The following is a 215,629-nucleotide window of genomic DNA, read 5'->3' as shown; positions in this document are numbered from 1 at the left end:
TAAGTCTTTTATTTAATATAGTTTTATAATTAATTAAATTTTTAAAAATAATATTAATATTAATATTAAAAGTAATAAAATTTAAAAGTTAGTTAATTATATTAATATATTTATAATTAAATAATATATAATTAATTTTTAAATTAGTTTTTATTAATAATTTAATATTTAAAAAAATTTATTAATAAAATTAAATAACTAAAAGTAATTTATTTTACTTATATATTTTAAATCCTTTAATAAAAAAGTTAATAGATTTTTTATATTTAAATTAATTTTATAAATAATATTTCTTAAATTTATATAATAAAATTAAAAATAATATTTAATAAGTTTTATTCTTTAAAATTATAAATTTAAGCTTTTTTATTTAAGTTACTAAAATAATATTATTATTTTAAAAATTAATATTAATTTATTTTATATTAAAAGTAAATAAAATACTTTATTTAACTTATAAAAAATTTATTTTTATTTATAAATATTAAAAGGTAATATATAAATTACTTTTATTCTTAACTATTTATAAAGTTAATTTAAGTTAATTATTAATAAATATAATAAATTTATTATAAACTTAAAGGTAAAATTAAAGATTATAATATTATTAAAAATATATAATTATTTTAATTTATTAAAATATAAAGAATTAAAATATAATTATTAATTTTTAATAATAATTAAATAAAATTAATAAAGTTAATTAAGTTAATTTTATAAAAATAAATTTATAAAAGGAAGTTTATATACTTTAATTTAAGAATATTAAGTTATATATATAAGTTATTAATTTTATTAATATTTAGAACTCTACTTTTATTTAATAGAAATATTTTATTAAAGTAGATTTTTATTTATTTAATATAATAATAAAATTAAAAATAAGTTAAACTTTAAGATATAGAAATATTAACTTTAAAATAAATTAAATATAAATATAAATTATTATTTTAATTAATATAATAAAGTAATAATAATTAAAAACTAAATAAGTAATATTATTATTAATATTATAAAATCTTTTTTAAAGTTTAATTATTTTAATTATATTTTTATAATTATAGAAATAAAAGTAATCATAACTAATAAATAGTTTAGATTATATAACCCTAGTTAGTAAACTATAGTAAGGGACTTATAGCTAGCCCTTTAGGCCTAGCTTCCTCCCTCCTATATAATCCAACTTAACCAACAAAACTACTCTTTATATATATATATATAATAATTTATATTAACACTAATTAATAGTTACCTTAAATAACTATAAATAATAAGGTATAAAAAAATAGTTAATTATTTTAAAGTAGTTAAATTTTTTATAAATCCTTACTATAATATAACTATATTAATACTTTAATAATAATAATATAACTAAATATAATAAAGTTTTTATATCTACCTATTATAAAGCTATTAATTTAATAAAAGACAGCTAAATATATATTAATAAAGTCCTTAAACCTTTTTATTACTTTATATACTTTATTATACCTTAAAGAACTATAAATATCTTTAAAAACTTAAAATTTACCTATAAACCTTCTCTTATTATTAAACCTTACTTATACTTTTAATAAGTACTTTATAAAATAAATTAATATTTTAAAATTTAAAATCTACCTATTTAATTCCTTATTAATAACTTTATTTATATTTAAAATAATATTTTAATTAAAAGTATAGTTTATATAACCTATAAATTACTTTTATTAACCAATTAACCTTTAATAAATAAATAAATATTAAATACTAAGCTTAACCTATTTAATCCTCCTCCTTTTTACCTATTTATTAAACTTTATTATAATAAAGAAGGTTAAAATATATTATATCTACTTTTATACTACTAAATAAAATATAATTATACTTTATTAATATAATTATAATAATAACTCTTCCTTTTATATTCTTTTCTACCCTTTTTCTCTCTTTATACTTACTATACTTTTAATAATACTATTATTACTAAATCCTTTTATTTAAAAATAAATAAATTAGTAATTAAAATACTATTACTATTAATATATAATTAAAATTAATTTTAATATTTATTAAAAGATAAACTTTTATTTTAATTATAACTATATTAAAAGTATTTTTATTAACCTAATATAAAGTAAAAAAAGCCTTTAAAGTTAAATTAAATTATTTTTTAATATTATTTTAACTTATAACCTTTAAATTATAAATTTATTAAAAACTTAATATTTATTTAAAATTTATTACTTTTAATTTAATTATTATATTATAATAGTCTTTAAGGTAATATTTAGTATATAATTATTAATTTTTAATTAATATTTTAAATATTTCTAATTACTATATATAGTTTATTAAATATATAAATACTTTATTATATTTTATTTATTTCTCCTTTTATATTACTATTTATTTCTTTATTTTTAGCTATATAAAATATTAATATAGGTTATTATTAAAATAATACTATTATATAATATTATTAGGATAAAATATATATTACTTAAATAATAATTAAATTATATAATTCTATTTTATAAAAGTTTTACTTTTACTAAATATAAGTATTATATACTTAAATATATAAATTCTTATATATAAAGATATATATATAATTAAATAATAAAGATACTTTTATAAAATTTAAGGAAGATTTTAATAAATAAAATAAAAATATTTTATAATAATAAATAAAAATATAATTAAAAGTTTAAATAAATCTTTTAATTTAAGTATATTTTATTAAAAATTAAAATAAACTATACTATTTATACTTATTTAAAATCCTTATAATAAAAAAGTTTCTTAAAAAGCTTAAAAACTATCCACCTTTTTCTAAAATAATAAATAAAGTTCTATATAAAAGTAAAATCCTTTATAACCTATTAAAGAAAAGTATTATAAAGAATCCTATTATATTATTTAACTAAAAGAAACTAAATATTAAAAAGAAGGATAGTATTAAGGTAAAGCTACTTACTTTACCTTCTTTTAATTTTACTATTATTAAACCCCTTTAACTACCTTTTAAAATTATAGGATAGAGTATTAAGAAGAACCTATAAAATATTAATCCCCCTTTTAAAAAACTTAACTATTAAGAGAAATATTTTATATTTCCTTTTTTAAAATATTAAATAAATAAATTAATAATTAACTTATTAAAAACTTTTATAAGATATATAAAAATAAAAACTTATATAATAAAGACCTATATAATATATTTAATAATAAAATAAAATCTTTTATTATTTATATAAATATAAATATTATACTAACTTAATTTAAACTAATATTCTTTTATATATTAAAAGGAAAGATTAAAATATTCTATATATAATATATAAATATTAATAATTCTTTTAAATTACTTATTTAAAGTTAAAACTTAATTTAATAACTAAATAAATTATTAAAATTACTATATAAATTAAACTATTCTTATATTTATTAAACTATAATAAAAGAATTTTAATAAAAATTAATTATAAATTTTATAATTATTAATTAATAAACTTTTATTTATTATTAAATATTTAAATATAAAGTTAAGGAAGATTAACTTATATAAAATAATATATTATAAGTAGTTAAGGGTATATTAGAATTTATTATAGCCTATATAAGCTATTTAAGTTAACTAAAAGCTATATTTTAATCTATATACCTTTATCTAGATATATAAATACTAATAGCTAGTAAGGTAATATACCTTTTAAATAGATAAAGTATAGAATTATAACTATAATAATAGGGATTAATTCTTTCTTAACTATCATTACTATAAAAGGTATAATAATTATAATAATAACTTAAACTACTTATATAATAGCTTTTATAGTAAAAATAACTTCTATAAAAGTTTTAATATATAATTAAATAACTTTAATAATAGGTTTTCTAACTATAATAAATTCAATAATTATAGTAATAACTATAATAACTACTATTTAAATATAATAATTAATTTAATAAAAACTTTTATTAAAAGTATTACTTTATATATAACTAAAAGGTTATTAATTAACAAAGTATACTCTAAAAGAATAATAATATACCTATAATTAATACTTTAATATTTAAATAAATAAAAATAAAAACCTATAAATTTAAACTATATAATATTTATTATTAATATAAAGGCCTATAACTTAATAATAATAAAGAAGGTAAAAGATAATTTCTTAATTAATTTATAAAATAATAAATATAAGTAATACTTTTAAAATATAAACTTTAATTATAAAAATACTATATTTTTAATAAATTAAATCTTCCTCTATTTTATTAATCTATTTTTAATAAAAACCTAATATTAATACTTCTTCTCTATAAGTATTTATACTTAATAATAAATATTTATATAAATACTTTTAAGGAATTATTTTAAGGAATTATTTTAAATATTAAAGCTATAAAGTTCTCTACTAATAGTTATAACTAATTCCTTATACTATAAAGGATTAATCTATTTATAACCTTTAATATATTTTATAAGGGTAAAATAATAATTAAATTTAATAATAAACCTTATTTTATATTAATAAAAGTTATAACTATTAAAATATTAATTAATAATATAATATTTTATATTATAAAAATATTTACCCCTTTCCTACTTTATATATAAAATATAATTACCTTATATATTTTCCTTTAAAATATTATAAATAAGGTTATTTATACTCTATAAGAATAATTAAAATAAATATTTTCTATTATATAAAAATAAAAACACCTATAATTTTTAATAAAACTAAATTAAATAAACCTTAAATACTTTTATAAAAGTTAAGCTTTAATAACTTTATAAATAGTTTAAATACCCTTTATTAATTAATTTTATATTTACTTTTAATACTAAACACTTTATTAAAACTTTTATTTTAAAAGCTATTTTTAAATTCTATTATTATTATTAACTTTATAACCTAATATTAAAAGATTTAAGTTTAATTTATAAAATGATTATAACTTTAATTATAAAATAATAATTAATATAATATATCTCCTTTATACCCCTATTTTATATATTATTAATTTAATAACTTCCTTTTAAGTTAAATATTTTCTTACCTTTTATTTATAAAGGATATATAAAAGCTTTATAGTTAATATAAATTAATATATACCTAAAACTATTAAACTATTTAATTTATAATATTAAAACTAATTTTATTTTAATAAAGTTTAAAAGTACTACTTAAATAATAGAAATTACTTATAAATAAATACCTATTAAAGCCTATTAGTTAATTAATAAAGTAAAATAATATTATAATCCTTTTAATATATATTTAAAATACTTTATATAGAGTTTAATTTAACCTTTAATAAAAAGTTATTTTATAAATAGTATTTAAGGTTATTAATAATACTATAAAACTTAATAAACTTATATTTATATTTTTATATTTAAAGTATACCCTTAAATTAACTAAAATTTACTACTAACCCCTTTTATATTTATAAAAGTAACTATTATTTAAAAGTAATAAAATATTATATTCTATAAATATAAAATACTAAATAAATAATATTTTAAATATTTAAAATAGCCTAAATATATTTAATATTTTATCCATTCCACTTTAAAATAATATTTATATTTAAAAGGAGAAGAATAACTAGTAAGCCTATATAAATTAATTATAATTAATAAATATAATATAATACTAAACCTTTTAATAGATTAATAATATTTTAATTTATATAAGTTTAAAAATATTTCTATAATATTATAAATAATAATAAAAATTCTAAATAATAACCTTTTAATATAATTATTAATAAATTAAAAACTAATAAAATATATTAATTAAAAATTATATTATATTTATAAACACCTATATAGAAAGTATATAAAAATAAAAGATACTATTACTACCTTAACCATAATAATAAAGATAATTATATAAATTAAAGAATAAACTAAAGGCAATATTTTATATTTTTATAAGCTTTAATAAGTTTTTATAATAAAAAAAAAAAAAACTATATATTTATCCTAAAACTTTAATAAAATAGTATAATTAATATATTAAATAACCCTTTAAGAAATTAAATATACTAGAAATCTCAAATTTAATTAAAACTAATATTTTTATTTTTAATTATATAATAAAAAAATATAATAAAATATATATTTTAATATTTATATTATATATAAAATTAAAGGTAAGAATATTAAACTATATAAAAGTTTTAAATTATTTTTAAGGGTATAAAAATAAAAAGAGGTATTTTTATATAATTACTAATAATATAAAAGCTAGTTAATATTTTCTATTAGTACTTATAATTATATTAATTTACTTTTAAAATAATAGTTATATTTTAAAATATTACTTAAATATATTTATAATTTAAATTTAAATTAGAGAAAATTATTTTAATATAGCTATTAAAGGAAATTTAATATAAATACCCTTTAAATACTATTATAAGGATTATTAAACTTCTTTATAATATTATAAAATTTAAAGTTTACTAATTTACTATATACTAAAAATACTATATTAAGGATTTTAATATAGAGACTTTTATATATAATTTATATTTATTAATTACTAAATTAAAATATAAAAATAATTTTAATATTATAATAATATAGATAAATAATACCTTAAGCCTAAATATTCCTAAATTTATAAAGTTTTAATAAAAAATTAAAAGCCTTTAAGTATAAATTAAAATAAATATTAATATTTAATACTCCTTTTAACTTTTATAAATTATATATTATTAAAAGAATAATAATATTTATATATATTAAAAGAATTAAAATATTAAGTTAAAGCTAATTAACATTAAAATACTAAATTATATATAAAAGTATATAAAATAATATACTTAAAGGGTATATTTAACCTCTATTTATTAATTAAAGGTAATATTTAACCTCTTTATAATAGTATAGTTATAAAATCTATTTAAGAAAGATTATATTAAGTTAAATAAATACTTATAATAATAAATTAATAATTTAAATTATAGATTTTAATTTATATTAATAAATATTATTAAGACTAAACTTATAGTTTTATAAATAAATTATTTACTAATAATATAAATTTTAGTTTATAAATTAACTTTATAATTATACTTTTATTAAAAATAAAATAAAATAATACTTACTAAAATATAATAAATAATATTATTTATTAATCCTTTATTAAATATAAAAAAGTTATTTAAAGTATATTAATATTTAAAATTTATAATATAATTAATAGCTTTAATATAAATATTATACTTTTATTATACTTAAAATTATAAACTACTTAAAATTATTATAAATTTTATAATTATTTATATAAATTTATTCTCTCTTTATAAATATTTTATTAAACTTAATATAATTAAAAAAGTAATTAATAATTAATATAATAATATTTTACTAATTATATAAATAAAGAAAGATTAATAAAATCCATTAAATTAATAGTAAAGATAACCTAATAAATATAATAATAAAGGTAATATTAAATAAAGTATTAAAAGTTTATCTTTAATAATAAGTTATAATTTTAAGTTTAAAGCTATATTAATTAAAAATATTAAATTTTATTAAACTCTAAGTATTAATAATACTTAATATATAAAGTACTTACCTTAATAAAACTAATAATTATTAAAATTTATAAATAAAACACTAAAAATAATTAAATTTATAAATTAAAAATAGAAAATAATAACTAAAAAATTAATAAAAATAAAAATATAAGGCTATAATAAAATAAATTAATAAAAATTTAAATTTATATCTTATAAGTTACCTATATTTAACAATTAATAAATTATATAATAAACCTATAATTAATTTTAAATTCCTCCTAAAAGCAAACCTTATAGCTAATATTTAAATTAATAGTTTATATTAATAAAGTTAAAAGTATATATATTATCTACTATTATATAAATATTTAAGTTACTAATTTATATATAATAAATATCTTTAATTAAATTTTATAATCACAACACTTATATTACTAATTTATTTAAAAATATTATATTATAATACAACTAATAATAATAATATAATAATAATATAATAATTATATAATAATATTATAATAAGCTTCTATTCTAAAAATTATAAATAGCTAAACTTTTATTTTATTAAATAATCTATAATATTAAAATTAAAATTATAAAAGTCTATAAAAATCTATAAAATTTAAATCCTTATTTATTTATATTATCCTATAAACAATAAGAATATAAACCTATACATATATTTAAAAGTAATTACTTATATACTAAATCTAAAATTTAAGGTAAGTAATCTTATTAAAATTAAAAATTTATATATATAAAATAATATATTTATCTTAACTCTCTAAAATAGTAATTAAAACTAAAATACATAAACTAAACCTCCTAATAATAATAATAGCACTTTATATATACCTTTATTTAATAATACCTTAATAAAAGAGTTATACTATTATTATAAATTAAGAAAAAAATAAGAGTTTAAGTTTAACTTAACCTAAAAAACTTAAAGGAAATTAAATTTTTAAAATAATTACCTAACTACTTAATAAAAGACTACTAATATAAGAATAGAGTAATTATAACTAATAAATAATTTAAGTTATATAACCTAATTAATAAACTATAATAAAAACTTATAACTAACCCTTTAAACCTAACTTCCTCCCTTTTATATAATCCAACTTAATTAATAAAACCACTCTTTATATATACATATATAATAATCCATACTAATAATAATAAAGATTTTTATTTAATTAAAAATAAATATAATAATTTTAATAAAAGTTATAAATAAAAATTAACTTTAATATTTTAATTATAAAGTCTAATAATAAGTTTTTATTTTTTATAATAACTTTATTTAATTAATTAATATATATAACTTTTTAAAAATAAATAAAAAAATAAAATATATAAAAACTTAATTTAGTTTTTATTTATATAATTCTTTCTTTTAAATTTAAAATATAAATATTATCTTTAAAAATTATTATATTTAAATATAAATAATTAATTAAAATTAATAATTTATTAATTAATTATATAAAGTAAAGCCTTTTAATAATAATATTAATAATAATAAATAAAATAATAAATAAAACTTTAATTATAATAACTTAAATAATAAAAAAATAGAAATAATCATTATAATAATAATAATTTTAAATATAATATTAAAAATATTAATAATATTAATAAAAATTAAATTAATAATAATAACTTTTTTATTTATAATTATATTAAATAAAATAATTTAATAAAAATAACTTAATTAAACTCTTTATTAATAGTATTTATTTTTATTATAAAAGATAAAATATATAAATATTAATTATTTTAAAAACTTAAATTATTATTTTAATAATAATATTTATAATTATAATTATAAAATTAATTATTATAATTATATTATTTAAATTAAAGTATTTTATAATAAGTTTTATTTAATTTAATTAAATTAAATAATTTATTTAATAAATAATTTAATTTAAAAATTAATAACTTTAAGGTAAATAAACTCCTTTTAAAGAATATATATATATTTAAATAAAGTTTATATTAATAAAAAAATTAAGTTTATTTATAAATATTTTATATAATCTTTTATTTATATAATTAATAAAAGTTATAAATAATATTTTATATAATAGTTAATAATAAAATAATATAAATATAAAAGATTTATAAATATAAGAGTAAATAAAATAATTTTTATTAATATAAACTTTATATTAAAGTTAATTTAAACCTTTAATATTAAGTATATTTTAGAATTTTAATTATATTTAAATAGTAGATTTAAAAGGTAGATATTTTAAAAGATTAATATTACTTTAATTATTAACTTAATTATTAATAAATATTATTATTTTTAATTATTTATAATAATAATAAATATATATTATAAAATAATTATTAGGTATTAATAGATATATAATTATAATAAAATTTCTAATATTTAATATAAGAAAATAACCTTTAAAGATAAAGTATTTATTTTAATATTTTTATTTTTATTTTAAAAAACTATTAAAGTTAATAATTAAAATTATATATAGAAAGTCATAAGATTTAAAGTTATTATTTATAGATAAAGTACTTTATATTATTAAATATATAGTATTTAATAGAATTTTATTTAACTCTTTTTTAATAAAAGTTAAGAAAATAGAGAATATTTTATATAGTTATTCCTTTTAACTCCTTTTAGTATTTATATTTATATTATCCTTTAAAGAATAAAAACTTATTAATAATAATAATAAAACTATTAGAATAATTAGAATTATTTAAATAGTTATAATATTAATAATATATATATATTATATAAAGAGAGTATTAATTAAATAAAGTATTATAAAGTAGAGATTAATAAGATTTAGTTAAGACTTTTTTACTTTAATTAATTATAAAACTTATTTACCTTTATTATATTCCTCTATAAAATTAATTAATATATTTATAATAAGTAAGTTAATATAATTAAAAATATACTTTATAATAATAAAAATTATATTAAAAGGTTTTAATGAAAGTATTAAAATAATATTATTATTTATTATAAATATTTAATAAAATAAATTTAAATTATTTAACTTTATATTAATTATATAATTTAAAAATTAAGTTATTATTTAAAATAAATCTTATATTTATAATTAAATATAAACCTTTTATAAAATATTATTTAAAAGTTAAAGTAATTAAAGTATATATTATTAAAAACTTATAAAAGGTTTATTAAACTTATAATAATATTTTAAATATTACTTATTTTTATAGCTATTAAATCTAATAATAACCTTTAATTTTATATAAATTTTAAAAGTTTAATATTATTATTAAAAGGATTATAGTCTAATTTTATTAATAAATAAAATATTAAATTAATTTAATTAAATTAATATTTTTATAAAAATTAATATTTATTAGACTTTTATAAAATATATTTTATAGAGAAATTAATTATATAATAACTTTTATATAAAATAATAATTATTTAAATATAAAGTTATATTATTTAATTTATTTAATAGTTTATTTATTTTTAATAATATATTAATAATATACTTTAAAATACTTTAATTAATTTATTATATATATATTAATAATATTATTATTAATTTTAAAATAAAGAATAAATAAATTTAATATATTATTATTATATTTAAGTATTTATATAAAGTAAATTTATAAATAAACTTAAAAATATAAGTTTTATATTTAAAGTTTTATATTTTTAAGTTATATTATAAAAGTTAATAATATTTCTATAAACTTTAAGAAAATTAAAGCTATTTATAATTAATAAATATTTATAATATTAAAAGTATAAAATCCTTTTTTAATTTTATAAATTTTATTAAAAGTTTATTTCTATATATAGTAAAATTATTAAACCCTTAATATAACTTATATATAAAAATAAAAGATTTTAATAAACTTTAAAATATTAAACTTTTAATTACTTTAAAAATATATAATTAATACTTTAATATTATTATATTTTATATTTAAACTTTTATATATTTAAAAATAAATATTTTTAATAATATTATAATTAATATTCTCTTTTAATAATATAATAATAATAAGTAGTATTTAATTAAATATTTTTTTAAAATAATATTAAATGTTTAAATAAATTATTTAATTTATAATAAGGAGCTTTTAGTTATAATATATTTCTTAAAGTTTTAAAAGTTAAAATTAATTAATTTCTAATTTACTTTATTTTAAATTATTATTAATTATTATATTTTAAAGTTTTATAATATAAAATAATTATTAAACTTTTAATAAGTTAAATAAATAGGTTTTTAATTTATTTTAATTTTTAATTATTATATTATTTAAATACTTAAAATATATTAATTAATATATTATTTTAATATTTTAAAATTTAAAATTTAAAAAATAATTAAATATTTATTAAATTATTTAAGTTTTCTATAAAGTTAATAAAAATATTAAATTAAAAGTATATAATATTTTTATTTTTAGATTAATAATTAAATAAACTTTATTTTATTTAATATTAAAATATATACTTAAGCTTAAAGTTAATATTTATAAATATAGGAAACTTTATTAATAATAATATAATTTAAAATAACTTTAATTATTTATTAATAGTTATACTTTTATTTTCTTTAAATAATTTAAACTTAAATTATTAAATACTTTATTATATATTAATTATAATTACTTAACTTTTAAATATTATTATAATTTAATAAGATAAAATATAAATAGTTAAAAGTTTATTAATAATTAATATATTATTTTTATAATAAGTTAATAATCTTAAATTATAATAAACTTTATATTAAAATTATTAATAATATTTATTTTTATATTATAATTATATATTTAGAATAAAATAAAACTATTAAATTAATATAATATAAATATTAATAGCTTAATTTATAAATAAATATTATATAATTTATAAGTAATTATTTATATTAATCCTTTAAATATTTTTATAATAAAATATTAAGTTTATTTAAACTACTATTTATACTCTATTAATTATAATAATATTTAATAATTAATTTTAAAATATATTAAAAATAAAATTAATTTAAATAATCTATTAATAATAATAAACTATTTATTTAAAACTATATAATATATCCTTTATATAAATATTAATATTATAATATAAATAGTTTATTTTTATTATAAAAGCTTTTATATATTTAACTTTTAAATTTATTATTTTTAATTATAATTTTTAATTTATTTTATTTTTATTAATAAACTTTATTATATTATAAATATTTAATAAAAGTTATTTATTATAAGCTACTTCTAATTTTAGGGTAGGTTAAAACCTCTTTTAATAAATTAATTAATATTTATATATATTTATAAACTATTATTAAAATAATTAGTTAGAATAATATTAATTTTAAACTTTATTTAAACTTATTTATTATATAACTTTTAATAAGTTTTTATTTTTAAAGTTTAAATAAAGTTTACTTTTAATCTTTTTTAATTAAAATATTAAATATAATAATAAAATATTAGTTTTATATAAAAATAACTATTATAAAATAAAGTTTAATATATAATTTATATTTTATAAAGTTATATTAATAAGGTTTAAGTTATAATATAATAAGTTTAAAAGTATATAATAAAATAAATAAATTAATATTATTATAAATTTAATTTTAATATTAATAACTATATTTTTATTATTAAAAGATATAAATAATTAATTATTTATATAATAAACTTAAATACCTTTTACTTAATAATTCTATTATATTATAAATAATAATCCTTATTATTCCTTTAAACTTAAAGTTTTTAATTTAATATAATTATAAAATATTTATATTTAATTAATTATAATTTAATTTATAAAACTTCCTTTAAAATAGCTTTCTTTTAATTTAAGGTAAAATTATTAATAAAAAAATAAAAGTAAATAAAATTTTAATATTTAAAATCTTATATAAAATATTATTTTATTAAGTTTATTAAAAGTTAAAATTTAAATTTAAAATAATACTTAATTAATAACTTTAAATATATACTAATTATATTAAAGGTATATTATAATACTTACTTTAATAATATTAAACCCTTATATTAATTATAAAATAACTATATATTTAATTATAAAAAAGTTTTAAATTATAATAATAATAATAAACTAATATAACTTAATTAATAATAATAATATATTAAATAAAAATATAAAATAAATATATTCTTAATTAAAGTACTTATAATAAATAAAATATTATTTTATAATATATAATATAAAAAAGTAAATAATATTATTAATTATAATATACTTTATAATTAAAATAATTATAACTTTAATATTAAAAATATTAAAAATAATATTATAATAAAATAATAATAAAATATAAATTACCTTATAGAATAAAAGGTTAATTATAAAACATTTATTTAAAGTATTAATTATTTTAATTATTATATAATATAAAAACTATTATAACTTAAAATTTTAAAGCCTTTAATATAATAATAAATCTTAAAAGTTATCTCTATAAAGGTTTAAAAGTATTATTTAAATAGTTATTAATAAAATTATAAATTTAACTTTAATTAATAATATAATTAATTACCTCTTTAAAAGGGATTATTAAAGCTATAAACTAAATATTTATAAAACTAATTAATAAATTTATATACTTTATTTATTTTATTAATTTAAATAACCTTTATACCTTTTATAATATAAAATTATAGCTTTATTACCTCCTTTATACTATTTTTAAGTAATTTTAGTTTTAAATTAATAATTCTTTATAGATAATTTAAACTTTTTTTATTATAAGTTATAAGGACTGTTTTAATAATAAGCTTAATTTTTAAAAAAGTTAAAGTAATAAAAGAAGAAACTTTTATAACCTTTAATTTAAAATAATATTTACTTTTTTTTATTTCTTATTATATAAATTTCTTACTTTATATATATTTTAGAATATATATAATTATATAAATAGGTTTTTAAAACTTATAAGAGTTATTTTTTTAAAGTAAAAAAGCTTTTAAAAAGGGGTATTAATAAGAATTAAATTAAAAGCCTTTAAATTATAATAGTAGTACTTTACCCTTATAGTTACTATATTTATTTACTTTAATTATATATTACTACCTAGATTAATATTAGTTAGCTAGTTAATTAGAAGGTTTAGTTATTTATATAAAGAATTAAAGGAAGTAGTTTTAATTAATTAATAGCTTTAAAAGAGGAAGTTTTAACTTGAATTAGAAGTATCTCTACTATATATATATATTAAAAGGGTAAAGTCGTTAAAAATTTAAACTTATATCTTTAAATTTTTAATTAATAAAAGTTTAGGAAATATATAAATAAAATTATTAAATTTATAAAAATTTAAGTTATATTTCAATATTATTTTCTTAGTAAACTAAATATTTAATATTTTTTAATATAAATTCTTAAGGTTTTATTATTTTTTAATTTTTAAAAAGTTATAAGATTTAGGATAATTCTAAAAGAATAGTATAGAATATATTTTAATATAATTATAAATAGATTATATACTTTTATAAAATACTACTAACTCTATAGTAGAATGTATAAGTTTGATATATAAGAATATATTTCTAATATACCTTTAACTGTTATAGAAATGCTGCTTCTTGTATTAGGTTGGCGGGCAGAAAATGCTAGCTGGAAGGACAGAATGTCCAAGGTGGGCCGGGCCGACTTTGGACTTTGGTTCGGATCAACTTCCCGAACTTTCTAAAAAAGTTAATATTGAAGTGATGCACCTCCTGGAGTCCTGGGCCCATTGCCCAACCAAAGTGGGGGCAAGGTTGTGTTGTGGAATCCGGCCAGCCTCGGCCCAAGTTTTAGAGTACGCCGCTCATCTGAATAGGACGTAAGAACACCTAGATAAGCATGATTGAATCGTAGACCTTGGTCAGTACCACAGACTTAGCCTTTTTTCTTCCATTCCATGCAGCCGCCCACAGACATTCCTGGAATCTTCTTCACTCCGAGGAATAGCCGCCCAATCTGTGGACACGCTCGCGGCCTTAGTCAGGGACATCGGTCCGCTAGAAGCTTAAAATTGAAACAAATGGCGTTTGTCGTGTTTGGGTTGTTTTGCGGCAGGCCGGTCGGAATCATCTACGGAACGGACTATGTTTCTGTGTGAAGTGGCCCGGAAGGGTTTATTAGTTAGCTGGTAAGCCGCTGTAGCGGGTGTGCAGAACGGCTAGAATCGATGACTGAAAATCAACGAGTTTGACAAAACAGAGTTTGTGCTTGAGGGTGGCAAGAAACTCCCAAAACCCTTCCCAACTAGATGGGAATACACTTGCAGAACACAACCGACGACACGATGGAGGAGAGTCGTCAGTTCGGGCCTGGACCAAGATATCAGCCTCTGAAAACACAGGACCACCAGTGCGCTGTCTCGGAAAAACGAGAGTTAGCCCCCCCCCTACAAAATACCCCCTATTCCTCAGCTAAACCAAAACTTCACTAATAAAGCGGAAAACCCAACATTTTCAACAAAATACTATACCTAACACTATTTACACCCTAAAAGAGGAAAAAAAGAGATTAATAATAGTAAGCTATTATTTATTAAGCTATAAACTTTAATAATTAAAGTTTTATTTATACTCTAATTTATTCTTATTAAATAAATAACTATAAACTAAGTTTTAAATTAATTATATTATAATTTAAAAATACTATTAAAAGGTTACTACTATTTATATAATTACCCTAAATATACTATTATTATTATTATTAAATATAGTTAAATTAAAATAATAAACTTTAAAGGTTTATTAACTTACTTTTATAATAAATTTATAAAGCTTAATTAATATATAAGTTATATAAACTAAAAGTTAAAAATCTTTTACTTAATAAGTTAAATTTATACCTTAATAAAATATAATACTTTTTATTAAATAGTTTTAAATTAATATTATTATAAAAATAATAAATAATACTTTTAAAACTTATATATAAAGTAATAAATAAATATATATACTAACCTATTAATATAATAAAAGCTTTATAACTACTACCTTTAATAAATATATTAACTAAACTATATAATAGAAATATTTATTTTTATTAATAAACCTAGTTTTAATAAGTAAAATAGTATAAAAGAATAAATTAGGTATTTATTAAATATATTTTATAAATTAAAAGTTTTCTTAAATAAAGAACTTACCTTTATATTTTCTTTATAATTATATTTAATAATTTACTTATTATTATAATATATAAGGGTTATATAATAAAAATACTTTTATAGTAGCTAATAGAGAATATTTTACTAAAAATAAACTTATATTTAAACTTAAAGTTAATCTTTATAATAAATAATACTTTATAATATTATAATGTAAAAATAATTAAAGTAATAAATATAAAAGTATAAAATATAAATATTTATTTTTATACTTTTAATTTTAATTTTATTAAAGTATATTTTAATAATTTAAAATATTATTTATATTATTAATATTAATATAAATTATTAAATTATAATTTAAATAAGGATTTTATTTAATTTTATTCTTTTATACTTAAAAATTAAATTTAAAATTAAAGCTATTTAAGAATATTTTTATTATATATAAGTATTAAAAAAGTATAAAATAAAGTAAATATAATAATATTAATTAAAAGTTATAAGGACTAAAATTAATAAAGTTTTAGTTAAGTATAGTTATATAAATAAAAAGTATTATTTATAAGTTAAATAGTTAAATTAATAGTTAAAGTTAAAGTAAATAAATTAATTATAGATAAATTTACCTAATTAATTAATTACTTAATATTAAATACTTAATTTATTTTATTTATTTAAAACAACTAACTTTTCTTTTTTAACTATTTCCTATTATTAACTATATTTTTATATACCTAATTACTACTTCCTTATTTAAAAGTCCTTTAAAACTTATTATATAACTTTTTTATTTTATTAGATATAAAAACTACTTTAATAGACTTTTAATTTTTTATTAAATAATTAATTTAATTATAAGGCTTAATATTAGATAAAGTTAATTAATTAATTAGGTAACCTTTATAGACTTTATAAAGTATATACTTTTAATATTTATTTAATAATTTATTAAATAGTTATTTAATAACTTTTATTATAATAATAAATTCTTTTATTATTATTATTATTAAATAAATTAGTAAAGTTTTTTTTTTTAAATATAATTTAATTAGTATTTTAATTAGTAAGATAGTTTTTAGATTATATTTATTAAATTAAATATCCTTCTTTTATAGAGTTTATAAAGGTTAAGCCTTTTATATTTTATAATTTTATAAATTATTTAAGTTAAACTTTTTTAATAAATCCTTAAAGTATTTTTAAAATACTTTTATAATAAATTTTAATATAAAACTATTTTATTTCTTTTTATTTATAATAGTAATAATAAAAGAATAATTAGTAGTTTTTATTTTTATAATAAGTTTTTAAATATTATTATTATTATTATTAATAGTAGTAAGATTTTATTAAACTTATAAAAGAAGCTAATAGTAATAATAGTAATAATAGCTTTATTAAAACTATTTAATTATATTTAACTTTAAATAAATTAATATTAAATAATAAATTAATAATTATATTAATATTATTCTTTTTACTTTTATTTTTACTACTTTTTTAAAAGAGATAAGGCTAACTTTATTATTATTAGGCTTTTCTTTATTAGGTTTTATTTAAACTATTTAGTAATTAAAAAAACTTTTAATAAATATTTAATTATAATATTATTTATTATAATTATATTAAATTAATTCCTTAAATCTTTATTAAATAAATTAATATATATATTATTTTATTTAATAAAATACTATTATTATAAAAACTTCCTTATTTTAATAATAATAATTAGCCTTATAATAATTATTTAAAAATATAATTATATTTTTATTAATTATTTATATTTTTTATATAAGATTTATTTTTATTTTTATTTTAACCCTTTATTTAATAGTTATTAATATAAATTAAAAGTTTTAAAATTTAAATTTTTATTAGATATATTTAAGTTTACTATTTATTTAATTATTAATAAACTATTTTTAAAAAGCTATTTATTAAATAGTTAGTAATAATTAAAAGACTTTAATTAATAGATATTTAATTAAATAATTATTTTATAATATAAGTATTTATAACTTTTATATTAATAATATAACTTTATAATTATATAAGAATTAAAAAGAAGGGTTTTAGAATTTAAAAAGTGTATTTATAATATTATTATAATTAAGTATTTTAATCCTTTTATTAATATTTTTTATAATTTTTAATTATAAAGTTAAAACTTTTAATTTATAAATTAATTAACTTTAATAAAAATATTTCTTAACTTAATAATTATATTTAAATAGTTTTTATATTTTTTTAATTAAATTTTTAAATAAATTAATATAATTTAATAAAAGGCTTTAAATTTTAACCCTTATCCTCCTCCCTTAATATAATAGTTTATTTTTAAATTATATAATAAAAGTAGTATTAACTTTTAGGTTATAGATTTTAATAAATAAAATTAAGGTTAATTTATTTAAATATATTTATATTAAAAGGTTAATTAAATAACTTTTAAAATATTTAATATTATTATTATTATTATTTATTAAAACCTTACTTTATTAATAAAGGGTCTTTATTATTAGTACTTTTAAAGCCTTCTTTTCTTTATTATTAAATATATTTTCTTTATTATTAACTTTAATAGTATTTTTATATTTTTAAACTATTTAATTTATTATAATAGTTTTATTTTAAATAGTCTTTAAGGGTATTTATAAATACTTTTAAGTAATTTATTAAACCTTAATTACTTTAATAGTTAGCTTTTAAATATATAATTATTTAAATAGTATAATATTTTATTAATAAATTATATAATTTAACTTTTAAATAAATCTTATATAATAAATATTAAATAGTTTAAACTTAATAGATTAATTAAAATATATTATTTATAGTATTAACTAAGCTAATATTACTTTATATTAGAGTAAATAAATTATATATACCTTTATAAATTAAGCTTAAATTAATTATATAAAATTAATATAGTATTATTTTTTTTTAATTAAGTAATAAAAATAATTTATTATTAGTATTAATAAGGTTAATATAGATATTTTAGTAAGAATGTTAGGTTTTCTACTCTATTAGTAAAGTTTTAGTTTAGCTAAGGAATAGGGGGTATTTTGTAGGGGGGGGGCTAACTCTCATTTTTCCGAGACAGCGACTCTGCAGCTCTCCCGGAGGCCAGCAAGACGACATACCCTTGGCTGAAAGCATTCACAGGTCGTCGCAATTATTGGAAGACAGTCTCGGCCACGCTCACTTTGTTTTGGATTGCTACCACTGCCGCGCTCATGTGGAAACTCCAGCGACCAAGACACCCCCTGGATGTGTCAGGCTACATCTGTGCACCAAACGGCGCAATACCAGAGGTCGCGCGAGACAGAGGCTGCGAGTTTGATGGCCTCTCATTCCACTGGTTCCCGAAAGAGCATACAGAGGACAAGGACAACGTCGCTATCCTCCGCGAGTTTGAGGACCATGGTCCATGGCTTCGATACCTGGACAAGGAAGGCAAATACCCAATACCCGCAGACAACCTTGTTCTTACGTCCGCATATCTCACCAGAAGGGAACACATTATCCACTGCAAATATGCCCTGCGTCAGACTCACCTGTGGGTCACCAAAGGTTGGGACGTGCCGTTTAACTACAATCATACGCTGCATTGCACAGCGTATCTGGTGGACACCATAATGTGCGTGACGGCGATTCTTCGTTGCAGAATCTGGTGGTTTACATGTCCGCACACTGACATATAGAAATGGACAGGGAGAATCCGCCCGCGGACTTGTATGACATCACCACACATGTCACCCCGTTCCCTGAATATGCCCCAATTGTAAGTACCAAGGTGGCAACAACTAACACGCGCAAATGTACTGACCAGTATCAGGTACACCCGTATTACCCCTGTGAAGAGGAGGGAATCACATGTCTCTCATGGTGACAAAGTCCAAGACAGGGGATGAGCATGCTACGTTTGCTCAATACCGATTGCCACATGACCAAGAGGCTGTAACTTTGCGTGCAATATTTTGCTGATAGTTCGATCGATGTCACCATATTCCCCATCGATGGTCAACTGTGTATTGTCGCGATTGACCAGTGCCAGTGCCTTGTCGGACCTGACATTTTGCCATAATCAAAACCTTTGCAAAACGATTGTTTGTCTCCTAGGAATACAAGAGAGAACAACATTTTTACAAGCAAGGCGCAATTCCTCAGGCAGGTCTCATCCATAAAAGTTCACCTAGCTACGGAATCCCCCCTAGGCGCACGCTGGTTACTCTGAGGTATACTTGTCATCGGTATAGCAGTTTGAAAATACTTGAGCATGACCTCTTAGTAGGTCCACGAGGTTGACCATACGTAGTCCTCTCCTCGCAGCTTGCGCAAGATCTTGGAAAGATCACTTAAAAGAAAAAGCACGACTTATTTAGACAGGATTCCTCACTGTGCCCAATTTGATTGCCTCCCAAATTCGTATATTCTGTCATGTCCCTCCCATCCGACTGCAGAAAAGTCCCTTACATCTTCCTAGCCAGGACGACATGGACTGCCCATTCGAGCTGCACATCTGTGCCAGACAGCATTTGCTCTAGATGGCGCCACTCATTTGAAGCCCAGCTAGAATCAGAGAAATTCAGCCTGAATGACAGTAACATCTGCTTTAACCACTCAGGCGAGGCATCATTGCGCCGCCAGTTAGTGTCGACGGGCACCACGATTCGCTCTTTAGGTATGCATGCCGCCGGACTAGACCTGCTGCGGGATCCGCTTGCGGGCCATACTTCGTGAGAGGATTTGTTTGGTTTATAAGCAGATGGGCACCACCAACCCTCGACATTGTTAATCTCCACGAGCTTGACGTCCGTCCATTGTTCATCAATCAGCGGCAGAGAAGCCAGGCCTGAATATAATTGACCCTAATGCACATTTTACGTCAGCTTGTACGAAACATGAATTAACCGATTGAGTGTCATTCACCATGCAACGCTTCCATCCCTCGTCCATCCAGCCCTCCGAGATCAGCTTGTCCACGTGGCTCTCAACAAGACGTCGCAGAGACTCCGTTGCGGGCATATTTCCGACAACCTGCGGAAGCGGAGAATAGAGCACCGCGCTGAACGTGCCCCCAGGCCTCAGACTATCGTTGATATTGGCCAGCGTGGGAGCTAGATCCGTCCAATGAATTGCCTCACACGACATGACCAGATCAAGCTGCCCATTCTCGAGTCCCAGATATCCATCCCAGGCATCTTCGCCCCTCTTGTTCCGGTATCCGAACATGATTTCGGGGAACAAGTCTGGGAGCCGGGCACGTGCCGCTTCAAGGAGAAAGCCCTTGGGCTCCGTAAGAATAGCATGAGTCACGCTGCAGTCACCTCCCTGCAGGAAAGAAAGCAAGCCTTCTATTCCATTCCCGTACCCGGCGCCAATATCATGTGCTGAACGCAATGGTCCTTGGTGGTACGCAACGAGCAGCGCCCATAGTGACGCAGGGTATTTAACACGATGGTCGCCATAGTGCTCAATTTCGTATTTTTGCGCGTCGTCCAAGCTTGAAACGCTGCCCATCGTGGTTGACAGAGTCGACGGCAATGGAGATAGTGCGATTCTATCTGGTAAGGGTGATCTTCAAATCTTCTAAGTCAACAGGTGAAATATTCAAGATGTGTATTGGGTAAAGTGAACCAGTGAAATAAAAAGATGCTGCAGACTCAAATAATGTGTAGTTTTAATCATTTCTTCACAGCGGGAAGAGGGGCAAGGAGTGCTATGAATTTCGGTAGAGTTTAACTAAATATTAGACTTCCGAAGATGTCCGCGGTCAATTACAATGGTCGGCAGACACGCGGAGGGTAACCGCGAGTCTTGGAAGAAAAGTCATAGGACCAACGTAACGGGATCAAAGAGGGCCGTCAAAGGCGATATCGTACGGGGGCTCGTCTGGGTGATTTTCACGCGTCTCCCGACACAAGTAATTTGTGAATGGTCGACTCCCTCTTCTCGCAGTAGCAATGCTTGCAAAATTGGCGGCACTAGAACGAAGAAGTCCATGCATAGCTCAGTTGTGATGGACCTCAATTTGCCACACTTGCCGAGCACTTGAGTTTGGATTACAGCAACCGCCTCACTCCTCCGTGTCGCCCTCTAGCCAAATTTCATGACCATTACCTTCTCGTAGGAGCAAGCTCACAACACACCCAAATATAGAAACGAACATTGCTGTCCAACATGCCAAGCCTGTCAAGTTATGCGTTGACCCGTAGCTGTATAAATACCCGTAACCGGCTGCAGCGGCACTGCCGCATATACTCGTCGTAAGCACTGAAATAGTGTGTGTCCTTGCACGGGCTGAGGGGTGCGGGCTGGCACTGAAGTAGATTTTGTCAGCTATTTCGACTCCGGCAACGGGAAGTGAAGCTTACCTATTAACGAGCATCACCTGTGTAGGCATCACAAACACAGCACATGACATCAGGATAGTCTGTACTAGTACTATCAAGGCCCAGACATACGGCCCACTCTTCCCCCCTGGTGGTGGTGTTGATGAGGGAACGACTGCAATGTATGGAACGAGAGCATGAACTATAGGAAAGCCAAGCATGAAGAAGCGCAAGGTCCTGATATTGCCCAGGCGTTGTTGAACGCGGGGGAACAAGAGCAGTTGGGCTGGAAGACCGACACCGCCAAGGATTGCTAGGGTCCAACCTATCTTATCTGTGGCCATGCCGGCTCCACCGGAGAAGAAGAACGGTAGCCTCCACTTCCGTCGTTCTTCCACCGAGGCAACAGGATCGCTGAGGAAGCTAGGCCATAGACTGTTGTATGCCGCCGTGTGCGTCTCCAAGATGGTGTAGCACAATAGGGTCAATGCCAGGTTACGGGTGAATATTCTCCGGAACGGGAGAAAGTTGACCTTTTGCGCCGTTTCGAGATGCTTCGCCGGGATGCCGGGACTCTCGGGCCCGACCATTGGCTCCATCTCTTCTTGTTCTGCCAAGCCGCTCGCAACCCTACTGTATTTCACATCGGAGCAGCTGAACAGAGAACGGACTTTTTTAGAAATCGCGATTCCAGGATCGTAGCGACCACGACAAGGGCCCAAAGTCTGTTGGAGTAGAAAAAACGGCCCTCGAGTCAGCGGCAAGCCAATGATTCGGGCGCTCTGCTCGGGGGCGGAGAATACGAACCTCTTCGAGGAAAAAGAAAGCACTGAGAAAAGAAATGCAGAGTATGGAACCATTTAACAAAGCCGGTGGCGCGAATGGGTACTTCTTCAAAAAGGGATCGTGGCCGAACCTTTCCGGGAATCTACCAGGCAGGTCGGCCAGCTGCCCTGCCATGAGGGGACTGAGCATGACCGCAAAATTAAAAGAAATGGGAAGTAGCACAAATGCCCTTGCTTGATATCTGTTTAATATGCGAGTAAGCGGCACAATTTCTACAAGTTTTGGCAGCTTTTGTAATATTTGTCACATAATTCATACCGCTTGTCTTGCACAACCTCTGACACCATGGTCCTCATAACTGCAATGTTGCCATTGAGGAGGCCCTCTATAACCCGGAGTGCAAGAGCCTGATGGAAATTGCGAATGAATCCAAATGCCGTGGCTGTAATGACTAGGAGTATCTGTAAGCATCACCGTGCAATAAGGATCAGGTCACCTGGTTGCTGACACAACCTACTATTGCAGTCAGAGGACAAACAGGGAGACTCACAGGCAATGAGTGTCCCAATAAGCAACGCAAGCTTCCTCCCGCCCCAAGACGAGTCTGCGATTTTGCCAATAAACAGAATCGAGATGCACTGGGAGAGAGTGAAGGCCGATTTCAAAATCGACACTTGCCGAATCACCTCAGCCGATGTCAGGGTAAGATCCAGTGACTGAAGTTGATAATACAGGTAGGTCTGTTTCGTTTCCGATGAGTATCGAGTTCCAAGAATTCATAGATCAGCCGTCAGGGTGTGGATGCTTACACCGATTGAAGCACTGACAACGGGTTCTGCAAAGCGCATCAAGCACAGCACAAATAACTGGTCCTTCCTCGGTAGCGACATCCAGCTGACTTTGGCATTGGTGCTAGTCGCCATTGTGCTTTGTGATCTTGATCACAGCTGTTATTGCACTTGATGCAAGTAGACGATGTCGTGACCGGGTAATATTCATCTATCTTGGATAAATATGTGATCGATACGTGGCACGGAAGTATTTGGCTGGATGAATGGGCATGGCATTCCCCCTTGCAGTTGAGTGCAAGCTTTCAGAATTTTGAGCGCCGGGTCCCGGGCTGGATAAACCTTATATGTCTCCCCAGACTGGGGTTTGTCACAGCTTCCGATTGCCATCGATTCAAAGGCGGAATACATCTCGGCAATGAAGAGTTCAGGATTACCAGATAGCGGCGTTTGGAAACCGATACCCAGAAGATATCAGCCAGGAAACGTGGAGCATGGTAAATAGGGTCACAGATTTGAGCGATTATCATTACGTGGTTTCGTTTCTAATCGCCATGGGTACTTATAGACCTTAGATCGATTCGCCAGATTGAGGCTGAGATGACATGAGCCAGCCAGCATTGGGTGCCCCCCAGTAACATGTCCTCCTCAGTAGTCGAACAACACTGATACCTAGGTGTGTTAATCCGCGGCACTCAAGTGAGGTGAGCATGCAGTCAGACACGATCACATTCATTCACGTTGTCTTACTTCTAATAATCATACATAGAGTTATTCCGAATCCTTTTGAAGCTGATTATTTCAAGTAGATTCATCACCATATCTTGCACACATCAACATTCTAATTTACCATCCGCATGGCCTTCTTCAGGGCCTTCGTAGTCTCGTCAACCTTAGAAAGCGGTTACAATGGTTAGTACCGCGACAACAAGATCTGACGGGTGGTCGGCTTTTTTCTGTGGTCAAGGACAGACAGATGATGGTGAACATATATTTGCAGGGTCTTTGACTCACATATAATTCGTCGAAGAGTGTGTAGTGATTTCCATTGACCTTGATGACCGCAGAAATGAAATCCGGGTGCAAATCCTCCCAGCCAAGCTGGGGCAAGAACCTTGTCCTGTCAAGGACACACTTTTCATTTTCGTCAACCATTCCTACCTTGTCCCTTGCTCTGATCAATATAACGGGTGGCGGCATAGGGAGTTGACCGGGGAGTGGGCTGCCCTTTGCGAGTGGTTCGTGCAACTGTCTTGGCAACGTCCATTGTGGAACGATCCAGCGGTCTGCCAGGCAGGTTGCGCGGACGAGGGCTGTCTCTAGCCTATTTCTGGTTTGGGGGCTCAACCCTTCGATACCCGTGACATATTGCGCAGTATTCTCTTTGGTCGCCTCGGGTCTTTCACATCGGGGGTACACGGTGTCCAACAAGATCACTTTGGATACTGTCAGCCCCCTGCCTTGTACGGCAAGCGTGCGGGCAATCTCAACAGCGACAATGCCTCCGAACGACCATCCTTCATGTGCGGATAAAACTTTGTTAGCCGAGGACGCCTGTGCCGAGCATTTGCAAGGGAACATTAGCCTACCACCAATAATGATCTGGCCACGGCTATGCCGGCGCCTGATCAACGTTATGTAATGCAGCGCCATATCTCGTACGCTCTGCCAGCCGCAGTGGCCATTATTTTCGAACTTTGGGTCATGAAGCGCGTATACACGTGTTCCAAGTGGACCCAATTTCAGGTAGCTTGAAACTAATCCGCTCGCGTCGTGGATCAGGAAGAATGGATGCGTTTCACCTTGCAGCGGGCCACACGCTGGATCATCTTGAATGAGAAGGGGATTGGGATTTGACATATTGTGACAGGAGAATGATACCTGTCTCAAAACTGTACACGTCCAATTCAGCAACGGCTGTTGTCGCGGTATCACAGGGCGGTTGGGTCACTACAGCGTTCGGGTGGTCAGTTCACTAATGCCAAAATGATGTAGACCTCCTCTGGATCACTGGAACACAAGGTGATGCGCACAGAAACTTTCTTTGGCCAACAAGGTATCATCTGAGCTTAAATATCCATTGACTTTTGACCATGCTTTCCGTGAGTCGAAGTTTGACCATGCTGTCCGAGAGTCCAACTTTCACCATGCTTTCCGAGAGTCCAATCGAGATTCTCCTCTTCCCCAAGTCTAGAACGCGTTCGATTTCCTTGACTCTGAACCTAAAACATTTATATGTGCCTAGGTGTGCCGTCGATCCGGCTGGCGGCTGCCATCGGTGTTCCCCCGGTCCCTTTTGAGCAAGGTCTAGACCGAAAGCTAACCTACAAGTTCGGCGCGTAGGTTAGAAGGTTCAGATGTGAACCTTGTGTCAATGATGTTGAAAGAGGAAGGGGGAGCAACTGGTATTACCAGGCAATTTTGTTAACAGCACGAATAATGAATTTCTGAGTAGAATGGTCGAATGGGCAGGATGAAAGGCACGTCGATAGAGAAAAGATGAACACGAGAACAGCCTCATGCGGCCTGGAAGAGGTCTCACTACTTCGAGAAGACGAGGAGGTTCCGAAATATCTCCAAGCCGATCAAAAAAAGAAGCGACGATTTCGGAGGGTTTTTAGCACCTTGACACTCATATTTGGTGTCGCTGGTGTCTTTTATCTTGGCCGCCTGAGCCAAGTCGTCTTTCCCTCCACTACTGCGCAAACTGCATCATCTTCGCCTTTGGTCACGTCGCCAACGGACAGGCCTCTCCGAAACCCGCAGCTTTTACCCCTCGGTCCTCCATGTCCTCACGAGAAGTGGGAAGAGGCTAAAGCACAAGGCTGCATCTACGACCTCATGCTGTCCTCCTGGGTGCATCCTGCATGTGCCACCGTCGAATTGTATGCTAAATACAGAGGTTGGATGGCGTGGCGCAATGTGACGTTTTGGCGAGAGCCGGAGATGGTGAACGAGGTGTCATATGAGGAGGCAGAATCTGGCGAACACGGCTTCCTCTGGGCTCAGGGAAGTCAGCATCATCTACACTGCAGCTACGTGTGGGACAGACAGCGGTTTGCTGAGGCAAGGATACCCAAGGTGCTCGACGCATATAGTAGGAATGCGTCACACGTCGACCACTGCACATATTTAAATGCTGTGCCTTTCGGTTGGGAGATTGAGGCCCCCAATGTCACTAGAATCTATCAGCCCTATGATAATGACTGTCTGGTAGACGCAATGTAGAATCGATCACGAGGATGTCTACTTAAAATGTTGGCTAGGACAGCTCTAGATCACTACATGAAATGAAGTCATAGAATTTCACGGTCAGGACTCACGATTTCAGAAACTAAATCGGTGATCCTTGCTAATTTGGCTAGCTTGTATGGCTCATTAATGGGTCAGGCACGTTGCTCATACCAGAGACCCGACTTGAAATATTTTCGTAGCGGTCCTTGACAGGAATTCGTTACTCATCCCCGTAGAAATATGAACAACATGTACATGTAGTTGTACAAACAGACTCGGAAGATGGTTCTAAATGTCTCTGGGTAAAGAATGGAAACCGAGATTTCGCTGCTGGTTTCCGTGAGAACGTTAAGCCAAGCCCACTCTCTCCTGCTCTGTCAGGTCTGGAAAAGGTATAATCTCGGTCTGATACTCGAAATCGAACAAGGCGCCCGGCTCAAGATCATTTCCTGCCTCTGTATCCGTTACCCGAGTTCTAACCCCTCTCTCGGGGGCATTAGCCCATGCCCTTAGTCCTTCCCAATCTCGGCACATGTGAGCCTGGTTGTCTGTGACGTAGCTCATCTGGAAGCCATCGACGAAGCTCATTGGGGTCGCATCTGCCATACACATGACAGCGTCACGAAGAGTGTTCAGACAGTGGGCGACGTGTCGGTGGCCCCACCTCGAAGTCGTGTTGGTGTGCACCCGGTGCGTGTATGCCTCGGCGATGACGAGGACACAGGTCAATTGATGGAATCCTCGTAACGTATACATTTGCCTCGTTGATATCCACGAGAAGAAAGGTGCAAGCCCAGACACACTACCATCTGGGTGATACCATTTGGCATATTGGCGGTTGGCGAGAACATTTGATGCTGTGTCTAGAATTCAGTCCCAAGGAAGCTTCAACAGACTCGAGTACGCTCACAGTTGTGCATAGACCAGATTCTCCGGATCAATTTCATCGAATGATCGAAGGACTCAAATACGTCCTCTGGCATATGATAGGGGTGATTCTCATCGAAGTAGGTAAGCTGGAGAGGGCCGCCAATATCTGCATTATTGGAGAGATCAGCAACTGGGACATGGAAGCAGGTTTGACGCAGCAACCTGGCTACTCTATCTGCTACCTACCTTGTGGTACGAATTCGCTCGGATCCTCACCAAGCTTTCCACCCCATTCGTGAGATTCTCTTGTCAGGCGAACCACCTGTGCTCGCGCGAGCGCAGCATATATCCCTAACAAGACCGCAGAAGCCCCTAGTAGTATGACGCTCGCCTTCAGACACCAATTCTCTCTGCCGAGGGGCCTTGGCCGATTAAGGAGAGTAGAAGAGTCCGAGACTTCCCGCTGCCAGTGACAGTCACTGTCCTGGCGTTCATATTCTTCAGAGTGTTGATCCTGGTATGGAGTCATGGAGTAGTCTTGTTTGGTAGTGCTCAGCTGCCTGGCAAATAGAGACATCATAATCATGTCATTCAAAATAATAATCAAAAACAGAAGACAAGGAGTTTTTGGGACTTTTATTCATTGAACAGCTTCCTCAAAAATTCTACAACGCACCGGGCAACGCAATATGGGCACCTCCATGTAGCTTCGATCAACGGTCCGGGATTCCTAAGTGGGGCAATTAGGTTTGGCTCTGGCCATTTTCACGATACTCAAGTGCTACGAGATGTATAATAAAAAAATCTGAACAAAGATTGGGGAGAAAAGAAGCATCTATATTCATCATACAAACCACTGCATCAATTCATAACAGGAGCATGGCTGAATCAAGCACGCAAAATGACACGGCAGTTGCCATTTGTGGATTGGGCCTTAGACTGCCTGGCGGGATCAACACGCCGTCCGCGCTTTTCGACTTCCTACTGTCCGGAGGAGACGCAAGGGGACTTCCAGACACGAAACGCTACGAATACGACTCTTTTAAATATAGCGGAAGTGATGGCCACACGCACACATTGCCGTCCGAAGGTTACTGGCTGAGTTGGGAGGAGATCACTGGCTGGGATCCATCACCATTCTCGGCAATAGGCCTCGTTATGAGCCAGCCCGAGGTGGAAAAAATGGACCCACAGCAAAGAATCCTTCTTCGAGTCGTCTGGGAGGCCATGGAAAGCGCGTGTGAGACTCAGTGGCGAATGGACAAAGCGAAAGCCGACAGAATCGGGTGCTACGTGGGGTCCTTTGGCGACGACTGGCGCGAAATGCACACCAGAGACTCCCTCGATATTCCCCAGTATCGTCTGGCAGGGTACGGGGACTTTTCGCTGTCAAATCGCGTGTCAAACTGTTTTGGATTTGGCGGTCCAAGCATGACGGTTCGTGCTGCCTGTGCCGCTGGCGGGCTTGCACTGCACTTGGCATGCCAGGCTATCAAGGCTGGCGAGTGTGACACCGCCGTCGTGGCCGGGTCGAACCTCATTTTCTCGCCCGATCTCGCCGTGTTCCTCGCCGAGCACGGTGTTCTATCACCGGACGCGTCTTGCCGCACGTTTGATGCCAAGGCATCCGGATACGCCCGCGCAGAAGCTGTGAATTGCTTGATTCTGAAGCGCCAAAGTCTTGCGGTCGCAGATGGCAACCCAATACGTGCCGTTATCCGTGGATCCGCAGTCAATGCGAACGGAAGGACGGCTGGCATGTCCACACCGAGCTCGGAGGCCCAAGAGGCGCTCATGAGAGCTGCATACCGTCAGGGTGGCATTTCCGACCAAGACATGGTCAAAACAGCAATGGTCGAGTGCCATGGAACAGGCACACCTGTAGGTGATGCAGTCGAGACCTATGCAGTGGCAAAGATATTCGGGCAACATGGCGTGTTAATTGGCTCTGTTAAGCCGTCTCTTGGCCATTCCGAAGCTGCCTCTGCACTCACCAGCGTCATCAAAGCTATAGTGTCACTGGAAAACCGGGTGATCCTCCCCAACATTAAATTCGAGGACCCTAATTCTCAGAGTTAGTAGACATGTCTCCTTGGCCTCTCATCGAAGATTGGAAACATCATGAAGATGCCTTTGGTTCTGATACTGACCGCAGCTTCTAGTTCCTTTCAACGCTGGAAATTTGACAGTGCCCACGACGCCTATGCCATGGCCGACTGATCGATTAGAGCGAATCGGGATTTCGAGTTTTGGAATAGGTGGAACAAATGTCTATGTAAGCCTCTCATTTGGACGATGGCGTTATGACCGTATCTCTTTGACAGAAAAGTCATATCAGCTTGGCTTACAGCATTTTGAAATTTTAGATCATTCTGGATTCCGCCAGTTCGCTCCGCCCACAGGAGCCTTCATCCAACACGTTCCAGGCGGAACACGACGAAGCCGCAGTTCTTTCGAAAGCCAAAGCCAAGCCAACGATTATCCTCTTTTCTGCTGCCTCTCAGGCTGCCTTGGCGCGCTCAATGGAACTGCACAAGGCCTACTGTAAAAAGCAGCCTCAGAGGCTGGAAAGACTAGCACACGCTGTCAATCGTATGCGGATCAAACTCCCCTACAAGAATTACTGCGTTTTTGATGAAAGTCGAAGGGTTTGCTCAGTCAAGTCTAGTTCACCACTTGGCTCACACATCCGCTCACGGCCGGCGTTGTCTGTTCCGATAGCTTTCATTTTCTCCGGACCCGGTCAACAGTGGGCTCGTATTGGCGTGGAGCTACTGAGATTTGACAAGTCCTTCGCGTATGACATCAAATTGATGGACGACGCTCTTCAACAGTTACCACCAGTTGCTAAGCCCTCGTGGACCGTCCGGGCTGAAATGGTCAAGACAGCGGAAAGGTCTCGCCTTGGAGAATCCGAGATTGGGTCCACTGTTTTGACGGCGATACAAATTGCTTTGACCAGACTTTTGGGTCGTTACGGCGTCCGGCCAGATGTTGTCGCGGGATGCTCGAGTGGCAAAGTTGCGGCGGATCATGCTTCTGGTCTTCTCAGTGTTGAAGCGGCCATTTGTCTTGCGTTACACACGAGCAAGTCTTTACCCAAGAACCATCTCTCATCGCCACAGGACGCCTTGAAGATGGATACACGGAAAATCGAAGCAGCCTTGCCGACTGGCCCGGCCGCCCTTGGCCAGAATTTCGCTAAGCCCCTGTACACCGACTCTGATCACCATTCTTTGCGCGAGCCAAGCGCTGTCGACTTCAGTCAGGAAGTAAAAGAACTTCTGGTAAAAGCGCCTGGGTCGATCCAGCTCATCATAGGGCCAGATTCGTCCGCCGCTGAGCATTTGGAACAGGCTTATGCTGAGGCAGGACTGCGCCCAACATACGTCCCCACCCTGGTCTGTGGACAATCAGCCACTATCACATTCCTCGTTGCTCTTGGGGAGTTGCATTCCCATGGAGTTCCCATTCATCCCATTGGGAACTTGAAACCTCTGGTGGACCTCGAGCCCTACCCTTGGGATTTATCCAAGCACTATTGGCCGACATCTCGCGCAGCCAAAACATGGAGATTACGTCAATTCCCCCCGCATGAGCTGCTTGGTGTACGGAATTTTGACGACAGCGGCACATCACCCATGTGGCGCAGCAACCTGTCTGTCGACAAGATTCCATGGATCAAACACCATAGGATTGGGAGTGATATCGTTTTCCCCGCTGCTGGGTTCATTGCTATGGCGGGTGAGGCGTCATTCCAGCTTACAGGTGTTAGGGCGTATATGGTCAAAGAGCTTTCATTGAAGAAAGCATTGGTGTTGAATGCTGGAGCCACCGTCGAGGTAGTCACATCAGCGCGCTCACAAGTGCATCCAGACTCCGCCTCCAATGTTTGGGAGATCTCCTTTTCGTCATATCACGACGGCACGTGGACCATGCATTGTACCGGTCTCGTCAAGCCTACGACAGACTCGAACATTTTGAGATCATCTTTACTAGATATGGAACTTCCGGAACAACGAGATGGCTTCGTTCGCGAGGTTGACGCCGCATCGTGGTAAGTGACCTTCACTTTCAGACAGTCGGCACTATTATGCCTCATGAACACACTTGTCCACGACATGAAACTGACAACAAGCGCGTACCACAGGTACCGGGCCATGGCAAGAATAGGCTACAATTACGGCACAGCTTTCAGGGGCATGCAGAACATAATCGCAAATGTCGTCTGTAAATCGGCAAAGTTGAGGCTCTCACATGATTCCAGAGTGATTCCTTCGACGATAACTTCAAACTCCTACACGTTTCACCCGACGATGCTAGATAAGATCATCCAGTCACTTATCGTCGCAAATCACAGAGGGCAGCCCAGATTACTCCGACAAGTGTCGTTGCCAACTTGGATCGAGGAGTTCAGCGTGGGATCAGCGCCGCTGGAGTCGCAGGATAAAAGTCTCCTGGATGTGCATGCCGTTGTTACGGGGTCTAAGGGGAATGGCTCCTGTCGTGGATCCATGGTGGCCCGCTCTATGTCTTGCCCAACAGACGATCTAGCTTCGCTCGAGTCGCGCCCAGTTGCGACAATTAAGGGCCTGCAATTCGACCCGATAATACTGGAAGAGTCCGGCCCAATCTCCCATCACGAACAATCTCATGGCGCTATGCAGTTGGTCTGGAAGCCAGACATCGACTTCATGAGGGAGACTCAACTGTTGATTCCGCGATCAGGCCCAGAGCATGAGAATGTCCAAAAGCTTATTGATGCTTTGTTCACCATTTGTGCGGCTGAAGTACGGACATCAGCATTGATGGCTCCGGCTGGGATCCTGAATGATCCAAATCGAGCCCACTTGTGCAAACTGGCGCACTGGTTGGAAGAACACCCTCACGGTCACGAAGATCAAGTCAACCTCACAAAGGAGGACATTCACAAGGAAAAGCAAAAGCTGATGGAAGCTCTCAAAAACTCCCCCGGATCCGCTGCCGCCGAGTTATTGTCCAGGTGCGCCTCCAATGCACGTGAAATATTCAACGGGACCGTCAGCCCCCTTGAGCTATTTCTGGAGGATAACGCCTTGCATCGACTTTATGACTGGATGAATTCTCTCTGGTCATATGAAGGATTCTTCGAGCTCCTGGCACACAAGTACGGCAAGCACCTCCGAATCATCGAGGTCGGCGCGGGTACTGGAGGTCTCACCGCGCGTGTACTTGAGCACCTCAGGCCACGTGAAACAGGGTCTGACGCTCAGTGGGATGGTAGCTATGTCTTCACAGACATATCATCCGGATTCTTCCCTTCTGCGAAGGCTCGGTTTCAGAAAGTTCGCGGCATGGAGTATCGCGTATTAGACATCTCGCTGGACCCGCTTACGCAAGGCTTCAGCGCTGAGTACGATCTGGTGATTGCCAGCAATGTGAGTGTAATGGCTGTCTCTACGTGGGATACCACGGCTCTGGGCGGTTTCAATCAAAGCGATTGATACTTGGAGCTTGTGTCTTCATATCACGTCTCGATCGTATCTAATGCTGACCCCATCATAAAAGGTACTCCACGCCACTGAAGACTTGACAAAGACGCTCCGCCATGTCAGATCTCTGCTGAAGCCCAACGGTCGCCTTTTGCTCCAAGAGCTGGCTTGCGGTAAATTTTGACCATATTCCGATCATTGAAGCATGAAACCAGAGATACTAATATGTTCTTCAGACTTCAAGTGGATCAATCTGATTATGGGGTTTCTTTCTGGGTGGTGGCTTGGTGCATCTGACGGCCGAGTCCAAGAACCCTACCTTGATCATCAGGTATGGGACGAACGGCTTCGACAAGCGTCTTTCAAGCCCCTCGATACTCTCGCCCTGGATGCTGATAAACCATACCAAATCAATGCTACTATGATAGCGAGGCCCGAAGTTCCTCAAATGGGATCCGCAGAAAGCTCTTTGGTCAGCATCACCTTACTTCACGATGACTTAGATCACACATCCCTTCGCACGATTGAGATCTTGGAGAGATTTGTCCATCAACGTGGGTTCAAATCAACACGCCACCAACTCCAACCAGGAAATTCAGCGGGAATAAAGCCGGGGCACGTAGTGTCGCTGCTGGATATATCGCCAAGTGGATCGTTTCTCGCCAACGTCTCACAGGCGAGGCTAGACGTACTTCTCGAGCTACTGAACGGCCTTCAGCAGTCTGAGTCGACACTGTTATGGCTGACGGGGGCTTGTCAGGTCGATCCTGTTGACCCCATCTTCGCGCAGATACTCGGCTTCGCACGAAGCGTGCGGAAAGAAACTGGTCTAAACTTTGTGACTCTAGAGTTAGATTCGACATGTGACCAGGCCATGGAAGCGGCTGCCATGGTGCTGGAAAAGTTAATCTCTTCTTCTCGCGCCTATTCTCCCTCGGCAGGTTTGGACCCAGATAGGGAGTTTGCCTACGCGTCGAAAGCTGGCGGGATTGTTGTTCCACGATTTTCGTGGACCTCTGTGTCAAAGAGTCTGGCTGCCTCTCAGCACCTTGCCGGTACATCGACGAAGCACAGGTACTTGCAAATCGGGAATCCTGGACAGCTCGACAGTCTAGTTTGGGTTCAAAGTCCAGACCCCGTGCTGGAAAATACAGAACCCGGTCCTGGAATGGTGGAAGTGAAGATAGAGGCTGCGGGACTGAACTTCAAAGACGTCCTGATGTCCATGGGCATTGAAAGCACCCGAGCACACTGGGGCCGACTTGGCTGTGAGGCTGCTGGCATAGTCACGGCGACTGGCGCCTGCGTTTCTGAAGTCAAAAGGGGTGATCGTGTCATGCTCTTTGCGCCTGATGCCGGATGCCTGGCCGTCTCGGTGCTGGTCCATCAGTACCTGTGCGTCCCGATTCCCGACTCCCTACCATTCACCCATGCTGCGAGCATGCCATGTGTCTACATTACTGTCCTACGAGCGCTGATCGACAAGGCCAACTTGAAGCGCCACCAGACAATATTGATACACAGCGCTGCAGGCGGAGTGGGTATTGCTGCTATACAGGTTGCGCGTTGGCTTGGTGCAGACGTCTACGCCACAGTTGGCAGTGAAGAAAAGGTGCGATTCCTGCAACAGGAGTTCGCAATTCCCAGAGATCATATCTTCCATTCTCGAGACGACAGCTTCGTACACGACATACTGGCCGCGACTGGCAACCGTGGGGTCGACGTTGTGCTGAACAGCCTATCGGGATACCTCCTGCATGCATCGTGGCAGTGCGTTGCGCCATGCGGTACGTTTGTGGAACTTGGGAAACGCGATATTGTTGGCCGAAGCAAGCTGGCAATGGAGCCTCTTGATGAGAACCGCGCCTTTGTGGCCGTGGACATGGCTCACTTGGCAGTACACAATCCTCGTGAGGTGTCGACATTACTGCGTCAGGTGGTGCAACTCTACAATAATCACACGATAAGGCACCTGGAACCTCTTCGGACGATTTCTCACCAAAGTGTGACCGAGGCAATGCGCTCATTGTACACAGGGACCAACATTGGCAAAATTGTTGTTGACATTGCTGGGCACACTGGAGGCCAACAACCCCTCCCGATTGATACTCACGTGCGTAATGCAGCAAGTGTTTCTACACCAAACGCGAAGTTTACCCCTACGGATGCCTATGTGCTCATTGGGGGCCTGCAAGGATTGTCGGCTCCCATAGCAAGATGGATGGTCTGCTGTGGCGCCAGGACGATCTTCTTCCTGTCTCGGTCTATGCGAAGTCCACAAGGCCACAAAAGGGACGAGCCACTTATCTGCGAGCTGCGCGGGAATGGCTGTACAGTCATAACACTGGAGCTCGATGTTGTGGAGGAGGGCTCGGTCCAAACCACCATTTCGGCAATCACAAAGACACACCGCATTGCAGGTGTCATCCACCTCGCGGGGATACTCTTGGACACTGAGACAAAAGATTTGAACCTCCACGCATGGCGGACAGTCATTGATCCGAAGGTGTCTGGGACTTGGAACCTGCATCGCGCCCTCACCATTCATGCACCTGACCTAGATTTCTTTGTCCTTGCAGGCAGCATCATTGGCATCACAGGGAACCCAGGGCAGGCTAACTACGCCGCTGCCAATTCATTCCTTGATGCTTTCGCTCAGTATCGGCGAAGCCTCGGTCTTGCGTGTTCTGTGATGGATATCGGGGTCGTCGAAGACGTTGGCATTATGTCCCGCCAGCCGGAAAAGTTGGAAGCCATGAGGAAGACTGGTGTACGATTGCTCAGCGAACAGGACTTTCTGGACGGTATCCAGCTTGCCATCGCTAGATCTACGACTAGGATCACGCTTCACGACGCAAAGGTCAGCGGCACCAGCAACCCACCTCACTCGGCTATCTTCCGATACACCTCCGAGGCTCAGGTGGCCGTGGGGTTTAGTAGCATGCTTCCGCTCGATCATCCCAACACCAGTGTGTTGTGGAAGGGCGACGCGCGAATGGCACTGTATGACGACCAAAAGGGACATGCGTGGGGGAGTCTACAGGAGGATCAGAGTCCCTCGGTAACAGGCTCTGCTGCTGCATTGGACGACTTCATATCGCATGTTTCCAGGGATCCTACACAGCTTGACAGCCCTTCATGTGTCGAATTTCTTGCCAGTCAAATATTTAGGCGGGTCCGGAGCTTTCTGATGCGAGACGAGGAAGCCCACAGCGACGTGGACAGTGCCATACATGGCTTTTCCCTGGCTTCAATTGGGATGGACTCCCTCATGACAATAGAAGTTCGCAATTGGTGGCGGCAGACATTTGGGACCAGTGTGAGCTTGCTGCAGCTGACGAGCGCGCCAAACTTCGCGCAGCTGGGCAAGCTGGCAGCGCGCCAATTGAGAGAGAGGCATCTCGCAGGGCCTGTCCAAGGCGCCAGGCATTGATGTAATTAGTTGGGAAATTCCACATGAATAGGGAAATGGGAAGCTGCTGTTGCTTGCCATCAGAAAAGTGGGCAAGGGGGTCGATGCTCGGCCAGCACACACGTGCGTCTTGTACTAGGTATATTGTCATTGACATGTCTTGGATGAACAGATGCGTTCTTCACATAGTGCTACAAATATTTCTCCTCGTATCGTCCTGAACTGCCATCATTCCGCCCGGTTTAGTAGTAGGCCGGCCACCTAGTATTCAGTAACTTAGCTGCAGGAATTCATGGAAATGCATACCAGTCGAGATCGAGTGCCATATACTATTCGTGACATTTGTTCCAAGGTCCTTTTCAATATCCGCTAACTATACTGTAGACTATCACGCCGTCTCTCACACTTTTTGTCCTCTCCTACGAATCACAATTTTCGCCAACGGGTTGACATTCGTCTCAAATCCATACATCACCGGTTTGACCGGGCCTTCTTCAATCTTCTTCAAGTCATAGTCATGCAAAAGATGGCAAAGGATGACCTTAGCTAAATGGGCAGCGAAAAAGCGACCGGGGCAGGCTTGACGCCCGTGTCCAAATCCTAGTGATCTCACCTATCAGTGCTCAAATATGAATGCGTCAACACATGGTTGGCACCTACCAAGATGATCTGGCGACGTGCTGACGAACTGGGCAGACCGATCGCTTTCAATTTGCCTCTCGTAGAACCGATATCCATCAAACAGCTCCGGCTTCTCGTACCTGTCGGGATCCCACATCCAGTGGCATGAAACGGCCACGGCATGGTCTTTGGGAAGGATAGTGCCGTCTTGAAGGGTTATCTCCTCCGTGATCCAACGACCCATAGATACTGCAGAGTATCAGAACAAGCTGAAACGAGTAGCGAGTGCCGCCTGATCCACTTACTGATAGAGACAGGCTTCAGACGCTGGCTCTCCTTCAGGACACTGTCCATCAATCTTAAGCTCTGAACATCAGCCTTTGAGAAGTCGCAATTGGTTACATCTTTGCCGTCTTTCGAAATCATGTCATGGATCTCCTGGCGTAGTGGCATCAGGAGCTCGGGATGTTCGCAAAGATCTAGCACGACCTGGCCGATGAGATCACTGCTGGTGTGCAGCGCCACTGTAGATAATGCCAGCTGCCAGGTCGCCGCATCGCTACAAACCCCCTTCATCTCCGCGATCTCTTCAGCCCATGTCAGGGCATCGTTGTGCTCCACCTCATGACCGCGCATCTTGGCGGCCTGCCGCTCTCGCAGCACCTTGTCTGTCAGCTGTCTGGTCTGCGCCAGCACTTGCCGAAGTTGACGACATTCTGAGCTGAATTTGCCAACAATCGGTCGGAGGATCTTGGGAAATAGCCGAAGGTACTTGAGGGCTTTCATAGACTGTGTCTGATAGAGCCGACTTATTCGCAGCCATTCCGAATCTCGACATAGCTCCGGACCCAGAAAGACTCGCAAGGAGACACGCGTTACAATGTCTTTGAGCGTATCTCTGACATTTACTTCATGCCAATCTGAAAATCTCATCATTCGGGTCAGCTCGAATGAAGAAGGGTATTAGTCGGGCCTGGCCAGTGGATACGTGCCTTGATTGTTTGTGAGTATGGAATCGAACGCGTCTCGAGTCTCCCTGGCCAACGCTTTTGCTACAGAATCTTCCATAATGGTCAGTCGTTGCGGTTATATACTCATCTAATCACTTCTTTGTACCAATGCTTCGACTCAACCGCGATTTAATCAAGGTTATCAGCAGGTCTGACCCAAGACTCTCATATGGCTCGAACCCGGCAATTTTGTCCTGATAGGCCTGGTCACGGCAGAAGTAGGAATCATTAGCTGGTTGAAACCATATACTCAAGCTTTTACCACCAAGAGCACAACTGACCTTTTGTAAAAGCGTCGTAGAGTCAAGCTTCGGGTTGCCCCGAATTTCAGTGGCGTATTTGGGATCTATAATCACGAAGTGGACTATGCCAGTGTCGACCACGAACGGCTTACCACCGTAGTCTTTCAATGCTTTTGTTACCAATGCTTTGGCTTCTTGACGATATTCCATCGCTGACGAGTTGACCAGTGGATATATGCCCTATCTCAGGAGCTTCGTTTTCCATTGGCCCCATGTCTGCTTGGACGTCGACGCGATGAAACAAATGCCTATGAATATGGCTGCCACAACAATGTTCGTAATGAGGACTGGACTGAAATCCACATTACTTGCCGCGACTGTGGGCAATGTGGAGTGGTTTGCTGCACGATCCATTGCGGCTTTGGTGTAAAAGTTGCTGGGTGCGACAAGGGCAGTGTAAAGGACAAGCGGCAAGCTGTAAGTAGTGGTTATTCCAGCCCTTTTGGTGTGGGGTTGTCACCCAAGTAACCCGCAGGTAACGAGCCAGTACCTAAATAAGCCCTTTTTATAATAGCCCCTTTCTCCAACCCCCTCTTACCTATAGAATAGAAGAAAAATTTTTTACCCTCCTCCCTTTAATTAATAGTAAATTATTATTAAATTAAATTAAAAATATATAAAAAAAAAAAAAAATATTTATTTATTTAAAAATAAAAAATAATAATTAAACTATATAATAAATATTATAATTAACCTACCTTTAGGTTATTACTTTTTATTTTTTATTATAATTAAATATTTAAACTTTATATTTACTTTTTAATTTAAATTTATAATAATTATTTATTTATAATTAACTTTATTTAAATAGTTTTAATATATTTAATATTAAAAAAGTTTAACTTTTATATTTTAAATATTAAAATAATATTACTTTAAATAATTAAAATAAAATTATATTATTTTATAAAAGTATTAAAAAAGTAACTTTTAAAAATATATTATTCCTTTTTTATAAAATAATAATTAAATATACTATTTTAATTATTTATAATAGATTTTAAACTCTATTTATTTATAATTTAATTATTAAATTAATATTTAAAATATATTTAATAAATATAATAATTTAAAATATATATAATTTTAATCTTTTATTTATAATATAAAACTTAATAATAATAAAATTATTTAATTTATTATTTAAAAAGAGTAATAATAAATAAAGTAAAATAAAAATAATAATCTTATTTATATAAATAAACTATAAAAGAATAATATTTTATTATTATAAGGATATATAATAAAACTAATAGGAAAGTAAGACTTATAATGAACCCTTTTAAAAAGAATTCTCTTTCTTTATAATATTTAATTAAAATTTAATTATAATAATTTAAAATAATTAACTTAATTAATTTTTAATATTTTATAAACTTAAAAGAATAAAGTTAAATATAAAATAAGTAAAATACTTTTATTCTAAATAAAGTAAATTAAATAACTATTTATATTAATAATTAAATAATTTAAAAGTTTATAAATAATTAATTTACTTTATTAAATAATAATTTAAATTAAAAATTTATTAAATATATAATTAATACTTTATAATACCTTTTATTTTTATAATTTTTTATTTTTATAATTTTTAAACTATTATATAAAGAATATTTTACTCTTTTTTATTTATTTATTTTAAAATATAACTATTATTTAATTTATTTAATTTATTAATATAATAATTAACCTTTTATATTAAAAATATATATAATAAATATATTATTAATTTCTTTTATTTTAAAATTAATTTAACCTTTTATATTCTTTTAAAGTCTTTTTATCTTTAAACTACCTATTTATTAAATCTTTTAAAATCCTTTATAAAAGTAATAAAATAAAAAAATATTATTATATAATTTATTTTAAATATAGTTTAGTTTTATAAAATTAATAATAATAATATATTTATATTATTATTATTATTATTATTAACTTTTATATAATAACCTTTTATTAAAATAATAATAAAAATAATTATAATAATAAAAATAATAATAATATCTTTATTAAATCTATAATTACCTTATATAACTTTCTACCCTTTTAATTAATATAATAATTATAATTATTATTATAATAATCTTATATTATTTTAATAATCTTTATTATTAAATAAAACTTATATATATATTTTTATTTTAATTTAAAATATATATTAAAAGTAATTTTATATTTTAATATAGTTAAATCTTTTTTATTTATTTATAATTCTTTTATTTTTATTATTAATTTATTTTATTAAAAGTAATATAATATAAATTTTAATTATAATAAATATTACTTTCTTAATTATAATTAATTAAATCTCTTTAAATAAGTTAATATATATTTATTTAACCTTTTAATAAATATAACCTACTTTTAAAAATAAAAGTAAATTTTAAAAGATAAAATATTTAAAGAATTTCTTTTAAAAAAGATTAAATTCTAAAAAATATATTTTAAAATTATAAAAGTAATTTTATAATAATATTTATTAAAAGTAAATAATATTAAATATACTAATCTTTATAGTTATTTATTCCTTTTACTACTATTAAACTAAATAAATAAACTTTAATTAAATTTAATAATAAAATTTATTTAATAAAGTTATTTTAATATATTTAATAATATATATTTTAATATATTATAAATTAAAACTTATAAAATTATATATAAAGTTTAAAATAAAAATAAAAAATAATAATTAAATATAATATTATAATTTTAATAGCTAATTTAATAAATTAAAGCTTTAAAAATACTTTTATTACTTATATTTAAAATAGTTAAAATATATAAAATATATAAAATTAAACTAACTTTAATATTAATTTTATTATATATAACTTTATAATATTTATTAAACTACATATTAAAGATTATTATAATTAATTTTTAAAATATTATAAATAATTTTAATTTAATATTAATAATAAAATTAATAAAATTTAAAACTTTTTATATTTTATTTTATTTATTATTTATAAAAAATTAAAAAGTTAACTAATTAATAATATAAATAAAAAATCTCTATATTATAATATTATATTATATTATATTTTTTAAATTAATTAATTTTATTTTAATTTATTATAAAAATAAAACCTATAATTAATTATTAACTTAATTTAAACTTTTAAAATTTAATATAAAAAATTTACTAATTTAAAACCCTTTTAATTATCTAAATAAAAATATATAATTATTTAATAAAAGTTAATTATTACCTTTAAATAAATTATTAAAAACTTCTTTTATTAAATATAGTTATTATATAATATAAATAATATTAAAAATTTAATTTAAAATATATTTATTTTTAATAAATTTAATAACTTAATTAATATTAATATTCTTTTATTAATAAAAATACTTTTATAAAGTATTTCTATATTCTTTAAATAATAATATTATATAAATAAAGTATTAAATTAATATTATAAATAATTTATATTATATATAATTAAATAATAATAATATTATATTATTTTATTATATTATAAAAAAGTAAAGTAAAATATAATATTTATATTAATAATTTTAAAAGCTATTAAACTTTAAAGTTAAATATATTTATATTATTATTATAATTAAACTAATATTTTTATTTAATAAACTTAAACTTAAATTTAAATTTTAATTAAAGTAATAATACTTAAAAGTAATAAAAATAACTTTAAATATAATATTTAAACTTATCTACTTTAATACTTTTTTAACTTATTTTTACTTTTAAGTTTATATAAAATAACTATTTTAATTATAAATAGTAAAAGCTTTTTATTATTAATAAAATTTATTAATAATAATTTTTACTTTTTTATTACTTTTATAATTTATAAATTAATTAAATAATATAAATAAAAACTTTAATTTTTATACTATATTTAAATATAAATAATATAAAAATATTAACTATAAATCTTTTATATAAATTAAAACTTAAAGTAATATAATTTATTATTTATTTAATTTATTTAAAAATATATATTTTTTAATATTTATTAATATAATACTTTATATTTAAATTAAATACTTATTATATTTAATTTTAAATACCTATTAAAACTTTTTATTCTTTAAGAATTAAATATTATTAATTTTAAACTTTTTACCTTATAATTATAAATTAATAAATTATTTAAAAATTAAATAATTTAATTATTTATAAAAATATAATTATTTTAAAAGAAAAATTAACTTTTAAAGTATATAAATTTAATATAATTTTAAATTAACTATAATACTATTTATTATTATAAAATATAATATAAATAATATAAAATATATTTATTAATAAATAATATATTTATATTACTTTATTTAAAATATTATATTATTTATAATATTTTAAAACTTATAATATATAATTTTTATTTTATTAATATAATAAAAGAATAAATAATATATACTATATATATAAAATATAAAAATATTAATATAAATATAATTTTATAAATTATATATTATTAATATATAAAAGGAGACTATTATAATATAAAGTTTTAAAATAAAGAAAATAAAAGATATATTAAAAGTTATTATATTATATTATAATTAATTTATTTATTTATTAATTAAATAAAAATAAATTTATATTTAAAATATATTTAAAAGTATAATAAATAATTAATTAATAAAAGTTAATTAAAATAATATAATAAAATTAAAATAGAAATTTTATTTAACTTAAAGTTAAATAAATATTTATTTAATTAATAAAATTTATATTATATAAATTTATTTATTTAAAATAATTTATTAATAAAATAAAAAAGTTATATAAAAGTTTTTATATTTTATAATATAAATAAAATAATTAAAATTAAAGGATTTATATAATTAATATTAAAAGATATAAATAAATATTTATTAAATTAATTCTATTAATTAATATTAAAAGTATAAATAAATTAAAGATTAATTTTTAATTAATATTAAAAGTATAAATAAATAAAAACTAATTTTAATTAATATTAAAAGTATTAAAGTAATAAAATTTAAATTTTAATCCTTTTATTTTTATTATTATTTAAATATATTTAAAAATATTTTAAAAATAATTTATTAATTAATTAATAAGTTAATACTTATATAAAGAATAATTAAAAATATTATAATACTAATTTTTAATTTATTATTATTACATTTTTTTAAATTATTACCTTTTATATTATTATTATTTAATTAAATTAAAAATAAAGGTTATTATTTAAATTTAAATATTATATTAAATTTATTTTTAAAATAAAATATTTATTTATTTTAAATATTAATATTATTATAAATATTATTATAAATAATATATATTTTATTTTATATTAATTACTTTAAAAATTTATCTTTATAAAATTTAAAATAAATTAAAAAGTATTATTTTAAAATTAAATATTATATTTAAAATCTTTATTTAATTTTTAAATAAATCTTTTATTTTAATTTTAAAAATAAATTAATAAAAGGTTATAAAAATAACTAAATATATATAAACTTTTAAAAGTAAAGTTCTAAATATATTAAAAATAGGTATATTTTTAAATTAAATAATTAGATAATTAACTTTAAAGTATATAAAAGACCTTATAATTTAAAAGTTTATAAAAAATAAAGTATTTAAATATAGTTTATTAAACTTAAATATAGTATTTAAAGTTTAAACCTTTTAAAATAAATATAATACTTTAAAAGTTATATATTATATTATTAATAATTAAAATTATTTAAATAATAAATTTAATTTACTTTAAATAAATAAAATAATTTAAATATTATTTAAAGTTATTATAATTTTATAATATTTATATTTAAATATTAAAGTTATAAAAGTAATAAAGATTAAAATTAATTATATTTATTATAATATTTAATAAAAGTATATTAATATTAAAGGTTAAATTATTAAATATATTAAAAGTATTAACCTTTTAATTATTATTATATTAATATAAATAAATAATATATTTAAAAATATTTTTTATAATAATAAATAATATTTTAAAATAAATATATATTAATTAATTAAATTTTATATAAAATAAAGTTAATATTAATAAATATAAAGAATATAATTTAAGTTAATATTAATTAATATTAACTTTAATTTAAAATAAAAATTTAAACTTATAAATAAAATAAAATTATTAATATTAATTAATATTAATTAAAAATTAAAAGTTATAATATAGTTAATATTAATTAATATTAATTAAAGATTAAAAAGTAAACTTATAATTATTATTAAAAATATTAACTATAATTAATATTCTTTTATACTTTTAATATAATAATAATATAATTTTAAAATATAAATATTAATAAAAGTAAGTTAAAATATAACTAAAAATAGTTTTATATTTAATTAAAATAAAATTATAAAGATTATTATTAAATTTAAATAGTTATAAATATAATAAATTAAAGTTATTAATATTTTATATAATAACCTTAATATATATAAATTTAAATATTAAAAGCTTTAAAAGTATAATATATTTCTAATTTACTTTTAAATACTTTAATAATTACTTACCTTTTAAAATTAATAAATTTATTTAAAATAATATTAATTAATATTTATATAATTATATCCTTTTTAATTATAGTTATTATATTTAAGAAATTTATAAAGGTTATATTTAGGATTTAAAGAAGGTTAATATTTAAGTTATTACTCTCTTTCTCTCTACTTTCTTTTATTATAATAGTTTAAACCTTAATATTATATAATAAAATAATAACTATTAACTAAAAGCTAATAGACTTTAAAAATATAATAAAATCTAAAAGTAATTATTTATAAACTTATTAACTATAAATTTTAATATAATATAACTTAAAACATATATTTTAATATAATAAAAGGATATTATTTTAAAGGTTTATATATTAAAGTAAGTTATTATTATAATTAAAAAGTTATAAAGTAATATTTATATTTTAATATATATTAATATATTTTAATATATTTTAATAATATCTTAACTATAAATACTTTTATTCTTTTAATATTATATATTTAATTAATAAATAATAAATATTATTATTTCTACTTTTTTAATAAAGGTTTATATAAGTTTATATTTATAGACTTTTAATATAACTTTAAATAAATTATAAAGAAAGTTACTCTTATTAATTTTATTATTTATATTAAGATTTATAAATAAGTTTATATTCTTTTAAAATAAACTATTAAATTTATAATAATCTATTATTTAATAAATAATTAATATAATAAATATTAATATTAAAATTAAAAGATTTTATTCTTTATTAATTTAATTTTAATAAAATATTTTAATAAAAGTTAAAATAATTATAAAAAATTAATATAAAGATTCCTAATATATTAATATTTATTAACTATTATATATTAAAAAAACTTTAAAAAGTTTAAAAAGTTAAACTTAAAAAAAATTTTACTATTTTATTAATTTTTTCTATTATTATTAATATATTTAATTAAACTATTATTTAATATATATTCTTTAATTAATTATATTTATTTTATATTAATAATATAATAAGTTTTAATAATTTAATTATAAACTTTATATTTTTATTATTAAAAATAAACTTAATTAAATTATTATTATTATTATTAATAAATTACCCTTATCTCTATTTTTTTAAATAAATAATAAAAGGTTAATTTAATAGTCTACTTTTAATAATATTAATAAATAAATAGTTATTAATTATAATTTTATAAATAAATTTTATATATTTTAAATTAAAAGTTAAAAGATTATTATAAATATTAAACTTTTATAAATTAAATATATAAAAATACTTTAATTTAATAAAGGTAATAATTAATATTTTTAAATAAATAATAACTTATTATATTATATAATTAAAATTAAAGTTTTATATATTTTATTAATTAATTAAGTTAATTAATTTTAAATTAAAAAATAATTAATATTAAATAATATAGATTTATTTACTTTAAGTTAGTATTTATTAATACTAACTATTATTATATTAATTAACTTTATTATATTTTAATATTTATTTATAAAGTTTTTTTACTTTATAGTAATTTTTATTTTATTATTAACTATTTAATAATTATAATTACTTTTATAATATAAAGTTATAATTAATATTATTAATAAAACTATAATAAACTTATAAATAAAAATATTATTAAAAAGTATTTATTAATTTTATTAAAATATTATTTAATTATATTAATAAAATAAAATTATTATAAATATAATAAATAATAAATTAATTTTATTATATTTAAAGAAACTTTTTTATAATTTTTATTAAATATAAATTAAAAAAACTTTATAACTTATTATAAATATTATTATCTTTTATATTAACTTTATTAATAAAAATATACTTTTAAAAGTACTTTATTTTATTTTATATATTATAATTATATTTATTAAATATTAATAATAATAATAATAATTTATAAAATAAAGAATAAAAATTAATATTAATTAATATTAATTAAAAAATAAAATTAATATTAATTAATATTAATTAATATTAATTAATATTAATTAAAAATTAAAACAAATTAATTAATTTATTAAAATTTAAAGCTATATTTATTAAAGTTAATAAATTAATTATTAAAATATTATAATAATTAATTTATAAATTAATATATTTATTATTTTTTATTTTAAGTTAAAATATATTTAACTTTTAAATAATTTAAAAGTTTATTTTAATAAATATATAATATAAAATAAATATAATATAATATTATTTAAAGTTTTTTAAAATTAATTATTAAAACTTTAATTATTTATTAATTAAATACTCTTTTAAATATTAAATTAATTATATTATTTTTTTATTTTAATTAAATTATATATACTTTAATATATTATTAATTTAATAAAAGGGTTTAAAATTTATATAAAATATTTATATTTTTAAAATAATAATAATTAATTATTAAAACTATATAAATAAATTTAAAATAATTAAAATTATTTTATAATTAATAAAGAGTTACTTTATAAAATTAAATAATTTTTATAATAATTATTAAATATTTTATTTATTATTATTTTAATAATATTATATTAAATTATATAAAATATATAAATAATATAATATTATAATTTATTATTTATTTATTAATAAATAAATAAAATTTAATTAAATAATCTTTAATTATTTATTTTATATTTCTTTAAATATTAATAATTTTTATAAAGTTTATAATATTTTATTATATTAAATTTTTAATTATAATATTTTTTAAATTATTTTATAATATATTATTTATAATACTTTTAATTTATTTTAATATAACTTTTAATATCTTTATTATTTATAATTAATATTTTAATATTATTAATTATTTAATATAAATATAATTACTTTTTTTTATATTATATATATATATATATAATAAATTATTATATTATAAAATAAATTATTAAAAAAATTATATATAATAGGTTATAATATTAAATATATAGTATAAATTAGTTAAAGTTTAAAAAGTTTATTAGATTTAGATTTAATATAAGATTAATTTTTTTTTTTAAAAAAAGGTAAGTAGATTTACTTACCTTTTAATAAGCTTTAAGAAGGAATATAGCTAGATATTAAAATACTTTTAAAGTACTTTTTTATAATTTTATTTAGTTATTATAATTATATTTCTCCTTAAAATTATTTTTAACTATTATTATTAGTTAATATTAGTTACCTTTATTTATACTTTTAAAAACTTTTTTATTTATTATTAATTAATTTTAATAATTTATTAAATCTTTTAATAATTTTATTATATTTTTATAAGGTATAAATTAATTAATCTTTTTTTAAATAGCTACCTTTTTTTTTTTTAATTTTTTTATTTTTTTTATTTAATAATTAACTTTATTAAGTTTTTAATTAACTTTTTTTAATTATTTAATATTTTTATTATTATTTTATAATTATTATAAATATTATTAATATATTTAAGTAATTAAAGTTAAATAGTTTTTAAGGGTTTTTAATAGTTTTTATTAATTAAAAGTTTTAATTAATAATTTTATTTTAATTAATAAATTTTATTATTATATAATTCTTTTCTCCTTTTAATAGTAATTATAATATTTATAAATAATTCTTTTTTTAATAACTTTATATATTATTTTATTAACTTTTATTTAATAATAAAGTAGGTTTTTATAAATATTTTATTAAATTAAGTTACTTTTAAGGGCTTTAATAGTAATTATATTAACCTTATTATTTTTAATATTAATAATTTTTTAAATTATTATAATAAATATTAATAATAATAAGGTTTTAAAAGTTTTTATTAAAGTAATAAATAAAACCTATAATTATTTTATATAACCTTTAAATTTATTAAAAGTAGTTATAAAAATTATTATTTTATTAAAATTTAAATAAAAGGTTTATTAAAATTTTTAACTTTTAAAAATTCTTTTATTTTTTATAAGGTTTATTTAGCTTTTAACTATTTTAAAGCTAAAATATATTATACCCTTTTATAAAAATATAAAAGGGCTTCTATAAATATTAATTTACTTAATATTTTATTAAATTATAAAAGAATATAAGTATAAAATTAAATAATTAAATTCTAAATATTTTATAATATATATATATATATTTTTAAAATAAATTAAAAATATTTAATTTTTTATAAAAAAATATTTTTATATTATTATTAATTTAAAAGTTTTATTATAATTAATATATTATAAAATATTACTTATTATATTATAATAAATTTACTTTATATTTCTTATTAATTATAAAGTAGTTAATTTTTAAAAGGATTTTTAATTATTAGTTTAATTTTTAATATTTATTTTATAAAGGTTTTTAAAGATTATAAATAATATAAAACCTTTACTTTTATTAGTTTAAATAAATAAACATAGCCTTTTAAATTTAACTAGTTAATATTTTAATAAATATATCTACTAATAGTTTTAATAGTAATTTAGCATTTTAAAGAAAATAAAACTCTAAGTTTAAAGGTAGTTTAAAGAAATAAAAAAATAATAAATTTTAATATTAAATATAAATTATTTAATATTTATTTAAAAATAATACTAATTTATTTTAAAATAAAAAATTATAAAGGTTAATATTTTTTAAATATAAATTTATAACTACTTTATATCCTCTTTAATTAATAAAGTTTAATTTAAAAATAATTTAAATAGTATTTATAAGAAGATCTTTAAGATTTTATAAATAATTACTATAATATAATATATTTAGTTTTATAAATAATAAATTTCTAATTTAATATATTTTAATTTAAAGTTCCTTTAAAAATTATAAATATAATAAATAAAAGCTTTAATTATAACCTTAAAAATATTTTTATTATTTTTAAAAAATAACTTATAAAATAAAAATAACCCTTTTAAAGTTAATTAAATATATTATAAATTAATAAATAGAATTATAAATATAAAATTTTAAAGTTTTTAAAATAGGAAAATAATATTCCTTTATATTACTTTTTAAAGTAAATTCTAGCTTATTATAAGTTTAAATAGTTTAAGATAGTTTATTTTAATATATTTAATACTAATTTTTATAATAACCACTTTTAATTTTAATATTATAATTAGTTAGCTTTTTTAACTATTAATTAATAATATTTATTTTTAATATTTATTTTTAAATACTATTAAACCTTTAAGCTTATTTATTTAATCTTTTACCCTTTATTAGCTTTTTATTAAGACCTATATTTTACCTTTATTAATTTATTATAAGAGTCTTTATAGATTATTTACTAACTATTTACTTTATTATTATTTATATTATTAACTACTTATTAATATATATCTTTTATTATTTAATTATTATTTATTTATCTTTTACTTATTATAATTTAAGTAGCCCTTTTTTAACTATTTATTTATTTTTAAATTCTTTTTAAAAATATTAAAATTCTCTCTTTTTATAGTATTTTAAATAGTTTTATTTATAAATATTTTATTCTTTAATATTTAAAAATTATACTTATTTAATTAATCTTTTTATTTAATTAAATAGTAAAATTTTTAATTTTTAATAATTTTAAATTTTTAACTTTTATTTAATTTATTTATTTTTAAATTAAATAAATTTATAATATTTTTAATAAATCTTTAAATAACTTTATTATTTATAGCTTTAATAATTTATATAAAAATATTATATATTTAAAAGTATTTTTAAAGAATTAAGCTATAAGTTTACTTATTAATTTAGGTTAAAATTTTAAATAAATTAACCCTTTATAAAGCTATAGCTTTTAATTTTTAAGTAAAAGTATTTAATTATTAAGAATATTTATTTATTAATTTTAAATTATTTAAATTAATAATATATATTATAATTTTAAGTTTAAATTTTAATTATATATTTTAATTCTTTTTATATTTATTTATATTTATTATTTTTAATTATTTTTAACTATTAGTATCTTTCTTTTATAATATATTATTCTTAATAAATTATTAATTATATAAAATTATAAAATAATTTATACTTTTAATAAGCTTTAAATAACTTATTTTAATTATTATATTTAATATTAAATTATATATAAAATATAATATATAGTAATTTTAATTAGTTTTAAATATTTTTAACTATAAATAATTTAAAATATTACTTAAAGTTTAATTTATTCTTTTAATTTATTTATTATTTTATAAATAGTAGGTAGTAATATAATAATTTTTATATTATTTAGTTTATATAGTATTTTTAAAAATTATTAATAAAATTATACTTTATTAATAATAATTTTTATAAAATCTTTTATTTATATTTAATTTTTAATAAAATTTTATTAAATTTATAATATTTATTATAATATAAATAAAAAAAAAAACTTATTTTAATAAAATAATTTATAATTATTAAAATTAAATTTACTTTTTTATTTATAATAATAATTAAAAGTTTAATTATAAAATTTATACTAAGTTTTATATAAATTTTAATAAAATTAATAGTAAAATAAGCTTTTTATATAAGTAATAATATAAAATAAATATATATTAATATATTATATAAAAGTATATATATTTTATTATAAAGGCTTTTAACTTAACTATTAAAAGTACTTTTAAAAAAGTTTATATTTTAATTTACCCTTAATATCTACTTAATAAATTATTATAATAAATTTATAAAATCTTCTATTTTAAAGTTTTTATTTTAATATATATATATATCTCTTTTAATAAAAAAGTTTATTTTAAATTTTATAATTAAAGCTATTTAAAATAATACTATTTAAAAATTATATTCTTTTAATTATAATTTAAATTATAAAATCTTTCTTTTAAGTTTTATAAATTAAGTTTATTAATAAAAAGTAAAGCTTTAAATATATTATATTAATATTAAATATATATATTTAAGTTTAAACTTTTATTATAAACTACCTTTATAAAAGTTATAAACTTAAATTAATATTTTATTAAAAAAATTATTTTTAAAACTTTATATATTATAATACTTTTAATTATAATTTAAATTTTAACTTATTATTAATTTTTAATAAAATTATAAATTTTTTTTAATAATTATAACTATCTTTAATTTTAAAGTTAAAATTTAACTTATACTTAAAAGTTTTCCAATATATAATTAAATCTTTTTAAAAATTTATTAACTAAATTTATTTTATTAAAATAATATTTAATAATAAAATTAAATTTAACTAAATATATTAATTATTAAATTTATTTTTAAATTAATTTTTACTTTATAAAATTATAAAATTATTATAATTTAAAAAATAATAATAAATTTTAAACTTTTTAAAATATTATTATTAATATTTAAAGTTATTAATAATAATATTTAATTTTTATTATAAATTATTTAATTAAATTTTATATTAAAAACTTTTTAATTAAAATAATAAAATATTATTAAAATATATTTTAATAATATACTCTTAAAAAGATTATTAAAATAGCTACTTTATTAAAGATATTATACTTAATTTAAACTTAAAGTACTAAATTATAATATTAAAATAAAAATACTTATTAAAATTTAGCCTTAAATTTCTTAAAGGTTTTTAAATCTTTAAGTTTTAAATATAAATAAATTAATTTTATTAAACTTTTAACTTTATTTTATATTAAATAGTTACTTATTAAAAGGTTAAGTAATTCTAAAATATTCCTTAATAAACCTTTAATAAAAATTATAAAAACCTAAAAAAACAAATATTATAATAATAATAAGAATAGGCTATTTTTAAAATAATTTTAATTTAATTAAAATCTATTTAAATTCCTTTTTAATTAAAAATCTTAAAAATTTAATCTCCTTTTAAAAAAATTATATTTCTTAAAATTTTTATAAAACTTAACTAATAATAATTAATTTATAATTATTTAAATATATTTTATATTTTTTATTTTTAAAAAATTAAAATATTATTTAAATAAATAATTATATAAATATTAATATAATTATTTAAAACCTTTATAATAAATAATTAAAATATAATAAAAGTATTAATTAATTTAAATAATACTATTTTAAATTTATAATAATTATAATATATATAAAATACTATCTTTTATTTATTTTTTTAAATATAAATTTAATAATAAATATTTATTAAATTAATTTTTAAAATACTTTATATTTAATAATTAATTTAAAATTTTAAAATAAGTAGTAAAAGTAATAATTTTTAATTATTATTTTATTAAAAGTTTAATAATTAATATAAAATTAAAAGTATTATTCTTTTTAAGGGTAAATAAAATTAAAGCCCTATTAAACTTTTATTAAAAGTAATTTATTTAATTTTTAAACTTTTTTTTAATTACTTTTTTAAAATTTTTAACTCCTTTAATAATAATAAATAAAAAGGTAAAAAAAATAATAATATCCTTTTTTTTAATTTAATTATATAATCTACCTTTTTTTAAAAGGGGAGCTCTTTTATTCTAACTTTTATAAAAAACTCTTTTAAACCCCTTAATTATAAATATAACTAAAAGGAATTAAGGAGTAATTTTTCTCCTTTATTTATTCCTCTTAACTTTTATTACTCTTTTTTATTATTTAAACTAAAAGAATTATTAATTAAAGAATAATATAATAATAAATATTTTATTTTTAATTCTTTATAAAGAATTTTATAATTTATTAAATAATATATAAATTATTTTATTAAAGTTATTAATTTTAAATAACTTTTAACTTTATTTAAAATATTATAAATTTAAAGTTTTAATAATAAAATAAATTTAAAATATTTTTAATTAATAATAAGAATATTTTAAGTTTTTTTAGTTTTTAAAATAATTTTTAATTAAAAAAAGAAACCTAAAAAATTTTATAAATAGATATTAAAATATAATTAATCCTTAATAAATATTAAGGATTTTCTTAATTTCTTTAAATTAAATTTTTTATAAAGAAATATTAATTAAATTTATTTAAATTTAAGTATTAAAGTTAATCTTAATATACTTTTAACTCTATATTATAATTACTTTTTAAAATTATAAAAGTATTATAAATCTTTCTATTTCCTTTTTTTAATTTTAATTATTAATTTAATTTTTTATTTTAAACTTTATTTTAATAAATAATTAAAATAATTTTTAGCTTCCTTTATTTTAACTTTATAACCTTTTAATTAATAATTATTATAACTTTAAATTTAATTTATAAATATTATAGCTTTTATTAATATTAAGTAGTTTAAAATATAATAGTAAATACTATTATAATAATAATAAATAATTAACTTTTTATTATTATTAAAAGGATTAAGTTTTAAAATAGTTTTAAAGTTACTTTTTAAATATTTTAATTAAATTAAATATATAAACTTTTATTTTAAAATTTTTAACTTTAACCTTTTATATATAATAAACTTTAAGTTCCTTTAAAAATTATAATATTACTTTAAGGGCTTCTTTTATTCTTTTTATTAAAATTTTATTATTTTCTTTATATTTTATTCTTAGTTTTTTACTTTTTCTTTTAATTTATTTAAATATATTAACCTAAATTACTTAAATAACTTTAACTATTTTATCTCTAATATTTAATAAATTTAAAGTATATTTAGTTTAATTTTTAAAGAGATTTAACTTTATAATTTAAAAGAAAAACTTAATTTTAAAATTATTACTCCTAACCTTTTATTTTAATTTTAAGGTTTTAAGGTATTAATAAAAAGAATTAAAGGTTTTAATTTTTTTATTAGTAGATAAAATTAATTAAATTTTAAATAACTTTAAAAATACCTTAAAAGTCTTTTTAAAGTTATTACTAAAGTTTTAAACTTATTCTACTTATAATAGTTAAATATAAACTTATCTTCTTTCTTTTAGATTTTATATAAATATTTTAATAATTTTAATATTCTTTATTAATATAGTTAAATATATAAATTATTTTTATTTTATTATTATAAAGAAATTATAATTAAAAATATAAACTTTTTAAAGTCTATTATTTAACTATTATATTACTATAAAGTATAAATTATAAATAATAGAGTAATATTAACTAGCTTTAAATCTTTTAGTTTAATTTTTAAAATAATTTTAACTACTTTAAAGGTGTTTATCCTTTATTAAAGGATTTAATTTTACTTTTATTTTTAAATAAGGGTATTACTTATTAAAGGGGTATTTAAACTCCTCTTACTATTATTTAAACTTACCTAAAACCTCCCTCTCTAGTTACTTATTTTTAATAATATTATAAATAGTATAAAAAGAAGAATTAAAATTATAATAAGTTATAATATTAAATATAATAGTATAAATTAAGGGAGGTTTAAAGGTCTATTAAGTTTAAATTTAATATAAGATTAATTCTTACCTTTTTCTAAAAAGAGGTAAGTAGACTTTACTTACCTTTTAATAAACCCTAAAAAGGGGTATAGTTAGGTATTAAGGTACTTTTAAAATACTTCCCTATAGCTTCTATTTAGCTATTATATTATATAAATAATTTAAATTTAAAAATTTATATTTATAATATTTAATATTAATATTATTTATATAAATTTTAATAAAATAATAAATTAAATATTTTAATATTATTATATTAATTATTATATTTAAGTTAATTAACTTTTAAAGTTTTTTAAAATTATTATTTTAAATTAAATATAATAATTAATTAAAGTTATTAATTATAACTTATAAAATATTATATTTTTAAATATTATAAAGTTTATAATAAAATTAATTAATTATTAATATATTTTAATTTAAATAATAAAATAATTTTAAAATTTAATTACTTTAATTTAATAAAAAGGATTAAAAACTTTATTATTATTATTTAAGTTAACTTTAAGCTTTATTTACTTTAATAAAAAGAATTAAAAATAATTAATATTAAAAATATTAAATTAAATAATTTTAATAAATAATTAAAATATAAAAGTTAATATTAATTAATATTAATTTAAACTTTAAAAATAAATAATAATCTTTTAAAATAATAATAAATAAAAAATTAATATTTATTAATATTAATTAGTTTTAAAATATATAATAATTTTTAAAATAAAATAATAATAAATAAAATATTTCCTTTTTAATAAAGTTTATATTATTTAATATTAATTATTTTTCTAACTTTTAATTAATAAACTTATTAAAATAGATTATATATTAATAAATATATTTAACTTTAAATAAAATAAAAATTTTATTAAGAGTTTAATTTTTATTTTCTTTATAATAAATAAATAATATAAAAAACCTTTTATATTTTTATTAATAAAGTTTTATTCTTTTAATTTCTTTTAATATAAACTTATAGCTTTTAAATTAATAATATTTAATAAATTAAATTTAAATTTATCCTATTATTTTAAATAAAAATTATTTATTTTTATTTATAATTTTATAAAAAAATATTTATAATTTATAAATAAATTATAATAAATATATTAATATTTATTTTTAAAATTTAAAATTAAATCTTTATTTTAATATTTAAAACTTTTAAAAATTTATTAAAACTTAATATTATAATAAAAATAATTAAATTATTATTTATATTTAAAAATTATTAAATTAAAGTTTAATATTTTTAAATAAAAATAAAGAATATAAAGATTTAATTATTAATTAAATTATTAATATTATTTAATTAATTAAATTTAACTTTTTCTTTAATTTTTATTTAAAATTTTTATTTAATAATATTTTATTTCTAATTATAATATTTTTTAAGTTATTATTTAATATTAAACCTTTTAATAATTTTTTAAAAAGTATTTTAAAATTTATAATTTATAATTAATAATAATTAATTTTAATTTTTAATTATTTAATTAATTTAATATTAATTAATATAATTTAATAAGGCTTAATTTCTAATAACTTTAAACTAATAATATAAATAATTTCTAAAAGTAATAAAGAGAAAGAAGAGAGAGAGAGAGAGAGTAGAAATTTTAAAAAAATTATAGAGAAAAGGTAGATATTTATATTCCTTAATAATAGATTTTATTAAATAGTTATCTATTTTCTTACTATTTTTATCTTTTTAAATATAACCTTAATAGCTTTAACTCTAACCTATTAGCCCTACTCCCCTCCCCCCCCCCTACCCCTATAGAGTAATTAGGGGTAACAATAGGGGTGTAGGTAACGGATTACCCGCGCGCTAAGGCCTAAGATAAGTGAGTATCTTTATAAGTAATATCTAAAAAGAATCGAGCTCCTTACATCTAATAATATCTTATCACGACACTATTAATAGCTTAACTTAAAGGTTCCTAATATTACATTATATAAGTTTATATCTTCTTTTATACTACTTTACTAATTAATAATTATAATAGAGGTTATAAGTTAATATTTTATTTAATACTTCTAAAATTATTATTTATTAATTAAGTTATAAATATAAATAAATATAAATAAAACTTAAATTTATAAAAGTTAGTATAAAATATTATTAAACTAAAAAAGAATGTAAAGTTTAGCTATTAATAGTATATATATATATAAGACACTGTTAGGCATAGGACGTCACCTTCTCTAAATATAAGCTTCTAAGTAAACAACGCTATAGGCTGGCTACTACTACGAAGGCGATGAACCCGGGGGTTGTGTTCAATCAGATCAGGGGTTCAGCTCAACCTTGCCATGGGGGTTTGCTTCTCAAGGTTCGCTTCGGAACCTAATGCATCGGCTGTTGCATCGAACCGACCTTTGACGAATTATCACGGTTGCCAAGATTTAGCCAGTGACCAAACCTTTCCTCGGTCCGTTGTCCGGTTCCTTGGCCGGTCCAGCCAGACACCACAAACCCCAGCTTGTGTGTCTTGAATTGTCAGTGCCAACTAGAGAGTCCCTTGGTTTGCAAGCAATCCATGAGGTCACAGTGGATCAGCCCTGAAAAGAGTCCACAACCAGGAAATCCGCTCTATATTCAAACTACTTTATCAAAAAGTTGAAAATGTTGTACGGAGTACTGTTTTCGTCATGCATTTTTGTATGCCTGAGTGCGTGGTTTCTGGTGAATCTGATTAGAAAAAGGAGGGAAATTGATGGCCTCGTAAATTACTCTGCCCCATCTCTATCTAGTTGAGAGTCTTTGCTCAATTTGGCCAATTTCAAGTTCCACTTGAGCGCTGACAACTTTTGATCCAGCCCCAACCACCTATGCCGAATAAGCTCTTTGGTCACCTCTACATAGCACTGGAGTTGAGGAGACTTTTCCCGACAGGGTGTCATGGCCAGATATATGCAGAATACATTCGAATCAAGTATTGCCTACCGTCCGTCTTCTACGTGGATTGGTAAGTGTGTGAAGAAACAATCCGAATTGATTCACCTCGTTGTCTTTTCGTTAACAGCAACGTCTCAAAAACAGGCGACCTCTGGGCCCGTTGCTCCTTTGTATTGCTGATCCTGAAGTAGCCGCCCAGCCTGCAGTCACGACATTAACACAGACTAAAGACGGCACAGTGAAAAATATTATGAAGCGAATCCTCGGAAATCAGAACATCATCACTGCGCACGGTGCTGAATGGCGAGCACTTAGAAATCTGTTCAGTCCTGCTTTCCAGCCACAACACCTGATACCGCTCACAGATTCGGTGGTTGACTCGTGTCTCACTTTTTGTGACATCTTGAGCGAGAAAGCCAAAAGCAACGACATATTCAGACTAAACGACACTACGCTTAGGGCCACTGTCGAGATGATATGTGGAGTCATCTTTGGCACCGACATCGCCTGTCAGACGACAATGCATCCGATGACGAGGCTGTTTCTCGAAAGAATTGAGATGATGCCGAATGCTTTTTTCCTGTGGGAAGATTTCAGACCGCTTCGTCGGCTGAAATTGGCGATCAATAAGGGGAGGCTGGACGCATCCATCAATCATGAAATCGATGCCTATCTTGCCCGACGGCGTGCTGAGAAAGACAGTTGTTTTAACCAACCACCTACCTCACGGAAATTCTATGGAAAGGACGGCACAAGATCCATCATCCAATTGACCCTCAATACATTTGAGAAGGAGAGAAATATCCTCATAACAGATCCCGCAGAGATGCCGGATTCACTGCGAGTCGACGTCGTGGACTCAGTGAAGGCCATTATCTTTGCAGGTTACGATGCGACGGGGGCCACTCTCTGTTGGATTTTTTACCTGTTGCATCGGTACCCACGCGTGCAAGCTAAGCTCAAACAAGAGCTTGATGCCGTCTTCCCTGACTCGCCCGAGGGTACGGCTGCGGCAATCAAGGCGGACCACTTCATCATCGGGAACCTGCCATACACGTCAGCTGTCATCAAAGAAACGCTGCGCCTGTTCCCGCCAGCCAGTGGTCTGCGAGCTGGAGGACAGCAGACTGAAACGCTGACGGACCCAAGAACGGGCGAAAGGTTCCCAATGTGGCCGCATTGTGCAGTCTGGCCATGCGCACACATGATACATCGGAACACGCGTTTCTACCCCGAACCTCTGCAGTTCATTCCCGAAAGGTGGCTGCGAGCCGAGACACCTTTCCCAGAGTCTGAGCTGCTAACATCCCCTGCCGGGAAGCTCGCTTTCCGTGCTTTTGGCCGAGGCCCTAGGGCCTGCATCGGTCTTGAGCTGGCCATGATGCAGGTAATACCTCCCCTCTGCTTTGAATGAATCCTTCACCAAAGCAATATTTCACTAATGAATTGTCGTGAATAACTCAGATGCGAGTGGTGATCGCCCTGACAGCGCGCCAATTTGACTTCGTTCCTGAATATCCGGGCGAAATGCCCGATCCACAATACCCAACACCAAACAGTTTAGTCGATGAGGTGAGCGAGCTGAATGACTACGGCAGGGGCATCCGAGAAAAGAAGGTAAAAAGAGACCACATTGAGGGCCATAGGATGTATATGCAGCTGGTGATGATCGGTAAACCCACTGGTGGAGCCCCAGGCCGCGTGTATCTTAGAAATAGTTCAACATGAAATAACGGAGAACTCCATCTGAAGATGGAGAACTTTCTCATCTATCTTATTCCATCAGAATCAATATTTCACAATCAACCGAAGGAAATAGCTCATCATTGTTGTAATGGCAACATTCACACATTGCCAAATAAGCATTTGTCTGCCCATTTCAGGCACATATTGAATCAACCTAGCACAGAGCCCTGAAGTACAACCCGTCTAAAGATGAAAGGAGAAGAAAAAACAAATGCGGATCATTTTAAACCACCACCAACCATCATTGAATCTCCGTGAAGTGCCATTATTTCTTCCCTGATGCATTCCAGGGGCCGATATAGCATCTTTGACTCCCTGCACAGATTCTCAGCTCGTCGCTTATATATCCCCTGACTGTTGAGTATTGTTTTGACGGCACACCTGATGGCTTCCGGTTTGGCCGGGTAATCATCTCTCCCAATGTACAAGCCCAGGCCAGAGCATTCGACTCGCCTCCCGATGTCGGGTTTATCGACGATCCAGCCGCATTGAACCATGGGCACGCCATTGGCTATAGCATGACTGAGACCACCAAACCCGCTGCTTGAGACGAAGACTTCAACATAGGGAAGTATAGCATCATATGGGAAATAGTCGAGCACACGAACATTCGGGGGGAGGACTCCGTCTTTGAACGAGGAGAGATCGAGATGCGCTCCACGATGACACAAGATAGCGACCACCAATATAGCCGTCTCGCCAGTGAGAGCCTGAATAGTAGGGATCACAACTTCATCGTAATTGTTTGTCTGGGTCCCTTGTGCCACAAGAACAACCTTGGGTGAGCAGGACAGACTTTGTCGTTCCGGCATTGTCAGTTCATGGAACCACGATGGGTACCTGAGGTCAGACGGTATGCTCTTTCGGGGTAAGAAGCCCGCGTGTTTCAGGTGCGAAGGAACATATTCCTTTTTGGCACCCGGTGGCATCGGGAAATCAAGACTTTCTGTGCTCATTTGCAGCGTTGTGTCATTGCAGACAGTTATTGCGTCGAGGAAAGTATGCGAAATAACTGCGTCGCCATCACCGGAGCAAAATGTTTGATATCCGTGAAACAGCGATTCGATACTGATGTTGCAGTCGTAAATATCAAGCATCATACGCACCTTGTCCTCCCCCCCTTTCTGTCGATGCAGAGCCTTTTGCTCATCATGAGCTCGTAAAGTGCGAGCTACGCCCATGTCACTAGCATCATATGGTAGACCAAGTCCCCATGGGGGGTGGTACGGTGTCGCCCAGAAGCGGGGCACTACACCGATTCCCAGTGTCTTAATCTGGATTTCTTGGAACCCAGGTGGCATATATGCTCCCAGCTTCAGCGGAAGAACCCCCGGAAAGGCAGTATCCGAGAGAATAACAATCCCGCGACTCCGGAGTGTTTTCAACCCGAGTCGATTGGCCATGCCGATTAATGCGAATCTGAGTACGTCCCTATTGACATTCCGTGTCAGAATGACGACATAACACATCCGGCATTCGATGAATTAGAGCGTGGTCTGATGTGATGAGAGATTTACCATGACTTCACCATTAATCTAGCAAAACGCAGGGCGAAGTCTGCTCCGAGGAGAGGCGCCAAAGGCATCGTCATGATATCGGTCGGCATATTGTGCACTTTGTTTGAGGTCGTGTCCTCGACGACGCCAACAAGAGACGCAAAGTTCATTCCGGAACTCTCCACGGCTTGTTTCCATCTGGGGCTGCCCATGAGCGTCACATCAAAGCCTTGGTCCACCAGGTATGTGCATATTTGAATTGCAGGTTGCATATGGCCCTCCGGGGGCGCAGGTGCATATAGAATGTAGGGCAGACCCCTGAGGGGATAATTGGTATTCTCGAGTAAGACCATTTTGGGAGACTAAGAGTAATGGTGTTGGTATTCCAGCAGGCGTTTGAATTCTGAAAAGCATCCAGAGATGCAATGGAGTTCATGAAACCATTTGACAACGTTCAATGATTGTCACGCTATCAAGGCACAAGCAATCTCAATTTTCCGCCGGTCTGGCGTAGATGATTATATCTTGGTCTCCCGATCGAAAATGAAGGGCCGGAACCTTGGGAGGCTTGGCGCACCAGAGTGGCGGACCGACCGGGCAAGAAGCCCCCCCAGACCCCTGGACTTAGGTGTCTCATCTAAGGTAAAGTGTAGTCATTGTCCGGGAGTTTGGCGGATGCGGTTCGGCGAGCCACGAACCTACTTAAGTAGGTAGCTACAGCCATTGAGTCCGCACCCTGGGCCCCCGCCACACCTCCCTTCCTAGAGCACCGTCAGACCATTGCAAGTCTTCTCCAAGGGCCCTTATCCTACTCCCATGTTACTCATGCCTGCTCGTGCAAATCGAGTAATAACCGAGAGTCATAGATCGATAATACCTGATCGTCTTGGGTAGTTAGCTATTTCATAATTATCAGGCAATTCATGTATGAATTATTCTAGACGAACATCAAGATGTATAAATACCCTCTAAGAGTCCGACTGTCAAAGACATCCGCAGTTCAGAAGACTAAACTACCTAGGTACTACAGATCTGCCGGTCAGGCGAGAACAGACCTGCGTGTAAAAGATGCGCCATCGTTGCAAGTCGGGCATAGCACGACTTCAAGTGCCTTTCGCCGCCATCTCGGTCTTTCCAATGTACAGTCTTTGGAACCTGGAGTCTCTTGTTGTTCCATCGGTCCAGTCAATACTGTTGAATCCTGCTTTCTCAAAAGCGTCTCGCCACACTTCTGGGCTTGCTGTTGCATGCGTCCGCCCATCGTTAAACTTCCACCAGCCTTCAAAAAGCCCGAAGATAAAATCTGCCCAGCACACATGCTCCTGGACCTCAAGAACAAGGGCGATTCCCCCAGGTCGTAAGAGTGTTTTCAAATTGCCGAGGGACCGTATTATGTTCGACGTTGCGTGCACGGCATTCACGGCCACCACAATGTCCTGTGTTGCAACCAATTCTTCCGGGGCCGCGGTCTCCATGTCATACACCTGAAACCGCATGAAGGGGAATCTCTGAAAACATCGAGTCGCCTGGGAGACTAAGCCTGGGCCCAGGTCCGTAAAGGTATACTCGACGTTGGCCGAACGTCGAGTTTCAAATTCTCTTAGCAAGGGCGCCAGCCATCGCGTCGTGCCGCCGGTTCCGGCCCCAACCTCGAATATGCGAAGGAACGGGGCTGATTCAGGTGACACATGGCTCAGAAGGCGTGAAAAAAAGTCTTTGAGAAGTCCGTGGAATGCTAGGCTCGTCTTGTCGGTTCCGTACACCTCCTCAAGGAGCCGCTTGCCCGCCGAGGTTCCGAACACTACCCGGACGCCGTCGGTTCGACCAGTCCAAATATCAGCGAGATTTTCCCCGGTGTGGTGGATCAGACGGCTGACGCTTGAGACAGCCGGATATCGATCAATCAGCTCTCTCAGAATGACATGCGGCTCTTGGTTCGGCAGACGCAACCCCGTTCGCACCAGGCGACCCCCCTCCGTGCGGACCAGCCCATTTTCAATGAGCAGTCGATAACAAAAGTCCAATTGGTATTGGGCGCCCGAGACCGCTGTTATGCGCTCAATGGCCTGACCATCGCCCGCGGCTTGTAAGTCGCAATTGAGCTTCCGGAGCCCCTGTGCGATCAGGGCCACGCAGAGCTTTTCCTGGTCCGGGTGTGCATTTGCAAAGTAGCCGGAGAATTGATTCTGCGCAACAATGTCGTCGGTGAGCTTCTTGGTGTTATTGAAGGCTTCGGCCACTTTTACGTCACTGAAGAGTGATCGTGTGCCATTCTTCCGCCCGCCGCCATGGCCTCCACCGTCTCTTTGGCTGTCGTCGTCATCCTCGGCATATCGAAGCCCTTGTTTCGATGACTTCGCTGGTTCAGGGGGTCCCGTTGAAGAGGTGCCCAGTGAATTGTAAACCAATTTCCCAGCGCTTACTTTGCCCTGTTTCAGATGCTGAATGCCATATAAGACGCCCTCAAAGCCCTTGCCTCCCACGTTTACAAAGATGGGCGGCGGTTTGAACATTTTTTGTCGAAGCAAGGTCTCGCTCATTCTCCAGAACCCCAACCAGAATACAAAGTCTTCCTCCCGCCTCTTGATGACAGTCTCCTTATGAAACTCCTCGCCAAAAATAGTATAACCTATTGTCGTTGTGCACCTGATTCTTGGATTCACCCGCCTCAGGATGGAACTTGACAGGAGAAGGAGACTGCTATAGTGTCCGCCTCGAGGAGACATAGCCTCTGCACAGATACGTGCTGATTTGGTGGTCGCTATGCAGTCCCAAACGTGTTTGAGAGGTGCACCGCCTAGCCCATGTTTGATATCGTCGACGCAGGTCGCTGAATTATAATCCACGCAGTAATCGGCACCCAAAGAGGCGAGCAAAGCAAAGTTCTTGGGTGAACATGTGGCTATGACAGTGCAGTCGGACATCTTAGCAAATTGAATGCCCATCATGCCGGAAGTTGTGCTCCCGCCGTAAATTAGTAAATGGATCTTTCGGCGCGTCGGACACGTTGGTAAGGGCAGTCGTAAGTCTTGGTAGAGTCCTTGGCACTAATAAGGGGTTGGTATCCGTTAGCTCGGAAGCAAAGTTGGGAGCCCAATATCACTGGCGTACCACAGGAATGAGGCCCGAAGAAATTGCTGACGCTTCTTCATAGCTCAAATGAGTCGGTATCTTCATTTGAAATTCTGGCCGCACAACCGCGTATTCTGCAAAGGTACCGTCGTCTTTTCTCACCGTGTTTCTAGGAACAGCCGTTTCAAATCAGCTTCCACACCCTTCAACATCGTACCTCAATGGACACAGCAATTCGAACTCGGACCTACGTCGCATGGCAGAGTCCAAAAACTCGGTCACCTATTTTGAAGTCACAGGTCGTGTTTGCACCAATATCGACGACCTTTCCGGCGTACTCGAAGCCCAGGCGGACCCCTGTCGGATCTCCCACAAAGATGAAGTCGACATGTTTCCAGTCGGACGGCTGAATAGCGACCGCAACTGGTTTCACCAATATGTGACCATCTGGTACCGTGGGCTCGGGCCTTTCCAAGATGACAGCCTGAGACCGACACTTGATGTGTATGGCTTTCATCTCGTTCAAGTCGGCAGTATGTATGAGGACCTCACAGAGTAAGAACGCCAATATGTCGAAAGTTTTGTGATTAGAAAAGCGAAAGAGAACAGAATTTTGTGTTTAATTGACATGTAGCCAGTGGATTGAAATCATCGGTAACCTGACAGATATGTTTGCGACGGGGCTTGGTTCAGCTTGCCGCGGATAGAGTTTTCGAAGCAGCCCAAAAGGCTTGTCTCTTTTCCGGCCGAACGGCTCTTGTCCGGTCCGCATAAAGCTAAGCGGAAGCACAGACGTTTGTACGTGAACCTACTCGCAAATACCAACTGTTTAACTATGTGGCTCTAATGGTCGACAATGGAAGATTACGGTGCAGACAAACGTCTCGCTTTAACTAAATCTGTGTTAACTCCTATCTACTTCGTTGATAGACATTCTAAGCCTGAAGATGACTTTGACTTCTGGGAACATGGACACAATGGGAATAGAAAGTACGTGGTCCAGAGGCGACACCATTAAATCTAACTCCAGCTGACGAAATTACTCATAGTCAACACCAAGGGCTTGCCAGAGACGGTGGAAGATGACCCCGTTGCGATAGTGGGCATGGCTGTCCGATTGCCTGGTGGTGTCATGAACACGGACGACTTCTGGGACCTAATGATCAACAAAAAGAGCGGACTAATCCCCATACCTAAATCAAGGTGGAACATAGATGGTTCGTGGAGCGCCGAACCCCAATGGGGCACCATTCAGAACCGCGACTGTTACATGTTCGACAGCCAAGTCCAGCTCAACACATTCGACACTTCGTTCTTCACCTGTGGCAAGCTAGAGTCGGATCGCATGGACCCAATGCAGAGACAACTGCTCGAAATCACTAAAGAATGTCTCGACAGCGCCGGTGAGTCGAGGACACGCGGAGAGGATGTTGGCTGTTACGTTGGCACGTTCTCTTCGGACTGGCAAGACGATCAGTCCATGGACCCACACGCTTCGGGGATCTATCGTGGCTCGGGATATCTCGACTTCTTCCAGCCTAATCGGATATCTTACGAGTATGGGTGGACCGGACCGTCTCTCCTTATCAAGACAGGCTGTTCTTCCTCTATGGTGGCGCTGCATCTCGCCGCCGAGGCTGTCAAGAACAACTCCTGCACTTCTGCCATGGCGCTCGGTTGCAACATCATGAGTTCAGTTATGACCAGCATTGTATTTACTGAGACGGGCGTCCTTTCTCCAAGTGGGAAATGCAAAACATTTGACTCGTTAGCGGATGGGTATGGAAGGTAAGCTTGCGCTTGGCCCGATTCAATTTTTCGTAATTCCTGCTGTTCGCTAGAGCTCCTACCACTAACAACAACAATCTAGAGGGGAGGCCGTGAACGCAGTGTATATCAAGAAACTTAGCCATGCTCTTCGAGACGGGAATCCAATCCGTGCAATCATTCGCGGAAGCGGAACGAATAATGACGGCAGGTCTCAGGGGATCATGACTCCAAGCGATATCATACAAGAAAAGTTGATTCGGCAAGTCTATAAGAACGCCGGGATCAGCGATGTCTCCAAGACAGCATTTTTTGAGTGCCATGGTACTGGTACCCCAACAGGAGACCCCTTGGAAGCAAGTGCCGTTGCACGAATTTGGGGGCCCCAGGGAGGCGTGCTGATGGGAGCTGTACGTATCCGATGCCCACCCATTCCTCTTGTATTGATATCTGTCTCTGACAACCATCAGGTGAAACCCAATGTTGGTCATTCTGAAGGCGCGGCCGGCCTTACAAGTGTCATAAAGGCAGTGTTGGCGCTCGAACACAAGCTGATACCTCCGAACATATACTTGGAGGATCCGAGTCCACGAAGTAAGAATTCGCCCATTTTCCATTCACCTTGGGCCGTGCTCACATGAGGTTTCTTAGTACCATGGGGGTCAGCCCACCTACGTGTTCCCACTGAACCTGAATCCTGGCCACTGGATCGACATGAGAGAGTGAGGTACGTGCTCGGTTACTTTTGGAAAGACCTTTGGCCACGTTCTTGGCGCTGACAATGATCCACTACAGCGTGAACAGCTTTGGCGTGTCTGGCTCGAACGCGCACGTAATTATTGACTCGTACAACTCATATGAGAGCCGTCGATCCTGCAGGACGCCTGAAAGCGAGACGGACTCTGGAGTTTTCATCCCGGACTACCCCTCAAACCGGTTGTTGTTGTTCTCGGCCAGTCATACAGAGTCCCTTGACAAACAGGTACAGCTACACAAGGCCTATCTGGAAAAGCATCCGGCCCAAGCGGACAATCTGGCATACACCTTGGCATTCCACCGAGAGCACCTGGCGTACCGGTCCTACGTGGTCACGGACGCCCACGGTGGGTTTGAGATGGGCATGATCCCAAAGTCAACATCAAAGGTCAAGCGCCAACTTGTGTTTGTCTACACTGGACAGGGGGCGCACTGGGCCGGCATGGGAAGGTCCCTCATAACCTCCAACGAGGCGTTCCGAGCCTCGATACAGAAGCTGGACAAGTTTCTACAGTCACTGCCAGAGCCTCCGTCTTGGACGCTACAAGAGGAGCTGATGAAAGAGGATCAGGCTTCCAGCAAGGTCGGACAGCGCGGGTACTCCCACCCATGCGCTACAGCCGTGCAGATCGCCCTCACCGGCCTGCTCTTCAGCCTCGGCGTGCGACCAGATGCCGTGACAGCCCACAGCGGTGGCGAGGCTGCGGCTGCATACGCCACGGGAAGCATCACAGCAGAGGCGGCAATGGCCATCGCCTACTTCCGAGGCGTCGTCATCAAGGGAGACAACGTCCCAAAGGGTACCATGGCTGCGGTTTCTCTCGGTCCAAAGGCTGTGGAGCCTTTCCTTGTCCCTGGTGTCGTGATCGGGTGCGAAAATAGCCAGCTCAGCACCACGCTCTCGGGAGATCCCATCTGCATCCAGCATTGCGTCGATCAGATAGGCAGACGACACCCGGACGTCAAGTACAAAATCCTAAACCTGGAGACCTCATTCCATTCTCGTGAGTAGTCCCTGCCAGCCAGCCCGGCTCGTGCCACTTGTTCTCCCCGAGTATCTCACGCTGACTCTATCGGCACTGAACGCAGCCTGGCTCCAGCCCTTGACCGGGATCTATCGAGAGCTGATGAGGCCTTACGTGAGGGATACAAAATCTCCTTCATGTCCGCACTTTTCCAGTGTCACGGGACAAAAGATAACCACCGACGAATTTGGCCTAGAATATTGGGTCGACAATTTTCTGCTCCCAGTCAAGTTCAACACTGCCGTGCGAAACATTCTCGCCTCAGACTCCAACACCGCCTTCATTGAGATTGGGCCCCATCCTGCGCTCAGGACCCCGGTCAAAGAGATCCTGCGGGACTTTCCGGGATCGTCGTGCGAATATGTCACGACACTTGAGAGACAGCAAGGCAGCAATCACTCGTTGCTCATTCTCGCCGGCCGTCTCTTCTCTCTCAATATGGAAGTTGATCTCGGCGGTATAATCCCCAAAGGTCGTGTGATTCCTGACCTGCCGACCTATCCGTGGCACCATAACGCCGTCCACTGGTACGAGCCTCGGAACGCAGCCAGGTTCAAGCAGAGGCAGTACCCCAGGCACTCATTGCTGGGATCCCGGGTCCTGGAGGGAAATGATATCGAGCCTGCCTGGAGGAACATGTTGGACCTCAAAGAAGCCAGTTGGCTGTTTGATCATGTCGTGAACGGTTCGATAGTGTACCCTGCTACGGCTTATGTAGCAATGGTAGGCGAGGCCATGCGACAGGTTTCCGGCGGTGTGCTTCCCTACACAGTTCGTCATGTGTCGTTCCCGGCGGGTTTGGTCCTCTCAAAAGACAAGAGGGTCGAGCTCTACACGCGCCTGATCCCAGACGACACCACCGAGGATGGATACGGAGCCACATGGTACAACTTCAAGATTATGTCGAGCGACGGCAACCATTGGGTGTCCCACTGTACTGGCAATATTCGGTCTGGGGTCGACACCAGCACCGCTCAGGAGAAATTGGTTGCGTCGGGCCACAACAAGGCCCGCAATGGCCTTGCTAGGCACATTGACTCGGATCCATGGTATCGAGGTGCCAGCAAGATAGGTATCGACTGGAATGGCATTTTCAGGGGTCTAGAGAACATGACGGCCAGTGTGACTGCCAAAGAGGCCGCCGCGTCCGTATTTGACTCATACGAAGACACCGTCGCGTATGCCGCGCACCCAGCATTGCTGGACCAGTTATTACAGGTCAATCTTGTCGCCCTTACGAATGGTCTGTTGAGAGACTTCGATAAGATCCATCTACCGACGAGAATTGAACGTCTCGCGGTCTTTGCCGACCAGGAGCTTCAGATGCGCGTCTTCGCTGAGGCGACAGATTCAGCGTCGGAGTGCGACCACGTTATCAAGAACAAAAGCTACCAGGCTGTAATGCTGTCTGAGGAGGGGAGCCCCATCGCTGTGCTGGAAGGCTTATCGATCTCTGAGCTGCCTGTACCAAAACGGCCAGGCAGAGAGCACAAGCTGTTGGGGTCATATTTTGCCTGCGACACGGATCTGACCATGGTAGATTCCATCAGCTGCGCCACCACCTTGGACCTTGATTCAGATACTGACCAGACTATGTTCACTCACTATCGATACATTGAAGAGATACGGCGTGCCGCTTATCTTTTCGGATGGAAATATCCTGACGCCGAGATCCTCGAGGTCGGTGACGGGACCTTGGACGTCAGCTCGGCAGTGCTCGGTGCTCTCCGCCCTGACCACCGCCGGCGTTACTTCAAGAGCTACACGTATGCCTGCACCGATTCCGAGGCCATCGGCGCAACTGAGGCTCATCTCGCCGCGGAAGGTCTGGACGGTGGCGTGGTGGTCGGCGCCGAGGATATGTCTCTGGTAGGCAAAGGAGCAGATCTGGTTATCGCTAGCTTATCGGTAAGTGTCTGAGTTTCCACCACGGGCACTTGTTCTACAAAGACTCGAGCTAAAAGTATTATGATCACAGTCGTTGATTGTCGATGACGAGTTGGTGCAAGAAGAGCTCGAAGAACTGGGCACAATGCTCCGCCCGTGGGGTCGCATCATTGTTCATTACCATCCCACCGGTACGTCAGATTTGAGTGCCAGATACCGATTTCACTAGTTGCTAATCTGATTTTTATTTAGATTCCGAGGATCTTGATAGGATGAGACAGCTCGCATGCCAGAGGTTAGAAGAGCTTGGCTTCATCGTGCACTCAAGCACGAATGCGGGCCTCACCTTTGCTCAGCTCCCCGAACCTGCCCCGTTGAACCAAACAGTAACTCTGCTCACCACTAACGACGATCACGGAATACTTGCGGCTGGCCGAGTGAGCCATGTCTTTGAGAAACACGGTTGTAAGGCCAAAACCGTCTTTGGAATGCCGGACACTACCGACCCAGGAGACACTATCATCATCAGTCTCCTCGATCTACATTCCCCAACGTTCCATGACCTGGACGAGGAGACCTTTCGACCCTTCATGGCCCGTCTGGCTGGCCTGCGTGGCTCCCTCGTCTGGGTGACGCCCACAGCGCTAACCCACTGCAAGGATCCTCGGACCGCCATGGGTCACGGTGTCGTGAGGACGGCCCGCATGGAGAGCGGCGTGGACGTCACCATCGTGGAGGTTGACGAGCCATCGAGGAAATCAGACTCTTTTGGCGAATCGCTCTGGAAGATTTCTCAAAGTCTTCCATCAAGAAGAAGTGGTGGCATCCTCGATGCCGATTTCGACTACGTCATCACAGATGGAGTTGTCCAGATCCCACGGGTGCAGTGGTTCGATCTTCACGATCCGCAGGCTCGTGATGACTTCCGTCTGGGTCGCGAATCTGCATCCCGGTCCGAAGAGGATCATACTCCCGTGGGCTTGCGTGAGAGCCCGGGGGAACGCAACAAGCTGTCCTTGCCGTCCAGCCTATTCCGGAGCGATGCGACGTATGTGCTCGTTGGAGGCACAGGGGGTATTGGCCGATCCGTCGCTACCTGGATGGCTGAAAACGGTGCTCAAAGTTTTATTTTCCTCTCCCGCTCCGCAGCCTCTCCAGAACATGAGCCTTTCCTGAGCGAGCTTGAGAGCTACCCCAACTGCCGGGTGCAAGCCGTGTCGGGAGACGTGAGCATCATGGCCGACGTTGAGAGAGCTCTTGCACTCGCGCCTGGTAAGAAGCCTGTTGCTGGAGTCATACAACTCTCTCTCGTACTTTCTGTAAGTCCCCTCTTCTCTTATTGTTTACTTTGGACACACTGAAATTAGGGAATCCATGCTGACTGGTCTTGAAATTTCCTGCAGGACAATGGACTCAAGACAATGACCTTTGACGAATGGCAGAAGACGATTAAGCCGCGTGTTCATGGAACCTGGAACATACACAAGGCAACCGAGGCCCTGCAGCTGGACTTCTTCCTTGTATTCGGCTCAGGGGGCGGTATCACGGGATACTTCGGACAGGCCAACTACTCAGCATCCAACACGTACCTGGACGCGCTGGTCGAGTACCGCCACGGGCTGGGGCTCCCCGCATCGCTGATCGACGTTGGAGTCGTGGGGGACATGGGCTACCTGACTGACAATGATCGCCACTCCGCCGCCTTCCGCAGCGCCGGATACCTGTTCCTCACGGAGCGCGATGTCCTAGACGCCGCGGCGGTGGCGGTGAGGCACTCGCACGACCGCGGACCGCTGCATTCGTTCTTCCTGGGCGCCGTGCCGGAGATCCCGCTCGAGGACCCGGGCAACAGGATCAACTGGAAGCGGGATGTACGGTTCGCCTTGGCTCATACTCTCTTTGGGGCCGGCGAAAGTACCAAGTCGAGGGGCTGGCCGGGCAGGGGAAACTTGGAGTCTGAGACTCTAGACAACGGCTTCAGCGTCTCAGAACTCGCCGACTTGGCCGCCTCCGACCCAAACAACCCCAAGTGGAGAGATCCTGCGACCGTCGACAGCCTGGCGCACGCCCTGTGCGAGGCACTGGCGGAGATCCTTATGCAGCCTGTCGATGGCTTCTCTGTAGGGGCTAGGTTGCCGTCTCTGGGCCTTGATTCCATTGTCTCTATCGAGCTGGTCGACTGGATTCAGCGACAGTTCAGAGTGTCCATGACGTCGATCGAAGTGACCCAATGCTCGTCGTTGTTGCATCTTTCTGGGAATGTCTTGGAAAAGTTGATCAGCAGCTCTCCATGATCGTAGCTCGACGCCCTTGTGTCAACATACAATCACTTGCACATCGACATCGTCGACGGTAATGCGGCGCTCTGGAACCTTACATCTTCCATTCAAGGTTGATCCACCAAATGACACCATCAAGAAAGGGTCTGTCCATTCTCCGGTGTTGCCAAAACACGAAAGGAAAACTCTTATGATGGATGGGTTAGCTTAAAACTGCATCCACTCGGCTGTCCAGGGACCGTTTGTCTATTTCAAAATCAGATTTTATAATTTTAGAAATATTTCCAAGGTCGAGGGGGACTTGCTTGCCGTCGATTAATTTGGAAGACAGGGCTGCGTCGGTTTGTGCAGCTTGGAGTGGAGGGACGTCCTGACAGGCGTTTGTAGCTCGTTCGGGAAGCTCTTCCTTCCCTGTACAAACGACTTTCTGCAAGAAACCAGCAACGTGCCCCCTACCTTTGTTTGAGCTTGTGATTTAGCGCTAAGCTGGGTCCATCAGCTGCGAGTCGGCCCTCCACAGCTCCTTGTTCATAGCCCAATTGAACACCGCATTTGCGACAAACAACATTGCACACTTCACCATCAAGTCGAATTGGCTCATTGCAGCTGAAGCACCTGGAATCCGTCAGACACCCCATCAAGACATCGTCCAACACGCCATGCCTTTCCTCGTGCTCTTCCTCGTCCTGGCGATGGCCCTCTTTTCGGGGGCGTCCCAAGTCGCCAAAGAGACTGGACTTGGCGCCCTTCAAGCTGTCGATCCCGATGAAACGGAATGGGCAGCTGCAACCTTTTCTCTGCAGGCTTCCCATATCATCGCTGATCCTCCGGCAGGCTCGTCACTCAGCGACATTTGGGACCTCCCACCTGGCCTAATCTTGTGCAACAAGACCACAGACACGAAGATCTTGCACAGCGACGTGGACAATCTCGTGACCAGCCTCTACGCGGGCAAGTCAAGCGCAGCTCTCTTGCGAGCGGGGACTGGGGAACTGTGGAAAATCGTCCACAAGGCTGGTGATGTTTGGCGAGGCACCCAGATCTGTGAGTTACACCTCTCCTCGACACGCAGCCCAGGCCCGTGTTTGCACGAGCATTCTACCAGGCGGTTTCACTGATCCTAAAGACATCTGCAATTTTGGCGAGTTCGATGTTCCCTTCAGTGTTGCCGAATACGACATCGTCAACGACTTACTCAATGACCGTTGCCGCGACTTGGGTGGATGGGTGTTCTTCATCAAATGGGCGATCTGGTGTGTATTTTGTTCTTCTTGCTTTCGAAATCCACCACTATTTTGGTGCATTTTTTTGTGCGAACCACGGACACCATTGTGACTGCTTCTCACCTGCTCTGAACATATGGCCTAATCACATCCCACATCCACTGCTTGACGAAAGACTGACCATGGGATCAGGGTGGGTCGAGATGCGACCAACGACGACGGGACGTTTCGCTGGGTTTGTGGCAATTCGCCACCTCCTGGTGGCTCCCCGGGTCCGATCAGATTGATGGATCTAATGGGAAAGGACGTGACATCGTGAAATGGCTTCGACATTCAACAGGGCCCGAAACACGACCCGTACGGAAGGAATACAGAACGAATGTAGTCTTATTGAAAGACTGCCACTGCCATCGGAAAGCACCCTGGCCGAAGAAATTGATCGGAGAATCCAAGGGGGCAACCGATCGGATGGCAGTTGATTGACGACTCGATTTGTCCAGTCCTGAGGCTCCGTCCAACGATCCCACAACCGTTATCTCGGCAGCTTTCTGTCAGCCTTGATGCCTAGAGATTCATTAATGGCCACTTAGGAGATAGATACCGAATGTATTTTTCAACACTGCCATCTGCCCGGGTAATGTCATGGCTATAAGGTCTAGACCGCCCGCCCCTGAGGGTTGCACCACCTCATGTAGTAAGGCGAGTTGGCCGCAGAGGGCACCTGGCCACGTCATGATTAATTCGCGTCAAACTCTTACGATCAATGCTCACGCAGTGTAGAAATGGGACGTGGTATCAAATTGCCGCGACATCTGGTCCTGTTTTTCGGGCGAAAACGAAAACAAAAACCTGAATTGCCGTGCAACGGGCATTTACACATGCGAGTACTCGGACATCATGCTTGCAGCCGTCAAGACCGAGCAGACCCCTTTGGGAAACGACTAAATAGATCTCGCGTGAGCACCAGTCAAGAGCTTCGCGTATAGCATCCTTCTGGATGTGGCTTGCCTGACCGGGCGTGCAGGACACCACCGCACCGCATCCTTGCGCCTGCAGACGGGCTGAAGTGACGGCAAATAGCCGCCTTGGCCCACACCCAACCAGATCGAAAGGGTTAATAAACGTTTCTTTCTACTTTTCTGGGTAATCCCAAAAGCGCCGCATTTGGCCTTGGGTGCTTATTACCAAGGCTCATGGTGAGTTCTAGTCTTCATTGCCAGCTTCACAGCCCTCCGTGTACACCTGCGCAGCACTGGGGATTTCAGGGCAATTACCTGGTACCGAGAGAAGCGCAGCAACCACTATTGCCAGGTCAGACTGCACGTGGTTCGTCAACACGAATGGGCCTTGCATTAGTGCTGTACTCAACCGCCCTGCCAGAGTCGGGAGATCTTGGTGCGACCTGCGGATAGTTCCGCGTGCAACCGGCCGGTTGTTGGGCCACCGGCTGCCAGAAAGACTGCCGGGAAACATCAGACGAAGCATGAGGATCTAACAAGTTATGATATGTGATGGGGCCCAGCTCCTTGGTGGCGGGGGATTTTTGTTCTCGTTGAACACAAGTACCTACAATAAACCCTTTTAGGAGATGTCTCATGTGGTCTCCCGACCCCTTGAAGGCTCATGCAGTAAACACAACACATGATGAGCAAGCTGAGTCATTCACAATTCCGCAGTCTTGATCGGGCCTGACTCCATACCACACCGAGTCAGAGTTACCGTTGGAGAAGAACGTGGTCCAATCTCTCTGCTTACAACTTTACCCAATACTTCCTAGGCTCTGTCCGCTTAGGAGCTGGGGACCATATAGTCTTCAACCCGTCTACAAGAGACTACGTAATTGTGCCGAGCATACCAAGATTCGGCATCCACTAAAAAGAGGTATGATGGACCTCAGCTGAGGCAACTCCGCAATTTTGCAGTTTCTAGTGGGCCTAGCCCTCGTGAAGAGGTTGCTCATTGTAGTAGTCCCGCTCGGATTCACCCGTTCCCGAAAACGAGAGATCGCGACTATATTGATTCACGATGCCTGAGCTGATCAAAACTGGGGCTCAGGATCAGGCTTTGGAAGTTTGTTTCTCAGCTACGGTTCCACCTTACGGTAAGCGGCAGCTTGTGGCCCCCCTGGAAAGTGTCGGTCTGCATCCCTTGCGGCGCCAGAAGAACTGCACTTTGCCAAGGCTTATACAGGTTAGTCCAGCCAACAAGGACGGTTTATATTACCGTTGTAATAGGTCAGCTCCAAAGTACTAACATTTTAAAAATCTACATCCTATACTATAAGTACTAATAGTTATATTAAGTTAAAAAAAGTATTATAATAGTTATATTACTACTTTATAAAGTATTTTTAAATTATAAAAATACTTTTATATATATAATTTAATTGAAATAAATATAATTTTAATTTATTATATAAAAATAAATATTATTATTTTTTATTTAATAAAAAAAACTATATATAATTTATATTAAATATATTTACTTTATATATAATCTTTTATTTATTTAATATATTATTAAATATTATAATAATTAAATAATACGATTATTAATAAATAATATATTTATATAATTAATAGTTAAATAAAACCTTTCTTTTTAAATTATTTTTTAAAATAAATTAATAAAATAAATATTAATATAAATAATAAATAATTTAAATTAAATTAAATTAAATTTAAATTTAATATTTCTAATAATTATTATATATTAACTTATATATATTCCTAATACTACTTATATATAAATATTAGAAACTAGGTTAGTTAATTAGGGGCCTCTATTTACTTATATGATTGCTGGTAGTCCTAGTAGGGTAGTCTTGGCAAAGTGTAGTTCTTCTGGCGCCGCAAGGGTCATATGAGTAGCGTCCAATAGTCCATTTACTCAGCTGGGTCGAATGTATGAGAATGCCCGGCAAATTGCTGCATCAGCTCTTGAAACGGTAAAGAGGGTCCAGCCTACCTTGCCGTCATTCCACATAAGTGTGCTTAAAAGGAAATGGTGCCATTAGGCTACCTAGGTACCTAAGTACCTACCCCGGCTCTCAGTAGCAATGCACAACTATTACCGGAGCACTCACACAAATATTTGCGGCCATAAATTGAACATAAAAACTCAAAGTTCCCCAGATACAATCAGAGTTCTAATCAGACACAGTGACGGGCAACTTTTTCGTGACATCGAGCTAGAAATTTTGCTATGCATCCCGTGGTCGCGAAATGACACTCATTACTCAGCAGTCTTTGGCTATAGCAGCCCTGGTTGGTTTGGCCAACGGTTTCGGGTTGGATCAGACCTGCCTCGACATCAAAGGCAATATTTCCAGCTCGAGCGATATCATCATTAGCCCGCGTGAGTAGTCTTGATACATTATCCCAGGGCATACACTGCTCTCTATGACCACTTCGAATGATCTTCTGACTCGTTACTATGAAGTTGATGCAAGGTTCGCCATCGATATTGACCACTGGTTTGCATCGTCCAGCCAAAAGCCAGCTTGTGTCTTTGAGCCCGGGACACCCGAGGATGTCTCCATTGCGGTACGTATCAGCCAAAACAGAAGCCGATTCGAGATTCATCTAGATACCCTTGCCTGTATCATACTGTCTTGTTACTCACGGCTTGCACAACAGATTGATATCATAGCGCAGTCACAGACACCTTTCGCGCTCAAGAGTGGCGGACATACCTCCAACCCCGGTCATTCGAGCACACCGGGTGTGCACATCTCCTTCGCACGCATGAAGCAGGTCAAACTATCCGAAGACAAGTCAAGTGTCGAATTGGGGATGGGTCTGGTTTGTACATCCACCCCTGGGTCATTTGCTCGACAACGCTGATATTCGCCATTTGCAATTCCAGATTTGGGCTGAAGCATACCAAGCGCTGTCCAAAGAAGGTGTCAACGTCGTTGGTGGCAGACTGTCCGGACCCGGCGTCGGCGGATTGACTTTGGGCGGAGGGTATTCCTGGTATGCCGAGTTCAACGGGAGATTTGAACAGACAAATGCTAATAACCGATCACCAGGAAAACAAATCAATTTGGGTTGACCTGTGATACGGTCAAGACCTACAATCTCGTGCTACCGGTATGGCCATATGTACTCAAGGCGTCCCCGGCGCAACTGATACCGGTGCTCTATCTAACTCTATGCAGAATGGGACAATTACTACAGCTTCCGCGAGCACCAACACGGATCTGTTCTTCGCCCTCAAGGGTGGACTGAATAGATTCGGCATTGTCACCTCCATAGTCTACGAGACACACCCACAGCCGCCCCTGATCTACGTAGGCACTGATCGTCCAGCTTGTCCAGACTGGAGCGGAGACTGACGCGAACAGGGCGGCCAACGAATCTATACCGCCGACAAAGCAGATGCGCTCATAAAAGCCACCGAGATATTCACTCGCACTGTCACAGACCCAAAGGCCCAGGTCATCCTGACCCTGGAAGGATTACCTGCGGTAGGTCTGATACCATACGTGCTCTTCTTCTACGACGGCCCGGACCCGGGTGCCAGCTTCGCCATGTTTGACGGCATCCTACCCGTCAACAGCGGGACGATCAAGCAGCCTTTCTCGACCTTCGTGGGAGCGCAGGCGACGCAGCTACTGCAGAGCAGTCGTGGTACCTCGCATACCGTCTCTGTGTCCGCCTTTACGGTCGAACTACTCGAGGTTGTTAAAAAGGAAGTTCAGGTGGGACCATCCTCTCCCTCAATATATCAGTATCCGTATATCTGACCCCAAAGCAGAGCCTCACGGCTCAGCAGTTGCTGCATGGCGGATCTCTTGTAAGCGGGGGCGTCGACCCGTTCCTGGACTACGGCCGGTACGCCACAGACAGCGCGTTTCCTCATGCGGATTCGCCACTCCCGGTAGGAACGCCCATTTAAAGATTGTAATGAACACAGACGACTGACCACGATTGTTTGCAACCCCAGATCAGCATTTACTGCGCCTGGGGCTCGAGCACTGAAGATGAGTTCTGGATTAATGCCGTCAAGCAATCCGTTGCCAATATCAAACAGGCCGCAGTTCAGGCGGGGATTTTCAAAGAGAGCTTCACCCCGTATACAAATTACGCGATAGGAGATACGACGGCTGAGGAGCTCTATGGCACGACGAACTTGGCGCGACTCAGGTCTGTCAAGGCTACCATTGATCCACATGACGTGATGGAGTTAGCTGGAGGTTTCTCTCTAAAGTGACCTCCTTAGCCATGGAAAAGACAACGTTGCGATCCTATTTTAAGCAATCATACACTTCGCACGTGTGCTCTATCAATCCAGTCGATACGCTAGATTAATTTTCTTGTACCGCCAACCTTGTCCAATATCAGTACTCTTCACCCATGCTGTAGAGCTTTGTCTTTTTTTCCCAATGCCATGAAGCTGACCACTTAGCATGTCCACGGGTTGCCGCTCTTTTGTACTCCGTCAAGCCTTTATGCTGCTGGCTGTAGTCCCAAATACTGCATTCGCCATCTGCTTGTCATAAGATGACTAGAACAACATAACAATGATACCTCAACCCTCAAACTACTGTAGTGTTGGACTCTTTTCTTTGACGATGAACACACGCTGGAGAGAGAGTTCGTAGAACCAACCGTAAGGACTGCCTTTTCGACCTATCTATAGATGGCAAAATGCTTTTAAAGTCATCCTGTATGAGAACGCCAGAGTAAAAGATACCCGTACACACCCTGATCCCCATGCCCTCGCATCTAGTTACTCGAACCTGAACGTGTGGCAACACATAACATGTCTATCCTGCCCCGTCACAGCAGCTCAACAGTCAGGGACGCTGACCGGGATGTTGAACGGCACACTCGTAGCAAGACCACTAAGACTAGTCTCCTTGAACTCGTTCCGCATGCCCTGGGCAGTCACCCTCATGGCGCGGATGGCATCGTCGAGCCGCACCTTGGCGGTCCCGTTGCTGCTGAGGGCGAGGTTGGCGCTGGAGATGGCCTTGATGGCGCCGAGGGCGTTGCGCTCGATGCAGGGCGCCTGCACCAGCCCGCCGATGGGGTCGCACGTCAGCCCGAGGTTGTGCTCGATGCCGATCTCGGCGGCCTGCTCGATCGTCTCGGGGCTGGCGCCCATGCACGCGGCGAAGGCGCCCGCGGCCATGGAGCAGGCGACGCCCACCTCGGCCATGCACCCGCCCTCGGCGGCGGAGATGGTCGCGCCCCGCTTGTAGAGCATGCCGATGGCCGCCGAGGTCAGCAGGAAGGTCATGATGTCGCGCTCCGGGTCGTCGCTGATGAACTCGACCGTGTACTTGAGCACGGCCGGGATGATCCCCGCGGCGCCGTTGGTCGGGGCCGTCACGATGCGGCCGCCCGCGGCGTTGGTCTCGTTCACGGCTATCGCGTAGACGGCGAGGTAGTCCATCGCTGGGAACTCTGTCCGCCGCAGCGGCGACGGCATGACTGGGTGGCTGAAGGAGCCGTGGACGCGGGGTGGGCCGCGCTTGGTGATCTTGGCAACCTTCGATGGGGTTGTTGTTGCGGCCGGCGAGAGGCTCGTGGACCCGGGGCCCGTCAGTTGGCTCGGTTCGGGGGTCTCGGTGGCAGTGACGGTCTTGTGTGCGCTCGCCGGGTACAGACCCCGGGTGAGTCGTTTGTACAGGGACGGTGCGCGCCGATGCAGCTTCAGGGATCCTGGGAGCGTGGTGTCCTGGGACTGCTGCACGCCTTCGAGGATGCTGTTGTCCATGACTTCCCAGATGCGCATGACCTTGGTGTATATCTCCTCGTCGGTATAGCCCTGACTCTTTTCGTTTTCGTATACGAGCTGCGCAATGGTGAGGTTGTGCTTGTGGCAGAGGGCCAGTAGACTGGTCGCATCTCGGAACGGATATCGTGGTTGTGCGGTGCTCCTCGTGTCGTCCTCCGGCTCAGCAACGGGTTGTGCATCTCCAACAGCAGAGACCACGACTGCTCCGCTCTCGCCGTGGCCCGCCTCAAGGAGCATCGCATCGCCATCTTTTGGCTTCACCTCGATACCACTCCTTCGATCCCCAGCCGCATCGGATCGCCTGATCTCTTTGTAGAACAAGTTTTCTCCCAAGTCCTTGGGATGTCCGGTCAACGGAGGCTCGGGCTCCTGATCCATGGCGATCGACGCCGCCCTCTGAGATGCCGAAGTCGACAGAGCACCGTTGACGACGAAGCCACCACCGACGCTGAAGAGATCGTTGGTAGCCAGCATGTCACCCTGCTCGTCAAAAACCATGAAACGCATGCCGTTGCTGTGCATGGGCAGCTTCTTTCCCCACTCCCAAACAAATTCCCTATCATAGTCGAAGTCGATCTCTTTACCCTTTCCCGAGGGGAGACCTTGGCCTAGGAACAGCTTCTTGGTGGCCTTGATCTCGGCGAACCGAGCAGGCACATAGGCCGTGTCGACTGTTTCCACATCGGCACTCTCGAGGCCCAGGATCAAGGCTGCCTTGCTGTCAGTAAGCTGTGTCTGGCTCATGTGATTGAGGCTGCAGACATACCCGATGGAGTCATGTGGCCCTCGCCGGTGAGAGCCAGGCTGCCATAGATGGATATCCGAATCTTGTGGACTTTGTGCAAGAGGCCTGCCTCGAGAAGGTCCGTCACGAAAATGTTGCCAGCCCGCATTGGGCCGACGGTATGCGACGAGGACGGGCCAATGCCGATGGAGAACAAGTCGAACGTCGAGATGACAGCATGTTCGTGGTCCGCCTCGCTGTAAGTGCCAGTCTCTTCATCCCGACCAGCTGCTTTTCCCATCCGAATCGAAGTCGTGCTCAATTGCTGGCGCCGTCCTGAGCCCAATTGAGGCTGTGTGGTGGCCCTTGTCAGTCCGACATCGCCTGCTCGGCCCGGCCTGCATGGCCACATGCAAGTCCTCACAGCGCCCACGGCACTCAACGAGGACGGCCGAGGAGACACCCATGTGCTCAATTGCCTCGAGAAGGGAACACCAGAAGGGCCTTGCAGCAGCCTGAGCTGCCGCAGCGATGCACTTCGCATCTTGAGGCCTGGCGTCGAGAAACGAATGGGCGGTGTCTCGTTGTCAACAAAAAAAAAGCCAATGAGTCGAAAGTTTAAGGTCAGCAACAAAGGGACGAGATATCCGGGTAGCACAACAGCTCCACAAAAGCTGGCAGGGGTCCGGATAACACGCATGCGCTATTATGTCATTGGCTGGCTGCTGATACGTTGAACATGAACAACACCCCTAACCCTCGTCTTACATAGTGACCAATTTGGTGGTTGTCAATCCCGAACTTCGTCCATGTTAGTGGTGTTCGGCGTTCACGATACCGTTCAACGGACTACCAAGCCATCAAGATGACCCGAACTGTTGACCAGACACCGAACGAAGTAGCCGCTTGTCTCCGTTATCGGGACCTCTAGGCTTTTGAAGTCTAATAGTCGACAGCTTGGCTGGCCCAATGCGAGGAAATGCTTTTAGATCTTAATTCCAAACTGGCTTCCTGCTTACCTAGGTAGTCATCCGGTGTGGCCCCCAAATTAATGTTCCTCGTCGTCAAACTCAAGCCTTAGAGAAGCTTTGTAACGCTTTTCGAATACAGATAGAGGGTCTATGCCACACTCCTGACGTACAATGTGAATCCGTGATTCATCAATGTCCATAAACCACGCCGGCCGACTGGTGTTGGACAGACTTTTATTCCGTTCCACATTGTTCTGCAGGGCTTCCGAGGGCACTGCATTTATGAAATCAACAACAAAATTCGTCGGATAGGTGGAGGAGCTGGGACTGACGGTCAAAGCACACCGCCGCAGTGTGGTCCGCTCTAAGCAGGACAACCCGGAATTTCCCAGACTCTGAATCTACGATCAATTTGAACTTTGGCTTGCTCAATACAAGATGCCCGATTAAACAGGAATCTAGCAAATCTCTTATGATTTAAGCCAGGTATTAGCCACTTAACCATGCGGAGACAACTTGAACACTAACCGTTGTACCATGACGTGCTCTCCCCATCGCGGGCCAGTCAGATATTGAACCTGTAAGAGCTTTTGGGCAAGTTTGAGGTCCGATACTAGACTCGTCACAACTTTATACAAGTCAGTAAAATACTTATAGTTTGTCGCAGTGGATTTCGAATAGACTCTTACGCGAGGAGCTCGCAAATTCAAAAACCACTTCCGAAAATGCGATTGGCGTGCCTGCGGCTGACGCAGCCAGGTTCTCTTCGGTACATAGAACATCATGCATGGTAATGAATCTAGGCTTGTCCGTCGTGGATAACTTGGTTTTTTGTTTCACTGTCTGAACTCAGCTTCGCGTTAAGACAAAAGGATGTGTGAACAGACCTTGGATGGTGTATTTCTTCCCGACGCCTGATTCCATAGTAGGTCCAGAATGCATCACGAGATTGAAATACCGTTGCGGTAGTAATCCTTGGGATCTCTGCATACTTTGCTCCAGGTCCTGACTCCACGTTTTGCTCAAACTACGGTGTTGTAGTAGCTGCAAAGAGGACATCCTGCCGAGCGCCACGCATTTGTTCTGAGTGATGAATTTCAAACTAAGGAGTCTCGTGCCGTACTTGGTTGAGTCACTAGTATTTCCTCGTTAGATTCATTGGCTCCACGGAAAGAAAGGCTCGGGAGGTAACTTGCGATTTCATGTGAAGCACAGATACAATATTCATGCGGGATGAGATTAGAGAGTTTCTGCCTTCAATTTCCCTTGACCAGGTGGCTTGCAGCAGAGCAAGTCGATCTGACCATTTCTCACACTGTGCAAGCTCTGATGAGAAACGTATAAAGTTAGTTATCGTCTTGTTCAATTCCTTTCCTCTCATTTTCCTTGTTGGTACCCTAAATACTCCAGCCCGATTATCTTTCGAGGCTGGTAGCAAGGAGTGCGCACCACAGAAGACACACGTCGAGATGAAGGGCTCAACTTCTACGCTTAAAGATTGGGGCAAGAGGGGGGGTGCTTACGGCTTGGGGCCACCTGCCGGATCAATAAAGAAACCGGTCGACTTGACGAAGGTCCCTGAAGGAAGATCTGCCACACCAGATGTCCGGAACCTATCACTCTGACTAGGGTACTAATGGGTAGCACTGGACCGGCATCAGATCTGGCAGTTCGATGGGGCCTTTTCAAACTCACACGTGTAGCTCCGGCATGCGTGGGTATTCCTCGAACAAAGACACTCAAATACTCCCCCAGATCTTATGAATTCACCTCCTGTGTTGGCAAGTGAGAGGCTTTGGAATGTTGCCTTTGGACACACCAGAAGCTCCCCGCCACTCCTGGTAGAATTTTCCTGAAACAGCTGAAAGCCGAGTGACTCGCCTCCGAGACCCAGAGCGTGCGTCTGATCCGTGATTGATGCCACCGAAGTGTCATGTGGAGTTGCCTGGCTGGTCAAATTCGTTTTCAAGAATACGAACATTTCTTCAAGCCTCTTGCTATGCTCATATGTTAAAAGGGCCATGCATAGAATCTTGTGTATCCTCAGACGTGAAAGAATTACTAACCCATTCGCCGTGGAAATGGCCAGGTTCAACATCTGGATCTGTGCTTCCACCGAAGCTTTCAGCCCGGAGATATTGTCACTTTCCGCCGCCCATTGTATCTTCATCCATGTCCGCCTCGCATATCCTGACCAATATGATCCTGATGTAAATGATGAGTGAGATGAGGGTCCTGATGCTCGCTCGAGGGTCGAGTATGTCTCGATGAACCTCGTGAAACCGCCAAGGAGGTCGTTGCAATGTGATAACGTCTCTGTAATGAACGTCACTGTAGTTTCATGATGATTGGAAGAGTCCTCCTTGTCCCCCGAGTCCTCGGCCTCCGGTTTAATGTTGAATGTTTCTCCTACCAGTCGAAGGGAACTCGTCAAAGAGCAAAGGAGCTTGTGTAGGTCTTTAAACTCGTTCTCGGCATTCGTAGAGCCCGGAAGAAAAGCCTTTGCGATCTGGAAGGCTATTTCCGACAATGCGATTGCGTCGCCGATGGAGATTGGACTTGGTAACGATATGGCGGACTAATTATTGGGCGGGGAAGTCTCGAAGCCTGATATGCCTCTTCTCATTCGAACTATAACAACACAAAGGCTGCCCGTGGTGTTTATGTCGAGTGGTTCTATCACGGGTTGGGTTTCGCTTTCAAGCATTATATAGCGTATGAATTGGATTAAAGCGATCTCTGAGTTCTTCTTGGAATTGATATTACCCAAAGTCTTTTATATTGACATTGATTGAAAGATGAAAATGAATGGGGCAGGTAATGCTGTGCCGTGTCTTAGGCGCCATTTCCTACCCCACTCCTATGTCGCTTACGGAGCGTTGCCATTCGTTGATACCTAGGTAGACCAGCTGAAAATATGCTGTGAAACTCAACAAGTGTGATCAGCAATCCTTGAGCTACAAGTAGCAAACTTCTTATACCGGAAAGGGCGAAGTATGCCCTGCCCCCATCACCATGTCTCTTCTAGACCGCTAATCATTAGTGGTGCTCAGTAAGCGCTTTTTTATTGTTCCTGCTGTGACCGGGCAATGGCTCCTCCATTTATTCGAGCATGTACCCGTACGTCCATTATGACCTTTTCACGTGATACTGAAAAGGTCTCTCAACAAGCATGAACTCATCCACAGCTCCGACCCATGTGCCTCACACTAGTTCGCCCATCAGTTGTATTGGGGGCAAGCGATGAGCCACATTCGAAGCCATGACAACCTTCTGGGACCGACTGGCATCCTCAGCACTGTTTACATCTTCGTTACGGACAGCTGACATCTCCGCGTTCAATGGACGAGCCCAAGCAGCTTCGCGTCCAGGCCTGGATGGAAGACATGCTAGTGTCGGTGCTGCACGAATCCTGCACCTGTCAACAATAATGATTGACATTCAGGTCAAGGAATTTGTCTCTCATACGAGACTTGTTCAAAGGTTTTTGAGCACGAATGATTCAAGTGCTGCGGAGGCATCTTATTCTTTCAGAATCCCAGACAAGGCTGCAGTCACACCCTTCAAGCTCGAGATCGGAGAACACCATGCTATCGAGGACAAATCCAGGCCATCCAAACGAGCCAAAAAGATTTATACTCAAGCGGTCCACAGCATGACACCTGCCGCTGTTTTGAGTGAGGTGGAGCCTGGGGTGTTTGAAGCCAATCTTGGCCGTATACCACCAGACGTCGAAGTAACGATTGTGGTCAAATTCGCGGAGCATGTGCAATTCAATGCTAAAGGAGACCTAATTATCAAGTATCCAGCTTTATCGGACTCGGCCTGGTTATCGTCTTCAGAGGACACAAGGATATCTCTCAAGGTTGAGATAATTCAACAAGGCTTGCTTACAGTATCTAGCCCCACGCACCAAAGACTTCTCAGTATCAACGCTGGAGTAATGAGTGCAGCTAGAGAGGCAGGAAGCTTTGCTTCACTCGAACAACCTACGGAACAACCTGCTTCCGATCGGCCAAATTCAGCAACCGTCAGTCTGTCAGCAAGTCGAAAGGCTCTCAAAAAGGACTTCGTGTTGGTCACAGAGACAGCAAACGAGCCCGAGAGAACAGTGGCTTCCTTATCAACTGTCAATAGATTCGGGCATGCTGTGCTATCTGTGAAATTTCGACCTTGCGACCTTTTCACTTGTGACAAAGGTAGCCAGTGGTCGTTTGATATCGACCTGGACCATCCGTGGGACCGCTGCAGTTTCGACTTCCGCGAAATGAATTTGACGAGGATCCAGACCCGTCAAGCAAGCCTCTCACCGAGCAAATTTCACTTTATTCAGAGCCCGAAATTGATGCCAAAAATCTCACGTCGGCAGAGTTGTTCAGTGTTCTTCTTGCTCGACCTCGGGAATTCCTCCGATTTATTTCTCGACTCGGTGTCTATCACGGCAAGATCCAGTTGGTACATCTGTGATACCAAGAGAGTCAGTGTGGAGAGAACAAATACTACAGACAGTACACTCCAAAAGCTATGCGTGAGCTCCATTCTACGGGACGCATACAACACTCTGATGTCAAAGACGCCGCACCGTGCCTACACAGACAGCCAGTCGCTGGGGTCCCTTCTTAAGAGTGCCGAGCGACTAGGACAAATGTACTCTTTATGCAATCATTGGACCAGCAAAATTGCAGCGGACTCCATACGACTTACTGAAGATGATCCCGATTCCGATGAACCTGTATTATTTGAGGATGACTTGTATCGCCTTGTTCTGCCAACGGATTTCCCTTTCGCAAAATATGGCGCCCTGAAGTTGCCACATTCCAATAGGGATATCGAGCAAGTCTGCGGCGTTTCCAGCAACGCCGACGCCGAGGCACCCGAGGCAGAGGCCAAGGTATCACGACAATCCCAGGCGGACAAGGAAAGCAAGCCCAAGAAACGGCAGCGAAACGGTTCCCCGGCGAAGTCGAATGAGGACGATGAAGAGGACGGCGGCCTGCTAGTCGAGTACCCAGACCCGGCTCCATCAGCACCCACGCGCGGCCAGGACTTCGGGCCGGCGTTTCCGTCAGCATTCCGGCGCTTCTCCGAGCTTGTCCGCGACTATATCCCTGAGTCATATGAGGACAACGACGCCGAATATGACGAGGAGGATAACCTGGGCAAGGAGGACTTCCTGGGCGAGGAAGAGTTCCTGGGAGTGGATGTTGACGGCGACTTCGTGGCGGAGCTGGAGAAGGAGTTGGAGCAAGAACTCAGCGGCCTCGATATGGAAGATGCAGAGAGCGAAGTTAGTGAGGACGATGGCATTGACTACAACATGGAGATGAAGGACGAAAAGCCTGAAGCCGTCATCCCTCTGGCCACAGTAGCCTCCGTATCACATGGACGGAGCAACAAATCGCCCAGGGGCAGCAATACAGACAGCGTGTCCGACTGTCCTCTCCATGGAATGTCCACGACTGCACGACTGCCGCCGCCTATCAGCCATACCAGCGTTGGAACTGCAGCCCCTGTTCAGGAACGCCCCAAGCGCAGCAGCATCCAGTCTTGCCCCTGCAATACAGAGTCGGAGCCACTTAACTTGAGCGCTTCGCCGCAGGAGATGCATTTGGAAGAATCGGATGACCTGGACCACACCGACTCTGGCCATCAGGCCAATGAGTCATATCCTCACCCGGGATCCAACGCGACGTACACGCTTGGAGTGGACCTTCGGAAGCGCGTATATAATCGATTCAGCTCTGGAACCCGGATGTGGCTTGTCGAGCGTCTGAAAGCAAGTACTCGCAGCATATATGAACCGTCAGAACTGGAAACCGTGGCTGATACCATGCTCGTGCTCGCCCTTGTCAAAGCCTGCTTTGCCCAGCGCTACAGGCAGGTGGAAGAACATGTTGGTTTGATCTTGGACAATTGGCAGAACCAGAAGACGATTCTGGATGACCTCATAATGCGAATGGTGGGCGAAGATGATGATGATCGAGAAGAACGCGATGAATTTTTGTCCACGGATCTACTTGAACTACTGTCGTTATGAAGCTTGGGGAGAGGGGTTATGGTGGCCTTGATAACTGTAATCCGTAGACGAGATTCCGTGTACTGAAATTGCATTGCTTTCTGATTTGAAGCTTTCTTGTGGCTCAATACGGATCATCTCGAAGAGAAGGGACTTTGAACAGCATCATAAATCTTCCAAATGTTGGCAACCGAATTGACGGGCCTGTCAATAAGGCCAATATTAAGCCAAGTTACCGACGCCCTAAGCACCGTGTGCACTGCTAATAGCGATCATAACCTTGGATATTGCTATTTCTAAGCTATAAACTATTGGAAAAGTCTACTAGCTAATAAGATAGATAAGTAGATAATAGAAAGAAAGAATGTAATACTTATTAAAACTTTAAGACTTTTAGCTAATATAATTAGTATAAGAGTGTTAAAGTTTAAAGAAAGTGTTTTCTATATAATTAAGTTTTTAATATTCTTATATAATATTATAATTCTTTACTTCTAGGGATAGATATATATAATATCTATGGATGTAATAAATGGGGTTGATGAACTTATGTCTTTTTTTCGTGTTTTCCAATGAAAGTAGGCGATCGTGATATACATAATAAGACGGTCCTTATAACCTATAATAAAAGAAGGTTTAAATTATCTATAAAGAATTATTAATTTAAAACTAAAGTTACTTAAAAAATAATATAAAAAAAATAATAAAGCTATAATTCTATATTATAAAAAATATAAAAATTATTTAAACTAATAAAATAAATAAAATATATAAACTTATTAATTAATCCTATAAATATTTAACTTATAACTTTAATAATCCCCCTCTTTTAAAAAAATAATTAACTATATTATTAATTAAAGTTAAACTTATAACTTTATTAATAACTATTTAAATAATACTTTCTAAACCCTTATAAAAATAATTTTTAAAACTTATTATTATATTAAAACTTTAAAACCTTAAATTATAATAGTTTTTATATTATATAATAATTAAAATAATTAATACTTTAAATAAATACTCTATAATTAACCTTTTATTTTATAAAGTAATCTATACTTTATTATTATTTTATTATAATATTACTTTTAATATTCTTTTAATATTAAAGTTATAATTACTTTAATTATAAAGTATATTATAATTAATAATATTATTTATTTCCTTTTATATTATATACTATTAAATAATATCTTTATTTATTATAAATATTTTAATTAAAAATATACCTATTTTATACTTCTATTTAATATATTATTATTATTAATTAAATTATATTAGTTTATTATTATTATTATAATTTAAAACCTCCTCCTCTTATAATTAAATATATAATTACTTTTATAATTAATATAAAACTTTAATATTATTAAAGTAAATATTATAGTATACCTTTAATATAATTAATATATATTTAAAGTTATTAATTAAATATTATTTTAAATTAAAATTCTAATTTTCTAATAAATTTAATAAAATAATATTTTATATAAAACTTTAAATACTAAAATTTTATCTACCTTTTACTCTTTTCTTTATTAATAATTTTACCTTTAAATTAAAAAAAGCTACTTTAAAAAAATTTTATAAGTTAAATTATAATTAATTAAATATAAATATTTTATAATTATATTAAATTAAAAACTTTAAATTTAAAGAAATAAAAGGAATTATTACTTATAATATAATAAAATTATTAAATAAAAATATTTAAATTTATTATATAAATAATTAATTATTTATATTTTTAATAATAAAAATATAATTATTAATATTAAAATTAAATTTATAATAATATTAATTTATTTATTTTATTATATACTTTTAAGCTTATTATATTACTATATAAACTTTATTAATATAACTTTATAAAATATAAATTATATATTAAATTTTATTTTATAATAATTATTTTTATATAAAAGTAATATTTTATTATTATATTTAATATTTTTAATTAAAAAAATTAAAAATAAATTTTATTTAAATTTTAAAAGGTAAAAACCTATTAAAGAAATTATATAATAAATAAATTTAAATAAAGTTTAAAACTAATATTACTTTAATCTAATTATTCTAATAATAATTTATAAATATATATAACTATTAATTAATTTACTAAAAAAGTTTTAATTTACTTTAAAACTAAAAATAACTTATAATAAATAACTTCTATTAAATATTTATAATATAATAAAGTTTATTAATAAAAATAAAATAAATTAAAGGTTATAATTAAAAATAATAAATTTAAAAGATTAAATATATAAAAGATTTTTATAATAAAATAAACTACCTATATTATAATATAAATATTTATATAAAAATATATTATATAATTTTAAATAAATAGTTTATTATTATTAATAGATTATTTAAATTAATTTTATTCTTTAATATACTCTTAAAATTAATTATTAAATATTATTATAACTAATAAAATATAAATAATAATTTAAATAAATTTAATATTTTATTATAAAGATATTTAAAGAATTAATATAAATAATTATTTATTAATTATATAATATTTATTTATAAATTAAATTATTAATACTTATATTATATTAATTTAATAGTTTTATTTTATTTTAAATATATAATTATAATATAAAAATAAATATTATTAATAACTTTAATATAAAGTATATTATAATTTAAAATTATTAATTTATTATAAAAATAATATACTAATTATTAATAAACTTTTAATTATTTATACCTTATTTTATTAAATTATAATAATATTTTAAAATTAAATAATTATAATTAATATATAATAAAATATTTAATAATTTAAGTTTAAACTATTTAAAAATAAAAATATAACTATTAATAAATAGTTAAAGTTATTATAAACTATATTATTATTAATAAAGTTCTTTATATTTATAAATATTAACTCTAAATTTAAATATATACTTTTAATATTAAATAAAATAAAATCTAATTAATTATTAATTTAAAAATAAAAATATTATATACCTTTAATTTAATATTTTATTAACTTTATAAAAACTTAAATAATCTAATAGATATTTAACTATTTTTCTAAAATTTTAAGTTTATTAAAATATTAAAATAATATATTAATTAATATATTTTAAATATTTAAGTAATATAATAGTTTAAAATTAAAATAAACTAAAACCTACTTATTTAATTTATTAAAAGTTTAATAATTATTTTATATTATAAAACTTTAAAGTATAATAATTAATAATAATTTAAATAAAATAAACTAAAGGTTAGTTAATTTTAACTCTTAAAACTTTAAAAATATACTATAATTAAAAGCTTTTATTATAAATTAAATAATTTATTTATATATTTAATATTATTTTAAAAATATTTAATTAAATATTATTTATTATTATTATATTATTAAAAGAAAATATTAATTATAATATTATTAAATATATTTATTTTAAATATATATAAAATTAAATATAAAATAAAATAATATTAAAATATTAATTATATACTTTTAAAATAGTTAAAAAAACTTAATATTTTAAAGTTTATTAAAACCCTTTACTCTTATATATAAACTATATTAAAGATTTAATAATTTTACTATATATAAGGATAAACTTTTAATAAAATTATAAAATTAAAAGATTTTATATTTTTAATATTATAAATATTTATTAATTATAAATAATTTTAATCTTTTAAAATTTATAAAAATATTATTAACTTTTATAATATAATCTATAAGTTTAATACTTAAAATATAAAACTTATATTTCTTTAAATTTATTTATAAACTTACTTTATATAGGTATTTAAATATAATAATAATATATTAAATATATTTATTTTATTTTAAAGTAAATAATAATATTATTAATATATATATATAAAATTACTTAAAATACTTTTAAAATATATTATTAATATATTATTAAAAATAAATAAACTATTAAATAAATTAAATAATATAACTTTATATTTAAATAACCTTTATTTTATATAAAAGATTATTATATAATTAATTTCTTTTATAAAATATATTTTATAAAAGTTTAATAAATATTAATCTTTATAAAAATATTAACTTAATTAAATTAATTTAATATCTTATTTATTAATAGAATTAAATTATAATTCTTTTAATAATAATATTAAATTTTTAAAATCTATATAAAATTAAAGGTTATTATTAAGTTTAATAGTTATAAAGATAAATAATATTTAAGGTATAATTATAAATTTAATAAACCTTTTATAAATTCTTAATAATATATACTTTAATTATTTTAACTCTTTTAAATAATATTTTATAAAAGATTTTATATTTAATTATAAATATAAAATTTACTTTAAATAATAATTTAATCTTTAAATTATATAATTAATATAAAATTAAATAATTTAAATCTATCTTATTAAAAGTTTATAATAAATAATAATATTACTTTAATATTTTTATTAAAACTATTTAATATAACTTTTATTATTATAAAATATATTTTTAATTATATTAATTTATTTATTATAAATATATCAATTAATTTAATAAAGAGATATAATAAAAGTAAGTAAATTTTTATAATTAATTAAAGTAAAAAAGTTTCTATTTAAACTTTATTAATTTTTATTTTATAATACTTTATTTAATTAATATCCTTTTATATAATATATATATATTATTAATATTATAATTATTTAAATAATTTTAATTTTTTAATAGTTTTATTATTATTATTAATAAGCTTTTATTTTTAAGGGATAGTATAAATATAAATATTAAAAGAGTTAAAAAAATAGTTATATAAAGTATTCTTTATTTTTAAGTTTATTAAAAGAATTAAATAAAACTTTATTAGGTACTATTTATTTAATAATATAGAGTACTTTATTTATAAATAGTAACTTTAAGTTTTATAATCTCTTATATATAATTTTAATTATTAACTTTAATAATTCTTTTAAAATAAAAGTAAAAATATTAAAATAAATATTTTATTTTAAAAGTTATCTTTTACATTAAATATTAAAAATTATATTATAATTATATATTTATTAATATTTAATAATTATTTTATAATATATATTTATTATTATTATAAATAATTAGGATAATAATATTTATTAATAATTAAGTTAATAATTAAAGTATTATTAATTTTTAAAATATTTACTTTTAAATCTATTAATTAAATATAATTAGAGTTTTAAAATATATTTAATATTAAAATTTAAATTAACTTTAATATAAAGTTTATATTAATAAAGATTATTCTATTTACTTTATATTTATAAATCCTTTTATATTTATATTATTTTTATTATTAACTATTATATAAAGTATTATTTATAATTATTTATTAATTATATAAATAAAAACATTATATAAAATATTTATAAATAAATTCAATTTTCTTTATTAATATAAACTTTATTTAAAAATATATATATATTTTTAAAAGAAGTTTATTTACTTTAAAGTTATTAATTTTAAATTAAATTAAATAAAAGCTTATTATAAAGTACTTTAATTTAAATAATATAGTTATAATAATTAATTTTATAATTATAATTATAAATATTATTATTAAAATAATAATTTAAGTTTTAAAATAATTAATATTTATATATTTTATATCTTTATAATAAAAATAAATACTTTTAATAAAAAGTTTAATTAATTTATCTTTTATTAAGTTATTCTATTTAATATAATTATAAATAAAAAGGTTATTATTATTAATTTAATTTTTATTAATATTATTAATATCTTTAATATTATATTTAAAATTATTATTATTATAATTACTATTTTATTTCTTTTTATTATTTAAATTATTATAGTTAAAGTTTTATTTATTATTTTATTTATTATTATTAATATTATTATTAAAAACTTTATTTTATATAATTAATTAATAAATTATTAATTCTAATTAATTATTTATATTTAAATATAATAATTTTTAAATATAATATTTATATTTTAAACTTAAAAAAGGAAATTATATAAATAAAGAATTAAAGTAAACTTTTATATATTTTATTTTTATTTACTTTTAAAAGTTAATATATATTAGTTAGTTAAATAAAGTTATTATAAAAGTAAAGAATTTATTATTAAACTTTATAATTAAAATATTAAAATTAATTTTTATTTATAACTTTTATTAAAGTTATTATATTTATTTTTAATTAAATAAAGAAAGCTTTTATTATAAAATATAATTAAAATAATTAAGCTTTAAAATAAATTCTATAATCTTAATAATAATACTATTTATTTAATTTTTAATTATTATTACTTTATTATATTTATTAAAATAATAATTTATATTTATATTTAATTTATTTTAAAGTTAATACTTTTATATTTTAAAATTTAATTTATTTTTAATTTCATTATTATATTAAATAAATAAAAATATACTTTAATAAAGTATTTTATTAGATAAAGGTAAGTTTTAAATATTAATAAAGTTAATAGTTTATATATATAACTTAATATTTTTAAATTAAAATATATAAACTTTCTTTTATAAATTTATTTTTATAAAATTAATTTAATTAATTTTATTAATTTTATTAATTTTATTAATTTTATTAATTTTATTAATTTTATTAATTTTATTAATTTTATTAATTTTATTAATTTTATTAATTTTATTTAACTATTATTAAAAATTAATAATTATATTTTAATTCTCTATACGTTAATATATTAAAATAATTATATATTTTTAATAATATTATAATTTTAATTTTTACTTTTAAATTTATAATAAATTTATTATATTTAGTAATAGTTAATTTAAATTAACCTTATAAATAATTAAAAGTAAAGATAATTTATATATTACCCTTTAATATTTATAAATAAAAATAAACTTTTATAAATTAAATAAAATATTTTATTTATTCCTTAATATAAAATAAATTAATATTAACTCTTTAAAATAATAATATCATTTTAATAATTTAAGTAAAAAAACTTAAATTTATAAATTTAAAAATAAAACTTATTAAATATTATTTATAAAATTAATTTAAATATAAAACAAATTTATTAACCTTTTATTAAAAGAGTTTAAAGTATATAAATTAAATAAATTACTTTAAGCTATTTAATTTTATTAATAAAATCCTTTTAAATATTAAATTATTAATAAAAATTAATTTAAAAAATTAATTTAAAAAAAAATAACTATATATTATTTAATTATAAATATATTAATATAATTAATAAACTTTTAGTTTTATTATTTTTAATATTAATATTAATATTATTTTAAAATTTAATTAATTATAAAATTATATTAAATAAAAGTTTACTTACTTTTAAATAAAATTAATTTAAATAGATTAATAAAACCTTTTAAAGTTAAATAAAATTTATTTAAATTAATTAATATTAAATTAAACCTATTAATATAAATTAAATATTAAAATATTTTAAAAATAACTTTATTATCCTTATTATTAATATTTTTAAATTTATTATTATTTTATTATTATTTTTAATATTTATAAAAGTATTAATTTTTTATTTAAAGTCCTTTAGGTTTTTATTTATAAGGTTAATAATTTTATAAATTATTATAATTAATTAATTAAAAAAATAAAAATTTAATTAAAATAAATATTTTTATAATTTTTTAAATTATAAAATTAAATAGTTTTAAATTAAAATAATTTTTATAATTTATAATAAAAAAAACTTAAATTATTTATAAAGAATTATTAATTTAAAACTAAAGTTATTTAAAAAATAATATAAAGGAAATAATAAAGCTATAATTCTATATTATAAAAAGTATAAAGGCTATTTAGACTAATAAGATAAGTAAAGTATATAGACCTATTAGTTAATCCTATAGGTGTTTAGCCTATAGCTCTAATATATAGTAAGTGGACTTGGATTTATGACTAGGGATGTTGCTGAATTTTGGGAAGGGCTGTAGTGTTGGGTGGGACTAAAACTGCTCCAAACCAAAAGGGGAATCCCCAATGGAGGAATATGAGCTCTTGGGCCTCCCATAGGTGCGTCCTACTATATGGAGCCTTAAGTTGCTATTAATTAGTGTCCGTGTTGCAGCTTCCAGGGCGACATCGACCATCTGTGCAAAGGGCCAGAGCTTGTCCCCAGGGAGATGGATCGAACTCGTTCATGTGCATCGTCAAGATCCATCATTCCCAATGCTAATGGGTGCCAATATTGAGTTCCACGTCGCGTGGGTACGTACGAGATGATGATTCTTGAACAAAGCAATGTGCGGGTCGGGCCGACACAACTAATAGTTCGAACAATGCTACACGATATGATGCAATGTCTCCTCTCTGTGAAGGAGGGCGGATCACATGTTTATTGATGGGCAATCGACATGAGAACGGAAATTCGCGCACCCTCAATCGGAAGGCACGCACCCTCCCTACTATTCGACCAATCAGAGCACAGGACCTTAAAGTCTTCACAACTTCAACACATAAGGCTTCTTCACAATTAAGGGACCACAAACAGGGCGGGTTGGTCCTCTGGGAACTTGGGTCGTGCCTACCGGCCCTACTCACGGCCCTCCGCTATGCTTTGCGCTCCGGGGCTCGCCCCCTTCGCCCCAGCCAGCCCTTCGAGAAGAAGTCGTCTTGTATTCTATACTTCTTAGTCAGCAAATAGGTGCGCGCCTTCCGATTGAGGGTGCGCGAATTTCCGTTCTCATCGACATTGGTCCCCTGGATTACCTCCATGACGTTGTTATCGCGACGGCGGCTCCTAGGGGAAAAGCTTCGGATCATTCGATCCGCTCTCAACACTGTTTACAGCCTGTGCGTGCATCCAGCCTGCCCATATTTAGTTTGAACTACCACGAACGAGTCTCGGGTATCGTCCGGGGCATAGCACTGGCCTGGTAAATAAAGACTGTTCCCCGAAATTATGTGGCAGAAGGTCCCTCAAGTCTTTTCAGTCATACTATGGATGCATCTGTATAGATGATCCTCGCCGTTCACGTATTGACAATATTACCCCACGGCGAAAGATGACCGCAACAGCTCCCGAAGTGTCATTTCCTGCCATGGAGGACAACTTTGCTGGATGCTTTGGGGCGCAGGTGAATGACACACAAGATGATGACAGTGGGTCCATTTCCTTTCCAGATAACAGCACCTGAGCGTTTGGCCAAGGCTGAATGGATCCCACCGGTAGGAAGGGAACCCGCAGAGGCGACACCAGCGGCGAAGCCCAAAGTCGAGGCTTTAAAAATCGCAAAAAAGCTCGTAGATGCTCATCTGCGGAAGTTCTCGCAATCCTCCCAAGCCACCTCCTCCGATTCCCAAGCTGTCGGGTCTTTGCCACCCCATCACAACGACCCGCCGGTGGGCAGTCCAGGACATGATGACAGTGACAGCTTGGCCCAGGAGGGTCTCCTGGGGATCATCATGGACGTCTGCAAGCTGCATGTCAACGATGCCATCCACGACATTCAAAGGCCAGCGGTTCCCTTCCGCACCTCGACCTTCGGAAAAATATCTTTCCGAGAGCGAAAGCCGTCTTACCTGGATCTTGAATGGGAAGACGAGGATCCATATGAGGCTGCAGGCGCATCGTCCTCACACAGTCCGCTCTCCGGGGATAGTTATGGAGACAAGCTGAGGCCGCTCCCGCTTCGGGTAGAATCAGGGAGCAAGTCGAAGGATCTCAATGACCAGTGGGCAAATGAAAAAGAACAGACAAAGACGCACCTTACGGAGATTATCAGGAGCCACATTAGCCGACATATTTATCTGATCAGGCTCTGTCGCGCTTTGATGCTCTATGGTGCACCCACGCATCGCTTGGAAGAGTAAGTGGCGTCTCCTTCGACATTGTATGATCACCTTTCTGGGTAGTGCATGAGATCTATTGTCCTGGTTTGAGCTTCTTGTGTATCAAGCAGGAGGTAGTCCTTTCTCTCTTGGACGGCGTGTCGGCGTATGAACTGATTCTTTACTTTTACAGATATATGTCAACCTCGGCGGAGGCCATAGGAATCAATGCACAGTTCCTGTACGCACCAGATTGCATGCTCATATCCTTTCTCGTAAGTATCCCGTTGCATCAAGACATCCACCGGCGCTAGGCGATAAGCCGCTTACTTCGTTCTCGGTTATTGCAGGACAAGGGTACTCAAACCACCAAAATGACGATGGTCACAGTCCCCCAAGGAACGGACCTTGGGCGGATGAGCTGTGCGCACGACATATACGTGGACGTCCTGCACGGCACCATCCCATTTGAGGAAGGAACCGGCCGCCTACAAGAGCTCATGAGCCAGGAAGCCCGTTATGGCGACTCTATTTGCGTCTTCATGTGTAAGCCCGGCCCCACGAATGGGAGCTCGAGCTTGGTGTTGACTACGTGAACTCACAGACGGCTGTGCGTGCGCCTGTGTCGCCCCATTCGGTTTCCTGGGCCGCTGGGTCGATCTCCCCGTGGCCTTCATCCTCGGATGTCTGCTCGGCTTGATGCGTCTCTACTTTGCCCGGAATCGACTCTTCTCCAACGTCTTCGAGATCGTCGCTTCCATCGTCATATCATTCTTGGCCAGGGCATTTGGCTCGATACAGGGAGGGCAGACCTTCTGCTTCTCGGCCCTGGCACAGGCTGGTATTGCTTTGATTCTCCCCGGGTGTAGGTAAATTGTGTGACGATAAACCATCTGCATTGCTGATGGACGACCTAGACATGTTCCTTTGCGCGAGTCTCGAGCTTCAGACGCGCCACCTCATTGCCGGCGCCACACGGATGATGTACGCTATCATTTACACGCTCTTCCTCGGCTATGGCATCACGATCGGAGCCGTCCTGTGAGTCCTTCGTATCGCTATAGGCTTATATTGCTTGATCCATGTATATCTTTATGCCGCTTCAAACTCATTGCTGACGGGACGTGGAGCTAGTTACGGCGCCATGGATAAGAATGCGACAAGCGAAATCACATGCCCTGCCCCCTTGCAAAAAGAATGGAACCTACTATTCGTCTCCCTGTTCACCATCTGTGTTGCCATAATCAACCAGGCACAATGGAAGCAGATGCCTGCCATGCTCTTGATCTCCATCTCTGGTTATGCCGTCAACTGGCACGCTGGAAATTTCTTCAAAGGCGCGTCAACGGTGTCTAACACACTTGGAGCCGTGGCCATCGGTGAGTCCCTTTTAGTCACGCATCCTTAATGAACATCGTGACTGTCAGCAAGGTCATCCATGACAGCATTAGCTAAACAGTGTGAATGCGTATTTTTCCTAGGTCTTATTGCAAACCTCTATTCCCGCTTTGGCGTTGACCCATCCCTTGCGCTATACGCCTGGGATCACTACATCAAGTTGTGGGTTCGTCGTGTACGAAAGCGATGCTCCAGGGCAGGCGATGTCGAGGGCGGAGGGAATCCAGGTCATGCGGAATTCCCACAACAGAGCCAGGCAAGGACTGGATATGGCGTTGTGGGGGCTGTAATGCTACCTGCGATATTGTGAGTCAAACCATCATTTCCACTGGAATTGTCTGGCAGCCCGTCTTGCGTCTGCGGGATTTTTCTGTACTACATGCAGAACCCCAGACTTTTCAAGAGAGTGATGAACAGCAGATCTAACAGTTATTCAGTGTGCAGGTTCCCAGTGGGCGTAAGTGAAGTAGTTATCCTAACGGCGGTCATTTGATCGAGTATTATCTCGCCATGTGATAGCCAATACGAAATCGAGTCTTAGGGCACAATCAAGCTAACTTACCTCAGTGGCCATCGGCGGCAGCCTTCTCGCAGGCATCAAAAGCGCGGACTGGATCACATCAGAGGAAGTGGGCGAATCGGCCGTTGAGGATCTGACGGCCTCGACGGGCATCGCGATGAACGTCACTACCCAGGTCATCCAAGTGGCCATCAGCATCTCGGTTGGTCTTTCGATCAGCGCCTTGCTGGTTCATTTGCCGCTAGACTTCGTGAGCAAGAAAAAAGGTGGTGTTTTTGTGTTTTAGCTACCCTCGCCAAGGCTCATTTGAGCTCACCCTGTGGCATTCATCCATTCACACCAAGGCTGCAAAGCAGCTGGCCGGCAATATGCGGCCAGCCCTCAATTCAAGTTCTCGTCCGAATAGGCGAAGTGCCTGCTGAGATCTCCAGAGACACGGATAATATGCATGCATTCTATTTCTTGCGGTGATTTCTTTCGGATGATGGGCCTTTGAGCGTTTACCATTATATGAAGGCGCCATATATGCCTTCGGACGTATGCGGAATAGAAGAGAAACCAGTTAGATATGGATGAAGAACGAAAGCCCTTTACATCTCTGAATTTTTGGCATTCACGACACCAGTGTCCTTGTCGCCACCACTCGGATTAGCTGCAACCACCCCATCCCCGGAGGATCTCAACGGGTACCCACTTCACATCCACTGCAAGCAGCCAAACCAGATTAGCTCAACAGTTGCCGGCGGGAAGGGCGCTGCCTATCACCGCTTGCAAGGATAGCCTGCCCACTTTCAACATCATCCCAGCACGACTGCGGAGTAAACAACTCTATAAAAGCGACGTAAACTGACATCAACATTAAGTATAAAGCGCGAGACTTAGCAGCCAGTTTCGTCGTGCGGCCACTTGCAGACTCATCAATGAAGACCAAATTCTGCTTGTGCATGAGCCGATACCCGCGTATTGGCGGCTGCCTTGTCGTACAACCTGCAGAGCATGTGTCATTTGATAGCGTCTAGGGAGCCTGGGTGCCTGCGGGTTGTGGCTTGACTTGAAGAGTGGCCAAAAGGTGACATATCGGTTTGTTTCATACCCACACTGCTGGCTCAGGTGTGATTCGTCCGAACCGTCATCCTTCTGCATGCAATAGGCGCAGCGGTAGATTATCTTATCACGTCTTGCCTTGGCAGACCCATTGCTCATCACCGTGCCCGACCAGAACCGGAAGGTCGTGAAGGTTCTCCACGTGAGAACCCCGGCAACCCCCAGGCTCTCGCCCGATCCTAGCAATGCAACCCTACCTGTTGGCTGTCAGGGGCCGCGCTCACGAGATTGGCAGCAGGGATACGGGCTATCCACTCGCTGTACGACCTCGTCGCCAGCACCTCATAAACTCATATCAGCACGCGGAGTGTGCCACGACGCGTACGAGTGTTGTACTGCGCCAGTGCGCCTATACTAATGCGACCTACACCAGGCTCGCAGTCACTATCTGCGGCTTTGGCCCTCCCAGATGGCACCTTGCATGGACCTGTCTTACCCAGATTAAGCAGCCAAGACCGCCTATCGTGCATCCGATGTTGCCCCTCTGCGGCGTGGTCGGGTGAGCGGTGCATGTTCACCTCCCAGCCTCCACATGCCGGAGACGAGGTGAAGCGAGATCGATAGCTCTGCGAAGTTAAGGAGTGCATGCGCTTTGCTTGGTTGTGTATATAAGAAGCAGTGGTCGGGATACGGCAAGAATGTCTTCCCCAGCTCTTGTCAGGTTGCCAGAGAGGCACGTCTCCTGTACTCGTCTTCTTCTTCAACTCTTTTTGTCCCTGTGACACGCACGGTTCAACCATGCTTCCACTCTTTTCCATACTCCCCTTCTTGGGTGGAGCTCTTATCTCGACCGTGTCTGCGGCCAGCGTACGGGCTCCCAAGAATAATGCCACTATTCCTGGTGCCTACATGGTCGAGTTTGAAGGATCTCCAGTAAGAGATAAACACCGCTTGCACCCATCAAGCTCATGTATCTGATTTGATCTATTAGGATGTTCGCTCTTTCTATAATTCTCTCAGTGCTAAGAACATCAAGTTCTCCGAGCGCCTGGACTTGAGCTACAGCCTCTTCAAGGGCGCCTCGTTCAAGCTCGAGGATCTTGTTGATGAAGAAGAGACGGTCAAGGAAATCGTTTCCCTCGCGACGGTGAAGACGATATGGCCTGTGCGCCGCGTCAACGTGCCCGTCGAGAAGACGATTATCACTGGCACCAGCATCACGCCCGAGCAAGCCGCCAATGCTCTTCGGAAGCGCCAAGACAACGGCACCGAGGTGGACACTTTCTCAACCCATGTTCAGACCCAGGTCGACCAGCTCCGTGCCGCCGGATACACTGGTGAAGGTGTCAAGATCGGCGTCATCGACTCTGGCATTGACTACCTACACCCTGCTCTTGGCGGCGGGTTTGGTGAAGGATACCTAGTGTCTTACGGTACAGATCTTGTTGGCGACGACTACACTGGCTACAACACGCCAGTGCCTGATGATGATCCAATGGACTGCGGTGGACACGGCACTCATGTTGCTGGTAAGCCTACTCACGACTGCATGGTATGATGCCTTTTAAGCAACTCACTCACCCCATTGTGACAGGTATCGTTGCGGCTCAGCCAAATGAGTACAACTTCACTGGCTCGGCCCCCGGCGTGACTCTGGGAGCATTCAGAGTCTTCGGGTGTGACGGCGACAGTGCAGACGACGTCCTGATCGCTGCATTCAATCTTGCCTATGAAGCTGGCAGCGACATTATCACCGCCTCGATCGGAGGCTCCTCGGGCTGGAGCGAGGAGCCTTGGTCCGTAGCCACCGAGCGCATCGTCGCCGCCGGCGTGCCGTGCACACTGTCTGCTGGAAACTCAGGCCAGTATGGCCAATTCTTTGCAAGTTCTGCGGCAGACGGAAAAGGCGTCACCTCGGTTGCCTCCTTTGACAACTCGCAATCTCCTCAGCTTCTGAGTGAGGGCACGTACACCACGAGTGAGGCTAACACTTCCGATACTTTCGGATGGGTTGCTAGCTCGATTCCATTCCCCAATGTGACCCTGCCTCTGTGGGCTGTCAGCAACACCACAACGGTCGTCGACGATGCTTGCTCGCCTCTGCCTGCCGATACGCCTGACCTGTCCGGCTACATTGTGCTGATCCGCCGCGGCACCTGCACGTTCGCATCCAAGGCGAACAATGTTGCTGCTTTTGGAGCACAATATGTCCTCTTCTACGCCAACTCAGACGTGTAAGTGACCACCACATATCTAGCATTTGACCGGGAACAACTCGAGCTAACAGTTCCTCAAACAGAGTCATTTCAGGAGACATGACCGGGGCCATCGGCATCCTTGGAGCTGGCATGGTCTCTGCGGAGCAAGGAGCTGAGTTTGTTGCGGAACTCAATGCTGGCTTGGACGTCGTCTTAACTATCATCGATCCCCACTTTGCAGGCATCATCTACACTTCAGTCCAGAACAAACTCACGGGAGGCTATGCCAGCGCCTACACAAGCTGGGGTCCAACCTACGAACTTGATGTCTACCCTGACGTGGCTGGCGTCGGCGGCAATGTCCTCTCCACATACCCTCTTGCCCTTGGCGGATATGCTGTTCTCTCGGGGACTTCCATGGCTGCGCCCCAGGTCGCCGCCATCTACGCCCTCGTCGGTCAGGTGCGCGGCACCTTCGACCCGACGATCCTTGGGAATGTTATAACCAACACTGCCAAGGCCGCCTCGTGGAACGACGGGACAGCTACCTATGGCGCACTCGCACCGGTGGCCCAACAGGGGCCCGGTTTGATCCAGGCCTACGACGCAGCTTTCAGCACGACCCTGCTCAGCGTCGGCAGCATCTCCTTCAACGACACGGAGCACTTCGTCGACAGCTACGCGTTTGCAATCGAGAACACAGGCTCCTCCAGCGTGACCTACACTCTTAGCAACGTCCCAGCCCTGACGGCATACACTCTGGCAGAGCCCGCGTCCTGGCCAGCGGCCTTCCCCAACCCGCTCACAGACGCAGCCGCCTCCCTCGCCTTCTCAGAAAGCACCATCGAGATCCCCGCCGGCTCCTCGGCCAACATCACGGTGTCCGCCACCATCCCCGCGGGGCTCGAGGCCGACCTGCTGCCTGTGTACAGCGGCTACATCGCCATCAACGGCACCAACGGCGACAACCTGACCATCCCGTACCTGGGCGTCGCGGGCAGCATGTACAACGCGACCAACCTCGACCCGACGTGGACGTACCTCACCACCTACAGCGACCCCGCGCTGGACTTTGTCAGCCCCAACACCACCTTCACCGTGCCGTACCCCACCCTCGCCGAGGCGGAGAACCCCGACTTCAACACCGCCTACCCAGCCGCGACATACCAGCTCGACCTGGGCGCGCGCATCGTTCGTGTTGATGTCGTCCCGCTCAGCTCCGCATACAACGGGACCACGACTGAGGTCCTGGGAACCACCATCGCGGGCAGCGTGTATGGGTACCCTGTTACGTACCTCCCGCGGTACTACTACGTTGCGCCTTTTACGGGTCTGTTGGCTGATGGGACTGTTGTTGCGCCTGGTCAGTATCAGTTGGTGGTGAAGACATTGCGGATCTTTGGGGACCCGGATGTCGCGGAGGATTATATCACTATTGAGACTGTGCCATTTACTTTGGCTTATCAGTGAGAGCCAGGACTATTCTGTTGAATGGATCTCAAGTACGTGTGCAAGATGGGGATTTTGAAATGGCAAATATGATTTTTCCAAAGACCCGTCGACGCTCAACGGCCGCAGTAGATGAACATATTTAAGATGATATCTTAAATTCACCGTATTTCCTCGCGGAATACCTCGCACTGCCCTCGTTTGATAACCCCACTTCCAGCCCATCCCGAGTAGGTTTCCTCTCAGAAACTTCAATAAATCCTCACCCATCCTTTGAGTTCCACAAACTCCTGGCTTTGCATTGCCCACTCTATCCTGCTCACAAAAACATGTTCACTTGATGTCCCACCGCGGAAAAAGTCATGAGATTCTTCTGGCCACACTAGGAGGGTGTCTGTTGCACCTGCTTCACTGTGTAAGACTCGACCGAGTCTGCCAATACTTATGCTGCTGAGTATATTGCAGTGTAGAAGGGGCCACAATGACTGAGGGTCGTCCTGATCGGGATTCCTCAATAACCGTCCAAGATCCTTCAAGCTATCCAGAAGCTTTATGAGATCTGCTCCAACCAACTGAACTCGTAGCTCTTTTGAATGATTAAAGGTACCCATGTCATCTGGATTGCGAAGGCCAACCACAGTGACCCGCAACGATATTGCCATGTCGACACTGAGTCTTAGAAGTTCTCTGGTCAAGTCGAGATCTGCGTGCGAGATATATTGAGCTCGGGAGCAATTTCTGCTGTTTATCCTTCCAAGGATGCGTTCCAAGGCGACTGCGATAGCAATTACGCAGACAGGTACTAGCGATTGTACGCTGCCTTGAGCATCACATACCTCGCATAGCTGGTTCTTTCCTCTGGTCAAGCTCAACAACTCTGAAGCCAGTTCATATTGGTTATACTTCACCGCCGCCAACAGCACATTGCCGCATGAAGAGGTCCCATCCAGCTTTGCTGCATCCGCGCCAACTTCACGCAGCACAAAACGGTTTAGACCGCAGGCAGCTGCATATTCAATAAACGAGGCCGCTTCCGGTCGGCGAACCACTGGCTCGCCAATAGGCTTGGCGCTTGAACAAATAAAGGTAAAGAAAGGAGGCAGCCAGCTTCTGAGGGGTAACGCGAACCTGCTGACCAGATCTGGGTCGACGTTTTTGCGGAACGAGCGATCGAAGCCGTGGAAAACGTGATATGCGCCCACATGCCTCGACTTCTTGCAAAAGATAACTTCTGCGAGACGGATCCTGGTGTACACGTCCGACTGCTGAAAGTTTGGGAATGAATTCAGCAGGTCAGAATTCCGGTCTTCGTTTTGAAGTAGGTAGTCCCGTGCCGTTCGGTGACAGAATTGAACTTCAAATATCGGGAGATCTTCCATTCTTGGAGGTCCCCACCAGCAGCTTTGGCCTTCACTAACTTCGAGAAGTCCCCTGGCCAACCCATTGATCTGCTTCTTGACAGTGTCGATTCGCTTGGATTCCTCTTTGTCGGAATATGGCCTCATCTCACTTGATGGTGGAAAGTCGGGATCCATTAAGCCTCTTTGGTCACGGCCCTGCTCCTCTAGCCAGGAGAATGCTATCGCCGGCAAGTTCCATGACATGGGGTTGTGTGCTGCAAGCAGAAGGATTCGATTCGATCTTTCTCTCTGTATACAGTCGGCCTCGATCGGCTCTCTCAGCTTGGTATACAGTAGGTCTAGGTCCGCTGGCAACGCTTGGAGTTGGGATTGGAGAACATAGTCAGGATCTGCCTGGCGAAATCCAATCAGCAGCAAATCGATGACCAGATAAACCCATAAAAACACTCCTTGCGATCGTTGAACGATCATGTGAGTGAAGCTTGCACATAACCCGGCCCTTTCCCGAGCGTGACTGTCATCCTCAAATCGCTTCATACAATAAGCTCTGATATCAGACGCATTAAGGTCATGCAGCTGGATCATTCGATTCTCTGATCTTTTCAGCGGCTCGATGAATTCCAAATACGGTCGAGAACTGACACATAGCTTTATCGTGCTCGAAACTGCCCAACTTTGCAACTTTACGGCCAATCTCTCATGCTCGAGGCGACTGCCTTCGCATTCATCGAGACCGTCAACAAAGAAGCACAGCCGGTATCCGACGTTGAAGGCCCGATCCAAAAGTAAATGAAAAGCTTCTTCAATCTGGTCTTCGTCAAAATTTTGGATCGCTTCAACTGTTGCATCTCCGTCAAAAGCCCTCATTTTCCTAACCTGCAGGGGGAACACTTCCTCAATGAGTTGGGGCTCCTGGCTGAGTGACTGGAAGAGGAGCGAGCGATAGAGACTCGGAAGGGACCGTTGCACTGCGGAACCTGAGTTCCAGAAGTAGTGCACGCAAAGGATCAGCTTATTCGTCCCCGCCCAGACTGCCAACTCTTCTTTCGTTCGCTCATGTTGCACGAGGAATTTCATCAATGTCGACTTTCCTGATCCGGGGTTTCCCGATACGAAGAGGATATTGTCTCCAGTTCTCAGCCAATCGACAAATGTGTGCCATGCATGTGCGCGTTCATCGTACTTCTCGGCAGGCCCGTCTTCAAGCATCCAATTGTATGTATCATGTGCAGCCTGGTGTATCTGATTGGCTCGCGAGTTCATGTCCTTGAAGACAAGTTGACGAAGAATTCGGTGATGGAGGCGGGTCTCCTCAACCTCGGTCTGTATTGCCAGCAGCATCTTCGAAACATCTGCCAGTGATGTTCCACTCAAGTCTACCCCATGGTCTGGTTTGTTCAGAGCGCTGATGGCATCCAAAATCTCACTTCGCGTACTAGTAATGTCGGTTCTGAATCCAATCTTCAGCTGGGAACAGTCGTCTCGGATCCTGGCGATCCCAAGACTCAGGCTGGATTGCTCCTCTCTGTGCAATTGTGGTTAGCACAGCGACCAAGTAGAGACAATGTATAGGCGTACCGGAGGAGATATGTGACCTGGAGAAGGACCTCTGAACGATACCCCTGCAACCGGTTCTTCAACTCGGCTACATCCTTCCGACTCCTCATACTCATCCAACTCGCCTTGACACTTTTCCACACGTGTCCCTTGTTTCTAGGGTTGGCGATGTGCTTGATGATATCTTCGAGCTTCTTGGAATCCTCGTGGCAGTTTTTGGCGATCCGGGCGATGCTCCTTTCCGCTGGGGTCCTGCCAACGAGCTGGCCGTTAAGCACAGCAGACAGAGAATCGAGTTCGTCGATGGCCGTGTCGAGCTGCCTGTTTTCATCGAGGGCCCCATCGGCTGAGCGATAGATGTTGACCGAACCGGCGACCAAGGTCCCCGCGAACTCAACGAACGTCAGGATGGCCGATGCCAGGCCGACAGCAGAAACCGGATCCATATCCAAGAGCAGGGGTGCAGCTATAGGCGTATCCAAAAGTCAGAGGCCAAAACAGCCCTGGGGAAGTAGACGGACAACTTGTATCCAAAGTGTTCCAGAGCTTTCGCGCAGTCAGGATGGAGAAAAAGCGAGCCTGTGGTCCTTGAAGAGGGGTTGGGCTGGACACGTCAGATTTCAGCCGCACATGCGGGCTTGTGTAACCTCAATGCATGAAGACGCCGTGCATGGTTCGGATATACACTCGTTTGCATTCCAAGGTACTAAAAGTACACTAATAGCACATAAATATTATATACACCTAAAGTTATATATATAAATAGTCAACTTAACGAATTTAAGTCTTATAAACTAATAAATAGTATTAAAAGGAAAAGAGTATTTCTAGTACTCTAAAACTTCTTTCTATATTATTTTAAAAGGTTTAGTTATAGAGAAATTTAAGTTAAAAGTTCTACTTAAAATATCTACCATTATCTAAATATTTTAAAAAAGTAGTATAAATAATATAAAACCTATATATAAATAAAATACTTTTAATTAAAGTATTAAATATACCTATTATAAATTTAAAATATTATTAAAAATATAGATTACTTAATAACTAATAGTTATAATTTAATAAAAATAATATTATTTAATAGTCTTAATTAAAAGGAGTATTTTAGTATATAGAAAGTTTATAAATATTATATATTTAATATAGAATAGAAGAAAATACTTAAATTATATATTTTAAGTACTAATTACTTTATAATTAGAACTTTAAATCTAATATAGAAAAAAGTTTTAGAGTATTAGAAATACTTTTTTTTATTTAATATTTCTCCTAACTATATTAGATTTATATTTATAAAGTAAATATAATATATTATCCTAATAATAGTTATATAGGGAGTTTAGTGGTGTACAACATTTATATATTATTAGTGTACTTTTAGCACTTTAGAATGTAAATAAGTGTATAGGTACTGAAATATAGCGACACCAGTAAACCTTCTTGTTGGACCATTTACGTCGGAATATCTGTACGTCTACAGTGGGCAGACTTCCAGAAAGTGGCTTTTCAACTAGTTGGAGTCTATGTACTTCTTAACTGGTTTCGTTTCTATTCCGCATACGTCCTAGGATATACATGGCGCCTTCATGCGGTGGTAAACGCTTAAGATCCAGCACTTAAAAAAAGCAAACAGTTTTTATAACAATCGCTCATTCTCTCCCATCTATTTCAATTTGATGTCTACACAGCCCTCTCATCATCATTAAGCCTATTCAACTGGCTCCTCACCGCCGCATCAACCAAACCCAAAAAGTCCTCATCAAGCATATAAGCCCACTCCCTCTCCTTCCACCCCTCGTGCTCCCGCGGCGGGCTCCACCCCTCAGGCAGCGGCTCCCCGCGCGTGACGTTCCTGTACTCCTCCTCCCACATCCCCCGCCCCGTGAAGTACGCCAGCCCGCGCATGCGCCCCAGCGCGCGGAACCCCCGCTGCAGGAAATACGGCGGCAGGACCTCGACGGCCGCGGCACCCGGCGCCATGAAGAGCGTGTGCGTCATCGCCGCGCCGTGGTGGCCGACGAGCACGTCCGTGTCCTGGACCAGGCGGAGCTGCTCCGCGAAGGTGAGGGCCGCGAAGTCGACGACGCTGATGCGCGAGGACGGGTGGCGCACCCGCAGGGCGTCCACCCTGGCGTCCAGGTTGATGAATTTCCGGTTCTCGGCGCGGTCGACGATGGTGATGGTGGGATACTCGTGAATCTCGCTGGGGGCCCGCGGCTCGACGCCGTAGTGGGCCAGGACGCGCGCCACGAACGTGTCGAGCAGCGTCTGCCGCCCGCGGCAGTCCTGCCTCAGGTCCCCGATGAGCGCGGACCAGAAGGGGCTGCTGGACCCGGGCATCGGGACGATCACGTTGCCGTAGCACGTCCCCGGGGCCAGGTCGCTCGCCCGGATGGGGGCGCCGCCTCCCCCCGCGATGCGCCACAGGTCCTCGAGGGCGTGGTGGCGGTCGTCGTCGAGGACGACCTGCACGCGGGCGGCGTCCGCGGCGGACAGCCACGGCCGGCCGGTGTCGGGGTTTATGGCGGTCCGCAGCGCGTCGATTGTGTGCCGGGCTTGGGAGATTTGCATCAGCTGGTGCCAGATGTTGTGCTGGTCGCTGATCTCGCGGCGCACGAGGACGATCCAGTCGTCTGTGCTGTTTTCCTTGCTGCACCCACTCATACCAGTACTACTACCATCCTGTTGCTCACTCATGAACTTCCACGTCTTGAAAGTGTTCCCCACCCCAGTGCCGCCCCAGTAGTCACCCATCAGGTCCCGGTCAAAGTTCTGCGCCTCGCACTGCATCTCGAACTCGGCGCCGCTGTAGCCCGGCGAGAACGCCGACGCCCCACTGCTGGGGGCGAACCTGACGCCCTGCGCGAGGCAGAGCGGGTCCCTCTCCCACGGCACCCACCTGTTCCGCAGCCTCTGCCCGAAGAAGCAGTGGAGTTCTGACGGGGACCCGGCGGCGCAGCTCTCCTGTACGGTGCCCGCGATGTTGCGGATGTACGAGTTGCCGAATATGTCCTCGCATTGCTGCTGGTCCTCCGGGAGGGTGAGGTATTCAGGCGGGAGGAAATCAGCGCTTGCCGGCGACGGCGGCGGTGGCGACGGCGGCTGCTCCGTGCCCGTCGCTGTTGTTGGCTCGGCTGGCGGGTCTTGTTCGCCGCCTTCGTTCTGCGGCGTGTCCGGATGGTCCGGGCTTGTGAGCACCGGCGGCGCTGGGTGGTCTGGAGCACTGTTGTACACGTTGGAGGTAATGTCGCTTCTCCAGAACCAGACGGTGCTCCATGTGATAGTGATTGCCAGTGCTACGAGAGCTCGGTGTGAGTAGCGCTGGCTGCGCTGCGAGGTGTTTGGCGACATGTCCCCGGGGGTGAACCGGCCCGGGGTTCTTTGGATCGTCGTTCGGGGACCAACTCCAGCCGTGGCTGGGCTGTGTCAAGCCTGTCTATCGATCTATAGCTTAATCGGTGATGAACCAAGTAGGGCTGTAGAATAAAGACACCTGGTAACTAATGAAGGAAGTTTCAAAATATTCGATTCGTAGAACGTGGGCTCACATCTGGCGATTGAAGGTTCAGTCGGAGCACTGGTTCTCGAGCTTGCAGCTTTGAGACGAACCCAAAATGCACGAGAAGGGGGGTCTCAAAGCTTAAACGCTCCGCAACCTCTCTCATCATAAAGTAGTTTGAATTTCCGCAGAACCCAGTTGGCCTTTAAAGCTTTTGTAATTGGGAGATACAGTCAACCCCTGCACCAACAGGTCCCTTGGCGGTTAAGCTTTCAGGGCGTGCCACATGCAGCCGCCGGGAGTGGGGTCCATTGTGTACACCTTGATCTATTTTTATATCACGTCAGATGCAGCTCGTTCGAAATTGTAGAGCTCACTAGTGGTTTGTTTTCTAATCCTCATACAAATAAAACGTATGTGGCGCCTTCGTACAGTGTAGTCCTCACTATTGAGCTTGGTTTAGGGTTGGGAGTATTATTATTATTGACAATTTGGTGAATCAGAGTCTAGGTACCAAACTCCGCTACTACCAAACGCCGCTACATCTACATGGCAGGAAGCAAGTATTAATAGGAGTCCAGCATCTCGTAACTCTATAATTCCCAGGGCTTGGGCACAAACATATACGGCTTGTGGTGCAACCGATACTCCTCAAGCGAGAACCCCCCCTCCTCAAGCTCCTCGCTCCCCGCGTTGCCGGCCCACACAAAAACAAGCCCGTCCTCAACGACAACACCCCCGTCCCCCTTCTCAACGCGGATCGTACAAGCAACAGGCCGGTACATGTTCGTCTCGTAATGCTGCAGCAGCGCAGACTGCCCGGCGTCCTCGGCCTCCCAGTACACCCCGTCGACCACATCCCCCGCGCCGCCGGGGATCAGCGCCGGGTACGAGCCCCACTTCTTCATCTTGTGGCCGCGGATGGTGGCCTTGTGCAGCACGGGCTCGGCCGAGGATCTTGTGATGGCGTAGAGGACGTCCGGGTCCATCAGCGAGCCGTAGAAGAAGAACTTGCCGGGCTGCTCGGGGCTGGGCTCGATGGTGGCCGGGGGTAGCAGCTGCTTGAGGCCCGGGGTGGGTGTGTGGGTTGTTGTTGTCTGTGGGTTGGGGGGCTCATCAGCTGTCATTGTCAGGGCTTTGGTCAGTGCTTCTGCCAGGGCCCTCACGTTCTCGAAGGATCGGAGTTCCCGCTTACGGGGCGGCTGGGCGGCTCCCTGGTTGGGCTTTGGGTTGGCCATGATTACTGGTGCTGGGGGTTTTTATTATTTTTTGAAGGGGTCACGATGTTGGTGCTCGAAGAGATCAGGCTGTGATGGCTTCGATTGCTTAGTTGTGTGATGGGCAAATGAAGCTGGGAGGTCTGATTTGCAAGATGGGCTGTCTCTGTATTTAAATACATGGTGATTCCTGTTTGGCGGCCCATAATGATGTTGGCGATTGTCAGTTTGTCCTAGAGCGGGTACTGTGACTGAAAACCCCTTAGATTGACAAACATTAAAAGATCTTTTTGTTCGGGCGGCTTGAGGTGGACACATGCAATAATAGGGAACGGGATGGTACAATGAATCCACTTCAACCAGTCGGAAATGCACATTGTTGATGTCGACGCAATGCATTGTGTACAAACCATCAATGACGGACCGTCAAGTCCATGACAGGTGTAACTAACTAACACTGCACATGAACTGCTTGCTATTCACTGCTGCAAGGCCGTTTTGGCAATGGTTGTGCATGACGCCGGGTTATAGCAACAACCTTTGCTTACGTACTTCATGTCCTCTCCTTAGCTCAGCTGGCAGAGCGGTAGACTGTAATAGTGTGCAAGATTATCTATAGGTCCTCGGTTCAAATCCGAGAGGGGAGACTTCACTTTTGCATTTTCTTTTTAAAAGGACCCCAAGTTGTTGGTCGGAGAATTGTGGGAGGGCCTTTCTCGCTGGTGGAATGCCACTCTTGCTAGTATTGATTTGATTTACTTGCACGATGGTGCAGCAGGGCTGGCTTTGCTGCCCGAGTCGTGCAGAGGCGTGCTTTGTTTTGGCCCGCCCACGTCTTGCGCCGTCGGCGGTTATGGTCTACCCTATGTAGACACATCGTACTGTAGCGACATTGGACAAATGCGGGCAATACTCATGTCTGCCTCACTACAATTCCAAATGCAGATACTTGCCCAAGACAGAGCCACGCAGGCTCAAACACCGTCCCACCACACCTTTGCCCAATGAGTCAATCCGGAGACCGTTTTCATGTTGGACTAAAAGGGATCTAGATGATTGAAGAATCAACGGGCAAGTGTGATGACGGGAAACAAGTGAAGTACTAATAATCAAGACAAGACTGTCAAACGTCGTCGTTGGTGCGGGCTGCAAGAATGCGCAAGTACCTAGGTACATTGTCTCCTGGGGTACCCCTGCCACGTGGGAATCCCAGCAAGACCTGCCGAGGTCGGCTGACGCTCTAGGCAGGCGGTCAAGCTTTAGGGCGGCAGCTACGCTGGCAGTTTGAAATGCCAGATCGTCCGTCGCCAACTTGGCCTAGTGGCAACGCAGGCAGCAAGCAGCAAGCATAAATCCCATCCAGCACCAGGTCATCCTCCACCCACGTTCCTTTCCCAATGACATGACAGCATAGCACAACCAGCGCCAACATGGTGAGCGAGCTCCTCTCCCCCGTCGGCCCCAGCCCACAGCCTCCCCGCAGCTGACAACAGCAACAGAACACAATCTTCAACGGCGCTCTCAAGCAGAGCACCTCGATCCGCAAAGACCTAGCCAGCCTCCAGTCCTCGACCCCAACAGCGACAACAACAGATGGCGCCCCGCCACAGACAACATCCGCCGCAGCAGCCACAGCCATAAGCCCCGCGGCCCTGGGCTCCCTCAGCGCCTCGCTGACCGCCTTCCAGCGCACCATCGACGAGTACAACTCCCTCGCGCGGCAGGAGCTCAACCCGGCGAAACAGGAGAAGGCGTCCGAGCGCGTGCGCAACTTCCGCGCCGAGCTGGCGGCCTACCGCCGCGAGTTCGAGGCCCTCAAGGCCGCGCGCGACGAGGGCCTGCACGCCCGCGACCGCGGCGAGCTGCTGGGCCGCCGGCCCTACGCCGCCACGCCCGAGAACCCGTACGCCTCCTCCGGCGGCGGCGGGACGTCCAGCTCGTACGGGGGGTACGGGGGAGGGGGAGGGGGAGGTCACGCGCGCAACACGAGCACCGGCGGCGGGGGTGGGGGATACGGGCTGGGCAGCAACGATGTCACCCGTGAGGACCACGCGCTGCGGGAGCAGGACTTCTTCGCCAGCACCAACTCGGCGCTGGACGAGTACATCGCGCGCGGCCAGGCGGTGCTGGGGGACCTCGGGGCGCAGCGCGAGATGCTCAAGGGCACGCAGCGGCGGCTGTACTCGGTCGCCAACACGCTGGGCGTGTCCGGGGACACGATCCGGATGATTGAGCGGCGCGCGCGGGAGGACAGGTGGATCTTCTGGGCCGGCGTGGTGGTCTTCTTCTTGTTCTGCTGGCTGTGCCTGCACTTCCTGCGGTGAGGTCTGGGTGGAGGGGGGGGGGTTTATCTTGGTCGTATCTTGTTTTGAGACCTGCATCAGCATGGCGTTTTGGGCGGGCGTGAAGAGCTGTTTGGCGTCGTCGTTATCTATGGGGGAATGAAAGGACCCTTTAACTCTCTGGGACACTGTCTCCGCCCTCCCTCCGAGAGCATCTGAACCGTAGACCACCTCGGCCCCATGGCTAACAGGCCAGCCCTTTCACCACAGGACGGCCGCATCACCTCCTCAGCGCAATCGTAAACAGCACATCCCGCGTGGTCTCGACCTCGACCACCTCGCTGCCGGGCAGCACGTGGTTGCTCGTGCTCATCCGGCCCCCAAACTCGGTCGCCCACCCCTCGACGTCCCACTCGAACCCCCTGAGCGTGATGACGCTCGGCCCCCCGACGGGCACGACGCCGGCGTACTTGTCAAACACACCCACATCCCCCTCCTCCTGCCCCTTCTCCCGCACGTGGATGCGGTGTGTCCTGCTGCCGCCCTTCAGCAGGAACGTCACCGACTCCCCGCTGACGAGGAACAGCCTCCCCTCGGCGTAGCACGGCGACCCCTGGAACAGGTACAGGTGGTGCAGCTGGCTCAGGCCCTGGTCGACGCGGCCGCCCAGCCCGCCCAGGGCCACGATGTCCACCGGCGGGGCTGTGGTGTCGGCGGTGTTGGTGGACGCCCGGACCCACCTGACCGCCTTGCCAAAGTCCGTCGAGTCCTGCTCCGGGTCGTGGATCACCTTTGCCGGGTGGGCGGTGGTGGTGGTGGTGGTGAAGTGCTGCCTCGCCTGGGGCGTGAGCGAGTCCAGGTCGCCTATTATGGCGTCTAGATTGTCCTGTATTTTTTTTTCTTTTGTTAGGAGACCTCAGGTGTGGATTCTTGCAGGGGTTGGTTGGTATTCTTACGAAGAGCCCGCCGTCACCTTGCTCACTCTCGACCACGTCCAGGAGGCGGTTTGCGCCGCCGTCTGCCGCGACGCGCAGGGATGCTGGTGGTGGTGGTGTCAGCAGGGCGCAGGGTGGGGGTTCTGAAAATTACTCACAGTTCCTCCATAGCTTCTTGAGCGTGGCCACGTCCCGCAGCGGCTGGTTGAGGATGATGAGGGCGAACGGGTTGGGAGGACTACTGCCAGGCTGCTCCTCCCCTCCTTCTTCGGCCCGGGCCTCCTGCAGGATGCGGGCCGGGTACCACTCTATCGGGTCGGCGGCCATGGATGGTGCGGGGGGTCTCGTGCATGAATGCACGGGCGGGATGTGATTGTTGCAGCAGGGAGGGCAGGTGGGTAGGCGCTGGGCGGGATGGGCTGTGGCGAGAGGGGATTCTGGGCCCGAGATGAGGGGTCAGTTGGTTATCTATCTATAGTGGGGATTGTTTGAATGAGTCGACGTTGACGATCCGTCGGGCTCATGACTAAGTTGCTGTGGCGGCGTCACTTCAGCCTAGGCAAGGGGTAAGTGATAGTTCTTGGTGACGCTATTGTGCCGCATACATTTATGATGATATGCAGTGGACTTTTCAAGTTGCGCAGGCAGGAGGTAGACTGTGTCCCACCCCCAGTCTATGTGTTACTGCAGTGCACCCTTTCTCGGCGAATTGTGCCTTGTACACACATACATCCGTCACACATCAGCCGAGCCAGCGTCTATACACCCAGTAAGTTAGTCTATACACCTAGTATTTTCTTTCTATATATTTAGTATTTATTTTTATATAGAGTTTATAGAAAATTATATATTTAATTAAGATTCTTTAAATTTTTAGTATTTAAAGTATAAGCTCTTTTTAAACCTCTTTTAACACTTATTTTAATATTTTTTTACTTTTATTTTTAAATAACTTTTTTAATAAGCCTTCTAACTATTTAACACCCCCTTTAACTTATATATCTTTAAGTATATTTAAGTATTAATTAAGTATTTAAATATTAATTAAATATTAAAAGTTAAAAGTTTAAAAGGTTAGAAAATTAAAAAGGGTGTTAAAAAGTTAAATAAAGTATAGTTTTTATTTTTACCTTTTTATTTTTTAGTTTTTTTTAATATTAAGTTAATATTTAAATACACTTAAAAATATATATTTTTAAAAAGGTGTTAAAAAGTTAGAAAATATATTAAAAAAGTTATTAAAAAGTGAAGGTAATAAGGTTATAAAAGAGGTTTATAATTTAAATATTAAAATTTAAAGAAGAAAATTATTTTATAAAGTTTTTAATATTAATTTAGAAACTACTTATAAATATAAAGGAGTTATTAAGAAAAATAAGTATTAAGTATATAGAAAGAAAATATTAAAGATATATATTAATTTATTAAATATATAGATATTAATTTATATTAATTATATTTATAATTTACTTTTTTAAATATTACTTATATTATTATATAATATATTAATACTTATATATTTTAAAAGTTATCAAATAATTATAATTTTCTTAACTTATTAATATTATAATATTAAATAATTTAGTTAAATATAAATTTAAAATATATAGTAATTTATATAATAAAAGAATTTTAAAGTTTAATATATAAAAGTAAATAATATCAATAATTATTTTAATATATTATTTAAATATGACTTAATATTATATAATTAATCTTTTAAACTTTAATTTAATAGTTTTATAACTTTTAATTATTTCTAATAGTTAATTATAAATTTAAATATAATATAATTTATTTAATAAAAGTAATATTAATAATTATTTTATATAATTATTTACTTTACTATTATTAATTAAACTTATATAGAATTATAAGCTTATATGATAAGTAAATTATATAATACTCTACTAACTTAATAACGTTATACTAACTATAGGGATAAGTAAAATAATTGAATAAACTTCGGAATAACATTATAAGAAAGTGAATATTGTCGCGAGTAATGTACCTAGGCATCTATCTACCCCTCTTCTCCAGGATACTTATTCGTTATCCGATCATCCCGTCCAAAGGTCAAGTCTTCCTAAACAACGATCCTTCCCTCCTTCCTTACGACTCACCCCCACTCGTGCAAGAACCAAAGCTCATCCCCATCCACCGCAAACACCCCAACATGTCTGACACACAGTCCAACCAGAAAGCCTCTGGCTCAGCACCCAACGACACTCGGGCAGGTGCCGGCCCATCCGCTGGAAAGAGTGCACCGGCCGATACCGCAGCTTCGCAGCCTACCTATAAGGCCCCGACCAAGTATAGGTTCGCCAAGGACCATTGGGGTTCTTATTCCAACTTCCACTATTCCCATGGACTGAAGCACGATCCTGATGATTTTGAGGAGGGTGACCGCATCCTTGAGGCTTACATCGAGGCTGAGCGCATCGAACATGGGGATCTCGCTTATGCGGATAGGAAAGGTACACAACTTAACCTGCTTGGCCTGTTTTTCTTTTCGTGGTTGTTCTTTTTGGATCTGAATCTGCTTGCTGACCTCCCACTGGCAGTGTTGAACAGGCCCTGAGGGTGGGGAACCACTCAACTTCGATGGCTGGGACAATAAGGTAAAGTTTGAAATGAGTATGGAGTGCATGGGGGGAGTAGCATTCACGAGGACATTTTTTCCAGAAGGTACTACGCGCGGAAGTCCGATGGAGATGCCAAGTGAGGCAAACATGTATCGCATGGCTCGGGAGATGTATGGTGTCATAAATTGCCCCATAAACAACATGAATAGGCGGCTCGGTGGTTTAGTTGGACTTTCCACACGGGCCTCTAGCATTATTTGCGTGGCATCTTTTAACCTGTATGTAGTCAGGTTAAAAGCTCCCTGAATCATTACTCGGCGTGATTAGCCACGGTGTTTTTCTTCTGTATTTGCAGTGTCACGGCGATTATGTACATGGGGAACCACAAATAAAATACCGTGAGCGGCTTGTTCTGCCAAGATCATCAAATGTAGCCTCTAAGTTTGTGTGTTCTTTATGACAAGATGATTGGTCAACCTATCGAGCTGTGGGTGACTAATCAGGTCCACCCATTGTAACGCTCCATTGTCTATAGGAATGGGCTTCCCACGCTCACTATTCATAGTTGAATAACCAGTCAATTTGCTCTATTCGATATGCCCTGCTCGGAATCGTGACACAACCGAAGGTTGCTATGAAAGAACATTGAAGAAGGCGCATTTTTGTCCCTAAGTAAAACATCTAACTAATGTTTAAAAATAGTTGTAATACATGCAGTAGGTTAAATATCTAAATAGGTTAGATAATCATATTATTAATTAGAGTAAAGAAATAGTATCTTTAAAATAGTACTGAAGAAATTGAAAGTAATGGAACTGTTGGTTGACAAAAGTGATAAATTCATCGCTTAGGCTGCCCGTGGCTTGCTGGTATCGTATCTGACACATGCTTATAAATTTAGGCATATATGTCATGATCACACCTTTGTCCGTCCTCGGGAAGAGTGGGATTGCTTTAATGAGTGACTATATTTATTTTGCTTGCTTGCTGAGCTCTGGTGATTGGAGTGGCCGCTATTGGGAACTGGATCTAGTTGCCTACGACAGCCATCTCGAACTAATTAAAATTATGTCTTAATGTTTGAAACATTTGGCTTTTTTGAATCATATACACCCCACACCGGGAGTTCCTGCTCTCATCTCGTACAATGGCCAAATGTGTGCCCGTGAAGGGCTTTCTTTCTTTTTTTGTCTCTGGTAGCATTAGATAGGTCCAGGATGGTGTGTTCGGAATCACTCCAGGACCTGTGCGGCGGCAGCAAGGACATCGGTCAGGTCCTTCTTGTACGAGCCATAGTTGCTATATTTTCCGTAGTCTCCCTTCTTGTCGTATGAGCCATAGCTGCCGTACTTGCCGTAGCCTCCGTTCTTGTCGCCGTAGGAGCCGTATCCTGGGGGCTTTGGTGGGGGCGGTGGCGGAGGAGGCGGCGGGACAGGCTTGGGAGGAGGAGGAGGTGGCGGTGGGGGCGGTGGGGGAGGCGCAGGCTTTGGTGCGGGTGGTGGCGGTGGTGGAGGGGGAGGTGGTGGTGGAGGCTTGGGAGGAGGGCCTCCGTAACTTCCACTGTGGGTATGTGTATCAGCAGGTGAGGTCTCAGGAGGAGCTCATGATATGTTGGGAGAGCAGAGGGTGGAAGAGGAGGAGAGACTTACTAGCTTCCGTAGCCACCATTCTTGTCGCCGTATGTGCCGTAGTTCTTGTACCCTTGGCGAGCCTCGATCTCGGATGCGGCCTCGGGCTCCGCGATCGGGGCCGCGAGGGCCAGGGGCAGGATGGTGAGGATAAGATTGGAAAGCTTCATGGCGAGATATCTGGCTGTTGGCTGATGCTTGTGTCAAAGTGTAAAGCTACTCGTTGGTTCTTCTGGCTTCTTGAGCTCGGTCTGTGGAAGTGGGCTTGAGTGAAATCTTATATAGGTCTCAGATCCCACGGACACATCCCATTAACCCCCTCACTTTTAGCCGGTCAAAGCTCGCCCAACTGTTTGGTGCTCAACAATCGAGGGCTGACACGAGGAGTGCTTGGTTCGGATCACATCTATCGCTCGGCCATCGCGTCATATGACAAGTTTACCAAGCTTTCTTTGTCTACTTGGGGTCGGAGTCCACTCAGGATACGATATCACATGGGGAGAATCGATGATCCTCATTGGGATGGTAGTGAGGTCGTGTTCGATACAGCAATAGAACAGTCCCGTCGCCTCATCTAGCCTAGATTCCAACTGGTGGTGATGTATGGCATGCCAGTATTGCTCGGTCTTACCAAGCTTAGCAAAGGGTCAGAGCTGAACATGACAATGGGTGAGGTACTGTCAGGAACTCATGTCAATGCCGAGCGTTTTCCACCCTCCGAGCCTAGCTCACACACAGCAGACACCCTAAAGGTGAACCTTGTTGAATGGGTCGTCTGTCTGTCCACTTATATTGTCTTTGTGTCGTAGAGGCGTTTCCTGCGGTCTCCAAAAGCTAGAAATGGCGCTACACCTCTCCGCTCAGATGCCAACTATTCACGGCTAGGTTCTTTTGGAGCTCAACCCTGAGGAATCCATTAGCAATTGGAACTCTCGCCTCTTAGCATCGCCCGGGTAGCTCTAACACGTTTCCGGGAGTCGTGGCGCCATAGCTGACATGGACATCCATCCCATCCCGTGAAAGATGCGATGAACTTCCGAAGCCTTGCATGCGGCCACCAATATCGCTCAACGCCAGTGGTAGTCTTGCAACCACGAAGCTCTGCTCCGATTGTGCAATTGGCTGGAATACTGTCTATTGAGTACAGCTCGTATTGCTGAACTGGTCACATGCCTTTCCAGCTGCTGTAGTTTGTTTCTTTGAATTAGCAGCCGTCTTCCCCGTCCCCTCCATCTCGGATCTAGCTGTACTGACAACACGAAATTGGTCGATAGTTGATTGGGAAGCGTGATTGTTCTCGTATCGCGACTTTGAAGCCTACTAAATCTGCAATCGCCGGTTCAAGCAAGATGTGTGTGCATCATTGTCAGTGCATCTGTTAGGAACATGGTGCAAGGACACAGGCATTGTCAAGGTCTAAAAATCAGGCCGATCTTACGATGCTCAGCGCCGCCTAAAGGCCGTGCCCAGGTGCCATCAAGAGCCTAAGAGCTTGCTCCAGAAGCTTGCCGGCCTCTACAGGAAATCGAGCTTTCCATTGGTCGGAGCTCACTAGCCGTAACACATGATGCAATCGCTGTTGCTCATCCCTTTGTTCCATCACGACTGAGACCTCAGGCTTGGCGTGCGGCTGGTGGGGTGACACTTCTGCCTGGGGGTGATTCTCTTCTCGTATCGACTAGAAGACCTCACAACCTGGAGCACTGAGGCATCTGACTGCACCTCTCGAACTTTGAGGACCGACTCCAGCCACGGCACGACTCGGAAGGGTTATACTTGTCCTTCATCAACAAGTTGCATCTCTGTCTCCTCAGGCGCCTCTGAGAGGCTAGCTGGCTGCCCTCATCCAGCTTCGGCCAGGATCACTCTCCCCGAGATTATATCACAAGCAGTGTATTGAAACTTCTCCTCAGATCTGAGACCCTCGCGACTCTTCAGTTCCACCACCGTCATCATGGACCGGAAGGGTCGAGAATATACGCCCGTGATGGGTGAGGACTATCCAAACGAGTCGCAGCCCCTAAAAAATCCCAGATACAGCGACTGCTCTGAGATCGACCTCGAAAACTCGTTGCCGCCCCATGACTCGTCCAGAGCCCCTCCCACGGCATTCTCATGGAAGTTTGTTTCTGTTGCCGTTGTCTTGGCCCTGTCATTCAACATCGCTAGTGGTTGCTTAGGCTTCTACTATGGCAAGCGGGACCTTGATGCTGTTTGCGCCTCATACACGACGCAATACTGTGAGTTGGTCTCGAAAACGGATATGTTACCTTCTGCTAAGTCAATGTTGAATCTAATTTTTCCGTGAAAGCTCCTGTCCTCAAGGAAGTAGGGATCAAATATGACTTTGTCAACTACAATGGCTCATTTCTGGCGGAGACCATCTATAGGCAGAGGGCCTCCCCAGCAGTTGACGACGCCTGGGAAGCACTCGGGGTCAACTGTATGATATGCCACTTCTGTCCAACACTTACACGCTGGTGGCTGACCTGACGCTCCCTGTAGCTCGCGCTGGTGTTATCTCCAAAGAGGAGGGTCTGAAAAGCGGGTTGACTGATGCTCATGTGCAACGGGCGGATAAGTACGGCGGTGGCTTCTTTGTGAACGTTGAAGGCATGCACCACTTGCACTGTCTGGTACGTATCTGTCAATTTCCAAGAGCGGGGCGAAACTCGTCTCAAAGACTAACGGATTCACAGAACTTGGTTCGCCAGGGCCTGTATTACAACTACGACTATTACAAGAGGCTGGGGACTGGTGCTTTCGTTAACGAAGACATGATCGTCGAGAAGCACATCTGTAAGTTCCTTGTGGCCAAGTCTCCAATGCCCAGACTAATTTTCAATTTCAGCACATTGTCTCGACACGATCCGTCAGACGTTGATGTGTAATCCTGACACTGGAGTCCTCGGTCAGGTTTGGTATGATCAGGAAAGTCCCTCGGCTTTCCCAGACTTCAACACGAAGCATAAGTGCAAGAACTTTGACGACATAAGCAGATGGGCTGTTGAGAACCAGGTAAGAATACCTCTGAGCCCGGAGTTTGGAAGCTTCAAGTGGCAGGTCACTAACGACGCTGGTGGTCATGTAGGAACCAGTCCCGGATTCGCTGCCAGACGACTACATGAAGGAACCAAGACCAGAATACGTGGGAGAGAATACTCCATAACAAGCACTTTCTCACAAGCCTACTGGGAGCTCATGAATATTTTACAAGGATATTATTTAGTGTCTACACTTGATTTGATCCTACCCTAGGGTAGACTGGGTGCAAATCCAGAACGTCCAAGTCTGGCTCAGCTGCGGCGCGTGAATCCACAACCTCCACGCGATATATACCCTGCAATTACGGGTTAAGGGCTTCGAATGAATCTTTTACAAGTCTTAAATGTTGTATTGCTCCGTTCTACATTTTCCCGTAGGCCGGCATGTTCGGTGTGTCTTTGCTTTGTCCATCCTCAATCCGCAAGCAGCGGAAACGGGGCACACAAAGAGCCACAGGTTTACGCCCTTGTGCTTCATTCAAGCATAATGTATACCTATTAATTTGTCAAAGCGCTTCCTGAATTAGACCTGATATGTGGAATTGTACATACAGGGAGTGCCACACATTTCCTTTTTGCCGCGATCTTCCAAACTCATTTGGCAGACAACAAACTTCGGAATCGCGAAGAGCCGCAATTATACTAACAACTCTAATTGTTAGCATCGCCCGGATATTCATAGAGTTGCAGGGTTACGTTCTCGAGGCATGTCCTCCTCTGAGTCGGGGTGGAATGAACCCGGTCTGGAAAACTGGTCTCTATTTCTTCGCCAACGGCGTCTACAGGATCAACTCCGGAGGCTGAAGAACGATTTTAAGAGCTGCTACTGTCCGGCTACATGTCGAGGCTTGCCGGAACAGCATGTTGTTTCGGATCCTCTCGCTGAGCCCATCCCGCCCATTCCGCCCGCTCAGCCCCTGCATGGCCCGTATGTCGCTGTAGATAGTGACCTGCCCGACACCTGGGCCAGACCAGATGCGTTGAGGGGCCCAGGCGCATCGCTCCTGGCAGAGGCACGAGGTACATCAGACATAAGACTCCACCGGACCGGGGAGAGGGCTACCCTCCGCATGTCGATGCAGGTCAGGGCGGACCCAACGCGGGCAGGGCGGATTGGATATTTCGGGGAGATGTTCCTGACACAACACGGCAGGCCAGAGGTGTTCATCGGGTTCATCCAGGCCTGGTACATGGACCGGCGCCGAATCGAGGGCAGGCGCTTCTGGGAGGAGATATATCTGGACGACTATGGCGAGAGGTACACACGCTGGCGCGATAACCGGAACGACATCGAGGACCACCGCAATTATTTCCTGCGGCTTTTTGGGGAGTTTTTCGGCAATTGGGAGATGGCTGAGCGGGATGACAACGGCAATCTGCTCCCCGACGTGCAGTACCGGGGTAATTGGGGGGGAGCTTGGGCGCGAGCTAATGAAGACACTGATATTATCTACATACCGTTGATATGGATCGACCAACAAGTTCGTGTGGCCCTCTGTGCCTATTTACACCCCCTCCCCTCCCCTCCACATCAACTGCTCCCCGGAACGGTCTCTCCTTGATCCCCCAGTATCGCCATCGTATTTCTGTGCATTATTCTGAAACCAGTCGCGCTCCAGTTCAGAGGACAGCGAATCATCGACCAAGGCTTTGAGTTGTTTTGGAGATTAATGACAGGCGGTTCACTACCGGAACGTAAGTCATATCCATCCACCCATCCACACATGAACCGGTTACTTCAAAACGCAAATGCCACGAGTGAGTATCCCGCCGCAGGTCAAAGCTAGCTGACGCCCAGCACCAAAGCATACAACGTGACCCGCCCGCTCAGCGCCTTCCTCGAGGCAGGCGAGCTCAGCCCACCGTGGGGGCAGAGTAACGACAGCCTGACCTCCCGGCAGCGGCTCCAGATAATAGCGCGCGCGTACGAGCGCAACGGCTTCATGCTCCTCAGCGGGCCGGGGGACTCCTTCTTCTACCTGGGCCGCAGGATAGACTCGGCAGACTATGCCGGCCCCGCCGCGGCCGCCGGCGACACGGCCATCGTGCCGCCTACCCCATCCAACACAAATCTGTCCACGCCGTCGCCCAGCCGCCTGTCGCCACGCAAGCGTGTGAGGACCCAGTTTTGGCCGAACAACTCCCGGCGCCTTCAGGATGATGACGACGATGATGATGACGATGATGACGACGGCGATTTCCTCTCACCGCTGCCGAAACGGAAGCGCCCTCGACCAGGCAGTCAGCGAGGCGGCGGTGGTGCGCGTGCTGGGCGTGGTGGGCAAGGAAATCGCAACCTGGCGAGGAGGCCGAGAGGTGGTCAAACGGGAAGAGGCGGTCAAGCGGGAGGAGGCGGTCAAACGGGAAGAGGCGGTCAAACGGGAGGAAATACCAACCTGACGAGGAGGCCGAGAGGTGGTCAAAGGGGAGGCCAGCCGCGCACGCCGAGAACGCCGCGGGGCAGACAAAGCAAGGGTGGTTTGTGAATGAGGGGTGCCAGAGGCGATTATTTCAGTAGATAGTACGGAGGAGTGTACCTTTCGTCCAGTCACGGGTGCCGTGTCAATACAAGGCCCTGGAATTGGAGCTAATTCGACGAGTAACATCTCTTGCTGCTCTTCAAAATGGAGTTCGACTCGTCATCGTCGCCAACTATCTAGCACCCACCTTCTCCATGTCTTATCACAAGACAGCATAGAATCTTTTAGTGCTTGGTGTGGCCGTCTGTCTGGGCATGGCCAAACACTCATGAAGGCAACATATAGTAGGAACATACAATCAAAGATCCATGTCTCAGTAATGCCTTTAGACCAAACCTCATTGAATTTTAACTTTAGAGTTTGGTCCAAGTTGGCCAACTAACAAATGCCAGGACTACGTTAACGTACAAATGTTGAGGTTCAAAAAGTGTAGAAAAGTTTCAAAGTTGATTGATGAATAAAGTAAGTTGTCTGTTGAAGATGATTCACACCCTAAGCCTTATAGATACCTATATGTGGTTTTGTTTTTAATCCCTATATATATAAAATATATATAGTATTTTTATAGAATAGTAAATACTTAAGATTTAATATTTAAAGAAATATAATATTAATAATAATAGAAAGAGAATATAATATCTTTATAAATAATTTAAAAGTTAATATATACTAAAATTAAATTAAGCTAATTTTAAACTAATTTTTAACCTAGTTTTAGTATATAGGGCTCTACTATACTTAAAAAGAGTACTTCCCTACCTATTCTACTAATATTAAAGCTTCTAAAATTTATTCTTTTACTATATATTATAAAATTATATTAAATAATAATTATAATATAATAATAATATCTACTTTTTAATAAGTCTTTTAAAATATATTTATTTATAGCCTAAAAGGTAAGTTATTCTTTAAACTTAAATATATTAAAATATCTATAATATATCTACTAAAATTAAATAAGGGTTAACACCCTTTATATCCTAAAATAGCTAGTTTTCCTTCCTTTATAAACACTAAAATACCTTCTATTAAAAGAAAGTAAACTATTAAAACTATTATTATTTTTTTAAAAGCTATAATAAGCTTATAATATATATTTTTTTCTATATTTATAAATCTTACTTATTAAGGTTTTATAATATTTAAATAGTTAATACCTTTAAAGTTATAAAAACCTACCCTATTTAATACCTTTCTATTACTAAAAACTTTAAGTTAAAACCTAACCTACTTCTTTAACTATTTTTTAATAAAACCTTCTTTTATAAAGCTTTATTATATAATTAAAGTAATAATAACCTTTAAAGTAAAAGAATATTTAAAGAGGCCTATTTTTTATTATTTAATAAATAGTTCAATTAGGAAAACTTATTAAACTTAGAATATTTTAACTCTAACTCTACCTATATAGATCTATAACTCTCCTCTAACTAATTAAAGGATTAAATAAAACCTAAAGTAGCGCTAAAACCCTTAAAAACTAATAAATTCTATATCTCCTATTAATTAAACAAGAATAAGACCTACTATAAAGTAGGGTTTAATAAAGCTAATAATAAGAGAGTAAAAAATAATAAAGTAAAAAACAACTATTATAATAAAGACTTTAAAGCTAACTATAATAATAAATAAAAAAAAAATATAATAATACCTAAAATTAAATTAATAACCTTTAATTTAATTAAGAAGATTCTAACTACTATATTATTAGGAATAATAGTATTTACATATTAGGTGGGCATTTAATATATATTAAAATTAAATCGAGCCAACTTTAAGTTAATTTTTAGCCTAATTTTAATATATAGGGCTTTATTATACTTAAAAAAACACTTCTTTACCTATTCTACTAATATTAAAGCTCTTAAAATTTATTTTTTTATTATATATTACAAGGTTACATTAAAAGTTAATTTATTATAATAAGTTAATAAAGTAGTTATATAGTAAGATTAAAATAACTTCTTAAAATAACCTTTATAAGAAAAAATCTTATAATATAAAACTTAATAAACTAACTTTTCTATATTAATATATTTAATAGTTATTTTAATTTCCTTTAATAAAATAAATTAAATATATTATAATTTTTAATTTAAATATATAGTTATTTATAAAATAATAATATTATAATAATGAATTTATTTAAAAAACCTTTTATATAAATTTTATAAAAATTAAAACCTTTTAAAAGTTAAATAAAGTTTATTTATTATATATTCAATAAATATTATATAAAAATTAAAAGTTTAAATATTTAAAAATTAAATCTTTCCTATTTAAATATATTACTTTATTATTAAAAAACTATTTACTTATATATAATATATAAGAAATATAATAAAAGAGGGAGTTTTATAAAAAAAGTTAATAACTTTATATATAAATAAATTTAAAAGTATATATTAAGTAATTATTAACTTTATACTTAAAGTATAAGTTAATAGTTAGTTTAAAAGTTAAGAAAATAATTAATAAATAAATAACTAAATAAAAAATATAATATAGCTAAAGCCTAGATAACTATATATATCTGTGGATATTGCGCAAGCCTGCTGCTCACCTGCTAAAGTTGACTGGACACTTGATGAAGATCAACCATGGAATCTCCCTGCTGAGATCTACCAACACATTGCCTTGTAACATTTGAACTTCTTGCTCACTTCGATTACTTATGATTGCCGTTCCGAACAGGCAGTGCCTTCTGCGCTCCCGGTGTTTCTTTCTCCCGCTTTGCCTTCAATTCGGCTTTCAGTGCCTTCATTTCTTCGGACACAGGATTCCATGGGATACATCTCGGGAGGATTGGAGGGTCATTGGGCACTTGTTGGCCATTATCCGTCCCACTTCCCCTGCTTTGGGGCCTTGAAGTCGTCGTAGCCTTAGTTGTGGCCTCGTCCATCGTATAGAGCTTTCTTTGCTCCGGCCCACCAAACCTCTTTTCGAGCCACTGGCTCTTCAATCTTGGTGTGCTGTGCCACTCAGCAGGCACCCAGCCAATGAACTCATTCATAGGCATGTCCCGCCACCGCTGCATCGGATTGATTGGAAGAGCTGTGCGGCGTTGTGGACGTCTGTCCTTAGCAGCAAGGTCGTGTACAACAGACGCATGGTAATCCACAAGCACTACACGCGGTAGTGGTAGGCCAGATATGATCGGAACCTGTGCAGATGGTTTGGTACTGGTGACAAGCATTACATTCCGGTCTGCGAAGTCAATGTGATCGAGTCCTGAATGTTCCATTCGAGCGTATTGGTCCATGGCGATAGCCAGTACCTCGAGCCGGTACTCCTCTGGATAATGAAAAGCGTCGTCGGGCTCCTCCGGATCATTTCGGACCCGCATGCTGCGCATAGTCACCCCGTCGAGTCGCTCGATCAGAATCATGCGGACGGGCCTGGACCTGGGGACTCCCCTGCTTGTGATGGGAAGATCAAAGGTCCAGCTGCCAAAATACTTGGGGGCAGAATCTGTCAAGTTCTTTTGGAGGTGTTCGTAAGCAGCGGCTTCCCGGCTGTAGTCTGAATCTGCTTGCCACACCGTATCGTGAGGCTCGCGGCTGTTGTAATAGTCACAGTTGTAATACATTGGATCGAATATCTTGGCAACGGCATACAGCGGCTTGTCGCCATGACTCCAAGGGGATATCTCGCAGGCAACGAGCTGCGCTCCTCGAACGCCGCCGATGGCAATGGGTGCCACGACGGTAAGATGAGCTGTCTCGGACTGGGCTGGCGGAGGAGTGTCAGCGCTGGGATGGTCGATGACCATCTCACTCTGCGTCGCTCCAAGGAGGTAGCTTTGAGACAGAACTTCTCTCGTTCCCATGCCGTAGTCACGGCCGCCAAAAGGCGGCGGTGGCAGATGACGGCGGATCTGCACAGCAAAGCCAGGAATATACGGAAGTCGGGGTTTGTCCAAGTCTTTTGGGGGAGACCAAAACCAGAAACGAGACTCGCCCTCGTTCCAGCGACTACGGGTATAGGCTGCGGACGCATTGAGTTCGGCCACATAGGCAGCGATGTCAGCCTCGGTGGACATCTTGAATGAATTGACGAGAGCAGACAGCAAGATGTTAATTGGATTAGTTTTGCGGATCAGGAGAGTTGACACTTGAGATGAAGGGGGCAGTTGGCTCCGAACTTTTCAAGAGGGTGGCCTGGATAGAAAGGAAGGAAGAGGAAAACGGAGTGAGTCGCTCTGAGTGTTGGTGTTTCTGGTGACTGTTTATACTGCTAAGATTACCAGTGGGTCTCCGTTCTTCACCAAGTGTTGGCGCAGTGAGTGCCAATGTCACGAGAAGGGAAATAGGGACAAGACAACTATCCTCAATACGTCGATTGCAGTTAAGTTGGCACTACCTTCTATGTAAGGGGGAAGTTTGAGGGGATTGCAAAAGGAAGGCTAAGATCCTTAAGTGGGTGGGCGACTGGGCCACCACTAGATAGATGACTTAGCAGGCAGCCTGTTGGGGCCCCCAGGCACCCACACACACAAACCTACAGCCAAAACCCCCACATAGCTTAATAATATAAATATTATACTTAACTAAATATATCTATTTTAATGGAAAAAGAGAATAAAAAAGACTTTAATAGTCTATATTCTATAAAACTAATAATATAGAAAAGTTTAAGTTTTTAAATATATTCTTTTAATATTTTTAAAAAATATTTAATTTATAATAATATTATTAAAATTATTTTAAAATTATAATAAATTTTAATAATAAATAAATCTTAAAATTTTTAATTTATTATAAGTATATTATCTATTTATATTTTTTAATTCTATTATTAAATTAAAGGTAAATAGTTAAAAGTTTAAAAAAATATAATATAATATTTCTTAAAACTATTTTAATTAAATTTATTATATAAAGTTTTTATAATAACTTTATAATTATTTATAATATTATTCATTATTAAAAAAATTTTATATTAATATATTAAGTTATATTAATTTAAATAAATATATTAAAAGTTAAAATTATTAAAAACTATAAGGTACTTAATTTTAATACTATTAAATACTAAATATAAAATAATTATATAGTTTAAATATAAATATAAGTTAATTAAAACAAATAAAGATAAAGTTATTATTTTTAATTAAAGTTTTAACTTTATTTAAATAAATATTTATTAAATAAGCTTAATTAATATTTAACTTTATAAGTAAAACTATTTAAAAATAATTATTTAACTTATTATACTATTAAATTAAAATATAATTAAATAAACTAATTATACTTTATTTTTATATATAATATTACTTTAAGTTTATAATTTTTTTATATAAGGGTTAGTTAGAGTGAAAAGAGTAAACTTTAAAGTATAAAGTATAATAAAGAGTTATAAGTAAGGTTAGTAAGTATAACCTAAGTTTCTAAAGGATTAACCTACTTTATTTATAGTTTTAAAATATAAAAAGGATTTATTTATTAAACTTATAAGGACTTTAAGATTCCATTTTTTAATTAATTAAATAGTAGAGAGAGTATTTTTCTTTTAATTTTAAATATATAAATTTCTATTATTTAAAAGTAAATCTTTACTTTAAAAGTAGTTATTATTATTTAAAATAGTTAATATATTTTAAAATAATTAAGAGATTTAAAATTTAATTTAAAGTAAAATAAAATTTATAAAAGCTTTAAATATAAAGTTAAAGAATTAAACTTTTAAATAAATTAATATTTATATATTTAATAAATTAATTCATATATTTAATAATTTCTTTTTATATACTTAATATTTACTTCTTTTAATAACTCCTTTATATTTTTTATAAATACTTTTTAAGTTAATAATAAATAACTTTAATAATATAAACGTTTTCTTTAATTTTTAATATTTTCAATATAAACCTTTTTTAAACCTTTTTTAAACCCCTTTTAACACTCTTTTTAACACCCTTTTTAACATCCCTTTTAAACCTTCTAACCTATATATATTTAGATATTCATTAAGTATTTAAATATTAACTAAATATTAAAAAGTTAGAAAGTAAGAAGGTAAAAATAAAGATTATACTCTTTTTAACCTTTTAATACTCCTTTTAACCTTCTAACCTTTTAAACTTCTAGCCTTTTAATATTTAATTAGTATTTAAATATTTAGTTAGTACTTAAATATATATAAACTAGAAGGTTTAAAAGGGGTGCTAGAAGGAGTACTAGAAGGTAAAGGTAAAAGAGTGCTAAAAGGGGTGTTAAAAGGGGTCTAAAAAGGCTTATATTTTAAATATTAAAAGTTTAAAGAAATTTAATTAGGTATATAGTTTTTTATAGGCTCTATATATAAAAATAGGTACTAAGTGTGTAGAAAGAAAATATTAAATATGTAGATTAACTTACTAAGTATATAAATATTAGCTTAAATTAAACTCTTAACTTTATTAATAAAAAAGTATTATATAAACTTAAAAATTAAATTAAGTTATAACATAATAAAATAATTATATATAAATTAATTAAAAGATTATAAATATATTTTTTTAACTTTATATTAAAAAAAGTTATTATAATTTTAAATTTTAATAATAATTTAAATAATCTTTTAATATAATATAATATCTTTATAATTATATTAAAATTTAAGTATAATTATATTTTATTTAACTATAAAATTATTAGTTAAATCTATAATATAGTATTTTTATATTTTTATATATAATTTCTTACTTTAATAATAAATATTAACCTAACGTATCTATAATCCGGCTCGTTATTAAAAAACCGTTTTAAAGTAGTTATCACCTAAGCATAGTTTTAATAAATATATATATCTCTAGAGATGGATTCACGGCATGTAGAAAATCACAACCCCGCCATAATGAAGCGGCACCTGGCTTTCTCCGAATCCTCAGATTTTAGTCGAAATAGTTCTAAGTAATATTTGCTAATTGCTCAGTCTTTCATCGTTGTGTAATTACAGGTACTTCAATAAGTTGTTCTCATCCAAGTAGCATTTGACTTGAAATCCTCTTGGAGTGGAGTGTCCAAAACTTTCGCAGACAAGTCGCTGTCGCTGTTGATGCTAGTATTTCAACCGCTGAAGATGGTCTGTTTGTTTTGCTCTCTCAGCGAAATGTCATGATATCAGAAAACTCTGGGCCCCAGCAGCCTGGGTCGTTAAGGATGACATCCACACCGTCATCCCTCAGCAGATCTATCGCTTCGTCGAAAACGGCGACCCGGTTATGATCCTCATCCTGCCAACGGTACATGTGCGGTGACAATCCCTTTCCACGTAGTGTCCCTAGACACGGAAAAGCCCCCTTCTCCCGCCTGTCGATTGCCAATCTCCTGAGGTGGGCCTCGATCCTGAGCTCAAGAAGCTCACAAGCATCAAAGCAGAACAAGGCGAGGTCCTCAACCGAATCGGGGAGCACGGTTGTGAGTAAAACGTCTTGATTTGGCAGATGGTGCATGTCGCGCGCGGCATCTGAGTCCCAGAGGGTATTCATGTCGATGTACAAGGTCTTGAGGGCAGTGAACTGTTTCAGGGATTGGATCCGGGCTCGGTCCCAGACCTGACCACCCCCGTGAAAGTCTATCGCGAGGGTCTCCAGGGTCTCCTGGGCTGGCTCGAGGGCTTTGATGACGTCGCGTGGTGAGGGCCGCAGGTGGTGGGCTTCCCACGTGCTGGCCCCGTAGACAAACTTGCGGAGACGGCTGCAACGCTTGAGCAGGTTGACGAGCCCAAAGTCATAGGATCGACAGCCTCGCAGGGTGACTTCAAGCAGGTTGCTGAGCGGGAATATAGGCTGTGGGCCATTGATGTGGACGAGGGACAGCCTCGTCAGGCTGCTTCCACTGTCGAGGAGTGATAGTGCTGAACCAAAGCTGCCGTCTCCAGGAGGGTGTGGCCGTGGTCTCCCTGCAGGACCATGGTCATAGACTGGCTCGGGGCGGCCGCAGTACATCAGTGCCATATTCCGGACTAGATTGACAACAGCTCATTAGCCATTCGCGTCGTGGAGACGGCGCGCGCGCGAGGTCAGGGTTGGGCCCAGCTTGCCTAGCGCCTTATCCTTGAGATCCATGGTGGCAGAGTCTCGAGAAGCGAGAATGCGTGGATTTCACGAGAGCCAACTTACTGGAAGAAGTCCAGGGCCATCCAGAGGTAGGCTTTGGCATGCCAGCGAGGCTGGGGTTCACACGAACGGTATCTGGGGGGGGACCATAGTACCAGTGCAGGCGTATTGTGTGCAGCATTGGGAGCTGGGCCAAGACGAGTGCGGTGAGATCAAAACCCACATAGTCCCGCATACTGTCGTCCCTGTACGACAGGTAGGGTTGGAGTCCTATTCCCAATTCGGCGGCCTTCTGCACAAGTATCAAGGCCAAGTCGTGGTCAGGGTCGCCGGCCGACAGCACACGGGCCGGCCCAAAGAGCTCGTCCATCCTGCACAACCCCCGGATGTCCACCCTCCGTACCATACCGGCCAGGCGAGGATTCTCACAAACTGTCCGGGCGAACTTTTCAACACTGAAGCGATGCCACACGCCTGTGAACATGATGGACTCGAAGTTGCAGTAGAGCCTGGGGCGGATCAGGTCGCGGAAGAGGGTGCAGCAGCGGCAGATCTTGGCCATGGTGGGGTGGTCATAGGTGCTCCAGAAGTCACCGTGTCTGTCGAGTCTGCCAACGGAGAAGATGAGCAGCCATACTTCGGCAGGAAGACTGATGCATTTTGCAGGTATCGTGGGACTGCTTTCAGTGGTCGTCGAGATGGTGTGGGAGTCCATCGTGGCATTTTATCGAGGTATAAGGCTGTCTATCCACGATGCTAGTTACAGAAAAGCAGAAATTCGATAATACCTAGTCAGTCTAGATAGCTAAAGTCAAAAACTGGATGCATATAACTTCCATGAAGGTTGTCCAAATTGAAGTGCTGCCTGAGGGAGAACTGCGAGGGGACCAATAAGAAGTACCTAGGTACCTAGGTACCTAGGCAGCTCCTGGCAGGGATGTGGGGCTGCCGAACAGACCAATCACCGGGCGGGACGGTTAGACCAAGGATCCCTGTCAGGTACGTAACTGCGCGTGTCGTCGATCTTCCAGAATTTTTGGGTCGTCGAGCTTCCTCTGGGCGGATTACCAATTAGTGACGGCGACTCGTCGACTTGAACTTTGAGTTGCGGAAGCTCTGGTCAGCCACCACCTCATCGCCTGCTCGTCCTCGCCATCTTGATCCTCAACTACTACCATTGGCCACCCTTCACCCCCCACCACGACCTCCACAATGTTCCGCGCAGCAGTGCGGTCGACGCCTCGTGCGTTGCGACAGCCCTCCTCCTCCTCCTGCATCACCTCCGCCGGCCGACGATTCGCAAGCACAGCCCCCGCAGACAAGAGGTACACATGGAAGGGCACGGCGGCAAGATGGGGCCTGGCGGTGGGCGCCCTGTACTGGTACAACACAAGCCCCATGTTCGCAGACGAGATGCCTTGTACGTGAGCTTGATCTGTCTTTTGTCCCCTTCTCTCTCTGCCTCTGCCTCTGCCTATCCCTCTCCACCACGACCCGCCTCATCCGAACTGCCCCAAGGCCCGCTGACATCCAGCCTACAGCCCAACTGTCCAACGAGCCCCCCCAGTTCGCCGAGTCAGAACTCCAGACCGTCGACGCCATCGTCGAGGAGAAGCGCAAACAACTAGACCAGAAGCGCAAGGCCCGCGACTCCGAGGCGGCGAGCAGCGCGACATCACAACAGACGCCACCCCCCACCGGTGACAACCCTGCCTCCGCCGCCGCAGCGCCGCCGTCCGAGGAGGCCGAGAAGACACCAGAGCAGCTCGAGGAGGAGGCGGGCCAGCAGGGCGCCTTCAACCCCGAGACGGGCGAGATCAACTGGGACTGCCCGTGCCTGGGCGGCATGGCCCACGGGCCCTGCGGCGAGGAGTTCAAGGCCGCCTTCAGCTGCTTCGTCTACTCGGACCAGGAGCCCAAGGGCATCGAGTGTGTTGAGAAGTTCCAGTACGTCTGGTGACAAACACTGTGTAGAGATATACTTTGGTTCCCCAATGGGTGTACATGATTGCTGACCGTGGAACCACCGCCACGACAGGGGCATGCAGGACTGCTTCCGCAAGTACCCCGACATCTACGGCGCCGAGATCGCCGACGAGGAGGCCGCCGAGCACGAGGCCGACCAGCTCGCCCTCGACACACCTGCCCCCGCCGCGGCTGCCGAGGATGCGCCAGCCCCAGCCCCAGCAGCTCCCGAGACCGAGACCGAGCCCAAGGTGGCCGCTACCCCATCGGCCTCTGACGACGACAAGTTCGCCGCCCCGGCCAAGTCGGAGCCATCTGCGGACGAGAAGCCCAAGGACAAGCCCCAGGACAAGGATGTTGCCGTCGGGCCCATCAGCGAGGAGCGCGGTGTGCCGGAGAGCGCCTTTGATGCGACGGGGGCCAACCAGAAGGCATGAGGATAGGCCAGATGATGTCTATGCGCCGTTCCTGCTCGCTCCGAGATGGAATGGGCTGTGTAATATGTTGTTGCATTTCCAGGACGCAGCGGGGGTTTAGATTCCGGTATCCTACCTACACTAGACTCGCCGGTACCCCCCTTGTATATCACATCTGGGCAGTGTATACTATCAACTTGGGATAGCGGTCGAATATGCAATCTTCTCGTCTCAGTCTTGGAGTAATTTCACCACACCAGACAGTGCAGAACGTGCAGTACGGTCCACCGGCTCTGCCTATCAAGATCCGTCCCCGGTTCGACCTTCTGGTCCCATCTATGGTTCCGAAGCATCTCAAGAGGATGCACTTGTTCAGTTTAGGTGATGACCGGCGCACGACAAGGATCCTGAGATATACAAGTGCGAAAGACGGAGTGAGGTAGTTTCTAATACTTCAGTTTATATATGACTAGGTCACCATTTGAACTCAGTTCTAGCCTTATTTACCTAGGTATATAACACGACAGACTCGGCGTCACTGCAATGACCCTCGGAAAACCCTTCGACCTCCACTCCCCCCCAACGCTTCTCACCGCGGTACCACCGAGTCGGCAAACCACCTCCCACGCCCCGTTCCGACGCCAGCGAGCATCTAAGGGACTCTCGCGCATGCACGACCGACGGCAACTCGGCAATACCCTCGCAGCACCGCCCAACCAGTCGTGATTCCTCGAGATCAGAACCCTCACGACGACCAGCGTCCTCGACGCCCTGCCTCGCCTGCGGCAGCTCGCCCCCCTTCGAGTGGCGGCCCCTGCCCCCCCGCCCGACACCATCCCGCTCGCAGAGCCGTAGCCCTGCCGGCACGACCGGACGAGGTTGTCCCACACGGGGACCATGACGGGGACGGACCCGCACACGATGAGCAGCATCGCCTCGGCGGCGGTGCACGCCGCGGGGGCGTAGATATCCCACGTCGAGTCCCTCTCCGGTGCAGCCCCCTGGCCGAGACCTGTCGCCCGCGCGACGGCCACCTTGGCCAGCGCCGCGAGGCCCGTGATGGCCGGCAGCCCGAGCAGTGTCATGATGGTGTGCTTGCGCCGCGGCGACGTTATCCTGAGCGCCCAGATGATCCACATGGGGAAGCACGCCAGGAAGAAGCACACGAAGACGTGCCACGCGGCCGCGAAGTGGCGGAAGCCGGACACCGCGCCCTCTTTCAGGCACGCGTGCTGCGGCGCCGGCTGCCCGCCGTCGTGTAGGTCCCACAGGTTCCGCGGGTTCCCGCACCGGAAGAGGGTGAGGAGGATCTCGAGGGCGCTGGTGAGGACCGTCAGGTAGATCACGATGTGCACCGGCCAGGTGTGCCACTTGGTCGTCCCCCTCAGCAGGCGCAGGATGGCGAACCCGATGGCCATCTTGCCGAGGAGGGCGGTTGTGGTCCAGACCGTGAGGGTGGCGGTCTGGAGCTTCGCCTGGAGTTGTAGCTCTGGGGCTGTGAGGGTGGACTTGTGCCTTGTCCCTCCTGTCTCGGCGATCACTGTGAGCAGGACGCCGCTGGCTATGAAACTTGACTGCGTGGGGAGTCAGCATCAATGATTTGAGCGCAGTGGCGGATACTGATGTGAGAGATGGGAGGCGTTGTACGGACCCAGCATGCCACCATCAGCCAGTCGTCGACCCCCAGCATGCGCCTTGAGACTCGATGCCATACCCGCAGCGCGATGAATATCGTGGAGAGCCCCGAGAGGCCCCAATATACCGCTTCGAGCTCGACCCGGTGGTCAGTGTGCGTCCCGCCCGGGAGCGCACCTGGGGCCGTCATTGTAGCGGTGCGTATGACCTGGTTGTTGAAGCTTGAGAACATGATGCAGATGTATGCCTGGATCATGCTCAAGTCAAGAAGGGCCCAAGGAGTTCAACGAGACCGTGGTAAAACTTCTCATTTAAATCCAGTCCGGGACACGGAAGGGCATTGCCAGCCTAACGTCATCGTAGCCCTTTGCAAGGAGAAGCGAACACAGGAATCCGGATGCGAACCTTTCAGAGGGCGGACCGAGGAAATGCCCTTGCGCCCGAGGATGAAAATCTACAATGTCAGGGCCCATTGCGTTCAGGCTCATGCGGAAGGGCCAGCCAGACTGGCGGATGCAGGGCTCGCCAAAATGCACTTCCGACATGCCGTGCTGCCTGGCATGTTGTGTGACATGCCCCCCAATCGCATGACTGGGAGAAAGATATCTTGATTACGTTCTTTCATCACCGCCTCTATGCCAGTGGTTTTGTGTTTGTCTGTAACTACAGGTGATTCTGGTCTCGCTGAAAAGGATCTCTTATTGTCATTGATATGGGACTGACAATCGATCATTGCTGCATTCTATCAAACGGCCAGCGGTTTTATGCAGGATTACCTGCTATGCCGCGGGGTCGCCATGTGCCACAATCTCTCCAGATGTCACGCGGCGGGCTGTGAGGAGAGTAGGTACGCATTACCCACCCTATCCGCTGTTCATCCCGCCCCGTAATACGATTAACTCACCTTCACCCGGTTCGCCGGGCAATGCGGAGGAGCTGCAGTAGTTTGCCTGGGGGCTCGGTCGACAGAGGGGCCAAGGAGAGGTGAAGGAGCCTTACGACACACCCACCCATCCACAAAGGGCCAAGAGATCCTGCGAGTCCCATGCATAGGGTTGGGGCCCGATCATCGACTTGCATGCAACGTAATATTACACTACACTGCGGACACCCTTTCGGACCCTGCCGCGTGCCCTGCCCTGCCGCCTGCGCCAATCGGCCCTACCTACGCCTGCTGACCCTGCATCTTGCCCATGAGCGCGGCGAACGCGGCGCTGTCCATGAACTCGTGCTGCTCCTTGATCTTGGTGCCGTCTTCGGTCGTCTTGAGGATGACCATGAACTCGTTCTCGACTGGTCCGAAGTTCGAGTCCGCGGTTGACTGCAGGTGCAGTACCACGCGGTGGCCTGCTTCGTCGACGACGCTGCACAGTTTGAGTTTTAGTATTTTTTTTCTCTTCGAGCTGAAGAGAGGGTTTCGTTCGTGGCTGAGCTGCTGCACTTGTCCTACACCTGACAGACGAGACAGGCCAGCTCCCAAGTACAAGTCTGGTAGGCGCCAAGGACAGGAAAGGCAGTGTTTTGTGTGGGGGTTACTCACGGCTCGAACCCGTCCACCAAGAACATCTTGGAGTTCTTGCTGCCCATGGCCTTCTGGCTGCCCTTCAGGAGGTCAATGTAGGCGTCGAGGCTGCCCGGCGGCGGGAGGCCCAGGGTCTTGGGGGCGATCTTGAGCCTGAAGTCGGGGGCCATGACGGTCCTGAGGCCGTCGGGGCCCTGCTCGTTCATGACGCTCAGGTACTTGTGCACCAGCTGCAGCATGTTCTCCCTTACGGACGCCATCCTCTGTTTGTCAAAACTACGGTCTGCGCGGAAGTGTGAGGTGATGAATTCGTTCAGAAAAAGCATGGGGCGGGGCTTGGTTGGGAGGTGTTTTCTTTCTCGCAGCTCAATGTCAGAATCGAGGCAGGAAAGGCCTTATATATTCATAACCACGTACACCCACCGCCCATCACACGAGGTAAATTCAACCAACATACGCATTAAATGTAGACCCCTGAGCGGGGGGCCTCAGGGTTGGCTTGCCGAGAATCTATTGTTGGTTGGTCTCATAAGCGCCAACTGCATCCTCTGGCCATAGAATTTGTTCCTTGCGCCTCATTCATTAAATAGTTTGAGCCGCATTAGGTGAGCCGAGTCAGCGACAAAGTCCCTGATTAATGTCACCTTTCCATGAACCTCTTAACAGTGAAGCCAAGGCAGGGCCCGGGTGAGAATCATCACGCCATCATAGATCACGCGTTTCAAGAATTACTCTGCGAGAGGTCGTCAGAGGGATTCAGACGCTAAATACATCACCGCTGGGCAGTAAATGACAAACCGGTCTTAAAATATTTAGAATCATCAACGAGTTCTGCATTATCCGATCAATAGCTAAGCTACTACATAGATGGGCACCATAGATCAGGCCGCAATTTTCGGGCTTGAAGTACCGTCACACTGCCTGTGGCCTTTTCGTATCCTATTCATCATTTAATAAGTTGCCTTGAGACACCTTGTGATTTCCAAAGTCTTGCTGAATCTGCTAGCTTCCAAGGTTTCTTGATCAACTTGAAGTACTGCCCTTACCACTGTTATCGACCTAGGGTATGTTTTAAACGCTGGGTCTTTGAGCTCTAAGGCGCCGTGAATGTCTTCGAGCGTACACGGAACAGAAGCGAACGCAGGTACCTATTCCCCTGCAGCTCGTACTCCGTCGCCCGAGATGCTTTCGATCTGATGTGCACCCAACGCCCTCCTAACCGGCGTCCACCTCGGCGCATTCATCTCGGCTTCCGTGAACTCACGCAGCTGCTGCAGACATCTTGACACCTGCCCCTCCCTTGCCTCGTCAGTAGACTCGGCCCATCGCATACCCAACTTGAGCAAAGCGTAGAGTGTGTACGTGGCATCGTTCCCCGCATTGTGAAGGTGCTGCCAGCTATGAGCCACTCCGAGCTCCGTCAGGATGTCTTTAAGACCAAACTTCTGTATGGGCAGGTGGTGTTTTGTTGCCGGCGAGCCTGGGCCGAGGATGAATTTGCCGAGTCGGTGCGTGTCAAGAACGGCGGCCACTGGCGCTGTGGAACTCATCTCAACGCCCAGCCGCCGGATGATTTCGAGGTCATGCTGCGGGGACTGTCCCACGATCACGACGGGGCGTCGACCAAACGCCGGTCCACCGACGCTGTTGCTTCCGGAGAGATGATCGGGGTCTCCTTCTTGGAGTCGGAGGCAGCGGGTGATGGTATCCACCAAGTCCTCTCTTGAAACGCGGCGGGTTTTGGCAAAGATACACTCTCGAAAGTCGGTGACGTCGCAGTCTTCGAAGTCTTCAGAGGCGTGAGACGTGGAAAACTGCTGCGTTGAAATCAAGGGATGCTGCCGAGGCGCGAACTTGGTGCTTTTCTCGTTTCCGGTGTCGGTCGGAGTCAATGTTGGTTGAGAGTCGTGGGCCGAAGTGAAGATATGCCAAGTATCGAGCACCGCAAATCCAACCTCTCTCACGCCTTTGACCTGTTTTCTATTCACTCGAAGAGTACCCTTCGCGCCACCGGGTGCTTCTAGCCCTGGAGATCAATGGACACGATAATCGCGTCTCTTGGAAATGCTGAAGGCGAGTCGGAAAGTCGGAGCAGCTGCTCAAAGGCTTCCAGTTCCCCGTCAGGAGGATTAACAGGGAGTCCCTGTTGGTCCGTGTGTGGAAACATGATGCTAGAGGTAAGATTTTAGATTGCGCAGGAGGCGTGCCATGGTAGCGGGCACGTTCTGGGAAGAACAGTTGACCTGCAGTAGTGCAGGCCGGCAAGAATGGGTGTACCTACCTAGGTACTCAAGTACTTAAGTAGGTAACTTGGGTATTATATGGGGTGGTGGGTTTGAGCCTGATTGACGAGGCATCGCTGGGCTTCGTGTCAAAACTCATGGCTAGAGTGTGGTGGAATATGTGCGGAGTGACGGTACGGTGCTTATATACTGCTAGGAATAACCAATAGGCAGATTGGTTATTATGGTCTTTTGGCCGGACGAGAAGGCGTGTGGCTAGCAGTCGCGCCTTCCGTTGCATGCGGAACGAACACACGAGGCATCTTATTAGTGCCATTTCGACTCTATGCCTTCACCTAACCTAAGTATTAGTGGGTGCCAGAACCCTCATTCATAGGAATAATATTTAATATAAACTAATAGTGTTTACATTATAGTGATACCTTATAATAGTTCTTATAAGCTTCTTTATTTATTGAACTCTATATTATTACCTCTTATATATAATAGTATGAGTTAATAACTATTAGATTCTAAGTTTAGGTAACTTAGAATTATAGTCTTTTAATTAGGGTATTTATAGTGTAGTAGTTTATAGATCTATCTTAATTCTAAGTTAAAGGGTGTAGGTTTGAGCCCCTATATTTGAAAATCTTTACGGTTAGTTCCTAATTAATCTAAGAAAAGTCCCTATAATACTTAGGGTAAGAAGCCTCTATTTAATAAATAGTTAAGAAGTAAGTATTTATAGCCTTGTAAAATTAGTGTTATATTGTTAGATTTTAGGCCTCCTATTAGCTATATATTGAACGGAAATAAGTATAATTAGCCCCCTATTCATCTAAAGCTCTAGAAGGCCTTAAAGGGGGGTTGTAACGATATAAGTTAATAACTACTAGATTCTAAGTTTAGGTAACTTAGAATTATAGTCTTTTGGCCGGGGTGTTTATAGTGTAGTAGTCTATAGATCCGTCTCACTACACTAAGTACTAAAGGGTAATCTTTCTTCCTTTTAGTTATATTTAAGCAGACTTACTTATCAAATCTATACTATTTAGTTTTAACTTTAAGTTCTCATGCTGTAGAGCCTGAGCCTCATCGCCATCTTAATACTCCTGGTACCAGCAGATGAGTTTAGGAAGTAGAAGTTCCATATCCCGATCGAAATGGATATGCCACAAAGGAGAGCAATCAGCCCACTCGTATTCATCGACATGCCGGTAGGTGTCCACCTTGATGGAGCAGTCATCCTCATGAACTTTGGTTCCCGCTCCCTCGTCGCTGTTGAGAGGTCTGTCTTCTAGTTGTAGAGGTTGCAAGTCATGCTGCAAACGGTTCAATCCGCAGCCGCCTCATTACGGGCAACGCGATATGGGTCTTGTTCATCTTCAATACTGGGGTCAGAGTCGATGTGACAGTCGTATTAGTTCTCGGATCCCATCAAGTAGTCATCGTCATATGGTTCTATGAGCACCTTGGCATACCTAGGTACTTGAGCAGGTCGCAGTCGTCGGACCTAGGCAGGGGCCCGGTTCGCTGCCGTGCATTACCTCCTCGGGCATTACTCTAGTGTGATAATTTATAATGTATCTTTTCAGAATTCGCAAGTTGCCCTTCTCGGTGGAGTCAACGTTCTTGCCTCTCTTAACTACCACCAAAATCTCTTTATTCCTTTCACCGGGTGCCATCAGAGCGGTGTCTCGCTCAACCCCATATTCGGACTCTCTCCCAGGCTTCGCAACCTGATCAGTGAAGACCTGGCGATTGAGCGAGTTGTATATCATGGAACCTTTCAAAACCTCATCCGTGCACCGATAAATGGTGACAGACGCCGTGGGTCCATCGCGGGCTGCAATTGCTTCAGTCCATGTCGATGGCTGCGGTGCGCGCTGGACGGTGCGGCGGGAGTAAAGGAGGGAGACAACCGCGGTTTTCTCAAAGCCGAGCATTTCGGAGCTCGCAGACACGTAGTAGAGTTCCTTCCACCCATTACTGCCCCTGATTAGGGCATCCAGTTCGAGGTATTGGTACTCTCTCCGGTGTGGGCCGGAAATGATAAGCCTATCAAGGTTCAGTCCGCTCAGCATCCCAAGGAAGTTTGACAACCGGAATCGCATCCCTGCGCCTGGCTTTTTCTCCACCATTGGGGTTGAGCACCAAAAGCGCAAGTTGCGCAGCTTCCCGAGGGTCTGCTGGTCCAGGGCACTGAGCTTCTTCAGCACTGTCAGCGGGTCATGGAAGCTCAATAGGACCTGGCCCAGCCAACGGTCTCCGATCTCCTCATTGAATCGACGGCAGACGCGGAGGGCGCTCAAGCCATTGGGGTCTGGGAGTAGGCGGGCGCTGCCGTCTTTCGCTTTGTCCCTTGTTTGCTTGACGAAAGATAAGCAGGTGGAACAGAAAATAAACTCGTAAATCTCCAAGCGAAGCTCCGCAGGTAGCTTTGAGAAGAATGGGCTTGACTCCTGTAGATTGTAGGAATACATCATAGGCGACAAGGTCGATTTGCTTGCTCAAGTATTAATCGGCTTCTTGTTCTTTCCTATGCCGTTCTTCTTTCCTCTGCGTCGTGAAATATTCTCTTTGTTGGCGAGCTTTGGTGGCGACTTGGAAATAGAGTTGGGAATGGAGTTAGGGAAAGAGTTCTAAGTTGTTCCCTTGGTTCCGGGGATTTTCAGGATAATAAATATTAACAACCGATACATTACGCAATCATGAGCGTTTAGTCCCTTGACGGTCTATGTGCCTAAATACACTATTATCAACTGGCCCTATCGCGTGTCTACTAAATTTTCTAAACCTTCGAACATCTCTAGCTCTCTCACCATCTCGTCAGCTATACCGCTTAGCCCTCCGTGTGGCCCGGTTCTCCCTGCCATTAATACATATGTACTTCACGCTAGCCTCGATTCTTATCCCTCCGACTATGTTTGATCCTGACCGTCCTTTCGGCGGGTTTTGACTCTACTGCCATGGCAGATGAGCCCTTGGGCAACTTACTATGTCGACGCTTCTAGTCAGCGGCGCCGTCGGGAGCGATGCCTCCCAGCATCATCTGTGCGACACCAGACTAAGGCCACATGCCCACTTACTGTATTCTCTCTGCATTGTTATTGGCCCTGCATTTCTTTTTGAATGCTGGGTCTTGAGCGTTTACCACCGTATGAAGGCGCCATGTCTGTCCTTAGCCGTATACGGAATAGAAGCGAAACCATCTAAAATGCCCTGGAAACCAGCGGCTCCAAGTCGTGAGTTGAGGACTTCGAATACGAATGCGCTAATTTCCAGTAGCATTGGGCGCAGCTAGCTGATCAAATTTCATACTATCTATCTAGTTGTGTGGTTTCGCTTCCATTCCGTATACGTCCGAGGACATACATTGCGCCTTCATACGGTGGTAAGCACTCAAGACCCAGCGCTTGGAAAGAATACGTTGTCGATAACAGTAGTTATAATGCGATAGGTGCTTTCTAGTTGTACCTAGGTAGGTATCTCCAGGGCTTCGGCCATTATGACTGCTGGAAACAAGGACACGGCCAACCTTTGGAATGATACTGAGTTTGATGAGGAATGCCGAGACCAGTATCTGGCCGCCCTGCGCAAATAAGACTGTCAACCTGGAACCTCTACGATCTGGCTTTCGCTTACCGTGATGGCCAGTCATCCTCCTACAATGTGGCCCATTAAATAGGCACCAGGTCGCCCATGTCCCCGCATCGCGCTTTTAGGAGGACATCCCTCAGACCTCCAAGCAACCCACCAGGACCTATGCAAAGCGCCGCAACGCAGCATCGACAGCCAAATGCTGCTCTTACTATCCTGAGTTGAGAAGGTCGCCTGAGAACGTCCCGAATTCCTTGGCCGCGGCCGTATTTGCTGGCGAAGCGCTCATGGACCCGGAGGCCGATTTCCGCGCGTTGAGCAGGATCCTCAAGCCCCGCGGTATCCTCACTGTGTGGTTCCACGGGGCGCCCGACATTCGTGATAGCGAAGTTGAAAAAACTAGGTAGTCAGATTATGTTTAGTCAATAAGCCGAATTAAGACTAAGACTGTAGTTGTGAACCCTAAATATTTATCTAGGTAGAGACTAAAACACTTATAGTTCTGGTGGATTAGATCATAAACCTTTTTAAACTGAAAGTTAAAAGGGGGGTGACTGTACTACAACCTTCCATTTCTTAGTTGTTTCGGTCTATCTGGACTAATTCTTTAGACAGTGGGTCCATCGAGGTCAATTTACAGGCGTACATGAGAATGACCTCGGGAGAAAGACCTTGAGGTTGGGGCATGGTATGAGGAGCTTCAGTTGGCATATGAGTGAATGAGGCAAAGTACCAGATTCCATGGCTTGTTGTGCTTTTGTTGGCAACAAAGAAATGAGTCTATCGAGTTCGCGGTGAGATTCCGATGGCAGCTTTGGCTATTTGAGACATCTAGTGATGCCAAGGAGCCAAGTCACAGCATAGTGCGCGTTTGTTGATCTCCCACAAATGCCTCAGCGCGACTCACCGCTCAGACATACTCACCCTGTTGGGTTCTCTCCAAGGCTCAAAGGCCAATGTCCACCTTGATTCTCGACACGAAACGCCAAGAGATACCCCACGCCTCCGCCCCCGTAGAGTGAGACATGATTAGAAACAAACCGGTGTTATATGCCGGCTGCAAGCGGAGCTTCTCAGAGCTATGTACACGTACATTTGTTCGAAGTAATGATAAGACCACTCCGTACAAGAAGCGGAGAAACTCTGCCCTGCCCTGCATCTGCACCCCGCACTGCTGCAGCAGCAGGAGGAGCATGTTTGAGAGAGCTCAACGGTCCGTGCCGTGCTATATCTGGTAGACTAGCAAGGCTATCCCCGTTCTGACGCAGCACGTGTAGCGATTCAGCTCCCCAAGCTTCCCCCGTCTTTGGTGATCTGTCGGGCCACCGGGTCGCATGATGCAATTGAGTTAGTAGAAATAGGTAGAGCTTCCATAGCTCCTTTCTCCACACCATGTCCAAAAACCCCTCCTTCCGACCGTCGGCATATAACCACATAAAGCCCCTCCCGCTATCCCGTAGAGTTCGATTTTCGCTTCCGGGCATACTGCTGGACACATTCTCCCATTTACAAGAACAACCCAATAGAACATCTGGTGTCCCAAGGAAAGCCCGTGCCGTTTGCATACAATAGCCATGGCCCCAGACACGGGATTCATCCAAGTGCTACAATACGTGAAGCGCAACCCAAAGCTCACGAGAGAAGAGTTCTGGGACCAGTGGCAGACCGTCCACGCCCCCAAGTTCATCCCATTCGCAGAGGGTTCCGGCATCAGACGGTACCAACAGGTGAGTACTGACCACCCAACTGCTGTAGCCGAGGTAAACACCCACTCACCGTCGTCTCCCCCAGGTCCGCGCCTCGGGCAAGGTGATCCCATCATGGAGCCCCGAGCTCGCCCCGCCCAACGCCCCCGCCTCGTCCGAGCCGGTCGAGTTCGACGGCATCATCATGATCCTGGTCCCCTCGCTCGAGGTGTTCAAGAAGGCCTTCAAGAACCCCTACGTCGCACAGGTCCTGGCGCCAGACTCGGCACAGCTGCTGGACACTGATGCGCCGGGTGGCGGCATCGTCGCCGCGCTGCACGGAACCATGCTCGCCTGCGTCAACGACGGCGCCAGCGTCCCCGGCGTGACCACCAAGCCCGACGAGGTCAAGAAGTGGCGGCGCCAGTTTGAGGAGCTCAGCGGGCGGATCGAGGGGCTGCACTCGCGGTCGCACCCTGAGCCGGACATGGGATAAATCATTCTTAGTGGTGGTATATTGACATCGGGGCATGCACGGATGTCTTTTATTTGTAGCTTTTGTGGATAGCAGCGTATTTGGCAACGGCGTTGCAAGCTAGCTATACTGTGCGCTTTGGTCTGGACATTTAATATCTCACCTCGCTGCGGCGAAAGAAGAGAAACCTTTGGATTGAACTCTCCCTGTGCTTGCCCTCATATTCCTCGTCACTTTATTGACGCAGGTGGTATTTCGTATTCCTTCTCCTGGTTTGAGAGTCCGTCGATTCATGCTCTTAAACCTCGCTCCATTATGAGACGTGTGATAAGTAGTGGAGGCACGCTACAAAGCATCACCCGCCGGCAGTGGATAGAGCTAACGCAGGAATGTTGACTGTCTCGATCAAGGGATGAGATGCCCAGGGATAAATAATGATGGACGCGGGTCGAAATCTTATTTGAGGATCCCCACGTAACTGGGCAGCTAGGCAGCTAGTTATTACTGCATGAAAAGCAAAAGACTGAAGTATAGCTGGGGGTGTTCTTGAATTTGTTCTCATTGACCGAAACTTCTTCTTTTTCTAAATATCAACTCTGGAATAACGTGGGCGGCCCAGATTCCGACCACCCCCCGATTTCGACCACCTTTTCCACACAAACTCCCACTTTTCTACCCCCCCTATTAAATTCAAATAAAATCCAATAACCCTAACCCTTAATAATCAAGATAGGGTTTTAATTCTAATATAATGTAAAAATCTTAAATAATTACTTTATATACTATAGTATTTTTAAAAAAAGTTTTAAAGTTAAAGTATTTAAAATATTAAGAAATATATAGAGTCTTATATACTAGTATTAACATTTTAACTATTAGCTTATTTTAATTATATTTAATTAAATAAATTAGTTATAAGTTTACTTTCTTTTAAAAAACTTTTATTATTACTATTATTATTAAACTTTATAAAATTTTACTTAATATATATTAGTAATATTTTTAAATTTTAAGTTCTTTACTTTTTTATATAAAAGTTTCTTAGAAAGAATATAAATATATTTATATCTCTATTAAAAAATTATTATAAGTAAAAGGTTTTAAAATAATATTATTTATTATTTCTAATATAAAATAAAATTTTATATAAATTATATTACTAATATAAAACTAATAAAAGTTAATATTAACTTTATTATAAATACCTATTATTATACTAGTAATTCTTAATATTTTTAAAGTTTAAACTTTAAAAATTCTTTATAAAATATTTTAACCTTAAAAGAATTAATATAGTATTTTTATATAATAATATAAATAAAATAGTATTTCTAGAGTCTAGGGTTAGGGTTATAGTATTTTATTTAGATTTAATAGAGGGGGCTGAAAAGTGGGTGTCTTAATAGTGTGTTTGCACCAAAAAGTGGGTGGTCGGAATCGGGGGGTGGTCGAGATCTGGGCCGCCCACGTTATAAGCCAGCGTTGGGTCGAGCTCGGCGACGAGTTCATGGCGTATCGTGTCTCGTCGCCCGTGACATTCGCCTTTCACTGTCGAACTCCGACAACAGACCCTCGATGTTGCGACTACAAGAAGAGGCAGCAACGATCTCACAATCTCCATGGAAGGTCTTTGCATCTTCATGCCCGCAAACTCGGTTCTTTTCCACCTCTGTCTGTTCAACCAGTTACCCCTAAGCATTCTTTCCAATGGGGGTCGCCGTTACTGATACCTCACCATCCCTTTCCCACAGTGAGGGATATTGTGGTCGAGACACCAGTCGAAACAAGAACGATTGAAGCACAGCCTAGTGCATACCTTTCTCTGACACAGCTCACTGGGACCTGTACGACAAACTGGCATATGTTGTGACCACCCATCTCCCATAACTGTCTCATCTTTGGACAACCTTCCAAGCAACACTTCAGCGCCAGATCTTATCCTTCGACCGTCCTCCTGACGATCTCCCAGTAACGGCTTTCATCCTTCCGCAGGTGCGCGACGTGCGCGGAACCCTCGTACTTCTCCAATGCGACGGAGAACCCCTTGGTCTCGGCCTCAGCAGCGTGCGCCTCGACGTCTTGAAGATCAATCAACGCGTCAGTGCGACTATATATGTAAACCCGTCGTACCTCAGCCGCGTTGGCCGCGTCGTTGTTGTGTGACTTGTACCAGTCGCCTAGTGAGTTGGGGAAAATGGATAGGGTGATTGCCACACTCCACACAGCGGCCAAGGCGTACATGAACGGCGCGGCGATGAGTTGCTGGAGAGAGGAAAGGCCGACGCTGGTGAAGGCAACAACACGTGGAAGGCGGAAGAGGCCGGGGCACGAATCATAGATGGTAACGTGTGGGGGGAGGCGCTTGTCGTTCCCATTTGGTCCTGCTGTGGCAGAATACTGCTCGTATAGGTTTGCTAGACTCGAGGAGCCACCGTTGGACAACATGTGGATGAGGAGAGGTGGCGAAGACGATGATGATGATACCACTGGCTGCATAGCGGCACGGATAATAGGGGTAGCATCTTTCATGGCAGGGCTAATCTGAGATGGTTGAAACATGCAACTCATGGTACTCTTAAGTAAGAGGATCTGAGCCGCGGGATACATGGACTGATATTTGACCACATATTTCGCGATGTGGGCATCTTTGGCACCAGTCCAACTAGCGATGATGATGAGTCGTAGCTGACGAGTTGTGTTTGTGTTGGAAGTCGAAACTTCTGACGGCCGGTAGACGGAGATAAGCGGGTTAAGCTTCTCCATGAAGGAGAGAGGCTTTTCTGATGCAGTCGTGGCGGAAGACATGGTGCCGCGGAGAATCGCAGGAGGGGGAAAAGAAGCTTAGGACGTCACTCGATTCGCACAGCGGCAACCAATTTTGGTCTTAATCTGTATGTACTCTTATAAAGCCGGAGGCAATCTCTCACACAGTTTTAAATGCTCAAACACCCGGCGTGGTCTCTGGTCGCGAAGGCCACCGTGAAAAAAGGGGTATCAAATCCGACTAGGGGGGGGGGCTGCGGGCAATGAGGACACTGCCCCAAAAGAAAAAGGCCCGGAAGAAAGAGCCCGGTAGGACAGACCGGGGGACATTTCAAAGTGGTACGGCGTAATACTCTGGCGTCTCAGGCGCGATAATCTCGACCACCTAGAAATCAGGAGATGAGGGTTCTTGACATCTACCCGTCTGACATGCATGTTTTCTCGCGCAAACAGGTTCATCGCCGGTAGCCTTTCTGTCGTCGTATTTGGCCAAGAGACGATGGAAGTAAGACCTAACAAGGCGGGGCGTGCTTATTTTGTTCCACAGTAGTGGTGGGCTGTTCGCAGTAGCGCCAGGGATAGATACCACGTACTAGTATGTTACAGGCTCCAGAGCAGGACCACAAGGGTCCTTTTTCAATCCCTTGTAGGCAACCGTTTATACATAAATCCTAGTTAGTATAATATACTATTTAGAAGATATAAGTACCTATACTTATAAATATTTATATATTACTTTAAAGTTAGTTATATAACTATTATTATATAATATAATTATTTTATTATTATAATAATTTTTAATTAAAACTTAATTATATATTATTAAAAGAATTTATATAAATTAATACCTCTTTTATTAAACTAGTAGACTTAAATTTAAGTACTTTATACTAATAATTAATATTAAATAAAGACGCTTTTATATCCCTAAATATATATAGAATTAAAATAAAACTAAGATAGTAACCTTTAGAAAGAGATAGAAAAATATTAAAGTTAAGAACGAAATATAATTTTATACCCCGCTCTTAATTCTAAGAAGCCTTGAATCTACCTTTATTATAATAGATATTTTTTAAATATATAAAGACTAGGAAATAAAAATAAATAATAAAAATAAATAGTAAAAGCTTTGAAAAGTAAATGAAGAGGGATATTTCCCTTCCTATCTGCTAAATGTATTCTATATTAGATTCAGATAGTATAGGTGCTTGGGGTCTGGGTACTAAGAGGTTAAAACTTTTTTAAAAAAAAACACCTGGGGGATTTCGGAGACACCAAGTAGGCAACAGTTCAGCGGTTCCGGAGAATGGCAACTCAGATCATAGGTCAATACTTTTGTGGTGCAGTGTCTGCTTACATCATTTGCTTGACTTGCAGTCAGCTGGATCAGCACCTTGGAAGTGTGTGGTGAGGCTCTGCGGGTCCAGTCCGTCCACGGGTGCTATCACAGACATCTAGACGGAGTGGAGGAGGACAGTTGGAGGCGTCCATTGGCAACGGCGCACTCCATCCAACTCAAGAGCCCCTTTCCTCTCTTTCTTCGTCAACTAATCCCTATGTTGGGCGCACAATTCGATGCACGTCAAGGGCTACGAGTTGGGCCGATCAATTTAAATTAATCGATTCTGATCGGCATGGACGAAATTCATTTTCTTCCTGTACTTCCTCTCCCTCTAGCGTCTTAACTTTCACCCTGCTGGGAGATGGTACAAATACGTGTGTTTTTGTTCTAAATTCGTACACATTCCGAAGTCGCGCGGTCCCTTTACACATTACCTAGGTAATGTATACCCAAAGACACAGCTACGAATTTGCTGTGAATGAAGGCACTTGGACGCGTTGGTAAGCGTTTCCGCATCTTTGAATGAATCATTTTGGAAGTACGAGGACATCAAACTCTGCAACCCAAGTTATCCAGGCCGTCACTAATAAGAGAATCGGTGGTCCTGCCACGCAGCATTTTTAACAGGCACTAAAGTTTTTCTTGTAACAGGAATTTGGCCTACAGTGAGTGCCTAGGTACATATGATCGATCAACGCCTCTTTGTAGTTCACAAAGAGGAAATACACCGGCATGGCTGGTTCCGGCAAGACAGAAACCCGACACTAGAGTGCAAAAGCCCTACGCTCTCGTTGCTATTTGTTGTAGCCCGGGACTTGAATACCCAGTGTAATGCCGGCATCAACGGTGAGACCGGTGCCATTAATGTAGGTAGCGCTGGGGCTACAAAGGAAAATGATGTAGTCCACCACCTCCTCAGTGGACGCCACGCGCCCCAGGGGTGATATCATCTTGATCAACTGCTCCATCTGCGGCACACGCTGGATTGTGGCATGGTTCATCGGCGTGTCCACCCACGATGGACACACCGCATTGACACGGATCTTGGATTTGAGACAGTCCATTGCTTTCAGTCGTACAAAAATCACTATTAGCTCGCCAACTGGAAGGGTGGATAGGGAGCCGAAGATGGCTTGCACTGACCGACAGACTTTGTGATGCCGACAATGGCGTGCTTCGACGTAGTATAGTTCAGCATCCCAGGAGATGTAATGTATGAGTTGACTGAGCCAAGGAACACCAGAGATCCCCTGCCAAGCGTGCGGGTTGTATTGCCGTAACGACTGCTGCTTGTGTGGGTGAGCTCATCCTGGGCAGCCATGGTGGCTGTGACTGCGCGTGCAAAGTATACAGCGCCCTTGACGTTGACGTCGATGGTCTTATTGAAGGCCTCAAGCTTCAGGTTCGGCGTCAGGGCACCTGACACGTTACCCAGCTGTAATGAAAGTGGTCAGACATTGAATATTTGGGAAAACTCGTTCCCGCCCAGACTTGTCCCGCAGCCTTTTCGCCCGCCACGCAGGATAGCTAGGCGGGGCTGAGTGTAAAGCAAGGAATTATACCAGATGCATTACATATCTTGGTTTTACTCACCCCAGCGCTGTTTACAGCATAATCGATCCGGCCGAACTCTTTGGCGGCACGATCAACCATCTCCTGGACGCCAACTTCGTCGGACATGTCAACTTTGATAACAAGGGTCTTGTACTCGGCATTCGTGGCATATTTGCGGCTCTCTTCCGCTGCCTCCTGGGCACCTTGTTCGTTCACGTCAGCGAAGGCAACACCCTGGACACCGGCCTCGGCAAATGCAAAGGCTGCGTCTTTGCCGATGCCAGCTGCCGCCTGTCATCGAGATGACATTCTTTAGTCAGCATAACTATCGAGTGTAGGGGTAAGCACTTGTTCGACTACTAACGCCGGTGATAAGAGCGAAGCCCCTGTTGAGCTGCAATTTGGAGGCCATCACGAAGTATGAGGTCGCCTCAAGTCTTGAGCGAAACGATCGGGGGGGAATTGAGGTGGGGTGAGGCAAAGTGTTAGATCAAGGTGATGCGAAATTCAAAGCGCCTCTCTTCATGTGCAAGATGAAGGCGAAGACGAGCAGAACCACAGTTGGAAGAACCGGAAGTTTTCATCGAACAAGGGCAGTGGCAGTTGGTACGCAACCAACCGGTGCAGGGACTACATACTAATCCCTGCAGACCCTCCCTCTGTGTCCTGTGGCACGATGTCCAACCATTGCTGTACTGTGTAATCAAGGGACAGGACCTAACCCGAAAGAGATTGTATGCTACCTCTATTTACCACAGATAGTACCCGATTTAGGTAAGCGTGTTGGATGAATAAAACGTACTCCGAACAAGACACGAAAGTGACAGAAGCTGACCCATATCAAGGTTTATCGCCCCATTCCACAGTCGGTGCATTGAGTGGTCTCGTTTCTGATCCTCATAAATATAAAACGTATGAAGCGTCTCATAAAGTGGTAAACGCTCCAGTTGGTGCATTGCGTGTTCAAATCTGACATTCAGTGACCGCGTTCTTATTTCACGGTGAGAATACCGTATCATCCACCATGCGTTTCCTCTGCCTGCATGGCATGGGCACCAACAGCAGAGTGAGTATACCGAGATTGACATCATAGCGGATGAGTGTGAGAGTCATAGAAAAGCCGTTCCTAACCTGAAGCAAACAGATCTTTGAAATGCAGACTGGTAATAATTCCCATTGTTAAATTTGTTTTCTCATGCAACCAAGTACCTTTCCAAACAACAACTTTGTCAAAGCTGATTCAAATTCAGCTGCTATCCGCCATGGCCTCGGAACTACCCACACATTCGAGTACATCGACGGTGCTGTTCCAGCTCAAATGGCCCCAGGCAAGTGGTAGATGTGATGCATCCATCTAGTGGTGGTGCTAATTCATGTGAACAGGTGTTGGTTCAGTCGCGGGTGCTAATGAAGAGTATCTTCAATACGGGGATCCGACGTCCCCTGAAAGTTACTCCAAGGCACTTCACGACCTCGAAAATTTCCTGGAAGAAGAAGGGCCGTTTGATGGGGTGATGGCGTTTTCCCAGGGCGCAGGGCTAGCAGCTTCGCTCTTGGCCCACCACTCGCGAAGATCCGCACGTCAGGCTCACATGAAGCCCACATTTCGCTTTGCCGTATTTTTCTGTGGGGGTGTTCCGGGAGACGTATTCGGTGCGAAAGGTGTTGAGCCACGGCTGATGAGCTTCGAAGAGGACGGAGAGGTGATCGGCATCCCAACAGCTCACATTTGGGGGGCGCATGACGAGATTTACCCTACTTTCGGGCCAGTCTTGAGCAAAATGTGTGACAGTAGCCAGAGAGCCACCTTTGTGCACCAGGGCGGCCACGAAATTCCCGGAGCAAAAGACCCAGATGGTGTGCTTGGCTCCATCCGTGCTATTAAAAGGGTTATTCAGTTGGCAAATGAAGCCGAGTAGAGTCCCAGGAACGTGACTCACAGTCAATCAGTAACTATTGGATAAAGTGGAATCTCGAACGCTTTTGATTGTCCTCAGACGTATGTTCAAAACGTCCCGTCTAATCCAATCCATGCACGTTGTAAAATACACTTGGGTTGCGGTCTACTTGCCATTTCCTGCCACGTAGACGGAGATGGGCCTTTCAATTGAATAAAAGTAGTCGACAAGAAGTCCAGATCGTGATTCACAACCCCTCTGACCGTCCCACAGGTAGTTTCGTTTTTAATCGCTATACAAATAAAATGTATATAACACCTTTATCACCGTGTGAAGGCGTCAAGTATGTCCTCGGACGTATACGGAATAGAAGGGAAACCACATATTTTGCATTAGTAGCTAGCTACTCAGCTACTCCCCCAGGACTGGCTGACTACCTAGGTATGAAAATGGGAGCTCAGACTGTATTACAAGCATTATAAGAGCGGGAATGTGTTCCCAGGTTGTGACGCCGTGGTTGCTGACTGTGACTACACTAGGGTAACGTGGAAATTGGAGTGGGCAAGAGGATGCAAAATACCGGAAAATTCTATTCCGCGTCGAGCAGGTGTGAGATTATCATCACTTTTAGGCAACTGCCCACATTCCTTTCCATCACGAAGGATGGTTACCCAGGGCCACTTGAGCCTGTCAATCATTTGCGCCCACCTGCGCCCACCTGGTCCGCACTCCACATTTGGCCTGGATCAGCCGAAGGATTCGCTTCACTCCAACACGCCCAAGATCCATTGATCTCGCCCGCAGTCCCAGCTTAGGGTCAAACCAGGCCAAGCCAAGCTCCGAATACGGGGGTTTGAAGGTTTCACTTATGCATGTACATTAGAAGCTTTCTTGGCCACGAGACTCACGATGGGATTCGAGCATGGGGGCTGGAAGGGGCAGTGTGTTGAGGCACTAGCTACAGACTGTCCCAAGCGGCCGCGCATGCTATGTGTTCAGTAGGAACTATTAGGAATTCACTCTCTTTCATTTAACTTAGGTTCATATTATTATAATAATTATAAAAAGCTATCTTTTAAATTATAAAAGTACTTATAGTATAATCTATCTATAAATACTAATTTTATCCTTTTATTATAAGTAAAAGATACTTACTTTTAGTTTATAAATCCAATCTTTTTCAATGATTATTTAAGAGTTATATACCTCTTACATATATTATAAAATAGAAATCATATGATTTGCTAGTAACTTAAGGGTTTCAACCTCTTAGACTAAATAGCAGGCTGTTGCGAAATCAAAACAGAACTAAGCTATCACATTCGTGGCGGGTCCTGCTTACTTCACTGGTCGCGGAAGTTACCGGACTACCTGAGTACCCAGTCACCCAGGCACCAACAGGTATGTCTCGGTTGAATCCCGATTTGGAAAATGCACTTGCTGACTGCGTTAGCGGCAACTGCCAGTGGCTTGAAATGCTTGTGAATGAAGGTTCATTGGGGGGCCGGCGCTGCCGGTCTGATGACTGTGGGCTCGGACTCCGGGATTGCTTCGCTTACTGCATCAGATATCATCGTAAGGACACGTTAGAAGAGACAGGGGTGAATCGTGAGCAGGTCAGGTGAAATGGTTCGCAACAGCGCTTGAGGAACCTTGGAGTGCTCCTTTGTCCGGACCCACTTTTTATTATGGGTGGCTGTCCACCAACTGACGGACTTCTGATTCTTTTACAGTGCCATCATTCCATGATGGGAACTCACATCACTAATGAGTACTGAGTCTTTCATCACAGGGACACATCAACATCTGATTCCGTCAGCAGATTATGACCATGTCAAGTCTGGAACCAGATGTCTCCGAGAAGCCAGACTCTCCAAGTCTTGACCATGGAATCAATTTGGAGTCTGGCCAGACTGGCATCCTACGCGACACTCCAGCGGACATAGGTGCCACAAGCAAGGAATACGAAAGCAAGCAGTCCTACATCCAGGGTCTCAGGTTGAATCTAATAATCGCTGCGTACGTTTGCACACACAGTGGAATGTTGATTTCTTGAAATGGGCACTGATCCATAGGCACACAGGGTTTGCTTGTGTTTGTTCCTCACGAATCTGGAGATTCCAATAGTCACCACTGCTTTGATCGGAATTACCGATGACCTCGGAGGGTTCAGCAAGGCTAGTTGGATGATATCGGCATACCTTCTCGGTTATGTTGGTGAGTCTTTGAGTGCAAGCTGAGGCAGTCGTGTGGAGCTTACTGATTTGGTCCATCCCTCACAGGCGTACTCATCATATTCGCAAAGTTCAGCGACATCTTCGGAAGAAAGTCGATGCTCTTGCTGGCCGTTATCATCTTTGGCGTCTTTTCAGGAGCCTGCGGGGCTGCTCAGACCATCGACCAACTGTGAGTTGCGAGGTTCAGTGAGGACACAGCAGCAAGAGCTAATCAGGCCCGTAGTATCGTCTTCCGGGCCTTTCAAGGAATTGGCGGAGCGGGAAACTATTCCATATCTACTGTGATATTGATGGAGCTTGTGCCGTCTGAAAAATACGCCGGATTGACCACTTTCGTATCTGTATTCTACTCGTTGTCGTTGCTGCTAGGCCCTGTTTTGGGAGGGGTCATTAGTGAAAACACGACATGGAGGTGGATATTCCTGCTGAAGTAAGACTCTAAAAATGGCGGTACGAGGATAGGTGAGGCGCTTCAAACTTATATGCTAACACGTACTTCATCAGTGTGCCCGGTGCGGCATTGGCCGCGCTGATTATTATCTTTGCCATGCCAAACGGGTTTCCGCACCACGGAGTGCCGCAGGACGAAAGGCCGAGTTCCCCCCGAGTATCAGCCGGGAGTGTCTTTCAGCGCCTCGATCTTGTCGGCGCCATTCTGCTTCTCATTGCTACATTGTTCCTCGTGGCAGCGCTGGAGGAAGCAGACGTCAACTACCCATGGAGGTCGCCTTTCGTGATTACATTGTTGACAATCTCTGGTATTTGCTGGATGGCTTTCCTCTTATGGTCTCGTCGCATCACCCTTCGGCAGCGGTCAGAAGTCCGTGAGCCTGTATTCCCTTGGCGATTCGCCCAGAATCGTGTTCTGGTTGGCATGTTATTGTATGTTCACTGCCCAAATTTGTTCTTTTCTTCACACCTGTTTTTCTTTCAATCCAAAATCTCTCCTCTTTTCATGTTTGCGGTAAGAATAAGCGTTCCTAATACTGACATCCTGTAGGAGTGCGATCTTCCTTGGTGGACCATGGTTTTGCGCCATCTTTCAGCTCCCGCAGCGGTATCAAATCGTGAACTCCTTGCAACCACTTGACGCCGGAGTCAGACTCATACCATTCACGCTCGCCGCGCCAGTCGGTTCTATAGTTTCCGCAGTGCTGGCGAAGGCCGCTAAGATCCCTCCACTATATCTCGTTATTTTCGCTGCGGTGCTACAGGTCATCGGGTTCTCACTTCTGTCGACTATTCCGGAATCGACTCATATCATTGCCGCACAGTACGGGTATCAAATCATAGCTGGCTTCGGATGCGGCATCAATATTTCACTCTTCCTTGTGATGACACCATTCCGCGTCCAGGAACGTGATAAGGGTAAGTAAAGACCGATGACAACTCATGGTATTGTATGCTAAGCCCTGGCCAGCGGTCGCATTAGGATCAGTTGGTCAGTTTCGAGTCATGGGGGGCGTGATTGGTCTCGCTATTATTACAAGTGCCTTCAATGGCCTGGTAAGGGGCCAACTCAACGATCTGATTCCTGCATCAGAGCTCGAGACACTTCTGAAATCGCCCGAAACAATTTCCTCATTTGCCCAAGACGTCCAACAAATCATCCGAAAGACGTTCGCTGAGGGATACACTCTACAAATCAAAATCTTGGCGGGTCTAGCGGCAGGACAAATTCCAGCCGCCCTGCTGATGTGGGAAAAGGACCAAATTAGGGTGTGATCAAATGTCAAGTTCCTCATATGAAGCCCTATGCTGCGATCCTACGATTTCTGGAACGAGTGCTATGGTTCTATCAAATTGTATATATCTAGGTGGAATGACAGGAAGCCGCAAATTTGTGGAACTTCCCGTTGATGGATGCTTAAAACCGGTAAATCTCGGTTCTGCTCACCCATTGGAGGCGTAGGGGGCGGTCGACGAAGGTCTGACCCTCGGTTATTCAACCAAACGCACAGTTCGACGCGCGGAAGAGGGCAATGGCATATCCACGCCCAAGACCGCTTAGAATTCATATCAAAGCCCACGTGGTCTTCAGTCAGCACTTAAGCCGCCATGCCGACCTTGATCCGTCGGAAACCTAGAAGATTTGCACTTATTTAACGCCCCGTTGCGAGGACGGCGCTTCCAGAAGAGGACCAGGGGGCTGATCCTGTCTTACGTCCTGTCCTCGGGTCATGGGGCGCTCGTTTAAGGACAGGACGCCCTAGTCCACGAGATGTGGCTGTGATCAAGTCCCCTTCGCAACCTCGTCTAAAAGCCCATGAATTCTGATGATTCAGACTTGCGGCGCTCATGCAAGGCCGCCCTTGGGAGGATTTGGCCAACGACCCAGTATGACCTGCATCTGTGGGAACAGCGTTTGGCCACTGTACAAATTGCTTCTATTATTGGAGCCACCCTTCCCACGAGCAGGGTTATTTTGTAGCCCCGAGGATGGCGTGCCACTGTGGCTGTGGATACCAGTGGTGGCACCTGATATCGTCGTGTCTGGCTCATCTCGAAGACATCCTCTTTGACACGTCGATCACTGTATTACTTGATGAAGATCTGTACCGCCTGGCATCCATCGCCTCGGAGTAATTACCTACCTAGGACGGTAGGCAACAAGGTCGCACAAGTCACTGTTGCCGTGCCGCCAGAGATCAACGTTGTGGGCCGCGGGCGTGGAGCCATGACTGCAGGAGGAAGCAGCCAATGCACTTTCGATCAATAGTAAGCGATGCGAAGGCCCATCTTGTGGGTCTGCGTGCCGCAAGTCCGCAGGGCAGCCTCTCACGTCAAGATCCATCCAGTAATTGGATGGAACGCCCTGGTGCGTGAGGGTAGTGCAGTTGGGCGTGCCCAGACTTGGCACCAGGCTTTCTCATGTCATCATCTCACCACCTTATCGGGTACGCATAAGTGGTCCTTCTGCGCCTGGACAGGGCTTCCAGTGTCGGTTGGATGCCTTTGTTCGTCTTATTGTGTCAAACTGTGTGTAATACGGGTCGAAGTGCAGATGGACGGACGTAAGACAGGATCAACCCCCCGGTCCTCTTCGGGTAGCGCCGTCCTCACAACAGGATGTAAAATAAGTGCAAACCTTTTTTCGAGCAGACTGCTGGTCTGCATCTATTGGGACCCATAATTCTTGGATAGCCATATTCCAGCAGAAGCTGGTGCATGAACGCCTGTGAAAGGGATGCTTACCTCAAGTGCTAGTCAGCGGAAGCCCTAAATCAGATGGAATGGCCGTGGGTAAGTTGGAAAGTCCCAATATATAGAGTGGTAGAATACTGAGTATTGTAAAAGATCAAGTAAGCCCTTACGTATTCATTCCATCTCACCAATTCGGACATCTTCAACGTCCAGCTTGGCAACTTGTTAAACCATGGCCCACGCACTTAACGGACAGGGCCCGGCCTTGGTCAATCGACCATGTGACCGGATGCACGAGGTGAACGACGAGTTGCTCGAACCTCTGGCAGTAATAGGCTTCTCCATTAAGTTCCCCGACGATGCTGACACCGTAGAGGGCTTATGGAACATCCTGAAACAGCGACGGGATGTTGCAACCTCATGGCCACAAGACCGCATCAACTTCCATGCATTCCATTCCGAAAACAATGGTCCAGAGGCAGGGGTGCGTCACTCATAAAATAAAAGTTCTTGACCTGTTCTCGATTACTTCATGTTGACAACCAGCTTTAGAGTTTCGTCCCCGGAGCTCATTTTCTCAAGGAGGACCTCGGCGTGTTCGACGCGTCGTTCTTCGGCCTCAACGCTACTGAAGCTTCATCCATGGACTGCCAGCACCGCATATTGCTTGAAACAACATATCATGCACTTGAAAATGGTATGCAAGATATTTGTTTAGAAATGTGGGGAGAAGCTGATTATTTCCAGCCGGTATCACTATGGAAGCAGTGTCTGGCTCCAAGACGGGCGTGTACACCGGCTCTATGGCTGATGACTATCAGCTTATTATGCTAAAGGACATCGACAATATTCCCAAGCATGCCGTGACAGGGGTAGCTCAATGTATGATTGCAAATCGTCTGAGCTGGTTCTATAATCTTCACGGTCCCAGCATCAACTTGGATTCGGCCTGTTCAAGCAGTCTCATGGCCTTCGATTTTGCTTGCCAAGGGCTCAGAAATCGAGATTGTAATATGGTGAGTTGATTCTCCAATTGGGATGCTCGGCAACATACTAAGATACCGCAGGCGATTGTGACTGGATCCAGTCTCGTGCTCGCTGCTGAGACGACCCTTTCTCTCAACAACCTGAATATGCTTTCCCCAGATGGGCAAAGCTTCTCTTTCGACGATCGCGCCAATGGGTATTCGCGTGGCGAAGGCTTCAGTGCCGTCTTAGTCAAACGCCTGAGCGACGCGCTTCGCGATGGGGACACCATTCGGGCCGTTGTGAGGTCGAGTGGTTCCAACCAGGATGGGCACACCCCAGGTGCCACTCAGCCCAGCAGAGATCTCCAAGCGAGACTCATCGAGGAAACATATGAGAAAGCGGGACTGGGAATTGAACAGACACGCTTTTTTGAGGCTCATGGTACAGTGACTCGTTCAACCAGCGTCCTGATTTAGCTGTTGCTAACTGTGGAACTAGGCACTGGAACGCCTCTGGGTGATCCTATCGAAGCTGATGCTATCGGTAGCATATTCAGAAAGGTTCGGTCCAAGGCTGACCCTTTATACATGTAAGTCCATTCCAGTGCATGCGAAATCTCAACGCAGCCTATCCGAGTGCGTCTGCAAGCGGCCGTGATCCGATAATGCTAGAATGGGCCTTGTCCTCGCTGACTAGTGCGCAGAGGTGCTATCAAGTCCAACATTGGGCATCTGGAAGGTGGAAGTGGTCTTGCAGGGATTATCAAGACAATTTTGGTTCTGGAAAAAGGACTTATTCCGCCGAATGCCAACTTCAAGACGGTGAACCCAAACATCGACGCCGAGTTTCTCAACATCAAAGTAAGTCGTATCAAGGGATGTCTCCTAGTGTGATGAGCATGCGGAGCCGGGATCAGTTGCCTTGACTCTGAATTAACCTCTTCCCAGTTTCCCACGGAATGTATCCCTTGGCCATCATCAGGATTACGCAGAGCTTCCGTTGCTTCTTTCGGGTTCGGTGGATCCAACTCACATGTGATCTTGGACGACGCATTGAATTACTTGGAACAACGATCGTTAAGCGGGATTCACAACACCTCCGCCCCAGCATCCGAGACGCACCGCAACCGTGTTACGTGTAACGGACAAGACGATTCTCAAATTCTCAACGGATATGATCCCATGCACACTGTTGAATCACACCAGAAACCTCAAGAAAGCTGCATCTCAACAAAGATAGCGTCACCACTCCCGGCAAATGGTGTGGCTCTAGCGAGTGATGAAGGTGCACTGAGCACCAAACACCATACCTATGATGGGGTTGAAAGACTTTTGGTCTTCTCAGCAGCAGACGAAGGTGGCATCAAACGTCTGGGAGGTACGTACGAGGATTACTTTCGAAACCACCAGGCCCTACAGCATGACGACACCTATCTGGATCGTCTAGCACATACTCTGGCCATGAGCAGGACCTCAATGGCCTGGAGATCATTTGCAGTGGTCAAAAGCGGCGGCTCCTTGAAGGATATAGGCTCTCTGATGTCGCAACCCTTGTCACGGGCCGCGACAAAAGGAGCTACGGCGTTCATCTTCACCGGCCAGGGTGCCCAGTATAGGCGCATGGGCGTTCAATTATTCAAGCATCCCGTCTTCAAAAGATCCATCGATGAATTCGACAGGGTGCTTCGTGCCCTGGGGAGTTCATGGTCGGTGGCAGGGCTGCTGCAGGAGAACGACCCTGTCGAGCATGATGTGAACGACCCCGAATACAGCCAACCGACAACCACCGCGTTACAAATCGCCTTATACGAACTCATGTGTGCCTTGAATGTCACTCCTGCGGCTGTTCTCGGCCATTCTTCTGGCGAGATCGCGGCTGCTTTCGCTGCTGGGGCTCTTGACATGCAGTCGGCGTGCAAGGCCTCTTTGGAAAGGGGTAGATTGGCTAGTGCCCTGAAAAGGTCAGCAGCTCGCCCAGGAGCCATGCTCTCCGTCGACCTTCCCGAGAAGGATATGCATGTCTTCATGGCGAAACACAATCTGGCCCAAAAGGATCTCTGCGTTGCGTGCATTAATAGCCCCAGCAATGTGACGGTATCCGGATATGAGGTCGACATAGATTCACTTCAAGAATACCTAGAACGCGAGAACATTCGTGGGCGAAAAGTGGCCACAGGCGTGGCATATCATTCGCCTCACATGGAAGCAGTTGCGACGGAATACGAGAGGAGACTCTCAGGCCTGACCTCTCCCACGAAATCCGCCACGAGGCCGTTGATGATCTCTTCCGTCACCGGACGGTGTGTCCTAGACATCTCTGAGGTGTGCAGACCCTCATATTGGGTTGAAAATCTGGTTTCTCCCGTTCAGTTTGTAAAGGCGATGACTATCATATCACAGTCTGTCGACAAAGCCCAGACAAGAAAGCTCGGCGCGGCCAGAACTGTGCAAGACATCCGAGACTTGGTGGAGATCGGCCCCCACTCAGCACTCCGTCGACCCGTGATTGATAATCTCACTCATCACAAAGTGCTGGATGCCAATAGGAGGTACCATAGTGTACTGAACCGGCAGGTTGCTGCATCCGCATCAGCTCTCAAACTCGTTGGAGAGTTATACGTTCGTGGCTACCCGGTCAGTGTTCCAACCGCGAATTTGATCGGGATGTCGTCGTCCGCGAGCCCACAGCTTCTCATCGATTTACCCTCCTACCCTTTCAACCATTCAAAGTCATACTGGTATGAATCAGTTGTTGGCCAACATTCTCGCCTACGAAGGGCGCCAAAGCAGGAGCTTCTCGGTGTCCCTGTAAGCGACTGGAATCCTCTGGAGCCTCGGTGGCGGAAATTCTTCGAGGTTTCAGAAGCAGCGTGGAAAGGCGAGCACCTTGTGAATGGGAAGGCTATTTACCCTGCTACTGGAATGGTAGTTATGGCGATCGAGGCCGCGAAGCAGGTTGCAGACCCCAGCCGACAGATTTCTGGGTACCGGGTTCAAGACGCCGTCTTCCTGGCGCCCATCCCGGTTGAGGAAGACAGATCAGAGGTGCAGCTGCATATGCGGCCGGACCATGCCCACCCGGTTGACAAGTCAACGACTTCGTTCGAGTTCCGAGTCTATTCCATGAGCAATTCTGGGTGGTTCGAAAACTGCCACGGATTTGTCCAAGTGGTGTACGAGAACGACCGCAATGGTGACCAGGATGTTCGTCATCGCGAGAACAGTTTCTTCCGAAAAAGATTCGACGAAGCGCGGAAACAATGCGTTCATCCTGTGCCGAAGAAGCAGATGTATGAGAACTTCATCAGTAACGGGCTCATGTACGGCCCTTCTTTCCAAGGCATGGACAACTTGTACTGGGATGGCGGGGACATTGCTGTTGGCGACGTTCGATGCTTCAGATGGACAGAAGAGCAGTCACAAAACGCCCGTCAAGCTCACGTAGCGCATCCTACAACACTAGACGCGGCGGGCCAACTTTCCTGGGTTGTGCTGACGGAGGGCGCGACGAAGACCCTGGTCAATGGATTTGCGGCTACGCGTATTGGATCAATGTGGTTGGCGAACTCGGGATTTTCTTATCCAGAGACCGACCACATCCGAGTCTGGACCAAATCCGTCTTCAAGGGGTTACGCGGCACGGACTGTTCTCTATTCGCCCTGAACGAGTCTGGCGAATTAGTCATGGAAATCTCGCATTTTGAGACTACGACCGTTGGCGGGAGTGACACAGCTACGGAGGCGGAGCCCCCACGAGAGATATGTTACGACATGGTGTATAGACCAGACGTGTCTTTAATGGACACTAAGCAGCTGTCATGGGCTACAACACTTGATGCCACTGTTCACGACGACATGGAGCTCCGAGCGGCACGCTTCTATCAGGATCTAGAGTCCACACTCTTTTACCTGGCAAAAAAGACTAGGGACGCAACAAGGTCTCTCGAATCGTCACAGATTTCGATGGAGCCACACATCGCGCGATATGTGAGCTGGCTTGACCGCCAGGTCAGTAGATATGAGGACGGTGACCTCAAGGACAGGGGACAAAGCTGGGCCCACAACATCAACGACAGCAGTGACATGGACGCTCTGATGGATGACCTGGAGGCAACGAACAACAAAGGCCAGCTCTTTATGCGGGTGGGGCGTGAGCTCGTTAATATTGTCCACGGCGTTCAGGATCCCTTGGCCTTGATCTTTGAGAGTGGGCTGGCCGAGCGTTACTACCAGGAACAATGTGACGAGATGCTGTGCTCCAAACAACTCAGCAAATACCTCGCCCTTCTCTCTCACAAGAACCCGCACATGTCTGTTCTTGAGGTCGGCGCTGGCACTGGCTCGATGACGAACTGTGTAATCGAAGGCCTCGGGCGTCGCTTCGGTCAATATGTCTATACGGACATTTCTGAGGCGTGCTTTGAAGCCGCCAAAGCAAGGTTCTCCACATTCGAGTCCAAAGTGGCCTTCCGGCTCCTCGATTTTGAAAGGGACGCAGTTGAGCAAGGCTACGAAGCAGAAAGTTACGATTTGGTGGTGGCTGCCTGGGCGCTCCATACCACTCGCGACCTGGCATCGACGATCCAGCATGTGCGAAGGCTTCTGAAACCCCATGGAAAACTCATACTGGTAGAGTTTACCGAGCCTGAGATCCTACGAAACAGTTTCATCTTCGGCACGCTTCCGGGGTGGTGGGCTGGGCTCGAGCCCGACCGGCAATGGGGCCCATGTGTCCCGGTGCCCAGGTGGTCGGAGCTTCTTCTCGCCAACGGGTTTGAAAGTGTTGATCTTGTGCTTCATGATCACTCAGAGCACATTTCTCGCGAGACCGACATAATTGTTGCCACCCGCGATGGTTCAGAATGCTTGCCGGACGCTGCGCCGAGGAGGGGACCGGTCACGCTTCTTCTGGGCCGCGATCACCAGCCACAGACGGCTGTGGCCGAGGGCCTTCGCCGTACTCTTGAGAAGCAGGGGGGAGTTTCCTGTCAAATTGAGACCCATATCGACAAACCATTGGCGCCAAACTCGACGTTGGTTTTCCTTGCTGAACTATACGAGCTTTACCTCTCAGCACTGGATGAGGAATCTTTTGGAAGACTCAAAGATCTCCTCGGCACTGCTAAGGTAGTAATTTGGCTCTCTCACTCCTGCAGGAGCAGTGCCTCGTTCCCTGATACTGAGATGGTCAAGGGTCTTGCGCGGGTACTCTCCACGGAGAATCCCAGCCTGAGATTCGTGACTCTGAAATTTGAGAGCTCCCCTCTGGAAGTGGATACCTGCGTGCGGCTGGCCACCGAAGTAATCACGACTGTACTGAGGGACGCATCGTCTGAGACTTGCGAGTTGGAGTACGTCGAGAGGGAAGGGGCCCTTATGATCAACCGAGTATACCCATCGGACCAGTTGAACAGGGAGGTCCACACAAAGACCCGCACACTGTTGACGGACCGCAAGATCGAGGAAAGCCCGCCCCTGGCTCTGAAGGTGCCAAACCCGGGTCTCCTTGATTCACTGCGTTGGGAGGCTGACTCACTCGGAGCCCGGCCCGAGAATATCGGAGATGACGAGCTCGAAATCGAGGTGCAAGCCATCGGTGTCAATTTCCGCGACCTGCTGGTCGTATTGGGCAAGTTCAACGCCAGCACGGTGGGCTGCGAGTGCGCAGGCGTCGTGACAAGAGTGGGCGCCCGCTCTGCCACCCGGTTCCAACCAGGCGACCGCGTGTGTGCAGGCGTACTGGGCTGTGCTCGCACGCTCGTGCGCTGCCATATGGATCTTGCGGTCAAGGTGCCCCCATACCTCTCAGTCGAGGAAGCGGCCGCCTTGCCAATCACTGGAGTCACGGCCTACTATTCCCTGGTAACGCTGGCAAACCTTCAGAAAGAGGACTCCATCCTTATCCACAGTGCTACTGGCGGTACCGGCCAGATGGCCTTGCAGCTCGCACAGTCCATCGGCGCCCAGGTCTTCGTGACCGTCGGCACGGAGGAGAAGCGAAAGCTTGTGAGGGATTCGTTTGGGGTCCCTGAGGAGAACATACTCTACAGCCGTGATACGTCGTTTGCTAAGGAACTCCTCCGCAGAACCGACGGCCGGGGTGTGGATGTTGTGCTGAACTCGCTAGCTGGCGGGGCTTTGCTTGCATCCTGGGAGTGCGTGGCCCCCTTCGGCCGGTTCATCGAGCTCGGAAAGGCCGACATCCAGGCGAACTCAAACCTCCCCATGTCGCGCTTCTTTGGTGAGATCTCTTTCCATGCTGTTGCTGTGGACTACATCGCGGAGAACAGGCCGGCGCTTTTTCAGAAACAGCTGCAGGCTGTCATGAAGTTGCTTGATGACAAAGTCTTGAAGGTGGCGTCGCCATCAAATCTCTATTCTGTGACGCAGATCGAGAGTGCGTTCAGGAACATGCAGTCTGGCAAGAACACTGGCAAGATGGTATTGACTCTGAGGCCCTCGGATGTTGTTCCGGTAAGTGAGCTGCTAGTTAGGTACTGATTCGACCAGTGGAGAGTTTCATTTGAACCGCATTGCCCCCATCAGTACCAAGTCATGCTCCGGGAAGTTGACTAACCAATTCTAACAGACATGGCTGCCACCTTCATACTCGTGTCACTTGGACCCTACTGTCTCTTACTTGATCGCTGGCGGTCTCGGAGGTCTTGGTCGTAGCACCGCGCGATGGATGGCTCAGCGAGGTGCGCGACACCTAATCTTACTTTCTAGGTCTGGACCAAAATCAAAGACGGCGCAGGAGTTGGTGAAGGAATTAGAACAGGCAGGCGTCACCGTGAGAACGCCTCAGTGTGACGTGTCCAACAGCAGTGCTCTTATCGCAGCTCTCGATCAGTGCAAAGACATGCCTCCTATCAAAGGCTGTCTCCAAGCCACTATGGTTCTGCAGGTAAGCACTCCACATAAGCATTGAGAGAAGGCGTTGGCATTCGTTCTAACCAATTCAAATCAACCATAGGATACGTTATTCGAGAAAATGACCTGGGACCAGTGGTCAAAGTCTATCCAGTCAAAGGTCCCAAGCACATGGAACCTCCACTCACATCTCCCGCGGGACTTAGACTTCTTCATCATGCTGTCTTCGGCGGCCGGAATCGTCGGGTCCATGGGGCAGTCGAACTACGCAGCCGGGAACACCTACCAGGACGGCCTGGCAGCCCACAGGCTGGCCCTCGGCGAGGCGGCCCTGTCCATAGACCTCGGGTGGATGGGCGACGTGGGCATCGTGGCCGAGAACGAGGAGCTGGCCCGGGGCAAGGGGGCGATCGCCGACCTGGCTCCCGTGTTCGAGGCCGAGTTCCTCGCGCTCCTGGACCGCTACTGCGACAGGGACATCCCGCAGCCACCAGAGCTCTCACAACTAGTCATCGGCCTGGTGACGCCGGCGCAGTTCAAGAGAAAGGGCGCGGAGCCCCCGGACTGGCTCGTCGAGCGCCCGATCTTCAAGGGCCTGCCGAGGGATTCCAACGGGGACGGCAACGACGGCGCCCCGGCCGGCTCAGGCAGGTCGGATCGCAACTGGGCCGAGGAGCTCGGCCGCGCGGCCTCGGCCACCGAGGCCGCCGCCGTCGTCGTCGAGGCGCTGAGGCGCAAGCTTGCCAAGGCCACCTCCATCCCCCAGGACGAGATCGACACGAAGCAGCCGCTTCACGTGTACGGCGTGGACTCCCTGCTGGCGGTGGAGATCCGCAACTGGTTTGCAAAGACCTTGAAGACAGATGTGGCTATTTTCGACATCACAGGACAGGGGAGCCTGGAGGAAGTGGCAGAGCGTGCTGCCGCTCAAAGTAGCCTGGTGACCAACATTGAGGGAGTACTTTAGAGGGCTTGTAGGACTTTTCACGAGTCTGAACGAGTAGGCCGTGGGGAAAGCCACGATGGTCAAGACCATCGTGCCATCTGTGTATGAAGTTGGAAAGGAGAAAGAACAGTGAATTTTCGAATGGTGGATCGAATGAAAGATATCACAATGTATTTTATATTAAGTTGTACACTTCATTTACCCTAATTTAAAGATAATGTTTAAGATTATATAAGTACTACTAGTTAATAAAGTTAAGTATTAATAAGATAAGACTTATATAAGATTTATTAAAGATTTAAAAAGATTTTAATTAATAAAGAATTTAATAATATTTAATTTATTTATATTAAATATTTATTATCTTTAATTTATATATATATATTTAATTTAAAGTTATTTTTAAATTTCCATTAATTATTTAATTTAAATAAATTATTTATAAATCGTCAAAATTTATTAATATCTTTTAAAATATTCTTTAATATATTAACTTTTAAACTTATTTTATAAATATAAGTATTTTATAATTAATAAATATAAATTAATTACTTTAATATAAATAATTATATAATTAATACTTAATAAGCTAATATCTACTTATTTAATAATTATATCTATGAGATAAATCCCTATAGTACTGTATAAAGATGCCCTAGCTAAAAGACTATAATTCTAAGTTGCCCTAACTTAGAATTCAGTACTTATAAGCCCGTACCGTTATATCCTCCGTTTAAGGTCTATTAGAGCCTATTAGGACCGCTTAAACGGAGGAGTGGTTTTGAGATGACGGAATTTTAATTCGTAGGGACTAACTACTTATCGTTGAATTAGTACGCTAGCCTATAGGAGGCCTGAAAATCTACGGTACGGTGTTAGTTTCTAAGGTTTACGGATACCTACTTCTTAGTTGTTTGTTAAACGGAGGCTTGCCTTCACTCTGGGTACCGTGGGGACTTATCTTAGAGTGACTAGGAACTGATTGAAGATTTTTGAACTGTGGGGGCTTGAACCTACGACCCTGGTTAACTTGGAATTGAGATAGATCCCTGTAGTACTGCGTAAGGACGCCTCGGCTAAAAGACTATAATTCTAAGTTACCCTAACTTAGAATCCAGTACTTATAAGCCTGTATTATTATAATTTATTTATTTAATTTTTATTAACTATTTATTTAATATTAATTTTTCTAAGTAACTCCCTTATATTTATAAGTACCTTTTAAATTAATATTAAGAGACTTTATAATATAATTTCCTTTTTTAATTTTTAATATTTTAAATATAAACCCCTTTTAATACTCTTTCTAATATTCTTTTTAATATACCTTCTACTATACTTTTTAATATACCTTTTAAACCTTTTAACTTATATATATTTAAGTATTAACGAAGTATTTAAATACTAACTAAACGTTAAAAAGTTAGAAATTAAAAAGGTAAAAGTAAAAACTATACTTTTTTTAACCTTTTAATACTCTTTCTAACCCTTTAATACTTTAAACTTCTAGCTTTTTAACATTTAATTAGTATTTAAATACTTAGTTAGTACTTAAATATATATAAGTTAGAAGATATATTAGAAGGTGTGTTAAAAAGTATGTTAAAAGGTATATTAAAAAGTGTGTTAAAAGGGGTATTAGAAAAAGTATTAGAAAAAGCTTATATTTAAAGTATTAAAAATTTAAAGAATCTTAGTTAGGTATATAGTTTTATATAAGTTATATATATAAATTCTTATATTAGGTGAGTAATTAAAAGAAATTAAGTAAGTAAATATAATTATTAAGTGAGTGGATATTAACTTATATTTAATTTAATATATTAAATTAAAATATTTAAGAAAAGTATAATATATATCTATATAATTTAATAGTTACTTTTAAACTAGTAGTTAAAATATAACTTCTATTTCTAAGAGGTATGTTATAGCTAATTCTAATCTAAATCGCCCCAGTTATAATTTGCATATTCATATGTGTGCATGGTGCACATGATTCCCTGGTCCTCAACCATCTGCATGAACTCGTCCCTGACCCTCACGTCATACCAGTACTGGGTCGCCGTCGTTCGTGCACCGTGCATGCAGAGGAAGAAATCCTCCAGCAGCGGCGTGGCCGTCCTCCAGGCGGCCGCGGAGAAGAAGTCGTTGAGCAGGGCGGCGACCGACTCGGCCGGCCACTCCACGTCGCGCCTGAAGTTAGCGTTGAGGACCAGGCTCCGCAGCCCGGCCGGGAGGAGGGGGCCGAGCGGCGGCGCCGTGTGCGGGTCGGCGCCCGCCTCGGCCTCACCCAGCAGCAGGTGCGGGGAGATCTCGAGGCTGCGCAGGGAGGTCAGGCTGGTGAGGGGCCCGAGCTTCCCGTGTACCACCCCCGTCTTGGCCGTGGGGTCGACGGTCTTGACGTTCTCAACGTCATGCCGTATGGCAAGACGTGTAAGGGTACCGCGAACGTGGTCGAGCCCCCGCCGCAGGTCATTGAGGTTGAGCGGCGGGGCCATGTCCAGGGGACTAAAGCCGCAGACGAGCGACTCGAGGCCGGGGGTGTGCTGCAGCAGGAACTCGATGGCATACCCGGAGGCCACAATATTGTCGAGCTCTAGGGAGGTAAGTGTCGCTGCCCGCGGGGGTGTGGCGAGGGGCCAGCGGAACAGCTTGTAGGGGTCCCAGGGCTGCCTGTTCCAGGCGATAAAGCTCACGCGCTCGAAGCCGAGGTGGAGGGTGGCGAGCCGCGGCAAGTAGAAGAAGAGGAGGAAGGCCTCTGGCGGGGCGGCGCTCGGGGGCTCGTGGTCGTCGTGGGGGATGAGATTGCGGTCCTGGGTCACGGTCACGTGGGCCAGGCTGGGGAGCAGAGGCGGGCGGGCTGGGGGCTCTGGCTGTGAGAGGGAGGGCGTGATGGCGGACCTGAGCACGTCGGTGAAGTACTCGTTGATGTTGGGGAAGAAGCAGGCGTCGACGGTGAGGTGCCGGAGGTTGGTGCACTGGGCCAGGACGAGGGCGATGATGGCGCCCAGGTTGGCCTCCTCGACCACGGCGGTGTACCACCTCTCTGCGTGTGGTAGATGGCAGTCCTCGAGGGCGGCCCTGGCCAGTGCCTTGTCCTCGGGGCTCCAGTGCCACGGGTTACCCCCCTTCAAGTCCCGCGACCAGGCGACGCACGAGCGGTAGACGACACGTGGCAGGTCCAGGGTCTTGATGTACCCGGCGTAGGAAGGGTTCCTGAGCATGAACTGCAGGAGGGAGGTGATGTTGGGGGGGACGACTGCTGAGTATGGGCTCCATCTTATGGTCACGTGGTGGAAGAGCAGCGGGTGGATAAGGGGGTAGATGCTCTTGGACGACCTGCAGAAACTGAGGGCATCGTGAGTCGAGAGGCAGGAGCCGACCTGCCGCACCAGCTCGGTTGGGAGTCGATCCAAGGGGAACGACGACGCCATAGTGGGGGCCTCCTCCATACCTAGGTGTGTGTACGATTAGAAGCTGTGGAAGAAGTCACGATGATCCCTGCACGGGTTGTGGATCATGGCCTCCAAAGTGGGTTGGTGGTGGTGGGTCTCAGACACAAGTGCTCCTGGCCAGTCAGCCCAGTCCAGACCAGGCCAAGCTCACATGCTGGGCTGGCTGGTGGTGGGTGCCTTCCCACAACGAGCTCTAGCCGCATACGTCATACCTAGGTAGGGCGGCAGGGGGGTTCACCACCCAAGCTCTATCGTCACCAAGATGAGTCGTCGCTAGCCACTGGCAGCCCAATCGCAAACCCGGTTTCTCCCTCAACGTCACATGTTCCCGGATTTCCCTCTTGCTGCTTGCCCAGCTGCAAAAAGCAAATCACAGACCACATAACAACATCACCCGTCCGTCTCCCACCTCTCTCAGCCCAGCCAACGACAACAACAATCACAAGCCGTCCATCTGACACCCTTCAGCCACTTGCAGCGTGCCTGAAGATCTCTCTCTCACGTCGACTTGAAACATTTCCCCTCTCCTCTATCGCTCACGATCCCATCAAGAGTATGACCCCCCTCCCTGAATGGCTTTGCTGTAGTTAGCTCTCTACTCGAAGAATCAATCAGCCGCTGACAAAACGTCCACAGTGTCTTCCTACGCAGACGTCGCCGCCTCTGGCCCCAAGCAGACCCCCGAGGAGGTATGTTTCCCCCCTCACCACCAGAGAAAAACACACACGCACACGCACACAGCTACACATCCACCTCACAAACATCACCCCCCAAAACAAGCAAACCTCAAAATACTGACCACCACCTCCCCACAGGCCGCCGCCCCCCAGCCCCCGCAGATCATCCCCGACGAGTCCGTAACGACCTCGACAAGCAGCCTGGTCGACGTGGACTCGCAGTCCGTGCGCACCGTCCCCTCCGACTTCATGGAGCAGTCGATCCAGACCGACACGCAGGCGGCGCGCATCGAGCGCGAGGAGCAGGCGAAAGAGGAGGCGTCCGCCCGCGAGAAGGCCCGCCAGAAGAAGGAGGCCGCCCGCAAAAAGGCCGCCCGCGCCGACGGCTGGCTGCTCTCCAAGGTCGCGGAGCTGTCCGAGGGCCAGGCCAAGGGGCTCGCCGCCGCCAACGTCGCGCTTGTCGTCGGCCTCGGCGCCGTGCTGGGGTACAAGGCGTGGGGCCTGCACGAGCGGGGGCAGTTCAGCTGGAGGACTGCTGGGATCGGGGCTGGGATTGTTGGGGTTGTTGGGGTTGTGGAGGGGGTTTTTGGCCGGTGGGTTTTTCTCTCTCTTTTTTTCTTTGTTCTCCCCCATCTTGCCTGCCTTACTACTTCCCTTCAATCCTTGGGGAAACGTGTGCTGACCTTTTGATTTTCCTGCAGATACTTCACCAAGGCCCGTGGATCCAAGCGCTCGTAGGGTGAGCGGACGCCGGGGGCAGGCATTGATCTCTTCTCGTTCATGAACTGAGTGTTAGGGGGGGGTGCGCGTGGCCATTGATGTGACGGGTTTGCGAATGATGGACGGACGACACAGACACGAGAGCATTCTCTTCTCTGGAGTTAGTTTGATGCGTGGAGTTTTTGAGTTCTTTCATCTCTTGTTACTTTTACTGCTCTTCTAGTCTTGGTCCGTAATGGCCCACGCATTGCCGTTCGCCCGTGTTGGTCGGTCATGGTGGGGGAAAGCCCCTTTTTCTTCTTGACGTTACGTTCAGGCAGATATACCACATCAACCAAGCAAGCCCTTCTCCGAGTCCCTTCATGAAGTTCCGATTGATGTTGCCCTGCGCGGAGAGCAGGCAGGGCAGGCACAAGCCGATACGCGATAGTTGGTCAAAAGGCTGCTTGCTAGCAGTCAGTCACCTTCGTGCTAGCCGATCCATGTGAGGCCCAAGCCTGCCAATTGTGGTCAACGGCACCTCGGAGTGAATCCGAACTCAAGGGGCTCCCTCCAGCCCTGCTGTGGAAAAGAACCCGGACAGCGGTCCCGCACGGGCACGGGCCAGTACTGTGCCTATCTAACTCCTGCATTTCCACAACGGTCAGGGTTTGGACTCTAGGCGTCTCGTGGAGGCAACTAGGTAGTTAGTATGTGCCTAGTAACAACGGTGATAAGCTACCCGTTTTTCATTTGAAAGGATGAACTTGTGAGAGGTGGTATTTCAGGTAGGAATGGTAAGTATGAGAGGCTGGAGATAGGAGGTGGATGTCTGGCTGGCTGGTTCTATCTACCAAATCAGTCCTCCATCAGCCGGAAATTGTTGTCCATCTTTGGGTTCAGTGCTGCAATGTGGATCAACCGCTGACGTACAATTGATCCTGTGCACGGTTGCAATGGCATCCACTGTCAGTCACCTCTATGCGGCCTCAACCTGCCGTTTGTTGGATTATATACTTACCTACATTATATAATCATAACTCTATTCTAGCTTCTACATTATTAACTATTACCCTTACTAGGAGTCGCCCAAGGTCGCCAGACGATACCAACAGCACTCAGTCACAGGGACCAATCGCCCAACCTTTCACCCCTTTTTTTTTCTTTGTAGGATTTTCTTCTCTCGCTGGCCACTCATGCTGGAGTCACTCAGCAGCCGGACTTGACTTGACATGACTTGATCGCACGTACGGCTGGCCAGACATCAATCCATCTGACTAGACATAGTACATGCATGCCTTCCTATTGATGTTCACGGGCAACGAGCGTAATCATTAAATGTATGTTCCATCGGTCTGTCGGTCGACTAGTTACTGTTTCCGAGTACCCCACCCAGCAAGCGCGACAGAAACCTAGATGAGGAGCTGGGCTAGCCACCCTGGATACCAATCATTGGTGTGTATGGTAGTAGTAGTAGTGGTGGTATTGGTGGTGGTGGTTGATTTCGTGTGCCCAAGTGTACTTGATCATGTCAGCCATGGATCCGCAAAGCAAAAATGTGCCTCCCCCCTCCCTCCCTCCTCCCCCTCCTCCTCCACCACATCAACGCTTTCCAATTAAAGTCAATCAAACAAATCCCTTGTGGAGTTTATTTCAAAGCAGCGGCAGCACAATGCAAAACAAATTGGGTCTGGCGGGGCCGCACACACAACGAAACGAAGAAGAGGTGTGTGTGAAGAAATCAAAGAAAACGCCACCCAGCCGCCCACCCGCTCGCCCCTGCCAGAAGTTCCCGTGCCATTTTTCTCCTTGTTCACAAGAAACCAACCAGCCTCCCGAAGAAGAAAAAAAAGAAGGACGAGAAAAAAAAACCCAATCCAGCCAGATGAACTCCGTTTGTGAAAGCATTTTTTCCAGATCCCGAAGTGTGATGTGTGTGTGTGTGTGTGTGTGTGTGTGTGTGTGTGCATATGTGTGGGTATCTGTTTCGATCAATCATTGTTGAATGGATGGAAAGACGGGAACCAAGGACGGTTCAGATCAGCCAATCTGGCTCCCGTTCCGCAGCATATTGCCCTGGCCCCCCATCGGCCCGGCGCCCATCTGCATCCCGGGGACAGCCATCATCCCGCCGCCGCCGCCGCCCCCGGGGGGGATATTGATGTCGCCGGCCCTCGACGACGAGCCCACAACACCCCCACCTCCCCCGCCGCCGCCCCCACCATTGAGGTTATGCAGCTCCCGCAGCCGCTTGACCCAGTGCCGGCGCAGGTCCTCGGGCATCATGCAGAACATCATGGCCTTGTTGTTGTCGCACAGCACCTTCTCGCCGATCTTGATCTGCAGGTCCATCTCCTCGTCGCCAAAGTCCCGGAAGAACACCTCCATCGCCTGCTGCGGCCAGTTGGGCGCCGCCGGCTGCGCGGGCACGAGCCGCTGCGCGCGGATCTGCTCCGCTATCACGATCATCGCGTCCTGGAAGTGCTGCGTGCGGTTCGTCGCGCCGCCGCCTGGGGGGTTGTTGGTGCTGCTGCTGTTGGTGTTGTTGGCCGTGGCGCCGTTTGTCGTAGGGGCGGCGGCCGCGGCGGCGCTCTGGGGGTTCTGGGCGGCGTGCTGGTGGCTGGTTTTGGTGTTTGCTGTGCTGCCATTGGTAGTAGTATTAATGGTGTTGACGTTGCCGTTCGTGATCGGGGCGGCGGCGCCGTTGCTACCGAGCTGGAACGGGTTCTCGGGGTTGGCCAGCTGGGCCGAGTGCGTCAGGTCGATGTAGTTGTTGTTGGCGGTGCGGCGGCGCTTCTCGCCGGCGCCGGACGGGCCCGCGCCGTTGTTGGACCCGAGGTAGCGCTTGCGCGTGTTGCCGTTCTGGGCGTGGGCGTGCTCGGTCGGCACCTCGTCGGGCGGGGTCAGCGCGCTTGACGAGGCGATCGAGGTCCGCGGGGGCATGGTCGTCGAGGTGGGCCGGACGGTGCCGTTTGATGGCACCGTGGGTGGCTGGATGGGCGTCTGGATGGGCGTGGACTGGAACAGCGAGTTGTCCGCGCCGAGGAGGTTGAGCACGTTGGTGCCGGGGGTGTCGTCCATCTCGTCGCCCTCCATCATCGAGTCTGTCCCCTTGCGGCGCGGCTTCGTTATCCGCTTTGGCGCCCCGCCGGACCCGACGACGTCTGGGAAGAGGATCTCCATGTACTCCTCATGCTCGAAGGGGCGGTTGCGTAATGATTTCGAAAGGGGCTCCCTCTGTAGTTGTGCAGATAGCGTCAGCGCCTGTCTCGCAATGGACTAGAAATCACACCCCGCTGCCATCAGTAACCCCAAGCACGCCCGTCGTCGACCCCCGGTGGAGAGGAAGGGTGTCGATGACGGGGCAGTTGCAGTAAGATTATGAGAGAGGGCCCAGGACCCTCGGGCCCCAATCTCGTTTGAGCCGTTGCCGAGCCCACACCACCGTGCAATGTCAGATGCAGAGAAAGGGGCTCACCTCGATGTGCGCCCTCCAGGCCTCCTCGCTCGCGGTGACGGTCCTCGCATTAGGGTTATACAGGAACTCCGGGTCCTCCCTCAGGCCCCTCCACAGGCGGAACTTCTTACGCGCATTGTCGCTCTTGTTGATGAGGTGCCCCTTGTTCGGGTAGGCGGCGTGGCGCTCGGCGAGGGCCTGGACGGCGCGGTCCCAGGCCTCCTGCTTAAAGCTGTGGTTGTCCTTGAGGCCCAGCTTGACGCTCTCGCACAGCGACCGGAAGAAGGTGGCCTCGTAGGCCGGGGTCCAGCTGAAGCGCGGGCCCTTGCGGTGGGAGGGCGTGTGCTGGCGCCCGCTGTTGCCGCCGCCGGGCTGGACGGCCTCGGGGGAGCCGTAGTCCTCGCCGTCGGACATGGTTGCCGAGGGTGGGCAGTTGCGCCGAGCACGGTGGATGTCGTCGGGGATGTCGTCGGGGGATCGACTGGACTCGACTCGACTGGACTGGGGTCAGCAGGCGGGCTGGTGTTGCCGCCTATGCTGCCGGTTCGGTCGATGCTGCCGCCAGGGTGATCTCAGACGACAGGCGGTCCAGCTGGTCGACTCGGGGGGAGGTAGGCAGGGGGCCCACGCGATTCGACTCTGCCGAGACAAGACGGGCGAGAGTCGCAGAGTCGACCGTCGAGGACTGGGTTGGGCCGGGCCAGACCACCGCGAGGGACGAGGACGATGGTGGCAAATGATCCAAAAAGAGGCCAAGGGCGGCCAAGGAGGGAAGAAAGAGACCCTGATCCGGAGAATAAATCCCAAGACGCGGGCTGGATATCGGCTCACGATGGGGTCGGTCGGAGGGGTGTCTACCGTTTTGTGGCACCGGCAGTCGCTCCGTGAGAAAGTCGACGGCAGCTGGGGTTGTTCGGGCGAGTGGTGGGTGGGCGATGGGGTGACCGTTGGTAGAGGAGAGCTGGTTTGGGACTGGGGGGGCGACGGGGGGAGGGGGTCTTTGGCCCGACGGAGCCTAATTCATCAAGGTGGATCGGTAAGTGGTAGATACGGCAAAGTGGGGCTGCGCGGGTGAAACGGAACCAGCTGGCTGGCAGGGGTCGGAGCTCAGCTGCCACGTGACCAGCAGCACCACCACCGTACCGTCCGTCCCGTAACTGTGTCGTAGTGTGGGACTACCTGTCTTGGTTCTGTCTTGGCTCGGTTGGACGGGATCAATTCATGTGAACCAGCAATTCCAAATGGTCGGGAACCGAATCATAAGCATATCATTCTGTTGCATCAGTTGCAAGCGGTTCCCACCTTAAAATCTACCCCCAGTCTCTTTGCCAGGGGAAACATCAATCCATCTCTCTGTTACTGTCCACCTTTCTCCCCCTCACAATGACGGCAAGAGCAAGTCATTTCAATTGACAACAAACCCGCCCATGCCTTTTCATCCGAGGTTTGCTTCTCTTCCAGCTTGGCCAGGCAATGGTTCCCGCCCTTCATGCAGCTCTTCGGATGCCAGGGCAAACACCGGTTCGTCAAAGAGGGTCTGCCCAGGTGGCTGTTAGATGAAAGGCTGCAGGAGAAAGAGTGCTGCAGCATCAGTGATACACACACACTGCATGATCATGCTAGTCTGTTGTCAGTAGCCCTAGACGCCCTGAAAGACAACACTGCATTGGAAATGCCCCTTTCTTGACCCGTACATGAAGGTTTACCATCTCCATGAGGTGGGTTTACTCCACTCCTATACACCACTGTGCGCAAGACAGCGTTGTGTGTGCTGGCCTTTTCCCCATTTGTGGCTCAATACGTTCTTGTACGTGCTGAAAGTTGGTACGATAAAAGTAGCGAGTATCAAAACTGGGCCTTGTCGTCTCAGCTTGCGCGGTCCACGGTGGAGGAGCGCGCACCTCACGGATCTCATTGTGCCCGGGGCCCACAGACTGCACGCCTGGCTCGTCTTTCAGCATGCCATGGAGGGAAAAAGAAGGCCACAAAAAGACTTTAAGATCTCTAGGGACTGCCAGGCTTCTCCGGTGGTCCATTTAGGCGCTGCTTCCAATGATTGGACACGAGACCTACCCTAGGTAGCAGGCCTTGTTAACTAGTTGCAGTGCCTGTGTTGTCTGGATGCTATGTACCGAGCCACCACCAACCAGTCTAAGCCATGATCAAAGGCAGTGAGTGGTCCGATTGCACGTGACCCTTCCAAGGTTGCCGGCTTCAACCCGGGAATGGGTGTTATTCTTGGCTCGCTCGTCATGGCAGGGAAATGATACAACCGAAGCCCCCCCCCCCGGTGGAACTGATGCGGCTGATGGATGCTAGTTAATCTTGCTGGCCCACAAACTGGATTAGCTATTGTCTGTAGCAAGGGTTCTCGGGTCTGAGATTGGGGCGGTGGGGTGGGCGTTTCAAGATCCCAAGGCGAGCATGCCAGACGGCTTTCCTCCAGTAGCCCTACCTAATGGGTATACGAGCAACACGATCTGGTAAATGTCAACATAGTGATGGCAATGGCAACTCTTATCAATTGATGGTAAGGATAAGTCTTAAAACTTGAGTAAAGCTTGCAAGCTTCCGCAACTAATGCGGGCTGCCTAAAAGCCCCACCGTAAGTGTCACGATTCCGAGCAGGGCACATTGAATAAAGCAAATTGACTGGTTATTCAGCTATGAATAGTGAGCGTAGGAAGCCGATACTTATAGACAATGGAGTGTTACAATGGGTGGGTCCGATTAGTCACCCAGAGCTCAATAATAAGCTTGGGTCAGACCAATACCCCGAACTGCTTTTCACGTTGATGGTGCGCCTCGCGCCATAGTAAAGCCGCCCCACAATTAATCCTATAGCAACTAAGAGCACGGAAATCACCAGGCAAACCGTGGCTGCGATCTTGGCCGTGGTTGCCAGCTTTGATGTCCATACAATTGACGGAACGACAACAACAATCAGGCTTAGGGCGGTGTACCCGAGGACTGGGATGAGACGAGGGGATACTAGGGCCCTGCGAACTCCTCTGTCGACACTACGAGCCGCGTGCCTGACATCATTAATTCTCAATGCGAGCAGGACAAATGGGATGGCTAAAGTAAGACTGATGCTTACTGCAGGCATTGGGTGGTTTAGTAGTTAGCAGAAGATGACATGAGACTAGAAAGGGCCACTTACGCATATATTTCAGAATATAACCGAGTTCCAGCTTCCCGTCCTGGTTGACTGGGAAGGCGTCGATATTGATGGCAAAAAATGCAGCCATGAATGACAAGGGTAGCTGGCGATGTGTCAGTCGGTCGCTCGCAAACCAGTTGTCTTGCCCATTGAGGCTTGTTTATCAGACGGTTAAAGAGCAGCACAAGTGCACTCTTGCATCAAAAATACCATAATACATACAAAAATGATCGTGACAACAGTGAAGACCATCAAAGTTTTCCCTTGTCGTGCAGTCTCCTCCGCTTGTTTACTAATCTCCTTGTTTTGCTTGATCTGAAGCTCTGTGTTCTTGGCCGTTTCTCTCGCCAGCATGCGTGCTGAGATGGCCTCGGAGAAGTTTGCCTGTTTTTGCTTCAGGTCTATCAGATGATAAATCTGTATTCAATTTAGCAAATCCATTGACAGTGTCCCTATTGTTTCCCAGTATGTGAATACTACGCGACATTTATTACTTACCGACTTTTGTGTCTTCTCAGCCACTTTCTCCATCTCGGTGATGCGAGCCATGTGGCCTTGGATGCAACCGATATCTATTATAGGATGAGGTTTCTCTCCCTCCCGAGAGACATGCCCGTTTTTCTTTCTTCCCTGCAGCAGAATCTCGTCGAGCTGACGCAACACCCTCTTCTGATCACTCAAAACCACCGTCAATATGTGTAATTCGTCCTGTATATCTTCGATCTCAACTAGAAGATCTATCTCTTTCTTTATGTTAAGATCGTCATACGTTGGCTCATCGTTGAGTAAATTCTGTTCGTCGTGGTGATTGTGGTTTGAATCCAGGCCAGACTTGAACGAATGAAGGCTTTGTGTGGCTTTCTCTACCTATCTTGAGTGAGCGAAAGTAAATACATTGAGACTTGTAGGTTCACACACCACACTGCCTATGGACCTCTCGAAAAAGTCAAAGAATTGCATATCCTCTGGTATCTGTGTTTCGTCAAATGTTGACGCACAGCAGGTGGCAATGAGTCCAGCCAGGTCATATATAGACTCAATAGGCTTCCGAGAAGTTTCTTTCAAATGGCGTAGGACTTTATGCTGAACATTCATGGGATCATCTGCTGAATGTGAACTGACTTTGGGCCTTCCAGGGGTTGTTATCGGGGGGTGGAGGCCAGGAGGTTGAGGGTCGATTGGCAGATAGTCTTCGCCACTGAATGCAACGTCAATAATGTCGGGTATGGATTCAACTCCGTCAAAATCAACGCTCGGTCCGACATTCTCTCCATCAGCCGCTGTCATGAAAGGGCCATTGGTCGGGCTCAGAGGTGCTGGATGCTCAATAGATGGGCCTCGCACGAGGTTATCTTCGCCTTTGGCAGCCGTCAATCCTGAAGGAGTGCGTTTGCTTCCTTCCTGCCACCTATTTGGCATGCAGGTGATGAGAGTGTCTAAAAATTATTTGTCAGTAAGAGCTTTTAGACGGCACATGTGCATTCGGTCTGTATGCCACAAACCTCCGTTGAGGATCCACAGCCACATCTGATCAACCATGAAGATCTTGGGACGGTCACTTCGAGTCCAACGATAGACGACCTGATCTCTGTCACGGTGAGCTGTGTTGTCTAGATGTGAGTAAAAGTACTGATCTAATGTCCTCCGTGGCTGGAACGGGGCCTGGCCGTTCCAATCCCCCACCCCATACCCGCGTATGAGAAGCTCGTTGGGATTTTCATCCCTAGGTTCTTGTCCCAATCCATGTCCTCCAGTCTTCCCAATGCTCTTTCTCTTGGATTTTGACCATTTGTCACCCAGAAACCAAGCAAAGGTCGATTTGTGGGGTTGTTTTGATGGTTTATACTGTGGAATAGGAGATGGTGGCCCCGAGCCTCCTCGCAGATGCAAGTCAGCGGCCACGTTGCTCGGAGGCACCATTACAGGACTAAAGCCTGGAGGTAGCGGAGGTCCACGAGTAAAGAAAGCTGAGGAACGCGGCCGCGGCCGAATTGGAGGGAAGCCATCTAGATGCCGACCTGCAAGGTTCCCAAAGGGACTCCCATGCGTGCCATTTCCGAAGGCGAAGAATGGATTTAAGTTTCGGCGGCTTTCTGCTCTAGTCAAGTGGTCTGTCATCTGAATGTGGTTTTCGAACGTCTCATAACTGAGAAAAGGTACCTGTGATCACACTCTTAGCAGTCATGAGCACCCGTGGACCTGGGCGGGGTACCGCCATGTCAAAGGCAGTTGGTTCTCACAAAGGAGACAGTCTGATCCGCTTCTCCTGTACTATCCCATGTCGCAGTCGTTTCTGTCTTCATGCAAACTGTTAGCATTTCATGATTGAGATTTTGTAGCCGCATGAGAAGACCAACTTGGATAGACTTGGACAATGGCCTCATATAAGAGAAGGCTGCGGTCTGCAGTCGTGTGCCGCGCCCCTTGACAAGGTTGAGGCCCAGCTTTGATTGGAAGTCTTCGTCCGGCATTGCGGCAGCCGGATTCTTTTCAGTAAGCAGTCTAAGTATCAAGTCCTATAATTCCCACATCTCAGTGCTCGGTGCTCAAAACCTGAAGGTTGTTATACTCGAGCACATACATTTACCCACGTGATCTATCCATAAGTGAGCTGAAGCCAGGGTTTCAAGAGGCGGGAGTGCAGGGGACGTACGTTGTTCGCTGGAATATGATACCAAGTGAAGGTTGGCTGCCTTTTCGTAGTCCTGTCCCTTCGAGATCCCACAGGTGAGCCAGGCGGTGGGCTCACTATGGGAGCATTCAGTAGCTCTTCGGGGCCTTTTCCGTACAAAAGTTCATGCATGGAGGTTGAGAGCGGTTGAGACCTTTGTTCGCGCTGACCAATGTAGAACTGAATGACTTCTGCCTGGATGGCCCTACACGCAGCCTTCTGATCATCACTGTGTGGCTCCTCGGGAGCTCGAACATATCTGAACCGTTGCCGTGGTTCGCTTTTCTTAGCCCCGATCTCAGGTCCTTGAAGTAGATAGTTCTGCTTCAATACTCTGAGAAGGTCCATGTCGTCTTTGGCGAGGACCTCGGCCGTTGTCCCATCCCCCAACATTATCGTCTTGTCTGCTCCATGCTGGAGCAAATAAATCAGTAGATCGTAATTCTGAGATGCCACCGTGATAAGTAAAGGGGTCCGACCATCCTTATTGATGGCCTCAATATTGGCACCATTCTCAATCAGAGATTTGGCAACTTCACTATGGCCTTCCTCACATGCACGGATCAGGGCTGTTGAGTGATCGACCTCATTGAAAGATTCAACTGAGGCACTGCTCAGCAAGAGCTCGACAATCTCCACGAATCCTTTCTCCGCGGCAATGAATAACGGTTTCCTGCCATCTGTAGCAGCGGCTTCCACCGGTTCTCCTTTCTCCATCAACTTGTGGACAAGTTCCAGATCCCCAGCCTCAACGGCTGCATGCAAAGGTGACCATCCATCGTTTTCTGGTGCTGTGTGCGTGGGATCTTGTTCGTCGCCCTGAGCTGAATTTGTCTGACCGCCAATCTTAGCTGGGTTTGTAATTTCCGACATGGAACTCCGTTCATGTTCCGGACTGGCGGTTATGGAACCTGATACATCTGTGAAACGAATCGGCTGATCACCTTGTTGATAATCAGTTGGATTCCAGTCGCGCATCGGCACAGCCGACTCAACATCCCTCTCAGAAAGTATCGAGGTGACCCTTCTCATGGAACGGTTCGACTCAGATTCTCGTTCAACATCCAAGCTCTCTTGAATGTTAGGGGCTTCTGTTTCCGCGGCAATGATCTCCACGGAGATTCGATCTTCTGCCGGCGGCTCAACGTTGGAGCTGATGTTGCTATCAATCAAACCTGTTCTTTAAACTTTTTGGAGTAATACGCACCTTTGTTCTCCCTCAATTTCTGCTGAATACCTCGGGAATGGGACCAAAGTCTCTTCTCTGTCCGATAATTTGCCTGCCTTGTCCGTTATGGCAGCTGCCACATTTTCTCCATTTTGGTCAGCAAGCTCGAGTTCCTCCGATGCTTTATCCTGTCGGTCCATTGCTCTGACTTGAAGGCTAGTATCGTGAGAGCGGGGTAACAATGAGAGTCGAGTAAACGAGTTGATCGAAGAGGGGAAACGAGGGTCACATGTAGCTAGCTGCATATAGCTGCACTGTAAGCCCAGAATTGACAAAAAATGCTGAGTAGAATGAAAAGATGGTGGCTGGATTCTACAGTGGTCGCACTGCATCGCCACGTCGGGACAAGCGCTAGGCTTGATGAAGCTGTGCGTCCTACCCTCCACCCTATACTTAAGCTGTTCAGAGGATCAAGGCAGCAGTCAATTGCGGCTGTCACCCTCCTGATGCCCATAGTCTTCTCCTCCAGACGCCGATTAAGCTTCAATATTGTACCACGCTTTATCTAAAGACAGCCATGGGAGTACGCAAAGTCCTGCAGATCTTGTCGCTATTATTGTTGGGAAAGTCGAAGGAGAGCCCAGCCTCGGGGACCTCTAGCTCAAACAGGACTCGCTCCGAGCGGGGCTCTGGGAGCACTATATCCTCAGATTTATCGCATAGACCTTGGCCCTGGCACAGGTCAAATGAGTCTGGTCCTTCTGCACAGTCAGACTCGTCAATTTACATCCGCCACGCACCAGCGACAAAGCGGTGGAAGCGGCTGATATCTCACATCAGGTTCCGTCACGTCTTGATGGGTTTGATCACAATCAGTGTTGTCTTTTCTTGTGAGCTTATGTGACCCTCCTAGAGTAGTAGAAGGCTTGGAACCTTGGAAGGCCTGGACTAAGTCACTAATCGCCCCCCCCCCCCACCCCCCGAAGCGCTCATCCTGTCAGGTTGCACAGCTGTTGGACTTCGAAACATTTACCTCCTGTCATTATCCTACAGCAATAGCAATGAAGCGCGTCAGAATAATGTTTTGGTTGCTCTTGAATCTGCCGTCGGTAACGCAACTAATTCCCTGGAAGTCCGTGTGGGGTTCATAGGCATTTGTGTGAACTTGCCCTTGGGGTGGACATGCTCGTCAAATGCCAGAACCGTGGCCAATAGAGCCTCCGAACTATCAATGAGCAGCCAAAGGAACGAATCAGAGTCATATGATCAGCTTGGTCTGATTGATGTTGGCAGGAAATTTAGGGATGAGGTTATGTTCGATGGACTCCTGTTAGTATTTCAACATTACTGAAGACTCATGTGTTCCGAGAGGGCCTCAGTCATCTTCGAATGATCTAACTTTTACCTAATTCCAGGTTCGTGGCTATAGGCTGCAGTCTGATCGCCTTTTGCTTGTTGTACACCTTCTCGCCTGCACATTTGGGCGATGATTTAGAAACACCGGAAATATATGAGCAGTCTTCCAATAGCGAGAGGAGAGACGCTCGGGGACGTGCCATTAAAAGAAAACATCCAGTACCCGTCATACGGCAGATGGTACTTTGGTTCACCTTGGTCGCCGCTGTCATGTCATTGCTTTCGGTGTTCTGGCAGCACTTGGGGAGCGCAGGAGTGGCAACCATGATAAGAGTTCTAGCGGCCGGAGAAATCAAGACACATCTTGGTTCTGTCTCAATGGGGCTAGGCTGGACCACGGTGGTAATTAATGCTGCTGTTTTCCTGGGGTGGCTACTCATGATCCTCAGCATTAGGATCTTGTCGCAATTATCGGATTAGGAAGGACGAATGAGCCTTGAGAGTCCACTTGCGTATTTAAGGCTGGTACTATCAAGCAATATTCTTGGAGATAGTCACGTGCCGCCACAGAGGCCCAGTAGTACACTGTACGCTCTTCATGTCAGCAATTGCAAGTGTTTGTTTTGTGGGTCTTATTCTGGGGCAAGGACTATGAGTATCTCGTACATGTCTGTTCTAAATATCAATTAAGCAACCACTTCTTTCCCAAAGCAAGAAAGCCCATTTCGCTATAATACTGAAAGAACAATATTATAATACCAACAATATAACTTTGGTGGCTGCCCGTTCTCTTTACTGCCTATCCCGGGGTCTTATCAGATCTAGAAACAGCCAGGTCTATGCAGCATATTTGCTGTTCAAGTAGTTCATGTCATCCAGAAGCCTGATATTTACGATGTTAGAGTTCATTGTTCCACGGAAATGCATCTTATTCCGTATTAGCTTGCAGAGAGTGTGAACATACCTCGCCCTCACTTCTTCTGATGCCCCAGGCCAGTGGGCTGAGAGCGAAGTGTGGTAAAACAGACTGTAGAGTCGGTTTCGGTCATCACACTCTTCTGTCGGCTGACTTGGAGGGTTTCGAAGGAAGTATTGCTCCCGGTACGACTCCGCGAACGGCACAGTAACAGTGCGCCACATGCCGATTTCGAATTCATTGTGCCCGTAGAAAAGACTGGGATCGTAAAGCATAGGCTCTCCGGTGTCTTTGTTGATCCCCAGGTTTTCTTGCCAGAAGTCTCCGTGGACCAGGCATGGAGTCAGCACGCGCCCTTCTGCTTGGAGCGCCCCTAATAAACGAGGGATCGTGTGTTCAAGGAGGATTTCGTGTGCCCGTTCGTACTCTGGATAGGGGCCATTGCTTTTCATATCCTCTTTGTAGAACACATGGAGGAGGTTGGCATAGAATCGGGCCCAGTTTTCGTCCCATTGGTTTGGCTGAGCTATTTTGCCGTGACAGGTTGGAAGATAAAATCCAAAGCTCCGGCCCCCTGGAGACGTACCAGCTGTGACCTGATGGATTTTCGCGATGAGTTGAGAGATCTTCGATTCCTCTGGCAGCTCTGGGATGAGGTAGAGGAAGTCCATGATGATGAAGTACGACCCGGGGCTGTTTTCGTATTCGCCCCAGCCATAAGGTTTCGGACAGGAGCTAGGCACGAGCTCGTACAGCCTAGCGAGCGAGGTGAATTCACCCTCAAACATGGTTCTCGCGATGGCGTCCGAGTTCGACTTGACAAAGTACTCTTTGACTTTGCCGTCCGGCAAGGTTGTGCTTAGTCGTCTGGTTTCTGTCCATCCAGATTCTGCCCATGGAATTACGTCAGTGACCACGCTCCCTGATGGTAAATCTGTGGAAATGAAATCAGCATACACGGGCGCCCGATCAAACACAGAAGTGGCGTTGGATATGTACGTTTTAATATCGCTAGGTCTACTAAAACCTTTCCCGTTGGGCTGATAGTCGTGGTGGCGTCCATGGCCATATTTCGCCTCAAGTTAGCAGTTTGAATGAATATCGATATTCGCCCCTCTTCTTTCACCAAGAGCTGCGGAATTAAGAAGAAAGATGCGAGGAAGCGATAGATAACCATTCTTCTTCTAGCTGAGGGGCTGCGGAACAGGGGCCCCCAGTCGCCGTCCAATCAACCCGCTCCGTGTGAACCAACAGTCTTGGTCTGCATCCCGCTAAGAGGCGCAGTGTTAGGTACCATATTGTGTGTTAGTGGATACTAGAGATAGTTACTATAACATTTATTTATTTATTTAACTATTATCCCTTTAAAACTAACTTTAAGTATACTTAATATAAATAATAGTTTTATAGTATAGGTAATTATTTAGTTTTTTAATAATTTCTTTATAGTTAGATAGATTTATAAAAAAAAGGGTTATTAAAAGATAAAGTAGTTATAGAGAAAAAAAGTAGTTATAAAGAAGTTTTTATATCTTCCTTTATATAAAAAAAGGAGGAGTACTTTTTCCTTCCTTCCTTCCTTCCTTTCTTCCTTCCTTTAACTTTAATTAAGTTCTTTACCTTCTTTCTTTAAGTTAATTACCTAAATACTTCAGTATCTAAATAGTTAAAATTAACTATATTTAAAGATTTAAAAGGGTTATTAGAAGTAGGGTTATCAGAAGTAATATAAGGTTAATAAAAATTAAAAACTTAAAAAAGATTTAGTAAGAAAGGGAAGGGAGGGATTCTCTTTTAGTTAGTTAATATATTTAAATAGGAAACTAACTATAGGGAAATAAAGAGAGAGTTATTTAAAAAAAAGGAGTTTTTTTAATAAATCTATTTTTATTTCTATAATTCTTTTTTCTTTAAGATTATTTTTAACCTTTAAAATAACTTTATAATTCTTAAATAATTATTTAGACTTAATAATATAAACTATTATAATTATTAAATTAAGATAAATATTATAATAATAACCTTAAAAAGAGAAAAATAGTATAATAATTAAAAGGTTATTAGAAAGGTATAAATATTTATGGTAACTATTTTTAGTACCTACTAACGCATAGTATAGTATTTAAGTTCGAATACCTGCGCCAGAGGGCCATTATATTGCACTCTAGAGACGTTTCCAAGGTTCCGACCGTACTTGAATAATAGAATCATAAGAATTATTTGGATTAGATTAACATTACTTGATCCTCAGGAAGACGACTTCTTGAAAGCTTCTTTGTCCTAACAACTCACGTGCTAATCACTTATGAAGTCTATTATCATGATAACCACAACAGCACTTTTTTTGTTAGACATTGGTCGAAGGTGAAAAAACGATCTACTGTAACGGCAACACGCGCGCCCAGGCAGCGTAGTACTTCGGTATTTTAATACAACAACACCACACACTGTAGTTATAACAAACACGAAAGTACCCTAGGGTAGAATAGAGGTTTATATAAATGCTTTTATAAGAATATTACACTTACCAGTGTCGAGCACAGCCCAGACTCGGGCTGCCGGTCATACCCGGACCGCCCGGGTTTGCTCAAGACCTACCTAAGGCATCTTTACATCTAGAGCAAGGTTTCACCAAAACCAGCCAATTCGGTGAAGCCTACCTACCTCAGGCTGACCACTACCTCGCCTTATTTAGCATGGTAGCATGCAGCCAGTGGCTTCACAACCCCCTTTCCCGATCCAGGTCCAGCCCGATAGAAGAAGGGGCAAGTGACCACAGACGCAGGCAGTTAGTTACCTAGGTAGTCACCCCCGCATCAACGCGTACTCGTGGCAACCACCTTACCGTCACGCAGCTCGCTCCCCTGGTCGTCGCACCGGGTCCCGTCCCCCTTGGAGACGTAGGCCCCCTTGCAGACGTCGAGGACCTGCAGCTCGCCGGGCGCCATGGACATGCCGCACAGGAAGATGCTGCGCAGGGCGACGAGGTCGTAGTCGGTGGCGATGCCGAGGCGGCCGAGCTGCGAGGTCCCCAGGGCGACGGCCATGAGCGTCGTGTAGTCCTCGTTGACCTCCTTGAGGTCGGCGCCGCCCCAGACGGAGCCCGGCCAGCACTGGGTTGGCTTGGGGGCCGCGGGGGAGAGGGCTATGTTGGTTACTGTGGTCACGGGGGTTGTGAGTGTGGCCGAGGAGATGGTTGTTGGTGTTGCTGTGTGGTGGATGGTCACGGTTGTGGCCACGGTGGTGGGCTGGGGTGCTGCGTCGTGCCCGTGGCGGAGCAGCTTCCCGTAGAGGATGGCGAGGGTGACGGTCGAGGTGAGCAGGAGGACGGCGGCCGCGCCCAGGGCCAGGGCGATCATGCGGCGCTGCTCCAGGAGGCGCTGGCGGTTGCGGAAGACGTCCTGGCCGACCACGAGGGTTGGCTCGTTGTGCTCGGTGCTCTCGTCAGGGTCCACATCGCCGTGCTGTTCCTCCTGTTGGTGTTGTTGTCCGGGGCCCGGGCGTGGGGCGGCCCTCGAGCCGAGCTCGATCTCCTCGAAGCCGTCTACTTCCAAGTCCTGCGGCGAGTGGAAGGGGTTGGATGTGTGGAACGGGTTGTTGGACGATTGTGACATTGCTTCGCTGGTGACCCTTGGCTTCTGGTGCTACTCACTTACTAGATGCTGCTGTTGGGCAGTTTGCACTTACTGGGTTGGTTGCTTTGTCTCTGTATAATTACTAGTAGTTGAGTAGCGATGGTACAGAAGACGCTTGGATACGGAGACAGCAATGGCAGTGATCCATCACCTGGGCATCTTGGATTAAATACCTTCACTTGACTTTTGAGGGAACAACTTTGGTTGGTCATATCGAGTAACAAGACAAGGCTGTGTTCTTTGTGTCGAGGACAAAAGAACATTACAATGTTGGTCATTGACAATCCAGTACCACTGGCAGTTGACAACGGCCCCAATATGATGCCGCCCCAAAGAATGTCTTTGTGCCTGCTGTCTTGTCTTTCAGAGATCTATCTGATGAGTTCGGCTGCCAAGAGCCGTCATTCCATCTATGCCCGTCACCAACTTTGGCCAGTCTCAAATCACCCCTGTGGTGCGGACAGGAGGGTGCGAGATAGATGGGGCGCCTAATCTATCTGGCGGCGTCAAGCGTGAGTTCTTTTCTAAGGTTAAATGCAGCCCCTGTTACGCACCCAGGCAAGTACTCCGTACCCCCTGGGCGGCTCGATCCGCACCTCGCCTCCCCAGGTCTGGGGTGTGTAGCGGCTTGGCATGGTGCTGACTCGCAGCTTCCCTCGCTCGGTGCAGTGCAGTGGCAGCTGCCTCTCGGAAAACGTCACGATCTCTGCGTGGGTCAATCGTGGCTGCCAAGTGATGACGGGAAAGAAGCTCTTGCCCAGGATTGATGTTGAGCTTGGCAGGCCATGACCTGTACTCCGTAGACAAGCATTTGGCTGCCCGTCTTTGATCTTGGTCTCCATTTTTCTCCTTGACTGCGCACTGCACACAAATTTGATCCTCTGGGTGCAGGTGCTTTTCTCTCCCAAATTGATCCCAGAATGGCAACTCATCTCCCAGCAATATCCAGGTACCCAGGTACAGTACATACAAGGTGCAGCTGACTGCATCTGCTGACAAAAATAACATGCTGGACCGTCAACCGGCTCGGTGTCTCTGTCGACGACGCCATGCTGGCTGGGGTTGGCTCCGAGTGGGTCCGCGTCGAAACAACCCCTCACCAGGCGTCCGAAGATGCTGAAACCACGCCCAAACCATCCTCCACAGAAGTTCAGAACAAGCCACCAACCGCAACAGAGCACCTGCCCCGGCGGCTCTTGCCAGTCGCGCGCTCAACCCCAGTCTGTGTTTCGAGCCCGAGCGAGCGAGCACTTTTTCCAGAATCCCGTCAACACATCACCCGCCGCCACTGCCACCCACCCACGCTCCTCGCCTCGCCCGCCGAATCGCACGACCACGCGTCCTGCAGCTGGTGTCGTCATCTCTCAGGGTCGTGCTCAGCCTGCAGTCGTCACCCCCGAGACCGACAGCCTCCTCCCTGGTGCTGCGTGGAGATGATGATCCCCCCCAAGGACAATCAACGCCTCACAGTCTGGACAGTCTGACATTCTGGCCGACCTGCAAGACCAGGCGACAGTTGTCCGACACCTACAATTGATCAATGCACACTGCACTGCACTGCACTTCAATGCCGTGTTCTTGTCCTGAAGATGGGCCAAGGCAGCTCTCGGATCACTGTTCCGTTTCTGCTTCGTCCGAATGCGCCTCTCGGCCATCGCGACTGGCTCTCGGTGTGTGGGCGCCCGGCTCTGCGTTGCCTTTGCCTAGAAGCCCGGGAGGATCATTTGGCAGATCAATGGTGATCACCCATCCATGCTGCCATGCTGCTTGAGTCCTGCAGGCACAGCGGGCTCGAGCAGACAAACAGACATGCAGCAGTTAAGCCTCGCCGCCTTGGGCAGATCTGCGCATCCCGGCCGCTGATTCTACGCCTACAACGCCCCTGAAACGGCCACTGAACCAGTCCTGTGCCGCTGTTCCGCCAAGAGCCAAGAGCCAAGATGCAAGATCCGCCGTCTAAGCCAGCGCCAACTCAGATCTGGCTACGAACCACCGTCCGAGGAAACGTGGTAAACGAAACTAACGCCACCCACGCCTGCTGGCCTGGGCTGCCTGGGAACGTAGACTCCCGGTGGGCTGTGCAGCTCAGGACCAACAGCTGGGCAGCTTTGATTCAATATTGCTGGCTGCCGCTTGCACCAGCCTCATCTTCGTCCAGTCTCTCCGTCTCTCCGTCTCCGACACCATAGGAGTCGGGCTACAATTTGTCAAATATCGTCCTCCCATCAGTGCCGTGCCCGTCCCATCCGCAGCAACTTCTATTCGGGTAATCCACCCACCTGGGCAATCTGGGGCCGGTTGCTGGGCTCCCGAGGACCGCCTCCTCAGGTCGTCCAACCACCAGCCAATTATCAGCATGAAAGCTTGTCCAGCACTGGCATCCTGGGCACCCGCAGTCAACCGATTGTTTTTTCTGATGTCGACAAATCTTCCTACGCTGTCAACGTTTGAGCTCGCCACGCGAAACGGGATCAGTCCCAAGCCGGCACTCCAGAGTCTGGTTCTCATCAAGCACCCCAAGCCCGTCAATGGCGGGCCATACTGGGATGCTGGCGGTTTGCCAGGCACCGCTCATCAGATGTCAGTCAGGTCATCCATCGGCTGCACGCCCATGGGCCAGCTCGACAGGCCCCCTCGCAGCCTGCCATCAATCAAAACTACCCTCAACCCCCCCTCCCAATTAGTCCAAACACAGCCTGTTTGTTTTCCCACAGGCTGCAGCAGGCTTACCATGGATCATTTGCCCTGGGCTCATCTTACATGATACAGGAGGCAGGTCTGGAAGCCGTGGGTTCTGGTGTAGAGCTGGTCGATTTTGCCGCTGGCCGCCTCGGCCGCTGATTCGTGCATGCCAAAAGGTGCGGTGCGAGCGACGGAAACCTTCCCAGACAAGCCACTGGCGGCCCGATGGGGAAAAGGCTGAGCTGGACGTTGACTTAGCCTGCTCAGACGGACCCCAATGTTGCAGAACATGGCATGAGGCTCCAGTCAATCCCTGCAGATGCGGCTCCTGGATCGCCGCACCACCTTGGTCCACACCCATGGGTGTCCCCCGGATCTTGCTGGGGTCTGCCTCACTGTTTCTCCACCGCCATGCCACAGACGCCGTCTTGGATCGGCCTCAAAATGCAACTGTGCGCGTCTGGCCCGCTGCCACCCTCGGGCTGAGCTTTCGCCAATGATGCTTGTCGATGCTTGTACCTCTGCGCCAAGGGGGGCAAGCGGGTACGTAACCTTTGACCCCCTGTTTCCAGGGTGCCTGTTCCTGACGTGCCCTCACTCCCATATTCCCGTATTCACCACCCCGACTTCACGACAGCCATGACCATGTCTCGGGTCTGAGCTCCTAGCCTTTCAACCCTTCTTAAGGTTCGTCTTTCTCGGGACTACTGTTCCTTTTCTCTCTCCTTCGTCAGCAGAGCTCGACTGGTTTATCTACTTCGATATTCCTCTCCCCTTTCCCTCCATACCTTTCCCTTTCTCACATCCTTTCTTTGCCCAGTCTGTCTCACATTCTTTGTTCGAGGTATCGAGCAGGAGTAGGAAGATTTCGGGTCTGAGCTGTCTCATTCCCTCCTCCCTGCGTTTTTATTTCTCCCTAACCACCTGGTGTGGCCTTTTCTTCGTTAATTCTATTCTCCATCCCTCTCCCTCCATACAGACGCCAAGATGCAGTCGTTCATCAGAGCCTTTCTCTTTCTAGGCCTCCTCGCCGCTCTGGTCGCGGCAGCGCCGTCACCTAAGCTCCAGAAGCGAGGAGTCTTCAAGGTCGAGCGGGTAGCAAACCCCAGCTTTGCAGGGCACAATGGACCCAAGCAGCTGCTCAAGTCGCTGAGGAAATACCGCATGAACATCCCACCAGGGCTGATGGACTCGATTCGCAACCAGGGCGCAACCGCTGACAAGCTCACCAACAGCGCCGCCGCCGTCAGCTCCGGCCCAGCACCAGCAAAGATGGCGCCGATGGCCAGCGTCAACGCCGCCAACGCCACCTCCAACGCCGCCAACGGAACTGCAGGTGTTGGTCTTGTGGCGGCCACCCCAGAGAAGGGCGACGTCGAATATCTGTCGCCCGTCACCATCGGTGGACAGACCCTGAACCTTGACTTCGACTCTGGCTCATCCGACCTCTGGATCTTCAACACCCAGCTTGCTGCCCAGTCCACCGTCGGCCACACCCTGTACGACCCCACCAAGTCCAAGTCCCTGAAGATGGTCCAGGGTGCTTCCTTCTCCATCAGCTATGGTGACGGTTCTGGGGCGGCTGGCAATGTCGGAACTGACACTGTCGACATTGGTGGTGTCACCGTGACCGAGCAGGCCATTGAGATGGCCACTGCCGTGTCTCAGTCCTTCACTGAGGATGCCAACAACAACGGTCTCGTTGGCCTGGCCTTCAGCAAGCTGAACACCGTCAAGCCCCAGCAGCAGAAGACATTCTTCGACAATGTCATGCCATCGCTCGCTGAGCCCGTCTTCACCGCCGACCTCCGCAAGGCCGCCGCGGGTTCCTACGAGTTTGGCCGTGTCGACACCACCAAGTTCAACGGCACCATGACCTGGGTCCCAGTCAACACCACCCAGGGCTTCTGGCAGTTCCCCTCACAGATGTTCGCCGTCGGCAACGGTGCACCAACCATGGGCCAGCCCGGCTTCCAGGCCATCGCTGACACCGGCACCACCCTCATCATCACCAACCCCACCGTTGTCCAGGGCTACTACTCGCAAGTTCCCGGTGCCGTCAACGACGCCCAGGTCGGAGGTGTTACCGTCCCTTGCGACGCCCAGCTCCCCGATCTGATGATGCAAGTTGGCGACAACTTCATGGCTCGTGTCAAGGGCTCTGACATCAACTTTGCTCAGGTCCAAGGAAACAGTGAGTTTGTTTCCGTGCATACGTTTCTTCCATAAGTCAAGGCTAATAAAACCCCCACAGCTTGCTTTGGTGGTGTCCAGGCCTCCCAGGGCAACCTCGGCATCTACGGTGACATTTTCTTCAAGTCCCAGTTCGTCGCCTTCAACGGTGGCAACAACTCGCTCGGCCTGGCCGAGCACCAGTAAATAATGGGCGGTGGTGTAGGGTAGGACCAACATGTGTCATCAATCGAGCGTTTCAAGATCATCATTATTTCCTACTAGTCTTTCTCCGATGAAGAATCAGGACATACCATTCCATCCTTTGTGTACATAACTGGAAGAAAACAGTTTACAGGATGAGAAAAAGACCACAAAAGACCCCCTCAGGGAGGGAGGCAGGCTCGGCAGACGGCAGATGGGCTGGGCTGGGCACGAGCGGTACTCGATGCCTGATCAGCATATTTACGAGACTTGGTCAATAGAAACAAACAGAATCAGAATCATAAAAATGATTAACTCGAAGACGTTCTAGGAACCTTTTTTGCTTTGGAGGGATGTTCTGGCTTTGATGAAGGTGGGTGGCTGGGGGGGGGGAGGTGCACTGAGTGCACAAGCGAGTGAGCGACTGACTGACTGGCAGGGCAGACTGGGCCGTGTGCAGTCCAAGTTGAAACCCGACTACCCTTAGACACGCGCGCATTTTCTACCTATTTGCAGGTGTGTAGTTACCAAAGTAAGTAAGCAAGTAGAGAGCCGGCCAGCCGGTCGGCGGAGACTCGGATCGCTGGTGCAGGTGCAGCTGCAGCTGAGGCGGAAACCCTGACGTGATGGGTTGAAACGGCCAGCGCGTCTGGGATTCGTCCCGAGTCTGCGGGTTTGGTGGGTTGGGTGGTAGGCGGGCTTTTTTGGTGTCCGGGCTGGCGCTGGCCTGCACTGTCCGGAGGCGAGGTGCACAAATGCAACCAGTCACTGGAGTAATTTCTAGCCTGCTGTTGTTGCTGTTGCTGTTGCTGTTGTTGTTGATGGGGCAAAGAAGGTGGTGGTTCTGGATCGGGATATTATTGTGGTGGGCTTTTTTTGACGAGTGGACTGGTGGCCCAGGTGCTTTTGTGCTGGGCCAGGGGTGCTGTGACCGGGTGCGGTGCTGTGTATAGTTGCAGTGTGCAAGCAGTGTTAATAGACTCGATGCAAGATATGGCTGGGGTTCCGGGGGAGGACAGTGATTTTCTGTGTGTGCGCGCGTTGGGTGCGTGGGTGTGGGTGTGTGGTTTGTGGTGTAGCGGGTCCAATTGGGAAGTTAACTGCACCCCGGCATGCATTTCTTTTCTTGTTTTCTTGCCCTGTTGATTGATGAACCGAGCAAAGAAACCACCGTCACATTATGTCTTGTTGATCTTTGCTTATTGCTTGCTGTTGTTGGCCTGTAGTGCTCAGTCAGGGCCTTCTTACCTACGCAGGGCGACTTGCTCGCGTCTTTTTTTTTCCTTCTCCCATTTGGAGGAACGGCTGCCCACTTGGCGGGTGCTCACGGAACAAGGTTTGTGGGTGTAAATGTTGTTGGGCTTACTTTTTTCAAAGGGGGGCAGAGGGAGAGTATCCCGGGGTATGATTTGACTTTGCATGCGTGTTCGGTGTCGGGTCTTGCAAAAACCTTGTTGTGTGTGCTTGTTGACGGCGTGGGATTAATATCTGACTCCCTGCCCAGGTGTTGTTCATGTGCGGTTCTTCCGAGGAAGTCATATGTGTACACTGTCGTATTCATTCAACTGAACCTTACCTCGCTGTCTACACTTGGCGCGATGTAATGTGTGGTGTGTGCGGCACGTGGCTGAGGCCACGTGCCCACCTATGTTCTCTCTGTACTGTCATTGGCACTATATTTTGTTTAAAAGCTGGGTCCGAAGCGATCACCACTCAAGGCGCCACATATGGTTTATATATATAGTCTTGAGAAACGAAACCACATGTGATGTGTGGCGGGATTTTGAGTTGAAGAGCAGGAGGGGGTGAGCTATGCAGCACATGACAGATAATGTTCGCCATTACTTTTTCTGCTATTTCCGCGTTGTTTCCCTTCGGGGCCCTCCTGCTCGTTATTTATTGGTCTCCTGGTGACAACGCGAACCTTTTCTCTCGCACTCTGAAGGCTTCTCCAAGTACGTTCAAGTTGCTACGAGAGGCGCTTGATGTTGCTGATGCTTAGGTACATTGGAGGCTATTACTTCACTGTAGTGAAATGAATTTTCCGTTGGCACCGAAATGCCTCGAGAACAGGGTATTTCGCTCCGACTTGTTCAAGGACTCACTCACACAGTCACACTAGCAGTTACGCATTTCAGTTGATTGTAAAAACATGATGCGGTGGGTGACCGGCCGGTAGGTGACGTTCTATAGTATCACCCAGGAGGTGGTTTCGTTTCTACCCCCCATACATATAAAACGAATGCGGCGCCTTCATGTGCTTTCGTTTTTAATCCCCATACATGTAAAATGTACGTGGCGCCTTCATAAAGTGGTAAACGCTCAAGATCCAGTTGGGTCCATTAAACCCAGTCAGGCACCTTAAAGAGCCCTAAAATGATCCAGAGGTGTGGGTCCTTCTGTACACACCCGAAGCCATTGATATGCGGTAACTTTACGGCGTGGTAAATGCTTAAATTCCTGGCTCTATTTTTTATATCGAATATTCTTTCAAAAGAAAATATTGACAACAGGACGGAGATATTAAACAAATGGCCAAAAAAAGTTATGATTGATGCGACGGGAATTGAGCCCGACGTGGGGGTCGAACTGAGTCAGATGTTAATGGACCAGTTCTGGACCGAGTCTTGGGATGTCTGAATTTTCTCTTACCCCACAACCTTGAGATTTTTTTCTTTCAGAACACGAGGCTCATTAAGAGTCTCACGCTCTACCGATTGAGCTAGCCGGGCTTGAGTTGCCGTCGATTCTGTGGCCTTCACAACCGTGTGTCAAGCCCCCGCTCTTTCTTGCCTGCAGGTGCCCTTCTCACACGACTTCGTGCTGCCGGAGGCATGTCCTCCTCGCCTTTGTGCCTGTCAATGAGGCGGCGGGCTCCTATCTAGTCCCACTGGTTCCACGCAGCCAACTTCTCATGCCCGAGATACGGTCTCTCAACTCAGTCCAAGGGTATTGGGTATGAGGAGCTACTTTGTCTGATTGGGCAGAGGGTAGTTAGCATGTGCGCTTTCTCGTGAAATTCATATTACTCTGCTTTTATTCAGGTCTTGCTCGCCAATAGAGCATCTATTGATACTAGTATAACAAGATGAGTAGCCACTGGAATGCGACGAAGTGGTGCATCTAAGGCACTCATGCCCCAAGTTGCTATGGTTTGGGGTCTTCTTTCTGACAAACTCGCCACCACCTCTTTGTTTTCAAGGTCCGAAGATTAGTAATATGACCGACCATAAGGTTCATGGATCTCCTTGCCGAGCCAGTGTCATTTATCAGCAGGGCATTTGGCCTAAACAAGATGTGTCCTGGGTTTTATATTTTCCTGAAATGTTTATTACCGTTCAGCGAATTCGACTTGATAACGTCTCTGTGACGAGGCCAAGAAGCATGCTGTCGCTTTTCACGAATTACACTGGCAACAGAGCCAATCCAACACCCTCACAGTTTGTGGCGGCTTCCACGGATTCGATGTCTTATATGGTTTCGTTGAAGGACATCTCGTTGACTGGGAACACGCTGATAACTTTGCTATTTTTGTCAAGGTCAGTGGTGGCCATGTGATTGAGCACGGTGAAGAGATGGGCTTAAGCAATTGGGGGCTCACGCCCTTAATTACCGCGAAGACCATTCGATTCGACTTGAAGAGGTCGCCTATCCAATTATACATGAACAAGACATCACTAATGGTGTTGAGGAACGCTAGGTGATCCCTATGAGAGCGCCGTACGTTGGGGAGATATTTCACTGGCAAGACCATGTAGTCGTTCTGTCCTTCAGTTGGTCTTCGCAAATAATTGGACGAATGGCAGAGTGAGATGGGCGCTTCGCCTGATTAATCTGCCTTGGCTCTCCGGGATCCGCCAGAGCCTGGCCGCTCAGGGCTATGCCTGCACAATCTGATGAGCCGTACGGAATCCTGTGCCAAAATCAAGACTAAGGTAGTACTGCAACGGTCAGAACCTGGGGAACCCGGAACCGATGTATGTAATCCAGCAGCCAAGACCATCACAATTTTTAGGCCTGAAGTTCCCCACAGATCGGCTGACCTACACGAGATTGAATTACCACTGGTTCTCTTGGAGGCCGCCCCTAGCTAGCGAAGAGAGCCCCCCGTTGAGCACCCATACGCGCCTGATGCTGTTGTATTATTCCCCTTGTACGCCGGCAAGCCAAGACTCTGCTCGTGTATTCTCCACGACTCGGTCCCCACGTTTCCCCGCAAAGCATCTAAGTGACTCGGCGCGTGATACGGCGAATGGACGGGTGATACGACAGGGGCACTCTTTGTGCTCGGCCGACGATCATGCATAACCCGAAAGAGTCCACAAAGATGCAGTGGACCGCATATGCGCCCTAATGGCGTGAACCACTATGGAGCCGCAGATCGTGAAGACGTGCATATAAGCCCGTCGTGCCTGCTTTCGGACCCGGACGCGTGCGACGCGAATGTGCTTGTCGCAGGCTTCACGCAGTCCCATATTCCGACACGATGCGACCTACAGGCTCGTTCCTGGCATTGGCCTCCGCGTTCGCCGTCCACACCGTCGTGGCTTTGGATCCATATGAAGGCTATGTCTTCGCGTACTTCACCGGAAACTCAAAGGCTGGCGAGAACATTTTCCTAGCTGCAAGTTCAGGCAACAACGCCCTGTCGTGGCAGGAGTTGAACGGAGGCCAGCCCATCCTCACCTCATCCCTGGGAACCAAAGGCCTGCGAGATCCATTCCTCATCCGATCACCGCAGGGGGACAAGTTCTTCCTCATTGCCACCGACCTGTCGATCGGTTCGGGGACCTCCTGGTCGGATGCAGTGCGGTTCGGAAGCCGATATCTCGAGGTTTGGGAGTCGACCGACCTGAAGACATGGTCAAGCCAGCGTCACGTCCAGGTCTCCCCACCTGAGGCTGGCAACACCTGGGCGCCCGAGGCGTACTACGATGAGGATATCAACGCCTATGTTGTGTTCTGGGCATCATCTCTCTACGACGCCGCCGACACAAACCGCACGGGGGCAACTTACCACCGGATGCTGTACGCAACTACCCAGGACTTCGTCACGTTCAGTGAGACCAAGACCTGGCAAGATGCGGGCATGTCTAGGATCGATTCTACCGTCCTGAAGTCCGACAGCGTCTACTACCGCTTTACCAAGGACGAGGGAGCCAGTGGGACGGGCTGTAGCGATATTATCCAGGAGAGGTCGGGCTCGCTCCTCGCAACTCTGGAGTCATGGACGACCGTCGCCACCTGCATCGGCAGGGACGCAGGTACAAGCGCAGTGGAAGGCCCAACAGCCTTCAGGGCAAACCCGGGAGATGTTAATGGAGACAAATTCTACCTCTTCGTTGACGAGTATACCGGTCGTGGATATATCCCCCTCGAGACTGCGGACATTGCAAACCCGGACTGGGCGGTTTCGAGCTCCTATGATCTCCCTTCGAGCCCAAGACACGGCACCGTCATCCCGGTCACAGCGGCCGAGCTTTCAGCTCTGACGGCCGGCTCCGCACAGCCCAGGTCAGCCGGTGCGGACGGACTTGCCACGGCACGGAAGGATCGCAAGAACAGAATCGTGCCCCGCGACAGCCCCGTGTTGGCTGGTCTGAATGCCGACCCGAATATTGTAGCGTTTGGAGAGACCTACTACATCTATGCGACTAGTGATGGTTTCCCTGGATGGGGCGGCCAGACCTTCTACTCCTGGTCATCCCAGGACCTGAGCACATGGACTCGGTCGGAGGAGCCATTCCTGGTCCTCAACGGCACATCCGGCAGCGTTCCGTGGGCGAGTGGAAACGCGTGGGCTCCAACCATCATCGAGAGGGACGGGAGCTTCTACTTCTACTTCAGCGGCCACAACCCGACCTACAACCGCAAGACTATCGGCGCCGCCGTCGCGAGCTCGCCCGAGGGGCCGTTTGTCGCGCAGCCAACCGCGATGATCCTCAACAACGAGGAGTTGACCACAAACCAGGCCATCGACCCGGCGACCTTCCAGGACCCCCAGACCGGCATATACTGGCTGCTCTGGGGCAACGGCCGACCGTTGATCGCCCAGTTCAACGACGACATGGTATCGATCAACTGGGACACCGTCCAGAACATCACGGGGCTCGTCGACTTCAGGGAGGGCCTCTTCCTAGTCTACCGCGAGGGAGTCTACCACCTCACCTACTCGATCGACGACACCGGATCCGAGAACTACCGCATCGGCTACGCGACCTCCGACTCCGTCACTGGTCCTTGGACTTACCAGGGTGTCGTGCTCCAAAAGGACACGAGCCAGGGTATCTTGGGGACGGGCCACAACTCCATCCTCAACGTCCCGGGGACGGATGTTTGGTACATTGCCTATCATCGGTTCCACATTCCGGATGGCGATGGGACCCACCGTGAGACTACCATCGACAAGTTGACGTTCGACCAGGAGACTGGGCTGATCGAGCCCGTGGTGCCGACGCTTACAAGCGTAGAGCCCTTCCCTATCCCGGCTGCGTAGTTTGAGTCTACGAGCGACGGCGGTGGAAGGGATGATAGTTTAATTTGTACATATGCGACAATATAAGAATATTACGTGAATCGGTCGCTGAATATTGAACGACTCGTAAGGCAATGCTTTTAGGAGGCTTATGGGCATGGAATGCCGTAATTCTCTCTTGTGAGCAAAGGCTTGAGTCTTCCTAGTCCTGCATCGTGAAATATTTGCATTATGATAAAGTTACCTAGTTACGTGGCGCCCGTATTCAACAGGCGTGTTCTTCAACGTCTGCCTCGACCGACAGAAATATTGCGGGGTTTATCAGGAGTGGCCCCAGCATCTTCAAGAACGTACACAATATCCATCCTGCCTCGATGCTTAGCCATCTCCATTGCAGTCGAATTCCTATTGCCGTACGTTCGTGCATTCACGTCTGCCCCGGCTTTGATCAACGCCGTGACAACTTCCAGGTTATCGTCGCCGCCGTACGCCACGGAGAGCATCAGATTTGTGTAGCCAAACTCCCTCTCAGGCTCGTCCTCTCTGTTCCAAGCTACGCTGTCCAAGTCCGCCCCGGAATCGATGAGGAACTGCACAAGTGGTAGCGAGTTCCACCGGCACGCGGCTGCGAGGGGCGTCATTTCGTCCTCCCCTTCGGAGTTGACCAGCGCCCCGTGGTCGAGAAGCAGCCGCATGACCTCGATCTGGTCTTCGACTGGCCGGTCCACGTCGATGGGCCACAGCACAAGGTGTAACGGCGTATTGTTCCCGTCCACCCGGATCCCGACCTCAGAACCAGCCTCGAGCAGCAGGCGAACGCAGTCAGGGTGCCCGTGGTAACTCGCCTCAGCCAACGGCGACCAGCAGCTGGGTCCCGAGCCAGGCGGGTCGGTAGGTGTCAACAGCTCGCGGTCCTTCATCCGGCTCAGGATCATCTTGACAACTTCCGTCTTCCCAGCCAGAGCAGCCAGCTGCAGGGCCGTGTATCCTGCGTTGTTCCTGGGCGCTGGGTCAGCGCCCCTCTCAAGGAGCAGCGCGATTACCTCGTCCCGACCGTCACGCTCTGCGGCCTCGAGCAAAGGTGTGCCGCCCCATTGGTTGATGTAGTTGATAGGCAGGCCCTTGTCGAGGAGGAGCTCCATGAACTCTGCTGGCGCTCGGTGGGCAGCCATGTGGATCACCCCGTTGCCCATGTCCCCGTAGACGTCGGTGTCCGCCCCGTGATCGATGAGCACTCGGGCAGCAGCCCAGGACCCACGGAGCGTGGCGACGATGAGGGCCACGTAGCCATTCTCATTCCTCACCTCCTTGTCGGCACCGGCACCGAGCAGGGCTTCCACTATATCCGCCCTGTCCGCCTCCACGGCCCGGAGGAGAGCCCTTGCTGGCTTGTGGTGGAGCATCCACTCCGCCGGCTCACAGCCTTTAGCATGGGCGATCGGTGTTTTCCCGTCGTCGTCCCGGCTGTCGGTCTTCGCGCCATGTTCGAGGAGCAGCCAGATCACGTCGAGCCGCCCACCCGCCGCGGCCCGGTGCAGCGGCGTGCACCCCTCTGCGTCCTCAATGTCGACGACCGCGCCGGCGTTGATGAGTCTCTCCGCGATCAGCGAGTTGGATGCGTAGTGCAGGGCTGTCCTCTCCTCGTCGTCGAGCTCGTTGACGTCCAGTGCGGAGCCTGAGCGGAGCGTTTTTCTCAGGCTGCGGACGTCCCCGTCCCGTGCGGCCTCGTGCAGCGACGGTCCGGATGAGGAGCTCTTTTCTGCTGATTCCCCCACTGAGGCTGACCCGGGAAGTTGGCTTTGGACCCTCATTTCGAGTGTGACGAGACTAATATTATGCGAGGACAGCTTTGATGCGCTGTCGGCGTCCAAGCATGATGGGCTTGTTCATGCAGCAGGCCAGTGAAGCCACTCGGGTGGGCCGTCAGCATCGGTGGGGGCCTTGGCTGAATCCTTCACAGGGACTGGCCATCACGTTGTCAAGCCCGTGACCGGCTCATCCTACCTTACTCTTCCGACGACCTTTGAAGACATACTCACAGACGAAAACTCAGAAGTCACACAAGACTACCCTTGGGTATTGTTCTCGCTAAATGGCCTACATAGGGTAGTGAGGATTTCGAGTATTCCGCGGATACTGACATTGGAACCATCACAAAGCCCCGTATGTTTTAATGCTAGCAGTGGATGTAATGATTGCCATTGAGATTTTGTATTTGACGAGGAGAGCCTGCACTCATGTACGAGATCTCGAAGATGTTGTTGGAGTAAAGCAAGTCGGAAACCTCTTCATAGAGTGTGCGGCATGATAGAAGTAGGTAGTGGAGCCCCAGAAGCAACTCCCGGTCTTTCCCCCCATGAAGGTGGAATCAACACAAGAAGGCAAAGGTCCAAATGCAGGGTGAAAGTGGTGGTGAATACGGCGCCGCACAGCGGATGCAAGTCGGAGGATCGGGTGAGATCGGGCCTGTTGTGAGCCCTGCATGCTTTATGGTACGACTCGAAAGAATCTCAATGATGATGATTGATCAGATGAGGTAGTGTTGCGCGGGTGTGAAGGATGAGGCTCTGCGTGGGGTGATCATGTAACGTCGAGCCACGGTGGAGGGCAGGACCCGAGATACGGATATCATCCGCTGCGCCACAAAATGTTGCGATGCCGCGATACCCCTCGCATCTGCTAAGAGGTTGGTCATCTGGCTGGCCATCTAAGCTCGGCCACTCTATCATCTAGGCCAAAACCTCGCCGAGAAATAAGTAGTGGCTGGAGTTATTTTGGTTGTGGCAGGCAGTAATGCAGCTGATCTGCCCAGCAGCAGTAATTCCAATCGCCCGGGCGTCTACTAAAAGTAGAAACCACCGTTGAGCTTGCAATACCATGCGTTACCGGTCGTGAACATTTTCATGTTCACCTCCAGGACCAAGGTGCACCACACGTTCTGTTTCTCGACATCCAACTTGGCAACTTGGCATAAACTCTATCAGCTCAAGTTTAGGCAGAATCCTTATCCCACACCCTAACAACTGGCACGGAAATTAAGGGGAACTAGTACAACCAGCCGTTCTGTTAGACTAGTCAGACTCGTCAAATCCTCTGGATGTAACGCGCCCCCAGTTACAAAGAATTTCATAACGCACTTTCACTCAACGGCTATCGGGATAAAACCTTTCGTACACATACCGTTGTACAGCAGGGGCAAAGGGTTCTTCCACCCCTGAGTCTTTCCATCGCTAGCATCACAAATGACCCCAATCTAGTTTTTAAAACAACGATTTGCCTCAAAACACCTTCAAGTTCTACAAGTCATAAAGCAAATGGATCAACAAGATCATAGCGCCCTTTACTCATTTGGACATCCAATCATGAAGTGAACACAAGGTTTCGATATATCGCAGTTTGAGTGGTTGAAACTCCAGCCAATGCAAAGCACAACCTTTGCAGGCATTATCCACTTGTTAATATTTGTATGAGTGAATGATATGAGTTTTTTTTGATCATCCACATGGTGTTCCGAGGCTAATAATTGAGTAAAAGTCTCTGCCTAGATCTCTACCTAGGTACAGTTGACATTCCAACGTGGCAGCCTGATGGCGCTGCAATGTTGCGGGCAGGACGGCTGCATTTTCAATTCCGTTGGAAAAAATGGACGGCAGAAAGGACGAATAGTGCGGTATGGAAAATCCCATCTATGAGGTTACCCTAGGGTAGGGTAGCATCCGCCGAAGCCATCGCGGTACCCGTGGTGATCTAGACCCAAGATCAGGATTCGCTAGGCATTACTAGTTCATTCTCGACGGAAATTGGAACCGGGTTTGAGCGAGTTGTAGACAGGCTACAAACTAGGCATCAGCATTTCTCTAAAGGAATACACCACAAACGTGAGCGCCGTTTCTTATAAATCCAGCAGGCTTCCCAATCGTCGTTATGAAGGGAACAGTGTCCAATCAATTGATTTAACTCAAACACCAGTCAACACCGTTCGGCCAGACGCGCAACAGAAGTCACTCCGATTCATTCGTCTCACCCTCTCTTCTCTTACAACGCCAACATGCGTGTCTCTGCTCTACTGTCAGCCGCCGCGGCTTGTCTAGCCCCTGTCACAGAAGCATACATTCACACCCTCGGCTTCCCTTCAACAATCCAGGTCGGCGTCCCATTCAAGGTCTACTACGAGCAATTGATCAGCCAGCCAAGGGTGCACAACCTCATCTTTGGCATCCAGAAGGACGACGGCAACATCTACAAGGGCGAAATTGGTTCTAGCCTATTCTATAGCGGTTACATTAAAGGTTCGTCGGAAAATGTTGATCCTCACTCGCTGTATCTTACATTGTGATCCCGATCATATCATTGATCCTTGTCTGAGCACCAATCTAACAAACCTTTTCCCGACAGATGTCCTCCCCGGAGGTTCCTTTAATGGGACACTGGACCCTCAATTCACCATCCCTACCTATTTTGAGAGCGGTCCTGCTGTTATCAAGGTGCTGCTCACAGAGTTTGCTGGGCTCACCAATGGCGTTGGGTTCCGCACTATCTATGTCCCAGTGACGATTGGTGACGCGACCAGCACGGAGCGGTCATTCGGAAGCATCGATGACGAGAACGCCGAGTCCTGGGTTGAGGCCGCCTCTTCTTAATTCCAGAGTCGCGAACATGTAGAAAGCGAGGAAGCGATACTCTAGAAGGCCGAATTCATGAATAGAGCAGAATCAGAATCTGTATAGAAAGTTGTTTTGAAATATTCCGCCTGGCTGTTTCTGGATTTTACCTACTTAAGTATGTAGTAGGAGTCTGAACTCGTAAACATCTAGATCTTAGCCCCTTGATTGCAATGGCCCAGTAGTCTGTTGGCTGATACAACTTGCTACCCAGTTCGACTTTCCGGGTGTCTTCGGAAGATGACCTAGATCATGCTTAAGCTGATTCGGAATTCCGACGGTGTAACCACCCCTCGCAGCTTTCAGCCTGTTGGAACCATGGCTGCACCATTTACCCGCCGCTCACTGACGTGGACATCCCGCGCTGCCACTCGAGCAGGCCAACACCCTGAGCTTCATTCCTTTATCGTGTAGCCAACGAAGGAATGTGAGCATGTAGTCCAATAATTTCAGTCGATGTATGTAGTGCGTGAATTGGCTTTGTGCCGGGGCGATTCTTAGAACACCGGAATGGCATGTCAATATTGACAGCAACTGGCCTGAAACGTTGAGTGTGACCTCTGATAGCATATCTAAAGTACTGGCACATGCTAGTGCTTGCCTATTTCAGATAGGTATGGTAACACAGTGTGCCCCTACCTATCCCTGTGCATGCATGTCGTTGGCTGAGGCCGCAGACAAGGCCCCTTTTCTGTCAAATAACAGGTCATGCACGACAATTTTGATTGACAGCTAAGTAATATGAATATTTAATACCCCGCAGTCTGTTGAGTACCTTACAGCATGCCTCGGTGTTTCCCCGGATAGGAAAATGCTCACGACTTTGATCTTCCACCAGTGCCTCCACATCACGCCACCCTGAAGTGTTGACGGCCCCTTCACATGGCTCCAGAGTCTATGCAGCCAACTGAGACAGGAAATAAGCATTCAAATCGAAAGAGAGATGGACAAATCTTCGAGTTCGTTGTTGACACATGTGCTACTCACAACGGGGCTGCCAGGGCTCTTGTCAGGCGCCAAGCTGCCAGGTCAGGAGCACGGCTGCGTAAGACGCGGGCCACGAAAACCGGAGCGTCTTCCGGGCACGAGGAGTCGTCTAGCGCGCGGGAAGCACCCAACACAAAATCTGAGACCTTACAGCGTGGTGTGACACCCTCCAGGCTGGGGTCCGTTGTAGCTGGGGCGGTCAAGCAGCCCACTTTCAGCGCATATGAGGCTACCAGGGTCATTTACAACTTCGACGTCACCTCGCTAGAGAGCTTTCTGAACGTGGACATGCCGGTGGCTGGTTCGAGTTTCAACTCGATGATTCAGGACTGCTTGCAACAGTCCGCGGCCTTGATCAGAACCGGAGACCCGTCATCTTTTCTCACTCACCTCCCAGCTCGATATGGATCATCTCCTTTCCTGGACGACGCTGTACACTGCGTGGCTGCAAGGGCTGCCCAGGCGCTCGGACGGTCCAAAACGACCACTCCGCCTTCTTTACTCTACGGGAAAGCACTGCGAAGTCTAAAGAACGGCATCCAATTAGGTTCCTGCGCTGACGTTTACTGCGCCACACGGCTTTTTGTGCTTTACGAGGTAAAGATCATCCAGACTCTGGATATGTTGACCTGACGATAACAACGTAATGTGTCAGTCCCTCGGTGATGCCGACGTCAATGCATTGATCTTTCACAACAAAGCTGGCATAGAGCTGCTTAGACGCATAGGCCCTCCTACTGATCCAAACTCTTTTGACTGCATGCTTATCAAAAGTCAGGGACCTCAAGTTGTTCGTACCATCCTGGCACTCGCCATCTGAATCGCTTGAGCCCTAGCTCCCTGCTTACTACTGGTTACAGATGGTATTCGAGATACACGAGAAGCAGTCATCAATGTTCGAGGCCCCCAGATGGCAAAACTTCTTTGATGACGCTGCTTGTAGAGCTAGAGGCAGAGATGCTCGTTTTTGGTGGAGGTTCTTTGGCACCGTGTGCTTCCTGCCCGGAATATTAAGGGACGCAAGAAACCTGTTCTGCACACAATCCCTCGACTCATTCGAGTACATGTCGAAAAACTTGAGTATTCTCCAGCGGGTGGAGAAATTGTTCCAGACCCTGCTAATTATTCATGAAGAATACAAGCAGGCCTTTGGCTCACAAAGGACACTCTCATTGTGGGATCTGCCTGACCCCAGTGGCGTCGAGTCGCCAGATCGCGTCAGGCTGCGCCTGTTCCTCCATTTTCCATCCATGTTCCTCTGCCGCCTTCGGGCCAGTCTTTCTCTGAGTGAGGCTGACCGCGCCGCGAGCGAGGAGGAGGCACAAAGAACCGCGGCCCAGGCCTTACACGTGGAGAAGCTGGCGAAGAACGCGAACCCTAATATGGCGTGGCATTACGCGCAGAGGAACAGCCTGCCATATTCTATCATACGAACGAGAGAAGACTGGCTTCCTATCAGTGAACGTGGGCAAAACTGGGAAGAACTAAAGATCTATCTTGCGGAGCGTTGGTTGAAGTGGGACAACTCGTGGCACGACACCGTTCTGGTCAAAGAGCTAGGCGAAGGTAGAAGTGAAGAAGGGACTTTCAACTCCGGTGGCTAGAGGTCACTTCTTCACAATACTCACATACGGCAAGCAAGCTCGACGGAAAAACTTGGCTGACGCAGTTCAGAGAAGGCATGAGTGATTTTATTCTTAATCCGTAGATACCCTAGGGTATCCGCAAGGCATACGCTCCCCTGATGCAGTGGCAAAAATTCAAATACCCAGCGTAAGAATATAATATAATACCAATACCGGTAATGAAAATCAGCTAGTCTGCAGGCAGGGTGACATAAATACAAGGCTAGTGAGCATGGTTCTGGCGACGTCTTCGACTTGGATCGTCCCAACATGTAGCCCAAGTGCTAATCCGCTACGTGGTTGGCATTGATCTGACGGTGCTAGCTGTTGGCCAACAATCCCTAATGTGGAGGCCCATCACTAAAAGTCGAGGTTCCTTTTTTGCACTGTGTACCAGAGACTAAACCTATCATGAAATCAAGTGTCTAGCGTAGCGGAATTAAAGTTAATTCAGAAGAGAAGTCCTTCTAAGCGTGGTAGGCCTGCTGTCACGATTCCAAGCAGGGCATATCGAATAGAGTAAATTAACTAGTTATTCAACTATAAATAGTAAGTATAGAAAGCCCATTTTTATAGATAATAAAGCATTATAATAAGTAGACCTAATTAGTTACCTATAGCTTAATACACCCCTTAAATAACTAATTAGTTATTTAAATAAAGTATTATATACTTTCTTATTATAGAGTTATAAATAATAAGTTAACTCTATACTTTAAATAGGTTTAAATAAGCTTTTAAATAGTAATAAATAGAATAATTAATATCTATTATATACCTTTAAGTACTTTAAATATATAAAACTTTTAATTCTTTAATATATTATATTTATTAATTTTATATAAAAGTAAGTAAACTTTTTTATACTTTTCTTATTATTTTATATTTATATACATTTATATATATATAATATTATTTTATTTAAAAGCTATTAAATAAAGTATTTATAAAACTATTTAAACTATTAATAAAATAATTTTATATTTATTTTTAAATATTAAATATATAATATAAATATTTTATATTAATATTTTATATAATATAAGTTTATTAAAAAATTTTTAAAGTTTATATTATTTATATAACTTTCTTAAATAAAAAAAGTAAGTACATTTTAATATTACACCCTTTTTCAACTACTATTTATCTTATATTCCCCTTATTACTAAAAAAGAAAATAAAAAAGAAGCTAAACCTATTATTAAAACTTACTATATTATCCCTTACTTAAATTATATATACTTTATATTTATAATAGTTAAGTAGAAGCTATAGGGAAGCACTTTAAAAGCGCTTTAATACTTAGCTATACCCTTTTTTAAGGTTTATAAAAAGATAAGTAAAGCTTATTTACTTTTTTTTAGAAAGAAATAAGAATTAATTTTATATTAAATTTAAATTTAATAAACCTTTAAACCTCCCTCTATCTATATTATTATATTTAATATTATAATTTATTATAATTTTAATTTTTCTTTTATATTATTTATAATATTATTAAAATAAATAATTAAAAAAGTTTTAAATAAGTTTAAATAATAATAAAAGGAGTTTAAATATTCTTTTAATAAATAATACCTTTATTTAAAAATAAAATAAAATTAAATTTTTTAATAAAAATAAATACTTTTAAAATAATTAAAATTATTTTAAAATTAAAATTAAAAATTTAAAGTTAATTAATATTATTTTACTATTTATAATTTATATATTATAATAATATAATAATTAAATAATAAATTTTAAAAGTTTAAATTTTTAATTATAATTTTTATAATAATAAAATAAAAATAATTTATATATTTAACTATATTAATAAAAATATTAAAATTATTAAAATATTTATATAAAATTTAAAAAAGAAAATAAATTTATATTTAATTATTATAAATAAAATAAGTTTAAAACTTTTAATAATAATTTTAAAAAACTTTTAAAATATTTTTAAAATTATTAAAATATAATTAATTCTATTTATTAATAAGAAAATTAAAACCTTTAATATTTTTATTAATATTTTAAAATTTTAAAGTTAAAATAAAAGTTAAAAATAATAATTTTAAAATTAATTTTTTTAAAATTATAAAATTAAATCTTTTAAAAATTTAAATTAAATATACTTTAAATTTATTAAATATTAAAAATAAAATAATTAAAATTATTTAAATAATTTAAATTAATATATTTAAATAAATTAAAAAAGTATAAAAATTAAAAATAAAATATTAAAAAATAATAAAACCTTTAATAAAAGAAAATAAAAAGAAGTTTTTAAAGTAGTATTATAACTTTTAAAGGAATTTAAAGTTTATTATATATAAAAATTAAAATTAAAAATTCTAAAATAAAGGTTTATATATTTAATTTAATTAAAATATTTAAAAATAACTTTAAAACTATTTTAAAATTAATTATTTATTATTATTATAATAATATTTATTATTATATTTTAAACTATTTAATATTAATAAAAATTATAATATTTATAAATTAAATTTAAAATTATAATAATTATTAATTAAAAATTATTAAAAGTAAAATTAAAATAAAAGTTAAAAATTATTTTAATTATTTATTAAAATAATATTTAAAATAAAAAAGTTTAATTAATAATTAAAATTAAAAATATAATAATAAAGATTTATAATATCTTTATAATTTTAAAAATAATTATAATATAAAGTTAAAAATATATTAAAATTAACTTTAATATTTAAATTTAAATAAATTTAATTAATATTTTTTATAAAAAATTTAATTTAAAAATTAAAGAAATTTTTAATATCTATTAAAAATTAATTATATTTTAATATTTATTTATAAAATTTTTAAGTTTCTTTTAATTAAAAATTATTTTAAGAATTAAAGAAAAAACTTAAAATATTCTTATTATTAATTAAAAATATTTTAAATTTATTTTATTATTAAAACTTGAAATTTATAATATTTTTAAATAAAATTAAAAGTTATTTAAAAGATTAATAATTTTAATAAAATAACTTATATATTATTTAATAAATTATAAAGTTTTTTATAAAAATTAAAAATAAAATATTTATTATTATATTATTCTTTAAATTAATAACTTTTAATTTAAATAATAAAAAATAATAAAAGTTAAAAATAAATAAAAAAACTACCTTTAATCCCTTTTAATTATACTTATAATTAAAAGTTTAAAAAGTTTTTATAAAAATTAAAATAAATAAGCTATTTTTAAAAAAATAAATTATATAATTAAAATTAAAAAATATTATTATTTTTCTATTTTTTATTTATTATTATTAAAAATTAAAATTTTAAAAATAAATTAAAAAAGTTTAAAAATAAATAAATTACTTTTAATAAAAGTTTAATAAAAGCTTTAATTTTATTTACTTTTTAAAAATAATACTTTTAACTTTATATTAATTATTAAACTTTTAATAAAATAATAATTAAAATTATTACTCTTTATTATTAATTTTAAAATTTTAAATTAATTATTAAATATAAAGTATTTTTAAAAATTAATTTAATAAATATTTTATTAAATTTATATTTAAAATAAATAAAAATAATATTTTATATATATTATAATTATTATAAATTTAAAGTAATATTATTTAAATTAATTAATATTTTTACTATATTTTAATTATTATTATAAAAGTTTTAAATAATTATATTAATATTTATATAATTATTTATTTAAATTATATTTTAATTTTCTTAAAAAAAAAAATAAAAATATATTTAAATAATTATAAATTAATTATTATTTATTAAACTTTAAAATTTTAAAAGTATAATTTTTTTAAAAATAAAATTTTAAAATTTTTAATTAAATTAAAACTATTTAAAAATAATTTATTTTTATTATTTATTATAATAATTAAATTTTTAAGTTTTTATAATTTTTATTAAAGATTTATTAAAGAATATTTTAAAATTATTTAACCTTTTAATAAATAATTATTTAATATAAAATAAAATTAAAAGTTTAATAAAGTTAATTTATTTATATTTAAAATTTAAAAGCTTAAAAGCTTTTAAAACTTAAAATTAAATTTTAATAAATATTTTTACTTTAATATTATAATTTAATACTATATATTTAAATTAAATATAATACCTTTAATAAAATAACTTTTTAATAATTTTAAAAATGGATTATTAAAAATATATTTTAATAATATTTTATTATTTTAATTAAAAAAAGTTTATTAATATAAAACTTAATTAAATAATTTATAATAAAATTAAATATTATTATTAATAACTTTTAATATTAATAATAATATTTTAAAAAATTTAAAATTTATTATTATTCTTTAAATTATAATTATTTTATAACTTTATAAAATAAAAAATTAATTTAAAAATAAATTTAATAATTAATATATTTAATTAAATTTAATTTTATTATTAAATATTATTTTAATAAAATTAGTTTAATTAATAAACCTTTAAAAATTTAATTATATATTAAAAAAACTTTTAAATACAAATTAAATCTTAACTTTAAAATTAAAAATAATTATAATTATTAAAAACATTTTATAATTTTATTTAAAAATTAATAATAAATTAAAATTTAAATTATAATTATAAGTATTATAATATATAAAGTTTTAAATAATTTTTTTAAGAAAATATTAATTTAAATTTATAACTCCTTTATAAAATAGTTTATAATAAAAGTTTAAATTTAAATATATATATTTAATATTAATATAATATATTTAAAGCTTTATTTTTTTTATAAATTTAATTTATAAAGTTTAAAAAAATTTATAATTTAAATTATAATTAAAAATATAATTTTTAAGTAATATTATTTTAAATAATTTTAATTATAAAATTTAAAATAATTTTATTAAATATATATATATATATATTAAAATAAAAGGTTTTAAAATAAAATATTTTATAAATTTATTATAATAATTTATTAAATAAATATTAAAGTAAATAAAAATATAAATTTTTTAAAAGTATTTTTAAAATTTTAAATTAAATATTTTTATAATAAAATATATATACTCTTATATAATATATTAATATATATTTATATTCTATTATTATTTATATAAAAATTACCTTATTATTAATTTTATTAAAGTTTATATAAAAATTAAAATAAACTTTATAATTAAACTTTTAATTATTATTATAAATAATAAAAATAAATTTAATTTTAATAATTATAAACTATTTTATTATAATAAATCTTTTCTTTTAATTTATATTATAATAAATATTATAAAGTTTAATAAAATCTTTATAAAAAATTAAATATAAATAAAAATTTTATAAAAATTATTATTAATTAAAATATAATCTTTATAAATAATCTTTAAAAATATTATATAAATTTAATAATATTAAAATTATTATATTATTATTTATTATTTATAAAATAATAAATAAATAAAATAAATAAATTTAATTTTAAAATAATACTTAAGTTATTTATAATTAAAAATATTTAAAATTAATTAAAACTATTATATATTATATTTTTAATATATAATTTAACTTAAAATATAATAATTAAAATAAATTTATTTAAAATATTATTAAAATATAAACTTTTTTATAATTTTATATAATTAATAATTTATTAAAAATAATATATTATAAAAAATATTAATAATAAAAATAATTAAAAACTTTAATAAATTTATATAAAATATTAAAAAATTAAATAAAGGTTATTAAAGTTTAAACTTAAAACTATAATATATATTATTAATTTAAATAATTTAATATTAATAAAATAAATATTTTTAATAATTAAATATTTTTATTTAAAAATAAAAATTAACTTTATAAAAGTTAATTTATTTAAAATTTTAATTTAAATTAATAAATAAATTTATAATTTAATCCTTTTAAAAATATTTTAAATATATAATATTTTTTATATAATTAGTTAAAATTATAAATAGTTAAAATATTAAATAATTTATAAAAATATTATAAATTTATTAAATTTAAAAGATAAATAAATTAAATAAAAATTAAAAATTAAAATTATTAAAGAATTAAAAATACTTTATTATTTAATAAAATAAAAATAGTTAAATAAATATAACTTTTAAATATTAAAGGATAAAATATTAATAAATAAAATTATTTAAAAATATTATAAAAAAGAATTTTAATATTTAAAAAGAAATTAAAAATAAATAAATAAAAATTAAAACAAACTATTTAAATTATAATAAATAAGATATAAATAAATAATAATTAAATAATAAAAATAAATATTAAAAATAATTAATAAAATAAATAATAATATAAATAAAATAAATAATAATTAATAAAGATTTTATAATAAATTAATAAAAATAAAATATAATTAAAATATAAATTTAATAAAAAGTTAATGTAAATAAAATAAAATAAAGAAACTATAAATACTTAATAAAATACTTAAAAATAAATATTAAAAATAAATATT

The 215,629-nt window shown here is 40.6% G+C and overlaps 48 protein-coding genes across 48 annotated transcripts; 26 read left to right on the top strand and 22 right to left on the bottom strand.

The window, feature by feature from the left end:
- Window positions 1–19,906: 19,906 nt before the first annotated feature.
- On the top strand, window positions 19,907–20,562 carry KVR01_012212 (uncharacterized protein; the record flags this gene model as incomplete). Its single annotated transcript, XM_044791990.1, has 3 exons — window positions 19,907–20,310; window positions 20,385–20,454; window positions 20,509–20,562. 3 exons carry the CDS (start codon window positions 19,907–19,909, stop codon window positions 20,560–20,562), a joined length of 528 nt encoding a protein of 175 aa, XP_044638790.1.
- Window positions 20,563–21,142: 580 nt separating this feature from the next.
- Window positions 21,143–26,439, bottom strand: KVR01_012272 (uncharacterized protein; the record flags this gene model as incomplete). The annotated part of the gene is made up of 10 exons (XM_044790845.1): window positions 21,143–21,541; window positions 21,603–22,237; window positions 22,935–22,993; window positions 23,048–23,638; window positions 24,110–24,233; window positions 24,342–24,507; window positions 24,601–24,727; window positions 25,142–25,226; window positions 25,590–26,096; window positions 26,169–26,439. The coding sequence occupies 10 exons, from the start codon at window positions 26,437–26,439 to the stop codon at window positions 21,143–21,145; spliced, it is 2,964 nt and encodes a 987-aa protein (XP_044638850.1).
- Window positions 26,440–28,161: 1,722 nt separating this feature from the next.
- KVR01_012266 (uncharacterized protein) lies at window positions 28,162–28,569 on the bottom strand (the record flags this gene model as incomplete). Its single annotated transcript, XM_044791760.1, has 1 exon — window positions 28,162–28,569. One exon carries the CDS (start codon window positions 28,567–28,569, stop codon window positions 28,162–28,164), a length of 408 nt encoding a protein of 135 aa, XP_044638844.1.
- A 993-nt stretch (window positions 28,570–29,562) lies between these two features.
- KVR01_012253 (uncharacterized protein) lies at window positions 29,563–37,587 on the top strand (the record flags this gene model as incomplete). Its single annotated transcript, XM_044794494.1, has 7 exons — window positions 29,563–30,083; window positions 30,114–30,757; window positions 30,846–30,958; window positions 31,050–32,740; window positions 32,834–34,100; window positions 34,231–34,327; window positions 34,391–37,587. 7 exons carry the CDS (start codon window positions 29,563–29,565, stop codon window positions 37,585–37,587), a joined length of 7,530 nt encoding a protein of 2,509 aa, XP_044638831.1.
- Window positions 37,588–37,966: 379 nt separating this feature from the next.
- On the bottom strand, window positions 37,967–39,120 carry KVR01_012204 (uncharacterized protein; the record flags this gene model as incomplete). Its single annotated transcript, XM_044785585.1, has 3 exons — window positions 37,967–38,166; window positions 38,227–38,436; window positions 38,493–39,120. The coding sequence occupies 3 exons, from the start codon at window positions 39,118–39,120 to the stop codon at window positions 37,967–37,969; spliced, it is 1,038 nt and encodes a 345-aa protein (XP_044638782.1).
- A 20,010-nt stretch (window positions 39,121–59,130) lies between these two features.
- Window positions 59,131–60,925, top strand: KVR01_012274 (uncharacterized protein; the record flags this gene model as incomplete). Its single annotated transcript, XM_044786645.1, has 3 exons — window positions 59,131–59,267; window positions 59,342–60,584; window positions 60,662–60,925. The coding sequence occupies 3 exons, from the start codon at window positions 59,131–59,133 to the stop codon at window positions 60,923–60,925; spliced, it is 1,644 nt and encodes a 547-aa protein (XP_044638852.1).
- A 236-nt stretch (window positions 60,926–61,161) lies between these two features.
- Window positions 61,162–62,792, bottom strand: KVR01_012188 (uncharacterized protein; the record flags this gene model as incomplete). The annotated part of the gene is made up of 2 exons (XM_044789814.1): window positions 61,162–62,374; window positions 62,461–62,792. 2 exons carry the CDS (start codon window positions 62,790–62,792, stop codon window positions 61,162–61,164), a joined length of 1,545 nt encoding a protein of 514 aa, XP_044638766.1.
- Window positions 62,793–63,510: 718 nt separating this feature from the next.
- On the bottom strand, window positions 63,511–66,028 carry KVR01_012216 (uncharacterized protein; the record flags this gene model as incomplete). The annotated part of the gene is made up of 3 exons (XM_044784869.1): window positions 63,511–65,486; window positions 65,551–65,680; window positions 65,763–66,028. 3 exons carry the CDS (start codon window positions 66,026–66,028, stop codon window positions 63,543–63,545), a joined length of 2,340 nt encoding a protein of 779 aa, XP_044638794.1. The 3' UTR covers window positions 63,511–63,542.
- Window positions 66,029–66,616: 588 nt separating this feature from the next.
- On the top strand, window positions 66,617–73,240 carry KVR01_012184 (uncharacterized protein; the record flags this gene model as incomplete). Its single annotated transcript, XM_044790143.1, has 9 exons — window positions 66,617–67,299; window positions 67,382–67,688; window positions 67,749–67,872; window positions 67,930–68,005; window positions 68,074–69,038; window positions 69,124–70,967; window positions 71,038–71,137; window positions 71,199–72,265; window positions 72,350–73,240. 9 exons carry the CDS (start codon window positions 66,617–66,619, stop codon window positions 73,238–73,240), a joined length of 6,057 nt encoding a protein of 2,018 aa, XP_044638762.1.
- A 644-nt stretch (window positions 73,241–73,884) lies between these two features.
- KVR01_012136 (uncharacterized protein) lies at window positions 73,885–74,767 on the top strand (the record flags this gene model as incomplete). The annotated part of the gene is made up of 3 exons (XM_044784701.1): window positions 73,885–74,269; window positions 74,352–74,478; window positions 74,641–74,767. 3 exons carry the CDS (start codon window positions 73,885–73,887, stop codon window positions 74,765–74,767), a joined length of 639 nt encoding a protein of 212 aa, XP_044638714.1.
- Window positions 74,768–77,366: 2,599 nt separating this feature from the next.
- Window positions 77,367–79,808, top strand: KVR01_012190 (uncharacterized protein). Its single transcript, XM_044794739.1, has 9 exons — window positions 77,367–77,805; window positions 77,890–77,993; window positions 78,087–78,251; window positions 78,316–78,425; window positions 78,482–78,542; window positions 78,611–78,742; window positions 78,797–79,153; window positions 79,210–79,332; window positions 79,399–79,808. Exons 1-9 carry the CDS (start codon window positions 77,673–77,675, stop codon window positions 79,663–79,665), a joined length of 1,452 nt encoding a protein of 483 aa, XP_044638768.1. The 5' UTR covers window positions 77,367–77,672; the 3' UTR covers window positions 79,666–79,808.
- A 69-nt stretch (window positions 79,809–79,877) lies between these two features.
- On the bottom strand, window positions 79,878–82,522 carry KVR01_012153 (uncharacterized protein). Its single transcript, XM_044790779.1, has 2 exons — window positions 81,965–82,522; window positions 79,878–81,908 (listed from the first exon to the last, which is right to left on the bottom strand). Exons 1-2 carry the CDS (start codon window positions 82,464–82,466, stop codon window positions 80,245–80,247), a joined length of 2,166 nt encoding a protein of 721 aa, XP_044638731.1. The 5' UTR covers window positions 82,467–82,522; the 3' UTR covers window positions 79,878–80,244.
- A 5,080-nt stretch (window positions 82,523–87,602) lies between these two features.
- On the top strand, window positions 87,603–88,930 carry KVR01_012308 (uncharacterized protein; the record flags this gene model as incomplete). Its single annotated transcript, XM_044791523.1, has 2 exons — window positions 87,603–87,625; window positions 87,718–88,930. 2 exons carry the CDS (start codon window positions 87,603–87,605, stop codon window positions 88,928–88,930), a joined length of 1,236 nt encoding a protein of 411 aa, XP_044638886.1.
- An 8,840-nt stretch (window positions 88,931–97,770) lies between these two features.
- Window positions 97,771–100,887, top strand: KVR01_012277 (uncharacterized protein; the record flags this gene model as incomplete). The annotated part of the gene is made up of 10 exons (XM_044789540.1): window positions 97,771–98,014; window positions 98,085–98,721; window positions 98,877–98,958; window positions 99,034–99,229; window positions 99,288–99,548; window positions 99,601–99,724; window positions 99,848–100,062; window positions 100,165–100,387; window positions 100,519–100,538; window positions 100,649–100,887. The coding sequence occupies exons 1-10, from the start codon at window positions 97,918–97,920 to the stop codon at window positions 100,885–100,887; spliced, it is 2,094 nt and encodes a 697-aa protein (XP_044638855.1). The 5' UTR covers window positions 97,771–97,917.
- Window positions 100,888–102,443: 1,556 nt separating this feature from the next.
- KVR01_012149 (uncharacterized protein) lies at window positions 102,444–105,313 on the top strand (the record flags this gene model as incomplete). Its single annotated transcript, XM_044787359.1, has 4 exons — window positions 102,444–102,578; window positions 102,637–103,174; window positions 103,240–103,879; window positions 103,945–105,313. 4 exons carry the CDS (start codon window positions 102,444–102,446, stop codon window positions 105,311–105,313), a joined length of 2,682 nt encoding a protein of 893 aa, XP_044638727.1.
- A 4,580-nt stretch (window positions 105,314–109,893) lies between these two features.
- KVR01_012236 (uncharacterized protein) lies at window positions 109,894–111,955 on the bottom strand (the record flags this gene model as incomplete). Its single annotated transcript, XM_044791320.1, has 1 exon — window positions 109,894–111,955. The coding sequence occupies exon 1, from the start codon at window positions 111,562–111,564 to the stop codon at window positions 109,894–109,896; it is 1,671 nt and encodes a 556-aa protein (XP_044638814.1). The 5' UTR covers window positions 111,565–111,955.
- A 350-nt stretch (window positions 111,956–112,305) lies between these two features.
- Window positions 112,306–112,950, bottom strand: KVR01_012137 (uncharacterized protein; the record flags this gene model as incomplete). Its single annotated transcript, XM_044794398.1, has 2 exons — window positions 112,306–112,832; window positions 112,908–112,950. The coding sequence occupies 2 exons, from the start codon at window positions 112,948–112,950 to the stop codon at window positions 112,306–112,308; spliced, it is 570 nt and encodes a 189-aa protein (XP_044638715.1).
- A 1,318-nt stretch (window positions 112,951–114,268) lies between these two features.
- On the top strand, window positions 114,269–115,253 carry KVR01_012144 (uncharacterized protein; the record flags this gene model as incomplete). The annotated part of the gene is made up of 2 exons (XM_044788776.1): window positions 114,269–114,362; window positions 114,429–115,253. Exons 1-2 carry the CDS (start codon window positions 114,360–114,362, stop codon window positions 115,251–115,253), a joined length of 828 nt encoding a protein of 275 aa, XP_044638722.1. The 5' UTR covers window positions 114,269–114,359.
- Window positions 114,861–116,747, bottom strand: KVR01_012259 (thiamine diphosphokinase). Its single transcript, XM_044784555.1, has 3 exons — window positions 116,305–116,747; window positions 116,168–116,250; window positions 114,861–116,097 (listed from the first exon to the last, which is right to left on the bottom strand). Exons 1-3 carry the CDS (start codon window positions 116,471–116,473, stop codon window positions 115,492–115,494), a joined length of 858 nt encoding a protein of 285 aa, XP_044638837.1. The 5' UTR covers window positions 116,474–116,747; the 3' UTR covers window positions 114,861–115,491.
- A 1,463-nt stretch (window positions 116,748–118,210) lies between these two features.
- On the top strand, window positions 118,211–118,945 carry KVR01_012211 (uncharacterized protein). Its single transcript, XM_044786950.1, has 2 exons — window positions 118,211–118,623; window positions 118,711–118,945. The coding sequence occupies exons 1-2, from the start codon at window positions 118,323–118,325 to the stop codon at window positions 118,725–118,727; spliced, it is 318 nt and encodes a 105-aa protein (XP_044638789.1). The 5' UTR covers window positions 118,211–118,322; the 3' UTR covers window positions 118,728–118,945.
- Window positions 118,946–119,963: 1,018 nt separating this feature from the next.
- Window positions 119,964–120,529, bottom strand: KVR01_012246 (uncharacterized protein; the record flags this gene model as incomplete). The annotated part of the gene is made up of 2 exons (XM_044791105.1): window positions 119,964–120,291; window positions 120,381–120,529. The coding sequence occupies 2 exons, from the start codon at window positions 120,527–120,529 to the stop codon at window positions 119,964–119,966; spliced, it is 477 nt and encodes a 158-aa protein (XP_044638824.1).
- A 1,541-nt stretch (window positions 120,530–122,070) lies between these two features.
- On the top strand, window positions 122,071–123,528 carry KVR01_012160 (uncharacterized protein; the record flags this gene model as incomplete). Its single annotated transcript, XM_044792786.1, has 6 exons — window positions 122,071–122,599; window positions 122,671–122,802; window positions 122,865–122,995; window positions 123,059–123,158; window positions 123,211–123,377; window positions 123,451–123,528. Exons 1-6 carry the CDS (start codon window positions 122,314–122,316, stop codon window positions 123,526–123,528), a joined length of 894 nt encoding a protein of 297 aa, XP_044638738.1. The 5' UTR covers window positions 122,071–122,313.
- Window positions 123,529–124,110: 582 nt separating this feature from the next.
- Window positions 124,111–127,261, top strand: KVR01_012229 (uncharacterized protein; the record flags this gene model as incomplete). The annotated part of the gene is made up of 4 exons (XM_044788598.1): window positions 124,111–124,884; window positions 125,023–125,098; window positions 125,210–125,501; window positions 127,240–127,261. The coding sequence occupies 4 exons, from the start codon at window positions 124,111–124,113 to the stop codon at window positions 127,259–127,261; spliced, it is 1,164 nt and encodes a 387-aa protein (XP_044638807.1).
- Window positions 127,262–128,554: 1,293 nt separating this feature from the next.
- KVR01_012199 (uncharacterized protein) lies at window positions 128,555–129,928 on the bottom strand (the record flags this gene model as incomplete). The annotated part of the gene is made up of 1 exon (XM_044784726.1): window positions 128,555–129,928. One exon carries the CDS (start codon window positions 129,926–129,928, stop codon window positions 128,555–128,557), a length of 1,374 nt encoding a protein of 457 aa, XP_044638777.1.
- Window positions 129,929–132,758: 2,830 nt separating this feature from the next.
- On the bottom strand, window positions 132,759–134,760 carry KVR01_012187 (uncharacterized protein). Its single transcript, XM_044790240.1, has 2 exons — window positions 133,991–134,760; window positions 132,759–133,833 (listed from the first exon to the last, which is right to left on the bottom strand). Exons 1-2 carry the CDS (start codon window positions 134,640–134,642, stop codon window positions 132,971–132,973), a joined length of 1,515 nt encoding a protein of 504 aa, XP_044638765.1. The 5' UTR covers window positions 134,643–134,760; the 3' UTR covers window positions 132,759–132,970.
- A 220-nt stretch (window positions 134,761–134,980) lies between these two features.
- On the top strand, window positions 134,981–137,113 carry KVR01_012257 (uncharacterized protein). The gene is made up of 3 exons (XM_044789240.1): window positions 134,981–135,347; window positions 135,469–135,874; window positions 135,966–137,113. Exons 1-3 carry the CDS (start codon window positions 135,140–135,142, stop codon window positions 136,327–136,329), a joined length of 978 nt encoding a protein of 325 aa, XP_044638835.1. The 5' UTR covers window positions 134,981–135,139; the 3' UTR covers window positions 136,330–137,113.
- KVR01_012198 (uncharacterized protein) lies at window positions 136,816–138,554 on the bottom strand (the record flags this gene model as incomplete). Its single annotated transcript, XM_044793670.1, has 3 exons — window positions 137,960–138,554; window positions 137,142–137,882; window positions 136,816–137,106 (listed from the first exon to the last, which is right to left on the bottom strand). The coding sequence occupies exons 1-3, from the start codon at window positions 138,197–138,199 to the stop codon at window positions 136,816–136,818; spliced, it is 1,272 nt and encodes a 423-aa protein (XP_044638776.1). The 5' UTR covers window positions 138,200–138,554.
- A 487-nt stretch (window positions 138,555–139,041) lies between these two features.
- On the bottom strand, window positions 139,042–139,892 carry KVR01_012240 (uncharacterized protein). Its single transcript, XM_044783784.1, has 2 exons — window positions 139,484–139,892; window positions 139,042–139,307 (listed from the first exon to the last, which is right to left on the bottom strand). Exons 1-2 carry the CDS (start codon window positions 139,789–139,791, stop codon window positions 139,109–139,111), a joined length of 507 nt encoding a protein of 168 aa, XP_044638818.1. The 5' UTR covers window positions 139,792–139,892; the 3' UTR covers window positions 139,042–139,108.
- A 3,218-nt stretch (window positions 139,893–143,110) lies between these two features.
- Window positions 143,111–144,173, bottom strand: KVR01_012261 (uncharacterized protein; the record flags this gene model as incomplete). Its single annotated transcript, XM_044794717.1, is given in 3 exon segments — window positions 143,111–143,151; window positions 143,172–143,223; window positions 143,238–144,173. The coding sequence occupies 3 exon segments, from the start codon at window positions 144,171–144,173 to the stop codon at window positions 143,111–143,113; spliced, it is 1,029 nt and encodes a 342-aa protein (XP_044638839.1).
- Window positions 144,174–146,712: 2,539 nt separating this feature from the next.
- Window positions 146,713–147,650, top strand: KVR01_012252 (uncharacterized protein). Its single transcript, XM_044792983.1, has 2 exons — window positions 146,713–147,017; window positions 147,082–147,650. The coding sequence occupies exons 1-2, from the start codon at window positions 146,865–146,867 to the stop codon at window positions 147,469–147,471; spliced, it is 543 nt and encodes a 180-aa protein (XP_044638830.1). The 5' UTR covers window positions 146,713–146,864; the 3' UTR covers window positions 147,472–147,650.
- Window positions 147,651–149,116: 1,466 nt separating this feature from the next.
- Window positions 149,117–150,313, bottom strand: KVR01_012220 (uncharacterized protein). Its single transcript, XM_044788045.1, has one exon. It carries the CDS (start codon window positions 150,253–150,255, stop codon window positions 149,386–149,388), a length of 870 nt encoding a protein of 289 aa, XP_044638798.1. The 5' UTR covers window positions 150,256–150,313; the 3' UTR covers window positions 149,117–149,385.
- Window positions 150,314–152,247: 1,934 nt separating this feature from the next.
- On the bottom strand, window positions 152,248–153,683 carry KVR01_012300 (uncharacterized protein). The gene is made up of 4 exons (XM_044788333.1): window positions 153,477–153,683; window positions 153,152–153,403; window positions 152,702–152,993; window positions 152,248–152,624 (listed from the first exon to the last, which is right to left on the bottom strand). The coding sequence occupies exons 1-4, from the start codon at window positions 153,522–153,524 to the stop codon at window positions 152,353–152,355; spliced, it is 864 nt and encodes a 287-aa protein (XP_044638878.1). The 5' UTR covers window positions 153,525–153,683; the 3' UTR covers window positions 152,248–152,352.
- Window positions 153,684–154,038: 355 nt separating this feature from the next.
- On the top strand, window positions 154,039–155,141 carry KVR01_012193 (uncharacterized protein). Its single transcript, XM_044783405.1, has 4 exons — window positions 154,039–154,178; window positions 154,257–154,275; window positions 154,363–154,440; window positions 154,496–155,141. The coding sequence occupies exons 1-4, from the start codon at window positions 154,137–154,139 to the stop codon at window positions 155,029–155,031; spliced, it is 675 nt and encodes a 224-aa protein (XP_044638771.1). The 5' UTR covers window positions 154,039–154,136; the 3' UTR covers window positions 155,032–155,141.
- Window positions 155,142–156,666: 1,525 nt separating this feature from the next.
- Window positions 156,667–159,287, top strand: KVR01_012215 (uncharacterized protein). The gene is made up of 7 exons (XM_044794958.1): window positions 156,667–157,029; window positions 157,094–157,227; window positions 157,293–157,416; window positions 157,471–157,677; window positions 157,752–158,129; window positions 158,248–158,615; window positions 158,668–159,287. Exons 1-7 carry the CDS (start codon window positions 156,836–156,838, stop codon window positions 158,970–158,972), a joined length of 1,710 nt encoding a protein of 569 aa, XP_044638793.1. The 5' UTR covers window positions 156,667–156,835; the 3' UTR covers window positions 158,973–159,287.
- A 1,746-nt stretch (window positions 159,288–161,033) lies between these two features.
- KVR01_012293 (uncharacterized protein) lies at window positions 161,034–162,253 on the top strand (the record flags this gene model as incomplete). The annotated part of the gene is made up of 5 exons (XM_044786102.1): window positions 161,034–161,103; window positions 161,160–161,342; window positions 161,538–161,801; window positions 161,859–161,949; window positions 162,064–162,253. 5 exons carry the CDS (start codon window positions 161,034–161,036, stop codon window positions 162,251–162,253), a joined length of 798 nt encoding a protein of 265 aa, XP_044638871.1.
- A 2,037-nt stretch (window positions 162,254–164,290) lies between these two features.
- Window positions 164,291–169,199, top strand: KVR01_012135 (uncharacterized protein; the record flags this gene model as incomplete). The annotated part of the gene is made up of 3 exons (XM_044790115.1): window positions 164,291–167,833; window positions 167,949–168,266; window positions 168,336–169,199. 3 exons carry the CDS (start codon window positions 164,291–164,293, stop codon window positions 169,197–169,199), a joined length of 4,725 nt encoding a protein of 1,574 aa, XP_044638713.1.
- Window positions 169,200–171,071: 1,872 nt separating this feature from the next.
- On the bottom strand, window positions 171,072–172,746 carry KVR01_012145 (uncharacterized protein). Its single transcript, XM_044782853.1, has one exon. It carries the CDS (start codon window positions 172,628–172,630, stop codon window positions 171,116–171,118), a length of 1,515 nt encoding a protein of 504 aa, XP_044638723.1. The 5' UTR covers window positions 172,631–172,746; the 3' UTR covers window positions 171,072–171,115.
- Window positions 172,747–172,904: 158 nt separating this feature from the next.
- Window positions 172,905–174,726, top strand: KVR01_012244 (uncharacterized protein). The gene is made up of 4 exons (XM_044789280.1): window positions 172,905–173,186; window positions 173,270–173,322; window positions 173,449–173,903; window positions 174,012–174,726. Coding segments are annotated over exons 1-4 (546 nt in total). The 5' UTR covers window positions 172,905–173,185; the 3' UTR covers window positions 174,049–174,726.
- Window positions 174,727–175,593: 867 nt separating this feature from the next.
- Window positions 175,594–178,441, bottom strand: KVR01_012157 (uncharacterized protein). The gene is made up of 2 exons (XM_044790413.1): window positions 177,488–178,441; window positions 175,594–177,246 (listed from the first exon to the last, which is right to left on the bottom strand). Exons 1-2 carry the CDS (start codon window positions 177,878–177,880, stop codon window positions 176,050–176,052), a joined length of 1,590 nt encoding a protein of 529 aa, XP_044638735.1. The 5' UTR covers window positions 177,881–178,441; the 3' UTR covers window positions 175,594–176,049.
- Window positions 178,442–178,955: 514 nt separating this feature from the next.
- On the top strand, window positions 178,956–179,465 carry KVR01_012237 (uncharacterized protein; the record flags this gene model as incomplete). The annotated part of the gene is made up of 2 exons (XM_044783907.1): window positions 178,956–179,095; window positions 179,306–179,465. 2 exons carry the CDS (start codon window positions 178,956–178,958, stop codon window positions 179,463–179,465), a joined length of 300 nt encoding a protein of 99 aa, XP_044638815.1.
- Window positions 179,466–185,045: 5,580 nt separating this feature from the next.
- Window positions 185,046–186,304, top strand: KVR01_012278 (uncharacterized protein; the record flags this gene model as incomplete). The annotated part of the gene is made up of 3 exons (XM_044783396.1): window positions 185,046–185,358; window positions 185,470–185,797; window positions 185,884–186,304. 3 exons carry the CDS (start codon window positions 185,046–185,048, stop codon window positions 186,302–186,304), a joined length of 1,062 nt encoding a protein of 353 aa, XP_044638856.1.
- A 357-nt stretch (window positions 186,305–186,661) lies between these two features.
- KVR01_012305 (uncharacterized protein) lies at window positions 186,662–187,528 on the bottom strand (the record flags this gene model as incomplete). The annotated part of the gene is made up of 3 exons (XM_044782655.1): window positions 186,662–186,707; window positions 186,789–187,266; window positions 187,327–187,528. 3 exons carry the CDS (start codon window positions 187,526–187,528, stop codon window positions 186,662–186,664), a joined length of 726 nt encoding a protein of 241 aa, XP_044638883.1.
- Window positions 187,529–189,556: 2,028 nt separating this feature from the next.
- KVR01_012186 (uncharacterized protein) lies at window positions 189,557–190,354 on the bottom strand (the record flags this gene model as incomplete). Its single annotated transcript, XM_044795080.1, has 1 exon — window positions 189,557–190,354. The coding sequence occupies one exon, from the start codon at window positions 190,352–190,354 to the stop codon at window positions 189,557–189,559; it is 798 nt and encodes a 265-aa protein (XP_044638764.1).
- A 965-nt stretch (window positions 190,355–191,319) lies between these two features.
- On the top strand, window positions 191,320–195,754 carry KVR01_012150 (uncharacterized protein). The gene is made up of 2 exons (XM_044784606.1): window positions 191,320–195,251; window positions 195,312–195,754. Exons 1-2 carry the CDS (start codon window positions 194,045–194,047, stop codon window positions 195,434–195,436), a joined length of 1,332 nt encoding a protein of 443 aa, XP_044638728.1. The 5' UTR covers window positions 191,320–194,044; the 3' UTR covers window positions 195,437–195,754.
- Window positions 195,755–199,919: 4,165 nt separating this feature from the next.
- KVR01_012249 (uncharacterized protein) lies at window positions 199,920–201,929 on the top strand (the record flags this gene model as incomplete). Its single annotated transcript, XM_044789397.1, has 1 exon — window positions 199,920–201,929. The coding sequence occupies one exon, from the start codon at window positions 199,920–199,922 to the stop codon at window positions 201,927–201,929; it is 2,010 nt and encodes a 669-aa protein (XP_044638827.1).
- A 300-nt stretch (window positions 201,930–202,229) lies between these two features.
- KVR01_012311 (uncharacterized protein) lies at window positions 202,230–203,719 on the bottom strand (the record flags this gene model as incomplete). The annotated part of the gene is given in 2 exon segments (XM_044794211.1): window positions 202,230–202,248; window positions 202,263–203,719. 2 exon segments carry the CDS (start codon window positions 203,717–203,719, stop codon window positions 202,230–202,232), a joined length of 1,476 nt encoding a protein of 491 aa, XP_044638889.1.
- Window positions 203,720–205,855: 2,136 nt separating this feature from the next.
- KVR01_012168 (uncharacterized protein) lies at window positions 205,856–206,638 on the top strand. Its single transcript, XM_044785851.1, has 2 exons — window positions 205,856–206,197; window positions 206,304–206,638. Exons 1-2 carry the CDS (start codon window positions 205,957–205,959, stop codon window positions 206,546–206,548), a joined length of 486 nt encoding a protein of 161 aa, XP_044638746.1. The 5' UTR covers window positions 205,856–205,956; the 3' UTR covers window positions 206,549–206,638.
- Window positions 206,639–207,360: 722 nt separating this feature from the next.
- KVR01_012296 (uncharacterized protein) lies at window positions 207,361–209,318 on the top strand. Its single transcript, XM_044787267.1, has 3 exons — window positions 207,361–208,153; window positions 208,212–208,346; window positions 208,417–209,318. The coding sequence occupies exons 1-3, from the start codon at window positions 207,452–207,454 to the stop codon at window positions 209,158–209,160; spliced, it is 1,581 nt and encodes a 526-aa protein (XP_044638874.1). The 5' UTR covers window positions 207,361–207,451; the 3' UTR covers window positions 209,161–209,318.
- Window positions 209,319–215,629: the final 6,311 nt, after the last annotated feature.

The sequence above is a fragment of the Diaporthe batatas genome (genome assembly GCF_019321695.1).
Source record: "Diaporthe batatas strain CRI 302-4 chromosome Unknown Contig00018, whole genome shotgun sequence".
Classification (NCBI taxonomy): domain Eukaryota; kingdom Fungi; phylum Ascomycota; class Sordariomycetes; order Diaporthales; family Diaporthaceae; genus Diaporthe; species Diaporthe batatas.
Note: the sequence above shows the minus strand (reverse complement) of the source record. Positions and strands in the feature narration are given on the sequence as shown.

Coding starts and splice junctions, on each gene's coding strand:
- KVR01_012190 (XM_044794739.1), top strand. CDS start 77,673: ATGACACTCATTACTCAGCAGTCTTTGGCTATAGCAGCCCTGGTTGGT. Junction 78,252..78,315: donor TCGAATTGGGGATGGGTCTG/GTTTGTACATCC, acceptor TTGCAATTCCAG/ATTTGGGCTGAAGCATACCA. Junction 78,426..78,481: donor TTGGGCGGAGGGTATTCCTG/GTATGCCGAGTT, acceptor ACCGATCACCAG/GAAAACAAATCAATTTGGGT.
- KVR01_012153 (XM_044790779.1), bottom strand. CDS start 82,466: ATGCGAAGTGCATCGCTGCGGCAGCTCAGGCTGCTGCAAGGCCCTTCT. Junction 81,909..81,964: donor GGGCCACATGACTCCATCGG/GTATGTCTGCAG, acceptor ACAGCAAGGCAG/CCTTGATCCTGGGCCTCGAG.
- KVR01_012259 (XM_044784555.1), bottom strand. CDS start 116,473: ATGGCCGCCGACCCGATAGAGTGGTACCCGGCCCGCATCCTGCAGGAG. Junction 116,251..116,304: donor CAAGAAGCTATGGAGGAACT/GTGAGTAATTTT, acceptor CACCACCACCAG/CATCCCTGCGCGTCGCGGCA. Junction 116,098..116,167: donor AAGGTGACGGCGGGCTCTTC/GTAAGAATACCA, acceptor AAAAAAATACAG/GACAATCTAGACGCCATAAT.
- KVR01_012211 (XM_044786950.1), top strand. CDS start 118,323: ATGTCTGACACACAGTCCAACCAGAAAGCCTCTGGCTCAGCACCCAAC.
- KVR01_012187 (XM_044790240.1), bottom strand. CDS start 134,642: ATGGACTCCCACACCATCTCGACGACCACTGAAAGCAGTCCCACGATA. Junction 133,834..133,990: donor ATGGCCCTGGACTTCTTCCA/GTAAGTTGGCTC, acceptor TTGTCAATCTAG/TCCGGAATATGGCACTGATG.
- KVR01_012257 (XM_044789240.1), top strand. CDS start 135,140: ATGTTCCGCGCAGCAGTGCGGTCGACGCCTCGTGCGTTGCGACAGCCC. Junction 135,348..135,468: donor GTTCGCAGACGAGATGCCTT/GTACGTGAGCTT, acceptor TCCAGCCTACAG/CCCAACTGTCCAACGAGCCC. Junction 135,875..135,965: donor GAGTGTGTTGAGAAGTTCCA/GTACGTCTGGTG, acceptor CCGCCACGACAG/GGGCATGCAGGACTGCTTCC.
- KVR01_012240 (XM_044783784.1), bottom strand. CDS start 139,791: ATGCTTTTTCTGAACGAATTCATCACCTCACACTTCCGCGCAGACCGT. Junction 139,308..139,483: donor TTGGTGGACGGGTTCGAGCC/GTGAGTAACCCC, acceptor CAAACTGTGCAG/CGTCGTCGACGAAGCAGGCC.
- KVR01_012252 (XM_044792983.1), top strand. CDS start 146,865: ATGGCCCCAGACACGGGATTCATCCAAGTGCTACAATACGTGAAGCGC. Junction 147,018..147,081: donor GCATCAGACGGTACCAACAG/GTGAGTACTGAC, acceptor CGTCTCCCCCAG/GTCCGCGCCTCGGGCAAGGT.
- KVR01_012220 (XM_044788045.1), bottom strand. CDS start 150,255: ATGTCTTCCGCCACGACTGCATCAGAAAAGCCTCTCTCCTTCATGGAG.
- KVR01_012300 (XM_044788333.1), bottom strand. CDS start 153,524: ATGGCCTCCAAATTGCAGCTCAACAGGGGCTTCGCTCTTATCACCGGC. Junction 153,404..153,476: donor GCTTCGCTCTTATCACCGGC/GTTAGTAGTCGA, acceptor TCTCGATGACAG/GCGGCAGCTGGCATCGGCAA. Junction 152,994..153,151: donor ATGCTGTAAACAGCGCTGGG/GTGAGTAAAACC, acceptor CTTTCATTACAG/CTGGGTAACGTGTCAGGTGC.
- KVR01_012193 (XM_044783405.1), top strand. CDS start 154,137: ATGCGTTTCCTCTGCCTGCATGGCATGGGCACCAACAGCAGA. Junction 154,441..154,495: donor TCCAGCTCAAATGGCCCCAG/GCAAGTGGTAGA, acceptor TCATGTGAACAG/GTGTTGGTTCAGTCGCGGGT.
- KVR01_012215 (XM_044794958.1), top strand. CDS start 156,836: ATGACCATGTCAAGTCTGGAACCAGATGTCTCCGAGAAGCCAGACTCT. Junction 157,417..157,470: donor GCTCAGACCATCGACCAACT/GTGAGTTGCGAG, acceptor TCAGGCCCGTAG/TATCGTCTTCCGGGCCTTTC. Junction 158,616..158,667: donor CGTCCAGGAACGTGATAAGG/GTAAGTAAAGAC, acceptor AGCCCTGGCCAG/CGGTCGCATTAGGATCAGTT.
- KVR01_012145 (XM_044782853.1), bottom strand. CDS start 172,630: ATGGAGGAGGCCCCCACTATGGCGTCGTCGTTCCCCTTGGATCGACTC.
- KVR01_012244 (XM_044789280.1), top strand. Junction 173,323..173,448: donor CCAAGCAGACCCCCGAGGAG/GTATGTTTCCCC, acceptor ACCTCCCCACAG/GCCGCCGCCCCCCAGCCCCC. Junction 173,904..174,011: donor GTGGAGGGGGTTTTTGGCCG/GTGGGTTTTTCT, acceptor ATTTTCCTGCAG/ATACTTCACCAAGGCCCGTG.
- KVR01_012157 (XM_044790413.1), bottom strand. CDS start 177,880: ATGTCCGACGGCGAGGACTACGGCTCCCCCGAGGCCGTCCAGCCCGGC. Junction 177,247..177,487: donor CCTGGAGGGCGCACATCGAG/GTGAGCCCCTTT, acceptor GCACAACTACAG/AGGGAGCCCCTTTCGAAATC.
- KVR01_012150 (XM_044784606.1), top strand. CDS start 194,045: ATGCAGTCGTTCATCAGAGCCTTTCTCTTTCTAGGCCTCCTCGCCGCT. Junction 195,252..195,311: donor TGCTCAGGTCCAAGGAAACA/GTGAGTTTGTTT, acceptor AAACCCCCACAG/CTTGCTTTGGTGGTGTCCAG.
- KVR01_012168 (XM_044785851.1), top strand. CDS start 205,957: ATGCGTGTCTCTGCTCTACTGTCAGCCGCCGCGGCTTGTCTAGCCCCT. Junction 206,198..206,303: donor CTATAGCGGTTACATTAAAG/GTTCGTCGGAAA, acceptor TTTTCCCGACAG/ATGTCCTCCCCGGAGGTTCC.
- KVR01_012296 (XM_044787267.1), top strand. CDS start 207,452: ATGGCTCCAGAGTCTATGCAGCCAACTGAGACAGGAAATAAGCATTCA. Junction 208,154..208,211: donor GGCTTTTTGTGCTTTACGAG/GTAAAGATCATC, acceptor GTAATGTGTCAG/TCCCTCGGTGATGCCGACGT. Junction 208,347..208,416: donor AAAGTCAGGGACCTCAAGTT/GTTCGTACCATC, acceptor TACTGGTTACAG/ATGGTATTCGAGATACACGA.